Source organism: Podarcis tiliguerta (genome assembly GCF_965153285.1).
Source record: "Podarcis tiliguerta genome assembly, chromosome: 16".
Lineage (NCBI taxonomy): Eukaryota > Metazoa > Chordata > Lepidosauria > Squamata > Lacertidae > Podarcis > Podarcis tiliguerta.
Genome location: NC_139549.1, coordinates 38,214,726 through 38,476,537, shown reverse-complemented (window position 1 = coordinate 38,476,537; position 261,812 = coordinate 38,214,726). Strand labels below are relative to the sequence as shown.

The window sequence follows — 261,812 nt, the reverse complement described above, 5'->3', positions numbered from 1 at the left end:
GCCTGATCCACCTGCCTGATGCTGCCAGGGCAGCGCATAGGGAGAGGAAAGGAAAAAGGAGTGGGCATCTTCCCCCCCCCCCCAAAGACGAGAGAAAACCGTTAAACTTCCCTTTAAAAGGAAAGAGACAATTACTCTAGCTTGTTAAATCCAAGTGGTGCCATTAACTCCTTGCTGCGGCCCAGAGATGGAAAGGCTTCTAGCTAATAAACTTGATCCTAAAAGCAAGAAAGAGAGACCACACACACGAGACCTCAAAGTCATTAAAGCATCCTTCAAAGGGCTGCAGCTAGCTCAGATCTTCAAGATCACCCTCCCTCTAGCCCAGACCCGCCCTGCAGGGTTGTTGTGAGGCTAAAAGGAACTAATGCAAGCATTTTTCTCTGCAAAAAAGAGTGGCACGAGGAATTGAAATACTTGCACCCCACCCAGCGGTCCAAGCTAAGGATTTTGTTCTATTTCACTTTGCTTTGTTGTTAAAAAGTATGCCACGTCTACATTTATTATGTTGGCTCAGGCTGATGGATTAGATGCAATCTTAACACACACACACAAACCCTCTGACCTAACACTAAAAATGGACACTGACAGGGGCCACATTTCACAGAGTGCCAAGCACATCTCTGTGTGCCCCACACCTGCTGCTGAGGGTCCCAAAAGGTCCTCACTTGCCATGTACAGATGTTGTCAGCCGTTCTCTGCCAGCGACACTTGTCCTGCAAGCAAGCAGATAGTGCAACAGCTTGGACACTGAGGAGGCAGGCGAGGATCAGGACCTTTAGAGAGCCAGATGGGAACCTATCGGCTCCATTTGTGATCTAACGTCCGCCAGGCCAGAAGCTGCAATGCTACCCTTTCACCACCAGCAGTGGGGGCACTGCAGCTGGGCAAAATCAAGCCAGCCATTCCTTGCTGCTCTTGTCCCAGGTTTAACCTAGTTCAAGAGAAACTCAACTTACATGAACCATAGAATCATAGGATGAAAGTTGGGAAGGTCTGAGGGTCATCTAGTCCAACCCCCTGCAACTGCAGGAATCTCAGATAAAGCATCCCTGACAGATGGCCATCCACTCTGCTTTAAAACCTCCAAGGAAGGAGAGTCCACAACCTTCCGAGGGAGTCTGTTCCATAAAGCCACTCTTCTCCCAGCACAAGCATGTGCTCCCACAGTGCAGCAGCACTAGCGACATTATGCTGTGATATATAACTGTGATTCCAACAGCCAAGTGCATAACAGAACACTGGATCTCAGCTTTCTATCTTTCAGGGATGTTTCGTTTTCAAAGCAAGTTTTCAGCCCGCATGGTTAAACAGATAGGCTTGAAGGTATCTGGATGGTATCTGGCAATACCCAGAAGCCTAAGCTGGCAAGAAAGAAGAATTACCGTATTTTTCGCCCTATAGGACGCAGTTTTTCCCCTCCAAAATGAAGGGGAAATGTGTGTGCGTCCTATGGGGCGAATGAAGGCTTTCGTTGAAGCCTGGAGAGCGAGAGGGGTCGGTGCGCACTGACCCCTCTCGCTCTCCAGGCTTCAGGAGAGCCCCAGCCCCACAAGGTCGGGGGACAGAGGGAGGCGGAACGCTGCCATCCCGCTGTCTCCCGAAGTGGTTTGGATGCTGACGGCGGGGAGACCCCGCTGCCAGCCCCGCAAGCTCCGGGGACAGCTGGGAGGCGCAGCGCGTCTTCCCCCTGTCCCCAGACCTGATCTGAAGGCGAGCGGCGGGGACAAGAGCGCTTCTCCCTGCTCCCGGCCCCACAAGCGCCTGGGGGGAAAATAATTTTTTTTTCTTTATTTCCCCCCCAAAAAACATGGTGCGTCCTATGCGGCGAAAAATACAGTACAATGGAAGCTCAGGTTGCGAAATTGATCTGTGGGGGAGGCACGTTCGCAACCCGCAGCGCCTGCGCACGCACGGGTTGCAATTCGGCACTTCTGCGCATAGCGCAATTTAGTGGTTCTGCGCATGCGCCAAAACCCGGAATTAACCTGTTTTGGTACTTCCAGGTTTCGGCGCGTCCGTAACCCAAAAACGTGCAACCTGAAGCGTCTGTAACCCAAGGTATGACTGTACTCTGTGGTAAGGCTTCTGTATAGCTACATGGCTAGCAGAAGAATAAATTATGTACAATTCTGCAGATGTATACAAATGTGCATCATTTATACAGATTAGTGTTCAGTATGTCCTTTGCAACTTCTTTTAACAACTTTCTGCATAATGAATCCAGCAAGGCCTTTATACATTTAAGAAATTTACAGTGCAATGCTATATCTTTAAAAGAAAAGACACACACGTGAACAAAACAGCGGCTCAACAACAGATCCCCATCTGACACCAACCCCACCTGGGAAGAACTCACCTCTTCACAGTATGAAAAAAACTGTGAGATTACATGCGCCCTCTAGCTAAGTGGCGGGCGTCTCATTTCTGGCCTAGGAAAAAACACTTAATGTCGTGGCTAACAAGCAAGTGTTTGACTTTCATTTGGATCAATAAAATCCTTATTCTGTATGTATTAGGCAGAGATCCTGGGCACTGCAGACTTCTAGGACATAGCTGCCTTTGGTCTTTGTGTTGTCCTGCAAATGGGCCGCCATTATCCTTAGCAAAATAGTTGTACCTGCTGCTTCAATCAGTCTTCACCAACCTGGTGTCCTCTGGGTGTTTTGGAAAAACGCCCACCTGCCCCAGGCAATGTGGCCTAGTGGGAAAATGCCATGGTAAGGACAACAGGCTTGTGAGCGCCGTGTCTCTGGTCGCCCACAGTAAATAAAAGTTTGCGCCAAGTGACACCACAGGAAAACTTTCGTAACAGAAAGAGATATTATCCTCCTCACCCCAAACCCAAACCCTTTCAGGCTATTATGCGGCACAACAAGAATGCTAAGATGTGACCTGAGGATCAAGCCAAGTATTTCCAGGAAGCCCACAAGAAAGGCATGAAAGCAACCATAGTTGTGTCTCCAGAATCTAATACTCAGATACACTACCCTTGAATATGGAGGATTAATTTAACACAGATAGGGATAGGTAGACAACGGAGTCACGTAGGTTATTTGTGGGTACACCAGGCAAATACAGTTGTGTGAACTAGTCATTTTTGTGTGCCTATTTGTACAGTTTATGCAAGGAATATGTGGGCATCTGAATACTTTTGGACGCAGTCTTCAACAGAGGTAATTCGCTTTCTCTCTCCCCAACCCCCAAAGCACAAAAAGCGGTGTATCTAAACCAAACTCACCAACTAGCAGCTTGACATCTCGTACAGTGAAATCTGGGTCCGGCATCCTGAAATCAGCAAAGGAAGGAGGGGATCAATTTGAATTCAGGGAGGTAAACACAGACAAGAGGAAATTTACACAAGAACTGCCATCTTGGGCTGCCCCTCTCCCTCAGTGCTCCAACCTGCCTTCTGACCTTGGCTGGCTACATGCCACACAAAAGCTCCCAATGAGGGCGTTAAGAATTCTTCAAATCAGATACTCAGGCAGATATATAATCTCTGAACATGGGAGCTACGCTTCTGGGTATTGGGGTTGCAGGTCGACGGTCCATTTATTAATGTTTTCTTTTCTCAAAAGCCATTTTAGGCTACTGGACCTCACCGTACCTGTGGTAGTGAGTTCCACAGGCCAACCCAGGGTTGTAAAAATGTGTTTTGCCTATTTTAAACGTAGCCATTTCAGGGATGAGAAGAACGACCTGGTGGCTGGGATTTGTCAGAAAAAGCCCCCCACCCCAAACTCCTAATGTATGTATACATGTCACCACTTTTTAGAGCATTTGAAGGATGCTACAGACACATTTCTGTGTGCGGCGCTGGTGCTGGCTCGCCAGCTGCAGCTTCGTCACGCTGGCCACGTGACCCGGAAGTGTCTTCGGACGGCGACGGCTCCCGGCCTCTTGAGCGAGATGAGCACGCAACCCTAGAGTCGGTCACGACTGGCCCGGACGGGCAGGGGTACCTTTACAGACACTTAGTTCTCCTACTGCAGACCTGTTAAGTAGGTCAGCACTGGTTTCCCCCATATTAGACTGAAGATTTGGGGGCCACGTTTTGAGTAGCCCACCTGCTTTACGGACGGCACAACCAGGATTTGAATGTTAAGACATTCCTTGTTCACAGCTCAGGCACTTCAGCCACTACTACTAGGCTTATGAGGCCAGCAGCAGTTATTTGCTTAGTAAGGGGGACCCATGAACCTCCAGCTCCTGTCTTCCCTGTCCACTGCCAATGGTGGGTTGTGCTAATGGGAGCTCAAGTCTGATGACACCTTGAGGGCCATTCCATTTCATGAGCATGAAAGTGTTCCCAAGGCAAGAGAAGAGGTACTTTAAAAAGGGATGCCACGCCATCTGAAAAACTCTTCTCTGCCTTGCTTCCGGAAGACCAGACTCAGGTTTTGCAGACTCTCCAAAGGAGGCAAACTCCGAAACGTAGCCAGTCCCTCTATTTCAGGATTTGCTTCCTTTGGATATCCCCCAAAAGCCGGCCCTTGTGTGTATGTGTCATTCAGAAAGGCCACCGGCGGCTTTTATTCCCCACCCCAGGCCCTTGAGACGGGGCAAGCTGCGCATCCAATTGAAACAGAGGTACCGTATTTTTCGCTCCATAACACGCACCAGACCATAACACGCGCGTAGTTTTTAGAGGAGGAAAACAAGAAAAAAATAATTCTAAACAAAATAGTGGATATATGATTTTTGTGGTTCATGCTGTGGCCACAGACATGTGATCTGACAGTGAGTTTGGAGTAGCCCAATGCAAAAATCCTGAGGATCCATGTGGATCCATGCTTTGTAACCATGGAGGAGGGAAGGAAGGGGAACCATGGATCCTCTGCTCACGACTGCAGCAGATCCCCCACGCCACCCACAGGCATTCGCTCCATAACACACACAGACATTTCCCCTTACTTTCTAGGAGGAAAAAAGTGAGTGTTATGGTGCAAAAAATACGGTATATTGTTAAACATTAGGAGTACTGTCTTACTTAATTCCCAGTCCATCCTTACTTCGGAAGATGAGGGGGACTCTAAGTGCTTCTCGCTGCACATACTCAAAAGTGAAATCTGGTTGAAGGAAAAATACAAGAGAGGGGAAAAGACATGAGAGAGCAACAAAAGAGCCATCTAGCCCAGTTTCCAAAAGGCTTCCAGGAAGTCCACAACCAAAGCATGAAGACAACTTGGGCCCTATCTGCACAATACCGTCAAAGCACTATCACATCACTTTTAACAGGCAGCACTTCCACCCCCACGCCCCCCTGGATCTTGGGAAGTATAGTTTACTAAGGGTGCTAAGAGTTCCCCTCGCTGAGCTTCAGTTCCTAGAGTGGCTTAACCAGTCTTTTTTTTCTAAAAACACGTTTAGGCATACTCTCATTTTCCTACTTATATTAAAATACAACCCCTCAATGAGGCCAAACTTAAGATTCACAAAATGTTTAGGAGTACAGTGGTACCTCAGGTTAAGTACTTAATTGGTTCCAGAGGTCCGTTCTTAACCTGAAACTATTCTTAACCTGAAGCACCACTTTAGCTAATGGGGCCTCCTGCTGACGCCGCGCCGCCGGAGCAAGATTTCTGTTCTTATCCTGAAGCAAAGTTCTTAACCTGAAGCATTATTTATGGGTTAGTGGAGTCTGTAACCTGAAGAGTATGTAACCTGAAGCATATGTAACCCGAGGTACCACTGTATGCGTCCCCCTGCAAAAAAAGCACTGGTTTAAAATAATATAATACTGCTTTAAATGTTTAGTGCAGATGGGGCCTTGTTGACTACAACCTCCACCTTCCTTCCAAGCTGAAGACAGTTATTCCGCCTCCATTGTATCCTCACAACCACCCTGTTAGGTAGGTTAGGCTGGTTCACACATAATGCTATTATTATTTTATTTTATTTTATTTATTATTTATCCTATCAGCTTATTAAACTAGTGTTATGTGTAAACCTTGCCCAGGGGTTTTTCTCTGGTGCATCTATTGCCAACAAACCACTATTTGAAGCCATTTCTTCAGATAGGGCTCAAAAAAAATTGTGAAAGAAATGTGGCTTCTCCAGACTATACTATGAGACATTCTGTCTTTGTTGGTTAAAGGAGTGGTTTTTATTGAAGAACTCGCAGATTTTGGATCTTGAAGGACATGACAATAAATTTTGCTGGTATGCATATTTGTGGCATGGGAAAACTGGAATCCATGAAAGTTTCAGCAACATATAATTAGAAAACATCTATACAGAGTATGGGATAAATATAAAAACTTGCTGGAAAAGAAAACACCAATGTGGCTCTCACCAGTAGAAGCCATAGCGGCGGGGGAAAAAGAACATGGAAGAGGACTGGGTGACTTATAGGAATTGTTAATAGAGAAGGAAGGGGAGAGTAAACTAACTTTTTTTGAAGAAATAAGTGGATTATTAACAAGTTGGCTGCAATATCATCCACTAAATGAGACTTTTAAGATTGATTAAAAAAATTGGCTTTACAACTCAAACCTCACAATTAGAAAAAGACCTGCTAAAGAAAAACCAAAAGGTAATGTCTAAAATGTATAAATTATTATTAGAATGGGAAACAAAGGTTGAAATGGTTAAATCATCAATGATACACTGGGCAACGGATATAGACTATAATATTGATATGGCAGCGTGGGAAAGACTTTAGAAAGGAGATTTAAAATTTACAGCATGCTACACGTTAAAAGAAAAGTACATGAAGATGATGTATAGATGGTATTTGACGCTTACCAAGCTGGCAAAAATGTGTAAATCTAAATCCAATATACTGGTAGGTTGGAAATGTAAAGAGAAAGAAAGTACTTTTTCACATGTGGTGGTCCTGTAAGGTTGCAAAAGCCTTCTGGGAAATTATTTACAATGAATTGAAAAAAATATTTAAAATAACTTTTGTTTGAAAACCAGCAGCTTTCCTTTTAGGTATACTTGGTGCCAAAAGATCAGAAAAATCTATTTATGTATGCTACCATGGCTGCCCGAATGATATATGCACAAAACTGGAAAGAGGAACTGACCCCAAAAAGCGATGACTGGCAACTAAAATTGATGGAATATGCAGAGATGCTTAAACTTACCAGAAGATTAAGAGAACAGGATGATAAACTCTTTCTAGCAAAATGGGGGGAATTTATTGAATTTATGAAAACAAACTGTAGACAACTAAAAACATGAGCGGGTATGATATAAACGAGCAGTAAATATACTAAGGGAATTAAAAAGGATAAATGGGTAAAAAGGATAAATTAAGATATGCAGTAAGAATTTGATAGAAAAATAAGAAACTGCAGAAGAGCAGGGAGGAAAGTCACAGAAAACTATACTGGAGTTGTATGTGATTTATATTTATTGTTGAATATTCTAAAATGGAAAAACGGGGAAGTAGGAATTGGCACCCATTCCATGTTACTGATGAACTTATGAAACAAACAAAAAATCCACTATATATTTTTTTCATATAGATTTACATATTATAATAACCGAGTTAAATGGGCCTTACATTGTAGGAGCCATTTCATGAAAAGAAGAAAAGATTCACAAAGGAAGACGTACAAGTGGATTGCTTGGGAGAGTGGCAAAAAATTATATAAAGAACTAAGAACTGGACCGTAAATTGCTTGCATACGGCTTAACTCAAACAGGTACCCCAAGCCTGAACACCAAGGCCAATCCTGCAGCCTCCGGGGGGGGGGGGAAGAAACTAGTTGCTACTAGCATCCTCCAAACCCCTTCAGGAAGCGCGCACAAGACCTCTGAATTGAAGAGGGACGGGCACCTGGGAGGCCCAAGGTCCCCCGACAGGCAGGAGGGAGCAGGCCGGGTGCAAGAGCCTTGCTGCTTCCACTGCAACAGGGGCGTCAAGGCAGGCCAGGTCAACTCCGCCATCCGCTGTGGACATATCCGGGCGGGGAGGCTGCGGCCGGGGTAGAAATCGGTGGTGCAAAATCATTTCACTTCCTTTAAAAACCCTCTCTCTCTCTATTTCCATGCGCTGCCTTTCCAAGCTGCCATCGGCACGTCAAGGGACGCGCGCCCCGCGAAGCGCACGTCTGCAGCAGGTTCGCTTCCCGGCCGGGCTCCCCTGGCGTGAGTCACCCAGCCGTCGGCTCTTCTTCTCCCAGCCCGCTCTCCTCCTCCTCCCCTCTTGCTCCTCGTCACCGGATCCCCTAGAATAGGGGATGCTGGCGGGAAATACGAACTTCGCCAGGCAATTTGCACGTGGGCCAAGAAGCCGTCGGGGGTTTCCGCCAGGCAGGTAGGGAAACCCCTTCCCCGCCCCGCGACGCGCACACGCGCCAAGGTCTCCCAAGCCGGTGCTGGGGCCCAGGCCTCGGAGAGGCGCCCCGGGTTACCTTTCCCCTCCATGGGTCGCACAAAGTCTCCGCGGTACATTTTGCTCCTCAGTTTCTCCTCCAGGTTGAAGCCGCGGATGCTGACGATCTCCTCCACGTCCGAGAGGTCCTCGTCCTCGTCGTACAGCCTCCTGCCGATCGATCGCTGCAGGACGAGGAAGGGGGTGAGAACACAACACATACACGTGTGCGTCGGCGCACACACGTGCAAAACGGGTAGAGGTAGCGCTTCGTTTGAAGGGCGGCCGGGAGCGAAACATGCTTTCTGTATGCGGTATGGGCAGACAGACCAGAAGTTCGGTCGTTGCAGGAGCCACACGTGGACGCAAAATAAGGTCCTTATTTCCTGGAGGGGAAAGGATGGGCCCAGAGGGCTTGCAGCGTGCAAGTCAGAAGATGGCTTTTGCAGCGCATTGCTCATGGTGACGGGGACAGCCCAGTTTTCAAAATGCAAGCAAAATGTATTCTGCAACTGGAGCGCGGTATACCCCTCAACCCCGTTTGAGGATTCCTAACCCTAAATTAACAGGGGACGCGTGTGCGTGTGAACGGTACTCAGTCGTGAATGTTGCAAGTCGGTAGTCCAGCCTGAAGGCCTGCCGACCCCCCCCGTGGCCAGGGCTGGGCTGAGACGTCAGGTCACGAAGGGCCAGGTGGGCAAATCTCAACCGGCAAGGCAAGCGGGGGGCGCAGAAGCAAACTGCACATTCAAACGAGCAACAAGGAAAGCCAGCCATGTGGGGGTGAGTTTATTAGGCAGCCCGCTCCTCCCACGACAGCGGAGTTTTCTTGCCCGTACGTTGGAAACGAAAAACCAGCAACTCTTTCTCAGGAAGAAACGCAAAACAGGCAAGCCCGGGCACACATTTACATAATCCAACTGTTTCCCTAGTCACACCGGAAGCCAGCCTCTTAAAAAACACATTGCATTATGTAACATGGGATTTATGGGCTAGAGCCCCCCCCCCGACTTTTGCAAAACCCCCACAATACACCCCCGTTTCTTCAAAACCTAGCGTGGCATTCAGTGCATTAAAACAAAACAAACCAAGGCCGAGAGGGGGGTGAGGGGTAGGAGTGTTTTCAGTCAAGGTTTGGGGGAAAGGGGGCCAGGAAGGAGTTAAATCTCCCCCCCCCCCCCGTTTTTTTAAAAGAGAGACACACACAGCAACAAACACGCTGGCTGGGCTACGGGGGCAGCAACAACCCCCAAAGCGTGTTTGAGCCCAACTTGCAAGCGGAGCTTCCTGCGATCTCCTCCTTTGCTCGCACGATCGAGGGGTCGCAGGAGGAGATGGGGGGGGGCGAGATGCAATGCACCAGCTGTGCCCCCCCCATCACACTTGAGAGGCGCCGCCGTTTTCCTGCAAAGCACTTTAAAAGACACCCAGCAACAATGCCCGGGGTTTAAAGCCCCAACACAGGCACGCCAGCAGCTCCCCTCCGCCCTGCAAGCAGCCTCTCGCTCTTCACGTACAAACCATCTCCGCAAAATCGCTTGAAAACAACCCCCCCTCTCCGCCACCAACTCCCCAAACCACCACCACCATAATAATAACAACAACAACATATCACTACACACCAATCTTCTTCCAGAGTCTTTCTCTGCCTCCATCTTTTGAAGAGTTTCATCTCTTAATTGTCAACAGTTCCTCCTTTGGGTCCTGCTGCAAAGGTTCGGCCGGGGCTCTTCCTGCCGGGGGGGTTGGCCCAAAACACACACAAGGTTTGCAAAACGAAAGAGAAGGCGAAACCCTGGGAGGGGGGGATCCCCCCACCTCCGAGCGCCTCTAGAAACAAACCCGCAGCCAGCCCCCCACCCCTCCAGAAGGCCATCCGGGTCTCTGCAAAGTTTTTCCCCTCTCCCTCCCCCTTTTGCCAATTTTGCAATCTGCACTTCTGGGGTGGGTGGGTGTGTTTTAGCAGCGGGGGGGGGGGGCCGAGGAAGCAGTCGAGGAAGGCGGTCGACGGTGGTGGGGGGGGCGCTTTGGGGTTGTTGTTGTGTTTTTTGTTGTGTGTATTTCTTATGCAAAAAGTCCTTCAACAATCATTTCCCAGCATTGAGAATACGGGGAGGGAGGGAGGGAGGGGCGGGCAGGAAGGGGGAGGGCGCGCGCAGGCGTCATGGCAGCCCCCGGAACGTAAACACTGGGGCGGGGGGGGGGAGAGGCGGAGGCGGCGCGGGAGAGCCGCGCTTGGGGGGGGTCGCCCTCCGCGCAGGACCGCGGCCGGTCCTTCCCGGCGCGCATGTTGGCGAAGGATGCTGGCGGGTCACGAGTGCGCCCGAGCACGCAGGCGCTGCAGGCTGCGCGTGTGCATGGGGACGTACACGTGAGTGTAGGGCTGGGGTGGGGGGCGGCGGAGGGGGCTGGAGAAAAGGGCAGCCAGCCTGCGCTCTGCAAGGGTCCTGGAGAGGTGGCGGGGTCCCTGGCAGCATCTGCCTTGGGGAGGGCGGAGAGAGAGGCCAAGGAGGGCGGACTGGGGAGAGATGAGGGGCTGGCAGCCGGGCTGGCAGAGAGACCCAGAAGCCGCCAGGAAGTGGAAGCTGCATGGGGGGGGGGGATCTCCTGTATTTCTTATCTCTTCCTGGGCCGAGTGAACGAGAGAGCAGGCAATCTGCAAAGAGGTTTTTCGTGCTCTCTTTTGAACAGGCGCTGCATCCCATAATCCAGGGGCACCAGAAAGCGGGGGGGGGGGTGTATTGGGCTGTGTGAGAGAATCCCAACTCCCAAACTGAATCTGTTGTTTTCCAGGGAAGCCTCAGAGGCACAATGTGCTCTTAGAGGTCCATACGGCAAGTTCTGTCTTCTACGGATCATCTGGTGTCAGTTTGGAGGAGAGGAGTGATTCCTTCCCCCATAAAACTCCCCCCCCATGCCCCCCTGGAAAGGAAGAGGATCTGTGTGCAGGCAGAGGCTGAGCTGGAAACCAGGAAGTTCTTGACACCTCACCTCTGTCAGGTGATCTCAGGTAATCTGCTCTCAACTGTGGCCCTCCTGTCTGCAACATGGCGATGGTAGCCCACTCCCCAGGGAACTTGTTGTAAGGACTACTGAGATGATGCATGAAGTGTGTTGCAACACACTAAAGGGTGCAGGATTTGGGACAACTTCCATTCTCATAAAATTTCAGCAGACCTAAAGAACTGTTTTTAAACCCTTTATCAATGGTATTTAATGCCTTATAAATCGAATTTAATGTATAATTAGGATTGGATAAATGTTGGAGATTTGGATTAAATAAAGCATATCACATACCTATCGTTTGGAATTCTTAAATACTGTAGAACAATTCTGGAAATCTGTTCAGGCTTATATCTTTTTATATGTTAGGATACCATATCCCCTTGGAACCTTAAGAATTTTTGCTTGGATATCTAAAATATATTATTCTGGAAAATGACCAATAAATAGTGTTCAACCTTGATGGAAGCAAGGTGGTGTGGTGGTGGTTGTTATTATACTAGCTAAAAATGGGGGGGGGGGAGCATATATCCTACTATATCTGAATTGATTGAGATTTGGTCTATGCTGACCATGATTCAGCTAATTTATTACAAAAGGGTACATATAAACCAGCCTCGGGTTTATGAGAAAATAGGTATTTTTTGCAATGTTTTGGAACAAGTTCACAGATAATGCCCAACCTTGTGCTGCTTTCAACAGTAAGTTCTTGATATTTGGTTCATTAATAAATAAAAAATAAGAAACAATACATGATAAGACTTGATTAGCTGTTGTGTTAGTCACTATAACATGGATAGATGTCACTTAGTTGGAACTCCCAGGTAAATGAGTCTTGGATGGTAGCTAGTTAATCTGCATGAATTTGCTTGTGAATAAACGAGTAGTTCTGAAGAAAAAGGCATGATTTCATTTAAAATTTTTGCATAATGATACACGTGCATCACAGCACTCCTCATATACAGTGGTACCTTGGGTTACATACGCTTCAGGTTACATACTCCGCTAACCCAGAAATAGTGCTTCAGGTTAAGAACTTTGCTTCAGGATGAGAACAGAAATTGTGCTTCGGCAGTGTGGCAGCAGCAGGAGGCCCCATTAGCTAAAGTGGTGCTTCAGGTTAAGAACAGTTTCCGGTTAAGTACGGACCCCCGGAATGAATTAAGTACGTAACCCGAGGTACCACTGTACCTTGTTTGAGGAGGATAAATGTGTTGTTTAACAAAAGATTAAAAAGAGGCTTGTAGTACAGTACCTTAAATTTATTATGGCATCAACATTTGTAGTACTAGGGTCCACTGCATCAGCTACATGCAGTGTGAATCTCAGTTGGCAGGCATACATATACAGTACATGGATTTAAAGGGTGCGAAATGTAAATGCTGGACTTAAATGGCAATAAAATTCAAAAAGCACAATCTCAGACCGTTCGCTTAGCATTGTGTGCAAAATAAGCACATGAACCTTTTATGACAACACAACCATCTTTGCATTGCCCTATAGCAGGGCAAGAACCTATTGCCTCCATTCGGACCCTAATGAATAGTACCGAACTTTTTGGTAAGTTACCATCCTGGCAATTTCTTGCAGAAATTTCACTCTGAAGTTCATGGGTGACCATCTTAAAGATCAGAAACAGAATGTCCCGGTGCTTGAAATGTTCTGCTTGTTTTTGGGCACTGCCATTTCTAATGTCAGATTCAATCCTTCATTATTTTCTGTAGGCTGCGGAAGGGACAAACGGAAAAGGGTTGTGGCTCAGTGCTAGAGCATCTGCTTTGCATGGAGAAAGCTTCAAGTTCTCTCTCCAGCATCTCCCAAGTAGAACTTAAAAAGACTCCCTATCTGAAAGCCTGGAGAGGTGCTGCCAGTCAGGGCTGACAGTATTGAGCTAATGGTCTGAACTGATGTAAGGGCACTGCAGGCAGATGGCATATATGACAGCAGGGGAACCCATGATGTGGCTTACATGAAGTTCTGGAAGAGTGTTACCTTTGTAAATAACAGGGCTAGATAATGCAGATGATGATCAGCCATGTCCAATAAATGTATAAAAAGCTCTGAACAACTTGGAACCGGGTTACTTGGATGACCACCTGTCCCTGCACAGGCTTGTAAGATCACTTAGATCGTTTGGAGAAATTCTAGCTGCAGCACCGAACCCTACAAAATTTTATAGGGCAGAGCCCCCAAAACAGGAATTTTCTGCTGCTCCTCCTATACCACAGAATGCCCTCACCTCTGCTATAAAATCAGTTTTGTGTGCTTGAAGTTTTGTTTATATGTTTTTACATGTTGTTATGCTTTTGATTTATTTTTCTTGGGTTGTGTTTTTGTTTTAATTAAATTGAGTGATTGTGTGCCTGTGTATGATATACCGCTTGGAGGTATATTTATTTTTAAACTGTTTAATATTTTAATCTTCTAAGGCCACCCATTGATTTATTAGTACCTGTTGGCTACAAATAAATTCTCATCTGGGTTTTGAGTCTGTTGATCAGATCTATGTGCCTGGATTTGCCTCTGCGTAAAGACAGCATTTCTGAAACAAGAGGCCTATGTTGTTTCCTTATGAATGCACGTTTCCTAGCAAGCGTTACATCAGCTTTTCCCCTCCGTTCTCTCACACATATTGTGAGTCAAGGACCCTCCACCCACATAGGATTATAATAAGACACACAGACACGTTATTTTAAGTTAATGGGCAAAATTAGGCCACAACTTTTATTGGTTACAGCATGTGAGTACTGTCAAGCAAAGGCTGAGGTTTGCCTCCACCTTCCAGAAGGGCGAAACTCAGATTCTTGACCATGAATGGAGAGCCATTTCTCCACTTTGCATAATACAAGAGCATATCTCACAAGAGTGTAATCACAGAGATGAACTGGAGGATAAATCGAGGTGAGAATTAAAGATACCATAATTTAGGGCCAGACTGTCCTTCAGGCAGACTGACACAGCCAGGTAAAGCTGAGGCACTGTTAGTGGGCAGTTCCCTGGCCTGGCCTGCATGGATGTGGGGTTGCCTGCTGTTGATGGGGATACAGATATGTAGCTTGGTGGTACTTATGGGTCCTTCGCTATCGCTTGAGACTTAGGTGGCCTCAGTGGCGCAGAGCACCTTCCATCATCTTGGGCTGGTGGCCCAGCTGCACCCTTACCTGGACAGGGATAGCCTAATTTCTTTCTATGCTCTGGTAATCTCAAGGATGATGTTTGTTTGTTTGTACCTCGCCCATCTGGCTGGGTCTCCCCAGCCACTCTGGGCGGCTTCCAACAAAGATTAAAAATACATTAAAATGTCACACATTAAAAACTTCCCTGAACAGGGCTGCCTTCTGATGTCTTCTAAATGTGAGGTGGTTGTTTATCTCTTTGACATCTGATAGGAGGGCGTTCAACAGGGCAGGTGCCACTACCGAGAAGGCTCTCTGCCTGGTTCCCTGTAGCTTTGCTTCTCGCAGTAAGGGAACCGCCAGAAGGCCCTCGGCAGATTACTGCAACACATCGTGTGTAGGACAGCCTCTGAAGATGCTTCAGAAACGTATCACACCAATCCTGGCCCAACTGCACTGGCTGCCGATTAGTTTCTGGGCCCAGTTCAAAGTGCTGGTTTGGACCTATAAAGCCTTAAATGGCTCAGGACTGCAACCCCCGAAGGACCACCTCAGCCCATATGAACCTACCGGACCTTGCCATCATAACCTGAGGCCCTTTGTGTTCTTCTCCCACAAGAGGTACGGAGGGTGGCAACAGAAAACAGGCCTTCTCTGCAGTGGCTTCCAGTTTGTGGAACCGCCTTCCATTATACACCTTTAGGCACCAGGCAAAAACATTCCTCTTCAACCAGGCTTTGGGCTGATTAACATCCTATACCTTTTTAAATGTCTTGGGGGGGGGGGAATGGGGTTATTTGTTTTGTTTTCTTATGTATTTTGTATTTTTATCTTGCATTTTTATGCTGTGAACCACCCCAAAATATGCGGATGAAGGGCAGTATCCAAATTTAGTAAATAATAATAACCTAAGGGGTACCTCCATGGGCACACCCCCACTGCCCCCCAGACGTCGCAGTGGCTGCTTCCAGCAAGATCTCATGAGAGCCCTGCAAGATCTCCCAGAGGCCTTGCACAATCTCTCAGGCCTCGTCCCAGCAGCAGAAACTCCGCCATCCCAGCGAGCAAGGCTTTGGCCAAGCAAGGCTTTGGGAGGGGCAGCAAGGTGGGGTGGGCAGTGTTCAGTGCCTGCACAGGGCGGCACCTTCCTGTTTCACCTCAGGCGGCAAAAAAGGACAGGCTGCCCCTGTCATAATTGATGAAAACATCCAGAACATTACAACATGAATATTAAGACTGTAGCCTATTAAATAAATCTTAGTTGATTAAGCATGTGGGTTTCAGTCAAACAAATTAATTGTACTTTGTTTTTGCAATGTTTGTAAATACAATTGTTTCTAAAACAAGATGCATAATAGTAATAATTTATTTATACCCCGCCCATCTGGCTGGGCTTCCCCAGCCACTCTGGGGGGCTTCCAACAAAATATTAAAATACAGTAATGCATCAAACATTAAAAGCCTCCCTAAACAGGGCTGCCTTCAGATGTCTTCTAAAAGTGTGGTGGTGGTTGTTCTCTTTGACATCTGGTGGGAGGACGTTCCACTGCGGGGAGGGGGGGCCGCTACTGAGAAGGCCCTCTGGCTGGTTTCCTGTAATTTGCATACTTTAGTTTTTAGATAAATGCACACAGCTCTTTTTTCTGGGGGTGCGCATACTCCTAAACATTTTGTGAATCTTTGTACTTTTGTCCATTTACTGTATTTATTTTTCCCTATTTGAACTATAAAATTGTGATTTTCTTGAGTCAAAATGAGAGTACCCCTAAACATTTTTTTTTTTAGGAAAAAAGCACATATGTTGTGATTAGCATCTTTCTTAGAAGAGGGTCCCTTGATGTGGCAAACCTTCCCCCACCACCCAAGGCCTCTTGAGAAAATGCTTGCTACTGGTTGTGTTTTAAATTTTTTAAAAAAATTTAAAACACCTCCCTGCTTATGTAGGGACACATGTTAAAGAGTTCAGTGGTGTACATGGTCCTAAACCTACTTACTGGGGAGTAAGCCTATCTGAATTCAATATGATTTTCTTCTGAATATATTATTGGGATTGCATTGTTACTAGGGCCACTGTGGAATTTGCTTCTCAGTAAATGTGCAGAGGATTCTGTTGTAAATGCTGCAGCCCTAAAGACAGTGGTGCAGTAAGAACTCTGGACTTAATTACTTCAGGGTTACCTCTCCTGAGGCTGCAGTGTGTGTCACTTCACTTCAAGCCCTGCAGTGTCATTCTGCTGATTGGGGTCCCGAATAAACCGGCCCAGGATCTTGCCCAGGCGGCATCACCGGCCACGTGGGGAGCCATCGCCTTCCGCAGAGCAGCCGCCCCCCAAGGATGGTCGCTGGGAGCTCCAGGCAGGCAATTAAACCTGTTCCAGCAGCTTTTGCTCCCGCTGAACTTGTTCCCCCTTCTGCCACAGGGTAAGAATGAAGGGTCGGCTTGCCCTCCCCGGCCACCAGCTGAGCGGGGGGCGAGAAAGGAGCAGCTCATTAAAATCTCCAGTGCGTGCCGTAGCCATGGTTTTCGGAGCCCGCGTTTCTTCACAATCCCAGCACTATGCCAAAGGGAGAGGGCAATGTGAAAGAGCTCCATTTGTATGCCGGCTCCTCTTTCATTTTGTAAGAGTCTGTAAAAGGCAACGAGAAGCCTTGAACAACGGAAAATAGCTTTCCCCGCGGATTCCTATAGGGGCTCCCCCCTCCCCTTTTTAAAAAGTCTAAAATAAATGACACATGTCAGTCATTGGGGCTTTTTCTCGGATGACATCGCGGCCAGGATATGCACTCGCCCCAACCCTCTGCCGTGTCCTGAAATACCATAATTGCACATCGAAACCTTAATCGGGCATAGGTGCGGCAAATTCATGGAGGAACGCTTGGCTGAATGCCAGTGAGCCATGCTGCCTAAATGGAACATGCATGTTCAGAGAGGCAGTGTACCAGACGAGGAGCGACATGAAGAGAATCGGGCGCCCTTCTTCTTTCGGTCGGCCACGGGGAGAGCCCGTTACGCTCCCTATCAGCCTTTGCCAGCCTGACCAGTTGGCTGGCCGGTGCCGATGGGAGCCAGAGTCCAGCCCATCTGGAGGGCGCCAGGTTGACTACCACTACCTGCTCCCCGAGGGAGGCCTCTTCACTACAACTCCCATCACTCCTGTGCCCCGACTGGGGTTGATGGGAGTTCAGAGCACCGCGACCTCGAGAGAGCCGCGCTGCCCCTCAAGCCTGGACTCCTTGGATCCGACCCAACCGGGCAGGCCGGCTAAATGGAGCCTCCCTGCACAGTCGCAGCTCGCTGCAGAGGGCCAGCCGCTAGTGCCCCAGAACGGGCCGAGGGCCGGTGCTTTCCTGCGCTGCAAGGCCCGCGTGCGCCCGGGCGCATCTCGGTGCGTAAAAGGCTCCCTGGCGCCGGCAGGCCGGTTGGCAGCCAGGCGGCCCTTCGCCTGCTCGCTCGCTGGCTCCCTCCCTCCGTGCAGGAGGGGCCTGCGAGGGGAACTTGGCAGCGGCGGGCCGCATCCGGTCCTGGCCCAGCCCCGGAGGGAGGCGCTGCGGAGAGGCGGCCGGGGCGCAGCGAGGCGGAGTGACGGACGGCGGCGCACCGAGCCGGGCGCCATGGGGGGCTGCTGAGGCGCGCGCGGCGGGGGCCCGGCGGCGAGGGCGAGCGGGGCGAAGCAGCAGCCGGAGGAGGCCGAGCAGCCGCCGGAGGTCCGCGTTGCGCGCCGCGCCCCGCCGGAGCTCCCCATGAGCCTCAACGAGCACTCCATGCAGGCGCTGTCCTGGCGGAAGCTCTACCTCAGCCGGGCCAAGCTCAAAGCCTCCAGCCGCACCTCGGCGCTGCTCTCCGGCTTCGCCATGGTGAGCGCTCCCCCACCCGCCCCGGACCGCCCTCTTTCCCTGCCCCTGCCGGGAGGGGAGCTCCTTTGCGGGCGCCCTCCGGCGGAGATCCGCTGCCTGCCCCCTTCCGCTCCGCGAACGTGGGAATGCTCTGCTCCGAGTTCGGCTCAGGCCCGCGCGCGAGTGGTGCCGGCGGAGGAAGCAGTTAAGCTGAGAGCGCAATAGGTGCTTTCGACAAACTGCTCAGTCTCTCTGCCCTGGCATCCTCTTCCCTCCTGGAGAGGACAACGCCCGGCCTACCTTGGTGCGAGGGGGGCAATTAGGTTGGAGCTTTATCCCAGCCCGTCAACCGGGAATTAAACCGTGCAAGGCCGGCCAAGAGTTTTGCTCCCCAGTTGCCCCAGCTTCCCTCCCGCAACTTTTGAATTTGTGCAAATGCTTGTTAGACCGATCCCGAGTTAACTGATAGCGCTGCGGTGAGGCTTAGGAAACTGCCTTATACCTCCGTAGGAGCCAAGTCCAAGGAGTCGAAATCGCCCCCCTCCAAAAAGTATATATTTGAGGAAGCCCCCCCCCCCCAGTTGATGCACATTACCATTCAAATTGGGTGTGTGTGCCACATCTTGTGATTGATTATGCAGAGTAGGGCTTACCTGCCCGCCCCCCAATGTTTTATTCAGGTTGGCACCCCAATACAGAATCGGGCCATTTATCCACAGAGCTCCATACTGCCTGCTCTGAACAGCAGCCACTCTTAGGCCTTCTTCCCCTGCTTGGAGATGTCTGGGAGAGAAGGGGGGGGGGGAGCAGATGCTCTGGCTCCAAGCTGCAGCCCCTCCCATAGGAGTCAACAGGGCAGGACTAGGTACCTGCATGTGAATATGAACACCCAGCCACTCTCCTAGTCTGTTGATCTACGCCAGTTCCAGATACCCGCCTTGCAAAACTATCCACATTTACACATCAGTAAATTCCACCGAACTTAGACTTCTCAGTAATCGTGCAGGGGGGTGTTGTGCAATTTGCACTTCAGTGTGAGCAAAAGGCAGAACCCAGGAGGAAAGTGCATGTAGGAATGCGGTTGGTTCTTCATGATGCCACGAGAGAGGAAGATTTGCATCTCCTTGAACTTTCCTCCCATAATAGGAGTGAACTGTTGCCAGCGTTGTTTTGAGTGTAGCTGCAGAGACACCATTACCCACAGGGACAGAAGTGGACCCCTTCTCCACCCCCACCTTCCCCAATGAGGATGGGTGTTTTGGGGGAAGGGTTCAGTGGCAGAGCACCTGCTTTGCATGTAGAAGGCCTTGGGTTCAGTTCCTTGGCATCTGGTTCTGTTCCTAGGGCTGCAAGTGCCTCCTGCCTGAAACCCTGGGAGCTCTTGCCAGTCAGTACCAGCATGACTGAACTAGATGGACCAAGTGTCTGACTTGATATAAGGCAACTTTCTAGGTTTCCTGTGCTAATAATAGTAAGAATTATTCATAACTTATGCTGCACGTTTCCTAATGTGTAGAGTGCACAATTTTGTAAGTGAAGCTGCTTTGAGTGATAGAGATAAATTCTTTGTCAATGTTACTGGTGTTGTCCTGGTGTGGATCGATTTGTGGTTGTATTGTTACAGATTCTGCCTAAGTGCCCAGATGTTGCTGGGCTACATCTCCCATCATCCCTGACTGTTGGTTAAGCTGCCGGAGGGGGGGGGGCGACCAACAGCATCTGTGACCCAAAGTAGCCAAGACTGTTAGCGTAATCTTCTAACCTTGGGGCATTGCACCCTTTTGGTCAGTGAGCAAGTAAATGCACAAAAATGTTTGCCTGCTGCGCCCTTATCTGCAGTGTGAATAAGCCTCCAGGATGACAAGTTAACTGTGCCATGCACACCCTTCTTTTCTAAGCTGTTGTGCTTTGTGAACTGTGGCAAATGGGCAGAGGGACATGGACAGCCATCATGTTAAATGGTTGCCCAACTTCCCCTAACCTTGAGGTCTTGCATCTACAGTAGCTGCATTTATACTGCTTTAATTAAAGCCTGTGCATTTCCAACCTTCAGTAAAACCAAAGCATGCTGCTAAAATTCAGCCCATGCTGCTGCAATTGAGTTGTGCAGCAGTTTACATTTGCTGTCTAAAAAATAAAACAGATCATAACAAACATTTTGTCTCTGGGAGGGAATTCCACAAACGGGGCATATTAATGAGAATGCAAATGTTCAGTTATTACTTAGGTCTATGCTTAAACCTTCTCTTTCCATACCTTTCTTTGTACTACCCACTTGGCTCTGGCGAGTCAGAATCTCTTCCAGGTAACATAATGGGGAAGGTTTTGTAGCTAGCAGCCCATTGCCTGTTCCCAGTTAACAATGAAAAGCAGGCAGCTTTGACTTATTGTGACTTGCCAATGTGCCTGTAGCATTCAAAGTACTTGCTGTTCATTACCCCAGGATGCTGCCCCCCACCCCACCCCATTGCAGAAGATGAAGAAGAGAGGCTGGCCTCTGCCCACCAAATCAGTTCATGGCAGTTGCAGGCCAAAATATTTAAAGTTGATGAAGGCTGACTTTGGCGTAATTTGAACTGGGGTCTTAGCATATATTATGTCTCATGGGAGCTTCTGCTGACTAAATCTCCCTGCAAAGAATTCCAAAAAGTGGGGCTTGGGGGGGGGGGCACAAAGTACATCTGCTGTTTTGCACCATTGGCTAAGGTGGATGGTGTATAAACCCTTGGCACACGTTTGTGTGAATAGGAAGGGGATAATGGACCAAACCAGGGCAAATTCATTCTGCCAGCAGCTATTCTGGATAAATCTCAGACACAAAAGCAGTTAGAGGAAAAAGATGCTTTGATTTTCGTTTGTCATCCCTGAAATGCAGAGGCGTAAGATTTGGGCTGCGGCCCCAGGGAATTAGCCCCACAGAAGTCAAATTGGCAAGGCATCGTAGCTAAGAGGATGAACTAATCGAATCTCATCCTTGCTGCAAAGTCAGTGCACTATTTTAGGCAGGACTCTCCTCCACGCTTTCTGTTAGCTTCAACCTCCCCATTTGCTGTATGAGGATAAAAATACTGACCTGCCTTCAGTAATGTGGGTGGAAAATTTTCCAGGGCTTAATTTTTCTGCAGAAAACATTCTATTTCATCAGCAGCAATGAGTGCCTGCCAACAGCAAATGCAACATCAAGCGAGGCTGGCAGCTCCAGAGTTTTAGCTTTGTTTACTAAATTCAGGTAAAATAAAAATGGGAAACTAGATCGCTCTCTAGGGGAGCATTTTTTAAGCTGCACGGTGGCATTCCCTTCTGGGCACCTTTCCAGGGATACATGGGGAGCCAGTGGTCTGTGGGGCCAGAGGCAAAAATGGGCAGATTGAGACCCTTTTCAGAGGCCCCTCCCTCAAGGCAAACAAAGAAACATTATCCCCATTCAGAACATACCAGCCAGGTAGAAAGCCCAGAGCAGAGCCAGAGAGAGGGGGTGGAGAGAATCCCAAAAGCTCAACAGAGAGCGGAAACTGAGAGCTGCGTTTGCCCCCCCCCCCCTCCGCTCCACCCCACCCCCACCTGAGGTTCTCACCTCCTGCTCTTGGGCACCAGAAAGTTTTCCTGTGCAAACTGAACAATTTCCAGTGCAATTTCTTTGTGCATATAACCCAAGTTTGCACAGGACCCCCCCCCTCCGAAAAAAAAGCTCACATCACTACCCAACCTTAGAAGGCTGCTGTGCAGGTGGTGTGAGATAATGAATTCAAATTCAATCTGCTATGTTAGGTTTAGTTGGCTAATTGCACCTATTGACTAGTTTTTAGGTTTGCTGTAGCAGAAACCCAATGTATTGTGGGCTGCTGCGCCTTGTTTAGCAAACTGCCTTCAAAAATGAAAGGGCAAAAAAGCTTGTCAGCTCTTCAAACCTCTTGTTCTGTTTTTAAAATACTGCGCAGGCTTTTTTTTTTAAGGGGGGGGTTTGAATTGCAACTTACTGACTTTTAAGAGAAGAAAATACTGCAACTCTCAAAACGGGAAGAAAACACCCGAGGATGCTGTTTCACAGCAGAGCCTCTTCTGCATGGCAGCTTGCTACTGGCCAGATAAATGTCAGTTGTTCTTCAACAGCTAAAAACAGGTTGTGGCTCTTGAAGGGTCTTTGCAGAAGGCTGGCGTCTGCTTGATTGACGGGTGACTTGTGTTGCCTTGGGAGCCGCAAGCTGAACATGTGATGCCTCTGGAGCAAAGCATTTTAATTTCACAGCTGTGCAACCATTTAAAAACCCCTTCGTTCCAAGTGTAGCACGAGAGCTTTTTCCCGGATGCATGTTTTATAAGGGCAGGCGAGGAGCAAGGGAAAGGGAAATGGATCTGGGCTCTGCTTTGCCCCCTTACCTGATGTTCTAGCACAGGGATGGGCAGAAGGTAGATGAGGATCTACCTGTGGATCTCACGGTGATTTGCAGTAACTGGATCACCAAAGGCATCTTGACTCCCAGTTGTTTAAATAGCAACAGCTAAATGACTTTTTCCACCAAAATCGAGAAAAGGAACTGGGAGGGAGACCTTTGTGTAAAAGGCAGGATTGTGATCTCAGTTCAGTTCCAGTACCACAGACAAACATCTAGGCTCAGAATGTTCACAGAGCCCCTTGTTCTTTGGATGAAGGGTGGTATGCAAATAATAATAATAATAATTCTAACCCTGACTGGCAGAAGTTGCAGCTGATGGTTTTTTGTTTTACTAGAACCCCATCAAGGCTGACCCCTGATATAATTTGTTTGGCACATAGGTGGTTATTGCAGAGTTGACTCTGCCCCAGGAGATGTTCTGTGCTTGAGAAAGTGGCCTAAGAGGAAAAGACTCAACCTGGGGGACTTCTCTCCCCCCCCCCAATACCTGATTTTAAACTGCAAATGCAGAGATTGACCATGGGGCCTTTCTTCAAATGATGCGCTTCCCCACTGAACTGTTTAGTTGCAGGCTGGAGTACAGCGGTAGAGCAGCATGCAGAACATCCCAGATGCAGTTCCCAACATCTCCAGTTGGGAAGCATCTGCGTGCACATGCTATGGTCTGCACCTCTAGAGAATTGCTGCCGTTCAACGTAGACTACTGCGCCGGATGAGTATGTGCCATGTTATGAAAGGGACTAGAGGCTAATTAATGCATTCAAGTTATATCTGTGAAGAGAGTCTCATAGTGCAATTGATGAATGCTTTTGGCCTAATTGGAAGGTGTGGGCAATTCCAAAGGGTCGGAATGAAGGGAACATGTCCTGTTCCCCACCACCACCATAAGTTCTCACACATATGTGTGTGCATACCGTGTTCCCCCATTGGTTAACCCCTCTGCTCACTTGAAGGCACTCTTCCCATACAATTGCAGTCACGAACAGGAAGTTCATGACCGCAACACTAAGGACTCAGCTACATTGGTCAAAAACGATGTTTTAAATGTGTTATAAACATGTAACACCAGATGGCACTGTTGAGCACAAAACTTTTCTATACGATTTTACATAGGGTTTTTTTCTTTTGACATAACAATTTAATATATGACATATTTATAGCGTTTTCCCTGTTTGTAGATCCACCCTAAGCGTTCCTGCAGGAAAGCTAACTGCATCGAAATCAGGCAGAACTTACTTAAGAGAAAATGTGCTTAGGATGGGAACATTAATGTGAAATTATTTCTGCTTCAGAAAACCGAACAATAATACAACGTTAAAACAGTAGAGTTGCAGTTTTTTTAAAAACAAACAAACCCTGCAGCAGTGTTAAAGATCTAGAAGATTTGCATAAAAAAGAACTTGGGAGAGCATGAAATTCAGTCGCAGGCAAGCCTTCCTGGAGAAACCATGAAAAAGGATAAATGGTGCAGCTACCCAAAGCACCCTGTTCCTGATAAGATATTCCTGGTCCAAGGGATTTTGCTGCTTGGGACAGAGAACAATCAAGGTGTGTATTGCCCAAGGCCAGGTTCATGCGGGACGAAGTTGAGCTATAGACACCCAGGACCCCCAAGCACTGAAGGGCTTTGGTGGTTAATTGACTTTGATGGCCATTGACTTGGAGTCCTGCAGTAGGGAGCCAAGGGGCAAGTGGGACCCAGAATGTAACCGGTTTCTGATTAACTTCCTTGTCAGTTGGCTGGGTTCTTCTTTTCCAAGTAAATGCCTCTCCCTTAAAAGCTGCTTTCGAGAAGTTTCAGTTGGTGAATTGCCTCCCTCCTGACTGATGAGTTGCTTAGTTAGTCTGTTTAGATTTAAATGTCCACAGCAAAATCTCAGTCTTGTTCCCCCGGAGTTTTGTTTTTGTTCATTTTGCTTCTGAGATGTGGAAGGAAGTGTGAGGGATTTTTGTGTTTCAGAAACCAAAGCAGCGGGTCTTTCTTGGAAAGAGAAGCTGTCTTCCATTGATTTTTTCATTCCCTGAAGCAGCAGCATTGAAAGATCCCTGGGGGGGGGGGGAGCCAGGGGGACCCATCGATTAAACCAGCTAAAAGCTTTATTTGTCTTCTGATTGAAATCATTAGCAGCTTCCAACTCTGCTCTCCATTCAAGCGAGATGTGGGCAGACTTGATAAAGTAGCAGTCTATGTCTGTTTTCTTTGCCCTGAACTAGTATCCTTCAGCTTTTTGCATCCTAGATGCACCCAGACATGCACTGGGGGCCTTAATTCTGTTTTTATTAATATATGTTTGTATAGCTGTACTGCTGCTGTTGTGATTTGCCTTAGATCAGGTCACAGCCCAGTAGAGCAGACAGCAGGAGCTGGCTCTCTCCACGTGCCGCGGGCCAACTTTTACAGGTGAGCAGGGCCACCCTCCAGTCAGTCACCTGACTTCACATGTTGCCAGGTGACCTGTTTTGAGACTTGCACAGCACTGCGTATGGAGCTATGTAAGCCCCAACAAAGCTAATCTTTGAGTGTTGTATGGTGCCCCGTTCAGGTCCCTTTGGTCCACTGCATATAGGACATTGTAGCTTGGCCAAAATGGCCCTGTGAGCCAAAAGGGGACGACTGAGGGGGGCTTAATCTGGCCTTCAGACTGGATATTCTACCCCACACCCTGCAGTAGAAGATCCTTTCCCACCAGTCAAAGACCATTGGCTTAAACCAGCCAGGTAACCTCATTCTGTGGAATACAGAGTTATCCAGCCTCTGGGAATGAGGCCTACTTGGGTTTTTCCAAATCACCAAAGAGCTTGTTGGTTTTTCTCAGCAGAAACAACGGAAGCATCTGCCTGCGTCAGTTTTGGGAGGTTTCAGTTTCCTGTGCTTTTTTACTCTGCGCAGCCAATTATTGTCTGTGGTTGGAAATGGCCTCTGCCTGCTTCCCGGAGGGCGCCCGTGTGATAAGTGCGTCACATCCCAAACCCCTCTCCAAGCAAAGTGACGCTGGCTTTTGTCCAAGGCACCAGCAAACGTTTCTGCCCAAAAGCGTCCTTAAGAAGTGTTTTCTACTTTCTCAGCTGGCGCTGCCGGTTGGGAGGCCCCGTTATGCCAACTGGAGGGCTTCATTGTATAATACTTGTTGTTCCACATGGAAGTGAGTGCGAGTCGCTGGCAAGGAGTCCTGTTCCTGTAAGAGGGAGAAATGGTTGCTGTTTAGCCAACTGGAGGCTGGCCTTGTTTTGTTTTTAAAAAGGATGTGCGCTATGATACAGCCCCCCCCCCATCCTATATTCTTCCTTCCTCCAATAAAATATAGAACATTTTAAAGGAACCAAATGTGATTCATTGAGGCATAGAATTCTAGAGCAGGAAGGTGACGCAGAGGTCATATAATCCAACCCCCTAAATCATTGATCGCCAAAAAGGCAGACAGCCTCCTTTTGGGCATTTTAACCATTTTAACACCTTTTATTACGTTAATGGTTTCAATATTAACTACCTTGTCCTCAGTTTATCTGGTGGCGATTGGGCTTTGGGGCTCTAAAGGTAGGGCTTCTTATATTCTCTAGCTCTGTAGTACTTGGACTCTGCTGTGTTTTATTAAAAGCTGTAATTGCTGTTTTATGTTTTGATCAGTGTTTTGTCTATGTCACCTGGTAGTTTCGGCACATGGCAACTAATAAATTTTAGTCCCCTATATATTTTGGAAAGCGATTTGTTTCTCCGCTCGCTATGCATTTGGACAACTCCTGAGGTTTTCCATGATAAACCATGATGGGAGGTGCAACTTGAGTTTCAAGCTCCAGATCAGAGGTTGTTTAAAAAAATATTCTTTTTTTCTCCCTATAACAAGTTATATTTGTTAACTCAAAAATTATATTCCCATTCAACAAAACTAGTGACTTCCTGCTCACCCAACGTCAATATTTATTACCCAAATTACATACAGTTTCCTTTTAAGGTTCCGTCTTATCTAATTTCATCCTTTTTAACACGTTTCTTAATATATTCTGTTATTTTCTTACACGCCAAGTCCCATTTGCAGTCTTGCTTAAAAGATTCTAAAGGTCCACCTCATATCATAGAATGACCCCTCACAGTCCTTACATTTCCAACACCTGTTTGATCCATTTTTGTATATTTGAGCTAGCTTCTTTGGGGTTAAATACCATCTAGATATCACCTTGCAGTATTTTCTAAGACCTAACATGCTGGAAATTTCATTCCTCTTTTCCAAAGCTTTTCCCAGGCAAAAGTCCAAAAATATTGGAGGAAAGTTTTTGAGGAGTTACCTACAACAACTTCACAAGTGGTTATCCTGTCTGCAGAATTGGCCCCTCTGCATCTGTTCAAAGACTGGAATAGAGAACCTAAACCCCATGAGCAGATTTTGCATTTCCTTTTGGCTGCAAGGGCCACCATTGCACATTTTTGGAGAAAGTTTAAAACCAGAATCTGAAGTATTGGTATCAGCAGATCTACAGAAATTGTTTGTTTGTCTAGCCTTAGCTATTACAAAATACATAAAACAGAATAAAAACAGGAATAGAATATATGACACAGTTAAAATAATTCTTCAAACCAGACATTCTGCCAGATAAGTGTTTGCTCCCCTGAAGAATTTAACTTGTCATCCCGACAAGTTTTCTCCTTCCAAACTGCCACTCTAGAAGCAAAACAGGCCACTTTTTCAGAGGTATGGGGCGACCTGTCCCCTAATAAAAAGTTAATGTATTTTTCGCCCTATAAGATGCACTTTTTCCCCTCCAAAAATGAAGGGGGAAAGTGTGCGTCCTATGGGACAAATGCAGGCTTTTTGGTTTCAGCAATAACAACGCGAAGCCTCCGAAGCCTGCGCTCTGGAGGCTTCGCGTTGCTTCCGCTGAAGCCAGGAGAGTCTGCTCTTTGAGGCTGGCGGTGGGGGAAAGCAGCGCTTCCCCCATCGCCAGCCCCAGAGGATGGGGGGGCACAATCTGGGTCGAAAAGCCTGCAGGAGCCGCGGTCTTTAAAGAGCGTGCCGCTCTTGGGGGCTTTTCCCCAAGGAGGAAGAAGGGACTGACTGGCAGGGTCAGTCTCTTCTCGCTCCTGTGGGCTTTTGTGGGAGATGGGGGAATTCCCCCACCTCCCGCAAAAGCAGGCAAAAGCCATGCACATCTTTAAAGGGGCTGTGCGGCTTCTGCTGGCTTTTCTACGAGGTGGGGGAATTCCCCCACCTCGTAGAAAAGCCCGCAGGAGCCGCACACCCTTTAAAGAGTGTGCCACTCTTGGGGGCTTTTTCCCGAGGAGGGAGAAGGGACTGACTGGCTGTTTCAGTCCCTTCTCCCTCCTGGTCGAAAAGTCCGCAGGAGTCGCGTGCGGCTCCTGTGGGCTTTTGCGGGAGGTGGGGGAATTCCGCCACCCCCCGCAAAAGCAGGGAGAAGGTCTTGGAGCAGCACACAGGCTGCGTGCAGCCTGTCCACTGCTCCCAGAGCTGCGGGGGGGGGGGATCATATTGTTTTCCTTGATTTCGCCCCCTGAAAAATAGGTGCGTCCTATGGGCTGGTGCGCCCTATAGGGCGAAAAATACGGTAAATCAAATATCCAATCTGTCTCTCAACTGAGAGATGTAAATCTTTAAACAAGACTGCTCTTAAGTGCTCATAGATTGGACAAACCAGTAAGTAGGAGGGTAAATCTTCAGGCACATTACCCCACATGGGCAAACTCTCTCTTCATAGGGCATCTGGCGATAGAGTGGAACCACAGAGCTGTAAAGGCTTTCCTCCATTTCACATTTGAGATGCTGGTAGTGAGGGGACTGGGGGCAAGGGGTCCGAATGGGTAGTTTGGCATACAAAGCACATTTGGAGAAGCTTGCATACAAAATAAACGTATTGTGCAAGCAAAGGGAACATGGCCCATTTCTGTCAATAGGGCAGTGGCATAGCGTGAGTTGCCAGCACCCGGGGCCACGCGGAGGTGGGAGGGAGGGAACCAGACAGACTGCGCATGTGCATTCAACTGTCTAATGGTGTCCATGTCCGCCAGGAGATTGTAGCCACAGAGATAAGGGGGGGAAAGAGCTGTTCTGTTGTTTGGAGAAGTCACTTTCTGGTTTGCATGGAAAAGAGACTTTGATTCAGGATCGAGGGGGGGGGGGCACTTAGTTTTGAAATACCTTGAGCCTGGCTGGTGCTCTTGTGGTATTTTGCAAATGAAAACTTAATAAAGATCATTTATATGTATGTATAAAAGTTTTCGCGTGATAGTTCCTGAAATCAAAGAGCAGATTTTGGAAGATGTTTGGGTAGAACTGGGTGCCATTTTGAATCGCCCTGAAATCTTTTGATGAAGGGTGGTATATAAATCAAACATACAAATAGGTAGTATAAGTTTTAAAGGCAATTTTTTAAAAAGGGCAACTGATTACTGCTCAACTCAAGAACGTAATTACGTTGGGAAACGCCTTGGATGAAAAAGGTTTCCACTTGCTGCTTGAAAGCCACTTGGGAGGATGGCAAGCAAACATCCCTGGGCAGGGAGTTCCATAGTTCCAGGAAGGCTCCCCGTTTGTTTTGCCACCTTCTGATTCTTCCGGCAGTGATATTCCATAAGTGAGCAATCTCCTGCCATTTACTTGAGGTTTCCAGGCTGTTTGGAAGTCCAGGAGATGCCGTGCTAGAAACTTACAAAGCGAACCTTGCCCCCTCCTGTTCCACCCTCCACCAGGACCTCCCTGCCTTGCTGGATGGGCAGGAGGGGCCCTTGTGGAATGCCAAATATTCCCTCTCTGCACTGGGAGGGGCACTTCCTTTGATAAACCCAGCTTCTGTGCCAGCTCTGGCGAAAGAGACAATTCTTAGCCCTTTACTGTGGAGCTTTCAAAGCAGACGGAGGTTGTGTTGATGGATGATGGGAAAGTATTCCTTAAGTTTGCTTGATGTGTGGCTTCCTTTGCAGAAAGCAGCCTTTGCCAACCTGGTGCCCTCCAGATGTTTTGGGACTGCAGCTGTGCTGGCTGGCGGGAGTTGTAGTCCAGGCTGGCAAATGCAGTTGGGCACGAGAGAAAGCACATGGCATGGAAGATGGTTGGGTGTGGTATCTTCTGAGGCGCAATGCAAGACACGTGCAAGAGCCTCTTTCAACTATGTAAATATCCTCCTTTCTGTCATCTCAACTCAAGGGGGGGGGGGAGTCCCAGCACTCTACTCTGCGGCCACTGGCCAAACTGCATCCTCTTTGGGTTTAGCGAGGTTGTAACATGGGATGTCTTCACGCCAGGCTCTGGCACAGCCCAGGTTTCATGCTCTGGCCTGGATGTGGCCCCTGAGGCCCCTTTTCTTGGCCCTCCGGACTCCCCGCAGGCCATGCCCTTTGCTAGCTCTGCACTGGACCTTCCTTGAGTGCTTTTCCCAGGCTGGAGTGTGTCTTCAAGCTCTGGCAATTCCTCTCGCTTGCCCAAATGGACAGAGAGGCATGCGTGGAAGCTGACCTGCTGGACAAAGGTAGGGCCGGCCCAAGACATGCTGGCGCCTGAGGCAAACCACCAAATGCCTTCCTCCCCAGGAAGAAGAGGTGAGGGAAGATGTACATCAGGAACAAGGGAGGAATAAAGATATACCCCGTGAACATGGATGGGAGGAGACCAGCAGCACCTCTTATTGGCCAAGAGGCCTCTGTAGAGGCAGCATGGCGAGGGTTGCAGAGTAGACAGCCGACCAGTTTCCAAATTGTTTTTATTTATTTTTTCAAATTTTATGAAATCAGCCACAAATTTAATACAATTTTTCCAAAAATTGGTCTCCCACACTCTGTTCCTGGTGCATCCAAGGTTTCCTCCTGTTGCTGCTTTATTCTCCTAGTTGTTTCTAGTACACATTCCATTATATTACCATCTTTTCGTTTTTTTTTAAAAAAACTTATTTATCCTTAATCATCAGCTATCTCCATGGTGTTGTGAACAGGGATTTTGGGAATGATTCATGTTGTTCTGTTCTATCCTTTCTGGATGTCTCATGACCATATTATAAAGTACGTTTCCGAGCACAATTCAAAGTGTTGGTGCTGACCTTTAAAGCCCTAAACGGCCTCGGTCCAGTATATCTGAAGGAGCGTCTCCACCCCCATCGTTCTGCCCGGACACTGAGGTCCAGCTCCGAGGGCCTTCTGGCGGTTCCCTCACTGCGAGAGGCCAAGTTACAGGGAACCAGGCAGAGGGCCTTCTCGGTAGTGGCGCCCGCCCTGTGGAACGCCCTCCCATCAGATGTCAAAGTGATAAACAACAACCTGACATTCAGAAGACATCTGAAGGCAGCCCTGTTGAGGGAAGTTTTTAATATGTGACATTTTAGTGTATTTTTCATCTTTGTTGGAAGCCGCCCAGAGTGGCTGGGGAAACCCAGCCAGATGGGCGGGGTACAAATAATGAATTATTGTTGTTGTTGTTGTTGTTGTTGTTAACCAAGCACAGCCAGGAGTTGCATCTTTCTGTTTCCCAATACCTTCCTTAGCAATAAAACAATTCAGTGTGGTGCAAGCAAATTGCTATCCTGAAATCATGCCCCCGAGAAAAAAGTTTGAGAACCCCTGGCTGAGGTCCAAGGGCTGAACTGTGACCTCTTGCTGCCTTTTCTCTCCCCTGCCTCCCAGGTGGCCATGGTGGAAGTCCAGCTGGATGCTGACCACGACTACCCACCGGGGCTCCTGATCGCCTTCAGTGCCTGCACGACGGTGCTGGTGGCCGTCCACCTCTTCGCCCTGATGGTCAGCACCTGCATCCTGCCAAACATCGAGGCCGTCAGCAACGTCCACAACCTCAACTCGGTCAAGGAGTCCCCCCACGAGCGCATGCACCGCCATATTGAGCTAGCCTGGGCTTTCTCCACCGTCATTGGGACTCTGCTTTTCCTGGCCGAGGTGGTCCTCCTCTGCTGGGTGAAGTTCCACCCGTTGAAGAAGAAGAGCCCCGTCGGTGGGAAGCCCAGCAACGTTACTGAGAGCTTCTCTGCCGGCGAGGCTGCCGCCATCACCTCCACCTCCATCATGGTTCCCTTCGGGCTGATTTTCATAGTGTTTGCGGTCCACTTCTACCGGTCGTTGGTAACTCACAAGACAGACCGCCAGTTCCAGGAACTGAACGAACTGGCCGAGTTCGCCCGGCTCCAGGATCAACTGGACCACAGAGGCGACACCCTCCCGCCTCCAGGCAGCCATTTTGCATAGATACTCAAACTATGGAAGTTTGTTGTTGTTTTGTTTTTTAAAGCCAGCCCAAATGTTTCCACTGTGCTCTCTTGACTCCCTTCTTCGTGAATTTGGCTGGCCTGGAAAGACAGATTAGTAGTACTGCATCGTAGCTCTCTAGTGCTTTTGAAAAATAACAGTAATGATTCAATGTGCTGTTCTTGCAGTGTTTTGAAGGGCTGGCACCCGGAGGTTCAGGTGCTGGAGAGAGGAATTCGGAATCTCTCCTCCTGCCGCCTCCTGTCCTGTGGCCCAGATCCTTGTCTTTCGACGCTGATTCATCATGAGGGGAAATGGACATTCTGTGCTGTCCGGTTGGGGGGTGGGCCTGTGGGGAGAAGGGAAGAAGTTAAGAGGTTTGTAAGGAAGTGCAGCATTTTAATTTGGCACGTTTACTAGCATTTGAGGGGGGGATTGTTTGCTTGTCAGATTCATGTTGCAACAGCCTGAATGCAAACCTGCTTGAGAGAATCGAGGAGCAATCTTTTGTTTTTGGCATGATCCTGGGTTTCTTAAAGCCCCAGGAGACAAGTAAGAAGTGGACACAGAGCTGTGTAGGCAACATCTCCCTGGAGGACAGAAAAGCTCTTAGCCAGAAAATTCAGTTTCCAAGTACCATGACTTTTGAGAGAGAGAGAGAGAGAGAGAGAGAGAGAGAGATTTCTAGGCGGCAGGATGAGCACCCTATTTAACTCTTCAGTTCACTTGAGTTGAAGCAGAATTGAATAGGAGAAACTGAGCACATTGGCTTTAAGTTAGCAGGGTTTATACAGAATTTGGCGTTCTTTCCCGAAAAACATGGGTCATCTTTGAACACATTTTGGCTTTTGTTTGTTTTAAATATACCCAGCTCATTTATATTCCAGGCCAGCACATCCTAACCGTACTTACCTTTGAGTGAGCCTCTTTGAACATAATAAGCTTACTTGAACATGAGCATAGAAGATTGTAGGACAGGGATGGAGAGACCTGGCCCTCTGGCTGTTTATTGGGTTCCAGCTCCCATCAGCCTCAGCCGGCCCAATGGTCAGGAAGGATGATGGGAGTGGGAGTCCAGTGACATCATCAGGGAGCCCCTAGGCTCCCGCCCCACCCCTGGGTTATTGGGGAAAGTAAGAGTGATCCTCCCCCCACCCCCACCCCACCCCCGTGTTAGAATGGAGAATACCTTGGCAGCAAGAGGGCTGTCCCTGGGGCAGAAGTTAATTGTTCCCTTCATTAAGGCATTTGCATTTTGGAAGTGCCCCAAATTCCTTTTGAGTCTTGTTGCTTGGAGGTTTTGTTATGCTGGAACTTTTATATAGGACTCTTGCAGAGGCAGCTAGTTATGGCATCACTTGACCACCACAGCAGCCGCGCTGCAAATATCAACCATTTTCACTGCCTTGGTTAAAATAGCCTTGGCAAACTGGTTCTGTTTCTGTAGTGTGTGCAGACCCTTGGTCCTGTGCTTCCCACCCGTAGAACCACGGCCCTTCTTTTACTTTAGGAGAAAGTTGTTTGGCTTACGAGCCAAAGTGTTCTTCTGTCTGTTCCTGAAGGCCAGGCTCAGCTCCCAGCGTGGCTTCCCTGGGAACACTATAACCCAGAATTGAACACTGTCGTTGTGAGTCATGTTGGGGATTCGAAATGCAGTGTTTAATTTAAAGCAAAGAAATTAATGCAGGAAACTGCCTTGTCACTGGGCAGAGTAGTTTTCGGTTTAGCCCCCTCTTCCTGGCAACAGCTTTCCAGAGTCCCAGGGTTTCAAACAGAAGTCTGTGCCAGTCCCAGGTGGCGGGGATTGATGCTCTGCCACTGAGCTTAGGTCATTGGACCTATGTACATGGTGCTTTAGAGAGCCCTGGGTGGGCAGGCCCCTTTGCCACGGGGCTTTTCAGCCCCAAACAGGCACAGGGAAACAGCAAGGAGGCCTTGGTAAACAGGAAGAAAATATGAATATGTGATTGTTTCAGTTGCACATACTTGGCTACGGTAGGTACTGTGGGTTGTTCCCAAAGGTTTGGCTTAACCCCCTGATGACCCGCAGCAACCTTCGCTAACATCTGGTGCCTTCCAGATGCTGTTGGACTGATGTGGGTGGAGGCTGCCTGTACAGGATGGATCCCTTGTCAGATTCTGCCTAAAGCAATTCCTTAAAACCTTTTTTCCAGAGGGACCCGTGTTCATGTATTGGCAGCGAAGCAACAAACGGTGTCGTGGCTGCCTAAAGCAACCAACACATTTATTATGACAGAAGCTTCCAGGAACTGCAGTCGGCTTCCTCAGATGCAAACCTGGTGTTTGCTTTGGTGTGCTGTGCCCTTTGAGGGCAGGAAGACAGTGGATGTGCTTTGTCCTCTCCCTCTCTCTCTCTCTCTCTCTCTCTCTCTCCCCCCCCCCCCCAATTTAACAGGGTTTGCACTTTGAAGTGGAAGGTTTGGTGTTAAAATTACTGCTGGACTATCTGGGACTAATTAACTGCTGTTTATTTCTGCCTGGGATGCTTGAAAGACTGGGTCTGGAGCAGCTCGTCAGCGTTGCTGTCGTCCAGTTTGAAGAAATCGGGGAGTTCCACTTTTTGTTTTGGGTCTGTTTTTTCTTCTCTTCCAAAGTGCCTTGCATTTCCCCTCGGCGCCTGAGGGCGCAGGGTGGCTCTTGCTTTGGCAGTTTACTCCCGCAGCAGGTTAACTTGCAGAAGTGAAGCACTTTTACTACTGAAGTGAACGCTGGAGCAAAGCTGCCCTCCAGAGACTGTTGGACTACAGTCGGGGATAATGGGAACTGTAGTATCTGGAAGGCGTCAGGTTGAGGGAGGAAGTCTGCTGTAACCACAGATGTTTCTTGACCATTCACTTGGCTCCAGAAGTGAATATATATTAATTTTTTAAATATCTTGGGGAAATGTTTGGATCAACAAATGGTTACAAAATGAGAGTACCTAATTTATATATCATTTATATGCCACTTTAAAATAAAAATAATAACGAATGAATCAGATTCTAATCTGTAATTTGGCGAAGGGAATCTGGCCTTCTAGACGCTGCTTGACTACAGCTGCCCTGCCTATTGGGCATTCTGGCTGGGGCTGGCAGGAGTTGGAGTGCAGGAGTCTGGAGGGCCACATGCTCCCCTTCCCTGCTGTAAGGGCCGTGGGTGGAATCTGAAATCTACTAGCTGTATTTTTTTCCTTCCTTATGCAACCTCTTCTGTGGTGTCTTGGAAAATATTTTCAGGTTCTTTAGGAACATTAATCTTTTGGAACTGATGTGCGTTTACTTTTGGCACATTGAAGTCTCTCTGTATAGAAGTGTTTATCAAGAAGGCTTTGAAATGTATTTTTGTGTTCTATTTTTATTTTATTCTTAAGGGGCAATCCTCATTGCTTCATTTTTGGAGTGTCAAAACACTGCTGGGCTCGGAGTTCTTCTCTGGGCAAATGTCTTCACTGCTTGTGATGGGAGCCTGGAATGCGGGATGTGTTTGAATTGGAGGGTTATTTCAGGATGTGTGTGTTATCAAAGTACTGTGTTCTTTGTGTGACGGTGTTGCGTCTAGAAAAGGGGCGAGGAACCAGAAGCCCTCCAGATATTGCTAAGCTACAGCTCCCATCATTCCTGACCCTTGGCTGTGCTGACTCGCTTACATATTCTTTTTCATTTTAAAGTCTCTAGCCCTCATCGTTAACCATATTTTATTCACAAATAAAATGACCCTCATCGCGATGAGAGAGATATTGGAAAATGCAAGCGTCAGATTTAGATAAAAGGTTCCCACCTGTACTAAAAAGGAGATGCCCTGTATTACAGTATGTGCATCTTCACTGAGCTAGTAAACTTCCCTATACAGGGCTGGGAAAATACTTGAAATCAGTAGGTGCCAGCATCAATTTTTTATGTACTCAAGTTGGGGAGGGACCTTAGCTCTGTGGAAGAACACTTGCCTTGCATGCAGAAGGCTGCATCTTCAATCCCTGACACCTCCAGGCGCTGCTGCTTAAAACCCCAGAGATCCTCTTCTGGGCAGCTTAGATCAGGGGTTCGCAGACTCTGTTCAGGTGGTTCTGTGGCTGTGGCTTTGTGACAGGAGGCGTCGCATTGAATATGTATTTTTATGGCTGCTTTTATTTCTTATATACGGCATTTTCTTGTATTACAATTTGCATTCTTTGGAATCAAATCGCAATACCATTAAATGCAATATATAAGGGCAGGGAAAGAGGCAATAAAACTGCAAGTAAAACTCTTACAGCATTTAGCACAGTGCATTATGATTGCTACAACAGGCAGAAAAATCATGTCAAGATGTTCCGCAATTTTCAAGGGAGCGGGGGACGGGCACCACTGATGTAGACAATACAGAGCTAGTTGAAGTGACTCTTTCTGTGTTCTTTTAGAAGAACTCATTCCATTTCTCTCCCTCTCCTAGTGCTCTTCCGATATTTTTTATTTTTTGCATTCATGACAATTTACCAACGAAGGCTGTTGTAGAATGTGGCTGGTGCTTGTGGGATCCGCTCTGTGGATCTCGCACATTCCTCTCCTAGGCTGGGTTTTGCAGAGAAAGCAAAAAGGGAGGAGATGAGCCCAGGCGGAGAAGCCTTCCCCAGCAGAGCAACTGAGGGACACTGCAGGTCTCATCCTACTCCCCAGACTCCCGTCACCCAAAAGGAGAAGCAGGTGCCCATTTTTTTTGCCAAGCTTGCTGGTTGCCTGGCCCATCCCTTTTAGCGGCAATGAGAAATTGCACCAGTGACCAGGAAACAGACCCCTCTTCCTTCCTCCAGTCTGTGCGGGGGTTTTTTAATCCTAGCTCTATATCATCTGTGTAGCTGAGGGTTGAAGGAGTTTGGACAGTGTTATGTATGCATTCTTTAGCTTCCTAAAGAGCTTGGGAGGAGCCATGTTAACCTGCAGCAAACACAACCAAAAGAGCAAGTTCGCAGGACACACAGCCCAAACTTCCCGGACAAAAGCTTGCACCCGCTTTGCCCTTCCCTGTCCTTTGTGCTGCCATGCTGAGCCAAGCCAGGGTTTGGCTAAGCATGTCGCCCACACAGGGCCTTGGGGTTCAGCCCTCTTCTTGCTAACTATGACCTCTAGCCAAGAGCAGTAGGTCTGCAGCGAAATGGACCAGGGAGGAGGAAAGTGGCCGCTGGCTTCTGCACTATCTTACTAAGCCAGCCAGCCAACAGCAGCCAGGTAGCTTAGAGATATTTCAGATCACAACTCCCACCAACTGCCGAGCCAACATGGCCAAGCGATGTCTTCACTGGTGCGAGTTGCGGCCCGAAAAATCTGAAGGGCAGCAAGTTGGGAAGGCTGCGCTCTGTACGACCCACTGCACCTTGCGAATCGGGTCGCAGCCCTGTGTCGTAAAATGTTTGACAGTTTAGTTTTGGCAGAAGCCACAAACCTGATGTTTGAAGAGACGGGTGCAGAGGGAAGAAATATATAATCTTTCTTCAGAGAGAGTCGAGGCAAAACAAGTGATGGATGGGGTTGTCTGGTACACATCTGTCCTCTGAAAAAGGATACGGCAGGGGGCTGTAGCCAGCCGTGTGTCGGTCTTTTGGCTTCACTTTAAAATAGTGATTCATTCCTGCTTTCCTTCTGCACGCAACGTATGTGTACCTACCTGTGTCAGTGGCCTGTTCATACACCTGGTGAATCTGTTAATTTTGAAGGTGCTGCCAGGGGCTTCTGTTGATTTCAGGAAGCCCCTTCCCCTCTTTCATGATGAATATTGGAGGGGGGGACGACAAAAAAGACTCTGATTTCAAGATGCTGTATGAGCTCACTCCCTTTTACACTGCAAGAGACCAGTGAGCCAATATGGCGTGTATTTTGAAGGCGTTGAGATCATCTTAATGAGCTCTGCCTTTCAGATTAAGGCTGTAACCTTTTCTAAAAAAGAAATGCAGGGTCTTTGGAATGCAGACTTCAACACAAAATCATAGCAGTTCTGTTGCTGTTCTTCATGCCATGTAGCAATGTTTTAACGGCTTATTTGCACAACTGGGTGATGGTAAGCCTTTTTGGAGCTGAAACCCAACAGGAAAGCGAGTTGCAAAGAGCCCCAAGATAACTGGGGACTCTTGATTCTCCCCTTTGTTCACCTTGAGGTTGTTGCTGAATATATTGATAGTCAGCGGAACCTGGAATTTGCCTCAGGTGCTTGGCACCCGAAGATGCTGCACCAAAGGGGTGATGCTGCTTTATACAAGGCCAGCAATACACACAGCACCTGGGAACCTAGGTGCCTGGACATGCCTTGTTTTGAGTCAGACCTTTGGTCCATCTAGCCCAATATTGCCTGCTCTGGCTGGCAGTGGCTCTCTTTGCCAACCACCTGGCCTTTCCCATCTCCTGGTAATCTTTTAATTGGAGGCGCTGGTGATTGGACCTGTGACTTTGCCTATTCAAAGCCTGAGCTTGACAACAGCTATAATCAATATTTCTTCTTACAAAAGGCTGGACCTTCCTCTACTGAGAGCCATGCCTCCCCCCCCCCCCCGCATCCCTTTTGGCCCAGTGAAAGCTCACATCAAGAGCCAGCTGCCCGTCAGTGATGGAGGTCCTCTGCTATTATTATTATTATTATTATTATTATTATTATTATTATTATTATTATTTGTGTTTAATTAATTAAAGTTGTATGCTGCCCTTCATCCGAAGATCCCAGGGTGGTTCACAACAGAAAAATACAAAATGAGAATGCAAAATACATAATAAAACAACAAAACAAACAGATTGAAAAAGCCCTAGAACGTTAATCAGCCAAATGCCTTGTTGAAGAGAAATGTTTTTGTCTGGCGCCTAAAAATATGTAATGAAGACGCCAGGCAAGCCTCACTGGGGAGAGCGTCCCACAAGCAGAACTGCTACCCTCTCTACCTCTCGACGAGGCACGTGAATCCTAGTTCACCTGAAATTTATTTTGCACTGAGTTTCTCGCACACACCAGGCACCCCCTGGGTCACCCTTACTCCCAAGGCAGGGGATCTCTACCCCAGGCCAGGCAGCCAAGACATTACAGCTTTCGTGGCGCAGGAGTGGTTTAAAGCCCATCTGCTGCAGCTGCAATCCTGACCCCACTTACACGCTCGAAAGATTTCCCTGGGACTCAACTTCTGAGCAGATCTGGTTAGCAAACTGACATCACTAAATCCAGAATGAAGAGTACCTTGAAATCCTGTGTTGGAAGGACTGAGGCTGCAACCCTAAACACTTGCCTGAGGCCAGATGCCCCCTGAATTCAAGATGACTTGGGGTCGTGCTGTAAGCTGTCCTGAAATGTGATGCAAAATCTGGGGTGGGGAGTCTGTGGTGTTCCAGATATTGGACTCCAAGTCCCATCAGCCTGTCAGCAAGGCCAGTAGTCAGGGGTGATGGGAGTTGTAGTCCAGCAGCAGCTGGAGGCCCACAGTCCCAGGTTCACAAGGTCAAAGCGGTGGCTCTGGTGGTGCTTTTGAATAAGCCCTCTTGGGGTATAGGACTGGAATGTGGACTTCTCTCATTTCCCCAGAAGCTGTGCAGAATGTGCCTGGGCAATCTGAGCCGGGGGGGGGGGGGGCAGAATCTGATCCCGGGGGCAAAGGTGGGCTTCCAGAACAGGCTGTGTGGGCTCCCCCCACAGGCCCCACTCCTCACCCATCCTGCTGTGCTTCTGCCTGGCTGGAATATGTCCTTGAATGGGGAGGAAGCACCTCTGTCTGTCTGTCTGTGTGGATGGAGGGGGGGAAGGGGGTGTCAATGAAATTCACTCCTTGGATTGGAAAGGTTTCTTCACTCCTGGTCTAGACAAACACACACAGAGTTCTAGCCATAATTAATCAATTATGATGGTAACTTATTCATAAATGTAACTCTTTTTACATGAGTGTATAGATGTGTTAGCAACGGGGGGGGGGAGAGATTTTTCAAATGTGCAAATTTTTATGAGTTGATGGTTTTGCCAAAGATTGGGGGGGGGGCGTTCCTTTGCAAGTTCATTGGGATTTTGTCAGCAATTTATCACCATGTACACAAATATTATTTGAGGTATCTTGGGAAGGACAGAGTTGACAACTGTCGTAATAAGTAGACTTGGCTCTGCGATGCGTACTATCTGGTTTGGGTGGGGCTGGTTGCTTGTTTTTTAATCACTTTTCTGTTGAAGGATTTTTACCTATTCTAGTTTGAAAATAATTGCTAAGATGACTAAAAATGAAACTAGAAAATTAAAATTATTTTTCCAGTTTGCTCTCTGTGCATTTTGTATGCAGTCTCTTTCTTCTGGGGAGGAATATCTGTATTATTTTCTTTTCTTTTTGGGGCTCATAATGTCCAGCAGCTCAACAACGGAGGAAGGATTTCTGCTGCTTTCTACATCATCATCAATTTTGCAGGGTGCTTGCAAATTAACTAAATGGGTATTAGTGTTGACTTTTTGCAGTATGGTAGCGCTGCAGAGAGCTTGCTGGGGAGACCATGCATTAAAAAGGGACTCAAAAATAACTTAAACAAGGTTTTAATAAGAAAAACAAAAACTCCTTTTACACTAAATACATTAACAAACAAACACGACCCAACCACCAACCCATCCCCCAGGGTAATGGCAGAGCTAGGTGCTGCTCCTTATATACTACACCCAATTCCTGACACAGCTTAATCAATGCAACTCAGCAGCACCTGCTATGTTTCACAGCTGTAAAGCTGGATCTCGTTATTTTGCTCTGGCCCTTGCTCTGGCCCCTTAAAGATAGACACATCGGGTGAAACAATGATGAACCTTTACATTTAAAGAAACAATTCAACAATTAGAAGTCACCCCAGGACTGGCCCTACTGAACACCTTCCAAGATTGTAATGGCCATTCACATTATACAGAGCTCATAATCCAGAAGCCTTATAGCCAGACACTGGAGAGACCTGTCAGCAGTAAGCATGGACCAATGGTACCAAATTGTATGGGAAACAGCCCTACTAGAAAAAGTAACCAACAAACTGACGCAGGAATAAATAGAAGAGGACGCCTTCACCCCAGTATGGCTCCCCTTTATCACACACACAGCCCAACAAGACAACAGTAGGAACCCACCGACAGCATACGAATCAATCTGGTTTACCTAACCCAACAAGTCCCTCCCCACAAATGCAAATAAACCCCACTGCAATCAACCACACCCTGGGGCCCCAATCCCTCTACCAACGAAATGTAATACACTGGTACCTCAGGTTACAGACGCTTCAGGTTACAGACTCCGCTAACCCAGAAATAGTACCTCGGGTTAAGAACTTTGCTTCAGGATGAGAACAGAAATTGTGCTCAGGCGGCGCGGCGGCAGCAGGAGGCCCCATTAGCTAAAGTGGTGCTTCAGGTTAAGAACAGTTTCAGGTTAACAACAGACCTCCGGAACGAATTAAGTTCTTAACCCGAGGTACCACTGTAAACAAACAGAAAGAGAACCTACCGAGTTGACACTAACACAAAACCCCACATGCACACTGTGGGTGGTCCGGGAATCAGCGTGTTTTTACATGAGTAGAATGTGTGCTTTTATTTAAAATGCATCTCTGGGTTATTTGTGGGGCATAGGAATTCGTTCATTAGTTTTTTCAAAACATAGTCCAGCCCCCCACAAGGTCTGAGGGACAGTGGACCGGCCCCCTGCTGAAAAAGTTTGCTGACCCCTGATATAAGCCTCCCCCCTCTTCTTCCCCGACCTTATACTTTTCACTAATGTCTCACAACAAATGTAACTTATTTGTAAGAAAGACTGTACAACCTGAAAAAAAGAGACAAGGCATGTACTTTTGTAAACCAAGAAAATATTTAATAAAAATAAATTAAACATATAATTTTTTAAAAATAACCCTGTGTGGGGTTGCTTTAAACTGGGATCAAAACCCAAGGCTGAACAGTCTGATTCAGACATCATGGCAGGCCAGGGATTCATTCTAAATTTCGTTCCTGGTTTCTCAGGATCACAAACCAGTTTCCCAGTTTTGACAAGCATATGACTTGCCTCAAAGCAGATGTTGCAGGGTTGGGGTCCAGGAGGGGAGAGGAGAAAGAAGCCCACCATTCCCTTGAAAGCTCATTCTTGTAACACTAGATTATGGCTTGTTGTTTATGAACCAAGCTAGTGTTAGTTTACATCAACCAAAAGGGAAGTATGGCAGGTCTCTGCCCTGAGGAGATTACAGTCTAAATAAGGAGTTATATTTGCAGACCCTTCAAGTGTCCCTATTTTCCAGGGACAGTCCTGGATTTATAGAAGCCACCCCAGTTTCTGATTTGATCCTGGAATGTCCCGCTTTTCCTTAAAGGTAAAGGTAAAGGTACCCCTGCCCGTACGGCTCTAGGGTTGTGCACCCATCTCACTTAAGAGGCCGGGGGCCAGCGCTGTCCGTAGACACTTCCGGGTCACTTGGCCAGCGTGATGAAGCTGCTCTGGCGAGCCAGCGCAGCACACGGAAACGCCGTTTACCTTCCCGCTATAAAGCGATACCTATTTATCTGCTTGCACTTAAGAGTGCTTTCGAACTGCTACGTGGGCAGGAGCTGGGACCGAAAGACGGGAGCTCACCCCGCCGCGGGGATTCGAACCGTCGACCATACAATCGGCAAGTCCTAGGTGCTGAGGTTTTACCCACAGCGCCACCCGCGTCCCGCTTTTGCTTAGGACGCTCCTATTTTCATCAGAGAGATGCTCGAGGGTTTAGAGTTATGTGACCCCTTCAGAATAATTTGCAGCAATGGCTAGTTTAACTAGAAGAATAAGAGACCAGGAAGAAAAAGCTTTTAAGGAAGATTGGGGGGAAAATTGTAGAATATTTGAAATAACTATTGTAAACAAATCAGGATGTTAGCAAGATTAGAGTAAATTCAGCAGTATAAAGTACCGTATTTTTCGCTCTATAGGACGCACTTTTTCCCTCCTAAAAGCAAGGGGAAATGTGTGTGCGTCCTATGGAGCAAATGCAGGGGGGAGGCAGGTGGGAAAAGCCCCCAAGAGCCGCACACAAGCTCCGTACGGCTCTTGAGGGCTTTTCCCCAGGACTCATTAGCCGCATCAGTCCCTTCTCCCACCTCATAGAAAAGCCCGCAGGAGCCGCGCACCCTTTAAAGAGCGCACCGCTCTTGCTGGCTTTTCCCCGAGGAGGGACAAACGACTGACTGGCCTCGTCAGTCCCTTCTCCCTCCTCGTAGAAAAGCCTGCAGGAGCCGTGCACTTCTTAAAGGGTGCGTGGCTCCTGTGGGCTTTTGCGGGAGATGGGGGAATTCCCCCACCTCCCGCAAAAGCAAGCAGAAGGTCTGGGAGAAGCGCACAGGCTGTCTGCAGCCTGTCCGCTGTTCCCAGAGCTGGTGGGGGGGGGGGAGAGATCCTATTCTTTCCCTTGATTTCCTCCTCTGAAAACTAGGTGCGCCCTATGGTCAGGTGCGCCCTATGGAGCGAAAAATATGGTAGATTGAGATAAAACGGGGGGGGGGGGGATATGGAATAACCACAATATGCAGCAGTAAAAGGTAATTAAAACGAACTATGGAACGGGGGCGGGAGGGAAGTTGATGTTAGATGTATGGTTTGTGATTTGGTAAATGTTAATGTTCAAATTTTGTAAAATTGAAAACGATAAATAAAACTTTTTAAAAATAGCAACACCCTCACACGAAAAGACAGGTGTGTGTATTGTGACTCCATTTGACATTTTATAGGTTAGCAGTGGGCAGGTTGTTGACCAAGGGGGAAGGGTCTGTGCCCCTCCTCCTGATGCTGGGCTGAGGGGAGCTGTAGTTCAAAACATATGGGGGGGCACCAGGTTGGGGGGAAATTCTCTTGCTAACATTATGCTAACAGCAGTGGCTTGGGGAAGCTGTCTTGCTGGTGCCAGAACCATTCTGATGGAGCCTACAGCTGTATCCGTTGCTTGGTGTCAACCTGCACACTAGCAAATTACCGTATTTTTCGCTCTATAGGGTGCACTTTTTCCCCTCCAAAAATTAAGGGGAAATGTGTGTACGTCCTATGGAGCGAATGCAGGCTCCTTGGCTTCAGTGAAAGCAACGCGAAGCCTCCAAAGTGCAGAGGGAGCGCTCCCTCCGTGCTCCGGAGGCTATGCATTCCTTTCGCTGAAGCCTGGAGAGCGAGAGGGATCGGTGCGCACTGACTCCTCTCGCTTTCCAGGCTTCGGGGATAGCCGCCTGAAGCCTTTGGAGCGCAGCAGGAACTCGCACTGCGCTCCGAAGGCTTCGGGTTCCTTTTGCTGAAGCCGGGAGAGCAAGACTCTCCTGGCTTCAGCAGAGAGGGAGAGCTGCGCAGCGCCCCTTCAGCAAAGCGGGAGGAGAAATGGAAGGGGCTCCGTTTCTCCTGCCGCTTCACTGAAGGGGCACTGAGCAGAGAGCGGGAGATTTTTTTCCCCTTGTTTCCCCCCTCTTAAAAAGGTGCGTCCTATGGCCGGGTGCGTCCTATAGAGTGAAAAATACGGTAAGCAAGTTTATTTGCTTCTAATGAAGATACCTCATTGGCTTCCGAAGATTTCTCTCTCTTTTTCCTTCTTCCTTTTCTGTAAAGGTTTCCTTTCTTGGAGAAGGGAGAACGTGAATAGCTTTGGTTCAAAATGTGTATTTTAGAGAGTCTTGAAATAAGAAGAGATCATGATGGAGAGAATCTATCAGGGACTCTTTTAGACATCTCTCCTTGACAATACAATTTGTGCCTTTTGTGGCTGTCACTCTCTTTGCCACCCCCACCCCCCTGCTGTGGTGGGTTACAGACTACAGTGTCAATCATATTTATCCCCACTTTCAAAGCCTTGATGGTACAAAAAGGTGGTTCAAAATAGACAGAATCTTTTCTGAATTCAGGAAGAGGAGAGAATTGCAGCCATCGCCCCAAATCTCCCCTTTGCTTTGTATCCCTAGCTTGTGCCAGAGCTTCACTGCCATCTGAGGTGTGTGCCACTAACATCAGGGCAGGCTCTGGGAAGTGCAAAGGGCAACTAGCTGCTTCAAGAACCCAGAGTAAGCAACTTGCAAAGAAATGTGCGGTATCTTGTATTTTTGAACTCACAAGGTCTCTACCATGTCCCTCTGTGTTGCTGCAGCTGCTAAACTAGTGAGCAAAGGGGCTCTTGCATAACCGGGAACAGAGAAGGGATCGCAATGGGAATACTTGGGAATCTCTTGGGAAAGAACTCTTTGTACATTGCTGCTCAGCCTTCAGCGGGAAGGAACCCCCGCTTTGGAGGGCAGGATTGTCAGCCGTCATCGTTCCTTCTGAGGCTGAGAATTCGCTTCTTCAGCATTTTCTAGCAACACAATAGCATTTTCCAACACACCCTCTGGGTCCGCTAGTTCAACCTGGAAAAAACATGGTGGTTTTTTTGCAATTTAATACATTGCCAAAAAACAATCAAAAAGGGAGACAGATTTGCATAAAACTTTCATATGCTAATTTAAATATACAGATGCCAACTTAGAAATAATTAGGTAAAGGTAAAGGGACGCGGGTGGCGCTGTGGGTTAAAGCCTCAGTGCCTAGGGCTTGCCGATCGAAAGGTTGGCGGTTCGAATCCCTGCGGCGGGGTGAGCTCCCATTGTTCGGTCCCAGCGCCTGCCAACCTAGCAGTTCGAAAGCACCCCCGGGTGCAAGTAGATAAATAGGGACCGCTTACTAGCGGGAAGGTAAACGGCGTTTCCGTGTGCGGCTCTGGCTCTCCAGAGCAGCGATGTCACGCTGGCCACGTGACCTGGAAGTGTCTTCGGACAGCGCTGGCCCATGGCCTCTTTGAGTGAGATGGGCGCACAACCCTAGAGTATGTCAAGACTGGCCCGTACGGGCAGGGGTACCTTTACCTAAAGGGACCCCTGACCGTTAAGTCCAGTCATGGACGACTCTGGGGTTGTGGCGCTCATCTCGCTTTACTGGCCGAGGGAGCCGGCGTACAGCTTCCGGGTCATGTGGCCAGCATGATTAAGCCGCTTCTGGCGAACCAGAGCAGCGCACAGAAATGCTGTTTACCTTCCTGACATGCTTTTGGACTGCTAGGTTGGGAGGAGCAGGGACCGAGCAACAGGAGCTCAGCCCGTCGTGGGGATTTGAACCGCCGACCTTCTGATCAGAAAGCCCTAGGCTTACTACTGAAATAAAACAAAATAGAATAGAATAGAATAGAATAATTAGGCCACAGTAATAAAATAATTACTGCACTCTAAATAGAAATAGCAGTGCCTTTCTGCATAGTGAGGAAGGCTGTGGCTGGGAGAGGCGGACCAGTCTGCTCTCTGCTGATGGGACCCTGGGGCTCCATAGTTCTTTCTGCCTTTAAACTGGACTCAGACTGAGTAACCCTTCAAACGGAGGATAACTCCAAATACAGGACAGTCCTCTTACTGCTCTTCAAACAGAGTGAGGGTGGGAAATGCCAGGGGGAGAAAGAGGGTCTAGCCTATGGAAGCATTGCAAGTCCTCCTAGCCAATACTTAAACTGGCAACCTTCCAGCTCCCCACATAGCCTTTTAAGCCCCATTCCAGGGATGGGGAATCAGTTTCAGCCACAAGGCCAGACTGAAAACTGGCCACCTTCTGGGCGCTGAATGGCAATGGTTTGCAGAGCAAAAGCGGGTGTGGCAAAATAGCAATAAAACACACACCCAGCAAAAGGAGAAAAAAATGCACACCCCTCTATTCCCCCACCTCACCTGATTGTTACTAACACAAACACATGCAGCACAAAGAGTTACAGCACACTCTCCCTTTCTTTCACACACACATATAGATTGTTACAGGTTTTTTGGGGTCAGTCAGGATGACTCCTGTGGGTCCCTTCCATGCCTGTGGGAGGCTAGAATCTATAGGAGGACGCTTGCTGCACTGGACAGCCCAGTTCTTTTGTTAAGGTAGTGGCCTTAGGTGCTCACAGGTAAGTATCCCCCATTCGCATCTTTAAAAAGTGAGTTATGTTGCCATAGAAACTAATGGGATGGGTCTTTCCTTGCTTTGTTCCTTCATTCATTTACAGCACTTATATACTGTCTCACAAACTGATTTACATAAGATTATTACACGAATAAGCATCAGATTCTGATCTTTGTTTGTTTTTTAAAAAAATTCAATTGACTGGAAAAGACAATTACTTTGTTTAGAAAAAGCTGCTTCTCTGCTCCCTTTGCGTCATCCTGCCCTACCTGGCTGCAGACTCCCATCTACTTTGCTTCTGACCCAGCCTACGTTTGGCTCCCACCATCAGCTGACTTTTCCTGTGGGTCCACTGCCCTTCACCAGAAAAGCTTCCCCACATCCAGCTATTTGCACTCTCCATGCTTAAGAGGCCAAGGGAGCGGAGGTGGGCAAGTCCTGGGGCAGCTGGAGCACAGACTAAAATTGCCCTTCCCTCTCTGCTCAGGTGTTGGCTTGCAGGAAGAGACAGTGGAACCCACCCTTACGCACGTTCTGGCCTTTGGGCCTGCGGGGAGCCTGTAACCTAGAGATTACCTTAGGGATGGGATACTGAGTTGGTGCAGGGGCTTCGTCGCGGCCAAAATCAATCATGGTTCCGCAACGGGGAATGTCTGCCACCCAGTAGCCTTCATAAAGTTGCCCCGTGTCCAAGTAGATGAATTTTCCTGGACCGTGTCTCTTCCCGTCCTTCCAGGAGCCTTCATACCGGTTTTCATTTTCTGCAATTGACACAGAGATTTTTGTGGGATCGATGCTTTTTTAAACACACACACACACACACAGAGAGAGAGAGAGAGAGAGAGAGAGAGAGAGAGAGAGAGAGAGAGAAGCTGGCTTGTGTTTTCACAAGGCCCTGTAGCATCTCCTAATAAATGGTTCTACCATGGTCTAGTTTGCCCACCCACCCACCCTTCATACTGGGGCAGGTCATTGTGGCTGTAGACTTTGCCCCTGAAGCACTCCGTGCCTGGCTTCCAAATTGAAAATGCAGAGAAAAGCTCAAGATACACGTTGATCTACCCACACGTAGTTGTTATCCCCGAGAAACGTAGAAAATAACAGGATATATTTATCCAAAAGTCTTCAAACTTACACAACCCTTTAAAAATTAGCTGATGAAGGTGAATACATTGAAACAGGGCCTTGTTGGCCTTAGTTCTTGGTGTGCTTTTTTCTTGGAAGTAAATACCCCGCTGAAATGGACAGAACGGAACCTGCTTCTGACTCAATGGTCAGGAGGCAACTTTTGCTCACACGCTCCTAGGTATGGTGGAATTCTGGATGGGGCAGTTCTGAGCTCCCTCCCTCTTTGCTTATTCGGAAGGATTCATGTACTGCTCTTTGGTGATGCTTCCAAGACAGTATATGAACATTAAGGGTGGAGAAAGAAAAGCATTTGCCTGGTACCGGAAATATATTCATGTGGGTGCCAGGCAAATTTATCTGGGGAAGGAATTCCACCAATGGGGCAGCGCATGTCCATCGCAATGGCCCCACCAAGCTGTGCCCTTCACAGTTTGGATGCTGTGGTTAACGCTCTTAAATCCTTTTGCAAGAAAGGGAGGAGCCAGCAAAACTGCATGAATCCTACGTTTCAGTTTTCCCTTTCTGGGCAAGCAGCCAGTACCAGCTATTTGATCTTGGGTGGTTGTCCATCGCGAACCTAACAGAAGGCGCATTTACCCCCTGCCTTGCAAAATTTCCAGTTACAGAGCCGACTATATTAAACCCGCAGGCACAGGAAAATAACAATCTATTAATTAGCTAATTTTAACCTTAGGAAAAATCCAGCCCGTTCATGATCAATTGGGCAATGTCTCTGGAGGACCAATTATTCAATTTGTGGTGGTGGCAGTGGTGATTTAAAATCCATCATATCCTTAACACCCAGAACATCCCAGCAGGTATTAATTTTAATCCCATAATCTTCTTTTCAATGCCTCGCCTCAGTTTTGGAATAGGTGATATTACAACAAGAGCACCTCTGAGCACATGCAAAGTGAATTTGCACCTCTGCTGAGGAAGTGTCACCTTCAGGTAAAGTGATATCAGTTCTGAATCCTCTTGAAATCGGTCAAGTCGCAGTCATGACCTGTCCTTTTAGAAACTAAAGATATTTATAGATAACCACCAAGACTCTAAATCTCAGCAATTTCCTGATGCTGGAAGTTAGATACAAACAGATCCTGGACAGCAGTGTAATTAAGTGTACCTGCCCTCCGCATAACCTGGGCAGGACTAGCAAACTGTTGCTTTAACAGTTCATGTAAACATACTGTCAGCTATTAAAACAGCAGTAAATTATGTGATTGCTCAGCATGGCACAATAATAATTTTAAAGGACATTTTAATCCTCCCTTTCCTCTCAGGAGGTCAGTAAAGCATATATGGGTCTGTCCCACATTCTACCTGCACAACAACCCTGAGAGATGGGGTTAAGATGAGAAGGAGCAATCGACCCAGAGTTCCAAGCTACCTTTGCAGTGGCGTAGCGTGGGGGGTGCAGGGGGGGGCGGCCGCACCGGGCGCAACATCGGGGGGGGGGGCGCTCGCGCTCGCACTCGCAGCTCTCTGCCTCTACCTGGCTCACTCACTCTCTCTCACTGCAGTGCTGGCTGTGCGAATCCGATCCGAGCCGCCGGGTCACCGCCCAGTGTGGAAGGGAGGGTGCCAGGCATGCAGTGTGGTGCGGAGAGAGAGCGAGGGACTATCTGGGGGAGGGACAGTGCAGCGGGGGGGGGGGCGCAAATTACTTGCCTTGCCCCGGGTGCTGACAACCCACGCTACGCCACTGTACCTTTGTTATGACTTAGTGGGATTTGACCCCAGGTCTTGATGGCTCTAATTAGTCCAGCCTGCTGACCCCAGCACCACATTGGCTCAGCCAAGCACAGCATGCTTTCAAGGTGGTAGCGCAGGGCTTGCAGCCTCTGGCCCAGGAGACCAATGCGCCTCTCCAGGCCTTGACCTCTTGCCCTTGAGATTCTCCCCAGGCCTTGCCCCCTCACTGGCTCCAAACGTTTTTGCCTGGCTGGAATATATCCATGAACTCCGGCCTCCCTGGACGGAAGAGCGGTTGGAGAAACTGGCCTACTGTGGAAAGGCAAAAACTTACATTTGCCGCTCCGCCCACTTTGCCCTGTGACCCTCAGGATGCCACCCAGAAGGGGGGTAGTGTGGCCCCCAGACTGGAAACGTTCTCCCATCAGAGCCTTAGCCAGGATGGCATGGCAAGGAGAGTTTGGGTTTTACGGGTGTCTCCCTGCCACTGACATTTCATCAACACACATGTGACTGCATATACACATGGGGACAGAAAGCTTAAACATAAATTCCCCCAGAGCCTGAAGAGGGTGTCAGTGAGGGTGGAGGAAGCCCCAAAGAGAGTGGGGACTCAGCAGGGTTGTGGTTGTTGCTTTTTACACTGATGTGTGGGGTAGCACAGCCATCGCCCCCACTTTTCTGCGCATCCTCCAGGGTGCTCCCAACTTATGTGATTTTTGCTTCTGTGCGCAGGGGCCCTGTCCTTGAAACCACTAAAACCCACTAAGTCTTCAAAAGACTACTGGTGTGAGCTGAGGCAGGGTAAATGGAGATATGTGGCACAGACAGCAACAAGCCGTTGTGTTGTTGTCATTGCGCAGGCCACCTTTTGAGCAGCAGCGGCAGCAGCAGTCTATCTGAGCAAAGACAGCTGAGAATGTCAGCGGTGGCACCATCTGGCCAGCCTTAACGTGCCCCAAGTTCTGTTCTGGGGGGTGGGAAGGGCTGGGGCCCGTTCTAACTGAAGGAAGGTGAGGACAGGTGACCTCACCTAGGCCCGAAGTCACCCCCCACCAAAGCAGGCTCAAAGCTTCTCAAAGCTTCTCAAAATCATTTTCTCAGCAGCTAAGCATCAGAAACATTCCGCTCTGCTGTAACAAAGGTAGAGAACAGTCCATTGTTTCTCAGGCCTTTCTCATGCCTTCTGGCCATGCAAAAGAACCACATTGCAACTTGCTTTCAGTCCAGGAACCATGCCAAAGCACAAGAATGAAACAACTGGAACACACTGAAACCCCCTCACCCCCTTTCCTGCCAAGAGTCCACAATAGTCCCAAGACAGCTTTCTGTACATGCTCAGGGGAACACATCATGGGGCAGGACTCCTGAGGGAGGAGAAAGGAGGAGGGATCTGGAATGGGTATATATGCTTGTGCACATGATTGTGAACTCGTGCATGCTTTTGTGGACTATCACACTTGCTCCTTCTACCAGTTCATGGATGGTAGAAATAAAACCTTTTTCTCCGAAACTATTCCTTGAGTGTCTGTTGACTCCCACTTCCCTTTCCCAGGCGCAATATTTTTCCCACCCGAGGGCAAAGCCTCATAAGGCTACATAACCACTGCCCAAAGGCATAGAGGACCAGACCTCTCAAGCATCCTGGACGCAGCAGGGCGGTACTTACTCAAGCGGAACATGCCTTGCCCGCTTGGCTTGTCCTCAGACCACTGGCCTTCATAGATGGAGCCGTCCTTGTAGTACATCCGGCCCCAGCCGCTTCTCTTCCCAACGGCCCATTCCCCTTCGTAATACTCCACATCTGAGTAAAATTTTATTCCGTATCCCTAAAATCAAAAGATATTCATGTGGATGATCACAACAGCAAGCTTTCTCTTTAAAATGTTTACCTTTCTTTAAAAAGTCAATACTTGTTGCTGATGCCCATTTGATTTGCTCCCCGCCCCACTTCTGAGAGCAGGACAAATCTGTCAATTTTTGTTTTCTCTCAGCTTCTCATTTCTCCGTGCCAACTTTGTGGTTGTTGTTTTTTTAATGTCCTCATAAAACTCACCTTTTTGTATGCAAGTTTGCCTAACAGATATTTTTTTCCTTGCTATAATGCTGTCTTCACCAATAGACACATCTTTACACACACAAGTACCGTAACCCTAACCCTAACCCTAAACAAACTACCGTATTTTTTGCTCTAGAAGACTCACTTTTTCCCTCCTAAAAAGTAAGGGGAAATGTGTGTGCGTCTTATGGAGCGAATGCAGGCTGCGCAGCTATCCCAGAAGCCAGAACAGCAAGAGGGATTGCTGCTTTCACTGCGCAGCGATCCCTCTTGCTGTTCTGGCTTCTGAGATTCAGAATATTTTTTTTCTTGTTTTCCTCCTCTAAAAACTAGGTGCGTCTTGTGGTCTGGTGCATCTTATAGAGCAAAAAATACGGTATATGTGTGTTTGTGGACACTAGTGGGCTGGAGACCTGCACTGCAACCTTAGGGGAAGTGCAGATTTTGGGTGGAGGTATTGTTTTCTTTTTTGCTTTTTGATGTATTTTTTACTTTTTTACTTTTTACTATATATATATATTGTGTTTTTTCTCTTTTTTTCTTTTTCCTCTGTAACTATAAAACTTTTAATAAATATCATTTAAAAAAAAGAAGAAGGGGGAGGCAACAGAGCTTTAAATTTTCACCTCAGAAAAAGGAACAAGGCACTTGGTGAATTTCAGCAGGAGTCTATTGTAACAGGCAGAAGAATGCAGCAGCTCAGAGCTTTGGCAATTCCACCCCCAGCCCCTATTTCTGGTATTAATGCTGATCAGATTCTGGCCCTTGGCTCACTTTTAAAGGTATACATTCGCATACACCATTGCAAAAGAGCACGACTTACCCACATTTTGTCATTCTTCCACCAACCCGAGTACACTTTCTTGTAGTCTTTTGTGATGGGATCAGGGAGGCTGTATGTCCCATATCCATCCCGTTTTCCAAATTTCCAGTCTCCGCTGTAGATGGCCCCTGTCCTCTTCCATGTCTGCGTGCCCTTGCCTGGCCATGGGGACAAAAGGAACTGGTAGCACAGACTTTCTCTCGTGACCAATAAAACTGCCCGTGCATTATGGTTTTAATTTACTTGAGCCAATCGTTTCCAAACTAGATAAATGAATAATTATCTAGTTCTGAGAGTCTTCCATGAAGCAAATCCATGGAAGACTGCTGTGAGCCCAAATCGCCCACCTACAGAGGAGGTTGTCCTCAACATCACTGCATGATATTTATTTATTTAGTTATTCATTCATTCATTTCATAAAATTTATACAGTGGTGCCCCGCAAGACGAATGCCGCGCAAGACGGAAAACCCGCTAGACGAAAGGGTTTTCCGTTTTGGAGGTGCTTCGCAAAACGAATTTGCTATGGGCTTGCTTCGCAAGACGAAAATGTCTTGCGAGTTCCTGCAGGGTTTTTTCCTCCCCCCCCCCCCCTTTTCCCAAACCCCTAAGCCGCTTAACAGCTGATCCGCTAAGCCGCTTATCATCTGATCCGCTAAGCCCGCTAAGCCGCTAATAGCGCTAATCCGCTAAGCTGCTAATGGGCTTGCTTCGCAAGACGAAAAAAACCGCAAGACAAAGAGACTCACGGAACGGATTCTTTTCGTCTTGCGAGGCACCACTGTATACCGCTTGATTGTAAAAAGAAAAAGAGAAATGATTTACAAAGGCACCGCCCTGGACATAGGAAAGGGGTCACCAGTGCAGTGTCCCAGGCGTGTGATGGCGCCCTTGAGGTCTTCTTCCCCTGACACCGTGGTTCTCAAAGGGAGCAAGGCACAGCACTGGTGCGGCAGCAGGAGAGGGTGGCAAGTGTGGCTGGAAGATTCCAGGACAAGCAAATGAACATTCAAGAATTTCAGTGCCGCATAGTACAGTATCAATTTGTTATTTTATTTATTTGCAGAATATGGACAGATATCTTTTCAAAACGAGAGTGAGATCATCAAGTGATACGGCAAGCTTACACCTCTCGTTGAGTTTGTGTACATATTTAAGGTATGTATGTAAGAGCTCGTTTATAATTGTATTTTGGGAATGATTCATGTTTTATACATTCTGGGTGTCTCGTGATCATTTTATAACGCAGTTGTGCTCTGTGCACTCCTAGCACTGCTAGGAGTTGTTTCTTTTTGTTTTCCATGGTATATCTTATCAATAAAAAGATTGGTGTGGCACAAGTAAATTTTTATTCTGAAAGAGTGGTCCAGAGAAAAAAAATTGAGAGCCGCTACCCTGACACCTGCTAAGCTTTTGAGCCTATCTTACTGCCCCCTTGGCCTCAAGGTGGTTGACAGTACCTTTATCTCTCTTGAAAAGTTACCTAGCGCTGAAGGAGGAAGTCGGAAGAGCGTCTCTCTTGCACACTTCCTCTTTCAGTTCTATGTGCTCTTCAGGGGTCAGATCGGTTCTACTGATCTGTTTACGTCTATCCCTTGGGAAAGCAAAGTGTGCGCGCACCAGCGTGTATATTCCTTTGCCTCTCAGTCGGGAAAGGGGAGTGAGGCAAGCGAGAGGGAAGAGAAGTTGCTTGCGGTGGTGGCACCTACAGCACTTGCTCAGAGCTAAAAAGACGGATGACTCCCTGCTAGGTCTATCAGCAGCTAGGGAAGCTTTTAATGTTTGATGCATTACTGTATTTTAATACAGTGGAACCTCGGGTTAAGTACTTAATTCGTTCCGGAGGTCTGTTCTTAACCTGAAACTGTTCTTAACCTGAAGCACCACTCTAGCTAATGGGGCCTCCTGCTGCCACCACGCCGCCGGAGCACGATTTCTGTTCTCATCCTGAAGCAAAGTTCTTAACCTGAGGTACTATTTCTGGGTTAGCGGAGTCTGTAAACTGAAGCGTATGTAACCCAAGGTACCACTGTATTTTGTTGGACGCTGCCCAGAGTGGCTGGGGAAGCCCAGCCAGAAGGCCGGGGTATAAATAATAAGTTATTATTATTATTATTATTATTAGCCATGGCAGTTAATCACATCCTCTTTTTCAGAAGCAATTTACCTGTTGTGAATAGCAGATTGCAAGTGAGGGGGGTTGTTTTCATGCTCTGGCTTTACTCATTTAAAGGTTGATCTCTTTACATGTCTTCTGCCAAGCAGCCCTGCGCAAAGGGGCGAGGCCAGCCGCCCGCAGGGGGGGCCAGCCGGGGCAGGATGCTCCGCGGGGCCTCCAAGGAGTCTGCCTGCCTCCTCCCACTCAACCGCCCTACAGCTGAGGGGGGAGGCAATAGGCGGACCATTTGGGGTTAGCGCAGAGCCTGCAGGCGCCCAAGCCACTGCGTCACTCCCAGGAGAGTCGCATGGCTCGGGCGCGCTGCAAGGCCCCACAGTAAGTGCCGCCCAGCATTTTGTCACCTTCTCAGTGGTGACACCCAGGGTGACCCACCCACACCGCACCCCCCTTCCTCCGCCCCTGCTCACAAGGGACCTGCTTGCCTCAACATGCATTGGAGAAGGATCCAACCTGAGGCTAGTTTTTACATTTGCAAAATATGAAGGAACAGCCTTGTGTTTTTCTCCCAGCTGCCCTTGCAGCCGCCTGAAATACAGTGGTACCCCGCAAGACGAATGCCTCGGAAGACGAAAAACTCGCAAGACGAAAGGGTTTTTCGTTTTCTGAGGTGCTTCGCAAGACGGATTTTCCTAAGGGCTTGCTTCGCTAGACAAAACGGCCCTGCCTCTCGTGTCATGGCGACGGTCACTGCACGCACGCACGCACGCTCGCTTCCCCGCTCCTCCGGCTCCCTCCCACCTTCCGGCTGATGGTTAGTGCCTCGCGCCGCTGCCCACCCCCCTCGCGCGCTCCCCTCAGAGAGCTGTTGCCGCCAGTGCCTCTCTTTCCCTGGAGTCGCACTCCTGAGCCCCGCCGCCCTCCAGCAGCCACGTCGTGCGGTGGCCGCAAGGCGCGGGTGAGTCTGAGGTACTGGCTGCGGCAGTTGTCCTCCTTATCCCCGCCCCTCCCCGCCGTTGTCAGTGTTTAAATGCAGTGGTGCTTCGCAAGACGAAAAAACTCGTACAACGAAAAAACTCGCGGAACAAATTAATTTCGCCTTGCGAGGCACCACTGTAGTTTGTGTGAATACTAATTAAGTCCTCTTGCATGCAGTCTCAAATAAACTATAGACTTTTTTATTTGAGGGAATTGCTGGGCCTCTCCAGGCTGCTTTTTTTTTGCCTGGAATATCCTGCAACATATTCTACTATTCTTGCTCTGGATTGTCCTTACCGTGTTTTAGGTTGTCCAGCCATTCGCCAGTGTACCGATCGCCATTGACCGCATAAACGGTGTGCCTTAATCCACATTTCTGGGCCTTCCTATCCCATTCATACCAAAGAGGGTCAACTGTCCTGGGATACTTAACAATGGGCATACTTTCCTTGCCTGGAAGGGGACAAATAAAAACTTAGGGATATCTGAAATACAATTAGAGAGACAGTTTTCGTAGCCATGGGTTCTGCAGGATGACTGACTGACTTTCTTTTTTTACAAGCAGTTTTTTTATCACCTGCGTCATCTGGTTGCTGATCTGAGAGTGGAGCGTCTCATAAATTAAATACCAGGCTAAACAAGCAAAGGTAATAAAAGAGAACATTAAAGCAACAATAACTGCACAGCAACCAAATTATAAAAAATGAAATAAAGTCGTCAGACAGTTGGAGCAATGAAGAGAGCAAGCTGATTGACTGCAGATGAAATGAGTTCACAGGAAACATATTATTTCCCTGCGCCTGAGAAATGCTTTAAAACTTGTCAGAAGAAAAACACCTCTGAGCATGTGCAGAGTTCTCTTCCATCACCCAACATCCATCAGCAGGCACAGACATTTAGGACCGGAGGGCAAGGTTTCCAAGGCAGAAAGTATACATTCCAGACAACTTTAAATCTCTCTCTCTCCTTGCAAATTATACTGTCAGAGTAAACCTCTGCCTTATTGTGGAAAATACTAGGTGTGGCTATTTTAAGGATACGACGACGTCACACCTGTTTCCTGTGTCACTGCACCCAGGTGGTAATGCACCTGATTTGCATGCACCTGATTTGCATGAAATCTGATTTGCATGAAATGCACCTGATTTGCATGAAATCCCCCTTCCTGAAACTCTGGGGAGTTGCTACTGGTCAGTGTAGACAATCCTGAGGTAGATGCAGGATAAGGGCTGCATCTGAAGGGAAGCAACAAATCACACACACAATGCCAATTCAAGGTGCACGGTGTCCAAAGCCATTCAAGTTAAGTTTGCACCCAAGGCAGAAAATCCTACAAGCGCTTCTTCCACTAACAATGTGCTGCCCTTTTGTGAACCATAAAACCAGCTGCCTGAGGCAGCCTAATGGTAGGGCCGGCTCTGGGTAGATGAGTATAAGGCAGCTTTTAAAGAACCTATTCTGTGCAATAGATTATTGTAGTAATGGGAAGTGATAAACCTAAATATTCTCCCCCTTTACTATGAGTTGGAGCCAAGTCTCTACCCTTTCAGCTTGCTCTGGTAGTTACTTTCCTTTTCCTATGGATTTGTTTGTTAACTTGTTCTTCGGTAAACAGCCTCTTGTTCTGGGCCTACAAAGCAGCTAACCCTGCCATATATTAAATAAGAGCTTAACAATGACCTCGCCCCTACCTCACATGAGCCACCTTGGAAACATATTTCAATTGGGGTATATGCATTTTTTAAACAATAAATGAGTTACCTTAATAGTCCTATTCCTATGGCTAGATAGCAGGTGGAAGTTTACATTGATGTTATTCTCTCGGACAGCCCTGTTGGTCCACTGCCTCTTGCACCCAGGGACTTGCCTCTGTTCCTTGAAGCATCCTTTGGCTAAGTTATTTTGCCCAGACCTTATAAGGTCATGGTGACATCACAGGTGACGTCAAGGGCAAGGGTGTCCATATTGTGAGGCACCAATTGCCCAGGAGATCTTGCCAATTCAGCCTTTTCCCTCTTGGTCTCTGCTCTGAGTATTTTGTTAGCCAGCAGTGGAACAGGGTGCAAGACTTGGGGGCTGGCAAACCATGAAGCTGTGTGTAGATTTAACAGTTAGAGGACCCCAAAAAGAAGCTGAACCCTGAAGAACGAGCCTCTTAGCAACTCCTAAGACCAGAAGAGCCCTGCAGCTGAATCAGACCAAAGACTCATTGAGTCCCGTCAGGGAATAAGGCAGAGTAAAAAGAAATATAATAATAATCTAGCATCTTGTATCCTACAGTGGCCGTACAGATGCCCCTGGAAAGGGCCAGCCCTACCATTAGGCCAAATGAAGCAGCTGCCTCAGGCATCAAGATGCTGGAGGACAGAACAGCAAGCATTCCCCGTTTTAGGTGCAACCAACATGTGCACAATTGTGCACACATGCACAGAGCTGGACCCTTAAAGTGACCCTGAAACATCATAAAAGATGTCACTAAAAGGGTGGAACGGGGGCTGGGCGGGGACAGAATGGGGTGTTTCAATTGTACACAATTTCACACAAAGTGGTGGGCTCTGCAGCCTGAGACACACCCACTAGGTAAGTCTCACTGCCCTCCAGCATCCCATCACCACAGTTAACGTAAGATTCAGCTGCCCGTCCAACAGGACTGCCATCTTATCCTCAGGCAGAAAAATACCTTGGTTCAGCCCATAAACTGGGCGTGAAGGCAGTAGCTTCTACCCACGACTGGCATTCAAAGGTATTAATTCCACTTTCCCATTGTAAGTTAAAAGGTAAAGGTAAAGGACCCCTGACAGTTATCCAGTCGCGAACAACTCTTGGGTTGTGGCGCTCATCTCGCCTTATTGGCCGAGGGAGCCGGCGTACAGCTTCCGGGTCATGTGGATAGCATGACAAAGCTGCTTCTGGCAAAACCAGAGCAGCGCATGGAAACGCCATTTACCTTCCCACTGGAGCGGTACCTATTTATCTACTTGCACTTTGATGTGCTTTCAAACTGCTAGGTTGGCAGGAGCAGGGACCGAGCAATGGGAGCTCACCCCGTCGCGGGGATTCGAACCACCAACCTTCCGATCGGCAAGCCCTAGGCTCTGTGGTTTAGGCCATAAATTTGTCTAATCCCCTTTCATTTGATAATCAGTCCCTCTTCCCAGGGTATTCTGATAATTGTAGCTCCGTGAGGAGAATAAGTGTCCTCTAACAACTCTCAACACCCTTAGCAAGCTCTAGTTCTCAGGATTCTTTGGTGGAAGCCACGACGGGTAAAGTGGTATCCTGGTGCTTTAAATGCATTGTTATTATTGTTATTATTTAATAAGTTTGTATACCACCTTTCATCCAAATAACACAGGGTGGCTTGCAACATAAAAAACCTAAATGAGAATGCAAAATACCATATTTTCTCGTCTATAGGACGCCCCCAAATTTAGGACATTAATTTTTAGGGGAAAAACCTAGTCTTATACCCGTAAAAATATGGTATATAACAAAGACAAACGAGAACAAACTGATAGCCCTGCCGCACACATTTAAAAGGCCACAGATTGATTGATAAGCCTGGTTACAGATAAACGTTTTCACCTGGCGCCTAAAGATATATAAAAGGAAGGTGCCCAATGAGCCTCCCTGGGGAGAGCATTCCACAAATGGGGAGCCACCACAGAAAGGTCCATGTTTGGTGTGGCGCATGGGACTGCAGCGTCTGCCACTGGATTACAATGGGCCCCTCCTGGGCTGCCCCTCCACAGGGCTGGTGATGGTTCCAGCTGCGATAGGGAACTTGTGGCCCTCCAGATGTTGCTTGTCTTCAACTCCCATCAGCATGGCCAACAGCTGGGGATGATGGAAGTTGTAGTCCAACAACATCTGGAGGGCCTCAGGTTCCTCATCCCTGGTTTAAAGGTGAGAATGAAGCTCTGTGTTTGGCACTGCATTTAATCCGCCTGAACCATTGTTCTTTTGGTGTTAAGAAGATGAGCAGGGAGATGGATTACGGATTGTGATCCTCTCCGTCCCCTCACCTGTACACCTGTATCTAATGTCCTCCTCCTCCTCCTCCCCACCTTGATATGCTTCCTATACTCAAGTACTCACCCATGGTTGAATGAATTCAATGCTGGAAACTCTCTATAGAATTATATAGATGAACATCTGCAGAATTTGGCCTGTAATAGAGACAAATGCTTTGTTTTTCCGGTTGCAAAACAAAAACAAAATATAAATGCCAATTAATTTTTAATTTTTTTAAAAATCCAAGTTGTGATGCAAAATACTGATTCTTATCTATATCAGCCTTTGCCAACCTGACGCCCTCCAGATGTTCTGGGTTACAACAGCTGTCCTGGCTGAGGCCGATAGGAAGGCATCAGGTCAAGTAAAGCTGATTGGTAATGTACTTAATTAACTGTGCCACGTGATGCTGAGGTAGTGTGCCCAAAGCATTTTTGGTTCTGCTTCCATTCACTTGGGTTATGGCTGGCTCCAGAGCCCAAGGAGGCGCTGTTCCTCCTAGCATCTTACGTCCTCAGAGACCAGGCAGCCCACAAACAGGAAGGTGGAAGGCCAATTTAGTGGCAACTGGCCACCAGAGGTAGACTGCCTCAAAACCTAGATATATAATTGTCATAGCAAATAGGCACTCATCAAGCCTTCGTCCTCTGGGAACATGCCCGATCCCATTTTAGAGCCAGTGTTGTTAGTAGGCACTGATAGACTTATCTTCCATCAATATAGATTTATTCCACCTCCCACAAATGCACACTGCTGGATTTACATGTAGTTTGTAACTGAATCCCTTCCCAAAGGCACCTGGGGCAATGCCAAGATCAAAACCTACATATACTAAAATTCATTCTGATCCTAAATTTTAAGCAAACAAGGCCTCATAATCAAATGCCGTCTCATATACACTTTAAAGCAGCCAAACTCCAGATCTGTCTAGCTAAGGGGGCTTCTTGCTCATGGGGTTGGGGGAGAAGTTCGATTCTATTTCATTTCACACAACATGCAAACTGAAACACAGATATTCTCGAAAATTCACGCTTCTCTGAATTCTGCAATGCAAAAATCATGCATAGGAAAATGCACAGAGGCAACTGTGCATAACAATGCATGTAGCCATAGAAATAACATACAAAATGTCCTGTATTAGGGGAAAGAATGGTGCATATTATGGGAAATGCACGCTAAGGCGCTGATGAATTTTCTAGAGGATTTTTTTTAAAAAAAGATCAAGCACCCAGAAACAGATTTGGAAGTGCAGGGAAATGAATTTAAGTTTGGTACAATGAGAAACTGGGTGAGAGAAACCAAAACGGACAGATTTGCCTATCCCTGCTCACACTCCCCCCCCCCAAGTCCTGCAGGAAACACTCCCACAGAGTTGTCTTCTGGGACCCTTCAAATAGGAGACCAGGTCTCCTCTCTCTTCCCCTTCCAGAATTTAACACAATTAAAGACTGACCTCAGATCCACCGCTCTAGGTCTGGACTGTCCTGGGAACCAGAAGGGCTGCCCAAAAGCAACTGAGGGCGGTTGTGGGGTTGGCATTGGAGAGCAGGCTGGTCACATCAGCTTGCAATGTGGCAGGGTAGCCATGGCAACACGGGCAAGCCTCTGCAGGAGAGCAAGCCCAGAGACGGACTCCGAGGGCGCCCTGCCCTCCTGAGGACTGTCTGATGAATAGAAGTTGGTCAAATCCATCGGAATCTGTTCACAGGGAACTGCCTCTCTCTTGGGGGGCGACACACATGCAGCTAAAGTGTGGGGAGGAGTCGGCACAGTGGCCCACTGCCCCTCCTCACACTGGAATTTGGCTTTTTTCTGGTTTTTTCTTTTTTCTTTTTCTTTTTGCAGAAATAAGTATATGTTTAGCATCAAGAAACAACTGAATAAAATTTATATACTACTAAATTCTTAGGGTGCTTAGGTGGTGTTGGGGGGTGTTGCTGTTTTGTTTGTGATTTTTTGTTTGCATTTTTATTATTATGATGTGGAAATTGTTCAAGTTGGTTGTGTACTTTTTGATGTTTTATTTATTGTTTATGTGTTTTGAATTGTGTATTTTTTCCCATGTTGTAAATCACCTTGAGCATGGTTTTAACTGTGGAAGGCAGCATAAAAATAAAATGATGTATGTATGTATGTATGTTGACTGTAGCAAAGCCTCTAAGCAATTTACAATAAATATTAAAACTATCATTAAAAACAGTTAAAAACAATTTGAATCATTTTAGAAACCATATCAGCAACAAGCTAAAAAGAGGTTAGAACATGTCAGCATTTATTATTTATTTTATTTAACAAAATTTATAAATAATGTATCATTACCGATTTATACACACATGCACACTCAAAATAATAAACTGCTTATTTTATATTGTTGCAGCTTTGGGGGGAGAGGGGTATCAGTCTACATATTGCCTCTGAGTCCAAGGTACAAGACCAAGCTCACAAAACCAGTGCCGTTATCTAGGGAATTGTAAAACAATTAGCCAGCCACATAAGGACCATGATCGGCATAACCAAAAAAGTTGCTTGATGCCACGGGGCAAATGGGTGGGCCCTTCCCCATCCCTGGCTGGTAGTTAGGAATACAAGAGCTAGAGTTGTGGTGTGTGATGTGAGCAGCAAGAAAGCAGTCTGCAAAGCTGGACAAAGACCCATGCTTGATTTCTGCTGGAATCTAAGACTGACTAAGGGAGATGTGAGACCTTTTGGAGTGTGAATGCTGTGAGCACCTCATTCTTGGCTCAGTTGTGTGTGTGTATGTGCATGCACATACATACATACATAAAAAGGTAAAGGTAAAGGACCCCTGACAGTTAAGTCCAGTCGCAAACGACTCTGGGGTTGCAGCGCTCATCTCGCATTACAGGCCGAAGGAGTAGACGTTTGTCCGCAGACAGTTTTTCTGGGTCATGTGGCCAGAATAACTAAGTCTCTTCTGGCGCAACGGAACACCAAAACCAGAGCAGCACACAGCAACACCGTTTTACCTTCCCGCCAGAGTGGTACCTATTTATCTATTTGCACTTTCGAACTGCTAGGTTGGCAGGCGTTGGGACCGAGCAACGGGAGCTCACCCCATTGCGGTGATTCGAACCGCCGATCTTCTGATCGGCAAGCTCAAGAGGCTCAGTGGTTTAGAACACAGCGCCACCTGCATCCCTATACACACACACAATATTAACCTAAAGACACCACAGTCTCTGCTGACTTTCAGTCTCAGGAAACCAGGCTCTTGGTAAGCACCTGAAACCCCTGGAATATCTCACCACTAGGAGATTGGGTTGGTGGGATTCACGTTTCCTGCAGGAGGACCTCTGGGTGTTGTGTCTCTGAAGTGAAATGGAGGGAGGAATAGCAATAGCAAACAGGTGGAGCTGATGATGGGAAAACAGAGCCAGTGATTTGACAAAATAGAACAGCGGTTTGATGGGGAAATGCAGCAGCAGAGCCAGCAGTTTAATGGAACAGCTGCAAGCAGAGATGGCAAAAAACATATTTGGAGCAAAAACGTGACTCCATGCAAGGTAAGAACCCTGCCTGATCAGATACTACTGGAAAGGGTTGAAAGTGACCCATACCTGCTAACTTCCAGGTGTCTGAATAAAACTGTTTTATTCCAGGAAGCTTTTCTGGGATATACAGTAAAAGGTAAAGGTAAAAGTACCCCTGCCCGTACGGGCCAGTCTTGACAGACTCTAGGGTTGTGCACCCATCTCACTCAAGAGGCCGGGGGTCAGCGCTGTCCAGAGACACTTCCGGGTCACGTGGCCAGCGTGACATCGCTGCTCTGGCGAGCCAGAGCCGCACACGGAACGCCGTTTACCTTCCCGCTAGTAAGTGGCCCCTGTTTATCTACTTGCCCCCGGGGGTGATTTCGAACTGCTAGGTTGGCAGGCGCTGGGACCGAGCAATGAGAGCGCACCCCGCCGCGGGGATTCGAACCGCCGACCTTTCGATCGGCAAGCCCTAGGCGCTGAGGCTTTTACCCACAGCGCCACCTGCGTCCCTATGGGATATACAGTATCTAGCCTCATATAATCAACATGCTTAAATCTAATTAAAGTTGAATGGGTTAAGACCACAGAGTAAGCTGTCCAGCCAGGCTTAGCTAGGTGACATACCCTCACCTTGGGAGGAAGGGTTACCAAACCCTTCGTTCTTTTTCTCTTTCCACCAGGTGAACCAACCAGTAAGAATGTCTGGGCTGGTTGCTCCAAGCCCAGACCACATGGCTTTAGCAAGCCGTCTTGTTTCTATGCAAATAATTTAGAAACATTTAGAAACCAATTTTGAAATTAAGTTGTACCACCTGTCTTTTATTGCTGCTGTATGGAAACGGACATGAATATGATATTTGAGGAGTTTGTAAGTAAACCATTTTTTACTTACCAAATGTGTGGTCTCTTTCTATGTTGAGGGGAAGTGGGAAATTTTGGAAGAAACTTAGAAAGGAATATGATAAACTAACAGCCTATATTTCCACACTCTACTTTGCTGCAAGTTTTGTGATTTTAAATCTCTGCTGGGTCTCTCTCACCAAACCTGGATCTATGCATCCAGGGAATTCTCATTTTATTCTTTTACCAAATTACTCAGAAACCAACAGTCTTTGCATCTCCAATGTTTTGATCTCTGGTGTTTAATTTATGCTTTAAATGTTGTATTCGGCATAGATATGTTTAAATAAATAAGCCTGCCACCAAGCAATGCCAGACTAGCAGGGACTTTCCAGGCAGAGACAGAAATTCTTTCCCTGCAATTGCATCTTTCAGCTGGAGATTCCAGAGACTAAATTTGGGACCTTCTACGTGCAAAACAGGTGCTCTCAGCATTGGTCTAAGCTTCCCTCCTTGATTTTGTTGGTTACAGAGTGAAAATCTGTAGACAGACAACTGGGTGGAGGCTCAGCAAACCTGTAAAGACTGTGTGCAGTGCTGCCATCTGGAGGCCATAAATAATAATAAAGGTAAAGGTAAAGGTACCCCTGCCCATACGGGCCAGTCTTGACAGACTCTAGGGTTGTGCACCCATCTCACTTAAGAGGCAGGGGGCCAGCGCTGTCCGGAGACACTTCCGGGTCACGTGGCCAGCGTGACAAAGCCGCATCTGGCAAGCCAGCGCAGCACACGGAAACGCCGTTTACCTTCCCGCCAGTAAGCGGTCCCTATTTATCTACTTTCACCCGGAGGTGCTTTCGAACTGCTAGGTTGGCAGGCGCTGGGACCGAGCGACGGGAGCGCACCCCACTGCGGGGATTCGAACCGCCGACCTTTCGATCGGCAAGCCCTAGGCGCTGAGGCTTTTACCCACAGCACCACCCACGTCCACAATAATAATACCTCTTCTGATTTTAGTTGTAGTGTTAAGATTACAACAAATATTATCTTGGGTTGTGTGAATTCTCAGACTCCTGCCATAGTGGACGCTGCTTGTGTTTTATCAAGCTGAAACTAACAGCAGAAGTGCAAGCCGTATATTATCAGAGCAAGTCAGATGGTACATTTTGGAGAAGGGTAGGAGAGGCGGTGGGGGCAGACGTAAGCCCCACCACCACCATGGCTTGTCTATATTTTAACATTATCTAGCTGTTAATCCCATTCCGATTAGACCAGAGTAGTCCACACTCACACATATTTGAATTTGTATACTAGGAGCAACTCTGGTATTTCCCATTTATACCAGTAGGGGTTTTCTGGTCAGACCTCACCTGGAGTACTGTGTCCAGTTCTGGGCACCACAGTTCAAGAAGGGCACTGACAAACTGGAACGTGTCCAGAGGAGGGCAACCAAAATGGTCAAAGGCCTGGAAACAATGCCTTATGAGGAACGGCTAAGGGAGCTGGGCATGTTTAGCCTGGAGAAGAGGAGGTTAAGGAGTGATATGATAGCCATGTTCAAATATATAAAAGGATGTCACCTAGAGGAGGGAGAAAGGTTGTTTTCTGCTGCTCCAGAGAAGCGGACACGGAGCAATGGATCCAAACTACAAGAAAGAAGATTCCACCTAAACATTAGGAAGAACTTCCTGACAGTAAGAGCTGTTCGACAGTGGAATTTGCTGCCAAGGAGTGTGGTGGAGTCTCCTTCTTTGGAGGTCTTTAAGCAGAGGCTTGACAACCATATGTCAGAAGTGCTCTGATGGTGTTTCCTGCTTGGCAGGGGGTTGGACTCGATGGCCCTTGGGGTCTCTTCCAACTCTATGATTCTAGGATTCTAGGATTCTTTCCTTCCTGGACCTGCCTTCTAAATTGTTGACTCCATTATGCTACAAATCCACCTAACAGTTACCTTGTTCAACCCACATTTTATCAGTTTCTCTGCAAGAATATAATGGGGGACTTTATCAAAAGCCTTACTGAGATCAAGATACGCTATGTCCCCAGCATTCCCCTGATCCACCAAGCTGGTTACCCCATCAAAAAAGAAATGAGGTTTGTCTGACATGACTTAGTCTTAATAATCGCAGGTTCCTTTTCGAAGTGCTCTTAAGTTTGTTTGTTGTTTAATGATTTTATTAAGTTTTTCAATTTTATAATATTTCACACAAAAGGGGGAAAATAGCATATAAATCCCCAAATCCCCCCATGACTTCCCTCAACTACCTTTTCTGGTGCTTTATCTCACCCTGCTTATTAGTTATTTCTTATTCTGTAAGATAATTATTACTCTTTTCTTATCATTCTAACCTCATATTTCTATTTCTACATTTATTTTATTAGTTTGTTTTGTTGGGTGCAAAAGTGTTTAATCAAACCCTGCAAGTGTGTCCACTTCTTTACATTGATTCTGTAGATATAATAATAATAATAATAATAATAATAATAATAATAATAATAATAATTTATTTATACCCTGCCATCTGGCTGAGTTTCCTCAGCCACTCTGGGCGGCTCCCAATCGAGTGTTAAAAACAATACAGCATTAAATATTAAAAACTTCCCTAAACAGGGCTGCTTCAGATGTCCTTTAAAAATAGGATAGCTGCTTATTTCCTTGTCATCTGATGTACATAAATGGTTCTCAGTCCTTCTTAAAATCTCTTAAGCTTTTGATAGCATTCACATGGTATCCTCCTGAGGTGGGACTTGGAGGTGCTGTGTTACCATGGTTCTGGTCCTACCTCTGAGACCGAGTCCAGAGAGTAGCATTGGGAGAATGCTTTCCAGTCCCCTGGAGGTGACGTTATGGGGTGCCACAGGGCACTCCCTTATTCCCAATGCTATGGAATATCTATATGAAGCTGCTGGGAGTGGCCATTAGGAGTTTTGGGGCAAGGTCTGATGAGTATGCTGATGACACTCAGCTCTATTTTTCCATCTGACTCAGGAGAGGAAAGACAAGCTGAGCTTGAATCCTGACAAGATGGAGGCCCAGTAGATGAGTGGCTCCTGTGTCCAAGAAACTGCTCAGATGCCTCTCTTGTGTGGGGTTGCACTCCCCTGAAGGTGCAGGTACACAGTCTGCGGGTGCTTTGTCCCTGGAGGTCCAGGCAGCCTCAGTGGCTAGAAGTGCCTTTCTATCTGCTACGACCATTCCTGGACTGGAAAATCTTGGCCACAGGAGTCCGTGCACTGGTTACTTCCAGACTTGCTGCAATGCACTCCTTATAGGGCATTTCTTGTTCTTGATCTGGATGTTGCAGTTAGTGCATAATGCTGTGGAACAATTGCTGACAGGAGTGAGACCCCCATCAGCATATTACTGCTCACAGACCTCCACTGCTTGCCAATTTGCTACCAGGCCAAGTTCAGTGTGTTACTATTAGGATATAAAGCCTTCAACAGCTTGGGACCAGTTTAATTGCAAGATCTATGCCTACTGGACTGCTTCAGTCTGCAGAACTTGCACTGTTGTGGTTGGCATCCTTCTGTCTTGGAATATTCGCTCTGCATCTGTAAGAAACATAGCTGTCAATTTACAGATTTGAAAATAAGGGACCAACAGCCTTGAAAATAAGGGATCAGCAGCCCAAATAAGGGATGTTCCAAACACAGGTATGTTAAACTTCTGAGCCCCCCCGAGCCAAAGGCAGAAAGCCCAGCCAGCAGCCAAACGAAGCCTCAAGCGGTGGTTCCCACAGCGCAGCAACCCGGCAAAGGGGATGCAGCAAGGAAAACCACCGTCACCTCTCCACTGGGAAGCGCTGAGCAAAGGCGAGTCCCCAGGCAACGCGCACAAGGCATGCAAGCTCCACCCCCCGGTTGTTCTTAGACTCCTTATTGGGTGAGCAACGCAGCCAAGCAACACAGTTGGAGCCTCCCTCCTCCCTGGCCGGCAGGGAGGGAGGGAGAGGAGTTGCTTCCTTTGAAACCCGGGAAATTTAAGGGACATCATCAATAAGGGACAGCAGCGGGACATGGCGCTAGGATAAGGGACTGCCCCGCCAAATAAGGGACGCTTGACAGCTATGGTGAGAAATCAGTTTTTTTGTGTGACAGCATCCACACTTCGGAACTCCCTGCCTATTGACATCAGAGATGCCTTCACTGTACTCTTTTTAGTGCCTGCTGAAAACAGTTTTGTTTAGGTTAGGCAAGCCCATCAGGATGTGTAGAATGTTGACATGTGCTTTAATCTGGGTTTTAGTTTGGGATTGATTTTAATTATGTTTTGAATGTTTTAAACAGTTGATTTCACAGCTTTCTACTGATTCTTTTGCTTTTTGTAAACCACTTTAAGGTTTTACTACAATCAAGCGGTATCTAAATCTTGTGAAATAAAAAAATAAATCCTCATAGAACCAAAATTACGTTTTAAAGAACTTCCTATCCCCACACTGTTGTTGGGGGGGGGGGGGGATATCCCAACTGATGTTGCAAAATCTGCTGTTGAAACTGTAAGAGAGGCTGGGCAGCCCTTGCTGGCAATTGTAATTCTTGTGTTTTATTATAATGTAGGCTCCCCTGGAATCCTTGGAAGAAAGGCAGGTTAGAAATTCTCTCAGAAATAAAAATTGCAGCTGGAGACTTAAAAAGCCTTAGTTAGCAACCTGGGAGCAGACGTTGTCTGCCCAAGGAAGTTGCTTGTTTGTGTGCAGGTGTCATTCGGAATAAATAACAAGATGAAATATGAAAAGATATTTTTTAATAATTCCAGTAATTTAGCTTCAGTATGTATAATGGGACATGAATCCAATATCTCCATTCAGACCAGGTCTCTCCATAGTTTTTAGTTTGGTAATGAGTTGTAATTCAGCAACTTCTCTTTCAAGTGTATTTCTAAAATTCTTCTGCAATAAGACAGCTACTTTAAGATCTTGTATAGAATGCAGTTAGAAGCTCATTTTGGTCATCTATCCCTTTAAGAATCCCTTGCCCTTCCCTGTGGAACCAACTGGCCATAACAGTCCTCAACAGTTATAAGGCTGAAGTATCTGACGGTGTGTATTACACACGAAAGCTCATACCTTGAAAACTTATATTGAGTTGATCTTTAAGGTGCCACTGGAATTATTGAAAAAGATTTTTTCATCTTGTTATTTATTATGACTATGACAGATCAGCACGGCCTTCCACCTGAATCTGGTGTCATTCGCAGTTGACCTCTCCCACGCACACTGTCTTAGGCGACTTATTCCGGTTTTGAACTTCGGCTTTTGATCTCAAAACGTTCTGTTTATCACAGCTGATTCCTCTGTTTATCTTGATTGGAATCGGAGGGACCGGCCTGTGCACCATGCGCCTTGCTCTTCTCAACCCTGATGTCAGGTAACTGCCACCCCTCAGGGCAGGATCAGCCCTTGGCATGGTGCTGACAACTGCCATCCCTGCAAAACCACGTCACGTGCTCCCTGCCTCCCAGTGGCCCCTGGGTGTCCTTCACTGATGGATGTGAGGCAGCGCTTTTGAATGGGACCTCAGCTGGACTCCCATCTGTGGCAGCTGCCCACTACTTTACGCAACTCAGAATTCATCACAGGGATCCGTGGCCTGAGAGGATGGGAGTGAGCTTGGCTTCTTATCAGAAGCGACACTGCCACTGAAGAGCGTCTGGGGACCCAGTGCCAGGGACTGGTGTCCTGGCTGGGCCAGGCTGATAAGCACCCTTCCAAACTCCTTGGGGGCAGAGCTTTTGCCACTTCTTTACGTGGTACATCTTAAAGTGCCACCTGAATAAAATATGACCTGCTGTGCTCCAGAGGCAGCATAATAATAATAATAGTTATAAAACAAATTATAAAACCACAGTAAAACATGAGCATCAGCTTCTTAGCTTTAGAGTAAGAAAACCAACCATTCCTCAGCCGAATTGTATCCAAGGCATTGCAATGAACGGTACAGCATAGCTACTAGGGTATTTGGGAAGAGTGTAAAGCCAATGAACTGTCTGAGCAGAAAGCACAAAGTCTATCAGGAACCTGTCATGGAGAAAGTGTAGGATTGGGATGCCAGCATCGAGTTCTGTCCAGCACTGCCTCACAAACTTGCTGCTGTCTCTGGTGCAAGGCAGGGAGAAGCTGCCCTTGTATTTATGCAACTGTGTGTTAACTGGCTTTAAAGGGCTTTTACCAATACTTGTGGCATGGTGGCCTTTTTTTACATCCCACATTATAAAAGAAGAGTGCTCTTCTGGTGGCACTGAGGAGGCCATGATTGTTAAATTTGGTGGGAACCATGTGCCAAGAGTTGGGCAGAGCGTTACGCTTTATGCTGTATGTTTTTCTTGTTCTTCCAAAGATGTACTCCTTGCCGCCTGCCTCTTGTCACGTTTCTCTGCCTGGCTGGGACAAAAAGAGCAACCCAGAGCCTTGGAACAAGCTGTGACCCAACGACCAGTACAAGGTATGGCAGGAAATACTTAACTAGGGTTATGATGCTGGTTATCTTATAGGCCAGGGATGGGAAGCCTGGTGTCCAGCAGGGATTGTTGGGACTCCAACTCCCATCAGCCCCATCCCTGAAATCTACGGAAGATGGGCTAATAATAATAATCATGATAATAATGGCTATTTGGTGGGATGAATAATAAGCTTCAGCTTTGGAAGGCCTGGTGTGTGTGATCACAGCATGTGACAGAGTTGTTAGGCAGGTTAGGCTTAGGGTTAGGGTTAGGGTTAGGCTTAGGGTAGGGGTAGGGGCAGGGTTAGGAGTAGGAGTAGGAGTAGGGTAGGGGTAGGGGTAGGTTTGAGTTGGGGTAGTGTTAGGGTTAGGGTTCCCTTCTTGTCAGGGAACTCTGGGAAATGTAGCTCGGGTTAAGGGTTAGCGTTAGTGTCAGGGGTAGGGGTAGGGGTAGGGTTCCCTTATTTTCAGGGAACTCTGGGAATTGTAACTCTGGTTAGGGGGTAGAGTTCCCTTTTTGCCAGGGAACTCTGGGAATTGTAGCTCTTGGAGGGGAGCAGGGGGTCTCCTAACAACTCTCTGCACCCTTTTCAAACTATAGCTCCCAGATTCTTTGGGGAAAGAAGCCATGAGTGTTTATTTCGGCTTCGTAGCACATGAAATGGTGCAGATGTGGCCCTGGCCTCCCTCACCCCACTGCCCCTTATTCTTCAGGAATCGAAAAGATTTCCCCATGCAAATCTCTTGGAAACAATGTATTTCATCTGGAAAACTATTTAATAAAGACTACTTTTTATTAAAACCTTTGAATGTGTTTGAATGCCTCTTAAAATGCCTGTGCAGACCACTTTCTCAGGCAGGTTTGTCAGCAGCGCTGTGTTTCTGCCAGCACCTCCTTAATTTTGCTAGCCCCGTCCCCAACTTGATGCCTTCCAGATGTTGTTGGCCCAACTCCCATCATCTCGGACCGTTGGCTATGCCGATGGGAATTGGATTCCAACAGCATCTGCATTGCTATCCTGTGCAAATGAACCTGTTTGCCTGGGATTTTTGGGTGGGCAGGAAGGTGAAGGGGATTTTTTTGCTGCTGCTGCAGATGAAAGTCCAGGTGGTTCATGGAGCGTGCTCTGCTTTTATCTGTTTTGTATGAGCAATGTTGGATCGGTTTTATTATGGTATATTATGCACATAATTAACCATTGCAGCAACCTGAAAGCACACATTATACTCTGTATGAACATCCTAGGTTGGTCTTAATAAATTAAGTTTCTTTCTGGCCTTGTGAGTTTTGTTCTCATGGGCTGAAACATGCAGTTCTTTCCCTGAGTTGCAAATCAGGAAAATCCAAGTTTGCATCTTGGCTCTGCTCTGCCACGTGGACTAAACTTCTCCATCTGCAAAATGAATATTTTAATACTGACACCTCTGTAAACATTGCAACAGATTGTGTATGTGAAACCCTTTGAACAGTTAAAAAAATGCTATGTAAATATTAGAAGTTTTTATAGTTTTGGTCTGAAAAAAGAGTCCTGGAGAACTTGAAAGCTCTTTTGCTATTTTGCCAGATTTTCATAGGTCCTTTCATAGGCAAGATAAAAATTATCTAACAAATAAAAATATTAAATCCATATACAGTAAATACAGCCATGCTAATTTTGCAAGTTGCTTTGCTTCCCCTGCCATGTATAAATATTTTAAATTGATCTATTGAGATTAAAAAGAAATAACAAACAAAAGGGTTATCCAGAGGAAAGAAAATGGTAATATTTGTTACTTCACATCACAATACGTTATTCTTGTGTTTCTAATTTAGCGTACTATTTATTTTCGTTTTCTTTTGTTGATTTTCATCAATATTATATTCTCTTATAATTATCCATCATACCACAGAAGTCATTCAAGGCCTGCCACTGACATCATGTACAAAAAATACTTTAAGGATTACTGTAATAACATGACGTCACTGCCATTTATAAATAAATGTGTGTGTGTGTATAATTTACATGATTTACATTTTACCCTTCCAGAGGGAATTCAGGGTGGAAGACATGGCAAAGAGAGGGTATTAAAAACAGTTCAAGACATTCTCCACCAGCGACCTCAAGTCTGCCAGGAACGATGCTTCCTCCTTTCTGCCACCAAAAGCCTGAGTAAACAGGAATGTTTCAAAATTCCTCCTGAAAGTCAGCAGTCAGGGAGGCAGATGGAGCTCACTAGGCAGAGCATTGCGCAAACACCCCGTCGTGGGTCACCAACAAAAGGGCAGCGCCAGGCGGTGCCACCACCACCAAGGCCTCGCTGTCTGTCTGCGGGGTCTGAGAGGGGGTGGCCCAAACCGGCAGGCAGGCAGGCAAGCTGAACCAGAAGGCGTCGCGATCCCGCCACAGCCCGCCAGGGGCTGCTGCGCTCCTCAGGCATTTCTGAGTTGGGCGTAGCCGGGCAAGAACGGGTTAACTGATAGCGCAGCTTGGGCGGGTGGGGAGGGCGAGATTTGGGGGGGGCGGAGCCTGCGAAGAGGCCAGGCTCGGCTTCGTCCAATGGGAGGCGAGGAGGCGATGGCCCGAGCAGGCGGCAGGGCGCGCGCGCAACCGGCGGGGATCGATGCGCTCCCGTCTGCGGCGCGCGCCAATGGCCCGGGAGGGGGGCCGCCGCCTCCGCCGCTGCCCGGTCGGGTCTCGGCCCGAGGCGCCGCCGTAGCTGCCGGCTTCCCGCGGGGTCCGCCTGCCCAGCGCCTGGCCGAGAGCGCGCGCGGGGGGGGAAGCCGGAGGTGGATTCGGGCCCCGGTGACGTCAGGCGCGCACGTGGGACCGGGACCGGGGGGGGGCGGATCTCGCTCGGCTTCGTCGCTCACTCGCCCGGGCGGCGGCAGGAGCAGCAGCGGGAGCGGGAGGAGCGCGCTGGGCCCGGGCGCCATGGCGCAGCCCCTGCAGAAGTGCCGCGCGGAGTGGCAAGCCCTGGAGGAGGAGTTCCAGCAGCTCCAGGTAAGGCTCCGGGCGAAGCCGCCACCGCCGCCGCATTATTCGGGGGAAGGGGCGGCCCTTCGCGGGGGCTGTTCCTCCCGCGGCGCTTTTGCGGCGATCTCCGCTGCTGCGTAATCCGGACGGGGCGGGATCCCCGGGGAAGCCTGGCCGGGGAGTTTGGAGCCCCTCCTCCGGTGCGGCGGCAGAAGGGGCGCCGTCTCCGCCCCTGCGTAACTGGGCGCCGTCGGGGCCGGGCGGGCGCTTCCCGGGGGGGGCCAAGGCAAGCCAATGCCGGGCGGCGGAAGGGAGCCGGCTTCGACGGAATGACCCCCAGGCGCGCCTGCTGTGCTGTCATTCAAATAGGCTCCTTCTGCGCTGTCTAGGATGTTCTTCTTGCTCGAGGGATGCGCTTCTTTCTCCTGCTCGGGGAGCCCGCGCGACCCGCGGGGTTCCGGGGTTCCCCCTGGGAAGGGCGCCCTTTACAATGCCAGCCCCCTCCCGGCGGGGTTCTCGGGGCCAGATCGGCGGGGAGGGGGCGCCGGTGGCTGCGGGAAAGCGAGCGGTGCTTTCGGGTTGCGCGCTTTAAGCAGTGGCGTAGCGTGGGTTGTCAGCACACGGGGCAAGGCAAGTAATTTGCGCCCCCTAACCCGTGGATTTGCGCCCCCTAACCCTAACCCCCAGATGTTGCGGCCGGCCCCCCTGCACCCCCCACGCTACGCCACTGGCTTTAAGCAAAGGAAACTGGCGGGGGCGGCGGAGCAAGAGGTTCGGGGTCCAGGGGTGGTGCTGGTGGCCTCGAGCAGCCCCCGCGCGCTGCGGTCGGAAAGGGGCCTTGGCGTCCCAGAATCCTTTCCAATGTCGCAGCTTTGCGGGGAATCCCAGGGTGATCGCCCCAGCGCCTTCGAGGACCTTGCAAAGGAATGGGAGGGAGGGGGTAACTCCGCCTCCCCACCTCGGCTGATGCATCTCGGGGCTCCTTTCATAAACTGCAATACTGTACTTCCTTTCTGGCGGCACCGCCTTGCTCTTCTGCGATGCTCTGTTTTGTTTTGTTTTGTTTTCCCTTAGGGAGCTCCAAGAGAAAGAGAATGGCATTTTTTGCAGGGGGGAGAGGAAGAAACCTTTCCATTGCCATTCCTCCCCGCCCCCTGGAGATTTTACACATCATTGGTACAGCCACCACTTCCAAGTCAGGGGAAGAAGTAATTTCCCCCAGTGGCGTAGCGTGGGGGGTGTAGGGGGGGGGCCGGGCGCACCGGGCGCAACATCTGGGGGTTAGGGTTAGGGGGCGCAAATCCACGGGTTAGGGGGCACAAATTACTTGCCTTGCCCCGGGTGCTGACAACCCACGCTACGCCACTGATTTCCCCCCTAGTAAAATGGGCCATAGTGATAGACCATCTTCCCTGCATGCAGAAGGCCCCAATTTCAGCCCATTGTTAGGAATGTCCCCTGCCTGAGTTCCTGGAGAGTTGCTGCCAGTCAGTGTTGGTGCAAATGAAGGCAACTTCAGATGTACTTGGGAAACTGGAGCAGGTTCAGAGGAGAGCAGCAAAGATGGTCACTGACCTGGAAAGCAGCTGCTGTGAGGGCAGGTAAAGGGACCCCTGACCATTAAGTCCAGTCGTGGACGACTTGGGGGTGGCAGCGCTCATCTCGCTTTACTGGCCAAGGGAGCCGGTGTTTGTCCACGGACAGTTTCCGGGTCATGTGGCCAGCATGACTAAGCCACTTCTGGCGAACCAGAGCAGCGCACGGAAACACCGTTTACCTTCCCGCCGGAGTGGTACCTATTTATCTACTTGCACTTTGACGTGCTTTCGAACTGCTAGGTGGACAGGAGCAGGGACTGAGCAACCGGAGCTCACCCCGTCGCGGGGATTTGAACCACCAACCTTCTGATCGGCAACCCTAGTCTCAGTGGTTTAGACCACAGCGCCACCCACGTCCTGTGAGGGCAGGTAAAACCAGCCAAAGGTGTTTAGCCCAGAGAAGAGATGACTGAAGGGCGGAGGAGGGGCTATCAGATCCACAGACAAGAAGGCAAAGCCTCGTTCTCTGTTGCTCCAGAGGACAGAATTGGATCTAATAGGCAGAAGTTACAAGAGGGAAGATTTTGTTTGAACATTGTGAGAAACATCTTGAGAGTGAGAGCAGTTCATCAAGGACATGGGTAGGCAAACTAAGGCCCAGGGGCTGGATCTGGCCCATTCGCCTTCTAAATCCGGCCCACGGACGGTCTGGGAATCAGTGTGTTTTTACATGAGTAGAATGTGTGCTTTTATTTAAAACGCATCTCTGGGTTATTTGTGGGGCATAGAAATTCGTTCATTTCCCCCCTTAAAATTTAGTCCAGCCCCCCACAAGGTCTGAGGGACAGTGGACCTGCGCCCCTGCTGAAAAAGTTTGCTGGCCCCTGACCAAGTAGGCATGTTCCTTGAAGGGGGGGGTGGGACTCCCTGGGGCTGAAGGGTCTTCAGGCAGAGGCTGGCCAGGCCCCAGTTGGAGACACTTCAGCTGCAGATTGCCTGCATTGGGCAGGAGGTGGACTAGAGTGGTCACAGCGGTTATGCTCTTGAGCAGCAACAGAGACAGATTTAAACAGCCATTATTCACGGCAACTCTTTCTGGAACTGTCAGTGGTATGTGATGCTTCGCCATCTAATTTTATTCTACACAATTGCTTTAAAGTTGCAGATTCAATTTTACGTTATTATTATTTTTAATCGCTTTAGCTTCTTTGCACCTCTTTCTCTCTCTTTAAATGAATGTTTTCTCTTTTTTTCTTTGCAAATCGCTTAGAGAACTTGAATCGAGTAAGGTATATAATATTTGTTGGGTAGATAAATAAAATACGAAGAAGGGGCTGCTCCAAGGTTTTTGCAGTCTAAAATTCAAGCGCAGGGAGCAGAGACTGAAGAGTAAATGGGGGAAAGATTCTTTATTTCAGAGGTCTGTATTTATGCTTAGTTTCAAGCAGTGGCGTAGCGTGGGTTGTCAGCACCCGGGGCAAGGCAAGTAATTTGCGCCCCCTAACCCGTGGGTTTGCGCCCCCTAACCCCCAGATGTTGCGCCTGGTGCGGCCGGCCCCCCCTGCACCCCCCATGCTACGCCACTGGTTTCAAGAAGGGACAGAGGCTCTTTTCCCGAGTCTGCCTGTCTCTCCAAGGAGGTGGAGATGGGGCAGATCTATCCTCCTAAGGACAAGGAACTGGCTTGTATCTGAGGGAGAAAGAGGAGCCACCCCATATCCTCCTCCTGTGTCCTTTCTGCAAGGCTTCCTTTAGGTCAGTGGTGGGGGACTGATGTCATTGGACTTCAACTCCCATCTTCCCTTGCCACTGGCCATGCTGGCTGGGACTGGTGGGAATTGGAGGGTGCCAGAGTTGTGCAGGTTGTTTTAGCCAATGCTTTGGGCGGTGAGAGAGGGAGGGGCTTGGCAATGGGGGCAGGAGGAGAGGCTGGTTTGCTGCCAGGCTGCAGTTGCCAGTGCCAACAGCAAATTACGCACCTGCTCTCCTATGTGGGTGGTGGTGAAACAGCCCACAATTGCTCTCCCTCTTTTCTTTCTCTGCAGTCTATCTCATAGCATAGAGAAGATTCAATTGGTCTACAAATGTCTTAACCTAAAGCTTTTCTATTAGTGTAGAAAGCCCTTTCAGGACCCATGACTGAGTTGCTTCCTGACCTCTAGGGCGTCTCGCCAGTGTCATCACTGTACACCAAAAGTGCTTTAAAAATTAGAAGTAAAAGCCATAACGTATGTTTGGGTTAAACCGGGATCTGAAATAGCGGTCAAACGACTCCCAACAGGTATATTCCAGGACCGGGTAACTATCTGGTGACAGAACCCACAAAACAGTATGATCCAAAACTGTTCCCCAAGGCAGCTGCCAGCAAAAGAATAATAGCAGTGAACCCTATACAGTGGACGCTCAGGTTGCGAACGTGATCCGTGTGGGATGCACGTTTGCAACCCACAGCGTTTGCAACCTGCAGCGGCGCATCTGCGCACGCATGGGTTGCGATTTAGCGCTTCTGTGCATGTGCGACCGCTGAAACCTGGACGTAACCCGTTCTGGTACTTCTGGGTTTTGGTGGGTGTGTAACCCGAAAAAATGCAACCTGAAGTGGCTGTAACCTGAGGTATGACTGTACTGCACAAGGACTTGCTGGAAAACGATAGACAGTAAAACCCAGCTGGTGGTTTGATTCAGCAAGTGCTGAGAAACTGCCTTGAAAACCACGTAAACATCTGGGAGAAGAAAAAGACCTGGCACCAAAAGTGAAGCCGAGTGGGTGCCAGGCAGGTCCCCTGGGAAGGGAGCAGGTGCCACCACGGAAAAGGCTTATTGCTTTTGCCTGCTTTGCTTCACTTGGCAGGGATGCCCTCAGGGGGTGGAGCCTGCCTTCTAACAGCTCTGCCTCGCTCAATATTCCTCTTTACCAGGTTTGGAGAATATTGCTTATTGCAATAGCAACAAGCCCCAAACTCACATTCCTTCTTCTAGGGCCAGAGGCAAACGCGAGTGGAGCAACGGATGTAAATGTTACCTTTATATATACAACCTCTGCTACCTTGTGGGATGCCTTTGGGAGAAGCCAAGGCGAAGGAGTAAACCCTACACAAATCTGGAGTGGATGGATGGCACTCCTTCCAGCAACTTCTGGTGCCAAACATATTACCCTGCTTTTCTTTGGACCACATCAGTGAGGCTGAGGAGGGGGCCTTGTTGTCTAGACAGGCTGCCCAGGCTTGTGCCCAGGAGAAGTCATTTTGGTGCTGCTATCACAGCTGTTTGGCTTCACCCCTGGAGGTGCGCTTCATTGCCTCTCGAGTCAGACAGATGCCAACAACAACGTCATAGGTTTATCACGATTCCAGTCGGGCAAGAGCATTTGAGGAGGCTGGGAAGAAGGGCTGTACCTTGCAGAGAGTCCCACAGCCAAGGGAGAGGAACCTGTAGGACCTCACGGACGTGTTGAGGGCAGCCCAGTTGAGCTCCCACTGAAGATGCGATTGGCACAGGGTGAGGTGATCCAGTAAGAGATTTCCTTACTTATTAACCTTTGCAAGATAACCATTTGCAGGATGTTGGAAGAGTAGGCCAAGACCCTCCAGAATGGAGCTGTTGGTGGAACCTGAGAGGGCGTTTTGTTTGTCAAAGCTAACAGCCTATCAGATACCTAGTGTTAAGTGCAAATAAATAAATTACAGACGTTTGGGAAACCTGTAGTGGTTGGCATGACAATACACCGCTGTGACATCTCTGTCCAGATTTTGAATGCTTTGGTTTGATTGTAAGCCAATTGTAGACCTATTGGCTCCGCTTTCCCCTGACCTGCACTTTCAAACCAGCCTTAGTGTTACTCCAGGATTGCAAGGCTGTCATAGGGACTTCAGGGCAGGGGTGGCCAAGGTGGTGCCCTCCGTATGCTTTTGATCTCTCATCTCCCATCAGCACAGTCAACAGACAGGGCCCAGGGGGGATGGAGGTCCAGGAACCTCCAGAAGGCTACAAGCCCCCATTCTTGGCTTGTGTGGTTTGAAGCACATAATCATAAGGACTAGGAACACATGAAGAGCCTGCTGGGACAGCGCAATGACTCATCTAGCTCAGCTTCCTTACCTCACAGTGGCCAACCAAAGGCCTGTGGGAAACCAGCAAGGAGGACCAGAGTGGAACAGCAGCTCTGTCCCCGATTGTGATCCAGCAGTTGGTGCTGAGAGGCTGTACTGCCTGTGATGGTGTAGCTAGAACATAGCCATTGCGGCAAGCACCTGTTGACAGGCCTATCCTCTATAAATGTGTCTAGTCTGCTTTTAAAGCCACCCAAGTTGGTGGCCAGGGACGTGGGTGGCGCTGTGGTCTAAACCACAGAGCCTAGGACTTGCCGATCAGAAGGTTGGCGGTTCGAATCCCCGCGACGGGGTGAGCTCCTGTTGCTCTGTCCCTGCTCCTGCCAACCTAGCAGTTCGAAAGCACGTCAAAGTGCAAGTAGATAAGTAGGTACCGCTCCAGCGGGAAGGTAAATGGTGTTTCCGTGCACTGCTCTGGTTCGCCAGAAGTGGCTTAGTCATGCTGGCCCCATGACCTGGAAGCTGTACGCCGGCTCCCTCGGCCAATAAAGCGAGATGAGAGCCGCAACCCCAGAGTCGGCCACGACTGGACCTAATGGTCAGGGGTTCCTTTACCTTTAAGTTGGTGGCCATCCCTGCCTTTTGTGGAAGCGAATTCCATCATTTCAGTAAGCACCACATTATGAAGTCCTTTCATTCATCTGTCCCTGCATCTTGGGTGTCCCAGATAAGAACTGGTTGGATTCTGTGGCTTTAAATCCTTCTGCGAAATCGCAGCACATGCACTCATGCCCATTATGGTTCCAAGCAGGGCACATGATGTATCCCATGACTCTTAGCTGCACTGGAGCTGTTTTGCCTCTGCCTGCATCGGAACATGTTTGTTTTTCAAAACAGCTCCGGGACCCAGGAGAGCAGAGCCACACAGTTAGGCACCTTAAACATTAGCAGGCTCCTGGCAAAGCTGCTCAGCTGCTGTTGCCCTTTGCCTTTGCCAGTTATTTCTCTTGTGGATCAATTTCGGCCGCGTGCCCCACCTCCATCTGACAGGGAACTTTCTTTTGAGGCCACTGATCACGTTTCTTCTGCCTCTGCCTTCCCTGCCAAGGTTTTGTGCTTGTGAAGTGAAACCCACTCAGGTGATTTTGTGTGTGAGTCACAGGGTGCCCCTCTTTGCGGGGGTGTGTGTGTGTTGTTGTTGAGCTCTGCGCCCCTCACCCTGCAGTAAGTAGAAGCAACGTAAATTGTTGAAAAATCAAAGCAAATCCATGTCATTGTGTTTTATACAAGTTGTAACATCTTTGTGATAGTGGGCTTTGAGTTATGCTGACGCAGGATTTTTACTTGTACCTTGTAAGTAGAATGTATTTATAACCCTGTCCTTGAAACAGAACTTAACCAGGGTAGCTTATATAGCAGACTAAAGGGAGAGATGCAGTCAGAAGGCGCATGAGGCTGCTGCCTTGCTGAAGCTAATCAGGTCTAGATCTGGTCAGTTCCTGGATGGGGGACCATCTGAGAAGCACATGGATCCACTGGGTTTCGTGCAGGAAAAAAGGACTGAAATGTAGGAAAGTAAATAAATAAAAGCACTACAGATACAAAGCAGCAGATCAAAATATCAGGATAAAACTAGTCATGATTGGACTGAAATTTGCAATCAAGACTCTGAGAAAAAAAAAGGGTTTTGCTAAGGTGTCTGAAGGATATCAATGTAAGCCTCCCTGGAGGACAGTGTTTCATAAACGGGGGAGGGGGGACACCACTGAGCAGGACGTGTCGCCAGTTGCCTCCCACTGCACTTTGAGTGACCTTGGTGGCTATGTTGAAACCAACAAAGGCTTGGTTTCTTTTCTGGCTTCTCTTGCTGTGTGTCTCTGTCGTTGGCGAGCATCTATTGCGGGGGGGCAAGGAAACCATGGCAAAGCAAGGCTGTTGGGTTCTGCCACAATGGCAAACCATAGTTAAGGCAAGCTGTGTAAGCCAACAACTAACCATGGTTTCACGTAACGGTTTGTTGGCAGAAATCAAGCCATGGTTGGTTCACTGGCCTGGGTGTACCTGTTTGAACAAACCATATTGAGGCTAAACAAACCATGGCTTAGCATTTGGTGTGGACAGGCTCATGCAGAGATAGATGGCCCTACTCTTCCAAGGGTTTTAAAGATAACTGCTTTGGACTTAACTTGTGCAAACAGTCCCTTGCCTGGTGGAGCATAGGAGAACAAGCTTAGTTCTTTAGGGCTGGTGAATAGCCCCGTGATTTCCCCTCTTCCTCCATGGTGCCCTGAGTATTTGCTTTTATTTGTTGAATTTGTATCCTGCCTTTCGTCTTGAAGGAGCCCAGGGTAGTTATGTAAGACAGGTGGTGGATGTGGGCATATGAGTGCCCTGTAGGTGCGGCAGAAACTGATTGCACTGATTGGCTTGCGCACGGAACTCTTTTGACGCTCAATGATGTGGGCGTCAAAAATACCTAATTACTTTCAGATACAAACTGACAACCTTTCTCCCCTATGTTTCCCTTCTTTCCTGGCTGTTGATTTTTATCTTCCTCCTTACCTTCCTATCTGATTGAAAACAGGATTTTCAATCATTTCCCAGAGTTCTAAAACCATTAACAGGGATTTAATTTAGTTAAAGATTCTAAACCAGGAAGATTCTTCCTGTTAGCCCTGTAGTACCGAAAAGAATGGGACACGGGTGGCACTGTGGTCTAAACCACAGAGCCTAGGGCTTGCCGATCGGAAGGTCAGAGGTTTGAATCCCCACGACGGGGTGAGCGCCTGTTGCTCAGTCCCAGCTCCTGCCAACCTAGCAGTTCAAAAGCACGAAGTGCAAGTAGATAAATAGGTACCGCTCCGGCGGGAAGGTAAATGGCGTTTCCGTGCGTTGCTCTGGTTCTCCAGAAGCGGCTTAGTCCTGCTGGCCACATGACCCAGAAGCTCTCTGTAGACAAACACCAGCTCCCTCGGCCTATAGAGCGAGATGAGCACCGCAACCCCAGAGTCGTCCGCGACTAGACTTAACGGTCAGGGGTCCTTTGCCAAAAAGAATGAGAAACGCTATTTTTGAAAATGTCATGTTTTTGTTTTAATTTCAACATTTCCCTTCATTTCTGTTTCTTTTAAAAAGAATATGTATGGACTCTTTCAGTGGAAAAAATATGCATATGGCTACATATAATTCAGTTTTTATTGCTATAGATAATGAAGTATTTTAAATTACTAATATGGGGAGGGGTGGTACTTCTGCAACATACTTTGGCCTGCTAATGTCCTGGCTTCCAAAAAATGTTTATTATTATTATTATTATTATTATTAATAATAATAATAATTTGTGAATATAAATAAGTAAAGCAGCACTTAGAAGAGAATTTTGAGCTGCTGTATAGAGTCTTTCTCTGGATATTTAAGAACATATGTTGGGGGTCACAAACCCTTTTCAACCAGTGGGCACATCTCAAATTTTGAGAGAGTGCTGTGGGCGCCAGTCACAACACGGCTTCCATGGGAGGTTGTGGCATAAAACAAATATCCCATGTGGGAAATTTTCTAGAATTTCCATGCTAGTGAAGACTTTCCCTATTTTTGTTTTTATTTTATTATCACAGCTTGTAACAAACCTATGTAACAACAAATAAACATAAACTGCAAACCAAGACAAAAGCAGCTGATGGTTCCTTCTGTCAAGAGATATGCCTGGTATCTGCATAGACCTGTGAAAGACAGACAATGATAATTTGAGTCCTTATTCCAGTAGATCTCTCCACAAGTTTCCATGCATTTGAGCTGGTCTTTTCGTTTGGTCTTTGTGGCACATAAGTGAAATAAGTGGTAGCCATATTGCATAAAAAGACAAAGTGTTTGATTTGCCTCTGGCTGTGACAAATTAACTTTTCAGCCAGGGCAACAGACCAGACTTGTGTATACTAAGAGTGCATCAATAGCCCTATACACGGGGCCAGTACAGTGGTACCTTGGGTTAAGAACTTAATGTGTTCCGGAGGTCCATTCTTAACCTGAAACTGTTCTTAACCTGAAGCACCACTTTAGCTAATGGGGCCTCTCGCTGCCGCCGTGCGATTTCTGTTCTCATCCTGAAGCAAAGTTCTTAACTCGAGGTACTATTTCTGGGTTAGTGGAGTCTGTAACCTGAAGTGTCTGTAACCTGAGGTACCACTCACTGTTCGGCAATTTCTAACCAAGGTATTTCCGCATCACAGGGCTGAAAACTAGTACAATGAGACAGAATTCTAGGAGGGAGTTGACCCTGAGCAGACAGGAGTATAACCAGAGGTTGGCAACCTAAGGCCCATGGGCCAGAAGTGGCTGAGGATGGTTGCTTAACAGGCCCATGAGCCGCCCCTGAACCAAGCTGCCCACTCAGCGAGTCCCCGCGCTGTGCTGCGCCAGTTTAGCGGCTCCAGAAATCGCTTCTGTGCATGCTGGAAATCACATCTGCGCATGTCCGCGGTGCTGGAAATTGCGTCTAGCGCATGCCCAGACGCTGAAAATCACTTCTGTGCAGGCCCATGCCTGGTAAGCCTTGCTGACCTCTGAGTACAGTGGTACTTCGGGTTACATACGCTTCAGGTTACGTACACTTCAGGTTACAGACTCCGCTAACCCAGAAATAGTGCTTCAGGTTAAGAACTTTGCTTCAGGATGAGAACAGAAATCGTGTTCCAGCGGTGCGGCAGCAGGAGGAGGCCCCATTAGCTAAAGTGGTGCTTCAGGTTAAGAACAGTTTCAGGTTAAGTACGGACCTCCGGAACGAATTAAGTACTTAACCCGAGGTACCACTGTATCACTCTCAACGCAATACATGCCACAAATGCTGGTCTGCTCTTGTCACTCGCTCAGCTTTACTCGGGAGCAGGGCTGGCACCAGCAGCCGACATCCATGGGCAGCTGCAGACACCCTCGGTGGATGCCAGGTGGTGAGTCCCCCCACAGCGTGTGCCCGGCTGTGTGCACCACCCACCATTTTGAAACGTCCCTCCTTGTGCCAGAGCCCAACTTAGCACTGCTGGAGTTTTAGGATGGTGGGCAGGGGCCCCCAATATTGGCAAGGCCCCCGTGAGCCCTGGTCCTGGCAGTGCCTTCTTCTGTGCCTCCAAATCTGCTGCGTAAGCAAGGGCGCCCGTCTTTGGCATGCAGAGTTACAGCCTCTGCAGGAAATTCCACGTTGCCTTGCAGCTAAACCCTTGGAATGAGCCTGCCCTTTGGAAGATGACGCCTTCCCCAGCGTCGCCCCCAGTCATTTATCCACCTCCATGAGAACAGTCGCTCTCGAGCGCTTGACCTTTCAATAACATGCAAATAAAACTTGGCAATCAAACCTTCATTTTGTTTCATTTCAAGGGGTGCTGGTGTGGATTTGATCTGTTCAACTGATCCACTTTGCGTGGTGAAAGGGGTTCAGTCTTGGTTAAGCAGCTGAACTGGATTTGGGTGCAGATTACTTGAAATGGTCTCTCCACCATGCCCCCCCTTTTTTATCAGCAAGTTGGTTTTATTGCAACTGCAAGCATCAAAAGTGCTGTCTGCAAAAGTAAAAGGAGAAAGAGTTTTAGTTAATGTTTAATAGGCCTTTTATTAAGTAACTGGCTTGTGCCTTCCTAATTTCATTTCCTGTTCTGTTGAACTGAATGGGTGCTGGGCAAGGGGGTGGCATGCTGTTCTTTATTACCCCCCTCTGGTTGTTTTTAGTGGGATTCTGCTCAGAGGTAGGGCCTGTTTTGAAAAAATGAGAGTCGGGCTCATCATTGGCCCATTTAGCCCAGTGTTGCGTGCACTGACTGGCAGCGGTGGCACTGCACACTTTTAGGCAGGATCTTCCCAACCCCACCAGGAGGTTCTGGCGATTGGGCTTGAGTCCTTCTGCCCCCACAGCAGGTGCTTTGCCTCTTGACTAGGCCCTTCATTGGGGTCCTGTCTGGGTTGGAAGTGCTTAACAACCTTGACCACCCCTTTCCCAGGGAGTGATAAGAGGGAGGTCTGCAGAGTTTCCGGTTGTCTTTCGTTCGGAAGGCCCCAGGTTCAGTTCTCCAGGTAGGACTGGGAATGTCCCCAGTGTGGAATTCTGGGGAGCTGCTGCCAGTCTGTGTAGGCGGCACTGAGCTAGATGAGCAAGTGATCTGACTCTGTATATATACATTCCTCTCCATCTAGTTCAGCGTTTCCCAAGTTTGGGACTCCAGCTGTTTTCGGACTACATGCTGAAGAAGGCAGATGGAGCCTGTCAGGCTCCATTGCGGGGCACCCTCCGTCTTGGGGAGCCGGTGGGCTCGCTTAGCTGGGTGGGGGCAGGAGCCTTCCTACCCCCCAGCTGAGCAGCGGGCCGGGTCCAACTGCATTGGCCTTGGCCTGCGAGGCACAGGGGTGAAAGCGTCCCCAGGCACCTTACAGGCCGGGGCCAATGCAACTTGTTTCAACATTGCAGTATATTGCCAAACCACGATGTTGGACTGGTGATACACTACAGTGTTGAAAGCCTATTCACAGCCAAGTGGGGATGCAAATCCAGGCCTCCCATGTCCTGGTCCAGCCCTCTAGCTGCCACACTGCCTCCTTGCATGAGGTGTATTGGGGATGCTGGTGTTGTAACGGGATGGCACAATTCCTTTTGCTTGCGCACCCACTTCCCAAAGATCTAAGGTACCTTTGAAGCAGAGATGGGGAGCCTGAGGCCCTCTGGGTATTGCTGGGCTCCAGCTGCCACTGACTGAGGCTGACGGGAGTTGGGAATCCAAGAACATCTGGGCAGCCACATGTTCCCCATCCCTGCTTCACGTGGAGAAGCTTTTTCAATGAGCATTGAATAGGGGGCTTAAAAAAAAAAGAAGTCTCCTAAAGTCATTGGACGTGTCTTCCTATTCATTTAGCTATTTATTCATTTATTCATGTGGTCGTGGCCTCTCTTGGAGCGAAGTTGTCCTGGAGGGGCTGCTTCACCAGCTGCTCCAAAGGAACAGATGGTGGGTGCCGTGTGGGATTAGGGCTAAGTTGGAATGGGGTCAGAGGTGCTGGCCGAGCAAAGGGGCAAAGCGGCTTAGAGTGGATCCACGGGGGCTTTCTGGGGATTTTTGAGGGGTGGCGGCTGAGGAGGACATTTGTGTCCTATTTGGCCTTTTGGGAAAGCGCGACCGTCTTCCATAATCCATATTCATCTACAGTAGCCGCTCAAAATCCACTTTGATGGAGGAACGGGCTCCAGGCTTGCACTGGCCTTTGTGTTGGCCGTTGCCATCAAACTACAGCTGTAGCTACAAACAATTATGAAGGGCAGCGTCTCTGGGGGGTAGTTGGCGCATTAACGCAGCTGATTATGCTGAATTATTTTTAATTAAATTTGTATAGCATCCTCCATCTGAAGATCACAGGGCAGTTCACAACATCCCCCAATATCTGAAAGGCCACCCTCTTTCAGCCCCACTCAGGTATTCAGATCGATGGCAGGGGACCCTCTTGGTTGCTCCCCCTCTCTCTGAATTGGGGGCGGGCAGGAGAGGGCCTTTTCTGTGGTGGCCCCTAAGCTGTGCCTCTCCCCACAGAGGTGCACCTCACATCTTCATTCTAGAGCTTTTAATGAGGGATGAAGACACACCTCTTTACGTGGCTTTTGTCACCTGAGCTGTATATTTCCAGTACCCACCTTATTTTTGTGATTGCAGGTTGTTTTAACCTGCTTTTGACATTGCATTTTAACTGGGATCTGAGGGTGGGTAATTAATAATAATGATAGCTGTCATTCAGACGCTGCCCTCCCACATAGAGCTGACATGGGCCCAGGCTTTCCAATGGAGCGGCGGCCTGGGCAGCAGCTGTCAGCTGAGGCAGCTCAGATCCTACCCCTCCATTAGGTGAGTTCTGCCTCATCCTATGAGCTCCTGTGGGGAGCTTTCCAGCTGCACAAAAATAGAGACAGAATTCCTCTTTGTGCGAGGCTTTCCCCAGGTTGAATGACCTGGAGGACGTTTCGACCTTATTTTCCCAGATGCTTTCGATGCGAAATTTTAATCTTCAACTTTGTGCTTCTGTCCTGCCACTGCTGCTGCTTTTGGATTTGATTGTGCTGCTGCATTGTTTGTGAGTTGTCCTGGGACAGCTTTTTGGGCTCAGGAGAGGGAGAAGGCAGGATGTAAACACTTTAAATGAACTCTACAGTGCCCCTCCCCTCCGCCATTAAGCTGCTTTAGGGTTCTTTGCAGCTGGCTCTGTTTCTAAATTTATTCCTTTTTTAAAAAGTGGGGTGCACTGTTTTGAGAGCCAGTGTGGTGTAGTGGTTAAGAGCGGTAGTCTCGTAATCTGGGGAACCGGGTTCGCTTCTCCGCTCCTCCACATGCAGCTGCTGGGTGACCTTGGGCCAGTCACACTTCTCTGAAGTCTCTTATCCCCACTCACCTCACAGAGTGTTTGTTGTGGGGGAGGAAGGGAAAGGAGAATGTTAGCCGCTTTGAGACTCCTTAAAGGGAGTGAAATGCGGGATATCAAATCCAAACTCTTCCTCTTCTTCTTCTTCTTGTCTTTGTTTTTAACACTGCTTTAACACTTTAATTCATAATGCTTCTTATGGATGCTTGGTCCTACAAGGCAGGTTAATATTAAATAAATAAGATACATTAAGTGACGTTACCCACCGAAACATGCATGTGGTCAGTGCTATAGTTAGCTCTGTGTTGTGTTGCATGCCTGGGAGGGTCATCATTCACAGGTAAAGCACTGCTTTGCAAGCAGAAAGTCACAGGCCTTGGAGCCAATAAAAGGACTGTACACTCAATGGTCTTAGCACATGGCACTTTCTGAGGCCTTTCCAGGCGATTTAATGTGGAACTTTCCCCTTCCTGTGGAAGAAACTACATAACCTGCACTTTCAGCTGCACGTGGGTGTTCTGTTTGTGTATTGTCCCGTTTTAATTTCCTGCCACTTAATGCATCCTTTTTGCTTATCTGTTGTAGGAAACTCACAAAGTCTACAAACAGAAGCTAGAGGAACTGAACAACTTGCAGGCCACCTGCAGCAGCTCCATACAGAAGCAGAAGCGGGGGCTGAAAGACTTGCAGAATTGCTTCCAAAGGTAATGGCAAAGCACAGCACTTGGTCACCTGCTTGAACTGGGAGCTGCCTGACCTGCCTGCTCTCCCCTCTAACCAAAGTGGGATGAGGTGGCTGGAAGGGTGCAAGATTATTCTCTGTCGCCAAACCGCAGGTGGGCGCAAGAATCCACCTGTCCCTCGGTCAGTGTTACTGTGGTGTCAGGCGACTGCTGTTGCTGTTTTGCTTTATTAGCTGCCCCCCACCCCCCCCCCGCCAGGTCTCAGGCCAGGTTGCAACCATTTTTAGTACGACATGAAAAACAGTTTAAAATCAATTACAATCTCAAAAATAGGATTGGGCCCTAAAAATATTCATCCCAGATGTCCAGGGCCAGTGTGGTGTAATGTTTAGAGCACACTTTTTCAATGTTGCATCCCCAGATGTTGTCGAACTACAACTCCCACCATCTCTCTAGCTAGCAGGGCCTGGTGCTCAGGGACGATGGGAGCTGTAGTCCCACAATACCCAGGAAACCCAAGGTTGAGGAAGGCTGGGTTAGAGTGCCGGATTAGGGCCTGGGAGACCCAAATTACAGTATCTGTTTGGACATGAAGCCTCCAGGGTAGCCTTGGGCCAGTCACCAACCCTCAACGCTCAACAGGTTGTTGTGAGGCTCGAATGAGATGGGGGAGAGCTGTCTACTCTGCCTTGAGCTCCTTGGAGGAAAGGTGGAATATAAATGCATTAAAAAAAAAGAATAATAATTTTTTATACCCTGCCTCTCTGGCTGGGCTTCCCTAGCCACTCTGGGCGGCTTCCAACAAAATCTTAAAATACAGTAATGCATCAAACATTAAAAGCTTCCCTAAGCAGGTTTGCCTTCAGATGTCTTCTAAAAGTCTGGTAGTTGTTGTTCTCTTTGACATCTGGTGGGAGGGCGTTCCACAGGGCGGGTGCCACTACCGAGAAGGCCCTCTGCCTGGTTCCTTGTAACTTGGCTCCTCTCAATGAGGGAACCGCCAGAAGGCCCTCAGCGCGGGACCTCAGTGTCCGGGCAGAACGATGGAGGTGGAGACGCTCCTTCAGGTATACAGGACTGAGGCTGTTTAGGGCTTTAAAGGTCAGCACCAACACTTTGAATGGCCAGGGTAAAGGGGAGCATCTTCAGTGTCCTACGAAACCTGCATGGTGAGGGTTCCTGGGGGTGCTGGGCGTAATGCACTGCTGTGTGGAGAGTGCTCCACAATTTAGGGGCTGAGACAGAGAATGCCATCCATAGCATTCCTCCCCCCGAGCACCCTGAGGGCAGTGGGGCTACCGGGAGGCCCCCTCTGCTGCTCTTCACACCCAAGAGGGGAAGGGGCCAGTCTTTCAGCTATTTGGCTCCTGGGTCATCTGTTTTCAACTATCTGCATTTGTGTTCCTCTTCTCTGCCCCTGCAACTTTGCAGATGCAAGCGTGACTGCAGCCTGGAGGAAGCGGAGCTCATACAACAAATCGGTAGCCAGATCAAAGAGCGGCAAAATGTTTTCTTCGACATGGAAGCCTATTTGCCAAAGAAGAATGGGTAGGAGCTTCTGTAAAACCGACATGCCCTCTTGTGTGAAGCCTGGTCTCTTAAGGGCACGAAGAGACATGCTTTTCTTAAAGAGATGGAAGCATGTGACTCCTCTTGTTGGAATCCACTCTGCACGCTCTCAGGGGCCGACCTGCCGGCCTCTTGGCATGTTTGCCTGGGAATGCCTGGCTCAGAAGCAGAATGCAGGTCGCGTGTCACACTCACGCACATAGTTTCCAGCGTTAATCTTGGTGAGGTGACACCTCTGGAGAACAATCCTGGGAATCTATTATTAGCAGAGGAAGAGAAAGGTCCAGTGACAGAGAGGAGGGGGAGTTTTTTCTTTCCCCCACCCTGAGCAGACGAGAAATTTAAATCTGGGCCAGGACTGCAGAGATTGGTTTGTTTTAGTTATTAAATTTATATACTGCCTTTTGCCAAAAGGGCCACATGGCCACTCACAGCATGCAAAACAAATATCACTGCGTAACATGATATCTGTGCAACATGAATTGTAATCCGGCCACATCTGAATGGCTGCAGGTTAGCCACCTCTAAGAAAGAGAAAACAAAATTCAACAGTAATGAAATCATAAGGCCAGCAGAAGCAGCAGTAAAACAGGCGTAAACGAGGTCAAGAGCTACTTACCTGTTATTTACACAAAAGACCCCCAGAAGTGACAGAATTTTGAATCAGGATTGCAAAGTTAAGTCTGTTAGGCTAACTGATGGACAGTGACATTTATAAACGTCTACTTGGAAGTAAGCCCCATTGAGTTCAGTGGGGCTTACATCCAGGTAAGTGTATAGGGTTGCTGCTGAGCTTGTGCTGACTACAGTTTGAGAAGGTTGCACGAAGAGGGATTTGTGACCTCTGCACGTTGTGGCAAACAGTGGCGTAGCATGGGGGGTGCAGGGGGGGCCGGCCGCACCGGGCGCAACATCTGGGGGTTAGGGTTAGGGGGCGCAAATCACTTGCCTTGCCCCGGGTGCTGACAACCCACGCTATGCCACTGGTGGCAAAAGCAGAGGAAGCTGTCATCTGAACATCTGGCGATAAGATTCCGGCAGAGTCTTTCGTTCAGCTCATGCCTTGCTACAAATGCAGCTGAAATGGTTGATCCGGGGCAGAAACGACAACCAACAAATGAAAAAAGAGTTACCACTGCGAAGGCCTGATGTGTTTTGCCCTTTTCCTTGCAGTTTGTACTTAAATCTCGTGCTGGGGAACGTGAATGTCACTCTTCTAAGCAATCAGGCCAAGTAAGTTGTTTCTCTTCTATGACTCTCTGCTTTGTGTGACACGGTGAACCAAATTATGGGCACCTCCAGACTGGGTTTTTGTTTTGTTTTGCCACTTTATTCTGCCACGTGTCACACCACACAGTGACAGTGTTTGAGTGGTGTGTTTATACTGGGCCATCCACTTACCATTCTGCAGTCAATGCTCCTGCATTATTGCTGTCTTGCTGGGTGTGGGGGGCTCTTGTGCTATAGTGCAACAACAACAAAATCCTCAGAACATTTGTGGTGTAAAAAGTTACAGGATTTCAACAGGAAACTACAGGACATGCGGTGGGTGGAAATGAAGCAGTAAATCTGCCTCAAACCTTTGCAGGTGCAAAGAGCATTGAACGCATAACTGGCCCAGTGCCATCAGGAGCATCACAAGTGCGTAACAGAAAGGATGTTGCCCTATGGCTCAGCAAGACCCTGTAAATGTGTTTGGGCTCCCAGATAGGAGCTCACAACTGCTTTGCTCCTCCTGGTCCAGGAGCTCTGGCCTGCAGGCCTGACTAGACCAATCATCCATTTGGGGCAAGCCACCCCCATCTTTCCTGTATCTGATGTTGTGTGATGTTGCTTGTGGAAAATTTCAAGTTGCAGCTTCAAAGGAAGAACCAGGAGCATGCTCTCGATTCTTCCTTTGCAGCCAAAATTCAGCACACATTGAATCTAGCCCCTGACTAGTGACAGAAAATGGTGCCCCCGCCAAAGATTCAAGCCCTGGTTTGATTTGTTTAAGCCCTAGTTTGGTGAAGCCATAAGTTGTCCCATAGTTGATCAAACAAACCATGGTTTCCCCTCAGCTGCTGTTGCCTCCTGCGTTTGTAAACTGGTGAGCATCTGGTGTCAGGTAGGCAAATAAACCATGGTTAAGAAGGGGAGAAGAGTTCTCATGCAGCGCTCAGCCCTATTTAAAGCAAACCAAGATTTGTAAGCCAACAACAAACTGTAGCACTAAATTGTGGCTTGTTAGCAATCACAGTTAAATTGCTGAGTAGAGTTTGAATATAATTTTAAGCCATGCTATTAGAAAACATCACGTCATAATTCACGGTTTAGCATTATGTGTGAACCAGATCAATGGTCTCCACTCCCATTGTTCAACCTGGACACTGAGCTCCAGTTCTGAGGGCCTTCTGGCATTTTCCTCACTGTGAGAAGTGAAGTTACAGGGAACCAGGCAGAGGGCCTTCTCGACAGTGGCACCCGCCCGCCCTGTGGAATGCCTTCAGATGTCAAGGAGATACGTAGCTATACAACTTTCAGAAGAAATCTGAAGGCAGTCCTGCTTGATGTTTTACTATGTTTTTATATGTGTTGGAAGCCGCCCAGAATGGCTGGGGAAGCAGGCCAGACAGGTGGGGTATAAATAATAAAATTATTACTATTATTATTCCCTGATTTAATCCTTTTGTTCCAGGTTTGCCTACAAAGATGAGTATGAAAAATTCAAACTGTACTTGACAATAATCTTATTCCTTGGAGCAGTAGCTTGCCGATTCGTTCTTCATTACCGGTAAGACTTCATCTTTGTTTGCCGAGCAACATTATCCGTTTTTACCATGGAGTGGATTTGAAGTGGCTCTGCTTGCAAGCAAATCTGGACTCCACTTAATGTGAACAAAAAGCATCATTTGTTGACTGCTGCTTCCGCAAGTTAATCCAGCCCTGGTGCAGATTTTCTCCCTACATACACAAAAGTTCTCTGTCGCTGGAGAGACACTCCCCCTATAATACGTTGCAAGTGTTCTAGGTGCACACTGGGTTCATATGTGACACTGGTCGGGCTTGTGAGATCTAGGAGCTGCCCGCTGCTCGTAAGGGGGATGGCCATAGCTCCGTGGTAGAGCCTGTGGAAGGTCACAGGTTCAATCCCTGACAGCCTCTCCAGTTAAAAGGATCAGAGAAAGGTGTCTGCCTGGGAGCTTAGAGAACTGTTTTCCAGCAAGTGTAGACAGATACCAGGGAAACATTGTGCTGAGACCTGCAACGGAACATCACAGTGTGGATTACTTCTGTAGAGAGCTTGTAAGGCTACAGTTCTGCACCCTTTTAACCTGAGTATAAGCCCCATTGAACTCGCTGGGACTTGAGTTCTGAGCAGACATGCCTAGGATTGCCCAGTCAGCCTGCTGTGTCCTCCAGGACTCTCCCTTTCCCATCCTGTCTGGTTTCCCACTGTTTTCCCCCTCCCCTTGTCATTCAGCATGTTGTGGCTGCTGACCATGCGTGGCTCTCATTGGGTTGTCTTCGTGGTTTCTACCTTAGAATTGTTTTTCCTCTTCTTCCAAAGCGTTTCTGTAGTTGTTCTTACCTTGGGGTTCCCCTGAGTGAACAAATATCTCCCTCTGGTGCACAGGAGGTGCTGTTTTAATGTCACTCTCCCTCTATTTCCAGGCTTCAGGGGGAATGAGTGGGCTAAAATAGTTCTTTAAAATTAGCTGCCAAGTGGGTAAATGGATGTGTTATCAAGCATCTTCTTCCTTTAACTACAAGATTGGTGGTGTCAAAATGCCTTTTCCTGCAAGGCTGCTTTGCCACCTGTTCTACCAGAAATCCTCGCAAAATGTTGAGGGTCCCCATATTCCCAGAAAGCAATTTGAAATTGATTGCCCCACAGTGAGGTTGTCAAAAGTTTGTTGTTGCCTGTCTCGTCGTGCAAACCTGGCCATTGTTGCGATGCTTTCCGCTGACTTCAAGGCTCACCGCCACCAGTATGGCTTTTCCAGTTGATTGGATTTATCGAGATCTAATGGAATCCTTTCGCTGAATTAGTCCTGAGGCGCCTCTGCAAATTGGATCATGTGCATCTCCTCTGGCCCAAAGGCCTTTCCCTCGGATGGAATTAGCGCTGCATTTGCAAACTTGTCTGCCTGCGCGGGAGCTTTGTGTCAGCGAGTTCCTAAGTGGAGTCCCTTAAACCACGTGGCTCTGCTTTGCCCTCTTCCTTGGTGAGGGGTGTGTGCCAAAAGTGGGCCTCACACTCCTGGGAAGACCCTTAACACAGTGGAACAATTTTAGAGAGCAGATTTGGTTCAGCCATATTGGAAAACAGCACTGTGACGTCTCTTTGCTTGGGTATTGTTTACAGTGGGGATTCCCTTCATTTGTGAAATTGGGCCCTTTCTGCTCTGTAAACTCAAAGCAGCACCTTACACTTTAAACAGGCATGGCTTTGTCTGGGAATCCTGGGAGTTAGTTTGTTTAGGTTGCTGAGAGTTGTTAGGAGACCCCATTCCCCTTGCAGAGCTTCTTAGAGTGGTTTAACAGACCAGCTCTCTTCCTGGGGAACTGGGAATTGTAGCTCTGTGAGGAGAACAGGGGTCTCATAACAACTCTCAGCACCCTTAGCAAACTACGGTTCCCAGGATTCTTGGACGGAAACCATAACTGCTTAAAGTGGTATGATACTGCTTTAAGTATATAGTGCACAGGCCATGACAAAAACAGTTGCTATATAAAGCTTTTCAAATTAACCACAATGCCTTAGTCTGGGCTTCTAGTAGATTGAGGTTTTCCAAGTATGAAAATTGGAGTTGACGAGAGTATGTGTGCACCTTTGTTGGTATCTTTCCACATAAGCTTAAAGGTAAAGGTAAAGGTACCTCGACTGTTAAGTCCAGTCGTGGCCGACTCTGGGGTTGTGGTGCTCATCTCGCTTTACTGGCTGAGGGAGCTGGCATACAGCTTCCGGGTCATGTGGCCAGCATGACTAAGCCGCTTCTGGCGAACCAGAGCAGCACACAGAAACGCCGTTTATCTTCCCGCCGGAGCGGTACATATTTATCTACTTGTACTTGGACGTGCTTTTGAACTGCTAGGTTGGCAGGAGCAGGGACCGAGCAACTGGAGCTCACCCCATTGCGGGGATTCGAACCGCTGACCTTCTGACCAGCAAGCCATAGGCTCAGTGGTTTAGACCACAGCACCACCTGCATCCCTCCACATCAGCTTAGAAAGCAGCTGATTATTTACAAGATCAGAACCTCAGTATTAGTTACCTAAGATTACTCTTTACTTTGGCCTTAGTTAATGAGTTTTGAAGTGTGTGCACTTGATAAATGAAGTTGGAAACTCTTATCATTTTTTATTATTCTTGCAGGGTGACGGATGAAGTGTTCAACTTCCTCTTAGTTTGGTATTACTGCACACTGACAATAAGGGAGAGCATCCTCATCAGCAATGGCTCAAGGTAGGCCGAGGGGATATATCCATAAATTTCCTAGGGCTGACCGTGATGACAGCTTCACTCAGGGTATACCGCAGGTGAAACTGCCGCCTCCTGAGCCCCTCTGCTACAAGCGCCCAGCGCAGAAGGAGAAACAAGCTTCAGTCATTGCTGGAGGCAGAGGCGCTCAGGAACGGCGGCAGCTTCGCCAGCGATATACTGCTGGATGAAACCACCATCTCTGTCTGCCGCTCATACTGGCAGAGGGAGAAACAGGCGCTGATACAGCTTGTTCCTCCCTCTGCGTCTTTAAACTGCCCAGTTGAGGAGTACACCACTGCCCTCGCCTCAGCCAAGCAGTTTTATGGAGCCCCCGCCTGCCACCTGCGCACATGTGGGGAGGGCCTCTGTGAAACTGCTCTGATGAGGGGTGCATGGTTGCCACTGCCCTCAGCCGAGCAGTTAACGGAGCCCTGTTTATCAGTACAAAATGGTAGGATAGACAGTCTGAATCGATAGCTTAATTACATTTGTGCGCTCTTAATTATGTCCACTAGTTACAAGCTTCCTATGTTTATTTTCCGAGGTAAAGTACATCAGAAAAGGGAAAGAACAGAGAGGAGGAGTTAACTGCATATAGACTCCAAACTGTGTGATTAATAAAACCATACCAAACAGCATGAAAAATGTCAGGGAACAGATATTTTGTATATGTTATGCATTAGATTTAGGTGTCCACAAAATGTCTTGCATTACCCCCGACATTGGCCCTCTTCAGGCGTTCCAGCTTTGTGCTAAAACTTAACATGCAAGGGGAGGGGACTGGGATCAAGCGCCCTGGCTGGGCTGTGCAAAACCCTCTGGCTTCTGTTTCCATTTTCCTCCGCAAGTTGGAGGGCGAATGTCTGACACAGGGAGACTTCTATGCCCATAGGGGCTTCCTGCGTGATTTAGAACCTTGCTTTTCCCGGGTTCCACACTCTGCAGGGAACTTCCATGGCTGCAGTTCCTGGAAGGCGGTCAGAATGGGTCCGGGGGGGTGGCGCCAGCTCTCATTCCCACATTTCCCCATTGTGAGTGAAGTTGATGCTAAGCTAGTACACCTCAAGGGGGCTTATAGGTTCATATGCAACACATTTGTTTGCTAGCCTGTGTCCCATACAGGCATCAACGGGAAGCTGTGATCTGCCAGCCCCTCCCTTCTGGGTTTGCCTCGGTTAAATGTGTGAAAGTGCATACGTTAAAGGTGTTCTTTTTCTTCCCAGGATTAAGGGCTGGTGGGTATCTCATCATTACGTTTCTACGTTTCTATCTGGTGTGATGTTAACGTGGTAAGTTTCTCCATTTCTCCATAGCTTAAATGTTTGATATCAGCAGAGTGCTATAGTTTGAATATAGTTAGATGAACAATATATAATAGGGTTGTAGGATAAATGAGTCCCTGTATTAAAAACGTGCATTTAGACTTTCGAATGTCATGCAGTCCAGCCTTTCCTGGACCACTGCACTTCGGAGGTTGCAGGGAGGGATCATGTCTGATCCTCCCATTTGAAGTAACTCTGTAATGAGTAAGTTAATGAGCCAGGATGCTGGGGTGGGTTAGCCCTCTTCTAACTTTCCATGTATTCTGTCGTCCCCCCCCAAGACATGGGATGCAGGCCACCTCTGACACCTGCAGCCTGCTTCAGCCCAGTCCAGGTTAGACTGTGCTCTAGGATACCTTCTGCCTTTGTGGAAATGAATGAAGGAAATTCCATCCTGCATTAGGCTGGCTTGGATGCGTTTGTTTCTTATGTTGGGGTACAGAAGGGCACTCTCTGTGTGTGTGTGTTGAAAACATCACTTCTGTTTTCTTTTGTCTTCCTCCCCTCCCTATTCACACAGGCCAGATGGTCTCATGTACCAAATGTTCCGCAATCAGTTTTTAGCGTTTTCAATTTTTCAGAGTAAGTATGCTTTCAGTATCTGTATTAAAACACAGTGTTTTCTTGTCTCCATCCTATCTGGAGTAATGCTTTGAATGCTGCAAGCTGTGCAGCAGATTTCAGTGCGGGGAGAGCAGTGCGCATTTTACTGTAACCGGGACGGGTCACAAACTGGCCCCCTTAGGCAAGTTCCCATCAGTAAGCGCTGACAGTGTCCCAGGAAAGAGAAGTTACATTTTAGGGATTTTATTGGCTTTGTAAGCCAGTGTATGGCTCGGATAGAGCCTTTAGGACAAGGGCAAACTAAGGTCCGCGGGCCGGATCAGGCCCAATTGCCTTCTGGATCCGGCCTGCGGATGGTCCGGGAATCACTGCGTGGATCACCAATGTGTGCATTCTTTCCCTCTCCTTCACATGACGGCAGCAGTGGCACCTCCTCCCTCCCTCCTCCTGGCTTCTCCCTGCCCTGCCTAGAGGAGGAAGGGGGCTGGGCTTTGTTGGTGCCAGCAGCAGCAGCGCTTGAGCGGCTGCCATTTTAAGCAGCGCCTCTCCGGAGCCCTTTCGCATGCCGCTCATTGTCCCTCTGCCACCACCAGCCCCTGCTGCTCACAAGACACAGGTAAGCAGCCACCAGGGCTCGTCCGGTGCTGTGGAGAAGGGAGAGGAGAGTTGGGGGGGTGGCTTATAGTCCGCCCCCCCCCCAAGGTCTGAGGGACAGTGGAGCAGCCACCTGTTGAAAAAGTTTGCTGGCTCCTTCTTTAGAACAAGCTCAAATTAAATGCAAAGTAAAGAAGGCGCTCCTCCCTCCCTCCTCCTGGCTTCTCCCTGCCCTGCCTAGAGGAGGACGGGAGCTGGGCTTTGTTGGTGCTGAACAAAGGATGGCTGGAGCAATGTGGTTTTCTTAGGGGGTGTACAAATTGTAGAGTGGCAAATTTGGAACATGCAGGAGGAGAGCATTTAAAAGGGGACGGGCCATAGCTCACGGCTAGAGTGTCTGCTCTGCATGCAGACAGTCCCCGGTTCAGTCCCTGGCATCTCCAGCTAGATCTGGGAGAGACTCCTCTCCGAAACCCTGGGGAGCTGCTGCCAGTCAAAGAAGGCAGTATGGAGCTGGATGGAACAAGGATGTGAGATGGTATAAGGCCCCTGTGTTCCTGAGCATGCCACACTTTACAGGTACCTGCAGCCCTGCCAAGTATTGCAACTCCTTTTATTTCTTCCAGGTTGCGTCCAGTTTCTACAATACTACTATCAAAGTGGTTGCCTTTACAGACTCCGTGCATTAGGGGAAAGAAACCACTTAGATCTCACAGTGGGTGAGTTGTGTCTCTTGTTCGTCACATTAATTTATTTGAAGGTGCAGTGTGTTGCTAGCGCCTGCTGGCACCTGTTAGCCTGCCCCCCCCCACCTGCCAGCACCGGAGAAATTGCTGATGGAACACAGAGGATGCCTTTTTGAATGGCTTGATATGAGGATGAACCCAATGTCCTTTATGCCTTGATAGTGATTTTGGATTCACTTTCACTGAGGAAATAAGCAAAAAGGCTTTAAACTTGGAAATAATGTTTTCAAAGTGGATTTATTTCTCTCTCTGCTGAAAAGATCTAAGAGGGAGATACAAGATTCCCCCTCATATAATCTGTCTTCTGAAAAATCTATACTATGTGTTTGCAGTTCCAGGGTGATGCCAGCCTTTCGTTTCCATGAATGGAAGCAACAATTTCAGCTTCCTTAGGTCAGGCTACCTCTTCAAAGTACTTAAGAAACTTTATATTAAAATTGGCCTTCACCCCCCCCCCCCCCAGATGGTTTGGACTACAACTCGGCCCCCGGCAGCATCACAGTCATATTGTAGTCCAAACACCTGGAAAACATCAGGATGGTGACAGCTTATTTAAACACCAATATTCGTAGGTACTTTATGCGAGAGACATTGGTGTATATAACTTGACTGCGCTTTTTCCTTTTCCCCAGAGGGATTTCAGTCTTGGATGTGGCGAGGGCTGACCTTTCTGCTCCCCTTCTTGTTCTTTGGGCATGTAAGTTGGACATCAGAGCTTTGTTCACCAGTGCATTGTCAGAAGATAAGGAGAAACCAAAGAGAGTGGTAGTTTGCTGTTCATTGTAACACGTGTAGGCAAGGTTGCCTGTTCAGCTTCATTCATTCTACGAAGCTGCGTTCCCCAGATGCCCCCTTGACCACTTCAATCTGCTGAAATGGCTCTGCTACAACTGCTTATGCAATATCTGTTCTGCATTTGTTTAAAAAAAAAGATTTGGTGTAGCAACAGCCACAGTTTGGAACTCCCTGTTTATTTACACCAGGCAAGCACTTTCACTGCACTCATTTTCATTTAGGTTTAAAATAATAATAATAATAATAATAATAATAATAATAATAATAATAATAATAAAGTAATTTTTTACCAACCACCAAAACACAAACAGTGAAACCCCCCAGGCGGCTGATACATTGGGTATACAATATTCAATAATATACATATTCAATATTCAATAACATATTCAAATCAACCATATGTACACTTTTCATTTAGATAAGCCTACCCAGATATATGGTGTGCTGACAGGTGTTTTTATCTGGCTTTTAGCTCATCATTGGTTTTATTTAGTTTCTAATGTTTAAAATAGCTTTTATTGATAATATCATTTTTAAAATTATTTTTGTAATGGGTTAAGTTTTTTAGAATCAAGCGGTATATCAATTTTATAAAATAAAAATAACATACAACATAAGTACAGGGAGCGACCCAAAAACACGTCACTAAAAGGACGTAACAGGGGCGGCGGGGTGCGCTTATACGCACTCTGCCAACACGTATGGGGCCTGGGAACAGAACTCCATGCAAAGTGGTCTTTGACTGTCCTCCGCTGCAAGTACCTCCCCCTTGCACTGGTCCTATCCAATCAGACATCCATCTACTCTGATTGACAGTCACACCAGAGTCTCGTGCACAGAAAGCCTTTCCCATCAGCTGATCCTTCTTCCTCAGCCTTTGCCAACCTCCAGACATTTTGCACTTCAACCATCTCCCACCAGCCCCAGCCAGAAACCTCTGGAAGGCCCCCGTTTGGCAAAGGCTGTTCTAAGTGGAGCTGCCACAGATTGAGTCCAGAACCTTGTCGAAGCAAAGCTGTTGCTCTGCCTCAGAGCTCTCTGTGGTTCTTCATTCTGACCAGTGTAAGAGGAAACTAACGTGAACATGATCCTCAGGCCCTTTGTTTGCTTCGGTGTCCTCTAGTGCTCGTTTTAAGCAGATGCCAATTTAGGCATCCACGAGGTCTAAAATTAGTGCTTCTGGATCTTCACTAAGAATAACTGCTTAGCTTTCTGCAGAGTTAGCAGATTCTTTCTCAAGTCTCCCTTTCTTCTTTCCCCTCCCTTTCCTTAAGTTTTGGCAGCTCTACAATGCAATCACACTTTTTGAACTGTCAAGACATAAGAAATGTAAAGAATGGCAAGTAAGTGGTTTTTCCCCTCAAGTACCAATCAAAATCTCGGCAAACGGGGAGGGGGGCATTGACTGAATCCCCTTATATCAGCTGGGAAAAGGTAGCAGATGGAGAAGATGAGAAAATAGCTATCCACATTTTACTACCCATGGATATCTTGTGTTACTGTGAAAGGGGCAAAGCCAACAGCTACCATGGCTCTGCTCTGCCTTCGCAGGTGGAGGCAGGAAGGGCCTATTCTGAATACTAGCTGCTGGAAGCCACGGTGGAAGGGGGGGTACTCTGGTGTCTTGCATGTGAGGGATTTCCACAGGAATCTGGCTGACCACTGAGAGAACAGGATACTAGACTAGATGGGCCATTGGCCTGATCCAGCAGGTGGTTCTTAAGTTCTTATGTACTCATACAAGTGATCTTATAGTAGAGAAAGGAAGCTGTATGTGCCATTCTAGTAATGGCTGGTTCGCAATACACTTAGCTGCTTTAGCAGGCAGCTAATTATTAATATTGGGACGCGGGTGGCACATTGGGACGCGGGTGGCGCTGTGGGTAAAAGCCTCAGCACCTAGGGCTTGCCGATCGAAAGGTCGGCAGTTCGAATCCCCGCGGCGGGGTGTGCTCCCGTTGTTCGGTCCCAGCGCCTGCCAACCTAGCAGTTCGAAAGCACTCTCGGGTGCAAGTAGATAAATAGGGACCGCTTACTAGCGGGAAGGTAAACGGCGTTTCCGTGTGTGGCTCTGGCTCGCCAGAGCACCGATGTCACGCTGGCCACGTGACCCAGAAGTGTCTCCGGACAGCGCTGGCCCCCGGCCTCTTAAGTGAGATGGGCGCACAACCCTAGAGTCTGTCAAGACTGGCCCGTACGGGCGGGGGTACTTTTACCTTTACCTTTTTAATTCTTAATAGGGTTAGCCTATTTAAGGGGTAGCCAACCTGGTGCCCTCTGGGTATTTTGGACTACAACTCCCATCATACCCAGCCAGCATGGCCCAGTGGTCAGGGATGATAGGAGTTTTAGTCCATAACCTCTGGAAGGCACCAGGTTGGCTACCCCTGGCCTATTTCACCGTATCCTTATTGAGACAGCCTTAAAGCTTTTCCAGTGGGCTGCAAGAATGTCCTCATATAACGTCTGCCAAGTGCATAGGTCTGAGTTTGATTTCTTTATTTTTCTCCTGGTCCCATCTAGGTTTTTGTGCTTGCACTCACATTTCTGGTGCTCTTCCTTGGAAACTTCCTCACCACCCTGAAAGTTGTGCACGCTAAATTTCAGAAGAACAAAATGAAGAAATTGTGAAGACGGAAAGTCGTGCATGCTGGATGCTAGAACTCGAGGTCTGGTTTCATTTTTTCCTCTGCTGTGATTAGACTCATGTTCCAGGCAGTCCTCCCGCTTCACCAGTGGCCCTGCAATAAGGGAACCATGGAGGAAATTCCACCTGCGTTATACTGTGAAGTCTTCCTCATCAGACTTGCGAGTGCTTGCGCTCTCCAGCTGGTAACCGGACTATTTATATTTAATTTAATCCAAAGCCCCTCTGGCCTTTATATGGATATAGCCATGAGGTTGATCCATTCTAGGAAGAAGATGGATTCTCAGGAGAGAACAAAAAAGAGATGAACTATTCGGGAATAAAGCAAACTTTGATTAAATACTCTCTTTAAAGTTCCTGGTATTGGATCATGAAGGTTGTCTCTCATGGGGCCAAGTCCTGAGTACTGCTTTTTTCCAGAGCCCATCTTGGAAGCTGATAAGGCAGCCTGGTTACCCCCCCCCCCCCAATGTTTTGGACCACACTTCCCACTATCCCTGACCTTTGGTCAGTCTGGCTGTGGTTGATGGGAGTTGTAGTCCAACAACAGCTAGAGGGCATCACATTGGTGAAGGCTGGAGGGCAGGGGGAGCCAATCTGTTCCTAGACCCCCCACCCGTTCTTCACTTGCAACCAACTGAAAATGTTTTCAGTGGGCGCATCTGTTTGGGGGCAGTGTGTGTGTATGGGGGGGTACTCTTCACTGTAACCTATTCCAGCTAGACTAGACACAGGAAGAAAACTTGATTGAAATCCAGCAGATGATACCCTAATTTGTCATGAGCGTTGTTGGCATGAAGGTTGAATGAATGTTTCATGTTCAGCATTCAGATCTGTTGAGAAAGGGGGAGGAGGAAAAGGTGGCAAATAAAGAGGAGCTGCCCCAATTCTTTCCCCTGTCTCAGTTTGTATATGTCATCAAACTACCGTATTTTTCGCTCTATAAGATGCACCAGACCACAAGACGCACCTAGTTTTGGGGGGAGGAAAACAAGAAAAAAAATATTCTGAATCTCAGAAGCCAGAACAGCAAGAGGGATCGCTGCGCAGTGAAAGCAGCAATCCCTCTTGCTGTTCTGGCTTCTGGGATAGCTGCACAGCCTGCATTCACTCCATAAGACGCACACATATTTCCCCTTACTTTTTAGGAGGGAAAAAGTGAGTCTTATAGAGCAAAAAATACGGTATATACATGGAGTGCTGGCTTTGCCATGAGGCAGAGTGAGGCAGCTGCCTCAGGTGGCCAATGCTGGAGTCTATTCGGCTTCTATATGTGGGATGGGGAAGGGGGCGCCATCTTATCATTGAGCAGCAAGGGCTGGCTCTGTATACATCCTTAGTTTAAAATGCATTTTAATGCTGGCTGTGGGTGTTTGTGAAAGGGTTGCGAGGTGAACACTGACAGCGTGGCTCCTTGGTCATTTTGCAAAAGTGCCAAACCATTGAGAACAAACAACTTGGAAGGTCGTCTGATTAAGAAAGCAAGTCGCAAGGGGGAAAGTCCAAAGGAGCTGCTGGCGTGCATTTAGGGGCTTGTGGATGGGTTGGTAGGGGCAAAGTGTACCCTCGGTGGACAGGTTGAGAAGCCACTGGTTAAATAATAGGCAGGTAGATAGAGGTGGGGAAGAGGAAGCAGGTCAGTCGCAGAGCTGAAGGCTCCCTCCTCCAGGACATTTTCTCAGGAAATAGAATCTGCAGTGGATCAGATTCTTTTTTTTCAGTGTTGCTGTTGTTGTTGGCAGCCAGTTTTTAATGGGAGACATCTTTTGAACAGTGAGCCAGCAATATTGGCTTGGTTCAGTCCCACATAGGCAGAGGCACTGACCAGGTTTGTTAACCCTCTCCGTGGGTTTACAAAGGGCCTTGCACCCAATCTTCTCTCTCCCATATGGCTGTTTCATGGCTGCCATTATGGGACTGGCTGTTCGAAGGCAGGAGTGGCAAAGCTATGACCCTCTCTGCCTATTACTGCTTCCATCAGACCTGACCACTGATCATGCTGGCTGGGGCTTAGGGGAGCTGGAGTCCACAACTTCTGGTGGCCCACAGGATGGTGCCCCCTCCACATCCCAAGGGAATCAACTCTACCAAAGAGCCACTTTTTCTAGGTGGGTGGGTTAAGGAGCCCGTCGCCTGTGTCTGGTGTGTAGTAGTTGGAGAGGGGAGAATATTGACCGAACGGTCTGATAGGAAATATTTAGGGGCTGCACATGTAGGGAACTTGGCCTAATTTCAGAAGCTCATGGCAAGTGGTCAGTTTACCTAGTCCGCATATGGGTCCACCTACTCCAATAGGTTAACCCCTAGTATCTCCAGATAGGGATGGGGAAAAACCTTGCCTGGAACCTGGAGAGCTGCTGCCAGTCAGTGTCAACAATACTGAGCCCAGATGGTTCCAGGGCCTGCCTTGGTTGAAGGCAGCTTTCGATGTTCCTGCCCCTTCCAATTCTTTTGGTTTTCAAGGAGCTCTGTATTAATGATGTTCACGCGTGGAGTGGGAGATGTGCCCTGGCCACAGGAGTGTTTGAGGGTATCGTGAAAGCAAAATAGGATGCAGTGACAAAAGTATTTCACTTAGGGGTTGGCATTCTGGAAATGACAGGTGAAAGCAGCATCAGAGACAAAATCCTGATTGAAAACCCTTCAACCGACAGGCTGGTTCAGGAAAATATTTTGCTATGCCTTTTGCTGAGAAGCTTCTGATAACTCTTTGCTCCGAAAGCAACATTGTCCATTGCAAGAAGCCCAAATACTCCCTGTTCTTTCATGCCTGCTAGATATAATTAGCTGAATTCTGCTGACTGAAATCTTTTAACGAACTCTTCCCTGCACACGGTATAAACTGAGGCCGACTTTTGCCCTCTGGCACAATAGTCTTATCCAGGATATCAACTAACACACCTGCTACAGCTTTACTCATTTCTTCTTCCTACCACCACCAGCCTTTCAGATTAATACAACTATTTGTTGGTACACCGTATAAAACCCCATTTCATATTCCAGTTAAAAGTTTTTGAAAAAGAAGGAAACCAAGGGAGAGTGAAGAATCCGAATTGGCTTAAGGCAGCGCTGTATTTTTAGAAGGGCAAATTTTGAGGTAGATAGTACAAAGTGAAATAAACAAAAGCAATTTCAGAAATCAGTATTTATGGTTTACAGAAGGTGGATTGCAAGAGTATCCTATGAGGATCCACAGCTGCTTAGCAGACCAACAGCCTTCTAGATGTTGGCATGCAGCTTCCAATATCCCTGACCATGTTGGCTGGGGGGAATCTAATGACATGGGATGAGCCACGGGATCCCCATACCTGTCCTAGACCATTCATTGGACCTGAGTAATCTGTTATTTAGCCGCATAGGTTCTTTGATAGCTGGAATCTTGCTACAGCTTCTTCTGAAGGGTTTCCAATCTGCCACAAGGTAAGGTTGTGGCCGCTGAAAAAAACCACAGTGCCTTTAATGTTGCCACCACAAAAAGGGTAGAAAATGAACTGTTTAATTCTGCAAATGTTACAGCTGTTTTATTAGAGCAGAAACTGAGTTGTAGCCAATGTTAGTCCTGCTCAGAGTAGCTCTATTGAAGTTAATTCACATGACTAACTTGGGTCCATTAGTTTCAGTAGGTCTGTGCAGAGTAGAACTTTTACAGCTACAACCCATTATTTCTAGTTTGTTTTTGTTTGGTTGCTTTTTTTTAAACAAGCAAGAACTTGTGTACAGTATTTAAAAATGGCAAAAAGTTGGACCTACATACCTTACCTTAGTTGCTCCTCAACAAGTACATTTGAAACACCCTGCAAATTTCTTCCAGAATCTATATACAGAAGAGCTCGTTCCACAGTTAGCTAAAAGCTCAACCTTCAGAAGAGAAGGTTTAACAAGAAGAAGAAATTACAGCATAAAAACAAGTTGATTTTCTCATTAATATCCAAGTAGAGAGACAGGAGCAGTCAATTTAAAAGGTGAGGGGGAAGGGTTTAAAATACTGAAGAAACAGTCTTGTTTTCTGTAGTCTGAAAATACCAGATAACATCATAATATGGCACATGGCCTCGATTTTGTCTGACGCTTTGCCTTTTTGATAGCATTCAGTGCAATGTTAGCTGTTTCTCTAAAAACATCCTCAACATTTTCACGAAACTTGGCAGAGCACTCGAGGTAAATGTCTGCGTTCATCCGGCGACAAGCTTCTTCACCCTGAAAGGTAATAGTAACAAAAGGATTTCAGGAAGGAGTCAGGCCGAAGGTAAGCAACCAGAATAAGAAATAGGCATTATTTTAACTGAGTCTTATGTTAATAACAAACAGGGAGCTTGCGTGTCTGCTTATTGCATATTTGCCTAGTTGTAGAACTGTTTTTGTTTGGTTCTTGCTGGCTGCAAATGTTACGTTTTCTACTGCTGTAAACACCAAGGAGATAACACTCTCTCTCTCTCTCTCTCTCTCTCTCTCACACACACACTCTCTCTCACACACACACATATATATATAGCCAACAGGTTTGGAATCTAGTTTACAGAACTGTATTTACCTGAGTATAAGTGATTGGCTCCTGCTGAGCTGAGCGGAGTTTCCGTAGATGTTCTTTGTCCTTCCGAAGGTCTGTTTTGCATCCCACTAGTACTATGGGGATTCCACGGCAGAAATGGTTCACCTCATGGGACCACTGGCAGAGAGAGAGATCAAAGTGTTTAAACAGCTAGATGTGACAAACAAAACTGTAAATCGAGATGGAAATATTTCTGATGCTGAGCCATGAGACACAGAGAGAAGGCAGATGTTCAAGGAGAGTTTGTAAGGAACAAATATGCAACCTGGTAAAAAAGGCATCAAAATAATAGTAAAATAAGACAGCAGATTTTTTGTTCGCATTCATCTGTCTCAAGAGGCAGTGGAGTGTGTGTCGGGGGGTGAAGTCAAACCACTGCACTAGCAGCCCTTAAGTGACCTCTCCAGGTTGCAAGCCTGGGCAGTCTGTATGGAGGTCCTGGGTTGCCCAGATGTCAAGACCCCCCTCTTGGCCTCACTGATGTGTTCCAAAGGAAAGTAGAGCAATATATTTGACACCAGCTTGGCTGCAGGAAAGAGTCATACAAGATGTCATCCAGCCACCTTAGGGACTCCAGATTTGTGTAGAGTTTACTCCTTAGCCTTTTCTTCTCCTGAAGCCGTCCCACAAGGCAGCAGAGGATCAGAGTTTTGTGTCTAGATGGGCTACCTTCCTAGGTTGAGGAGCCCCATCTGCCCAAACCAATGGCTTCAAGTTACAAGAAAGGAGATTCTGACTGAACATCAGCATGAACCTTCTGGTGAAAAGAGCTGTTTGACAGTGAAATGCGCTCTCTCATAAGGTCCGTGCGCTAAATCCACCCCTCACACAGACAAATTCACTACAGTGGTACCTCGGGTTACATACGCTTCAGGTTACAGACTCCGCTAACCTAGAAATAGTGCTTCAGGTTAAGCACTTTGCTTCAGGATGAGAACAGAAATCGTGCTCCGGCAGCGCTGCAGCAGCAGGAGGCCCCATTAGCTAAAGTGGTGCTTCAGGTTAAGAACAGTTTCAGGTTAAGTACGGACCTCCGGAACGAATTAAGTACTTAACCTGAGGTACCACTGTACAGCCACCCTAGGCCACCCCCAACCTCTCTCGCCACCAAGGAAATATAACAAGCAAATAGTAAAAGAACCTACACAAATGACGCTGACACAAAACCCCACACATACACTAAGTAGAAGAATAGAAGCTTCGCCACCCAACCCCACCCCACTCACCATTTCCCCCTCCCCCTCTTTCCCCCTTTTCTTCCTAATGTAACACTAATGTCTCTCAACAAATGAAACTGATCTGTAGAAACCGCAACTGGAAAAAAGAGATATTGCACATACTTCTGTAAACTAAGGAATCTTTAATATTTATTTTTTAAAAAGCAAGAAGCCAAATTACTAGCTGCAGAACCATCTACAACACAGGTCTCTTACCTTAATTAATACATTATCAAAGCTAGTAGGGTTCATGACATCATAGCATATTAAAACCACATTGGTACTCTGGTATGAAAGTGGTCGTAGGCGATCATAATCCTCCTGCCCTGAAAGAGAGGGGAAGTAAATAGCTCTTTTTTTAACTTTCTCTAAGGGATAGTAAGAAATATCATAAAGCAGGAAGCGGCATCTATAATTAATCCTCCCTGTGGCTTTTGCCACTGATCTTCGCCTACTGAACTGGCACCACCTATTTTTATTTAATTTTCTTCCGGCAGGCATTTTAATTGTGGTTTGATTATATAGTTTTAACCAATTTTTGTTTTTGTATTGTACCTTTGCAAAGAATTTGGAGACTATTATAGTTAAGCTGTATAAAAACCTGTTTATATAAAATAAATAAACCTGAAAATGAGCAATTGGGGGTTTATAAACTTAAGGTGATGGGGACGCGGGTGGCGCTGTGGGTTAAAGCCTCAGTGCCTAGGGCTTGCCGATCGAAAGGTCGGCGGTTCGAATCCCCGTGGCGGGGTGCGCTCCCGTTGTTCGGTCCCAGCGCCTGCCAACCTAGCAGTTCGAAAGCACCCCGGGTGCAAGTAGATAAATAGGGACCGCTTACTAGCGGGAAGGTAAACGGCGTTTCCGTGTGCGGCTCTGGCTCGCCAGAGCAGCGATGTCACGCTGGCCACGTGACCCGGAAGTGTCTGCGGACAGCGCTGGCCCTTGGCCTCTTTGAGTGAGATGGGCGCACAACCCTAGAGTCTGTCAAGACTGGCCCGTATGGGCATGGGTACCTTTACCTTTTTAAACTTAAGGTGATACAATCAATATCTGCTAGTCACAGTGGCTGCATACTACCTCTAGTACTGGAGGTGGTTGGAGAGCCCTGTTGTTCTCGCGTCCCACTTACGGGCTTCCCAGAGGCATCAGGTTGGCCACTGTGGTAATAGGATGCTGGGCTAGGTGGGCCATCAGCCTGACCCAGCAGGGCTTCTCTTGTGTTCCTAAACCAACTGACTCAAGTATAACCTGGGAATATTGTTTGTAGGGAATGGGTGGAGTATTACAGAGCTGTAAGACAATATAATATTCAGAAAACTACAGTTCCCTGGGTTCCCTAGGGGTAACAATGACTAAGGTGGATGTAGCCTACACAAAAATTGAATGAGTAAAAGGAAACTCTTCTTTCTTGAATAGAGTCAAAATACAAATAAATTGTATTCTTTACTAAGCTCCCCTTTATGGTAGCCTAAAAATGCTGCCCAAGGAGTGTCTAGATCAGGGGTAGGCAACCTAAGGCCCAGGGGCCAGATGTGACCCAATTGCCTTCTCAATCCGGCCCACGGACGGTCTGGGAATCAGCTTGTTTTTTACATGAGTAGAATGTGTCTCTGGGTTATTTGTGGGGCATAGGAATTCATTCATTTTCCTCCAAAAATATAATCCGGCCCACCACATGGTCTGAGGGACAGTGGAGCGGCCCACGGCTGGAAAAGGTTGCTGACCCCTGCCCTAGATTGTAGGGGAAACTAGGAGGTAACTGCCTCATGTAATTATTCCTCAGCTGCCCTAAATGATTTAACATGTGATATCACTGTGATGTCAAACACAGAAGACAACTTCTGTTGGCCAACCACTGACAGTGGCAAATTACTGTAGAAATTTAACCTGTATGTGTTGTGTTGGATCAGCTGAGGCTATCCTAAGATTTCTGGACAGTGAAATATTATTATTACTATTATTATTAATATTATTAATTTATTTATTTATACCCCGCCCATCTGGCTGGGTCCCCCCAGCCACTCTGGGCGGCTTCCCACAAAACACTAAAATGCAATAACCTATTAAACATTAAAAGCTTCCCTAAACAGGGCTGCCTTTAGATGTCTTCTAAAAGTTTGGTAGTTATTTTTCTCTTTGACATCTGGTGGGAGAGCGTTCCAGCAATTAAAGGAGGGGAAAAACATTCACGAGGTATGTTATTTCCTTTGTGTTCCTGTGAAGCTCTGAAAGTTGCAAATCCACAGGGTGGGGGTGCGTCCACTGCTGAGTCTTTCCGCGGAACAACAGGATGCACAAAATACAGGCAAAACTGCATCGGTGCCCATCTGCACTTGTGTTAGTCATTTGGGGATTTAAGATATGGGACGGGGAAGCTGCAGCCTTCCAGATGAGATGAGACTACAGGTCCCATCACCCCCAATGATAAGAAATGGTGGAAGCTGGAGTACAGCATCCCCTGAAAGGCCACATGTCCCACATCCTCTGCTTAGAACCAGCTTTTCTGAAGTTCCCTTTGCCTGGTTGCCTGAAGGTAGTTCTCACCCTCCGAAGGTGAGCAGGTGAGTAGCTGTCTCCACAAGACCCACAAATTGCCCTGCAGTCAACCAAGAGACAAGGCAATTCTACAGAAAGCATAAATAGGTCCCTCGTGCCTCTCCTCTTTTCTTGTCCTCCCCCTTCCAGACTTTTGCATAATAATTGAGGTGGGTATGGGGAATTCCAGCAACATAAATCAAGCAAAGCAAAGCACCTTCTTGCTTGCTCTCCCCCACTCCTGTGACTAATACTTTGCCTTCCTTGATTTTCAGATATGCACATAGCACAGAGCTTTTATTTCCACCTTGATTAAGCCCCAAGTTATGTCTGCCATACCATGCTGTATTAGCTTAGTCAGCAGGAAAGCAAAGGTCAGACGATATAAACGTGTAATCTGTGAAAATTGCACAACTCTGTTATAGTAGGAGGTAAATAGCATAGCACAGCCTTTCCCAACCTGGTGCCCTCCAGGTGTTTTGGTCTACAAGCCCAATCCGCCACAGCCAGTGGACACCAAGGGGGAGAAGGCTCACATTTCGGGAGAAAGGAGATTGGTCAGGACCATACTCCTTCCAGCTATTGGCAAACACTGCGAAAGCTGCCCTAAGGGTGTCATTTGTTAGGTGTTACTAAAAATGCTTCTGTTCGCCTTTCTATGCATGCAGTCTGCAGCAGTAGTTCCTTTTGTGGAGCTCATTAGGTGGCCTTTGGGAAGCCACTGCCTCTCTGCCTCAGTTCTCTCATTTGCAAGTATGAAAATACTTGGCAGGGCTGTTGAAAGGTTTACTGAGAAAAAGCAAAACTCTTTGAACACTCAGAACAGAGCTGTACAAAATGCCAATGTTAGCAGTGAGAGGCTGAGAGCTCATGGGGTTTTACCTTGATGAGGTCTGTGTGGCTGTCTGCTTGTTTTTAGAGGCTATGCATGGGCATCCCAGGCTGCACCAAGCCCCACCCAGGTAATCGACCCTGGGTATAAGATGAGTAGAAGCCAACTCTGTGTGCAGCAGCAACTCCCACTCCACCACTTTAGGTCATTGGCCTCACAGCAGCAAGAGGTGCAAAGATGATGGTGAGGAGAGATAAAGCTTGACACATAGGCCAGAGATCTTGGTGCACAGAGTTGTTTGTGACAGTCCTAGATTATTAGCACACATATGCGCCACTCGTTCATTCTCGCTTTCTGTGGGGTCTGGGTAAAAGCTGGATCCAGAAGAATTAAAACGGAGCTCATGGACTTGCATTATATTACACAGGTTCTTGCCAGAACCCATAACATTCAAGTTTGTACACTGCACAGTAAAAATTGCAGATCCAGTGCATGCCAGCACCACACAATCATTAAGGTGTGGAGCTTCATGATTTTGACATAGGATGACCACTGGAACGTGGGCTTTGCACCAAGGAAATCCTCAGTGGTGCCACCGTGACTGTGAGAACCCTGTTAGTTTCCCCAGCCGTTCATCATCTCCCACCAGCCCTCTCTTGATCTCTTTTCAGCCACAGCAGGAAATATTGACGTTGCTGATACATGCTTTTTTTTGGGGGGGGGGTGAGATTACCTGCAGTGTCGTATAAGTGTAGGATCACTTCTTTTTTGCCCAGAGTGATGCTGGTGGTGTATTTCTCAAATACTGAAGGAGCATATTGCTGTCAATGAAAGGGAAGCACAATATTGTGATGTTCCACACAAACCTGTCCCTGCTTAGCTTAATGAGCAAGGTACTTTAAAGTTCATATTTTCCTTCTTTTTTTGCAAAAGTTAACAACATCAACAAGAACAACAACAATAATAATAATTTTTATTTATACCCCACCCTCCCTGGTCAAAACCAGGCTCAGAGCAGTTAAGATTATGTATAACACATTAACATAAAATCAGGCAATCAATTAAAATACTGTACATCTTAAAATCAGATCAGGATCATAGAATCATAGAATCATAGAATCATAGAGTTGGAAGAGACCACAAGGGCCATCGAGTCCAACCCCCTGCCAAGCAGGAAACACCATCAGAGCACTCCTGACATATGGTTGTCAAGCCTCTGCTTAAAGACCTCCAAAGAAGGAGACTCCACCACACTCCTTGGCAGCAAATTCCACTGTCGAACAGCTCTTACTGTCAGGAAGTTCTTCCTAATGTTTAGGTGGAATCTTCTTTCTTGTAGTTTGGATCCATTGCTCCGTGTCCGCTTCTCTGGAGCAGCAGAAAACAACCTTTCTCCCTCCTCCATGTGACATCCCTTCATATATTTGAACATGGCTATCATATCACCCCTTAACCTCCTCTTCTCCAGGCTAAACATGCCCAGCTCCCTTAGACGTTCCTCATAAGGCATCGTTTCCAGGCCTTTGACCATTTTGGTTGCCCTCCTCTGGACACGTTCCAGTTTGTCAGTGTCCTTCTTGAACTGTGGTGCCCAGAACTGAACACAGTACTCCAGGTGAGGTCTGACCAGAGCAGAATACAGTGGCACTATTACTTCCCTTGATCTAGATGCTATACTCCTATTGATGCAGCCCAGAATTGCATTGGCTTTTTTAGCTGCCGCGTCACACTGTTGGCTCATGTCAAGTTTGTGGTCAACCAAGACTCCTAGATCCTTTTCACATGTACTGCTCTCAAGCCAGGTGTCACCCATCTTGTATTTGTGCCTCTCATTTTTTTTGCCCAAGTGCAATACTTTACATTTCTCCCTGTTAAAATTCATCTTGTTTGTTTTGGCCCAGTTCTCTAATCTGTCAAGGTCGTTTTGAAGTGTGATCCTGTCCTCTGGGGTGTTAGCCACCCCTCCCAGTTTGGTGTCATCTGCAAATTTGATCAGGATGCCCTTGAGTCCATCCTCCAAGTCGTTGATAAAGATGTTGAATAAGACCGGGCCCAAGACAGAACCCTGTGGCACCCCACTAGTCACTCTTCTCCAGGATGAAGAGGAACCATTGATGAGCACCCTTTGGGTCCGGTCAGTCAGCCAGTTACAAATCCACTGAGTGGTAGCATAGATGGATCAGAATAAAATCCAATCAGATGGCAACCCGCAGATTAGGGCTGGGGACCTTAAATACTCACCAGGCCCAACTGTTTGTGCTAAACTTATATGGGCCTGTGAGAGAGAAAAATCTCATCCAGATTTTTAAACCATAGTAACTGAGTTTCTGAAAATAATATGCTGCATGTGTCTGTTTTTTCTCAACAGATCCTCAACCTCTTGAGGATATAACTTGTGTGTTTAGGTTTAGGAATCACACACATCCATGGCACTGAAATGGAGCAGATTTCTAGACCAAGGTACCCCTCCTGCCAAGATAAACTGCAGCTTTCTCTGGTTGGCCTGCAGGGAGAACAAGAAGTTGGGCAGAGGAGCACGCCCTCAAAGGGGAGGCGGAGGTGGCTGCTTCCTATGGACTAAAATAGAGCCACACATGCACAGGGGCTAAGTGAGTTTGCATCCCGCATGGTGTTCCTCTTCCTTTATTTGGCATAAGCCTTGGCTGCAGGCCATAGCATGGTACACTGGTTCTGCCTCTTTAATCTCAGCCTTTATATACCTTATTGATCACTGTTCTGCAGATACCGCCTTATCAAGAGGTCAGTTCCACACAATGCAGAATTGAGCCTTTAGTGTTGTGGCACCTGCCCTTTGGAATTCCCTCCCATTGAACACCAGACACACACAGTCTCAGTTGTTTCGGCACCAACTGAAGAATTTCCTGTTTCAATAAGACTTTTGAGTTGAGATCTTTCTCAGTCTGCCTCTGCACTGGAATTGTTTTTAATATTTTTGTCCTATCGCTTATTCTTTGCTGCCCTGGGTTCCTTTGGAAGGAAAGGGGGGTATACAATAAACAAACAAACAAACAAGCAAGCAAGCAAGCAAGCAAGCAACCTGGGAATTCAGCATAACCTCCTTCACACACTTTATGGCCTCCAGAATCTTTATTCTCATTCACCTATTGTTGCCATAGGGTCTTTTTAACACATTGACATTTGCCAAAATATCTGGAGGGGATTGGGTTGGAAAAGGTTGCTAAGCGGATTTACTTGTGACTAAATTTCATTGGATTCAATAGGCCTGAGAAGTTTTTCTATTGGGTTGCAGCCTTCATTGCATTTTGTGAAAGACACATAGCAAGACTTTCTGGGTATTTACTGATGGAGTGAATTTTGAACTTGAAATTACTATTCTATTACTATCACAACCTCCCTCAACCCACCAAATTGTGCAATAGTGACATTTATTGCAAAAACCATTATTTATGTAGCTGGCAAACTGGCACAGTATGTCCTCAGGGTGGGGAAGCAGTGCTGGGAAGGGTTTTGTGACATCTGAAAATTACTGTAACGCCTGTACGCAACTCTAACCTTCAAATGTGCTAACAGCTAAAGCTATGACAGGAAGGACGTCATCTGCACATCCTGCCACTATGTGGTTTAGATATGAGTTGAAGAGCTGCTTGAGACCAACTCTAGCGGAAAACCCCCAACTTATACTGAAAGCTGCAATTCTGGCTGCCATCCTATGCAATAGCCTTTGCCAGCCTGGTACTCTCTAGTTGTTTTTCATGGGGCGGATAGCACTTGTAGTCCAAAGCAGCTGCAGAACAACAGGTTGGCAAAGGCTGATATACTAGACTAACTGACCTAACGCAAGCTATTTAACTGCTCTGTTTAAGGGATTTTCCCATCTGAAACAAGCCTTCAAAAGCCAACCCAACAAATATGGGTGATGGAAAGGTTACATTAGGGGCTTTTAGTTTTTTAAAATGAATGTTATGAACATTCTCTCTGTTTTATATACGTTATAAAATGAAATTAAAAATATATTTACAAAAAAAGATTAAGAGCACCTCAGAGATTGAAGCAGAGTGTAAGATGAAGGTAGGTAAAGCAGCCAGAAAGCCAGAAAGATGGGAAGGCAACCAGTTGATCAAAACCCAGGACAGGGAGAAAATACAACTTGGGAAAATGACCTGGTGGAAGTAACATCTACTCCAGGAAACATTAGAAGCAGTTGCTGAACATGGAAAAGGCCCACTCTTTCAGAGTGAGTGCACAGGATATGGAAATGTTTGTAATATTAGAAGGAATTGCCCAGCTAAAGAAACTCAGTGCAGGAAGAATTTTTTTAAAAAACAGCATTTTACTATCACATGGGAGATTATTTTTGGTATTTGCCACTTGCAATTGTAGGTGCTATTAAGATTGTTCAAAGAAAGGTGACACGTCTCAGAGATGCAAAAAGTGTCGTCGTCGTAAATGGATGACATCCATGGCACTTTATGCAGTAGACCATGACAAAACACTGGCCGCCATCTTTCAGACTCAAGCTAAAAAAGTATAAAAAGAATCCACCACGTCCTTATTTGGGGGACCAGAACAAGAAAGGTGATTATTTCCAGAGGCCCAATCTGAAGAGTATAATGAGGCTGACAAACCCACAACGGTTGGTGCTGATGTATTTGTAGCCATGAACAGGGTGGAGTGCAATGACAACTACATGGTTCAGAATGGATGTCTGTTGAATTGTGCAACTTAATTTTTCCTTAATAGAAGAGACCTTCCCATGAAGCTCCACAATGGCCACTGACGCTTGTGAGTGAAAAGGACGTAAAGATGTACTCGGCTTGCATTCCTGCTGTGCAGACTTCTCTGCCAACAGCTGAAAATATGCCGCGACCTGCCATCTCTGGACGATGGGCTGTATAAAAATTTAATAAACTATTAAAAAAAATAGGCTTCACCAGATCCATGGAGATCCAGGCCTTCAAGAAGTCTTGCTTACGTTAGAAAATATCAGGATGTCCTAAACACCTCTGAAATACTTAAGAGATGACTAGAAAACACTTTGCAGACTATGGAGCTCTGTGTCGTTGTGCCACAATCTAATGGCATCATGGTCTAACCAGATGCCACAAGCAAGCCAAGCTGACAGGTATGGTGGGCTGGCACTGGAAAGGACATAAAAAACTCTAATCCTGTGGGCATGAGGGATCTACTTCTATGCTTGTTCCAATCTACCTGAATTGTGTTGGGATGGAGGGTCTAGTGAAGAGGGAGTTTACAGTGGTACCTCGGGTTAAAAACTTAATTTGTTCCAGAGGTCCGTTCTTAACCTGAAACTGTTCTTAACCTGAAGCACCACTTTAGCTAATGGGGCCTCCTGCTGCGCCGCAGTCGCACAATTTCTGTTCTCATCCTAAAGCAAAGTTCTTAACCTGAGGTACTATTTCTGGGTTAGCCGAGTCTGTAACCTGAGGAGTCTCTAACCCGAGGTACCACTGTATTTGTTGCTAACCCTGAAGAAGGATTTCCATAGAAGACTGACTTTGGGCAGGTGTCTAGGATGTGAGATTTTAGGTCAAGGGATACATCTTAGTGCTACACAGCTTTTGTGAGGAAGGGGCCCACTTTCTCTTTTTCCACAGGTGTTTGGGCTGGCAAATTGTGGATATTCTCAACTTTTGATCAGTCTCCTAATCTCTTTTATTCTCTCCCCCCATCCCCTCTTTTGGTGGAGTGGGTTTTTTGTGGTGCTTTTTTGTGGTAACCTTCTTTGAGGGTGAAATAAATTAATTGCAATATAAATATTGGAAATACGTGTTTACTTTTTTTTATTAAACTCAAGATTTTTGGTTGGTGAAGTGGGGGGGGGGGGAGAAATGTGTGTGGAATTTAACGCTTCCTTTTTCTTAGAACATCTTGTCATACTTTCTGCTCTTCGTCACCCACATCTCAGGGCAGCTTTTTCACTTTGCTAAATGACAAACGCTGGGTTTGGATTTTCTAAAAAACTTTTTCTAATACATTCCCTCTCTCCCTTGCCCGCCCGCCCGCCGAACGGTGAACTTGCATCCCATCCATCCTGGCCTTTGGGCAGCTGGGTAAAGTAGCCCTCCCCCCTCGCCAGACCCTAATGGAAGGTTCCACCTCTCACTTTTCCTGCTATTGGCCCCGTGGGCGAGACCTGCCTGGTCCAAAAGGTTCTCTCGCGGGGGGGAGGGGGGTTCTGGCGGAAAGTTCTGGAACCCGAGAGGGAGAAAAGGCGGGAAGGGCTGCGATTGGCTGAGGGAGGGCCCCTACTCACCTCAGGGAAGGCGCCTTCAGCGAAGACCAGGAGCAGGGATGTTTTCCCGCAGCCCCCGTCGCCCACCACCACCACCTTCAGCTCTTTCTTCTTCTTCTTCCTCCCACCCTCCGCAGGCGGGCGCTCGCCTTCCTCCGAGTCCCCGCCTGGCACGGAGCCGTTACCTTCGGCCATGGGGCGGCTTCTCACGCCGCACCCCTTGGAAGCGCGGGAGGAAAGGGGCGCCTCTCTGAGGGAAAGGCAGCCCGGCGGAGCCCCTCCGTCCGTCCCTCGCTCCCTCCCTCAGCCCGGCAATGACAGAAGCCGGCTCCGCCGTCCTTCCTGCCGGTTCAGAAGACAGAGGAAGAGGCGAAGGATGCGGTCAGGCGCCCTCTCCCTCAGCGCAGCTCTTGCCTCAACCGCTAAAAAACACATTAGCTGCAACCCCAAACACACACACACACATGGAAAAAGTTTTATTGTTGGTGGTGTGACATTGCGGCCCCAAATGCGCACAGGAAAAAACGACAGCAAGGCAAAAGTCTCCGCTCCCGAGGAGCTTACAGTGTAAATGCGACTTTGGAGAGATGGAGGTGAGCGGTAAGCGGCATTTCACTTTAAAATGTATGCCCACATACCTGGAAGACCATTAAATGTGTGGAATTTGTTTTTAGCTAGCGGCAGCACTTTTAGCATGGTCAGAGTAACTAACTTGTGGATTTTTTTTTTAAATTTTCCAAAAATAAAATACAATTACTGTAGTCAAACATTTTCCAATATACGTTTCCTTAGTAATCGACTTCCCTTGCATGGTTTCCTCAAAATTATCTATTGCTGCTGCATATTATAATTAAGCTATACCTTTTCCCCCTCCGATTTATTCTCAGAATAACAGTAACTGCTGAGCTTACACCAAACCTACTAGAGTTTTAACATCTTTACATTAATATTTTTAATAACCTACAAACATTACCCAATCCTCCTTGAAGGCAGTCTCATCTTGTCTCATCTTAATTTTACTAGTTAAGTTTACTAATTCAGCATATTCCATAAATTTCAACTGCCACCCCTCTTTTATAGGTGCTGCATCCTCCCAACATTTGGGGGCATATAGCACTCTCACTGCAGTAGTTGCATACAGAAATAAATTCATTTGAGTCTTTGGTACATCTGGTCCAGTTATCCCTAGGAGAAAAGCTGGGGTTTTTTTTGGGGGGGGGTCCTCTTAAATATATTTTTTTATCTCATTAAGTTATCATCTCCCCAAATCCCTTAGCTATTCTACAAGTCCACTGCATACGAGATATGACAAAGAAACCTTTTGTTTCTTTACATTTCCAACACGTACCTGATTCTGACTATACATCTTTGCTGGTTTACTTGGTGTAAAGTACCATCTATAAATCATTTTAATTTGTGGAACTGTTTGACCACAGTATGTAATGATGGCAACTAGCACAGTTAGCTTTCAATAAGGATTAAGATAAATTCCATTGAGGTCTATCTGTGACTGTTAGATGTTTATCTAAACTAAGGAACTGGTGACTCCACCTTGCTTGATCTGATCTGCATGAGAGACCACTTGAAAACCCCATGTGTGCCACCTTGAGCTCCATAGAAAGGTGGGCTATAAATGTATGAACGCAAGTAAATTCATTGTTTAGTGGCAAGATAGAAGATCTGGGATTAAAACAGGATGGTCCTCTCTTTATGCTTATTTGTGAGAACCACTCACCAGGCTTGCTCTGCTTTGAAAACAGGTTCATAGTTGGGGAGGTGATATACAAGGGACTTAGTATCCCTATATGTGTTTCTCTGTAAAATTAACTTTACCCCTTTGGAAGACTTCCTCACAAATCCAAATATTCTGAATCTCTAACTGTTCAAGATAATAATATACCGTATTTTTTGCACCATAACACTCACTTTTTTTCTCCTAGAAAGTAAGGGGAAATGTCTGTGTGTGTTATGGAGGGAATGCCTACGGGTGGCATGCCTACGGATTTTCCTCCTCTAAAAACTACGTGCGTGTTATGGTCGGGTGCGTGTTATAGAGCGAAAAATACGGTAAATAGGGGAAGTTGTTAACACTGAAATATTATGTAATGGCTACAGAAAAAATAGACCCTAGTTCTGAAAACACAAATTGCAGATTTCAGAAACATTGGTTGGCAGCTACCTTTGGAAGCTGTCCAGACTTCTACTCTTGAAATAATAGGCAGTGGGAAGGGGGGGGGGTAATAGGAATCACACTTCTTATGAAACTGCACCACCCAACAGAGTGTAAAAATAATGGTGCACATTTACAATCTCCATGTGTGTTAGCCACTTTTTGTTCACACCATTAAAATACCAATGTGTCAATATATTTTTTATTTCTTCAGCACCAGAAGGTAACATAACTTTGACAAAGCACCAACCATTCTGTAGTTACTCAAACTTCCACAGGGGGTCACTTAGGAACCTATTCAGCTATGTGGTGGGTAGTTGGGATCATAAACAGTAGTGATCCAAACTAGCGCTGCTGAAAACCCAGATTTATGTTGTCTCATTTCTCAGTATAGGAATTTCTAACATGCTGTTTCTGCAATATATGCAGTGTTTGAGGCAATTTAATTTTATTAAACCACATAATAATTGGTAAGTTCCAGAATGCAGTTGGTTTTTTCCTACTCAAGGCGGCTAGTACCCAGTATGAAGGCATTCAAAACTCACCTGTTCCTGCAGGCTTTAGACCTAATTGGAACACATTTAATTGTGTACATTCCCTTGCTTTCTTGAAATTTTTGTTATTGCTTGCATTTTAGTATTTAAAGGTTGACTTTATTGTTAACTTTCTTTGATCCTATTAATGCAGAAAGCTAGGATATAAATATTTTAATAATATAAAAATAAGGTTTTGCGTTAGAGGATCACTCATTAGGCAGAATTGGAGCTGCAACCTTTTTATCGATTTTAAAACTGCTTAATTTATTAAAAAGGCACCCCAGGTGAATTGAGGAACTTAAAAAGTCTATGTTTTTCATATAACTATTTATGAAAACTGTTGAAAGTCAACTGCTGAGAACGCATTTAATCACTTGTCTAAAGAAAGATTGGTTGATAGGATGGCACCATAGAAACATGCCCTCCCTTCAAGTCTCAAACCAGGGAAGGGGTCTTCTGGGATGGCATCTATCAAATAAGTCTTCTTAAACAGATGAATTAAGTGAATTCTGAGCTGCAAAGACTCACTTTAGCCACCCAGTTTGCTGTGCTGGAGGCAGTCTGGATGGGGCAGAGGTGTCCCTTAACCCAGCCCTGCCTGGCTTCATATGTGTATTGTACTTGATTTACTCTGCATCACTGGCAGCTCCATGTATGAACAGACTCCACTGATAAGATACTGCATTTTATGGGGACAGCAGATTGACATTTTGATCACTGGTGCTGAAAGTGCTGAATTAATCATGTTATTAACTTGATGCTGTAGTCACAATCTGATGAAGATACATTGTGAATAAGCACATATGTGTTCTCTGAATCACAACAATTTAACAGCAAAGGTGGTAAATGCAAGCGGCAAGGTATTCTAGCCACAATCCAGAGTCTTATGTGTTGCTTATACAGTTGCAAGTGACATTTTTCAACCCCAATTGCAAATCTGGTTTATTATCAAAATTTACGGACTTTCAGCTGTTTGCAATGAGCAAATCAAACAAAAGCAATTGAAATAGCTCAACACAACGGAGGCTTCAAGTAGTTTCCCCAAATTCAGCTGAAAATGCAACTTATAGTGGCTTCTCCACTCCCACTATTATCCAACCCCCTGAATAGAATCCCTCACAACAGCATAAATATAACAGCATAAATGTCTCAAGCACACCTGATGCAACTAATCAAGGGCTTGATTAGTTGCACCAGGTGTGTGTGAGCTGTAACATATGAAATACCCAAGCTGGCTAGGGGTTTGCAGAGTGTCAAATTTGGCTGCCTGCTAGAAATATGGCTAAGTAAAGACAATGGTCCAAGAAGGTAAGAGAAGAGATCATCACCCTTCACAAACAAGAAGCAGGATACAAAAAGATATTGAAGGCACTCCATGTTCATATAGACCAGGGGTAGGCAACCTAAGGCCCATGGGCCACAAGCGGCCCATGGGAGTCATTTAACCGGCCCATGAGCTGCCCCGAAACCAAGCTGCCCACTCAGCGAGTCCCCGCGCGCTGCACTAAACCTGCACACCACGGGGACTTGCTTTCATGGTGCCAAAAATTGTGTCTGACCAGAAGCCAGAAATTGCTGACCCAAAAGCACAAGAAAAGTTGGTTCCAATATGCTCAAAATCATATAAATAAGCCACAGTAGTTTTGAGGCTCTGTTCTGTGAAGCGATGAAACAAAATGGGAACTTTTCGGCCCCATGGATCAGCCCTATGTTGAGGAAGAATGAAGCATTTGTTGAAAAGAACATTGCCTACAATGAAGCATGGTGATCCTCTTGGTGATGCTCTAGGGCTACTTTGCATCCTCTGGCACTGAAAACTTGGCAGTATGTGGAAGGCAGGATAGATTCATTGAAGTTTCAGGAAATCCTAGGAGGAAGCATCATGCTGTCTGTGAGAAAGTTGAAGTTTGGGCATCAGTGGACCTTCCAACAGGACAATGATCCCAAGCATACCTCATATTCCACCAAGGCTTGGTTGCAGAAGAAGTCCTGGAAGGTTCTACAGTGGCCATTACAGTCACCTGACTTGAACCCCATAGTAAATGTCTGGCGAGATTTGAGGAAGGCAGCCGCAGCACGCAAACCCAAGAATATTACTGAACTGGAGGCCAATGCTCATGAGGAACGGGCTCAGACACCTCATGAGCGCTGCCAGAAGCTGCTGTCTGCTATGCATCTCGTTTGCAGCAGCAAAAGGCTGCTCTACTAAGTAATAAAGATGCTTGTCATGAAGGGGCTGAATAATAGTGAGACTGGATAAATCAGTGTAAAGTTGCAATTTAGCTTAATTTGGGGAAACCATTTGAAGCGTCCATTGTGTTGAGCTATTTCAAATTGCTTTTTGATTTGCTCATTGCAAACAGCTGAAAGTCTGTAAATTTTGATAATAAACCAAATTTGCAATGAGGTTGAATAACTTCAATTGCAACTGTATGCATATCAGGTCGTATACCTACACACACATTCAAAAAGATTTAATTACTCCAGTGCTATTTTTCTAGAAAAAGAGGTGCCAGAACTCACCGTGAACACCTCCCTTGTTCTCTTACAATGGCAATGATGCCCACCTGAGAGGTGCCAGAACTGAGTTCCAGTGAGTTTTGGCTGGAAAAAAAGCCCAGCCTATTACTAATAAAATCCTGCCTAATATGAAATAACGCAGCACTTCTCTCCTTAACAGATAAAACATTAGGGGTTTGCATGTTCCGCTTCTACATGCAATCTGCCATTCTTTAAAACCCTGACATTTTATCTCTCATTTTAAAAGTTTAGACTTGCATGGTTTTCTAGTATATAATTTATACTTCTCTCTGCTTGATTGTGCCACTAGATGGCCTTCTAGATCTGAACAAAAACACCCAAACTCATATACAGGTAGCTGTAGTCTATTTTGACAGGTAAATCAATACAAAAAAAAGGTAGTACCTGGGCAAAGGAGCATGTTAATTGTCCAGAAAGAGCAAAGGGCCAGAATCCAAAGTACTATGTACTTTTCCAATGGGGCTTTAGACCTGTTTTTCTTGAAGAACTGCTCCACAAGCAGCATGCAAATCAGTTGATTTTTTTGCTGGGGGGCAGGGGGTTCCAAAACTAGCTTATAGTATTTGTCAAAAATCTATTTGGCACACATAAGTATGCCATTTGGATTCCAGTAACAGTAAAGAGATAGAAAGTAAAATGAGTAACACTTCTCTCCTTTTTTGCCTCACCAATTGGAGTTTTTATAGAGAAATATTTAGTTTAGCTTAGGCATAAGCAATTTTTTCCAGTACAGTATCATGTATCATTCATTTCTTATAAACTAAAGAGGGTCAAATGCTATAGTGGTGGTGGGCTGCAATTTGCTGAGGACCCAAGATAAGTAAAGGGCCCATTTTCCTACCAGAACCACCATTCACTTTGCAGACAGCATGTAGAAATGAATGAAAGTATTCAGCTAGGACCGGGAGACCCGAGTTCAAATCTCAGTGCATCTGTGCTCAGTACGTGATATCCGCCAAGTCACTCTCAGTCTAAGCTTCCACACCAGGTTATGAGGATAAAAGAGGTGGTAGGCTCTGTGTTACACTTTTAAGACCCTGGGAGAAAAAGTGTAAGACAGAGCCTACCACCCCTTTGATCCTCATAACCCTGTATGAAAGCTTAGGCAGAGTGACTGGGTTTGAACTCAGGTCTCCCAGTCCTAGTTAAACACTTTGATCTGTATCACATTACATGCAAAGTGTTGTGGTGCTAGTAGGGCATTCAGCCATTTACTCATGTTGGGTCCTCAGCCAATACAGCCCATCACCATTATAGCAGCTGACCTATAATTCCTTATAATTTGCAAACTTCAGCTGGTGAATCTGCTGCACTTTTTATTCAATATTGGTAATATGGAGACCAAATTCATGATGTTCACTTACCCTTGTTTTTGAGAAGCATTTTTTTAAAGGACTGATATTTTAAAATACTCAGGAGGTTACAGTCATGTGTACACTTAAGTGTGAACTCAGTGGCATCACTTCCAGAACAAACAGACATCAGCCTGCACAGATGCAACCTTCAGAAATATTTTTTGTACTTAGGTATGAAATAAAGAAATGCAAGATTCCTAATATCTGCCTTAAAATATTTGGTCATTGTTTTTTCAACTCCTAAAGCATGAAGCTATAATGTTGGATTTTTGAAACAACAAGTTCTTAGAATTGGAATTTAGAGCCCCCAAATCTATTTTTATAGATAGGCTTTTAGTTACAAAACCTAAAGTGCTCCAATTTTGAGTTTTGCATAGGGGCTAGAATCCTACAGGTACTATCTATGTAGTATGTAGTAGTTGGTTTCAGAGGAAAATACTTGTCTTCAAAACCGGCAAAATAAAAGTTTAAATGTTTTATTTGCTCTTCATAATAAATAAAACCCATCAATATAATCCAGATCTCATTCAAAATAGAGGGGGAGGGACTTCCCTTAGTGTCAATCTAGAATAAATTCACAAATTATGATACAAATTATGATATTGCACATATAATCATGAGAACTAATAGAAACCTAGCCTTCAATAACAATATATTTATAACCCTCATCCCTCCTTTACTCTTACAGTACTCTCGCAACAGGACATTTTGGCACAAGTCGACTTACAGGCAGCGTAAGTACATAAGGCCTTCTGGTTTGTAAAAAAACAAAACAAACTCTAAAGCTAAACTCTAGTTATTCAACTTGCATTGCTCCACTGTTGTGTTACATGTAACCAAAATATATTGGAGGTTCATTATACTGTACATGTATGAAGGAGATAAGTGACACAGCCATCAGGTCTATTCTAAATAATAGTTCACGAGAGACTAGTTTTTATGTGATTTTGTTCCATCCTGTTCTTCCAACTTTGCAGCTTTAGGACAGCCGTGAGTCCACTGCTGAAAGTCTAGTCCTTTTCACCATCTCCATAGGGTTAGTGGAAAGGCACCAAATTTAATACCACTTGAGACCCATAGAGTCAATTTTAACAAAGTCTATGAGGCAATTCAAGAGTAAAATATTTTTATTAGAAAAATGGGGGAAGAATACAAGAAGCTGTAGAAATCCCATTTGGTTATGTTGCTACAACTATTTTCATTCAGAGTCAGGATAGGCAGCACCCGGCTTACACGGAGGTTGTGTTCCAAGGCACCACACGTGTCAATGAAATCACACATAATTGAAACCAATTGAAAATGCCTGCAAACATCTGTCTTTATGACATATCTGGATCAGTTCTAGGTTCGGTGTGATGCATGGTAGGGCTGGGTGATATCTGGTCTTCAACACTGCAATATATCACCAGCTGAACATCACAATATATATCACAATGCCTGAAATAAGGATGGAGTTATGTAGAGGCATTGGCTGGCTTCACTGTTTTTTATGCATCATGATTTTTGCAGGTACCTGCTCTTGTGATTCACTGCCCCCTTCATGAGGCAGGGGAGAGCTGAGCTGGCAAGAGTTAACAGGGGCTGCAGGAATCAAGAGAAGCATTGGCTGGCTTCAAAGTTTTCCCCACATTGTGAATTTTGTATCACACACACACATCATGATTTGCAATATACTGCCAGGTCAAAAATTATGAAACGGGTATCATATGGATTTCAAACCAGTTTTGGACAATATATTGATATATCACTCAGCCCTAATACACGGTTGCACACATACTGAATGTGTGTAAATGGGGGCTGCCTGTATCATGTCTCACTGGCTTCCATTCCGTTAAAGTAACACCATTCAATCATTAACCCATATTAGGAAAATTCAAATGTTGCGCAAATCATACCAATAGTACAAGTAGTATGATTTTTCTTCTTCCATACCAGCTGGTCCCTTCAGCTGAATTTCCCACATCTTTTCTATTGGATATACAAAGTTGGGTCACTATTAGAATCAGCTTCCAATAGTAGAAGAAATGGTCCTAACAATTAAGATATTTAGTCAGGCCCTAAAATCATAGTATTAATACATACAGGTATTATAATATGCTCCTTCCAATGAGAACTAAACAACATGAGAAACATTTGTTTCAGGGCAGTGCTAATAGAGCACACAGGAAATGAGCTGTGGCCTCTATCATAAAGCATGTAAGAGCAGGGCCCCAAGTTTCCTGTGTTACATTAAGCAATATGGATCACACTACTTCCTCATTTATTGCTTACATGTCACAAGATGACATTCTTCTAAAGCAGGCATTCTGAAGCAAGTGTGTGATTTTACCACTCAGTATTTTCAGTCTTACACAGGTTTTTCCAACCTACAAATACACAGGTGTTTATGCAAAGAAGTTTCCTAACACTGATTTTAAAAGGGAAGGGAGGACTTGCTCACAAAGAAGCAAGTAATTATCCAAGGGTAGGGTGGCCCAAATGGTGACTGTATTCTCCACTTATTTCAGAAAATGTAGTGCAAACTAAAAAGATGATTGAAAGCAGACAAAGAGTCAAAATCTAAACATTTACATAATTTTTGAGCAGAATGATGTAAAATTCAGCTCCTTCCACCCCCAAGTTTTTGTTGTCAAGCTACTGTGCTACAGTGATAAAAGCTATACTAGTAAGAGTTCCCTTGTAAGGCACTAGGCCCTCCCTTGTAAGGCACTGTGTAATCTCAGCCCTATTTGCAACTCATAAGAACAGGTGGTCTTCTGTACCAGAATAAGATCTACCTCCTTCTCACAGTGGCTAACCAGATGCATGAAGGAAGCCTAGGAAGGCCTAGCATCATGATCACTGGCTTCCAATCAATCTTGTTTGCATTTACTGACATATTTAGTGTTGCTTACACTGTAACACTTTGCTTGGAGGTATGTATGGTGATTGTATAGGCAGTTGTGTATGGTCCCAGGAAGGAATAGAATATATTAAGGCTGCCCAGTGTGGCTTGTGCAACCCAGTCAGATGGGTGGGGTATTATTATTATTATTATTATTAGTAGTAGTAGTAGTAGTAGTATCAGCTATTCCTCTTTAGGATCTGCTATGCAGCTAGATGCATGCCAGCCATCCTAGTCTGGTGTTGGGTGTTACCATATGCCAGGTCTGTACAGTATAAGCCAGCAACTATCCATGATTTGATTGTGGATAAGTAGGCCAACCTGGGATCATTATTAAGTCTTAGGTAGACAAACAGGGATCTAGTATTCACATAGCTTTGTCCCTTCAAATACATGTTGCAGCACTTGTCCACTCCCCTCTCCCCACTGTGATGCTGGGTGAATGACACCCCCAAACTTACAGAATCTGAAGGATAGTTGAATACTCATGGGGATTTTCTGGTTGACATGGCACTCATATTAACACTGGTATTGCTTTGGTCAGATTCATCAATAAAATTGCTGAGTGTCCTTGCCAACTGCAGAGCCTATAGGGCTTCCTTGTATTCCAGTGAACTATGGGCAGTGAAGCAGGAAGATCAATAGCTGATAAGCAGATGTTTAGCATAAGAGTTTGGAGGGAACATCCAGTAAACTAATAGGACAGTAATGGGGGAGGGGGGGGAGTTTTTATCCCCTTTCCTGTGAATTGGCACAATTTCTAGCACTCAGTTTCCAGCCTGCTGGAATTTGGGCTGTATTATTTATGTGTGTGAAAAGCCTAGCCAAGATGGGTTGCCACCAGTCCATATGTGCCTTAAAGAGCTCCGGCGGCATCATATCCTCACCTGGCCTTTTATTTAATTTCAGGCTTCTATGAGAGATTTTATTTCTGCAGGGAATACTACTTGCCATTCCAGTAGTTTTGACCAATCAATGGTCACATCAGCAGCCGTTGGTTGCCCTGTCTGCTCTCCAAATAGTTCTGCGTAGTAGTCCATCCAATGTTGTGCCGATATGGTGGCATCTAGGTCAATAGCTGGTGCACAAGTGATGTAAATAAATCCATGTATGAATGTGATTGGGCACATTATTTTGCTTACGATGTGGTTGTACAGAAGATTTACCTTAAGTCCAGCAGAGCTTTTCTGACTGGTGAATTGACTAGTATCTTCTGTCCAAAGGAGGTGGTGGTCTGCAGTGAAAAATGTACACCACATTTTGTGGATAAAATTGCTCAAATTAGCATGGAACTGGATGTGACAGTTAGAACTAGCCTTGAGGAAGTGTCCAGTCAGGTTACTTTGGATCAGTTTCAGTTCTTACAGTCCAAGGATGTGAACAGCCATATTTCCTCTTGATTCTTGCCCACTATAGTTTATAAAAAAAGACTCAAAGGGATGTGGCTGGGTGGGTTCAGGGAGTGGTGAACGCCTCATTGTGGGAAAGGGGGAGATGCTGTTGGCCCTAAAGAAAGTGGTGGTTTATAGGTGGTATATAACACCTACCAAAATATCCAAAATCTATAAAACAAAATCTAAAATGTATTAGAGGTGTAATCAGTCAGAGGGGACGCTACTTTATATGTGGAGGACCTGTAACAAAATGAAGAGTTTCTGGGAAACGGTATATGAGGAGTTGAAAAAAACATTTAAACAAACTTTTGCTAAAAAAACAAACAAACCACCAACAGAAGCATTTCTATTGAGCATAGTAGATTTAGACATCGCAAATGAAAATAAGAGAGTATTTCTTTATGCAACATCTGCAGCAAGAATACTAATTGCAAAAAACTGGAAAGGTGAAATAGGACCAACAAAAAAGAGTGGCAAGAGAGAGTATTTGTTACCTTTTAATTGGCAAAAATGACAAATGCAATTAGGGGACAGTCTAAACAAAAATTTCAAAAGTGGGGAAAGTACAGAGATTATTTAAAAAAACAGTGCCCTCAAATTAAAACCTGGACTTGCTTTGAATAATTTTTGCAAAACAAAATATGGTTTACAAATACGATATATGGAGAAGGGTAGAAAAGATGAAATGAGAAAGAAACAGTTTATCAAGTTTAAATCAGACCCACGTTGAGGAGGAAGGAAGTCTATTAGAATGGAATAAGAACTAAAGATTGGATAACACAAGTCTGTGTGCAGAAACTTGTGGATTTATGGATATATGCTTATCATTTATGTGGTGTTTTCTTTTGCAGTTTGTTTTCTAAGTGTTGTGTGTATGTGCTATAATAATAAGTTAATAAAAAGCATTTGCAAAAAAAGAAAGAAAAGAAAGTAGTGGTGTATTCCCCACTCAAGAGGACCACCCTGAACCCAGAATTATTGAACAACTAGTGCCCATAGCAACAATGGCCTTTTTGGGCAAGATGCTGAAGAGGCTGGTGGCAGCCCAACTGTAAATATGTTCAAAGGAAACAAATAATCTAGACATATTTCAATCCAGCTTCACAGCAGGATATGGCACTGAAAATGCCTTGGTCAGTGACCTATAAGTGAAAGGGACAGAGGGAGCACAAGCTTGTTAGTTCTCTTTAACCTCTCAGCAGCTTTTGATACTGTTGACCATGGTATCCTCCTGGAACAGCTTTGGGAATCAGGAGCGCTGTGCCACAGTATTCTTCTCCCAAGAGAGCATAGCCACAAGAGACTATTCTTTAGTGCCTTGGAGTTAAGCCTGTGAGGTCCCTCAGGGGTCAATTTTGTCTTTCAAGCTTGTTAACATTTAAATGAAGCTGTTGGAGGATGTCAGTGGATCTGGAGAAAGGTGTCATCTAATTCCCTTGGTTGAAGAGGAAAAGCCCTACATACCAAGGAAAGCTGTGAAAGATTCCAACCACACCATATTGATGACACCTAGCACTATATCAGAATTAGGAACTGTTCACATGCTTAACCACTGGGTGGAGCTGGTAATGGACTGCAGATAGAGATACCATGTGTTGCAGGTTCTCAAATCCAGGAAATATGGAGACAGCCTGTTCTGGATAGGTTGCACTCCCCTTGAAGGGACAGAGGTGTAACTTAGGAGTACTCCTTGATCCATTTATGGCACTTGAGGCCAAGGTGGCTAGGACTACCTACTTCCAGCTCTTGCCCTTCCTGTACAGAGATAGCTTGGCCACAGTGATCCATGCTTTGATGACTTCCAAGCTGAACTATTGCAATACATTTGGGGTCAGCAAACTTTTTCAGCAGGGGGCCGGTCCACTGTCCCTCAGACCTTGTGAGGGGCTGGGATATATTTTTTGGGGGGAATGAACGAATTCCTATGCCCCACAAATAACCCAGGAATGCATTTTAAATAAAAGGACACATTCTACTCATGTAAAAACACAAAGATTCCCAGACCGTCCACGGGCTGGAATTAGAAGGTGATTGGGCCAGATCTGGCCCCCGGGCCTTAGTTTGCCTACCTATGCTACAGGGCTGCCCTTAAGGACTGTTCAGAAGCTGCAACTAGTGCAGAACACAGCAATGAGACTGCCAGTGGATGTTTCTGGTCAGACACACATCATACCAGCCAGTCTTCTGCAATGGTTGCCAGTTGACTGTCGAGCCCAATTTAAGTTGTTGACATCGACACACAATGATCTGGGCCCCAATTATGTGATGGAAAGCCTTCTCCCATATTTTACTTAAGATTTCTTACCTGCCCTTCACAATAAGTTCCCAGGGTGGATTACAATAATAGAAATGCACAATGATAAAAACAGCTAAACCATTACAATGATAAAGCGTAAAACCATTCCAAATGGAACAGAACTGTATAAATTGAACAAAAGAGGCAAGTCCCACAAAACTAAAAACTGTGCAACTACCACTGTGGAGAATTTCACAATTTAGGGGCTACCACAGAGAAAGCCTCTTCTGGGCCACCACTTCTGGAGGTGCTAGAACTACCAGGAGAGGCTACTCCGCAGATCTTAACACCAAAGAACATCAGTAGGAATGGAGACAGTCTTTCAGATATTTGGGGCTCAAATATTTTAGAGCTTTAGACACCAACTGAGTACCTCAAATTGGGCCAAGATAGGAGTTTGCAAGTTCTGAAGTCTGGGTTGTGGGGAGACAGCCTGTTTTGGACAGAGTTGCACTCCCAAGAAGGAGCAGATTACTATTTTGGAGATGTTTCTTAACCCAACACTCTAGAGACTTAGTTAGCCTCAGAGGCTAGGGGTGCCTATTTCCAGCTATGACTGGTTTGCCAGCTGAAATTATTTGGACACTGTATTCCACTCTAGTAACCTCAAGATGGAACTACTTTAGTGATTTGGAAACTTCAAGTGGTCCAAAATGCAATATGAAGAGAGCACTATCATGCAGTTATGGTTGCTGCATTTTGGATCATTTGAAATTTCCAAATTATATTCAAGTGCAGCCTTATGAAGAAAACATTACAATAGTCCTGGTCCTTATGAGCTCCAGGTTTCTGTAACTATCTTGTATCCTGGGTCCTTTTCCCAATTCTAAGCCATCTCCCATATAAGAAAACCATCCCAGCTGAACTGACAGCTTTCCCTTTCCTCACAAGAAGCTCATTTGCAAATCACTTGGTCTTCTGAAAAACTGACCATTAAGCCATTGAGTATGGGCACAAAGCACTAAACAATATTTCGTGAGCTGAATACAGGCAATCAAAACCCACATGAATTTACTGCAGCCTTACAGTCTCAGATCTCCTCCTTGCATGTTATTGCAAGGGCAAAAACAAAACCCAGCATTTTACACAATGGTAGTCATTATTTAAAAGTAATTTAGAAAAGGCCCTTTTCACATATAGAACAAATACAAGGAATGTATCTCAGTCCTTCTCACTGGAAAATTAGCAGTGTGGTGATGGGTATGCTCACAGAAAAATACCGTAAGAGGAAAAATTGTGATCTCCTTTACCTTCAGAAATTCATGATCTCAAGAGCAAATAATTCTTGAAACTTTAATCTAGACCCAGCTTGTAACATTTTAATGACTCAGAAAATGTAAAGATTTAAGAAAACAATGTCTCTTTTAAATCTTCAGATTAACAAATGTAGGAGTGAGAAGACAGGACTCCCAAAACTATTGTTAACCCAACAGCATTCAAGTATTATTTTAACACATTTCTATACCAACCTTCAATTCAAAATTCCAATTAGTCAAGGTCCAGACTGAATTTGAGAAGCTCAGGAGTTTTTACCTGCAGCTTAAAGTATTTTGTTTTTCAGAGCAAGCATGATTACAGTTCATAAAAAGAAAACCACTGCATGTTTTCAACCCAGGAAGAGAAGGCAAGGATGGGGAAGAAGTTAGTTATCTTAAGTTAGTCGGATAGCGCTAGATGTTCTACAAACATAGACTGAAATGTTTAATTTAAAGCAGTGAGGGAGTGGCTTTTGTTTGCAATTTTTGCATAACAGAAAGCTGAATTTAAAATTTGAACGAAGTGAAACGATATTTTGAACTATCTGCTACAGGCAAATAGCCAGCCACATTAAAGGGTTAAATTACTGTAATCCAGGGACAAGAGGAGCACTAATGCTTTTTAACATTCTGTCAAATCAGCAAGTTTCCTCCTTAAGATTCCCGCCAAAAGCTGCAAGATATTCAAAGCAATTCAAGCATTCCATTTGGTTATGCATTGTTTCTTTAAAATATGCCAAGAAACAAACTATCGGGCTAAATATATGGAGCTAGCCCCAAAAATCCATTTTCATAATCTGAGGATCATTTGCCACAGTGAGAATATACCAAGAGACAAAACAAATTATATAGCTTCCTCCACCTGAAGCTATGACAAAACAAAAGATTTTCAGCAGTTCACTGGTTCCTATTTGAAGCAAATCTATAGGGAAGTCCAAACACAATGGGTTGCAGCCAATGATAGTCCTACACATAGACCTATTGAAATTAATGGACCTAAGTCATGTCCATTAACTTAAATGGGTCTATGTTTGAGCAAAACAGGATACAAGCCTGTAGCACAAGTCTGTGTAGCACAGTGGTTCACTGCAAGCTAGGAAATCCACAGTTCATGTCTAAGCTCAGTCTTGAAGTCACCACGGCCGTGTACAACCCACTATCTCTCAACCTAGGCCCCAACATCTACAATATGGGTATAATACTAGCCTACCTGTATAGGGCTGTAATAAGGATTACCGAGCATGTACATTAAGTCATACAAAATTTCAAAAGTACAGTAGATAATGTTCCGTATCCTTCAAAAGGGATGCAAATCCAGCAAGTAAAGGAAAAAGATTCTCCTGGCCAGAAACACAAGGAGGATATGCATGGTGACCTACATTATATTGACTGTAATGGTAATGGGGAAAGGAGGCGGGATGTGCACACAGGATTTGGCTTTGGGAAGGATGTCGAGAGCAAGCCTGATCTCTCTAGCAACCGCTTGTGCCTCCTTTGTACTCATTTGAAAGGCATTTAAGAAGCCAACCACTTCAATTGTAGAACACAATTGCAGCAGGAATCTCAGGGAAACAGACGCCCACAGTTGGCAGACTTAACCTTACTCCTGTTGCCACATCATCTATTTAACAAGGTATATATAAGGACATTTTTCACTTAAGTCACCTACTGAGAGGAAAATGTAAGTAGCCAGGGAGTTTAAGATGTCTTAGGAAGTACACACATTCACCAAGTCTGTATTCCAATACTTATTTGTAATCAAGTAGCTTGCAATTCAACAGAGTTGACGTATTTAGTTCAGAACACACACAAAAAGCCATTTCCCAACATCACCTTAAAAGAACAAAGAACACATATGCAAGTGTGTTTACTCTGAAGTAGTATCACAAATCAGTAGCATTTACTTCATAGGAGGGATACTTAGGATTGTTTCCCTAGTCTGCCAGCAAATGGCAAGGCACTTCACTTAGGCAATCTCTTTATGCTCTTTCCTCCCACAAAGACCAGAAGCATGACATTGTTCAGTGTTTAAAAGGCAGTCCGCTCCTCCAATTTGTTCCTGAAAAACAGGTTTTACTGCTGGAGTAAATCTTGGTACACGGTGGTGGAATGGAATGTCTTCACTCTCCACAGAGACTGAAAAGACAACACCCGCCTCCTGCTGCTGAATATTTTACAATAAGCCAGCAAACAGGAGACTCTTATAATAAGCCAAATATTTTAACCACCTATTATGGGTTATTGCTATGGTGGGGAAGAGGAATGTCACAAATTGGGATTTCACCTTTATATATTTCCACTAAAAGTAGAAGACATCCACCCCTTAAATCAAGGCATCCAGATAATACATCTTTAAAAAAGAGCTGTAATTTTTTGGTTAGCCTTTTTAATAATGCTGCACTAAAGTTTCCCAGAAAGGAACTCAAGGCTTTGCCAGATTGTTTCCTTAAAATTTCGAGTAACAATGCAGCAAGGAAACTACTAGCAACCTAACGTCCTCAGTATCTCCTGTCAGGGCTGTCGGCTCATTTCTTCAAGGAGAGCCTCCAAAACTGGCTGTCTGAAAAAAGCAACACCCAACCCCACTCTGTTTGGAGGGGGTGGTGGTGCTGCAGTGTTAAGGAAAATCCTTTAAGCAAAGCAAAGCCATTTAAACGGAAATATGCCTGGCAAACCCTACCTATTGTAAACAAGCAGAGAGATGCCATCAGAAAGCCCACTCTCGTTTGACAACAGACCACGCATTCCCTTGTCAGCTCCTCCTCCTCGATCATCGTCGAGCTCACCCTTTCTAGGGTTCATGGGGGGGGGGGGCGAGGAAAAGAAAAAAGATTAGCAATGCCGGGAGACCTGTTTTGAGACACGTGGTAAGGAGTTAGAGACCTGTTCAAGAGATCAGTCCCAGGACGGCTTCTCCAGCCACTAATCCAGCCATCAACGCCATGCCTGAGAAAACAGTCTCACTGCACTGCAGAAAGCCGCTCTTTGCATTTACCAACTGATTTAAAGCCTTTATCGAGCTGCTTGGGTTATGCAGCAGCTGCCTGCCCACCATAGTCTTCATTATTCGCATGCAAAAGAGGAGGGGAAAGCCCGTTTTCAGGTTTCTAGACACAAAGGACCAAGGCCGCCTTTGTCTTCTGCTAAACCACAGGAGCGCCCTGTGTCTTTAAGAGCCGGGCTGCTCGCCTGCCCCTGGCCTCCCCTCCCCCCCCCCCGCCGTCTTCCCCCTCCCTCCCTCCCCCACCCCCGGGAGTGCCGAGCAGAGCAGCAGGCAGGAGCTGGAGCCGCGCCAGGATCTCCTCTTACACGCAGCCTCGCGCTCGCTCCTACGTTTCTTCTTGCTGCTGCAAAAGCACTTGCACGAAATGGCAACCGTCCTCTCTCTCTCTCTTCCCCACCCCCACCAGTATTAACAAGGGGGGGAAAGCAGACAGAAGAAAACCGACCCTCTCACTCCTGCTTTACATTTTACAAACCTCACACACGTTTTTAAAATGGGGGGGGGGGGAGAGAGGAGAGAGAAAGGGCTCTGTCCTGCATTGCCCGATAAAAACAGCCTTGACGAAATCAAGCGTTGGTGCTGCCCCAAAAGCAACAGCCGCAGCAGAGAGAAGACAGCCGCCATTACGAAACCCGGCTTGCTCGCCCTCAATATGGAGCAGGAACAGCGAAGGCTGCCTTGAAAACGAGCCTCTTTTCACGGCACCAAAGCCAGGGGGTGACTTGGGTGCAAGAGGCAGTGGCTATTTCTGCAAATTAAATCTCTCTATCAAAGCCAGCTGGAAGTTTTGTTGTAGCTGTAGCTCTGGAAAAAATCTGCTGCTGTGAAATAGCAAGCGCGTCACAAGCTTTCCCAACAAAAACAGTACAAGGCTGCCAAGCGACTCTTCTTGTGCAGGGAAAAAGAAACCTCCATTTTGGATTTTGTTTTTCAAACCAGGAGCCTCTCAAGATAAAAGAAAACTCCTTTACAGTACATATTAGCAAACCAGGGTCTCCCTTTACTGCTCAAATTGCTGTTGTCCCCGAAACGCCTCTGTTGTAAAATGAAAAGGAAAAAAAGCCTGCAGTAACTAGAGGGAGAAAGACTTCAAACTAGTTCTCTACCACTTGCGTTTATTTGTTGGTTTGCCTTAAAAAAAATCCCACCTCTGCCTGCAGATTGACTTTAGGGGAACAGTTTAGCATATCTGTAATGCCATTATGGATTTGCAGAGAGAAGCTCTTGAAATCAACAAGGATGCAGCCAAGCAAAGCACTTTGTTACAGGAGGCTAAAGAAAGGAAGTAGCTTTTGGAAATAGATATAAAAAATAGATTCTGAATATGTACTTTCAAACAAGAACGTTAGCTACCTTTCCCCCCCTCCGAAAGTAACTCGGATATCCGCCTTGGACGAAAACATTTGCTGCATAGGCCTGCTCTGTTTCACTGCAAGGGCAAAAGGCTTTACTTACCCGCACACCATAGTTGAATGCAGTTCTGAAGGTGAAGTTGTGGGAGTCTGGGGTTGGGATTTTTTGGGGGGAGGGGGGGATAAATAAATTTCTAAATACTGTATACGTTAAGTTCTGTATCATCACTTCTATTTTATAACCTTGCAAGTTATTCGATCTCGTTCAGATTTTTGTATGGCTTTTGATTAAAAATAAGTTAATACATTTACTTATTTCGACTAATAACATATAGTTAACTTTTTAAAAAGACTCCGGACTTCAATCGGTAAATTCCTCTGACAGATTTACTCTGCACATAAGGACGCTGCATGTCTTTCCTTCCCCTCTCCCACTCACATTTTTAACATGATCTCAAACATAAATCGCTACATGTTAGTGTGAATACACCTGGTTAATAGTTACTGTATGTAAACATTTTAAGCATCTCTAGCTAAATATTTTTTATTCTTAAAAAGTATCTCAGAAGCAATTGGTTTAGATAAACAAGACAAAAAATGACATGCAGATGAAGGCTGGAAAAATAAATTAAAGGAGAACTCCAGTAACATTTAACATGAAAAACTACACTTAGTAAGAAGGACAGAATGGATTGGGTACTTACAATGTAAAAGGAAAAAAACTTTTCCTAATGATTTTTTTTGCAAGAATTCACGTTTCCTACATCTATATTTAAAACATTACCTTGTTAGCACGAAAGGATTTAACTTAAAAGATGGCCAGGAATTTAGTGTTTAATACAGGAAGCTACATCTAGAGATGTATTTGCTCAGGCAAAGAAAAGCTTTCAAAAACAAACACCAAAAATACATATGTATTTACTTTTTTGGTAACTCAAAATTGTTACTGCTGACATAAGGGCGTGCCATGACCTAGTTATATACAAGACAAAGATGGGTTCCAAATCAAAGGGAAAAATCCAGATCTTTTTATAAAATCTTCCTTCTTCCTTTTAGTCCTCTAAATGTTGTCAGACATTAACACAGACACTGAGAAGTCCTGAAATGGATGGTTGTGGATTCATTCAAATCAAGTATCCCCTTTTGGAACAAAGGAAAACCCAGTTGGCCATTTAATTCCATTGCAGAAAAATGGCTGCCTGATCTGTTGGCCTCTCCTTAGCTGTCTGCTGAAGGATGTTTTTAGATCAGCGTCTAATAACTCAAGCCCAATGGAAGCTGCGCGCTGATTGGCTGCGCCCGCCTGGTGCCTTTAACCAGCCAATTACCTAAGCACGGCCAAATTACAAACCAAAAGCACAAGTCGAGCTAAAACAACACGAAGCCCCAACAAGGCGACCCCGGGAGGAAAGGAAGGCGAAAGAGAGAGAAGGGAAGGGAAAGGAGGGGGGGAGAGATCCAAGGGAGCCTCTCGCTGAAACAAAATGGAAGGTCCGACCTGATTGGCTGCGCAGGACCTTTAATAAGCAAAGCTGCTACTCTCCTTCCTCCCTCCTCCGAAATTGACAAATTGTAACAAAACGGGGGCGCCCCCCGCTTCTCCCCATTCATCGGAGGTGGAAACATTGCCGCGGCTTCTTGCAAAAGTATCCCTGCCAAGCTCGCTGCCCCGGTTAGCTCCCTGGGATGTAACTTGCAAAAGAAAAAAGGGAAAAAGAAAGAAAGAAAAGAAAAGAGAGGGGGAGGGGAAGGGGGGAAAAAGCTCGAGCCTTTTGGAGCGCCGGGTGTCTTGTGGGGAGGGGGTTTCTTTTATTGCCCTCCCCCTTCCCCGTCCAAAAAAGAAAAGGGAAAAAAAAGGCGGTGGGGGGGGGCCTTGTCCCACCTATGTCCATCTTGTTTAGGAACAGTTTGGCGCTTAGGTAAATGTAGCCAGCAGATTCCAAGGGGATTTGGCCCCGCCGCTAACTGGGAGGAAAAGCCACGGCGGGGCCGCATCCTGCTGGGAAAAATGCATGGCCCTTTATTTGGGGCGGGGAGGCGCGGCCGGGCGGCCGGGCTGGGGGCTTTGCAGCGCGATGCAGCTGCTGTGAATGTGCATTCGGTTGAGGGCGGTTAGCCATTAGCCGAGCTCCATAGCGGTGAATTGTGGGATGCCTGAGAAGCAAGCAGAAAGCACACACACAATATGTGTTGGCTCGCAAAAAAAAAAAAAAGAGCGAGCGAGCGAGGAGGCAGGAGGCTTTCAAAACCCATGTAATGTAGCCAGCCCAATGTGAGCGGAGGAGCTCGCCTTTCGCGGCCAGGAGACGGTCGGGCACCGAACAGCGATGTCTTTCAAAGAGATCAAGGCAGGAGAAAAAGCCAAGCACCCCGAAGACCATGGCAAAAAGCAGAGTTCAAGTGAGATGGGTATTTTCTCTCTCTCTCTCTCTCCTCCTCCTCCTTTCTCCCTCGCTCTCTTTCTGGTCTCGCTGCCTGCACCCGGGAGGGGGGACACGGGGGGACACCCCGGCTCGGCGTCTGGATGTGCGGTCTTTTCCCTTCCCTTCCCCCCACCCAGCTTGACGGTATTGCGAGGGGGGGAAGGAAGCAGTTCTGAAACGGGAATCTTTCATATATGTCTTTTTTTTTTTTTTTAACTTCGTTGGTTGCCCCCGCTTGCTTTCTCCTCAGGTTGGATCAACGGAATGGAGAGCAGCTCCCAAGCAAGCACCTCTGCCGAGAAAAAAAACCACCATTGGAAAAGTTACAAGTTGATTATTGACCCAGCTCTGAAAAAAGGACAGCACAAACTCTATCGTTACGATGGGCAGCATTTTAGCATTCCTGTAAGCGGTCGTTATTTTTTACAAATGAAATGTATTGTGATATTCTCTTCCCCCAACCCTGGTTTGTTTTATTCTAGTACCTCGCCACCCTTCTAAAGGGTGGGTGGGAAGGAGGAATTGTTAATGACCTGAAAAATGAAGATTGCTACAAAATGTTCAGGAAACATATTAAAGTTACACCCCCTGACAATGTAGTCTGTCAGAATCAGAAGATAAAACCTGCATCTTTCTTTTCCTGTGATTCCCTGCAGAATTGCTATTTGACATGTGTGTGTCTGCCCTGCCTGGAGAACATTCTCCTCAGTTTTAAAGGCTGTGGAGTAAACTTCCAAATTTCATGGGGTTTTTGGTTTTTTGTTGCATCCGTGGGTCGTGTCTTTTTTCAAGCTTCATTCAATTTACTCCCCTCTCCTCCTCAGAACCCAGGTCTTGCCCCAGTGGATTGTGTCAGAGATCCAAGGATAGGGCGAATATGGACCAAAACGAAAGAGCTGGAACTCTCTGTCCCTAAATTTAAGGTACATGCATTGAGAACTGTGGTGTCCTTGATATAAATCTAACTGCATCTTTATTGGTATTGTTGAGTAATTAGTTCACCGGTGTTATAAAGTTGCAAAATACAATTGAGCTTTCTGCCTGTCAAAAGTGTGTTTTATTAATAACTCAATGCAGTTATTTAAAACAAATTTTTAAAAGTTATTGCTGAGGCAAAAGTTCAGTATTTGTCTGTAAATTGCAGTGGAAGGGAAATACCTTGAAAGTTCAGTAGTTGCTTCTTAACCCTCTCTGCTCCAGGTGATGTGATTGCTTACAGTCCTTAACTTTGCTCTCTCTGGCTTTTAATTTCCTACTACAATGTGTGCAAAAACAAACCTACAGATCGATGAGTTTTACGTGGGGCCGGTTCCTCCCAAACAAGTCACTTTTGCCAAGTTGAATGACAACATCCGTGAAAACTTCCTGGCTGACATGTGCAAAAAATACGGTGAAGTGGAAGAAGTGGAGATCCTCTACAACCCTAAAAACAAGAAGCACCTGGGAATTGCCAAAGTGATCTTTGCCACAGTCAAAGGAGCCCGGGATGCAGTGCAGCATCTACACAACACATCGGTCATGGGCAACATCATCCACGTGGAGCTGGATACGAAAGGTGGGGAGCTGGTTCCGAGCATCATCTTCCTTCTGTTTGCTGCTCTTCCCCGCCTCTCTCCTGTCCCGTAGTGAGATGCATTTGCAGATTGGATGGGGAGAGCTAGTAATTAATTTAAGGGTGGTGGTGGAAGCTATTAAATGACTGTCACTGCATTTCCCCCTCAATCTCTCTGCTTTTCTCTGGGCCTTTGCTAGTCACGTGGAGCTGAATGTGTTGTCTGTTGCTAGGAGACAGTCCTGTAATTTACAAAATGCTGCCATCCTCTCCATTTCACTCAGTCACTCATGCTGACACTTGGCTTGCCAAATGGTCCCCCTTTGCCCCTTTGCCAAAAGTACCTTTTGCACTTAGCTGATAACACACCCACCCACACCTATAGATATAGAAAAATGAGGCTAAAAATAATTTTAGAAAATGCCTGAAATTTACCCTAAAATAACACTCTAAATTAGATTCCAGCAATGTTCTTGCTTTTATTTAATCATCCCATTGCGGGCATTTACATATGTACAAGAGGCTCTGTAAAAGTGTATTTTTTTTCCTTCCATTGTCTCTTAAAGGGACAGTAACACTCCAGATTGAAAGTAACTGCTCTGTAGTGCTAATACCTTCAGACAGAAGCAGTGTAGCTATGAACTCAGGTTTTATTTATAAGTTCCTCAAACCATACTGAGGCTGCAGTCCTAACCCCAGTTACCTGGGAGTAAGTGCCATTGAATTCAGCACAACTGACTTCTAAGAAGGCATGGTTAGGTTTGCTTCAACATTTAAATTTTTTGGGGTCTTTTTTTATTTCTGTATTTTTCTTTTTTGCTAAAGCAGTGAAGCATATATGACCAGCATGTTACTTTTAGCATATAAGTGCTAATTTGTCCCCCACCTCTGCCATAAGACACCTTTCAGTTTTGCAGCTTAATTATAAAAAACCCTAAACCTATTTTAACCCTTTAAAGGAACATTTTGGAAAGTATGAATAATTAACATGTTATGCACAATGGGACAGTTTCTAGTCCCTTATCTTTAAAAGTGCTTATGCTAAAATTTTAAAACTGCAAGTGTTCTGAACTCCAAAACACATTTGACTACGTCTTGTTTTTTTAGTTAGTGCACTGCTGAATCTCCAGCTGCAGTTAAATGTTCCTCTGCATGGTTTCTCATGTTGTGAAATGAGGATTCATCTATGCATGTTAGATAAAGTTATTAATAAAATGATAAGAGAGAATTGTTAGAACAGGTCAGTTATCATCCAGTCTTTTATCAACATTTATTCTGAGTTACTACCATATCAGGGCATGAGAACCACAGCTTAACTATCTGTAAAGTGGTATAATCCTAAATTTTATTGGAAATATATTTGACTGAACTCAGTCAGGCTTACAGCCAAGTTGAGAATCAGGAAAAATTAACATAACTGCTTTATAGTTTGAGCTGCAGCTGTGTTAAAACCTGTGTTGATTTTTAAATGTATTTTTAACAAGTTTTCTGTAAGCTTCCAGTGCTAGCCTTTGAAATCCTTATGATCACATCCTTCTCGATTTCTGACATTTCCACTATTTGTGACTTAACTAGTTACCAGACTATCATTGTTTACATGTAATACTAGATATAAAAAAGCAGAGGTATAGAGGAACAGCTGTTTGGCCCACTCTAGCCAACTCTTTTATAAAGTTCCTTTTTAAAAAAGAAAACCTGATGTTAAAGGGAGTACATGGTATCTAAACGACTATTTTAACTGTGATTTGATGAACTCAGAAGACTAAATCCTAGAGAACATAAATTCTGTTCACAGGCCTTAGAATAAAGCTCTGTAGCTTTAAGTGAGTCATGTGAGGTGAAATTTAGACCTTGGTCTAAGAGCTTTGCTGCTGCTGCTGCTGCTGCTGCTGCTTTTTGTGTGAGATAAGGACTCTCTTGTGTTGTACCTTAGTTTTTGTAACTGGGGTAGTAATTACCAATTACAGCTAAAACACAGGATCAAATAATTTAACTGTGTTAGGAGCTAGTGTAGGCGGAGGGACCAAGCAACAAACAAGGAAATCTCCACTTAAATTAATTCAATCATGCAGACACCTCCCCCACCCTCTCCCCAAACCTCAGTCCTTGTAGCTGCAAGATGGGGATAAGAAGGCTGGCCAAAGGATAACTAAGATAATGTATGTGAAGCCCATGGAGCACTTACATGCAATATAAATAAGTTTATTTACTTTACGTCTGTACCAACCAATAAACAAAAGTTCTCTGGGTGATTTGCAATAAAGGTTAAAAGAATACAGCAAAACAATACCTAAAATCTAAAACAGAGGTTACTAACAGGTTCTTACTTCAAACCACTGGGTGCCTGCAGGGGGCTGCTATACTACTAGCTTGTTCAGCACTTGCACCCTGGGGCACTGGATGCTCCTCTTTTCTTACTGCAACAACGCACCAGTGGATGCATACAAACCGTCCTGTTAACTCACATCTGAGGCCCCTAGTGCCGCTGTGTCCAGCCAGGTGCCTTTGAGGCTCCCAGGCAGAGCATGGTGGCAGTAGCCTTCTTGCACTGCTGCTCCTGAGTGGCTGGGATTCAGAGGTATGCTGATTCTGACCCTGGAGGTAAGACGTGGCCTTATCCTCCATCAATTTGTCTGATCCATTTTTAAAGCTGTCTTAAGTTGATGGACATCACCACATTATGTGGAAGTGAATTCCACAGTTCAGTTATGCATTTTGGGAAGAAGTACTTCTTATTGTCTGCCATGACTCTCCCAGCATTCAGCTTCATTTGATGATCCCATTGGGTTCTAGAAGTATGAGAGAGGGACAAAAACTTAACTCTCTTATAAACCTTTATCGTGTCCTACTTTACACACCTTTTTTCTAAACTAAGAAGCCTCAACTCTTGTAATCTTTCCTCATAGCGAAGGTGCTCTGTCCTCTTGATCATTATTGTAAGCCGCTTTGAAGTTTTATTACAGTCAAGTGTTAGATAAGTATTGTGAAATAAATAAGTAATAAATAATTGTCGCTGCCCTTTCCTGCTCCTTTTCCCAGCTCTACAAGTATTCTTTTTGAGAAGTGGCAAAGAGAACTGTCCACAGTACTCCCAAGTGTGGCTACACCATAAATTTGAATAAATGCACTTCAATATTGACAGTTTTATTTCTTGCTGACATGAATAGAACTGTGCTTAGTTATGGCGTGTATACCCTCATCCCCAGCACGGCTCTGCTGCTTGAATGGCATTGTTCCGGTTGTACTGGGTTGAGTTATTGTCTGTATAACACCATAACTTTGAAGAAGGAACTGGTTCCTGCTCTGTTTTCTCTTTGCACAGCCGACCCTGGGATTGAGCTGCTAGTGTCTTGGACCCTAAAATTCTGGCAATAGTTTGCTGGCTGCACAACAAGGCTAGCTGTTTAGCTGTGCAGACTGACTTTATTCATGTTCTTTATGCAGAAGTAAGTCATGCTGATTTCAGCAGGGCTTGTTCCCAGGTTAGAGTGCATAGGATTGCAGACTTCATTTTAATAAAGAAAGAAAGATATATCTTTTGTCAACACTGCTACAAGGGAAGAGGACAACGTAAAATAAACAACTGATTTTATAGATGAACAGCAAAACCATCAATAAGCTCATCAAAATACATAAGTATTTACTTAGTTGGCACTGTCAGGGGAAGCAGGTGCATTTTTAAAAAAAGACAAATATTATAACATTTTTACTGATCACATACAATGTGCCTTTTACAGAAAAACTGATTTGATGTCCAATTTCTAGTGAGCTGGGCTTGCGGAGTTTGAAGATTTATCACATTTTACCATTGAATGCAGACACATTTTTGCTATAAAATGGTTTTATCCCTACAGCTGTTAAACTATTTCTCATCCCTTGAGAACATGTTGAGGAGAGGGAGGCCAGTTCTGTGAAGAAGCAGTCCTGAGTTGAAGACACATGCTCTCCTTGATAAAATGCACCAACATGGCAATAAAAGAGGGGGCAACTTTGTCTTGTCTAACCTTTTTCCTTTACTGCTTTGTGTTCTGTTACCCCTCCCCGCTCTTGAAGTAGGCGATCTGGAATTGGGTCATCTGCCTTTGGAAGTAGGGAGCCAGAGTGGTGTAGTGATTAGAGACTTAAGGCTAGGACTGGGGAGACCCAGGTTCAAATTCACGCTCAGCCATGAAATTCACTGGATCACCCTTGGCTATATTCACTCTACCTGGCAAGGTTGTTGTGAGGATAGAACAAGAAAAGGATGTTGTTCCAAGTCTGCTCCAAGATAAAACTCAATCAATGAAGCACTCTTGTGCTTGTATGGACCACAATGAGGCATTTTTTGCTTCACTTGGCCTAACAAGCTGATAGTGAATATTTCAACAGAGTCAGAACTGGTGCCTGTTCAGGCTTGGTTTGCAGAGAGACTTGGTAAAATGTGGATTCTAGATGGAATTGTGGTGTGTTCTTTTCAATAAAGTTGTTGCTGTTTGTCCAGGTGAAAAGCGCATGCATTTCTATCAACTTCTTGTGAATGGACTCTACACTCCTCAGACTCTACCTGTGGAGAATGAGCCGGACGTATCGCCCACCGTGAATGAAACTGCGCAGGTACCTTTTCACTTGTGATTTAATGGCACGCACTGTGTCTGTTGGGGAATTCGGAGATGATATTCATTTACAACAAATGGTAGTTTGCCTGCTGTTGTCCGTCTCCTCAAGAAATTCATTCTTGACATTCCTGTCCAGACATCTGTCATCTCCAGCCTTCCTTTTCAGGGGGCTCTTGAATGGAGGGCAAGTCCTTGTGAAGTTCCAGATACCGCTAGACCTTTTACTAGATCCATGGAACTGTTCCAAGCTGGAGTCTGATTCTGGACATGACAGTTGTGTGTAGGTGCTATGTATGGAGATCGGCAGGCTGGATTGTTTCCTGTTTGTCCTTATTAGGACTTCATGTTTTATTAAAATATTTTGAGTCAGCTGAGTTAATGTAACAGGAAATGAAAAATAAGATATTAACAATGTCCCAGGTAATAATAATTTTGATTATCAAATTTGTAAGCTTTACATTTAACCTTCATAGAACTGTAGAGTTGGAAGGGAACCCAAGGGTCATCTAGTCCAACCCCCTGCAATGCAGGAATCATGTCCATCCAACCTCTGCTTAAAATCCTCCAAGGAAGGAGAGTCCACAACCTTCCCCTGTGGGAAGGAAGCAGCGAGGGTGGGAGGCACACAGAGACAATATCGAGGCCTGCTCCAGTTGGACTGTGTTTTAGTAGTTTAAAATTGTAAACCACCTTAGGTGCATTGGCAGAAAGGTGCTATATAAAATTTAAGAAATAAATAATAAAACTAGAGATCCTGTTCTGGCTTCTTTCTGTTGTTGGGCATTTGAGCTCATGAGACTTGAAATGGGTGTGTAGGAACCAGCTGTAAAGGCTGCCTCCTTCCCAATGTCCTATTTTGCTCCCTTAAGATCAAGTTGTTTGTGTGGAAGAGGGGAGAATTTCTCAATGATATTTAAGTAGTAGTTAATAATTGAAATTTTATGCTGCGGATTCAGTTTTTGGCACAGAATGCCAACAAAGGCAGATGCTAAAACTTCTTGTTGAGTAATTTCTGCCATGTTCCAAAAAAATCTCTACTAATGGAACAAACAGAATATGATTTTGTGACATGGGGAGTTCTAGGTGCAAAAGTGGCTGAGTTTGAATTTAATCCATGTGGCTGCTTGTCTGGCCTGCTTGCGTAGACTATTTTGCGGTACCGGAAAGCCCCATTCAGTGCAGTCAAGCAAGCTGATGGAGGTGTAAATTCAAGTAAGTTTTGTGGGATGTGCTCCCTCGTAAACGTTTGTATCACTGTGCCCTTTATAAGTGTTTAAACGTTTTCTGTTGAGGCATATGACGAGTACCTTGAAATATCCATTCATTTCTAGTTACTTTTATTTAGGAACCTACTTCCTAGTTCAGTAAAGTGTATTTTGCCCAAAATTGTAAGTGCTTCTCTGCTGACATTTTCTGTCATTTGCTCAGTCTGTTTACTCTGAATACTTAAATTTCATAACCTTTATTTTCATCAGGCAAATGAAAATAAAAGAAATCTGCTTGCTTTTGGTTTCTTCATTCTCATTATCACTTTTGTTTCCCTTAACATTTCTTTTGGATGTTTGAATAAGAAAGCTGTAATGATTGCACCATAAAAGATCTACAGCTCGTGGCACTGAGCTCCCTCTGTTGAGGAAGGTTCTGCCTTTCATTGAAATCCATCAAGTGAACTTAGGGAATGTTCACGTTTGTTTGTTTGTTTGTTTGTTTGTTTGTTTGTTTGTTTGTTTGTTTCTTGACATGGGAATGGCATTTCTTCTACAGTTCTGAGTAATGTCACAAATTAAAGGCTGCATTCAGACAATCCTCTGATCAATATTCCTTTCCCCCTTTCTCTTGTGTAGGGATCATAATTCATTACTTTGTCCATTGTTCACCATTACATCCAAACCCACAAACTTGAGTGAGCCCTCCACACTTCAGGATTGTTAACAGTGCTTTAATACTGATTGTTTTTGGTTTGGACATAATGACAAATTCTGGCATTATTAAATCAAGTGGTACCAAAATTAAGCCCTACCTGTAAGGGTACAGGAAGAGTGTGTTGGGCACAGTGCTCATTCCTGATCCTACAAATTATGACTCAGAAGATTTTCTGAATGGGCTGCTAGGGGTTGGGACACCCTTCTTGACCCTGGCACCACTGCCTGCTTGCATTCTTTGAGCCCTGTCTACCCAGCAGGAAGGGGAAAGCAGCTGGAGGCTGCGCTGTGAGCCTTGGCAGGTGCCCTGTGATGCCGATCAGCCAGCCATGTGCCAGCCTGTCGCTGTTTATATTGTGGGCAGCTGATCTTTCAGCCATGCCGCACTCCCTCACTTTGTGTTCTTCCCTTATCAGTCGCTAGTGTTCATTTCTCTTTACTCCCCCTCAGATTTATCTGCATCAGCCACCACACACTGGGTTTATTTACATAGGGATTGCAGGGAGTTCTCGCCATCAACTGCTTGCAACAACCACTTAAGCAGATGGTCTAATCATAGGCATTTGTTTCTTCATCTGAGAATAACAGTGGGCTAACAATGTCAAGTCCTTTCTGCTGAGTCCCACGGTTACTTGATGTCCTGATTCCTTTTTAGTGTTTGATCTTATTGGTTATGGATTTACTGTTGCCATGTTAGCTTCAAGATCAATTCCATGGCCGTTCATGAAAGATGGGGATACAGTCATTTATTTTTTACAGATACTGCCTGGTCGAATATGTATTAGGTTTACTGTCGTCATAGTTCTCGAACCTTTCATTTTATTTTTCTGTGAACTTCAGAACTTGGAAATGGTCTATTTACAATAATTGAAGAGGACTTCAAAGTAACTATTAATTGACAGTGATCAGTTGGTTGTGCATGTGGTTCTTAAAAAAGCAATAGCTGGAAAAATTCCAGCTGCCCCAGTATGTTTTTGTTCAAAGATTCTGGGTTTGTTTTTTTTACAACTCAGCCAAATTCTCTTATAGATGGTACATTTCATTAACCCCACACCACACCACACCAACATGCACTAGAGGTTAGAAAACAACAACTGGTAGATTAGATGAAAGGATGGTTCCAGGAACCTTTGTCCAGTGTAGGGCTAGTACTGATGCCTGCCACTCTTGATCATCTTGCAGCAGCAGTGTTTATATGTATGCTTGTCAAGTGGCTCCTTAAGTGTTCCTTGGATGTGTGCATTGCTAGGCCCCATGCTCAAGTCTTAATGTTTCCAATGGCACTTCAAAAATGTATGCATATTTTTCTGTTTTCCTTTTTTGCAGCTGGCTGAAACTCTGAAACAATTAAAGGACAGCAGTGCTTCTTCTGTGGGATCATCAGCTACCCCAAACAGTGGTACCCCATTTTCCCATGATACCGCCTTTTCCAGTTGTCGGCAAGATACCCCAAACTCTTACAGCCAGTTCACTCCTCAGTCCCAAGGAACCCCTCTTACCCCACGCCTGGGGACTCCATTTTCCCAAGATTCTGCATACTCTAGTCGTCAGACAACACCTGCGTACCACTTTAGTCAGGACTCTGGGTATAAACCCAGAAGACATGAAACAAAATTTACAGATGCTTATAACAGACGCCCAGGCCACCATTATGTTCATAATTCAGCTGGTGTTTTCCGAGGGTCAGAACATCAGTTCAGTGCATTCAAATCCCACCCTCAAGAGGCTGTGCAATTTCCCCACACTCCTCCTTTGAGCCACACAGGTTCTTCGACTTTCAAGTCCGCTTTCTCCCCCTACCAGGCACCCACAACTTTTCCCCAGCCTGAAGAGCCGCAGTTTCCCCAAACTTCTAGGGATGCTGAGTACCGTCGGCCGCCACCAACACCAACGGAGATGGCAGTTGAAAGTAGCGCCGCTGCCACTGTTGACTTTGTTCCTGTGAAGGACAAACCTGAGGAGCCCCCAGCCCCACCTGAGCCCAACAGTCTCAATGAACCACCTGTGGTACCCTTCACACAGACTCCAGAAAGGAGCGAGACCCCAGGCACCCCAACCACAGAATCTGAAATTCAGCACAACAGTTTGGACTCAAGAATTGAGATGCTCTTAAAAGAGCAGAGAACAAAGCTATATTTTCTCAATGAGCATGACTCGGACAATGAGATTAGAATGGAAGGTAGCCCCATCTCCTCCTCCTCCTCCCAGCTTTCTCCAATTGCAACATTTGGTTCCAACTCTCAGCCCAACTACAGAGCACAAACCCCTTCCTCGCGTCCTTCCAGCACAGGCTTGGAGGACATTAGTCCAACACCATTGCCGGATTCTGACGACGAGGAGCCAATTCTTGGAATAACTTCTCTCTCTCAGAATTCGAAAGGAATGCCTGATGCTAGCCTGACTCCCCTTGACCAGCTGAGTAGGACTTCCAAAACGGAGTCCTCTGAACCTAAAGAAATGTTGCCTGATAACGATAGTCCAACTCCAGAAAAAATGGAAGAGGTAAGTGGTTCAGATAAGCTTTACATATGTGTAAGCGGTATGAAGAGCTTTGCATTTGAGAATTGCATTGCTGATTTTAAACAGGTGCAATCTCCAATTCTCAGCCCAAGAATTGTGTGTAGTATGTGTACAGGCTCTGACCCACTTGTGCACGATCGGCACACGTGTGCCGTTTTCCACGCTGCACAGGGGCTGGGCAGACTTCTGCATGTCCTGCAGGCACGGTGCACAGTGGCCAGGAGTTGCCTGTATTCATCTGTGGTGAACATCCATGAGCTGTAAAGTGTTTAACTTATAAAACAAGATGTGCTTAATTTGTAAGATGGGAGACTTGGATGTGATTCCTTTGTATTGGAATTGGTTAGGAGTATGCCAGAGAAGGTGTGGTGCATGATCTGAGGCCTTGTGTTGAAAATTCCTTCTCCACATCAGCTGGATTGACTGCTGGGACAAGAAGGGACCTGCTGCAGTCTCTTTTCCATGCTGCTGTTAAACCTCCCATGGGAAACAATTTTTAGCCAGGTTGTGCTATTGTCACTTGGAAGCCACCACCTTATTTCAGCAAGCATTTGGTCTGTCAAGTTGTAAATGTTTTTAGGCTCCCTGGAGTTGTAATATTGTCTGTTATCTGCTAACCTTGTGGGATATTAAAGTAGTTTCCTTCCAAGCTGTCATGCATAGGATTCAGTTGTGCATCTGCTTCAGAGTTGGATCTCATGAAATGCACTCTTCCTCACTGCAGTATCTTTTCAAACATGTTGCTTTTTGTGTCTTCTCCTTGAGTTGCTCAGTCATTCTACAGGGGCTTATGACCTTTCCTGCTCCATAATTAAATATAAACAATTGGCCTTTTTAAAATTTCATTTTAAAATGTGTATAAAACTGAGAACAATTACAACAGATAAAAATTAAAAGATGACAAACAAAACTATAAAATAGGCACATAGAATGCGTATAGTTACACATGAGTTAAAAGAACACTGATAGTGTTTACCTGAACTTTGTTTAGTTCCAAATTTGCCAGTTTGTAATGAGGGTTGTCTTGAAAATGATGCTGTCTGTGTAACACAAGAATGCAAAATCATATAAAAAGTGAAATAAAAACAGTTAGTGAGCTCTCCCTTTTTAAGTGATTGCAGATTCCAGCTTAATAGTTTGCTTTTTGTTGTTGTCATCTCCCCTCCCCTTTCTGGTGGGACTGAATCTGAAATAATGATGTACTACCCCTGTAGAAATGTGAGCTGTTGCTTTTCCAGCTTGCAAATGAGATGGAGAGGAGTGCCAAGCTTTAGCCTATGAAGAGGCTGGGAAAGCAGAGGCTCATGTTTCAGCCTATTGTGAGGCTGTTGTTCATAGCCAGGCTTTCAGAGAATTCCTCAGCAAGAGGAGGGAAGCAGGGATAGAGGACGTCTGGGCAGGAAAGAGAGTAGGCACTTTCAGTGTCTCCACCTTTCCATCCAAAAGGAGATTTATTTCTCCTGTTTTTTAAAAGGAGATTCCACAATCTGCATTGTCTTCTTCATAATTCACATAAAAGAGGAAATGTATGCTGCAGTTTTTCTGTGGATAGCATTTTCTGTAGCTGTGAGTGTGTTGGCTGTGACGTCTAGGATATGTTATTCTAAAATGAAGTAACAGCATTGGGGTGCACTTTTTATTGTCTTGTTGAAGTTATATCCCCACTCTTCATTGCATAGCAACCCCAGGGTGGGGTACTGTAATTCTCTTTCCTATGTATGACCCATCCCATGCCTTTTCAGAGCTTTGGTTCTGAACAGGAACATTGCCACAAGAAGCATCCTGCAGCCAGATTGGGCCAATGACCCTTCTAGTCCTGCACCCCAGTTCACAGTGGCCAGCCAGATAGGAACTCTTCTGCTCATGTTCCCCCAACAACTGGCATTCACAGGCATATTCTGAATGGGGAGGGGCTGCAGCCCAATGCATTTGCTGTGCGTGCAGAAGGTCCCAGGTTCAATCCCTGGTATCTGCAGATCAGACTGGGAATGTCCCTTGCCTGATGGTTTGGGCAATATTAAGCAAAATGGACCAGTTGTGTGATTTGGTGTAAGGCACCTTCCTGTGTGCTGCCTCCAAGACATCCCTGGAGCGAAGGGCGGGAAGATAAATCAAAGTCACCAGGTTTTCTTCTCAGTGCCTGCATTCTATTATTAATTTCGTTTATCCTTGCAACAAGAAGCTGAGGTTGCTCTGTCTTACAGGCAGAGAGGGTGTCATTCTTTGGGCCACTCAATGAGTTTTGCTGCCAACAGGTGATCAGAATATATACTTACCGTATCTAGGGCCAGTGGCCTATTCCACACCAATCTCTCTCTCTCTCTCTCTCTCTCTCTCTCTCTCTCTCTCTCTCACACACACACACACACACACACACGTTCCATAAGCTATGCATTGTTTCCAGGGCTGACCCACACATGAGGCAAGGTGAGGTGACAGCCTCAGGCAGCAGAATCCACAGGGGCAGCATATCCCAATGCAGATGTTTATTTTCCCCCTTCTTCTTGATGTAGATTTTCACTCACCCCTTCTTCCCTGGTGGGGAGCGGGGTACCATATTGTGGTTCGCTTCAGGTGTCAAAATGCCCTGGGTTGGCCCTGATTGTTACAGCAGTTAAGCAGACTATTGTGCTCTAAGTCAAGGGGCTTTTCTACAACTGACCACCTGGTTTATTTTTTTAAGAGTTGGATTCTAACCTGGCTCCCAAGAAGGCAAAGAGGCTCTACATTCAGCTCTGGAAGTAGACAATGTAGTGGACTTTCTTTATTATCCTTTCTTTGTATGCATCTCAAAATTCCTGTTATTGATCCCTGAAATAGCATCACTGGAGGCTCCAGTCCAGTACATACTTACCTGGCAGTAAGTTCAGTCAAACTCACTGAGACTTGCCTCTGAATAAACATGCACTGGATCAGGCCACAAGTATCTTTTGGTCAAATGGATGCTGTGGTGGTAACTAAGGTTAAGAGAGGGAGCATCTGTGTTTAAGGAAGCACAGAGATTCAGTATGTAGGAAAATGAACCAACGACAAAGGAAGGAAAAGTGGGAATACATGAAAGTGGGAGCATGTTTAATTCTGTGTTAGTAAATCCAGTCACAATGGCAAATGTGTTAAAATTGCCACTTGTGGAGTCCATTGTATCTGTCCTTTTTATGTAGAGCTATGTGGTCACATATTGAGATAGAACTAAGCTGTGTTAAGCCATCTTGAATATGCACATTAGGAGAAATAACCACTCTGAATGGAATGATTAACTAAATAACCCTAAAATGCTAGGCTAGACAATAAATGATCCATTCTGCACTATTACAGCTTACTGATTCTGTTTAAAATGGTAACCATTACATAGGAGGTTATTCTAGGCTCCCTTATGGCAGGGGCTCAATATCCTCAGGTTTCCCCATGTGCTGTCCTGGATGACCTGCTCCAACACAGTTTGGTTTGCCTAAAGAATTGCCCAGTTCTTGTTGTCTCCAGGAAGGAAGCTGGCTAAAGTATGTGGCATGATCTGTTGAGCAGATCATAAAAGTGGGTATGACCCTTTAAAAAAAGTCATGATTCCATCAGAGGTGACCCCTTCCTTGTTTATCTGTTTTTACATGCTTGGTACTAGTTGCTCTGTGGACTACATGAGATCTGTACTTCAGAAACTCTCCTGGAATATTACCTTGCTTTGAATTTTGGCAGTGATAGTTATTTTTGCAAGGAATTAGGAAATTAATATGATAGGATATGGGTGGCCAGCCCTTATGCTGGACTGGTGTGGTCCTGTCTCCCTGGTTCAGTAGACCAGAGACAAATGCCCCAAAGTGTGGGAGCCCTTTTGGTCTAAACCAAGTGGCTGGCAGCATGGTGAGAGTTCAGTACACCACCTCCTGGATCAGTCAATGTCAAAGCCATTTGAGCTCCTGTTGGTTTCTTTAGCTGTGAACTGCCATAGTTTTCCCACCCATGGATGCAACTTGCTAGCTCCATAGCCCCACCTCTTGTCTGCAGGAGCCAATGTATTGGAGTTGCTTATAATGGATTCTAATTATTTAATTATTTAAATAATTTAAATATTTCATTATTATTTGAATGTTTCAGATAGCAGTTTTTAACTGTTTGTGCAGTTTTTATTGTTTTATTCTTTTTTAAAACAATGGTTTTTTTTTAACAATCAAGGAATATATAATCGTATGAAATAAATATTTTGGGAAAACAAAGTTCAGATAAATAAAAGTAATGCAAAATGATTGGTATTATAACAATTGATATAAAGAATGGCAGACCTCTTGTGTGCAGTAATGCCCTCTATTTATATTCAGACCGTGGATGCCGTTACTTATGTAGTCAAAATAGCACTAGTCACACACAAGAATGAGGAATCGGCAAATATGGGGGATCACAAGGTTAGGACTGAGCCTGCTCGGTCACCTCAGAACAGTCTGTTGTGGCAAGAAAACAGGGAGAATGGAATGGCGTATCTTGTTGGAGGGCATGGCTGGCTTAGTGGAGCAGGAACATATGGCACTGCAACATTTTGTTGCAAGGTCCACTTTGTCAGCATCTTAACTGTTGTATATATTCCAGTACAGGTGCCCTCCTGCCTTACTGGTTAAATACAATTCCTGGTTCTGTAGCAGTTTACAAATAAGGCTGAATTCCATATCACCATTTTTATTCCTGCTCTTCCTTTCAAACATTATACTAATTCAATTTGCAGGTTCGTATGCATTCTTTCATCCACTTATATCTCTCACTTTGCTTAAAATTATTATTGCCATATATTTGTGTGCATGGACATTGCCACAGTCTATGGGAAAAGTCTGCCACATAGCCAGTGAACTTGCTTCACACATTTTGATGTACTTGGAAGTGCTCCCCATTAAGTTGCATCTATTATTGGAAGGAATTGGTGTAGCTATATTGGATGAAGCTCCCTCTGTGTTCTGCCTCCCTGTTATCCCTTTTCAGTTCCAAATGCATGTGATATTCTCTCTTTGCCTCCTGTTGTTTAGTGTTGTGTCATTACATGCTGTTTAACAGCTGCTGCAATTCTGCTCTGAAATCGGTTGTTTCAGTTCTTTGGTAATAGATTCCTCTTTCTGCATAGACTATCTTTATCTATTAAAGCTTCATGTGTGCTTTTTGAAGTGCCCTTCTCATACAAACTTAATTTCCACAGTGGGATTCTTGCCCACCCCTCCCCCAGTGAAAATTTTACAGGATTGGCTTCAGGCAGTGGGTTGTCTTACGTCCATTCTATTAGCAAGAAGAAGCAAGGCAAGAACATACAAGAATTTGGTGATTAGGAGAGAGATGGGGAGTGTGACCCTGTTCTCCTTGATCTCTTGACTCCTTTCGATACCAGGGTGTCCTTCTGGAGTGACCATGAAAGTTGGTGGAGGGAAGTTGTTCAGCCTTGTGGAGACATCGTTGTAGGGTTTCACTTTTATACTCCGCAGTGTTTAACATCAGCATAAAACTGGTCGGGATCTTCTGTAGATTTGGAGTCATCAGTATGCCAATAAACTGAAGCTTAATCCAGATAAGACTTGAGGCACTATTAGTGGATGCTTCCCTGTTCTGGATGGGGTTGCACTTCTCATGAAGGAACAGGTGTGCACATTTGGGTACTTTTGGATTCATGACAGTCCCTGGAGGCCTCTGTGGCTCGGAGTGCCTTTCATCAGTTTTGGCTGGTGGTCCAGGTGTGGTTCTATCTGAAGGGGGATTGTCTAGCTTCTGTTGTCTTTGCTCTGGTAACCTCTAGATTGAGACTGTTCGGAAACTGTAACTGGTGCAGAATTCAGTAGCCTGTTTGCTACCTTGGGCAAGACAGCTTGAGCCTATAACACTAATGCTGGCTGGACTGGATTGGTTACCAGTTGGCTTCCAGGCTTCCAAGTTTGAGCTTTATGCAGCTTCGGGCTCCAATACCTTAAGGACCAACTCTACCCAGACCCAGACCATACAGTTATCTTTTTTAGTTCTGTGTTCCCTCTGACTATTGCTTAGAACAATCTGTGGTCCTCCTTCAGCCCCATACAGCATGGCCAGTGGCTGTAGTCCAGCAACATCAAGGGCGGGGTCAAATATCCCTCTCCCTAGCTTAAAATGTATCAGCCTGTAACACCTTAGGATTCAGTAAGGAGGTATTGTCATAAAATTAAATGATTCAGCTGCTATTTTGCAATAAATGGACCATTGCCCTGCAGGCTCTGGCTGTACCCACTTCTGGATCTCACCCTGGACACTGCTTGCCCACAGTCCCTGGTGGATTACTCTCAGGCAGCAAGTAATTCATCAGTGTGGTAAGGTAAAGATGGCCAAAATAACTGCAAGGTCAGCCGGAATGGTCAAGACCTAATCCACAGGCTTTCTTTCCAGCTGGGGGCCACTCTGAGCCCTGAAATGGGTCCCTCGTGTGAGGTGTGCCTCTGTCCCGTTGACTTGGCCAAGGATGTCCAATTAATGTGTGAAGATAGATTTGAACCCTGGCCTTCCAAGGCTACATCTGCCACAATAGTAATTGCAACACGCTGATCCTTCACTCCTCTGCTACAATTTAGAGTCATGTTCAGCTCCATCCTCAGTGGATCTCTCATTGGACAGATTAGAGCTGTTCACCCATTGTGAGAGGCCATGTGAAATTGAGAGATTTGCATAGCCAAATGCCTTTCCTCTTTCATCTAATTTCTTATGCACTTTCCTAAATTTGACAAATTGCATGCCACACTGATAAAAATCCATGTGAGACATTATGCAGTTTTTGGCTATTAAATGATAGATCTCTACCTGGGACTTAGAATCAGGAGCAAAATCCTAGACATGTCTACTCAGAAGTAAGACCAATTGAATGCAGTGGAACTTGCTCTCATCTTAACTGTGTATGGGATTTTAGTCTACAGCTATCTGAAAACAGTCTGCCTGTAGGTTTGATCACGCAGTGCTTGTTCATTGCTTCTACAGGATTGGAAAGTGAGAAGAACTTGCTCAGCAATGAAGCTGACAGGAGGATGGCTCTCTTCTATCATATTAAGTGTAGAAAGTGTAGAAAACCAGTTGTGGTTGTAGGCAAGAGTACCTCTTTCGCTCTCAGGTGCCAGATTAGACTTTGAGGCTTTCAAAGTTTGCATATTACACAAAGTCTTCTTACTGTACCTTCTTAGAAAGCAGCAGTGTTGGCTACATATCATTTCTGCCTTTTCTAAGAAATTTTATTCTAAGTAAGCTTGAGGGTAGTGATCCCTGGAATTGTTCTTGCTGTGATTTTTTTTGTTCATTTGGTTAAATTAGTTGTTTTGGATGTATGTATTCATGTTATAAATAATATTAAGCATATGTTGAGAAATGTAATTTGTCACAAACACATTGACCATGCTATTCATCTACCTTCAGCCCAGATTATTATGAATCCAGATAGCAGAGCTTTTGAATGTGATCTCAAGGTCACCCCTGGAGTACAAGTTCCATTGAAATCAATAAAACTTGCTTCCATGTAGAAGTGTCAAGGAATCTTATTTTGCTGGGTGTGGGGGCTCAGTTTCCAACAAGAGAAGGTCTGACACCACCGTGGCTCACACCTCATTGGAAACTGCATCCTCTGACCTTGACATCCTTATATCTGGTGCATGATGGGCTACAATGTGGTAGTGAGAGAACCGCACTCTGTATATGTTTAGGAGCATACTTGTTTTTATTATGACATCATTCTGAGTCTGCGCCTTGTAACACAGAATAGGTTCCAAACCAAAAGTCTGTTTGGATTTTTTGCAAACCTAGTAAGAGGAAACTGGTTTTATGGCTAAGCGGAGTGTTCTTTTATACGATCTGCAGAGAAACCAGAGTATGTGAAGCGGAGTGTTCTTTTCACTTGAGTACCCATGGCTTAAAATGTAGCAACAAAGAAGGAATAGTTATTATTATTATCATTGTGGTGGGGATTTTTTTAGCGGGGGCAAATATTACCAAGGCTCCACTCCTCCAGCATCTGAACAGGGATATGGTATTAAAGTTGCAGGCTTCCTCTGTTCCAGTCACCCGGTTCCAAATTAGGAAAACATGGGGTGGCAGGAGACCAAATGCTAAATATTGCCTTGCCCCATCCTATGTTAATGGCATGGCAGTTTTTTACAGAGAAGCGCAGTTATTGCCCAGCTCTCATGGCTCAATAGAGCAGCAATGCTGAGAGGCTATTGTGGTTGAGAATTTGAGATACTTCTTCATCTGAAGGGGTTTCATCCTAAGTGTCTTGTTATCGTGGTGTTGCAGACTTCACAATCTGAGTCGCAAATCATCTTGCAAATGTGCAAGCCTTCATTGCTGGTCTTCTTGCTATCCTTTTCCAGAACTTAATGAAATGCTGTCTGCTTTTCCTGACACTCACGAAGTTGCTGAGCTTTTTCAAGGAAACCACCAGAATTGTTCGTTGCCATACACCCAGGTTTTCCATGACATTTTGTCACTCTCCCCCCCCCCATTTTTACACCTGAAAACCAGAACGTGTCGGGAATTTTCCTGATGAATGGCAAGCCTATGTCTGGTGGAAGTTGTTCTGCAAATGAGACGGCTCATTTTAAAATTCTGCCCTTTTGACTTGGAGCCTGTTGGATCCCTTTCAGAAGCAATGGGAGGGTCTGTGTATGCTTTGTGTCAGTTTCTTAAAAAGAAATGTTGCAACCCCTAGAAAGTTTTTAAAAATCAAAAACGGATTTGGGGAAGAGCAAACCAACAGAGGTGCTGAGTACCTCTGAAGACCAGTTGCTGAGAGACAAGCAGCTGGGGGGGGGGGGGGTTGCCTTCCTTCCCTGGGGGGGGGGGCAGGAATGTGACAGAGCCATCTTTGTTAAACAAGGTCTGCCCCAGCAATTTTGCATTTCCTTTGGTTAGCTGCTCTGAATGCCCCATTCGTGCTCTCTGGTCTTTATGTGCAGTCCCTGGATATCCACGTAGCATTGTCAAGGTGCCAGTTAATTCTGTTACGTTAGAGCAAAGGAGGATGGCCCATGGCCAAAATTAGAGCACCTCCCTCTTCTTTATCCCTCAAGAAGGGCTTTGTCATCCCCAGGAGTGTGGATATCTCCTCTCCAGAACAACAGGTGTAAGAAGGGCATGGACCACAAGCCAGAGTCTTAAAAGTCTGTCTCTTTCTTGAGCCTCTGGTGCAAAACAAAGTTGTTGTTTACGAACAAGGGGCATTTTGCATCCCTTGGAAATTCCCTCTTTTGAGAGAGGTGAGTGGCTTTGCTCTCTCTGCAAGTTCCCCACTGTGATCAACTGATTCTCTCCCTGCTCCCTGCCCCACTGGCCCCATGTTCTCACTTGCCCCTTTTACCAATTTCTCTTGGTAAGAGGCGATAACTAATTAGGAAGCTGCACCTGAGCCTGCCACATTGTGCGGCACAAACACCAGCACGGTGGCATTTCTTTACAAGCCTGTAGTCTTGGGAGTGTGTTGCAGTTTTCAGGGGAATATTTCCCTCCACCCCTCTGCGTCTGGAAAGCTCAGTTTAAATTTCCTCTCGTGAGAGTTTAATAAAGCACTGTAAACGAGGCCTTTTGTTGTTCAGTTTTCTTTCCTTCCAGCAAGGTGTAGTATTGTATTTTAACAAGGATTTGGATTGGGGTGTAGCAGCAGCAGCCCAGCAGCCCAGCCCTGTAGGTAGATGGCAGGTGGCAGTTGCAAACCATGTGCTTTGGCTCAAGAGAGCTGGTGTGCTTCAGAGCACTGGTGAAAACAACCCTAGACGGAGAGGACACACTGGCTGCTTCTTGGAGAATAAACAGCAGATATTCGATGCAACATCTACTCTGGAAGGAGCTGCTGGTCTTCTTTGTTTTCTTGCTGCATGGTTCAAATTGGTGGTTGTTGTTGTTTAGTTGTTTAGTCGTGTCCGACTCTTCATGACCCCATGGACCAGAGCACGCTAGGCACTCCTGTCTTCCACTGCCTCCCGCAGTTTAGTCAAACTCATGTTGGTAGCTTCTTTAACACTGTCCAACCATCTCGTCCTCTGTCGTCCCCTTCTCCTTATGCCCTCAATCTTTCCCAGCATCAGGTCTTTTCCAGGGAGTCTTCTCTTCTCATGAGGTGGCCAAAGTATTGGAGCCTCAGCTTCAGGATTTGTCCTTCCAGTGAGCACTCAGGGCTGATTTCCTTCAGAATGGATAGGTTTGATCTTCTTGCAGTCCATGGGACTCTCAAGAGTCTCCTCCAGCACCAGAATTCACCAATAGGTACTATGCCAAAATATATTTGATATCTGGATAATGTCATGCAGGCTTCCCCAACCTGGCACCCTCCACATGTTTGGAACTACAACTCTCATGAGGCTCAGGCAGCGTGGCCCAGTGGGCAGGGATGGTGGGAGCTGTGGTGTAACTGGAAGGCATCAGCTTGGAGAAGTTGCAGAGAGACTTGTTGGACTTTGAGGGAGGCCTGCATTCTGGCCTCCCACCTTGTACTGAAGCTCACTGGATGGCTGTGGGCCAGGATGGATGGATTGCATTTATAGCCACCTTTTCCCCAAGGAGCTCAATGTGGTGCACATGGTTCTCCCCCTCCTCTTTTAATCCCCACAACAATCCTGTGGGGTAAATTAGGATGAGAGGCAGGGACTGGCCAGAGGCCACCCAGTGAGTTATGGCTGAGTGGGGATTTGAACCCTGGTCTCCCAGGTCCTAGTCCAACACTCTACTACATGCTCTCCTACAGGGGCCTTTCTGCAGGGGCAAAACTAGGCACATACACTATGTAAAATAATGAAAAAATTACTATCCCCCCTCCTCTCTTCTTCCCCTATCTTCATACTGTCATTAACATTAGTGTTTCACATTGAATGTAACATCCATTAAAAGGACTTGATGAACTGAAAGTTTAATCTTCAGTTAAAACAATTTTAAAAAGCTAAGCCATAGCATTTTACTTCTACATTCACTGTCTGCCTAGACCCTGTTTTTCTTCCTCCCTGGCTACACCCTGCTTTCTGCATTTGTTCTTTCTTACTCTCCATGATTTCTCTTGTCTTGAACAAGCTTTTTATCCTTCTGAATTTTATTTTAATTGAACTCTGCTTAATTGACAGCCTCCTCCTTCCAGCTGGCTTTCTTGATTTTTGGTATATTTCCCCACTCCTGTTTCCTCTCCCATTTCCCCATCATATTACTAATGTATTGCTTAAAATAAATTTTGGATTGCAAAACTTGTCCCCTCTATGCATTCAGGTCAGTTGCCTGCCATGAAGCTGTTGGAGGCACAAGGGGCTTTTGCAATGTTGGCTCTTCATAAAGTTCATAAGGTTTTGGTGGTAGCTTTTAATTCACCCAACTTGCCTTCAACCCATCTGTGATTCCTATTTCCTATTTCAGAATACAAATGGCAAATATGCCCATATATTTAAATATTGGTTAAAATATTTCCTGTGCACTTTCCATGCCCCAAGGTACTCTGAGCTGCCCACAGAGCTGGGGTGGACTTTGGCTGCCATGCGTTATATGAGAAGGGTTGCATTCTCATAGACCGAGGCCAGCAGTTTTTCACTGGGCTTCACCTGGTACATTATGATCTTGCCAAAAAAAGACACAATTTTTTGTTAGGGGGAGAGAGAGGCAAAGATGAACCAATCTAGAATATAGCATAAGTAAATTAAGTCAGGAAGGTGTGCCTTTTGCCTGTTTATTGACCCACACTCTGTGTATCAGAGCATGTTATCCAGGCTTTTTCTTTTCCTGTATTCAAGTTATCCTCAAGTTCCACTTTCCAGCAGAGATGGACAGAGCCTTTCTTCCTACCCAGGGCCATCCCTGGCAAATAGGTCCAGGCCCTATATTCACAGAATCATAGAGTTGTAGAGTTGGAAGGGATGCTGACAGTCATTTAACCCAATCCGCTGGAATTCAGGAATCTCGGCTGAAGCATCTATGACAGGTGGCCATCCAACCTCTGCTTAAAAATTCTGAGGAAGGAGAGTCCACCACCTCCCGAGGGAGTCAGTTCCTGTCGATGAGCTCTTTCTATCAAAGTTCTTCCTGGTGTTGAGTTGGGATCTCCTTTCCTGTAACTTGAAGCTGTTGGTTTGGGTCCTACCATCCCACTCTCTCCTGGTACTGAGAGCCATGACTGGTGGCCCTGCCGTTTTCTGTTCACCCAAGAGACTTTCCACCTAATCTCTTGCTAGAGCAAGGCAGGGAGGGTGGAAGCAGAGGAACTCATCAGTTGAAATGTGTGAGAGAGACTGCTGCTCCTACATTGGTGGCAGAAAGTAAGCCAAGGAGGAGGGGGTGCCATTGAAAAGCAAGAGAGGCAGTGGGGCTCTGTGCGCCGTGTGCTTGCTCCAGGGACAGGCCCATTCTAGTACTGTTTGCAGCATGTTCACTAAAGGGCTTGTTGAACTGAGCAACAAACACGCGCAACCCACCTTTTTTTGCAAATGTGCCTTTTCTCCTCTCTTACTGCTATTTTATCATTTTAATCTTCAAGCTGATATGCCAACTTCATTGCACTTTGCTCTGACATGATAGACCAGGCATGGCCAAACTTGGCCCTCCAGATCTTTTGGGGCTACAATTCCCATCATCCCTGACCACTGGTCTTGTTAGCTAGGAAGGATGGGAGTTGTAGTCACAAACATCTGGAGGGCCAAGTTTGGCCATGCCTGTGATAGACTACTGCTGCAAGAAACAGCAAAGGGTGGTTTCTCCATTTTTGCAGGGGACAAACTGAAGTTGAGTGAGAGCATCTCTTAACCTGAACTTGTTAGGTAGCCTTGGGCAAAATTGGGCAAAATCTTGGGACTTCTCCATCCAAGATGAAACTTCCATTGACAGCTCTGTGTGGCTTCTTTCCATATTCAGTTTTATATTCTCTCACCTTCCTACGACTCCTGAGTTGTTTCTAAGCAGAATCAAGAATAGGTAAAGGTTACGGGAGAGTTTCTTGTGATTATATGCTGTCCTTTGCTGATTTAAATCCATGTTCTTTTTCATTTAGCCACAGGCTGGTAAAGAGCACATTTTTTTCTGTAAACTTTGCTTTTTGGAAGCAACCGCCCTCTGGTGGTAGTAAATTGATCAGTGGATACTTGATGAAAACCAGATTAGATTTCTGGATTGCTTTTAGTGCTACATTTTGAACTGGGGGTGCTCATAGTTAGGGGGAAAGGTCCAGATAGTATTAAGATGGCCTTGTGGTAAAGTTCTTCAGGTTTTAATATACAAATAGCCCCGACAGTTTGAGCACCTCATAGGATGTGATTTTACATGTTTTGTTGAACTGAATGTCTCCCAAGAAAATACTAAGTTGTCTTGGATGCACATGACTTGAGGAGACAAAGTTACTCCCCCACCCCGATTTTTATTTACTTGTCTTGCTAATGGGACTGTAATCCTAGACTAAGCAGAATATGTTTCTCTCTTCCTCACAGTGTCATCAGTCTTCAGGGGAAGACATGGAGATCTCCGATGATGAAATGAACCAATCTCCAAGCACAGAATGTGCCAAAAACATTGTGGTGAATACTTCTGTTGGCAACTCAGCTGTGATGGCTCCCTCAATTCCTATGCCTCCCCATGGTTTTCCTCCTCTGCCTCCCCCACCCCCACCCCAGCCGGTCTTCCCAATGCCCCCTCCCCCGCCTCTCCCTCCCCCGCCTCCCCCAACTCACCCCGCAGTCACTGTCCCGCCTCCCCCCCTCCCAGCGCCTCCTGGGGTTCCACCCCCTCATATCTTGCCTCCACTTCCTCCGTTCCATCCTGGGATGTTTCCCCTCATGCAAGTAGATATGATCAGTGTCTTGGGCAACCAATGGGGAGGCATGTCAATGTCTTTTCAAATGCAAACCCAAATGCTGAGCCGCTTGATGCAAGGGCAGAACACTTACCAGTACCCCCCGTTCATGGGGAACCGGATGCAATTTGTCAACCTTCCTCCCTACCGACACTTTTCCATGGGAGCAGCTATCAACCGTGGACAGCAGTGGCCCCCTTTGCCCAAGTTTGACCCCTCGGTTCCTCCTCCGGGTTACCAGCCCAAGAAGGAAGATCCTCATAAGGCCACTGTGGATGGTGTCCTCTTGGTGATTGTGAAGGAACTTAAAGCAATAATGAAGAGGGATTTAAACCGGAAGATGGTGGAGGTGGTGGCCTTCAGGGCATTTGATGACTGGTGGGACAAGAAAGAGCGTCTGGCAAAGGTAACCATCAAATCTCACCCCTCTTTTCCAGTGGCTTTGCAATGACAGACAGTTTGCACCACCTGCCTCTTTGCATCTTTCTGTGTTTCCCCCAGTTCAGGCTTGGACATACATAAAACAAGTAACATGACAGGTGTATGGCAAGGCATACACCTGTCATAATAAAGCTTAGTGCATGCATGCATGTATAAGAGCACAGGTCTGATTCCTTATAACTCAAGGTTATTGTTGTTGTTTTAAAGGGATCTCTAGTGTGTGTGGGGGGGGTGGAAGTCTTTTATCTGAAACCCTAGACTAGAGAGTCAGTGTGTTTGGAGTAGGCTAGATGCATGACTCCATTTGAGGCAGCTCTCTGTGTATGTTTGTGTGTGATTTCTGTGTGACGTCAGACATGGCAGGCATAGGCAATCTCAGCCCTCCAGATGTTTTGAGACTACAATTCCCACTGGTCCTGTTAGCTAGGGATGATGGGAGCTGTAGTCCCAAAACATCTGGAGGGCCGAGTTTGCCTGTGCCTGGCTTAGAGTGTGTTCATGTCTTTACAAATGGCAAAAGTGTACTTAGCACTGCCTGACCTTCGCAAATTCCTAAAGCCCATAGTGGATATTAGGCTACAGCCTACATGCAAAGACCTACATGGTTTTTGCACCACAAAAGGATCATGCCAAATTAAGGTTGTTTTCTGCCAGGCAAGGTGGAGAGTTTGCAGTTTAATCGATGGACACTCTGCAGTAGGGAAAGTAGGCACATCCTTCAGATGTTTTTGACGTTTGCCTCCTCCCTAGAATTTGTTCAGGCTGAACTTTTCCAATGGAAGTCAAGCAGAGATGTTCCATAAGTGCTATTGATGGATTTGAGCACCTTAAGTCTGTACTTGTTCAGGGAAATTAGAGCTTTCGTATGTGTAGATGCTACTGCTTTGTTCAAGCACCCAATTTTTAGGGTTTGCACCAGTGTGTCAGTGTCCTCTTTTTTAATCCTGTTTGTCTTGCATAGGCATCACTTACTCCAGTAAAATCTGGAGAACATAAAGATGAGGAGAAGCCAAAACCAAAGGACCGCATCACATCTTGTCTTCTGGAGAACTGGAACAAAGGAGAAGGTCTGGGTTATGAGGGGATTGGCTTGGGCATTGGGTTACGCGGGGCCATCCGGTTGCCATCTTTCAAGGTAAGAGCAGCCTTCAATATCTAGTTATTCATAATATGAACCCTGCTTTCCTATAGTACTGTAAATAATGTTAAAATTGAGTCACAGTTTTAATGTCTCAGCTGTTGCACACTTTTTGCCCAATAAACTGCCTGTACTTTTAGCTCTCTAACCTTACAGAAATGATTAATAACCCAGTATTGGCTCTCCACACCACCACCAATGCTATTACTGGCTGATTTATGATGGTGCAGAAGGATTAACAGTTGCCTCTATCCCCATGTGGGTTTTAGAGAGCACACTGGAAGACTTGAAGGATGGGGAAAAGTTAGGGGGGAGAGTGTTGCTTAGAGAAAGCATGCAAACATGGAAAGTGGTTGGAGATCTGTAAGGAAGAACATCACCTTTATTTTATCATACGTCAGAAATCCTTTAACAGATTTAATAAAAGAGGTGATAAGACTGTAAGGTTTCCGTCTTATTCCAGCTTTCCTAATTCGCATGTTTGCCCTTCTGTGTATTTAGATGATTGAACTGGGTTCAATGGCAGTGCCTCTTGATTTTCACACTGGTCTAATTGTTCTGTTGCCCTTTAAATTACAAACTGAAGTCAAAATGTTTTCACAAAAATAAAAAGGAAAGCCAACGTAGGCACTCCCATGTAGTCATTTTTGGGGAGTAAGGTATGCTATGAAGTGGGAGCACTTGTAAATCTAAAAACAAGTACATCTCCCAAAATTGGTTAATTCTTTCCTTTCTGCAGGTGAAGAGAAAGGAGCCACCTGAAGCTGCCTCAGCTGGAGACCAGAAGAGAATCCGTCCCTCTACTTCAGTAGATGATGAAGATGAAGGTTTGTGAAGCCATATTTTCCTCCAAAACACAGTAAGGGTTTCACACTGCTGAGTCCTCTAATCTTCACGCTGGTGATTTGTCTCTCAATCTGGACACTCTATGCAAAACTAAGAGTTCCACATTCTCTTTGTCCTAATTTTTGCAATTTAATGTCATATTTGGGACCAATCTGTAACACAGATAAGACTCCGTGTTCAGTGTTGCAGTTAAGATGGGCACTGTTCCATTAAGTAATGTTTAAAATCACGGTAAAAATATTTTTGTATCATGGAAAGAACAAGCTGTTCAGTGTTATAACTGGTTTAATGCTATTTCAGTATGAAATGAAAGACACACACCCCACAGTTCTTGTTATTTGTCATTAAATGCTTTACCCTCCCAGAGCTCTTTGGAGAAGGCTAATAATAATAATAATAATAATAATAATATAATTAATTAGTAGTCATATAATTAATTATATGACTAATATAATTAATTAAGTAGTAGTCATCTTGACATAGTGCACTTCATTAATCTGAGCACCCACAGTTGTTCAGTATTCAAGCACCAATTTCTTGCCAGCTTTGGAAGGACATAGCCTGCCTGGAGTTCAGTATCCTAACTAGGAAGAGAAACTGGGAGTTCCTTCCTTTGCTGTGCATTTAAGCCCTATTGACCGGGATAAAGTTTTGGTGTACTTCCTAGATTGCATACCATCTTATTGAAAGATTTAAGGAAGCCAGATTGCAGCTAACAAGCAAGGCCCAATCTCAACCTCTTTTTCCTAAACTCATAGGGTGCAACCAGCCAAGTTAAGCTTTGCAGTCCCATGGACCTTGGTGGCAGCAATAAGCACAGGCTTACTTGCCCCTAGATGTAATCAGTGGTTAATTTTTAGCAGAAATGGTGCCTTGAAAAATAAATCCTTGCATAGGGTGCATGTCCAGAGATACAGATCCCTTGTGCACAGAAGAACCAAATGTTTCCATCCGCCACAGGCGTTCTCTTCCTTCAGATCCATCCCTCAAAAACCACCTTTTCTGTGAAGCCTTTGGAGTGAGTCCCTTTATCCTCCTATAACTAACCTTCACGAGATTTAACCGGACCCTAAGACTCCTAAGGAAAGGCCAAAATGCTAGACTTGAGGACACTGCTGTAGTGGTAGTAAAGCCTCCTTCCATGGTTGCCTCCTTTCTTCTAGAGAGAGAACTCAGATGTGGGGTACAATGTGGCATTCAGCTGCTCCTTTCCCACCTAAACCCAGGGCCCATCATAATGACTCCCACTTCTCTGGTGTGTTATATACATGGGAGATAGAATAACGCCAAGTATGTAGTTTCTCCTAACACGTAACATATTTTCAAGGTGACACAAGTATCGAGCACATTTCCTTAGCTGCATTTTCTTTCTTCTTAAAATCTATTTATTTAACAAATGAGCAAGCGAAAGTAAACACTTTTTTAAAGCCCACCTACTTTCAGTTTTCTAAGGCAGGAATCCATTTTTGTCACTTTGGGAATGTCATGGCTGGCTGCTGCTTCAACTGTTTCGTGCATTTTCACACTCCCAGAATCAGAACGAGATCGAGACCTGCCGGATGCAGCCTCAGACCTCTCCAAGAAAGATGGTGAAGTGGTCGGCCTCAGGAGGAGACCCGGAAGGCCGCTGGAACTAGACAGTGAAGGAGAAGAGGAGGATTCAGGCAAGGAGGAGGAATCGTCTTCTGAAAAGGAGGCCGAGCAGGAGGAAGAGGAAGGGGAAGGGGTGATGAAATCCATTTCTGACAAGGTAGGTCCCACAACCAACCTGGGCTTTTTTTCTCTTGGCTGTGTATGTGTGAGTGAAAGCCAGCACCTCCCTCTTATAGTAATAATAGTAATATTATAATAATTTATTATTTATACCCCACCCATCTGGCTGGGCTTCTCCAGCCACTCTGGGTAGCTTCCAAAAAATATTAAAATACAGTAATGCATCAAACATTAAAAGCTTCCCTAAACAGGGCTGCCTTCAGATGTCTTCTAAAAGTCTGGTAGTTGTTCTTCTCTTTGACATCTGGTGGGAGGGTGTTCCACAGGGTGGGCGCCACTACCGAGAAGGCCCTCTGCCTGGTTCCCTGTAACTTGGCTTCTTGCAGCGAGGGAGCCACCAGAAGGCCCTCGGAGCTGGATCTCAGTGTCCAGGCAGAACAATGGGGGTGGAGACGCTCCTTCAGATATACTGGACGGAGGCCGTTTAGGGCTTTAAAGGTCAGCACCGACACTTTGAATTGTGCTCAGAAACATACTGGGAGCCAATGTAGGTCTTTTATGTGGTCTCGGCAGCTGCTCCCAGGCACCAGTCTAGCTGCCGCATTCTGGATTAGTTGTAGCTTCCAGGTCACCTTCAAAGGTAGCCCCACTGGGGCTAAGTTGATAAGTCAAAGGGAAAGATGAGTTTTGTGGCAGGCTGCTCCCCCCTAGCCACAAAATTATCTTTCTTCCTTGCTTACATTCTAGATATTGCTTGAAATCAGGGCTGAGTCAAGACCTTTAGAGGCCCTAAGCACTTAAAAGTTTCTGGTGCCCCCATACATATTTAATTCAAAATATAAACAATAATAAACGGTAAAATAATTTTTTATTTTTCAGAATGGAACAAAACCTGCATTAAGATGGAAAAGAATGTTTATTTTTGTATACTTTCACTTTATATTTGAAACATTTTCTCCTGCTTTTACTAATGTCAAAGTCTTTGATCAGATCCTAAAAACTAATCTTATGTAACACATCTGCTTCCATACTTAGTAAAGATAAGCCATCCAGCCTGTCTTGTTGCATAGTTGTTCCGTTGGGATTTTTAATACACTTCAGTATAGAAAATTGATGCTCAGCAGAGCAATTTGTGACCATTAATGTTAAAAATCTGGCAGTGGAAAATGTCTGTGGTGCCCCCTTCCCTTGATGCCCTAAGCATGTACTTATTTCTCTTAATGGTTAATCCAGCCCTGTTTGGGATATCCCTTTGTGTAGCTGCAATTGCTTAGATATGTTCATATGTGTTGCTTTTCTGAGTTTTGAAATATTTCTGTAGCTTATTTCCCCCCTTAAAAAAACTTTAAATGTGTCTTCCATTCTATAAAGAAGTGTCATATTGCATGTCCTGAGTCCACCAGCCTATCTTTTTATCTAGACATTATACCAGATGTGCCACAATGGCACTGGACCACTTTCTTATGTAATAATATAGGCCCTCGGTCAACATGCTCCCCCACCTGCAAAAAAACGAGTGTTTGTTGCACTTTTAAAATGCCTTCTCTCTCAAGGAACAGGAGGAAGACCTCAATGAAGAGGAAGGGGAGGAAGAAGATGAAGATGATGATGATGACGACGACGATGATGAAGAAGAGGTTGAAGCAGAAACAAGTGGAAAGGAAGAGGAACAAGATTCTGAAGAAGGTATGATGTCTTGTTAGCTCTAAGTAAATGAGATCTTGATGTTTTGACTAGCTGACTAGATGAGGCATTGTCCAAATCTCCAGGTAATACTTAACTGGTGCTCATTAGAACAAAAGCTCAGCAGAACCTCCTGCAATGTGTGAGGCAAGCTCAATTTCATGAGCTATCCTGAAAGGGATTGAAGATAAAGCAGCAAGTATTGTCATATTATAGTATAATTTAACAGGCACTCAAGTTTAGAATGCCATATGCAGTTCTAGGTGTCCCACCTAAAAGTAATAATGAAATACTTAAGGCAACTGAAATTAAAAGTGGGGAGGTTAACATTGTCTTACAAAGAGATGTACAAGAAGTTAGGGCTGTTAATATGAGATAAAAAATTACTAAGGGCAGGTAAAATTCTGTGTGGTGAGAAGACAGCTTCTCTTTTACTCCTACAATAAAAAAAACCCCTTGAACCTTCTACTGTCCAGGTAAACTATGGTACATTCAGGATAAAACGTGTTTTCACACAGCGCATTTCTTTGGGCCATTTCAATGGCTACCAGAACAGATGGTTTTATAAAGACTTAGGGAGCACTCTAGCATGGATATGTGACAGGGAGGGAGAGAAAAAACAAGCAAATGGAAATCTTATGCTTCTAATTAATTTCTCTTGCCTGTCCTGACCAAAATGTGTTTTTTGTGTTCCAGCAGAAGATGTAGGAAGTCCTGCCTCCTCTGGAGCAGAGATTGAGTCATCTGATGAAAGTGAGGAATCCTCAGAATTTGGGACGAGCTCTGATTCTGATGAAGACGAGGAGGAGGAGGAGGAAGAGGAGGAAGGGGAAGAGGAAGAGGACTATGAGGAGCAGGTGGAAGATGAAGAACGAGTGTCTCTGCAGCAAGAAACAGAAGCCCTGCCTACGCAGCTGGCCCCTGAGTCTCTCACTCAAGAGGCTGAAGACGATGATCAGAAGGAGACCATCCTGGAATTGTTTCCAGTGGACGATTACATTGAAGGGACTCCTCTAGTTCTTCCGGAGCCTTTGATGCCAGAAGGAGAGGAGCAGAAGGAAGAAGTCAAGCATGCAGAGGAGGAAAGTGGGGAACTCCTCCATCAGTCTGTGGCTGAAGTGCTGGTGGTGATTGAGAGAGCCCAGGAGGAGAAGCTGCAGTTGTCACCAGTGGGCGTGCCAGGTGAGGGGCAATTTTGACCATTTTGCAAACTCTCTCCTCTCAGTATCTGGTGAGTAAGGGCTCTGAAAGCCTGTCTCTGCTCCTGCCTTTCCTCCTGGAGAAGGAGTCCCTACCTTTGGAGGGGAAAGCTGATAAAATATTTGGAGGTAGGCCTTGCATGAGTGCAGAACCTGTCATGAAAAAATGCCCCTGGCTCCAGAAAGACCTGTGAATCACAGAGCAGCTGAACGTGTAGCTCATTCTGAAATAAAGTTTGGGCACACGTGCTGCTGTGGGAGTGGCTTGTGGGATTTAAGGCTGAACAGGATCACATCAGAAGCAGCCTTAATGTGTCTTGTGCTGGTTTCAAATTGTGTCTAGTTCAACAGCATCTTGATTTAAAGGCCCCTCTTAGCCCTACTCTTAGGATTTCTTGTTCAAGTTCCTGATCTGAATACAAGTGGCTGCTTTTCAACCTCCACATTTAGTTTTAAGCAGGGCTGGGCAATATCTGGTTTTCAGCATCGTGATATATCAGCAACTAAATACTGTGACATGCTGATATCTCATGATGTCTGACTCTGGAATGTATCTCGGCTACTTCTTCCTACCCACCTTACAGGAGGTAGAAGCAGCTGAGATACATTGCCCAGCCCTACCAAACCCTGATACTGCTCTGGTTTGCATGAGCTGGGGGGAGCAATAAGTCCCCCGCCCCTCAGCTGAGTGAGCCCTGATGCTGTTCTGATTCATGTGAGCTGGAGGGGCAGTGCAGGGGCTTCCTCAAAGGCACGTGCAGGCAGGCAGACGGAGTCCGATAAGGTGCTCTGCCTGTCTGCCTGCACCTTTGCTGTCTGCAGGCAATTTGAGCTGTTGCAATGTATTGCCAGCTCAAATTGTTTGGATGCAGTATTGTGATCTGAACACCATACCAGTTTCAGACAATTTACCCAGCTCTAGTTCTAAGACCAAACAAAGTAATTGATAGCGCTGTGTTGTTCCAGTGACATGGCAATTAATTCATAATAGTTGTTCCAGCTTCTTTTTTAAACATGAACTCAGTTCAGATGTAGCAATGTGGCTTGGCATTTATGAAAATGAGTTTCAGCCTGGTTTCTGCTGTAGAACCATGGTTTCCAGTTATGTGGTTTGCACATAAACAATGGTTTGCTAGTTCAAATGTCATGGTAACTCACAATTTGTTGTGAAAGAGGAAGGGAATAAGCACATGGGTAGGAGAGGGGAAAGGACACACAAGTCCGATCATACGGTGGCTCATTTACCAGAAGTAATGTATTTAGTATTAACTCTGGAAGTGTATTACTCTAATCTGACCAAACTAAGCGTCAAGCAACCATAGCTGCTAGAGAGCTGTAAAAATTTGTGTCCTGGGCTTTTAAGACTCATCTACCCATGTATTATCTGAAACCCAAGGCGTGCATTGGCTGTCAGATGTGAAATATATTGGCATTATTTTCAGCTCTCCTACCCCACCACATGGTTCTACGTGCTCTATGAGAAAGCACTCCAGGTTTCATCCTCAAAGCGCCCTCTCAAATATCCCTGTTCACAGGTCTTCCGATCAGCTAAATAGAACTGCTGCTGGCTGCTAACTCCTCCCCATCTAACTTCCTCGTTCAGCCTGGCTTCTCTGTCCGCTGGGTTTGTCACTATGTGGTGGCAAAGATGATGTAGAAAAACCGCTGAAAATTAGGATTGTGTGCACTTTGTGCTGACAGCCCAAGTAGATACTTGGGTATCTGGCGTGAAATTTGCTTTTTTAATGGCACAGTTCTAGCCATTGTGATTTTAGACAGGAATTTGAAAATGTGTTAGCTGCATCCTTGAAGACTTAGTGGAGCTTTGCAGGGGTTTGCAAGTGGGTTCTTACCTCGGTGCTCCGTGAACATCCTTCAGTCTGCTGCCTGTATAGATCCTGTTTCCATTCCCAGCCCCAGATGTTTGGGGTAAATGCCCTTTGCGTCCCTTCCAGTCTTCAGGCAGTTTTGTAACCACGGTGTGTTTCCTTAAGGTGTGTCATTTGCTCTTCTGTGTTTTTCTTTCTAGAGGAGGAGTCTGAACCTGATGTCGAGCTGGAGCCTGAGGCGCTGGTCTGCCCACAGCCAGAGAGTCAGGATGAAGAAAACCTCTGTCCACCAACGCCAGTGGGGCTTTTTGGAGACATTTTGGCCAGCAGTACCTCCTTTTTCACCAAGCCGGACAGCAACATTTCTGAAGCCCCAGCAAAAAGCCGACAGTCCCGCTCAGCTGAGGAAGAGGACCGTCTCCCTTGGACTCCCGGAGGAGAGCGGCAGGCTCACTTGGAGTCTCCTGGGCTTCCGCTCAGTGTGGTGCCACCTTCTTCACTTCCCCTCCCCTCAGTCACATCTGGTAAAGAGGAGCCATTCCTCCTTCCAGAGCAGTTCCCGGATCAGTTAAGCATGACCAAACCAGCTCTGGAAGAAGAGCTCCCTCGGACTCCTGGACGGGACATTGCAGCCAAGTGCTCTCACACTTTCTCCAAGTCCCAGAGCACGGACACTGTCCCAGCCACCCCTGGCAATGACGCTCCTCTCACAGGGAGCAGCTTGACCTTAAGTTCCCCTCAGGTCCCAGGAAGCCCCTTTTCCTACCCATCCCAGTCCCCCGGGATCAACAGTGGCGGCATTCCTCGGACGCCTGGGAGGGATTTCACTTTCACCCCGACTTTCCCAGAGCCTGGTGCTAGCCTTCCTTGCCTTTCGTCAGGCAGGAAGCCCTCTGAAGACGAACCTGACGAGAAAGTCTTTAAAGAACCTCTTGGTGCTTCCTTACTGGCTGGCATGAACAGTGTTCCCTCCCCCATTCCCTTTGCCAGTCCACCTGTCCCAGCTTTCCTTGCACGTCTCGACTTGCCCCCTAGCCAGCCAGTACCTCTTGCTGCTCTCCCCAGCTTTTCTGTGGACTCAAAGATGCCTCTAGAGGAGTACACCACAGAGGCACGGCCCCTTTTGCCCTACCCAGAAGTCTCTGTGGCTTCCCCTCCTCTCCTGCCTCAGCCTCCCTCCTCTGTCTTGCCCATCAAAAGGAAACCAGGGCGGCCGAAACGATCCTCTCCTTTGGGCCCTATGTTGGATGCCTATTCTGGCAAGCCCATTGAGCCTCCTCTTCTTCCCATCCCAGTTGTCTTGACTGAAAGTGCTGTGAGCAAAGATTTGTTGAGTAGCCACCCAGAGGCTTTCTATGCCCTGAAAGATCCGGAAGCAGTGACCCTGGATTTCCGGAATGAAGGCTTCCATGACAAGCTCCCCCCAGATGTTCTAGCTGAGAAGCTTCCCTTTAAGGAGCTGGAGAACCAGTGGAACGAGGACTTGAAAGAAGAAGAGGCCTACTTGAAATCCAAAAGACAGTGGAGGCGACAGAAAAAGAGGCCGGAGGACGTTCCAACAATTCCTTCCCCTGAGTATTCCCCTCATCAGTATCACTTCAGGCCCCGCTCTGAGTTTGAGGAGATGACCATTTTATATGACATTTGGAATGGGGGCATTGACGAAGAGGATATCCATTTCCTATGTGTTACATACGATCACTTGTTGCAGCAAGACAATGGCATGGACTGGCTCAATGATACCCTTTGGGTATACCATCCTCATATCCTTTTTTTCCTTTTTTCTTTTTTTTCTGGATTACCAGATTGGGCTTCCTTGGGGACGTATTGTTTTTGAGGAGCTGGTTTTATTGAGCATTGCTGTACTTGGTTGGTAATTTTGTTGTAAGCAATAAGCCTTAACAATACTGCAGAAAAAATATGAAAACATATACACTGCATATGGTACTAACAGGTCAGTTCCAGAAACTGTTTAAAAAGTGGAATAAGAAACAGAACTTAGTCTAATGCACGGTTGTCCACAAAACCCTTTCTAAGTTTAGTTGCTAAAACAACAAACTTGACTACTTTTTAATATTTCCTATTTATTAATGTCATTCAGCAAATATGTCTCTTCAGCAATGACTGGGCCACCATCCTGCCCAAAAAAGAACCCAGTTATTCCTCTATAGGAGCAGAAACAGTAACTCTTGAGCAGGCTTCTCAGCAGTTCCAGAACCCCCTTGACTGGGCAAAGCCCTGTTTCTAAAGGTGTCTGGCTGGACTCCTGAACGTAACTGACAGTGCCATAACTACAGTCAAAAACAATAGCAGGAAACCACAGGAGGTCCTGCTTGCAGGTTTACTACAGAAATTTGGTTCCCCACTGTGTGGGCAGGATGCTGGACTAGATGGGCAATTGGTTGGCTTAATCCAGCAGGCTCTTCTTACATTCTTATAAAGGGCCTTTTACATAAAAAGAGTTGGGCATTGCTGTAATGATTATTTGCAGTCATCGGATACAAATGTATTTTTGGCCCTAAAATATTGGGCTAGTTTTTATATGACTTGTAGCTTCTAGAAGCGCATGAAAACCTGCTTTTGTTCTTACTACACACGTCTGCAGAATTTCAAGGTTCTTCTGTGCAACAGGCTGGGGGGCTCAAAAAGCAGTTCTGACATTAAGCCCCCAAACTTCGTAATATATCCCATTTGTTGACATCATCCTGTTGAGGTTAGTCTTCCCTTGTCCCATGGAGTGTGCTGAGCTCCTGTTTCCCATCACAGCAAAACCTCTTGCTCTACTTAACAATTCTGCCAATTGAGTTGACTGTTTCATACTAAAGCAAGAGTTTTTAGAGACGCCTGCTGTGGCAAAGATTTAAAACCCCTATTTAAAGTGCTGGCCTCCTTGGGAGCACTGAAACTGGACCAGACATTCAGACCTTTTCCTAGTCTACAGTCTTAGAAATGGAATGGTGCTGATGACGATGACATATAAATCATTTTTGCTAAGCATTGTTGTGGTAGCAACTGAAACAGTGATGAATAACATAACTAAATCAAAGTACAGGTGAAGATTAGTAATATGCAAGTGCAGCATCTTTTATTTTGAAAGCACTACTAATTTTTAAACATTGTAGCCATTCTGGTGGTATTATTATTATTATTATTATTATTATTATTATTATTATTATTATCTATATACCACTAACATGCCAAAATGGTTTCCAAGCTGTTTACAAGTTTAAAATAAACTATAAAATCCAAACATAATTAAAACACCAACAAATTCAACATCCCCCCCCCAAAAAATATAATAATGAAAAAATAAAGGCAGAACACTAAACTGTTTGCTTAGTACCATCTATTGGCATCATTTTGTTTAGTAAAAATGATATGCAACCCTAGCATTTCACAGAACTCTTTGTCAGACACAATTCAGTTCTGCTTGATGAGTTTGCAAACTTAACAGGCTCGCATGCTCCTCTGCCAATGGTTCAGTGGAAGATTACGGTACTTTTGACATGCTTTGTGTCTGGCAGTTGTTACATAGTGGTCTGCCTAACAGAGAAAATGGGAAATTCCACTCCCTTACCAAATACATATTGGAGAGATTCCTCTAGCTAATGCCTGAAAAAGCACCTTCCCCATCACTGCTAGGTAAGAGCATTAAGATCAGCAAATGATACCCAGCTAGCTTTGACATGGCTGGATGATGCTTGGCTTGCGGTAGCACAAAGGTGGGCTCTTCCTCTGGTGGCTCCAGTGTTGTGGAATGCCCTCTCTGCTGAAGAACAAGAGGCCCCACTGGGACTGGCATTCCACCAGGTATTGAAGACACCCCTAGGTAGGCAATCATTTTACCTTTTCTGATTTTTAACTCGCTTGTTTGTTACATATTTTCATCATGAAAGTTTTTAATGCTTACCTAGATGGAGGGAGGGTGTGTGTGTGTGTGTGTGTGAGAGAGAGAGAGAGAGAGAAACTCCTGACTTTCTTATGGCCAGAATATAGCAGACTCCGCAAAGGTAAAAGCCACACCTATTTCTCCACCTACTTTCCCCTCTGGCCCTGCCCACCACTGGTATTCAGCCCAGAAAATGGCCCAGGTGGCAAGGAGGCCCTTAGGCTAGAAAATGTTGCCCATCTCTGGTTTAGGGCCAAGGGCCCAGCAAGCTTTGCCGGCATAATTGCAGGGCTTTGCAGCCCACATCTTTCCTGCGTTTTTCCTTAACGTGGAGTCCACCAACCAGCTTTTCTACTCCAAAGAAGAAAAAACGGGACGATGGGATGCGGGAGCACGTCACAGGCTGTGCCCGCAGCGAAGGCTACTACAAGATCGACAAGAAGGACAAACTGAAATACCTCAATAACAGCCGTGCATTTGCAGAGGAGCCTCCTGCCGACACGCAGGTAAAGGACGGGCCCCCTCTTCTTTCTCCTTGCTGTCCCGTTCTGGCTGGGAGTTCTGTAGGCACCTCCCTCCTTCCTCCCTGAAGTCCACTTGAACCCTCTTACAGTTTGGGGGCAGAAAAGACATGGCGATTGAATTGCACCCTTGAGTTGCCGACTTAATTGTAACCATCTGGAGAAGGTGGCAGGCAGGGATATGAGATGTTAGGGGGTATAAATGGGGCAATGAGGCAGGCAAGTCAGCTGGGGTGCGTTCTCCCTTGCCAGAAGAGTGGAGCAGAAAAAGAGCTAGGAAAGGCGGCCGGACAAACTTGTGGGTGGGTGGGGAGCATTCAGTTTGGGAGTTAATTTTTAATAGGATTTAATATATGTTATTAGCTCACTTAAAAGAATAGAATGTTCTCTATATAGAATAGCATCATAGAATTGTAGAGTTGGAAGAGACCATGAGGGTAATCTGGTCCAACTGCCTGCAGTGCAGGAACCTTTTGCCTAGTAAGTAACTGCCTTATGATCAAGTCAGCAAAAAACAATAATATATGAATTTACATTACACCACTTTTTGCCAGTTCAGCGTCCTGCAGTTGTTTTGGACCACTACATAGCTGTGTTGGCTTGGGATGATGGGAGTTATAGCCCAAAACATCTGGAGGGCGACAGGTTGGTGGGTGTGTGGCTGGCTTATGCTTTGTCAGGCCATTGTTCTACCTCTCCCACTACTGGCTCCTCTGACTGGCTATGGGCATCCAGCCCTGGTCTTCCTCGCCACCTTCCCTCTTCCTTCAGGCTCCAGGAATTGAGCCTGGCGCCCTCTGCAAGATAAGCACGGCCTGCACTGCCCCTTGGCTATGGGCCAGTCGGCCATCTTTGAGCAGCTCTCTGGGATCTTGAGCAAAAATATTTCTCAGCGTGCAGATGCTGTGTCACTGAGATCGCCCCAGCCTTGAGGCTAAACCTGCCTGGGACCAGTTCCACTCACCTGCTTGCTAACTGCTATGCTGTCCTGTTTTTGGTCCCCAGGGAATGAGCATCCCTGCCCAGGTGCACGTTTCCACCCGGGCTGGCTCCGAGAGGAGGTCTGAGCAACGCAGGCTTCTGTCCTCCTTACCCGGCAGTTGCGACAGTGACTTGCTCAAATTCAACCAGCTCAAGGTAAGTTGTGCAGCTTCCCTCTTGGAAGCCTCCATTTACTATAACTGGTCAGTGAACTTGTCTGCCTTCCAAGTGACGAAGTATTTGATTGAGGAATGGCAGGAAAGGGTTAAAATCATGTTGCTGTGGTCTTGGGGCAAGCTTTGCAGAAGGAATCTGCAAGTCCCTTTAAGAGAAGGCCTGAAGGGTAGCAGGAATTCTGGGGTGTGACATTTCAAGAAATTCCAGATATTGAGAAAAGTAGCTGGAGAAGGAATGGTTAAAATCCCTCAGTTGGCACCATTACATTTACTTGGAATTGCATAATAAAACTTAATTGGAGATACATTTGTGGCAAGTAGAATGATGGTTGCCAAAATTTGGAGAGATTTAAAGGAGTTCCAGGGACGCGGGTGGCGCTGTGGGTTAAACCACAGAGCCTAGGGCTTGCCGATCAGAAGGTTGGCGGTTTGAATCCCCATGACGGGGTGAGCTCCCGTTGCTCGGTCCCTGCTCCTGCCAACCTATCAATTCGAAAGCACCTCAAAGTGCAAGTAGATAAATAGGTACCGCTCCGGCGGGAAGGTAAACAGCATTTCCGTGCGCTGCTCTGGTTCGCTAGAAGCGGCTTAGTCATGCTGGCCACATGACCCGGAAGCTGTACACTGGCTCCCTCGGCCAATAAAGCGAGATGAGCGCCGCAATCCCAGAGTGGGTCATGACTGGACCTAATGGTCAGGGGTCCCTTTACCTTTAAAGGAGTTCCAATTCAACTTATTTGTATACTGAAGTGTGGCAGGGGCCCTAAATGAAAAACTCACCCAAAATAATAGAACTGTGGAATTGCAGAGTTGGAATGGTCATTTGCAACGCAAGAGTTCCAGCTAAAGCATCCATGATAGATGGCCATCCAACCTCTGCTTCGAAACCTCCAAGGAAGGAGAGTCTACCAAGCGAGTCCTTTCCACTGTCAAACAGCTCATACTGTCAGAAAGTTCTTCCTGCTGTTTAGTCAGAATCTTCTTGTCGAAGCCATTGGTTCGACTCCTCCCCTCCAGAGCTGAAGAAAACAAGCTTGCTCCCTCCTCCATATGGGGGCCCTTGAGATAGTTGAAGATGGCTATCCTATTTCCTCTCAGTTTCCTCTTTTCCAAGTTAAACGTACTCGGCTCCTTCAACCATTTCTCATAAGGCCTGGTTTCCAGACCCTTGATCATCTTGGCTGCAAATCTTGAAAGGACAAAACTGTTTGAACCAACAGTTTTATTATTTACACAAGCAGGGAATAAAATGGCAATTAAATAATCTAAATGACTTTGGAAAACTCATGACTGTAGTTTTGTTCCGAATTACCATGTTGGCTTTAATGCAGTTCCTCACACCCTGGAGATGGCCTGTGAAGAACAAGTTATATCAAACAGGATTGCCTGTTCTCTTCAAGTAACTCCATATTAGTTTTTACGGACTGCCATTATTTTATATTCTACATGTCTCTCTGTTTTCTGTTACTCTGATAAAGTAGCATTAAAATGGGAAGTGTGGCAGGAAGGGCCACTGGCTGCCATGGCCCAAGCTAAGCAGCCTCTAAAACGTGGTTTCGGCTTATTTAGAAATGGATCTTCTGAATGGCATGTTGCTGGGTTGTAAGCCCTGCTGTGCTCAGTCTGCTCCAGCACGGTGCCAGTTTTCGAACAAATGGCTTACAGGCACCCTTTTTATTGTCTCTCTTCCCCATCGCACAGTTCCGGAAGAAAAAGCTAAAATTCTGCAAGAGTCACATTCACGACTGGGGACTCTTTGCAATGGAGCCCATTGCTGCTGACGAGATGGTGATTGAGTATGTGGGGCAGAATATCCGGCAGGTAAGAGGAGAGGAGCCACGCGTCGGAGTTCCAGCCCATAGAGCAGCTTGTAAGGAGTGGCGTGAGCCCCATGTGGCCATGCAGCAGAGCGAGGGGGCAGAATGTGTTGCCCCAGGTCAGCCTGCAGGTGGGCAATACTGTCCCCCTTCTATCCCATTTAGTCCACTTACAGCACTCTGTTTCTTTTTGCGCCTCTGGCAATAAACAGACCACACGACGTTCAGAAAGTTTAAAATGCTTTATTTACTGATTGAAGGTCTGATACATGCGTTGTTCTCTACAGCAGCAATGACAACCCCAGAACTGCCCCCTTCGGCCATTCTTACTTTTCCAAGTGGGCCTTGCCCCCCCCCCCATGCAAAGTGGAGATCTTTTAAGCTTTCTGCTTTGCTTACCAGCATGGGTGGCCCACCCCATTTTGACACCTGAGGTGAAACAAGAAGATGCTGCTTCTCACCAGATGATGCAGAACTCTCGCAAGATTTCATGTGAGATCTCACAAGCTCTGTGAGTTGTTGTGAGAGTTCTGCGAGTTCTAATCAGAAGCTGCTGCTGTCAACACTGAGCTGGGTGGGTGGGGTGCCACCTTACAAGATTTTGCAGCCCAAGGTGGCTGCTTCAGTCCTGATCCCTGGGCTCTGGGAAGGTATTGCATGGGATTGGCACGGAAAGAGCTTTTATGTTGTCTGCCTTGCTGTGTTTAATTTGTGCGGTTGAGTTCTGGCCAGCTGCCAGACACATACAACTGCAACCACACTAGTCAAATACACACAACTTGTGAGTCGGCTGTATTGCCGTCTCCTATGCCAGTATCTCTGTGAAAATGCTGCTCTCTGTGTTTACCTTTTGAAATCTTTCTACTTTCAGCCATGGAGGGTCTTTATAAAATGGTGAGCAGCAAAATACTGACAGGTGTCACCTCTTTGGTTTGGTCCCTCTTCTCTCCCTTTCTTAATGTGGCTGCCCTTGGAAGGTAGCTCTTGTGACCTTTGGCTTGTTCTGCAGGTAATTGCTGACATGCGAGAGAAGCGGTATGAGGACGAAGGCATTGGCAGCAGTTACATGTTCAGGGTTGACCACGACACGATTATAGATGCAACAAAGTGTGGAAACTTCGCCAGGTTTATTAACCACAGTTGCAATGTAAGTGTTACTTGGCCTTACAAGCTCCATCACTCACTTGGTGGCATCAGACTTTATTCCTGTAGTAAATGTGAAAGGGTGTGTAGGTACACACACACACACACACACACACACACAGAAGTGCTTTTGCGCTCTGCTTGCTCCCCTTGCCAGCCCTGCCTGGTCCAGTTGTGGTGTGGCAACAGGGCTGCATCTGGGCTTACTCCAAGCAGTAGGAGCCACCGTTGTCACCAATCTCACTGCAGCAGCTGCTATCCAGACTAGGGCTGTTGTTAGCAGGGGCAGGCGGGGGGTGTCATCAAAGCAAAGCGTCCAGGACGCAATGCTGCCACCCCCAACACCACCTCTTCCTCTGCTCTCCATTACCAGCTGCTGAGGGCTGCCCTGGTCCTGGTTTTTCCCTCACTGCAGTTGCTGCTGCCAAGCCCACAATCTTCTTGTGGCAAGGCCTCATCCCCATGTGCAGAGGGATGGAAGACACCCACCGCTTTGCCACAGGCTCACCCTGTGTCCTGGCTTTATCTCAACTGCAGGCAGGTGCAAGTGGATGGCCCTGAGAGATCCATTCAAAATTGGGCGTTTCTCCCTGGCGTCACCCGGGTCGTGGCAGCGTCTCCCCTTTCCAAGCCCCTGTCACCTCCCCACCCCCACCCCCCAATTCATTTTTGTGTCCCCTGGTGGCTCCAACTGTCATCACAGTGGGGCAACAAACTTGTAGGGGTAGAGAGTCCATGTGGGTGGGTGGGTGGGTGGGTGGACCTTCCCACTCCAGTGGCCTCTCTGTTTCCCACAATCCTCAGGCTCATGCTGTCTTATACAAGGAGGTGACTGATGGTTGGCTCTTCAGTTTTGATTTCCCTCCCCTGCTCCTCATACCTGTTTAGCAATTATTATTATTATTACTATTATTATTATTATTATTTATACCCTGTCCTCCCCGACCAGAGCCGGGCTCAGGGTGGCTAACACCAGTAAAATTACAATAAAAACATAATGGGGGGGACAATTTAAAATACTGGTTAAAATGCAATTTAAAATGCAGCCTCATTTTAAAAGTAGCCCATGGATCAAAATCGTAAGGGGAGGGAAAACATAAGGGTCAGACTGAATTCAAACCAAAGGCCAGGTGGAACAGCTCTGTCTTGCAGGCCCTGCAGAAAGGTGTCAAGTCCTGCAAAGCCCTAGACTATTGTGACAGAGCGTCCCACCAAGTCAGGGCCAGTACTGGAAAGGCCCTGGCCCTAGTTGAGACCAATCTAACCACCTTGTGACTTGGAACCTCCAAAGTGTTGTCATTTGTGGACCTTAAGGTCCTCCGTGGGGCATACCGGGAGAAGCGGTCCCATAGTACGTGTGTCCTAGGCCGTGTACGGCTTTAAAGGTTAAAACCAGCAACTTAAACCAGTGATCTTTGCAACTTCTTTAAATTTTCTCTGTGCCTAATGCTGTGCTTCTCAAGTATATTAAAAGGTGGCTAGAAAGAATTTTTTGTTTTGTTTCTTCAGCCTCCCTTCCCAGAAACACAGAACACACACATGCACACACATACTAAGACAGGGATGGGTCCAAAATCTAAACAAGCGAATCAACATCCTTAAGCCAAAGCTTTTAATTAACTGCTTCTTTTGTTTTAGCCCAACTGCTACGCTAAAGTCATCACAGTGGAATCTCAGAAGAAGATTGTCATCTACTCGAAGCAGTACATCAATGTGAATGAGGAAATTACATACGACTACAAATTCCCCATTGAGGATGTAAAGATCCCCTGTTTGTGTGGCTCCGAGAACTGCAGAGGGACCCTGAATTAAAGCCCAAGGTTTTTGCCACGTGGTGGCTGTGTCCAAACTGTGGTAGCCGAGGGTGGTTGCACTTTTGCCAAAAAAAAAAAAAAGTTAAAAAAAAGAGAGATGAGATGGAAGAAGGAAAATGAGGAAGAGACAGGGGAACGTATATGGCACTTTCTATCCTTCTGTCAGGAGAAGTGCAAATTGAAGACACGCACACTAGGACTCTTCAAGCTGCAGGTGCTTTTCATCTTCAGATTCACAACCCCACCTCTCTCCGCCCCTCGTGATCGTTCCCCTTACTCAGTGGCACCATAAATCAAAACACTCTCTCTTCTCCTCGCCTCCTGCTCTGCTCGCTCCTTTATGGTGTAGCTCTCATGGGTAGAGCAAGGTACCCTTATTATCCTTTAAACATGTTCCTCTCTCCATAAAATGCTGCTACCTTTTACTCATTAGTTTTGTCTTGTGGAGGGTCAGGAGAAAGACATTCAAAAAATGTGAAGCAGAGACTAAAGACACAAGAGGCCATGAGTTGAATGGAAGCTGGCTGGGATCGCCTGCAGTGAGCGCTGGGACACCGACGTCAAGTGGAGGCTTTCTCAAGCAGGCGGGGAATTCTGTCTGGGTCTGCGATGCACAAAAGGACATACCTCCTCCCTTCTGTGGATCAGAGTTGTGGTTGATGTTGTCACCTTGGTGCCCCCCTGGGATTTCTGCACACTGCTGGTCCTTGTGGGGGAGGGAGGGGGAACGATAGCTTTAGGAACCCAATAACGAACCCACTTCCCTTTTCTTTTTAAAAGCAGAGCTGGATCCCTTCTCCCACCCCCCAAATTTCCCTCTCTATTGTAGCACTTGCTATGCTGTAGAAACTGTTGGTTTGGCAGCCCTCTGAGTGTGCTCCACCAAGCCCTGTTTCCATACGTCCTCCACACACTTGAGGCTTGCACAGGAAACCAGGGCAAACATCTCCCTCCCTCCAAATGCCTAGAGGCTGTGCAGATGCCAAGTGGGGGGTGAGCTGGGACAAGATCTGTCCTACCCAAGTCAGCGGCTGCTTTTATCTCCTTGGTTTTTCACCCTCATCATCCCATCCCCTTTGGCAGAATGCTCTTGTCCTTAAATGACAATCTTTTAGGTTTCTTCCTTCCCAAGTATCGAAGAGACTTCTGACGAAAGAACCAGGTGCTGCCGGCCTCAGCCGAGTGGAGCCTAGTCCTCATTTAGCTTAGTTTGGTTGAGTAAGGCAGGGAGGGTCCCCAAGGGGTGTGGATGCTTGTGTGTGTGTGTGTTTTTGTGTGTGTGTGGAGAGCAACTGTTTTATGGCCTGAGAAAGCAGCACTTTTTTGTGGTCAAAGCTTATTTTCAGTAGCAAGCAGATTTCTTGGTCCGACTGCATCCTCATTCTCAAATGCCTGTCCTATAATTATGTAGTGCTTGTTTGCACTGGAGAGATTAGTGGGGGTTCTTCTTTTTGATTAAAACCCAAGCAAACATTGCAGCAAGAAAAGTGTGTGGGGCGTGCCTTAAAAAAAAAAAAGAATTAGTCTCAAAACTATTAGAAGAGTGTTGAGTCGGGCAAATATTGAAATATATGCTCATCTTCAGTACTCCTCAGTCTTTTGCTCCTGGATAAAATTTACTGGACTTTAAACTTGGCTGTACTAAGAATTAATTTCCCAGAGGAAAAAATAGGAACCAGAAGATGCACAGATACTCTCTGTCAGGCCTTTTGCTTCTTCCCACAGCACCCACACCTAGTTACTCTGGCATTTTGTGTGTGGTCTTGATGGCTTCCATAGTAAGGCAGTGGAATTTTGCTTGCAAGCCTCTTCTAGTTATATCCTACTGGATGTAACATCTAAAAGTCGGTGGCTTTCCACCCTTTGAAGTTCAGAAGCCGAAAGGAAGAAGCAAGCCTGGTGTGTCTCTCTGGGCAAAGCGGCTCTACTGGCCTTGTGGGTTGAGGAGCTTGAACAAACTCTGGCCATTGAGTACGGAGGACCATGTGTGCAGTTGGTTAGATTATCCCAGCCTTCCCCAACCTGGGGCTCTTCTGTTATTTTGGACTACAACTCCCATTGTGGTCCAAAACTGGAGGGCAGAAGGTTGGCAGTGACCTTGGTTCTTTTGCCAGTCCCCCTGCTTGCTTACAGGTTCTCCTTGGCATGTCTTTGGTGTGGCTTTTTAATGCTTCCAACCTTTTGAGAAAGCCACATCCATTTCATGTAACACAGAACATAGTAAGCAAGCTGCCTTATCCACAGGCTCCCACCCTTTCCCATACTCTCTCTCATACCAGGAGTATAATCTCACATCTCCTGCAGAAACACCAGCTGGAAATGTAGGTAAGGGCATGTGCAGGAAAGATGCCTCATGCAGCCTCTCTATATTTATTAACCCTGCATATTTTGTGTGTGTGTGTTAAGTGAATTGTTTTCTTAAGGAAGTACAGCAATACTAAAGCTACTCGTATCAGCGTGGTTCTGCTGGATAGCCTTAGCTTGGAACTTGAAGCAACTTCCTGGCATAGAAGTTGTAATTATACACACACACACACACACACACACACACACACACACTTTCAAAAGTGTTTTCTTTGATATACACAAGCGTGTATATACACAAGCGTGGTAGGAATTTTAAATTATGACTGCTCCCGATCCAGTTATTCTCTTGTTCCTTGAAAGGCTCTGCATTGAAAGGAAATAATTTTGGGGCAAAGGTGATCAGCTTCTCTGTCCCTGCTCCAAACGAGGGGAGGATTTTTATGTTCCTTAAAACAAGAGAGGCAGATCTCTGGAAGGAATAACGGCTCCAGTCTAGAGCTACAATCCTGATCCTACAGGTCTCCACTCTAACCCCAGCCACCCAAGAGCAGTGCCAAAGTCTCGTCGGCCCACCCACAAGCCTTGACTCGTCCACTCCAAATGGGAGGGCCGGGCAAGGTGGGTGTGGGATTCAACTTGACTTTCATTGAGTTTTCACACTGGTATTATCTAGCAAATAGAAACGAACTTTCCTGTGCTTTCAGTCCCAGCCTGCTTGGTTTCATACAATTATTTTCCCTGACTCTAGTTCCCAGTTTCAGATTAAATCTTGGAAGGAGCCAGTGATGTCTCACTCTGACAGATATTTATATTGTCAAAGCAGCTTATTAATACAATGGGGGAGAAAATAATTTGTAAACTCTGATGGAGAGCTGTTTCAGTTTTGTCGTTTGTGACCTATTTTCAGGGATCATTTCAGTGCATTTCTGTATAAGAAGTTTTTTAAAGGGTGGGGGAGATGAACTTTTGACATTTAAAATGGACACATCATCTGTGCATAGCAGCCGTTCAAACTCTTCTCTTCAAACACTGTTTCTTGTAGAAACATGTTGATTTTTGTTTTGTATGTTTTTGGCTGTTTTCTTTGTACTTCAGAAGCATGTAAATAATTTGTTAAAAGTGACTATTGTAGTTTGGAGTTCTTTTTTAAAAGATTGTCAGCCCAAGACCTCAATAAGAGAGTGGGAGATTGGGGCGGGGGAGGGGAGCTGGCGCCATTTACAGCTTGTGTCAAGCTATGTATAATGTAAATTCTGTACAAAATATTTTTTTTTTTTTGGTCAAATACGTAGATCAAACTAGAAGCATTAAGAAGCTGAAGATTTAAAAGAAAAACCCTGCCAAGTTAAGGCTTTTTAAAATTTGCCTTTCTGATACCTTAATGTGCAAAATCTATTTATTTCAGACAAGAAAATGTGTATAGTCTATTAATGACAACCTAAAATGTATTTAAGCAAATCTATAACTTTGACCCTCCCCTGGCAATTTTATTTTATAACGTTCCTTCTCAATTACCAACGTAGTATTTGTAGCGGTTACAAAGGAAATTGCATTAGCCACGGTCTGGAGCTCCAAGCTGCTCCAGTGCTTCTCTGTTGCTCCACATGAACAGGGTCTTCGCCAGCCAGCAAAGTCCTGCTCATCCGAAGCTTTGTCTGTTCTCATGAAGCTCTCACCTCACTGGAGCTTCTGGGACAAGGCAGTGGTGGGGAACAAAGGATACTATGAATTTGGGAGTTAGTTCTTAAAATGAAACACTGTGGAGGGGAAAACCTTAGTCCTTGTACCTGAATTCTGTAAAAATACCGGTTTTTAATTCGCAGTGTGAAAAATAAAGAGCTCCTTTAAAAGGGGCAAGGAAAATGGTTTGCAATAAATGGCATCTATTTTTTATGTTCCTTAAAACAAAACAAAAAAAGACAAAATTAAATCTCTGCTTTTGAGATTTGGGATTTTTTTAAACCTTTTGTTCCCTTTTGTTTTGAACAGCTGTATAAGTTTGGGACTGTTCTGTGCTCCGTCTTCAGTATACCTTGTTTAGAAGAACGTGGTTTTTTCTTTTGTTGTGGGCATGTCATGCTGTAAATATTTGTTCATAATTTTTTTGTGAATTGAATACTATGTACCATTGTATTATAGTAACTTTTATAAAGCAAACCATAAATATACTGACTTTTCTTACAGAAGAGCTGTGTGTTTGGTTTATTAGGCTCCAGGAATTGTTATTGAGGACTGTCTGGAAGCACATAGAAAGACAAAACTGGTATTTGAAAATACCTAAATATCCACAAAGATGTGATGTGTGAACATGCATCTTTGTCAAAGAGAAGATTCACATACGGCAGAGCTTCTGGAAATGACGTGATGGTTGCATGGGCTTCTGAGATACTTGCATTACATTAGTCATGGGAAATGGGAGGCAGAAGCAAGGCTGTGTTGTGTTTTTACTATTTTTTGTTAGGAGCCGCTCAGAGTAGCTGGGGCAACCCAGTTAGATGGGTGGCATATAAGTAATAAATTATTGTGAGGCAGCCAGCTATGGTGGTGCAAGCTGGGATGACACAGAGCAGTGGCAAGATACTGGAAAGTAGAGCCATGTATGCCCTGTGGCTTAGCCTCTGCCCTCTCAGCCTGCTTTCTGCCCTGGAGGACATTGACTGCCAGCAACTGCTGAAGTGCCGAGATTGGGGCTGCAGCAAGGGGCCATCTTGTCCATTGTGTCATTCAGAATATCCTGGGCCAGCCATGCACAGGAGAGGGACCACTGCCCTCACGCTCTGCTTCAAACTTCCTGGAAGGGTCTGGCTGTGAGGAAAACAGGTGGACCTTTCAACCAGATCCAATACGTTCTCTTATTGTTGCCTGTGACAAAATGTGGTGTGGAGTTCTCAGTTTCGGAATGCTAGCCAGCCACGCATTCTTCCGGAGCACCTGGCTTCAGACAAGACTCCCCATTGCTTTCCATCCTAACGTTCTGGGGGCCACTGGGTTTGTTCAGTCCTTACCAAGCTGCTTTGGGTTTCTCCCCATTTTGGTCTTGTTCCGTCAGTATTTTTTTATTCCTGCAAAGCTAGGGGTTCTCCTGAACCTGCTGCTGCAACTTCTGCCTTGTACATAGATCATGCTATTCAGGCCACTGAACTGATGGCAGCTGGAGAATGAGTTGCTACCAGCCTGAAAGATGTCCTAATCTTTATGCAGAGAACATTTACAGACCTAACATAACCATTGCCCTTAATATATAGAAAGGAAAATATGTTTAACGGCTTACATCCTAAACAAGCGTATTTTCACTGCCCACCCATAAGGATTAGGAACTTGCCTTTTAAAAGTTTTTATCCTAGCAGGGTATAACTGTGGAGTATATACAAGAGGTAGAACAGCACAGGATAGGTGTGATGGGATTGTGCAGGTGTGGTGGGCAGGTGAGCACTGCAGCTAACCTCTCTAACCTTAAGCGAGTCTGTGGTTCTCGCAACTGCTGTTGGACTCCAACTCCCAATAGCCCCCAGTCAGCATGGCCAATGGTCAGGGATGAGCAATATCTGAGGAGTCACAGTTTGTTACTCCTGTCCTAGATAAGGGACTGGGGTAGGGGAAGTGCATTGAAATAAAATATGCAATGAAGCCCATCAAGCTTTGCAGATATCTGTGCAGCTTGGTTCAAATAGGAAGCATCGTATTGGAGGCCAGTGAGTTGCATGTGTGCTGCTGGCCCTTCTGAAATTAGTCATGTCTCTTCTGGGGAAGAGAAGCACCCTGCTCCTTAGAAGAGGCAGGATCGGGTTTATATTTTGAAATGCATTTTTTTACTTGAAACGTACATCTGATTTTTTTTTAGCCAATAACACTTTGGCAAGCACAAAAGCCTGCGGATAACTAAAGTCCCATCCTTGTGTTAGTCCAAGAAGTACAGATTGGGTCACTTTTTACTGAAGTATGAAAAAAATATAATTCCTCAAGCACTGTGGGAGCTGTAAATAGAGAAATTCATCTTCCTCTCTCATAATACAGTGGAACCTCTACTACGGACATAATCCATTCTGGAGGTCCGTCCACTGGTCGAAACAGGATGCTAGAAGACACGTCTTGTGCGGCTGCTTCTGTGCACGTGCAGATGGCAGAAGCCACTTGCACGAATTGCAGCAAACCCAGTGTTTACTTCCGGGTTTGCCGTGGACGCAACTTGGAACGTCCGCAAGACGAGGCGTATGTAAGTCAAGGTTCCACTGTACCATGTTGATTTGCCAGGTCATACTTACCATTGTGTTGATTCATCTAACATAATGTTGTACAAGGACTGCTTGTGTTTTAAGATTATTTATTGCTTTATTAACTGATCCTGACTTGTAGCTGGCTTTGTTTACTTATTGGTACACCTGGTCCTGAAAACTTTGGACAGAGGCTGGGTTAACAATATTTTAATAAATGATGTGAAGGTAGCCACTAAGTTTTAAAAGGCTTTGAGCAAAAGTTACGCAAATCTCAGGGAAGCCAAGTTCATCTACAGAGGAGGTGGCGGAACCTGCAGTCCTCCATCTGTTGTAGGGCAGCCTACAGTGCTCATCATCCCATACCATTTGCAATACTGGCTGATGGGAGTTTGGGGTCCAGGAATAACTGGAGGCTACCAGGTTCCCCATCCCTGCTCTCCAGACATGGCAGATAACAAGAGCCTCATTGGACAAGGGCAAAAACCATAATGGGAAAGGCTACTTATCACTGGCTTGTGAGCATTTGGATCTTGCAGCTGGGTGCTGCTGCACTCGGTGGCATGTAGGTAGCCACCTATCAACAAAAATGGCACAAGGAAGGGTTCCTGTGCATCGCCTGGGGTTTCGACTTGATTCATTTTGAGGTCTCTTGCGACTCTCTGATTCCATGACTCAAAAGTTGCAGTTTTTACATAGCCCCAAAACTCTGTAGCTGTTACAGTTCTTTTTCAAGTGCCATGCCAAATGCTGGGATCAGGAACAGAAAAATTCAAGTTCGTTTGTTTATTTCAGCCAACCTGAGGGATCTCTCCAAAGTGGACATGGAGGAAGGCTCCCATGGTATTAATTTTTTTTAATAAAAAAAATAGCCAATGGAGGGAAAAAGGAAGACTTTAGAACCACCTTCAGGAAAGCCTGAACTGGGAGGAATTATTCCAATCCTTTCTTGCATAGTGCATCCCACTTTCTGTATATATCCATACTGTTTCCTCCTGAGCATTACACAAAGTCTGATTCTCCGGTGGGTGTCAGGACAGTGAGGTTTCCCCGGGCATCTTGGTCCAGTTCAATAGCTTCAAACAAAGATTTGAAGTTTCCAGCACCGAATCCCTAAAGCCGCAGGAGAGAGAGAAATGTGTAAATAGTGCAAGCACTTTCTTCCCGATACCCCAGCTGGAGCTCTCTTCCGTGGCAGGTGGGATCTCCACTCCACCTCAGATGGAATGGTCGATACGGCAGAGAAGCCAAAGATCAGTCACAATGTGCCTCATATGAACACAGAAGCATGATGGTGATGATGATGCATTCCCATCAGCTCAGACTTAATAGCCACACCAGCAACATTGTTGTTGTTATTCCACCTGTCTTTTGAATAAGGGTTGTCAGGGTCAGACCTGCAGACAGCCGCTTGGAACTTGGAAGGCACAGAGTTAAGTCCCTAGTTCAGAGTAGACTAATGCCAAATTCCAGAGCAGTAAACTCAGAAATCGGGAAGGCCAGAGGCAGGTACCTAGCCAAAGTGAGGCAGGTAGTCTGTTTTCAAGGGGCAGGAAGTGAGGTTAGTAGCAATGAACTGATCAGACAGAGGAGACAATAATTATTCACAGAGTCAGCCAAGCCCCTACTGCAGACATAGGCGAACTCAGCCCTCCAGATGTTTTGGGACTACAACTCCCATCATCCCTAGCTAACAGGACCAGTGGTCAGGGATGATGGAAACTAGTCTCAAAACATCTGGAGGGCAAAGTTTGCCTATGCCTGCCCTACTGGTTGCTCAGATCATCTGGCCTGCAAGCCACATTACCCTCTGACAATTACTGCAGCATAGTAAAGTCTGGCCAACAGCTCATTCTAGTGGTTGCAATACAGCATCTGGATTATCCAAGTTGAGTCCCTTTTGTGCCTTAAAAAGGTGGCCATTTCCCAACTTTTATCATGCAAGGTTGTAGTTGTTTTTTAAAAAAAACTGAGCAGGGTAGAACAGAAAGCCACCAATCTGTGAGAGTTGATTTGTTTCCACTGAGCTTGGGGTGAGCCCCAGCTGCCCAACAAACCTGGTGATTGTGGCGCTGGATGACCTCAAGGAAGACGGTCGGTCTGTCCTGAACAGGCTTTGTAAAGATCTGAAGCAGGTATCCCTTCTCGTCAAAGTCAACTAGGATTTTGAGTTCCTTTAGAGCAGAAGCAAATGAAAGGGCAATGATAGAAGTTGCCCAGGGAATGGGTAAGGTGAATAATAATAATAATAATAATAATAATAATAATAATAATAATAATAATTTTTTATTATTTATACTCCGCCCATCTGGCTGGATTTCCCCAGCTACTCTGGGCAACTTACAGCACATAAAAAATTGTAAAACATTAGACATTAAAAACTTCCCTAAACAGGGCTGCCTTCAGATGTTTTCTGAAAGTCAGAAAGTTGTTTATTTCCTTGATATCTGATTGAAGGGTGTTCCACAGCGCAGGTGCCACCACCGAGAAGACCCTCTGCCTGGTTCCCTGTAACCTCACTTCTCACAGTGAGGAAACCGCCAGAAGGCCCTTGGCACTGGACCTCAGTGTCCAGGTTGAATGATGGGGTATATACAGGGCCAACGCTGTTTAGGGCTTTAAAGTTCAGCACCAACATTTTGAATTGTGCTCAGAAATGCACTGGGAGCCAATGTAAGTCTTTCAAGACCAGTGTTATGTGGTCTTGGCAGCCACTCCCAGTCACCAGTCTAGCTGCCGCATTCTGGATTAGTTGCAGTTTCCGGGTCACCTTCAAAGGTAGCCCCACATAGAGCACATTGCAGTAGTCCAAGCGAGAGATAACTAGAGCATGCACCACTCTGGCAAAACAGCCTGTGGGCAGGTAGGGTCTCAGCCTGCGTACCAGGTGGAGCTGGTAGACAGTTGCCCTGGACACAGAATTGACCTGCGTCTCCATGGACAGCTGTGAGTCCAAAATGACTCCCAGGCTGCACACCTGGTCCTTCAGGGGCACAGTTACCCCATTCAGGACCAGGATGAGCAAGGATCAAGGAGACAGGTGGTTAGTTTCACTCATCCAAGCAGCCTGTCCACATCCTCGAAGGTAACAGATAGGAACTGATCCCATGCCACTTGACTGGACAGGACTCTAGCACTCTCCCACCCCGGCCCTGCTCCCACGGTGGAGTCTACCTCTTTCCGAATCTGAGCGACTTTATCTGCAAAAAACTTTGCAAAATCATTGCAGGAGATCTTGGGGTCCCCACCAGGCCCTGATGGTGGAGGTGGTTCTGCTAGATTGCGAACCACTTGAAAGAGTCTGCTGCTGCTGTTTTCTGCAGATGCAATAGAGAATGTCCTCTTTGCTGTCGCTATCGCCACTTGGTAGGCTTGACACTGAGCTCTAACCCGTGTTCGGTCTGATTCAGAATGTGTTTTCTGCTACCACCCTCAGCTCTGGGAAAAGCCACAGGGCTGTCCAGACTCCATACAATTGGAGAGGGTGCTTCGGAACCAGATAGTCAATAGTCCTGGTTAACTTTGCATTCCAGCGGGCCAACAGGGAGTCAGTTAAAAGGCCATCAACATGGGATAAAACATCCCCTACTACCCTTTGGAAACCATTTGGATCCATTAAGTGGCGGAGTCTGACCATCCAAATCAGTCCCACCTCCCTGCAGAGGGAAAGGGTCATGGAGAACGCCAGCTGCACCAGGAAGTGATGCCCTCAAAGCTGGTATGGGGTTCACCTGTGGCTCTCCAGATGTTGCTGGACTCCATCTCCAGCGTTGGGCCATGCTGGCTGGGGCTGGTGAGAGCTTGGAGTCCAAGGGCCTTGGGAGGGGGGTCACAGGATAGCCAGCCCCACCTTAAAGGTTGGTGGTCTTGCACATTACATGGGAACTGCCACAACCCCCTTCCCAATGTGAAACTCATCAAGTTGAGCAGCTGCTAAAGTATTTGGTTGCATTTGTATTGTATTTCTATCCAAGATCCTCCAAGGGGAGTATCTGGTTCTTAACCTTTCTGTTTTGCTCCCACCACAACTTGGAACTAGTGGTTATTTCAAGGTCACCCACCAAGCTTCATAGATGAGTAGGGATTTGACTTCATGCCTCGCCAGTTGGTAAGAACATAAGAAAACCCTGTTTCATCAGGCCAATGGGCCATCTAGTTCAGCCTCCTGTTCAGCCCCCAGGACTAGTAGCCGCTGAATTTGTCCCATCCTCTTTTAAAGCCACCCAAGTTGATGGCCATCGCTGCCTCCTGTGGCAGCAAGTTCCATAGTTTAACAATGCACTGCATGATGAAGTCCCAGTCTAGACCAACCTTCTGGCCACTAAGCCAAACCGCAAGACGTAGGGTAGCCCTGGTAGCCAACTCACCTCCAGTTTATCCATGTTCTCCTTCACCTTGATCTTGGCTGATTTCAATTCCTCCCTAAGTTTTTGGTAGTAGGTGGGGGGCACCACCAGGAATTCCGTGCCACGTTCTTTCAGGTTTGTGACCTGCAACCCAAAAATGTACACAGCAATGACAAAGGCCACATTCCCAAAGGTGGCCACTTACTGGTAGACTGATCAGGGAATACACTGTCTTACTGAAGCAATAATATCCGAGGTATTCAGAGCGATGTGTTGGACTCCAGGGCCCCCGTAATAGTCCACGTATTCCTGCAGAGCGGAAAAGCACACAGTGAGCGCAGGAAGGCACCATGTGAGTGGTGAACCGCCGGCAACAACATCACAAAAACACCAGGCCAAGACCAGGACCTGGGAGACCAGAGTCCAAATCCCAACTCAGCCATGAAGCTCACTTTGCGACCTCAACCTAGCAAGACTGTTGTGGGGATTAAGTGAGAAGAGGGAGAACTTTGTAGACCACCTTGAGGGGAGGAGAGAAAAATACGTCATTGTGGGTAGTAGTCCTTAACAGCCTTCATCTCCTGCCTTACCCTCTTGTAATCCTAGGCTGTAATCCTTGACACACTTACTTGGGAGTATGCTCCATGGAACTCAGTGGGTCTTATTTCTGAGCAGAAGTGTGCTGGATTGCATTGTGATTAGCACTTGTCTCACTGCATCCAAACACGGGAGGAATAAACAGGGTTTACCCAGAGTGGTGGGGTGGGAACATGTGCTCTTACCACTGTTTTGATGAATCTCTACATGGCCATCACTAATGACAGCTGCTCTAGTCAGATTCTTTTGTATTTTCACAGTACAGGAAATTTTTACCGTATTGTGGATTTTTTAAAAAATCAAATCAAACACACACACACAGCCCTCATCTTAAAATCACATGCAGTTTACAGCATAAAAATACAAGATGAGAACACAAAATACCTAATAAAACAAAATCAAACCAATAACCCCCTCCCATAAACACATTTAAAAGGATATAGAAGAAGAAGAGAAGAAGAGTTTGGATTTGATATCCCGCTTTATCACTACCTGAAGGAGTCTCAAAGCGGCTAACATTCTCATTTCCCTTCCTTCCCCACAACAAACACTCTGTGAGGTGAGTGGGGCTGAGAGACTTCAGAGAAGTGTGACTGGCCCAAGGTCACCCAGCAGCTGCATGTGGAGGAGCGGAGACGTGAACCCGGTTCACCAGATTACGAGTCCACCGCTCTTAACCACTACACCACGCTGGCTATAAATTGTCAATCAGCCAAAGACCCGATTATCGAGAAATGTTTCCACCTTGCACCAGGGAAGAAGCAGTCCACAAAGTCAACGCTCCTTGCTTAAAGGAAATCCACACCGCAACACAGTCTCAACCTCCTTAGAGGAAGGATTCAATAGGCAAATGCATTGGGATGGGCAGGGCTTGTACTGAAGAGGCCAAATAACTCAGGCGGTCACCAGCATGGCACACCATGTGCCCATAAAGAGCTTCCTGGGGTGTGTGTCAAAGGGTCCCCCTCCCCCAATTAAATGAGGCTTGAGGCATTCCATTGCAGCCAATAGAATATGCATCTCTCTCTCTCTCTCTCTCTGTTGCACCCCAGAGTTTCCCCAGCATGCCAAATGCCCAGAGCCCCCAAAGCAGTTGGCACCCCCTAAAACAAATTTATGCTACAAGCCACTGGAGGTAGAAACTGGCACCTTCTTCTCTAGGGGGCAGCTGCACCTGGTAGCACGCAATCGGAATTGCAGGTGGCAATGCCTTCCCAGGGACCAAGCATCCTGAGGCTCTGAGATGGAACCATCTCCCTAGGTTGGCCACTGGAGGATGGTGAAAGGCTTCCTGTTTGGCCTGGTGTGTCTCTGCCTGTTCCTCTGCCCTGGCTCGAGGCTCAACTCTGGCCACTCAGCCCTGACACAAAGGACCTGGAGAGTCGGCTTTCACCTGGATCTGAGACTTCCTCTTCCCCACTGCAGGCTCATTGATGGGCATTTTAATGGTCTCTTCATAATTGGCCATCACAATGGAGCGGAGGGCACTGTACTCTGTGTGCAGCTGCTTGTCGTCCACAGACCAGAAACGGTGAAAGAGGAGGTTTCTCTGGTACCTGCGGATGTGCAAGAAGCGCCACATGTCAGAATGAGTAGGCTGAGGGCTTTAGCCACGATTATATTCTTAGAGAACATCCTGGGTGGAGTCTAGATGCATTCACAAACATTATTTTGAAGAATTAATGACTGAAGAATTAAAAAGTTGCAACAAGGAGATGCAGCAAGGTAGCAAGAGCTATCTGAGCAGCTTCCGGCTCTGACTGCCATCTGTTTCTTTTGTGAAGAGCCCATAGCTCAGGTGTAGAGCACCTGCTCCTGCACCCACCTTCAACCCCTGATATGTCCAGGCAGAGAGTCACTGCCAGTCAGGGTTGCACAGTACCAAACCAGGTGGATGGGCCAACGGTCTAACTCTGTCGAAAGCAGTTTCTATCTAATTCAATCCTTTATTCAGAACAGTGAGGACTAGAGACCTCCTTTGTTTTTAGAGGAGGCACCACACGTACTTTGCTTACAAAGACCCCAGACTCAATCCCTAGTATCGTCAGATATGGCTGGGGAAGACTCCCATCTAATCCCCTGGAAAGCCATGGCCAGCCACTGCACAGAGGGAGACTGGTCTACAGAGGCTGTTGATCTTCCTTCCAGAGTTGCAGCTCTGGGTCTATGGAACCGTGGCTGGAATGCAGGCTGCTTGCTTGGGAGCTCAAAGAGGGAAGGGAGAGGGGATCTGCTCTGTGGATGTTTATAATTGCATTTGCCTTGGAAATTCCATTTAAAAATCAGCTAATGGGAGGGGGAGCGAGGGGGGTGGATCTCCAGGCAGCTAAGCGAGATCACATCAAAAGTCCATCTAGTCCACTCTTCTCCAAACCTCCAGATGTTTTGGACTGCAACTCCCATCAAGCCCCAGGCAGCACAGTTGTCCAACCTAATGGTCCCAGCAGCAGTTAACCAGATTATTCTGGGAAATCCTCATGCAGGACAGGAAGCCAACAGCTGATTGTCTCCAGCAGCTGGCATTCTGAGGAATAGAGTAGATGGACCTGAAGATCAATGTTAGCCATCATAGCTATTGCCCTTTGATATCCCCGCTGATAAAGCCACAGTCGAGGCCCAGCTGCCCGCATCCTCTGGGCCACGTTCCCTTGAGCAGAGCCAAGGAGACGGTCAGCCCCCCTTCCTTCCTCCCCATCCCCCACATGCTGGGCTGGTGGGTATGCAAATCCCCAGGAGAGGATGGTCTATGAGCAGGGCTGAAATGAGGCTTCGTGTCACCTGGATCGAAGAAGACTCAGTTGGGGACCCCACACCCTGGATGCGTGTTTGCGTACGTACGTATCATGTTGTAAAGGCTGCCCATAATAAATGTCCTAAAATCAGTTCCTCTGCATCAGGGATTTAGATTGATCAGGCCCACAACATCCGGGGTCCCCATGGCTGCTCTAAATGTCCTGTGTTGTCATCGAGGAAATTTCATGTTCTAGAAGGAAAGCAATTCTTCCCTTAAGTTGATTTCCAAAAGCAATCTTTACCATTCTGCCACAGAGTTCATCTCCTGGTCAGGCTGGTTCCCCACTATGTGGTCAATGAAGTTCAGTTTAGCAGGTGGCCTGAGAAAGAAAAAGGCAGATGAGACCAGGGGTTTTTACCTCCACAGTGTTTTTTGCGGGATGAGTACTTCTCATGCAGACAAGTTGGCCTCAGACCCTCCCACCCCCATTAACTCTTTCCAGAGAAAAATGTATAGGCAAGAGAAGCCTGTTGCCAAAGGCCCATCTGAAGTATCTCAGCAACCCATTTGCAAATTAAGCTCTTGTCCGCCTTTCAGGGGTTAATCTCCCTTTACACAAAGGGTTCCCCATAAGCCAGTGTGGTGTCCTGCTAGAGTGTCAGCATAGAATCTGTGAGTCCAGCAACTTGGTCATGAAGTTCCCTGAGTGGCCTTGGGCCAGTCATTCCCCTCAGCCTAGCCTACCTCACAGGGTGGTTGTGAGGATTAAATGAGCAGCAGAGAGAACAAGGGATGCCACCTTGAACTCCTTAGAGAGAGAAAAAGTTGGATGTTGATGCAATAAAAAAATAAATAAAATAAAATCAGGAAATGTGGAGTGATGGGAACATACAGTCATATGTGGTGGGATTGTCCGTTAGTTAATGAATTTTGGAAACAGATTGGTATAGAAATATCGGGAATTGTGGGTAGGAAGGTGGGACTATCTAAATTAATGGTTCTTATTAGTCTGAGTAAGGTAAAGGTAAAGGTACCCCTGCCCGTACGGGCCAGTCTTGACAGACTCTAGGGTTGTGCGCCCATCTCACTCTAGAGGCCAAGGGCCAGCGCTGTCCGAAGACACTTCCGGGTCACGTGGCCAGCGTGACATCGCTGCTCTGGCGAGCCAGAGCTGCACACGGAAACGCCGTTTACCTTCCCGCTAGTAAGCGGTCCCTATTTATCTACTTGCACCAGGGGTGCTTTCGAACTGCTAGGTTGGCAGGCGCTGGGACCGAACAGCGGGAGCGCACCCCGCCGCGGGGATTCGAACCGCCAACCTTTCGATCGGCAAGCCCTAGGCACTGAGGCTTTAACCCACAGCGCCACCCGCGTCCCATTAGTCTGAGTAGTACCAAGTTAAAAACAAAAGAGGAATGTAAATGGGTAAAATTGATGGTGACTGCAGCCAGACAGGTTATAGCGAGTAATTGGAAAAATGCAGAAGAGCTGGGGTGAACCAATGGAGGAAAAAAACTGAATAATATTATAATTTTAGAATATCTACAGTAACTGTGAAGATATAGCATGAAAGGGTTTCAGGTCAGTGAGAAAGAGGAGGATTGGTTTGAGAAGATATTGAATTATTTGGGTAGGTTTGAACAATTTGGGGCCATTAAAATGTTAAAAGTTAAATAAACCTTGTGGATGGAGAAGTGTTAATGTATATAAAATTGTACATATGGTTGATTTGAATATGTTATTATTGATTATGTATACCGAAAGTATCAGCCGCCTGGGTCTCACTGTTTGACATCAAACTCTCTCTGATGAAAGTCACCAAAGGTTCTTTGAGCATGATTTTTGTTTTGATTCAGGTGTACGCTTAAGCTTGTCTGAAGTGTGTACCTAGAAGGATAACAACTTCCAGTGGGGACACTGTGCTAACCTGTGTGCAGTGGGGAGGGGAAGAGAGAGAAAAGATTATCTAAAAGTGTAATGTGGGAATGACACTCAGAAATGGCCAGGACTAGCTCCTTGCTGGTTGAACAATCCCAGTGGCAAATCTAAGTGTGTGGAATGGCACCCAGTCTCAAATGAGACTCAGATCTTTCACGCTAGAGTTTAAGCAGAGCATTAAGGGCTGGTACTTACAGTTTTTTCAACAGAGGGTCCCTGAAGATGGGTGGCTCAAACCCAGGCAGGAAAAGCCCCTTGTAGCCCCTCTTTTCTATCAGGGTGTGTGTGGTGTCTCCATACTAGATGGAGGAGGAGGAAGAGGAAAGTGCAACGTTTTAATATCACTCTAGTGAGCTGACTCCCTGCCCCCAAAACTTGTTTTATTGATTTCTGCCAAATCTCAGCAACAGTTGTTTTAAATGACTTTCTTTTGACCCCAAACGCTCAGGAAAATCTGTCAAAATCTTTCCACAATTTCTACTTTTAGTTAGGTGTTTTTATTTATTTACTTGTTTGGGGGGGGCAGCTGCTTCCTTGCTCCCCCCTTCCCCTCACTTCCCTCTACAGCGTGTGCAGAAACCGCTTTCTTGACTGTTGGAGCTACTCCTGGTCTTGTCTGCTCCTTTGACCAGAGCCTGTCTTCGCATGCAGGGGAAGAGTTACGTATGAGGAGACTCTGATTCCCCTCACAGGCCTACAACTCCCAGAAATCCATGGGAAGAGGGAGGGATTATTTAATTGTGGAGTTGAGAATTGTAGTTCTGTGAGGGGAATAGGCACCTCCAGAACAGCTATTCAACACCCTTAAACTACACTTCCCAGGATGCTTTTGTAATTGGGGGGGGGGAGGGCACCATGACTAATTAAAGTGCCATGATGCTGTTTTAAATGTACAGTGATGCCTCGCAAGACGAAATTAATTCGTTCTGCGAGTCTCTTCGTCTAGCGGTTTTTTCGTCTTGCGAAGCAACCCTATTAGCGGATTAGCGCTATTAGCGGTTTAGCGGCTATTAGCGGCTATTAGCGGCTTAAAGGATTAGCGGATTAGCTGCTAAAAGGCTATTAGCGGTTTAGCGGCTTAGAAAAAGGGGGTGGGGAGCGAAAAAAAATCTCAAGACTCGCAAGGCATTTTCGTCTTGCGAAGCAAGCCCATAGAGAAATTCGTCCTGCGAAGCGCATCGAAAAACGGAAAACCCTTTCGTCTTGCGGGTTTTCCGTCTTGCGAGGCATTCGTCTTGCGGGGCACCACTGTATATGGTGTTATGTACTAAGCTTGGATCCTAGAACAATAGGCAAGTAGGATCCTAGAATGCAACAACTGATTAGCCTGCAGGAAAAGACCAATCAGGCTCCAGGAGGGAAGCAGAATCAGCCAATCAGACGGGACTCATTGTGTAAATAATATCTATAAAGGCCTGAGGTTTTGGGGGAATTCAATCACTGTTTTACAAGCTGCAATAAAGAGCATGAAGTCACTACAGAACTCCAAGTGTATTTCAATGGCAAACAGGACCTCTGACTCTATACATTAATCACTACCTTTGGCTAACTGCACAGCTTCTTCTTGAGGCTGAAGAAGTCTAGTAATTTCTCTCAGTCTCCAGTTCAGAAACATGAGGCTAAGAAGATAGGCTTGTTTTAAGGGTTTTTGATAAAATAAAAACAAAGTGCCTAGAAAACATGCTACATAAATCCTATTTATTTATTAACAGTGGCGTAGCGTGGGGGGTGCAGAGGGGGCCGGCAGCACCGGGCGCAACATCTGGGGGGGGCGCTCGCACTCGCAGCTCTCTGCCCCTACCTGGCTCACTCACTCTCTCTCACTGCAGTGCTGGCTGTGCGAATCCGATCCGAGCCGCCGGGTCGCCGCCCACTGGAGGGGAGGGTGCCAGGCGTGCAGTGCGGTGCGGAGAGAGAGCGAGGGACTATCTGGGGGAGGGACAGTGCAGCGGGGGGGGGGCGCAAATTACTTGCCTTGCCCCGGGTTAGGGGGCGCAAATTACTTGCCTTGCCCCGGGTGCTGACAACCCACGCTACGCCACTGTTTATTATTCACTGTCGCAGAGTTTAGTCCGACCCCCTGTAATGTATCCCTGACAGATGACCATTTAACCTCTGCTTAAGAAACCTCCAAGGAAGGAGAGTCCAGTCCGTTCCACTGTCTAACAACAACTGCCTATTAGTATTATCATTTTCTGAGTCTGTCCAAATGCAGTTTATAGGTGAAAGCCTCTTACTTTCTTACCGTCTGAACGACTGCAAATTTCACCTTCCCGTGTTTATCTTCCTCTATCCAGGGTTCTTTAACAATCAGAGCTCCACGCTCTCTAGCTTTCTGAGTGGGAAAAATAAAAATAGCACTTACTAGATGAAGCAAGGCGAAAGGCTAGCAAGCCTCTCAAGTCACACAGAGACCCTCCTCAGGAGAGATTCACCTGCACGATGAAATCACAGTCCTCCACTTCAAAGGCAACATCTTTGACTCCGTCCCCATGCTTCACTAAGTGTGCTCCCATTTCTGCATAATGAGAGAAAGAGGAAACACCAAGACAATTTAATGGAGGAGAAGTTTGTCAACTGCTATTGGCCAAAAAAGATGAAACCTCTATAGTCAGAGGCGGTGTCAGTGGCGTAGCGTGGGTTGTCAGCACCCGGGGCAAGGCAAGTAATTTGTGCCCCCTAACCCAGATTGTCCCTCGCTCTCTCTCCGCACCGCACCGCACGCCTGGCACCCCCCCCCCCCACCTCCACAGTGGGCGGCGACCCGGCAGCTCGGATCAGATTCGCACAGCCAGCACTGCAGTGAGAGAGAGTGAGTGAGCCAGGTAGGGGCAGAGAGCTGCGAGTGTGAGTGCGCCCCCCCAGATGTTGCGCCCGGTGCGGCTGGCCCCCCCTGCACCCCCCACCCTACGCCACTGGGCGGTGTACCTTAGAACATTGCACGCCAGCTGTGTCTTAGTCAGGCACAGCGAATTACCTGTGCTAGTGAATTAACTGCATTGTCCTTTAAGAGCAAAGGAGCCTCCATCTCTCCCCTGAGACAAGGAGAAACCTGCATTTGAAGTCCTGCCAAGGGGCTGCATATAACCCTGGTAAAAACTCCAGCTGAGGAACTGGCAGACGTGGTGACCCTGAATCCAGCCGTCAAGGCCCATCAGAGAACGCAGAAAGAAAACAGGAGGGAGAGGCCCACAGCCACCATGCCAGGCTGCTTGAGGGCAGGGCTGTCTTTAGCAGATGTGGCGCCGGGGTGCAAATATCCGCCCAGCACCCCCAAATTACCACAGATGGGGGTGGGCTGAAGCTGCGCACTGCCAGCCATCGGGGGGCGCAACTCTCCCCCATGCCGCTGCAGGAGAGCAATCCTCGCGGAGGCTTGGGAGACAAGCTGCACGCCCGCCAGCCATATGGTTGGCGGGGTGCAGCTGGCGGGCATGCAGGGAAAGGGGAGGCCACCGGCAAAGCCACGCAGCTCCCCCACTTGCTGGGGTGCCCCTGAGAGGCTGGCGCCCTGGCACGATGCACCACTAAGCCCTATGGGAAAGACGGCCGTGCTTGAGGGCTTCCCAGAGGCATCTGGTTGGCCGTGAAGAGAAACTGGGGGCTGGACAGGGTATCCCTTTGGCTGGATCAGTCCTTATGATATTAAAGCACCTCTCACTGGAGCTCACTCTAGGGAGCCGTGGGTGCTTCAGCTCCCACAACAATATATTTGGGGGCTGAGCCACTCCAAAGTCCATGGGTGAAGTCGAAGCCCTTCGTTGCGGGCACCCACATTATCCGGTGCGAGAGGGCACCTATGGCACCACTGATGGGTTGTGAAGAACATGGAACATGAGAAGGGCCTAGCCACTGGATCAGGCCAATATATATATATTTTTAAAAATGATATTTATTAAAAGTTTTATAATTACAGGAAAAAAATAAAAAATGAAAAAACACAATATATATATATAAAAAAGAGGGGGAAAAATAAAAAATTAAGAAATACATCAAAAAGAAAAGCAAAAAAGAAAACAATACCTCCACCCAACTAGAGAAAAAACATAAACATTTAAAAACACATCCATTTTTCACATCTCTATCCTTCAATGACTTATTTCCTCGACCTCCCCCACCTCCCTTTTTTGTATTCCAGTTAATAATTAAGTCAGCTAATCTTTTCCATCTTTCATTGCTTACTATCGTTTAATTATCTTAATCTATTTTAACCTTATCTTCCCATCAAAATCTTAAAATTTATCTATACTTCAATCTAAAAAAACCTTAAATCTTAAATCCTAAAATCTTAAATCCTTATCATATTTCTACTAAAGTCATATAAGTTCATTCCACCATCTCCCAACATTCCTTAATTATGCTATATTACTCTAAATAATATTTTAAAAATTTCCAATCTTCTTCCACCGTCTCTTCTCCCTGGTCTCGGATTTTGTCAGTCTTTTCTATCAGTTCCGTATAGTTCATCAACCTGGTGCTCTTCTATCCGAGGCTCTTAACTCTTCTCCCTGTCCTGTCTGCAAGTTTCTTTTAGTCCCAATAACTCCTCTAGTGCAGCATCCTGTTCTCACAACGGCCAACCAAGATGCCTACAAGAAGCCTGAAGGCAGGACATGAGCACAGCAGACGATTCCCCGTTTGGGATTCCCAACAAAGGTGTGCTGCCTCCAACAGTGGAGGGAGAACAAAGCCACTGTGGCCAAGAACCACAATGCAGGCCCCTTCCATGGCTCCATGGAGCAAAAGGCGCCAACACTACAGGCTGAACAGAGGCACCAAGTTGTGCCCAACACTGCCGGGAGGGAGGGCATCGCACATGCGTGACATCACACATACACCCCCCCCCCAGACATGGCAACTTGGCCCGCCATCCTCTGCTCCCACCCTACTTTTTTATGCAGCCTCTTGTTTTGGTGTCTTCTGGGAAGGGGCCTGGGTGATTCTCAAAAGGACACACCAGGGTGAAGATGCTTTGCCTTGCCACACCCCTGGCAGAGACCATCAGAGAGCTTTCAGTGCGCAGGGTCACTGAATTTTGAAGGGGCACAACCTACCCCTTGAAAATTTGGGTGAGCCCTCGGCCACCCAGCTCCCCTAGATGGCACACCTGGGCACAACGAGATGATCTATGTAACACTGGGATATAAATTAACTTGAAGCACAGCAAAATAAACCAGTGAACTGCATTGAAAGAGACCCTGGGAGGTCATTGAGCCCCACCACCCATGCTCAGAGCAGAATCTGCAATGCAAGACACAAGCCACCAGCAGCCCCTTTCAAACGGCTGCCCAGCCTTGGCTTAAATAGTGCTGCGGAGGGGAGTCTGCCAGCTCCCCCTTTGGCAGACCTCTGTTCCACCTTTTATGCAACAACCCTTCTGATATTTGAAGACCACTTTCACGTCTCCCCTTAAACTGCTCTCCTCCAGGCTAAAGCACATCCAGCAATTTAATGCATTCCTTACTGAGAGTCCAGAACCGCCCACCCCCCAATCCTGTTTGCCCTACACCTGGCATGCGTGGAGCCAACGCCTGTCTCAAAATGTGGCCCCCGGAGCTGGACACAGAACCCCCAGGGTTTCAAAAGGAACTCATTTGGTAAGAAAAGTTACAACAGAACCAACTCTTGAATTACCTTGATTTCCAGGGTTGAGAGCCGAGGAGAAGATAAATATGATCTGTTGGTAATCAGAATAATAATCAGGATAACTACAAGCATTCGTTTTCTTTATGACAAGGTTAAGTGATGAGTCAAAGGCTGAAGTGCTGACATCGGCATTCATTTAAAATGTTGATATCCAAGATCATTGAGACAACCAACAGGAAGCTAAAAACAGGAATATTCCATAACATCCGGAGGGCACCACGTTGGCAAAAGGCTGGATTAGAGAGTTGGTCTCTCTTTGCTAGACCCAAGACAGTCGTGGGTCCCCCTCCCCTATTCACAATACTGTTTCACACCAGCCCAACTCTCCAAAGGCTAAGAGAGTTCAAGGGTTCAATTTACTTGGAGTCAGGGTCTTTAGAATATATGGTTTATAGATGGTTTATCTACACACATCAAGGGACACAGGTGGTGCTGTGGGTTAAACCACAGAGCCTAGGGTTTGCCGATCAGAAGGTCAGCGCTCCTGCCAACCTAGCAGTTCGAGAGCACGTCAAAGTGCAAGTAGATAAATAGGTACTGCTCTGGCAGGAAGGTAAACGGCGTTTCCGTGCGCTGCTCTGGTTCGCCAGAAGCAGCTTAGTCATGCTGGCCACATGACCCGGAAGCTGCACACTGGCTCCCTCGGCCAATAAAGCGAGATGAGCGCCGCAACCCCAGAGTCGTCCATGACTGGACCTAATGGTCAGGGGTCCCTTTACCTTTTATCTACACACATATATAACTCTGAACATAGGATGAAGGGGCTCACAGCATGAACACCCCAGGAGATCTTGCTTATCCTTTGAGTCACAGCTTGGATTTAGCGCAGAGCAAGCATGTCTCTGTCTCCAGCTTTTCAGCAGGCCCTCTGCCCAGCAATGCCTATTGCTCCCTTCCCCTGGCAGCTGGCGGGGGGGGGGGAGAGGGAGACCCACTCATTTGCCCAGAGGGAAATATCACTTAGTTGTAGCCCTTGCAGCTCAGCTTATCCCTTTGGCATGTGGATCATGGTACTAGTTGTCAGCTACAACTGTTGCCTAGACAAAGGGACTGGTTTTGCAAGCTTGCTCTCACACCTTCTACCTCCGCAGGAAATTTTCTTTTTTTTAAAAAAGGTCAACAATTTGTTTGTCTCTGGATTTTCATTTCTTGCAATATGGCAACCCTAGACCCCCCCCCCAAGCCTACATCAATGCAGTTTTCTCTCCTCCTTACCTTGTCCTGTTTGACCACATGGGACACCACCTCTCTGCTTCCCGTCTCCAGACCTTTGTAGGCCAGTTCCTCAAACCCCATTTTGTTGCAATAAAATGAAGCAGCCTTTAAAACACAAGGGCGGGAAAAAGCAAAATGGCTTTTTAAAAAAGCATGTTATCAGTAAGTCACCAGACACGTATTAAGACTATGGGCCATAACCAGCTAAATTGTTGCCATGGTAGCTTCCCCCCCCACCCCGGACATCTTACGCCATCAAATCCACTCTGCAGGGAGGGGAAACCCCCAGATCAGATGGGGGACACAGAGGGGAGATGGTTCTGTTGCACAAGGAGAAACCCTTGCGCTGCGCAATGAACTGCTCAGTGCAACATTGAGTACAGCGTTACCTGTTTATCCTACTGGTGTGATGTTTTAAATCTTGGCATGACACTTGGCAAGAACCGGTGTGACAGAATATTGGGTTTGGACCAAGGTTCAAATCCCCACTCTTCCCCTCAGCCTTGCCTAGGAGGCTAAAAGCCCTTAGGGAGCTGCCTCACCCCTTTCCCCTTTTTGCGCCGCATCATACCAGACTTCAAGCCTCAGAACAGATCCTGACTTCTTCTTTTGGTATAGCTTCAATAGACCACTCTGGGGCCATCTTCCATTGAATTACAGCTTGCAAATGACATCATTAAGAAACAAAATGGCGGGTGGGGGACATCACTTTCAGTTTGTTGGAGGAAAGGTGAGGTTGATGGGCCTCATCAACCTGGGAAGGTAGCCCATCCAGGAGAAGCAAAACCCTGATCCTAAACCTCTGATGCCTGGTGCCTGGATATCTTTGCCAGAAGAAAAGGCTCAGGGCTAACCCCTCCACAAATGTGGAGCGGAGTTCCTAAGGTGGTTGGATGACATCTTGTATGACTCTTTCTGGCAATTCCGGCCGCCAAGCCAGTGTCAAACATATTGCTTCCCTTTTCTTTGGACCACATCAGCAAGGTTAATGTTGTCTGGGCAGCCCAGGACCTCCAGACACACTGCCCAGGCTTATGCCTCAGGGAAGTCACTTTGGTGCTGCTAGCACAGCAGTTTGACTTCATCCCAGGAGCTGCGCTCCACTGTCTCTCAAGACAGACGGATGCCAACAGCCACATGGAGGGGTGAGGATTGGCTGCAGAAGCCCTGTGGTCCTTGCAGAAAGATATGTGGTGGCAGCAAACAAACCAGGGAGGTGTGGAAGCACAGGGGGCTACAGTGCACAATTCAGAATGGGGAAATGTGGGCATTCAGCCAGGGTTTGGGTGAGCCCTCGGTGTGTGTTTGGCTCAGCACCTCCCTAACCCCGCCAACCAAGCAAAGAATCTGGCTCCCCTCTCCCCTCTCTCGGTTGCATCAGGCTAGTCCAAAGACCATTCCAGCTCCACATTCCTGGGAGTGCAATGCCCCATCCCCCACAGCCAGCAAGGCACAAGCCATTAATTGAATGCAGCTTACCCAGGAAATCTGCCCCACTCCCACCCGGCCTTTCAGATGGGTCTCCACCCCGTCTCCGGCATCCAATAGCGCAACAGCCTGAAGCACATCCCCTCCACAGCCCTCCGTATTGCAAACAAATGCAGGAAGAGATTTGCAGCTGGATCTGGCCAAAGGGGGCCCATGCAGTCCAGCACACTGTTCTCGCAGAGGCCACCAGATGCCCCAGTGAGGTGCCTGGGAAGGGGACAAGGGTGCAACAGCAGCAAAGCCAACAACATTAAGAGGACGGACTCTGTCAAGTCTGGCTTCCCCCTCTGTCTCATTTTCCCAGCCTTTTCCTCTTGCCATATCTCACATGTGAGATATGGTTTTATAATCCTCATGGAAACCTGCCACATTTCAGGAGGCCCTTCTCCTTTTTGCAAGCAATTTGACCCCCATACAATGCACGTTCCTACATGGTTTGCACTAAACACCTGCATTCTTATAACACATTCCCCAAATGTTCACATTTTGTAGACACCACAAAATTCAGAGAAGCGAACATTTCAAAGTTTTGCCACAGTAAGCATCTTGTTTGGGGCACTGCAAATCAGGTAAGTCTGCTCCGAAATCTGAGCCACAATGGTTTCTTCTCTCATCCTTTCTCGAGAGTCAACCCCCCACCCCCCACCCCAGCAGACCTTCCTGGTTTTATCAGCACACTCACCTGCTTTGCATTACCAACCCAAAACGTCAAGGAATGGAAGTGAAGGAACCGGCCTCTTTTGGGCTGAATGGGAGAAAAGGTGGCTGGTTATTATGTGACACACTCAGAGGCAGAGCAGCCCAGTATCCCCAACACAGGCAGGCAGTAGCGTAGCATAGGGTGCCAGCCCCCGGGGCCTTGCAGGGGTGGGGGTGGGAGAGAGTGAAATGGACGGAGTACGCATGCGGATTCAACTGCCTATTAGCACCCACATCCCCCAGGAGATTGCAGCTGTAGAGAGAAGAAAAGAAGAATCGTTCCGTTGTCCATAGAGGTAACTTCCTGATTTGCAAAGAGAAGCCATTTTCAACAGAGCCCAGGTGTTGAAATTTTGCACCCTTAAGAAGAAGAAGAAGAAGAGTTTGGATTTGATATCCCACTTTATCACTACCCGAAGGAGTCTCAAAGCGGCTAACATTCTCCTTTCCTTTCCCTTCCTCCCCCACAACAATCCCTCTGTGAGGTGAGTGGGGCTGAGAGACTTCAGAGAAGTGTGACTGGCCCAAGGTCACCCAGCAGCTGCAGGTGGAGGAGCGGAGACGCGAACCCGGTTACCCAGATTACGAGTCCACCGCTCTTAACCACTACACCACACTGGCTCTCACTACACCACACTGGCAACCCCCCTGTGCCCCCCCCCATGCTGTGCCACTGCAGGCAGGATCATTCAAAGCCCTCTCAACAGAGCCAGGTGAGGCAGGATCGGAACTCGGATGGTAGAGGCAAAGATCCTTTAATGTTTTTGCTGGGACACAAACTAACACAGCTACCCTCTGTGGGGGACAATGAGGTTTATTTTGGAAGCAGGTCCTATTGGGTTCAATGGGAACTCCCTTCTAGTAGCTTAGGATCATAGCCTTGGGCAAATGGACCAGGCAAACACAGTAATTAGCAAATGTACCACTTTTTCTTAATCGATTGAGAACATAAGGCACCAACTAGCCAAAATTAACCGCCCTCTCATTTTAATGAGGGTGAAAATTGCTTAATGTTGGCTGAACTGTGCCCTCATTGCTTTGTTTTATTTTTTAGCTGAGATGGGGGAGCTTTTGTTTCTTAAATACACCACTTTTTTCAGCTATCACAATATTATGAAATATCAAAAAATATTAGACTAGAAATTGGTGCATATTTAGTACATGGACACCCCAAAAGGGTGAACATGTTGTTTGCAAACCCCTGTATCACACATGCACCCATGACAGGCACCTGGGATTGACCTGGAATGAGAGTACACTTGGTGGCTAACCCAGGTTTCCCTTAAGTAATGTGTGAGTCTATGAGACTCACACACTTCTGCTTTAAGAATTACAATCATTCAGTTAAAATACAAAACGATTGCATCTTGTAGAATGTAAGAATGTGGCTTTTGTACGATGCTTTCAGGTTTATCGTGTATTTGCCAAATGCACAGCCCAGTTCTTCTATGCAACAAGAGAATATTCATTTCAAGAAGGCTTTTGCAGTGGTCCTTCTTGCCAGCTTATGCCCTAAGACATTAATCCAAAATGCCATTGACACCATAGACCATAATTGGGGTGGGGTGAGCGCAGGGATATTTGACTGCATTGTGATCTTACCTTCAGCCCTTTATCCAAGTAAGTCGTCTAGTGGTTAAGGATCAAAACAGAATAAAACAGAGACATTAAGTTTGCAAAAAGTTACTCCAGAAGTTTTAAAAAACCCACCTCAAAACTAAGGCTCTATGCAAGTCATGAGAGTTTTTAAAATACATCAGACACCAACACCAATACTAGAGGGATGAAACCAAAATAAAAATATAAACCCATGTCTAACTGTCTGCACAAATTAGGTGTTCACAACATATTCACTCACTCCAAGAAATTGCTTGGTTGTTTCAAGAACAAAGTTTTCATGCACCGATTTAGATGTTTGCAGGACAGTCCAAATGTGAACTAAGAAGTGTTTACGAATTTCACAGGGTCAGAAACATCTCTTGTTATCATTCAGAGTGACAGCAACAATATATATGTATAATTTGATTAAGAGCTATGAAGCCTCACCATTTTTTCTTCTCTGTGGCAGCAAAGCGATGTCACCAAGAGAGACAGAAAGGGAGAGAGAGACGGGGAGAGGGGCAGTATCCGAAACGTTTAATAAAGCAAACATGGGAGGATGAGCTCCACCCTCACTCCTCCTACTCCAGATGGAAATTTTAAACACTTTAACCCCAGATATACACTGTCTTTCTCGCAAGCATTATCTGTGACCCAAGAGAAAAGGCAGGGGACCAAGTGACTCCAAAGTCAGTGTGTGGGTCAAAATGCAACGTTTTCACGCAGCTGCAGTTTGGGGCTGGACTATGGGCAGTGCTGTCTTTAGCATATGTGCCGCCGGGGTGCAAAGATCCGCCCAGCGCCCCCAAATTTAGTTTAGCCCCCAAATTAACTTTTATTATGCTTATGTCAAACACCACACTTTATCTCTCGTTTACGAAAGGAAAAAGAAACAAACATTTTTATTTGCTTATTTATTTACAATACACTTATACTTAAGTATACAACACCACCACACTTAATAAACTTATAAGTATTGTTTAGGCACCTACTTAGGAGAAACATCAGTCAGGTCAAAGGTGCCGGTGACCCCACTGCCGCACAGCAGCTCAATACAACACGTAACATAATATTTTGATGTAAGAGTTAATTTTGCATACACAGCGCCGTTGTGAATGACAAGCGTGGCGTGTCTTTGGTAAATGAGCACACAAAGTTGAAAGTCCTTTAGTGAAACCGTAGATATACCGTATTTTTTGCTCTATAAGACTCACTTTTTCCCTCCTAAAAAGTAAGGGGAAATGTGTGTGCGTCTTATGGAGCGAATGCAGGCTGTGCAGCTATCCCAGAAGCCAGAACAGCAAGAGGGATCGCTGCTTTCACTGTGCAGCAATCCCTCTTGCTGTTCTGGCTTCTGAGATTCAGAATATTTTTTTTCTTGTTTTCCTCCTCCAAAAACTAGGTGCGTCTTGTGGTCTGGTGCGTCTTATAGAGCGAAAAATACGGTACATTTCTGTAATTTGTTTTTCTAGCTTGATCAGCATTATTTATTATTTCATAACAGGTAGATAGTTAAGAGCTTAGGTGGCTTCGGCAGTGGGCGCCTGGTGCCCCCCAGAATTTGGCGCCTGGGTGCCCCACACCCTTTGCACCCCTGGGTAAAGACTGCACTGACTACGGGGTCTGTGCCCATGTCCCTGCTGTCCAGGAGGCACTAAAGGATGCCAGGGAGGCAGTGTGGCACTCTAGGCAGCAAAGCGTTACACTGGCAGCCAAGGCTGTTGTCACCCTTGTTTTCATTTCAAGCAACTAGACTTCTCAAGGCAGAGTGAAGCGGCTGCCTCAGGTGGCAGATGCTGAAGGGGAGAGAGCAGCCAAGGCTGTGTGAGCTCCAGAGTCTGCTCTCTGCCCTCCCCAAGGGAGTTTGCTGCCCTCAGGTGTGATGGAGGATGTGGGCGCTTTGCCAGCGTTGAAGTAACTGCCAGTCTAGTAAGCTTTTGTGCCTATAACAGTTGACGCACCATGACGTTCTTCATCTCGGGAAGCAAAATATCTTGAGCAGGTCAGATGCAGAAGTGCTGGGGGGGGGGGTGAAGCCAAGATGCCCCCCCCCCCAGAAGGCAGCTTGCAGACACTCCAAGTGTCCCTAAAAAAACCTGATTATTATTATTATTGAACAGGTCATCCCTATTTTCATCGGATAACTGTTGGAGGGGATGAGCTTGCCCAGCAGCCCCTGATAACCTGGCAGGTCTTCTGCTTTCATTGAGCTCTCCTCCGTGACTCCATGATGCCAGCTGAGACCTCATCTGTGTATATGTGAAATCGTCGAAATAATCTTCTATTTATTTTCATTTATTATTACATTTCTACCGCCCGCCACTGACGCCGCCCATTTCCTCCAAAGAACTCAAGGAGACATACATGGCTCTTCCCTCACTCCCCCTTTATGCTCACAATAACCCTGTGAGGTAGGGCCAGGTTGAGAGACTGTCTGTCTGACCAAGAAGCTTCCAGGCTGAAGTCCTGGCCCAACACTCTGACCACTACCCCCCCCCCACTGGCTTCATTTCATTTTATACCACCCTTTGTCCCACGAGAAGCCAGAGCATTGACCAATGTGAAAAACACACTCCACAAAGACTTTTAAACATCGATAAAATGCACCTCTAAAGCATCTGAGCAGAGAGATCGTACTTTTGGTTACTTGTGTAATTTTGCTTGCATTTTAGGATAACAAGTCAGCGTCATAAACCATGAGCTGTTGTTGAAATAAGCCAGAAGCCACTACTTATCTGGATTCAGGTATATTTATTAACCAGAATTGAGAAAGACGGTGCGTTTGTGGGGGGAAGAGTGGAGAGGGAGCAGCCCTGAAACTTCTGCATGCAATGATAAACTGTAGTTTTAGAGTTACATGTGAATCAGGCCATGGAGTAAGTAAGAAAAAACGTAAGTTCTGAAATGCATTCTTGGGACTTTATCCTTATTAAAGGTAAAGGGACCCCTGACCGTTAGGTCCAGTCGTGACCGACTCTGGGGTTGCAGCGCTCATCTCACTTTATTGGCCGAGGGAGCCGGCGTACAGCTTCCGGGTCATGTGGCCAGCATGACTAAGCTGCTTCTGGAGAACCAGAGCAGCGCACGGAAACGCTGTTTACCTTCCCGTCGGAGCGGTACCTATTTATCTACTTGCACTTTGATGTGCTTTTGAACTGCTAGGTTGGCAGGAGCAGGGACCGAGCAACGGGAGCTCACCCCATTGCAGGGATTCGAACCGCCGACCTTCCGATCGGCAAGCCCTAGGCTCTGTGGTTACAAATACTTGGGGTACGGTGGCCTTTTCTTACATCCCACATTATAAAAGAAGAGTGCTCTTCTGGTGGCACTGAGGAGGCCATGATTGTTAAATTTGGTGGGAACCATGTGCCAACGGTTGGGCAGAGCGTTACGCTTTATGCTGTATGTTTTTCTTCTTCTTCCAAAGATGTACTCCTTGCTGTCTGCCTCTTGTCACGTTTCTCTGCCTGGCTGGGACAAAAAGAGCAACCCAGAGCCTTGGAACAAGCTGTGACCCAACGACCAGTACAAGGTATGGCAGGAAATACTTGACTAGGGTTATGATGCTGGTTATCTTATAGGCCAGGGATGGGGAGCCTGGTGTCCAGCAGAGATTGTTGGGACTCCAACTCCCATCAGCCCCATCCCTGAAATCTATGGAAGATGGGCTAATAATAATAATAATAATAATGGCCATTTGGTGGGAGGAATAATAAGCTTCAGCTTTGGAAGGCCTGGTGTGTGTGATCACAGCATTTGGGGTTGGACTGGATGACCCTTGGGTTCCTTCTATGATTCTTCATTCTCCTCTCCAGTTCAATCTTCTAAACTCTGGCCGAATAAGCAGGATAGATCCCTGAGTTTCTGCCATTGACAAAATTGCTTTTAAGCCCAATAAAGTTGAATGATTAGAGATCCTTTCCTGCCACTTCCAAGTCACCTTCAATGGCAGCCCCACGTAGAGCGCATGGTAGTAGTCCAAGCTGGAGATCCAACGCTTAACCATGCTGCCCTCTTTCAGTTCTGTGTGGTGAATGCAGACTATGACAAGCTGAAAAAAGGAGCATCCAGATATCTGAAGAGCAAATGAATCTGGGAGCTAGAGTTTGGGTCTTTGGGTTTGATGCTTTTGTAACTGGATCTGTAATGACTTTTACTCAAATACAATAAATGATTGATTGACTGACTGATTGGTGAAAAAGTACTTTTTAACTGAGATGCTAACTTTCTCTCTGCATGCCATTCCTTGAACAGCAAAGATAAGGCTTGCTTTCATTGCTCTGTTCATTTGTGCATTTGACTAGTGTTATGTGGAGGGAAATGCAGCCCCTGGGCTCAATAATGTCCCCCTCTTGCCCCCTTGGGTGCCCGGTGTGGCCTTCGCAGATATAGACACAACTTGGGGGAGGGTGTTTTGGCTGCTGACCTGCACCCCCCCCCCCATTGTGAGGGCTGAGGGTGTGATGGTGATGCCTCCCCAGCTGCTGCCATTGTCTGTGGGTTGACTGTGATGCCACAAAAACATAAATGTGGGCCAAGGCACAAGCCTCGGCAGTTGCCCTCCCCAAAGAGAAATGGGCAGCTCGGTGGCACTCAGCCCTGGTGGTCTTCTGCCCCGTGGCAGCAAGCTGACAAGTGGAAGGAGGCAATCGCCTGGTGCTGGGATGCTGTGAAGCAAGGAGAAGGCAAGCACAAAGTTGACTTGCTGGTGGGATCGCTACCTGAAGGTGACGGATATTCAGCTCTGAAGCTGGTTGATGTCTGGCAATGGACCTGGCGAGACTGCAGCTGGTGGCTGGTTGTTGGAAGAGTTTGCGTTCAGACTAGTGGATGCCGTGAGGCTACGCTGGCTGAGATGGATGCAAAGTGGTTTGGAAGCCTTGTTTGTGAACAGGCAGCCAAACAGAGGAGGAGTCTGGGGGGACGCTGTTGGATAGGGGCCATCCCACTCACCTGTTTGCCTTTGCCTTACAGGGATGTCCGGAGCCGGTGAGGTTTCCCCCAAGTCCAAAGTCATGAAGAGAACCGCAGGGCGTCCCTATTTACATCGGAGAAATGAATGCGAAATACTGGCAGCGAACAATGGACAAGGCCGTGGCCGTACCTGAGAGAAGGAGCTTTGAAGGAAGACTGCAGGCGGACATCTGCTGCATTGCAAGTGATGGGGCAGTGGGGAGAGAGAAGAAAATGAGGGAGGAAACATTAGGCCACATTAGGCGCACCGTCCATTGGAAGTGCTATGAAGACGCTTTGAACAGGAATGGCTTCACCTCAGGGATTCTGGGAACTGTAGGTGGTTAAGGGGACAGAGAGTTGTTAGGCGGGTTAGGCTTAGGGTTAGGAGTAGGGTAGGGGTAGGGTTGAGTTGGGGTGGGGTAGGGTTAGGGTTAGGGTTCCCTTCTTGTCAGGGAACTCTGGGAATTGTAGCTCTAGTTAAGAGTTATGGGGTAGGGGTAGGGTTCCCTTCTTTTCAGGGAACTTTGGGAAATGTAGCTCGGGTTAAGGGTTAATGTGTAGGGTTAGGATTCCCTTCTTGCCAGGGAACTCTGAGAATTGTAGCTCTAGTTAAAGGTTAAGGGTTAGCGACAGGGAACTCTGGGATTTGTAGCTCTTGTAGCGGAACAGGGGGTCTCCTAACAACTCTCTGCACCCTTTTCAAACTATAGCTCCCAGATTCTTTGGGGGAAGAAGCCATGAGTGTTTCAAGCGGCTTCATAGCACATGAAATGGTGTGGATGTGGCCCTGGCATCCCTCACCCCACTGCCCCTTATTCTTGAGGAATCGAAAAGATTTCCCCATGCAAATCTCTTGGAAACAACGTATTTCATCTGGAAAACTTTTTAATAAAGATTACTTTTTATTAAAACCTTTGAATGTGTTTGAACTGCGTTTGAGTGTGCAGAGAATGATTTCACTTGAAAGGCAAAGTTCACAAACCAAAACACGTACTTCCGGGTTTGCAGCGTTCTTAATCCAAGTTGTTCATAAACAAAGCTGTTCTTAAACCAAGGTCCCACTATATAAGCGTCAATAGACTGACCTTTTAAATAGGAAGCTACTCTTTATGTTTCTAAGCAATTTTTTACCTTTCAATTAATTCACCAATTTTGTGATGGCTCTTAGTACCATTATTTACCAGCTTTGTAGTAAACAATATACAAGGGAAGACAGTGAGTATGCAAACAACTTAAAGCAGGGGTATATCTGTCCTCTATCTTGTTTATAAATAGTTGCCTTGGTGATATTATCTTGTGCCAATTGCAGTAGTCATTGTATCACCACCCTGTCCATTGTTTTATTGTTATAGATCAGGGGTCAGCAAACTTTTTCAGCAGGGGGCCAGTCTACTGTCCCTCAGACCTTGTGGTGGGCTGGACTATATTTTGAAGGGAAAAAGTGAACGAATTCCTAGGCCCCACAAATAACCCAGAGATGCATTTTAAATAAAAGGACACATTCTACTCATGTAAAAACATGCTGATTTGGAAGGCAATTGGGCCAGATCCGGTCCCTGGGCCTTAGTTTGCCTACCCATGTTATAGATGGTAACCAGAGCAATGGCAGGGAGGAGAGGAGTTGGTTTATGGTGAAGCTTGCTTATATTTTTGCATGATGAAGAGCTCTGGAGAACTTGAAAGCTTGCACTTTTTTTTCACATTTTGATTAGCATAATAAATGTGGATTTGGGAACTTTCCTTACTGGTCAACATGGCTAACTTCCTCTGCGCTATCTGTATAGATGAGTCACACAACCACCCCTTTTTTCATATTTGTATTTGTACCTTGGAAATCAGTAAAAATATATTAAAATTAAAAAAAATATGAATTCCTGGAGCAAAAGGCTGTCAATGGCTTCCAGTCCCAATGGCTATGTTACCTGGCTGAAGGCAGCAGGTGCCTCTGAATGGCACCTGCTGGGGCTGACAAGAGGGACAAGGGCTCTTGCGCTCAGCTCTTCCTTTGGGGCTTCCCGTTAGAGCAGCGGTTTCCGTTGGGAGCGTAGATCTTAATTCGTTCTGGAGGTCTGTTCTTAACCTGAAACTGTTCTTAACCTGAAGCACCACTTTAGCTAATGGAGCCTCCTGCTGCCGCTGCGCTGCTGGAGCACAATTTCTGTTCTCATCCTGAAGCAAAGTTCTTAACTCGAGATAATATTTCTCGGTTAGCAGAGTCTGTAATCTGAAGCGTATGTAACCCAAGGTACCACTGTACCTGGCAAAAGCAAGCTCACACCTCTCTTTGAATTTGTATACATAGTTAAGAGGCTCGTTTATAATTATATTTTGGGGATGATTCATGTACTTATTTAAGGGCATTGTTTTATACTTTCTGGATGTCCATGGGTGTAGCCAAAGAGGGGCAGGCAGGCAGCTGCCTCCCATTCAATCAAGTAAATAAATACAAAAACTTAACTGAGGTTCTGCCCCCCCCAAACCCCATAAATCCTGGCTACACTCATGTGAATGTCCCATGATCATATTATAAAGTAGTTGTGTTCCATATTATGTAGATCAATCACTGCCAACAGTTTTTTTTTCTCAATGTATTTCTTATCAATAAAGAATTTGGTGTGGCGAGAGCAAATCTTTATTTTGAAAGTGTGGTCCAGAGAGAAGAGTTTGCGAACTCCTTGATGACGGGCAGAGGACAGCAACACCCGCCCCCCCAGGCCCGGGACCTCCTGGTTCGCCGGCGCATGACACGTGTCTATATAGAGCAACCTCACTTCCGCATATGGGGGGGGTGCAGGAGGCGGGAAAGCCCTTGCGCAGGACGCACCCGCCTTCCCGGGCCCTCTTCACACGTGCACAGAGCCTTCCCCGCCCGGACGCTGCGGTCGTCACGTGTGAACCGCCTCTCGCCGTCACGCGCAAACCCCGCCTCTTCCTGCAGGAGGCCCCGCCCAGCAGCCCGGCCGTGACGCGGCTGTTTTGGCTCCTCCGTCGCCCCGGGGCTGCTGTCGCGTCCCTCGCCGGGCCTCGTTGACGGAGCCGCGCTTCTCCCTCCTGCCGGGATGTCGGCGCAGGACGAGGCTCCGGAGCCCAAGGGCATCTCCGTCAGCGACGTGCAGCTGCTGCTGCGGAAGAAAGACGAGCTGGAGGCCCAGATCCGAGCCTATTACGGAGTCCTGGAGGACGTGAGTAGCAAATAGGAGTATAGCATCTAGATCAAGGGAAGTAATAGTGCCACTTTTATTCTGCTCTGGTCAGACCTCACCTGGAGTACTGTGTCCAGTTCTGGGCACCACAGTTCAAGAAGGACACTGACAAACTGGAACGTGTCCAGAGGAGGGCAACCAAAATGGTCAAAGGCCTGGAAACGATGCCTTATGAGGAACGGCTAAGGGAGCTGGGCATGTTTAGCCTGGAGAAGAGGAGGTTAAGGGGTGATATGATAGCCATGTTCAAATATATAAAAGGATGTCACATAGAGGAGGGAGAAAGGTTGTTTTCTGCTGCTCCAGAGAAGCGGACACGGAGCAGTGGATCCAAACTACAAGAAAGAAGATTCCACCTAAACATTAGGAAGAACTTCCTGACAGTAAGAGCTGTTCGACAGTGGAATTTGCTGCCAGGGAGTGTGGTGGAGTCTCCTTCTTTGGAGGTCTTTAAGCAGAGGCTTGACAACCATATGTCAGGAGTGCTCTGATGGTGTTTCCTGCTTGGCAGGGGGTTGGACTCGATGGCCCTTGTGGTCTCTTCCAATTCTATGATTTTACCTCCCGGGCCGGGTGGGTTGGGGCCTCGCTCGACTGCCTGCTCCGCCCCGGGGTCTCGGCAGCAGCAGCAGCAGCCGCCCCGCGATCCTAGGGCAACCCGGGGAGCTGCTGCGACGTCGTGGACTCGCCCTCATTGCCCTGGTGAGTTTGCCGCCCTGCCCTCTGCACGCCGTTGTGTTTCACTACTGCGTTGCCGGGGGTTGGGCTGGATGACCCTCGGGGTCCCTTCCAACCCGATGATCCTTTGAGGGTACCTGTAACATTGCAGCGGTTGCAGCGCTTGGTGTCTTTTAATGCTACCGTGGTCACCTCTTGTTTTTATTATGTGTTTTGATCTGGTATTTTAATCTTGTGTACTACCCTGAGGCCTACGGATAAAAGGCAGTATGATTAATAATAATAATAATAATAATAATAATAATAATAATAATAAACAACTTTCAAACTAAGATCTCTGTTAATAGCAATGCTATACCTATCTGGAAGTCTCATTGAACTCAATAGAGCTTACTTCTGAGTAGACACGTGTAGGATTGTACTGTAAAGGAAAGAGGATTTTAAGCTAATACATTATCTGCCCTATTCAGGAAAAGGTCTCAAAGGGGTAATTGTGTTTTTTCTTTTTATGCTGCAGCAAAAAGGTGTCGGGATGAACGAACCACTTGTGGATGTTGAAGGCTATCCACGTGCTGATGTGGATGTCTATCAAGTCCGGACGGCAAGGCACAACATCATCTGTAAGCAACAGTCCACAATTTAATTGATTTGCAGCCTGGGTACGTTTACTTGGGTATGCTTACTTGGTAGTCAGCTGCACTGTTTTCAGTGGGGCTTACTCTCAGGTAGCATTCTGTGCATGGGATTGCAGCCACAACACATGAGTTCAGAGGGGCTTAGATTGGCTTGCCCACCAACCTGAAAGGAAGATATTACTTTAATGGGGTGGGATGTTCTATATGGCTGGACAATATCTGGTTTTCAGCATTCTGCTATATCCCCAGTTAATATACCGATATATCACAGTGTCTGAAATAAGGATGGAGCTATGCAGAGGCCTCAGTTGGTTCATGTTTTTCCCCGTATCATGATTTTTGCTGGCACCTGCTCTTCTGTTTTGCTGCCCCCTGCATGAAGCAGGGAAGAGCAGAGCTGGCAAGAGTTAACCGCAGGTGCAGAAACGAGAGGAGCATTGGCTGGCTTCACAGTTTCCCCCAAAATTTTGATTTTTGCATAGCACATACACACAGAGAGAATGATTCATGATATATTGCCAGGTCACAAATTAGGAAACCGATATCATGGTATGGACTTCAAACTGGTTTTGGACGATATGTCGCCCAGCCCTGGGGTTCTCTAAAAAGAAGCCTAGGATCAGCAACCTGTGGATAATGCTGTAATTCTGGTACAAGTGCAGATAAGGTCTAATGTGTAGAGCATCTAATGTGTAAAGGTTGTTGTTTTTTTTTACAGTCAAGTGATATATAAGTTTTATGAAATAAATAAATAATCCACTTTTCATTGCTTGAAATAAGAAGAAATAACCTAGTCCCAGTCACTATGAAGCCGTGTTAGAAACTCAGATATATAAGCTAATTGCCAAACGGCACTTGGGTTACGGTTACCATAACTAATTGTCTAGGCGCCTCTTTTAATGATGCCATTTATTTCTATTGTTGTTAATTTAATTTCTATACTGCTTGATATTTTAAAGGGGAAAAAATCACAGCAGTTTACAACACATTAAAACATCAAATAATCCAGAATAAAACAAAATCAAGTTTCAAGGGAAAAATTTCATATCCTTCTCTAGTTGAGATTTTGCTCTCCCCATGTTTATTTACCTGCTTAATAGGGGGTGAACCATGTACTCCTTGGAGAAAAAGGTGAGATATAAATGCAATAAATCAGCTGTTCTGCTTAAGAAAGCTGGAGGGGCCAGGCCGTTGGAAATGCCAGTTGCCAACCTGGCACCCAGAGATCTCCACAGGGTCACTATTGGAGCCCCAGCAGTAGTAAAACGCGCCTGGCACCTGGCTAATTTCTAACGCTGCTGTGAAGATAGGATTCAAAGCGGTGCGGGCAATATCCTCAAAGCCACAGGGAAAGGGGTTTTGAAGGCTTGGCAATGGGAGGCTGGGGCACCCGCACGTGGCCCAGGTCTTTGTCCTTCCACATGATTAATGCAATAAAATAAATCACATGAATTTGGGAAGCATGTGAACATTTGCATAACCTTGAAGGAAAGACCATGGCTCCATGGGAGAGTATCTGCTCTGCATGCTGAAGATCCCAGCTTCCCGTTGTGGCAGCATTTACAGGTGGACCTGTGACCAGGAAAGATTCCCTGGAGAGCTGCTGCCAGTCAGTGTAGACAATACTGAGCCAGATGGACCCAGATCAAATTTGGCTTCCTATCTTAGGAGAATCCAGCTGTGCTCTGATCAGATGTATAGTTCAAGTAATTTTGTTCCCATTTTTTGAGTTAAATATTATTTTGTTATCATATATAACAAATGATTAATATTTTATCAGGTTTATTCATCACTGTGTACCAAAAAAAAATCTCTAAGCAGCAGGGTTTTATAGGTTTATTGGTGGCTTAGAGACATTATTATTATTATTATTATTATTATTATTATTATTATTATCATTTATATGGAGTGTGCAAGCTTGTTTTCTGCTGCTGCAGAGGGCAGGACCAAACCAATGGATTCAAATTACAAGAAATGAAATTCTAAGTAATCATTAGGAATAACTTTCTTGGTGGTGAAAGCTGTTCAGCAGTGGAATGGACTCCCTTGGAACGTGGTTGGCCAGCCACCAGTGGTGGTTTTGAAGCAAAGGTTGGTGGCCTTCTGCCGGAGGGTCTTTAGCTGTGATTCTCGCATTTCAGGATGCTGGACTATATGGACCCTTTGAGTCCCTTAAAGCTCAACAATTCTGTGATTATTGTTGTTTGTAGACCATGTCCTGAGATCGCTCTGCCATTTCTCCTTTCATCCTTTTCATTCCTATACTGTACATTATTGTACTGAAGCCTCAGTACAAATTTCAAGCCAGCTTGAATCCGTTGCCTATTCTTCCATTGCCTCCCTTCCCGTCCGTTTCCTGCCAGGGACTCCTCATGCCTGTTCATCCCCAAGCGCATGTGTGTGGATGGCGTTGCTTAAAGAACCATGATAACTCAAGAGAACATCTTTCTGTTCAAATACATCTTGGGCTTACAGGAGCTTCCCTCTGCTTTCAGGTTTGCAGAATGATCACAAAGCCTTGATGCACCAGGTGGAACAGGCTCTGCACCAGCTCCACGCCCGGGAGAAGGAGAAGCGCGAAAAGGACGAGGCGGAAGCGCGAGCCGAAGCCAGGAGCCAGAGTCAGGTGTTGCCCCAGCCTTTTGCCAGGGTGAATGCCGTCACGCAGGGGTCTCCAGCGAGCTTCTCGGCAAGTATTGCATCTCTCTCACCCGTCCAGACCTCTGTGGGTTTGTTACTTGGCGAAGTAGAACCCTGCTGCTTTGGGCCAGTCGCCATTGATAGCCTTACCCTCCTCGGTGAATTTGTCTAACCTGCTTTGGAAACTATCCAAGCTGGTGGACTTTATCACATCTTATTTGTAATTTAGCTCTTCACTGCGGTGTGAAGAAGTCCTTCCTTTTGTCTGCCATGAATCTTTCATCCCCAACTTCATTGGATGACCCCACTGGATCCTGGCATGATGAAAAAGGAGGAAAAGTGTCCACACCATGTATAATTTTATTTACAACTGTCACGTTGCCCCCCTCCAGCTGTTACTCAGCCATTTGCATTTGGGATACGACACTGCTACCAGCTCCCACCCTCTGCCATAATCCCTGCACAGGATTTCAGGTGTCTGCAGCTTGTATTGCTCCTTTTGTATCCCAAACAATCATAATCTTGCTGCTTTTTTAATTTCTAAGGTTTGAGCAGTCCCCTGCCAAACTTAGAACAATGCTAAAGTACCGCGTACTGACTTTGGCTTCTCAAGGGGAAACCAGGGTGTATAATGTGTTCTTTGGTTTTCTCTGAAGGGGTTGCAAGTTGACGACGAGATCGTCGAGTTTGGCTCCGTCAACACTCACAACTTCCAGTCGCTGCAGAATATCGCCACTGTGGTCCAGCACAGTGAAGGGGTGAGCAGCTTTCCTCCCTCCCTCCGTGTCTGAAATGGGGTCTCGCCTTCATCCCCACAAATGCCCACAGAGCCTGCCAGTATCAGTGACCAGGTAGAAGGCAAACCAAGCCACAGTGCGGAGCATGTGCAGAGCGACACTTTCCTGAAGTCACCCGCTGATGCTGCAACAGGGCAGGAGACTGATAGCTGCCGTCCTCCTTAAAGCACTTGTGTCACACCTACTTTCTGGTGCCAAGCTAAAAAGGGGCTTCCATGCTGCTGCTCCTTTGAACACTGAATCAAGGGGGTTATTCCCTTTGGAGTCGACCCTTCAGTGATGACCTGGTGGTGGAAAACAGCACCAGCACTTGCTGTGAATCTGTAGCCCAGCCCAGAGGCACCAGTGACACAATTCCCACCTGGGAAGGCGCCACAGTCTGACTAATCATTGACATTGGTGTCCCAAGCAAGTCTACCAGGATGCATGGGGTGTGTGTGTGTCCATTGCCCTTCTGTGACTGGTTGATTTGTGTGTGTGTGTCTGTGTGTTTTTATGTTTTTTTCTTCTTTTTGAATTTTAAAATAAAAGCCTATAAATCTAACCCCACCTGAACACGTTATTAAAAGCCTTTTAAAACTTAAATGCCATTTAAGCTGACAAAGCAGTGGTTTATTTGGAAGCCTTTGAGTAAAGGTTCTGTGATCAGTCAGTAATGTGAAATGTAATACCAAGTGACTCAGAACTTTAAATCCTATAAAGTCCCTTGCCCTTTACTTCTGTGGCTGTATGATTTGTTGATTGGTGTGTGTATTTGTATGACATAGAATCATTTGGTGTTTTTATCTAATCAAGTTTATTTGCTGCTTAATCAGAAGAGACAAAGAAAAGTAGAGCTAAATATTTATTAAAATACCATTAAAAGAAGACAAAGAAACTTAAAAACAAGTACTGTAATAAAATGACATGTCTAGGTAGGCTTCCCCAATCAAGGTCTTTTAGCAGGTGTCTAAAATGATATGGCTAGGGCCCCTACCTGATGTTAATAAGTCCCCACTTTTGGCTGTGCCATAAGCTCAGCAATGAGGCACGGAGGACGTGGGGGCCTCCCCTCCCCCCCTGCACCTACAGCTCCCTTGGTCATTCCACAAGATATTCAGCCAGTTACGAAAACTGTCTTGGGTGCAGTGAGGACTCTCTTGTTTATTTTCTGCCCCCTGCAGCAACCGCTGAGTGTGACCGTGATCCGCAACAGTGAGAAGCTTCATTTGGGGCTCACCCCGAAACGCTGGAGTGGAAAAGGGCTTCTGGGGTAAGCAATCCAAAAATCAAAGGCAGAACTGACATCAACACCTTTGTAGCTGGTCCTGCATCACTCTCGTAACCTCAGTTCTGAACTCGGTGGCCAGCAGTGATTGGAATCTCTGCCTCTCCCTTCCATGCGCATTGATGTTTGGCCGCACTAAGGGGGACATGTTGGGAGAGGGCCCTCCTCCTCCTCCTCCCCTGTGACACATGTGCCTACCTGTACAATCCTGCCCAGGTGCCAAGAGCCTTCACATGTTGCTGGTGAATGAGAGAGGGCCTTCCCTCCTCAGAGAGGCTAACCTAGCTCCTGTTTAGACTTCCTGTTCAGACAGGCCTTTGGCAGCTAAGGGGCGGACAAATACTATGCATTTCATAATGCTGTTTTTTAGTGTCTGAAGCTGCCTTGATGAATTGAAGCTTGAGATAATGGTGGGATGTAAATAACTGAGTGAGGGAGAATACTCCTGCCTTTCAGAAGGGCTGTTGGGCTCCCAGTTGCCATCACCCCCGCCAACATGGCTGATTTGGGGTGGGTGGGAACTAGAGTCCAGCAGCGTCCCGAGGGCTACAGCTTCCCCTCCCCACCTGCTCTAGAGGTCCATACCCAGGGAGACACCCCCCCCCCCAATGAAGCAGCTGTTTGTGTCTGTGTCTCCTTCTCCAGGCAAGCTAAAATTGCATCCTGCAAGCACAAGGAGCTTCTGACCATTCTTGGCCATTGTGTGCAGAAAGCTGAGTTCTGCATGTAGCAGGAGGGTAGCCCTGGTCAACCTGATGCCCTCCAGGTGTTTGGGACTAAAACTCCCACCTGTGTGGGCAAGAGCTGATGGGAGTTGTAGTCCAAAAGGCCTGGAGAGCATCAGGTTGGCCCAGGGTGCAGGAGTTTGCAGCCTGTTTCTGGACAATCTGGTGGTTGCCTCTTGCATGAATTTCCCAGGGTTTGTGTCCCATTGCTGGCAGCCCCCTTCTCAGGGAGAGTCCTGAGGGGTCTGGTGTCCTGGCCATTCCCTGAACTCCAGCGTCTAGAATGGGTGTTGCACTTCTTTCCTTCCCTGCCCTTGTTTTGGGGAAATAACCCCCCCCCCGGCTTTTAACGAGGATCTGCAGTTCTTGACTAGCCTTGCCAACCATTTTACTTGTCCAACTTGCTCATTTTACTTGTGCAACTGTCAGGTAGATGCTCTTGTGAGTTACAACCCTTCCTCAAATAAAAAGTGCATGTCTCAGAAGTATGATCCTCTGAGATGTCTTATAATCAAAATATTAGAATTGCAGAAGGTCTCATATCTTTCTCTTTTCTTTCCCCCAAGTTGCAATATAGTCCCTCTGCAAAGATGATGTTTTTCAGTGAAAAAGCTCCAAAGTACTTGATGGCATCTCAACCTGGGTTTGAGCCCCTTAACATCTACCCGAAGAAGCCAGGATGTGGAAAGACAAACGCTGAGGCTTTGGTGTTGGCTGTCAAAAGGGGTTTGAATCTGACACACAGATGCTGTTTTGAAAGAGTTTAAAGGATTTAAAGGATTAGTTAGTCCTCCTGTTATGGTATTTGCCCCTGTTGTAAATAAAAGTTGGAAAGGGGAGCTTGTGGCTTTCTTACAGAATTGGATGACTTAATTCTGTGACATTTTGGTTTGCTTGGGAATTTGCCAATAAAAGTTTTACACCAGTAGTCATGGTGTCTTTCCATTTTCTTTTTTGTTTACTGTCGCATATCTATTGTCAGACCTGGAATGTTAATTCATGTTGGACTTTGTATTATCAGGTCATTTTGAATAAAGTTTTAAAAATAGGCTGCATGTTCCAGCTTAGACGGGGAAGGGACATAAGCTCAATGGCAGAGCACCTGCCTTGCATGTGGAAGGTCCCAAGGGCACTTCCTGGCATCTCCAGGTAGGGCTGGGAGAGATCCCTGCCTGAAACCCCCAAGAGCTGCTGCTGCAGGCATTGTAGCCAATACTTGGTATAATTACCCTTGGTATTAAGCAGCTTTCTTTGCTCCTAGAGTAACCAGCAGTATAGCCCTGTGCACAAAGGCATACTTGGAAAAGTCTCTGCAGAGGCAATACGTTCTAACTAGCAGTGGACACAACCCAACTGTTCTAATTTATATAGACAAATACAAACCATCACTGTGAGAAAGTATGTGGCCTGATAGCCTGTGTGCCTGTTTAGTCTCTGTTCCAGGAAGGGCAGTTTCAAGGTTCTGCCTGCTCTCTTTCTTGGGCTTTTATTTTTAATTTTTAACCAGACTGGGACCAAGCTGTTCTGCATCTAGAGGGTGCCTTTAATAGCCAGTCATTTTAATGACTGTTATGCATGGTTTTTAAAGGTTTCTTAAGTGCTGCACACTGCCATTGTGTGTGTATGTGAGTGAGAGAGAGACAGAGAGAGAGAGAGAATGACTGACTGACTTCCCTCAGAACAGCCCTTCAGACGTTCCTTTGTAAAATAAAAATAAAAATGGCCACCTTATCTGTTGGAGGACGAGGGCAGTATCCTGTCACCAGAGCTGAAGAAAGAATTAACTGCTAGTCCAGCCACGTTTCTGAGGGAAGAACCACCATGTCCTTCAAATGATGGCTGAAATTAGGTCAAGAAGCTCGGGTCTGCAGTAGAAGGATTATTAATTAATTAAGTAAGTAATTACCTGCCTTCAGAAGATCCAACGGCAGGACAGAACAATAGGAAATACAACTTTAAAAAACCATTTAAAATTAAATTAAAACGACGGCTAAAGTGGGACATTATATAATCTCAAGTACCGAAGACCAGGGTTAAGTAGAGTGTCTTTTGTCATGCAGTATATAAATATTGTGAAGTGTAATGAAGAAAAAATATGGTGTGATGAAATAAACTATTGAAAATGAAAATTATGGGTGAGAATAAAGACACAAGAGGGGAGAAAAGCCTTGAGCTTCTCTTCAAGATGCCAGGCTAGTTCAAAGCAGAGTGACATGCCAACGGGTAGAAAAAAACAGGTAAAATTATTGAAGAAGAAAACGAAACTTGTCATACAGGCAATAAAATTAGATAACCATATAGAACTTTTGTATCATGGGCTGAGGGAGCTGCGTATAGGCAGAAAGCAGAAGTATTTCAAAAAAGTGGAAAAATGGCAAAAGTGGAGAAGATGCTCTCCGTGATTGTGGATGTGTATATGCAGAGTAGAACAGGGAAGAATTCTCAAGGAAATCAGACTCGTGACAGAAAAGAAGGTAATAAAAAACAACCTTCAACGGATGCATGTTTGTGAACTAAAGGTAAGTAGCAGCACAGCATAGCAGTAAGAGGCTCAGGCTGGAGGCGTCCCGTCCAGCTGCGTCCACATCTGGAATAGCGATGCCCATCGACGCCTGGAAAAGGAGGTGTTGTGAGAAGTCTGGCCCCATAGGATCCAACTCCCAGGGCCGGAGGGATCTTCGCCCCCCGAAAGTGGATGGGCATTGCCACTAAATTATGTAGGCCGGGCTCACCTGGGGCTCCCCCACCAGTATTTTATTCAAGTCGCCCCCCCTGCAGAAAAGAGAGCGGACTTTCAGCCCTCGCACAAAGCGGAGCAGCGCCCACCTCCCCCCTCAGTTACCCAGGACCCCTTTCCCGACGCCTTCCAGGTGCGGGCGAGCACCTGCGCGCTGCCACGGGCGCACCTGCGCGGCGCTTCCCACGCTCCGCAAAGCGCACCTGGCTCGCGCAGCCTCTGAAAGGGAAAACGTTAAGCTCCGCCCTCCTTCTTTTCTCGGACCGCCATTGGTCTTTAATTTGCATAGCCCCGCCCGTCAACCCTCGCGCGCCGGCGAAAGGAAGGGGCCCAGGCTGCCGCCGGTCGCTATGGCAACAAGGGGAGGAAGCCAAACAGCTGCCCGTCCGGCAGGAGCAGCTGCGCGGCGGCTGACGAGGCCCGGGGCTCCTGGGGGGTCTGTTGCAAAGGGGCTGGGGAGGAGGTAGGTCGCTCCGCTGCCTCTACTGCCTTGCATATTCGTGCCCCTCCCTCTTCTCCCCAAGGAGCTGCACGGGGTGGTTCTCCCCCCCCATCTCCAATCCCACACCACAACAACCCTGCGAGGTAGGGTGGGCTGAGAGGCAAGGGCTGGCCCGAGGCCCTCACTCTGTGGGCAAAGTGCTGCCCAAGTGGGGGATTTGAACCCTGGTGGGTGGTGCTGTGGTCTAAACCACAGAGCCTCTTGGGCTTGCTGATCAGAAGGTCAGTGGTTCGAATCCCCGTGACGGGTGAGCTCCCGTTCCTCGGTCCCTGCTCCTGCCAACCTAGCAGTTCGAAAGCACGTCAAAGTGCAAATAGATAAATAGGTACCGCTCCAGCGGGAAGGTAAACGGCGTTTCCATGCGCTGCTCTGGTTTGCCAGAAGTGGCTTAGTCATGCTGGCCACATGACCCGGAAGCTGTCTGCAGACAAACGTTGGCTCCCTTGGCCAGTAAAGCGAGATGAGCGCTGCAACCCCAGAGTCATTCGCGACTGGACTTAACTGTCGGGGGTCCTTTACCTTTACCCTCCCGGGTTCTAGTCTGGCGCTCGTCGCCACTGTGCCTCACTGGCTCTCCCCGCACTCTGCTCTCCTTGGTAAGTGGGGCTAAGATTGTTGCCTAGAATATGAAAGACGTAAGAGCAGCCTAGAGTATTTTGTTCCTCATTAGTGGGCAATCTCAGGAGCTTGCTTCAGAATTATATATACTATATATACTGTATATTTTACAAAGTCGTTTTTCTGTTCTCTGTCCCTATGGACACCTCTTAAAGAGATGATGGCCAAACTTTGCATGGAGGTTTGTGACACCAAGGAACAAGTTGTTGTTTGTGTTTGGATACAAATGGGCACCACTGAGAACCAATATGGTAGATTGTGCTGTTCAAAACTGCACTTATTTATTTATTTGTTTCTTAAGAGTTCCTGAGTCGCACTGGGCACAAGACTGCTTGTTTCCAGTAAAGTTCCTTGGAGATGGAGGAAGACACCAATGAAACGGAACCCCCTTCTCAGGGGACAAAAGGATCGGAGGAAGTGACTGAGGCACCAAGAGAAGAGATGGAGGTTGTGGGTGCTGCTATGGACTCGGAGCCAAGCCTTCAGAGCCAGCCCAGTCCAGACAGGGAGACACCAGTGGAGGCCTCCCAAGATGTTCTCCCAGCAGAAACCAGCAGCTCTCCGAACCTACTGGAAACTTCCAACAACACTGCTGCCACCAGTTTACCTGGTGTAAGTATTCACACAAAGCATTTGTCATGGTGAGTCCCATAAATCAGCAGAGGTGCCCCAGTGGACCAAAGACACGGGGCTTTTTGTTCTGCAGTCGGGCACACAGCATGCAGCGTCCTAGGAAGCTCACCTTTCATTTTGAAATACTAATAATAAAAACATCATGTTTCTAGTTCTCATGAAAGTATTGATAGGCCTGGAAGTATTTGGGGTATTGCCGGGTGGACACCAGGGAGCAGAGATTCAGGGCTTTGCAGTTTGGGCTCCTGCACATGAAATTGATAAACTATTCAATTTTTGCAAGCACTTAAAGCAAACTGAAAAGGTATAACCGGCAAAGGTCTTCACAGCTGGACACCCCCTCTCCCCACTCTTTTTCAAAACTTTGGCTTTGTGAAGGTGCTGTCCTGAGAGGGATATTGTTGCTTATTCATAGGCGGGCAAGGAGACCAAAGTGGATGGCAATTTGCATTGAACTTGCAAGTACCTATTTATAAGTCTGTAAGTGCAGATTTAGGGACGCAGGTGGCACTGTGGTCTAAACCACAGAGCCTAGGCCTTGCCGATCAGAAGGTCATTGGTTCGAATCCCCGCAAAGGGGTGAGCTCCTGTTGCTCAGTCCGAGCTCCTGCCAACCTAGCAGTTCGAAAGCACTTCAAAGTGCAAGTAGATAGATAGGTACCACTCCAGCGGGAAGGTAAACGGTGTTTCCCTGTGCTGCTCTGGTTCACCAGAAGCGGCTTAGTCATGCTGGCCACATGACCCGGAAGCTGTACGCCAGCTCCCTCGGCCAATAAAGCAAGATGAGCGCCGCAACCCCAGAGTCATTCACGATGACCTAATGGTCAGGGGTCCCTTTACCTTTAAGTGCAGATTTAGGAATGATTGCCATAACTTAAATAGAAATACAAATTAGAATGAACTATTAGGCCATTTTCATGCATTTGTATGTATATAGCATTGCCCCCCCCCCCCCGTTAACCTATTATATACTTATCTATTTATTGTAACATTTGTACTCTGCTAACATTTATTTATTTATTATCTATTTATGTCATATGATTATACCCCTTGATTGCAAAAAAACCTCCAAGTGGTTTTCAAAAGGAATAAAACAATAAAATTATCAATAAAAACAGCTAAAACATTTTTAAAAATCAGTGATAATCTAAAAGCAAATAAAAACACATGTCAGCGTTCTACATGTCTGAACAGACTTCGCTAAATAAAATTGTTGTAAAGGGTACAGTGAAGGCATCTGCCTGAGGTCAATAGCCAGGGAGTTCTAAAGATTGATTCCTTACAACTGCGAAACGAGCATTGTGTGGCACCTGGGCCACTTCTGGTAGTAGTAGCAATGATGATTATACTAGGAATATAAAACATCTCATGATAGTAGGGAAATCTAGCCAGGGAACTTCTGGTGGTCAGTGTCAAGAGCTGTGGCCTGTCCCGTCTTTTGCCTCTTTTCTGGACTTGGTGGTTTCAAAGAGAGAACAGCCCTCTCTGACAATTTAAATCGAGAACTCTCCTCTGCAAAGCATGGTGTTCAACCCAAAACTTTGTTTTGCCTCTTAGGAAATAGCGGCTAAGCAGCCTTCAGAGGAGGAAGAGCCTGGAGTCCCAGAAGACGAGACCAGCAGCAAAAAGACTCAGGAGTCCCCCGCCAGGGAAGCAGCGGCAGCAGATGACCACGGTGCAGGTCCTGCTCTGGCTCTGGAAGGACGTGGCCTCATGCGCACCCAGAGTGTTGCCAGGAGAGAGGAGGCCGGGAGCCCCAGAGAGGCAGCAGTGAGCTTCAGAGAGCCCCTTGCCTCGGGACAAGCTGCAAGCTCCGCAAGCAGTGGTGGACCTGGCAGTCCGGCCACAAAGGCCGAGGCTGAGGTGAGCCACGAAGTCAACGCTGCCCTTGGAGGCACAGGACCCTCAAGTGAGGATGAAAGGGCCAGCCGGGAAACAGAGGTGAAAACAGCCCAGGGAGAGAGTGGCCCTTCCCAAGCACCGACTGCAGCCAGCAGCCTGACCCCAGCAGAGGGGCAGGAGGAGTCCGCTGTCTCTTCGGCTCTCCCTGGCATGACCTTAGAGGAGACCAGCAGGCCACTCTCGGTGCATCCACTTGTGAGTATTGCTCAGAAAGGGAGCGGCATCAGTAGAACAGTGGAAAGAGAGGCTCCACCTCAGTGGCGTAGCATGGGGGGTGCAGGGGGGGCCGGCCGCACCGGGCGCAACATCTGGGGGTTAGGGGGCGCAAATCCACGTGTTAGGGGGTGCAAATCCACGTGTTGGGGGCGCAAATTACTTGCCTTGCCCCGGGTGCTGACAACCCACACTACGCCACTGCTCCACCTTCTTTCTGTCTTCTTGCAGTAAAATACAATCACATCTTATGCACATTATAAACTTGTGCGACTTCACGCATGCGCGATGGAAGGTCAGTCAGTTTGAATCCCACAAATTAAATGAAAGCAAGGTTTTCACTGTGCAAAAAGAGCTTTTAAGCTCTCTGCCCTGCTTACTGGGACAGGCCATCTCATTTTGCCGTCTCTGAAACTGGGGGGATGATTGCACAACAAGATCTTGTGGGGACTTGGGCAGCCTTGTGAGATCTCGCGAGAGCATTGCCAAGCTGGCAGGCTGAGCGGGCCTTGCCCAGTCAAAGCTCTCTGTTTTGCTAGGGAGACAAGGCTCATGTGGTATGCCAGCTCTGGAAAAGAAAGGTAGGAAGGAGTTTGGATTTGATACCTCACTTTATCACTACCCGAAGGAGTCTCAAAGTGGCTAACAATCTTCTTTCCCTTCCTCCCCCACAACAAACACTCTGTGAGGTGAGTGGGGCTGAGAGACTTAGAGAAGTGTGACTAGCCCAAGGTCACCCAGCAGCTGCATGTGGAGGAGCGGGGAAGCGAACCCGGTTCACCAGATTACGATTCCACCGCTATTAACCACTACACCACACTGGTTTGCATTTTTGCATATATGCACCACACCCAGAACATGACCCCATTGTAAGATCCGGCTGTACTGAACATTTCTGAAAACCGATAAAAATTAATTGGCCAAAAAAATTCTGATTGTACTGTACAAGCGTTATTGGGAGTCACCCAGTCAAACATCAGTTTCATTCAAGGGCCCATCTAGACATTTTAAAGTTGTGCATTCATGATGGTTTGTGCTTGTGATGGTCTCAGGGCAGCTCTGTGATGGGATGTAAGGAGGCATCTTTCTCCATTCTGTCCTCCCCCCCCCCCCCCCAGTTTCTGTTCCACTGCCGAAAATGACGTCAGAGTACACTCACAATGGAAGCACATGTAACTTGTGCACATTCAGCTTTATGCACTTGGCAAAATTAAAAAGGAGGCAGAAAGGGGGTGAGTGTGCAGGGGGGGGGGGAAATCTTTGGCAATCCCACCCTCCATCGCAGCCAGTGTGTTTTGACTATACACGGTTTTGCTTTAGGTGCGATCCCCGGAACGTAACCCCCGTGTAAGTTGCGGGCTTATCGTTTTCTGTATCGTTTTCTGCTGTAGCGAAATGACTTAATTTACACAATTAATTATGTAAATTACATAAGCTACGTTGTCATTACATTATTCTACCGCATTTATTCCACAATGTAAATGTTGTTGCGGAAGACACCCAGACCAAAAAAACAAAAAATAAAAACCTAGTACCAGTCTGGAAGGGCACAAAATTCATGGTTGCATGCAAATTTAATTTATGGCATTTGTGGTCACAATATGTTTTTGATTGCTGCTGGGGTGTGTGATGTGCGTTTCCACACTTTCCATTTACTGCTGTGCACACTTTACGACAGGAACACTTAGCATACTGCTGCTGTATGATGTGATCTGACTCATCATTTGTAACTCCCTCCCTCTGCCCCGCCACTCTCCCTGGCACAGCCCCTCCCCCTCCCCAGAGTTGCCAACAGGCAGCTCCTTCAGCCCCCCCCCATTGCTGTCCTGCTCTGACCAGCCCCTCCATGATGCTTCCTTGGGACTCATTACCTGCACCAGTTGTGCTGTTGGGCTTACTTACCTCAGTAAAAAATTATGTTGGGGTGTGTTTGTGTCTGTGTATTTTTTATTTTTTTACTAAGCAGAGCCTCCCTGCTCTGTCTTTCTCTTTCAGAGTTTGTCTTGGGTCTTTGGCTATAACAGCGAACTCCCGGTTTTCAACCTGCTTGATGAAGACTACCGAGTGATCTTATATGTCTCCTCTCACACAGCCGTGATCCATGATGTCCTCAGGAACAGGCAATATCTCCTCCAGGTAGGGGTCAGTTCCGTATTGGTGCTGGAGAACCCATTTGTTCTCTCCTCCTCCCATCAGGCCAAATGAGGAGGAGGCTTCAGGCCGCAGAGGCAGATGGCAGGAGGGAGGAGGAGCCGTGACCTGATGCTGGAAGACAGAGCTGAGTGTGGCATGTGGCCTGTTTTGTTTTTGCTCTGCCAACTTGAGAGATTTTTCTGCCTGAGGCACAGAACAAGAAGGCGCCCCATCCCGTTCTTCGCACAGAAGCTCACCAAACGGGCAGCTGAGACGTGGTTCCACACTGGTGTTAGGGCAGCCATCTTGTGGTACCCCTCAGGGCAGCAGCCGGGCAGATTTCAGGGCGCACAGAGAGTTCTCCATCATCCCAACACCACTCCCCAGCTGCCCTATACTAGGTTCCTTCCGCTAGTATGCTGCCCTCAAGCACAGTGGAGGAAGTTTCCCTGCTGCCAGCGCTTCTGTCTGGTCAGCTTCTGCACATGAAACTGGACGGGGCGCCATCTTGCCCTGTACCACAGGTGAAAAAGGTCCCATGTCAGAAGGGTTTTTCCTGTTTGCTCTTCTTTCAGCTGCTTTGCCCTACCACCTGCCTGCTTGGCGGCACATCTTGCCTAACAGAGAGAACTGTAATCTGAAGTCGCCATGATGAAAACTGAAGGGTGGAGGGTTTTACTGTAGACGACTTAGTCCTGAGCACGTTTCCCTCTGGTGCCGCTAGCCATCGGCAGGGGAGGACCTTGGTCATATGGAGCTCTGTTTGAGGCCAAAATTCGTGGCCTGCAGCTCTCACGCTGCCTTCCCAAAGCTGGGCAAGCACTAACTAGGCTGGGGTAAGAATTCCAGGACCCTGTCAGAGCCCTCACGCCTCCGTCCCAAAGTACAGCGCTTACTAGGCTTTGGGAAGGCCCCCCTGTGTCCCCTGTAGGGAAACCTGGTGTGCTGCCCTAAGTATGCACCTGCCATTGGCAGTGGCCCCACTGAGATGCATTCCTTGACAGATTACCCGCAAGATTATGTCCCCAATAAAAAAACGGTCCAACATTTAGCATACCGGCTTGAGTGAGATCAGTGGCGTAGCGTGGGGGGTGCAGGGGGGGCCGGCCGCACCGGACACAACATCTGGGGGCGCGCGCTCGCACTCCCAGCTCTCTGCCCCTACCTGGCTCACTCACTCTCTCTCACTGCAGTGCTGGCTATGCGAATCCAATCCGAGCCGCCGGGTCGCCGCCCACTGGAGGGGAGGGTGCCAGGCGTGCGGTGTGGAGAGAGAGCGAGGGACTATCTGGGGGAGGGACAGTGCAGCGGGGGTGGGTGCAAATTACTTGCCTTGCCCCGGGTTAGGGGGCGCAAATTACTTGCCTTGCCCCGGGTGCTGACAACCCACGCTACGCCACTGAGTGAGATTTCCCATGAGCTGCCTCCGCAGGGCTCGCTCTCTTCCTTTGACTTTCCAGGGACACACAGACTGCATTTCCTGCATCTGCATAAGTGAAGACCGAAGGTGGATAGCAACAGCTGACAGGGGCCCCCAGAGCATGGTGACTGTTTGGGATGGATACTCTGCGTAAGCATCCGGTGGAGGAGGTTTGCTAACCATTTATTTCTGCGTTAGACCTCTCCCGCATTGGCCTTAGCTGCCAATAGTGTTGTTGTCGCGACTCTTAAAACTTGGTGAGTAATTGGGCAGCCGTAAAGCCAAGGTCTCGGCTGCATCTGTCCCACCAGGGCAGAAGTGAACCTGCTTCAGTTTCAGGGCGTTCAGTGTGTGCTGTGTTCTCCAGGATTCCTGTGCACACCATATTTGACAGCCACCCAGAGGGCGGAGTCTGCGCCATCGCAATTTCGCATGATTCCAAGTTTCTGGCTACCATCGGGGCTGGGGAAGTGCAGGTAAAGGAAGCATTTCCTGTGCTGAATCCTCTAACTAGGGTGCCTCGAATTCGTGAAGTGAGGGGGGCACTCTCAATGGTGGGAGGGGAGGGCATGAACAGTTTTGTTTAATGGACTATAAGCAGTCAGGATTTGCCAGAACATGGACTCTTTGGGCTCTGCAATGGTGGAGCTTCATGCTTCGGCACGGGGGGGGGGGGGGGGGGAGGCGGACAACAGGCGGAGGTGGGGCTGGCGCGCGTCCTGGGGGCGTGGCGCACCACCTGCAGGGGCGGGCAGCCGCAATGGCACCCCACCGGGATCACGCTGCCAGGGGCGGTACGTTCCGCTCGCACCCCTCTTCCTCCTCCAGTGGGGCTCTGGGGTGGGTCTTCTAAGGGAGTGTGTTCTGGCACCCTTTTTCTGGAAAAAAAAGCACTGGGGGCGGTATTAGAACAAATATACACCCTTTGGGGGTGAGGCAATCCTTCAAACAAACTGGTCCCAAGCTGTTAAGGGCCTCAGAGACCTAACAAATGGGCAGTCAGTGCAGGTCTTTGAGACAAAGTGTAACCTCACTCCTGTCCATAATTGTGCTTTCTTCATCACATCAGAAAGTTTGCATTTGGAGGTGGACCTCACCTGAGACAAAGCCTGTCTGCAGCGTAGAAATCCAGCCGCAGTTTGGCTTCCAGGTGAGACATGAGTTTGGTTTGTTTTACTGATGGGTGGGTGGGTGGATTGGATTTATATCCCACCCCTTCCCCTCCAGGGAACCCACACCCACAATTTAAAAGCAAAAACAAAGTAAAAGCATTTCATCTAAGAGCAACTGAGCAATTCTGCCGTGGTATCCTGTTTGTGGTGGTGAAGCTGTTCTTAGGATCTCTTAGATGACTCCTTCATCCTCCTTGCTTACTTACTTTGTATTCAGCCTTCCCTCCACAGAGCTGTAGGCAAGGTACATTGCATCCCCCCCACCCCACCTTTAGCTTCTTGTCAGCCTGTGAGATAGGCCAGGCTGTGACATGCCCCTGGCCGCTGGCTTACTACCTGGGGATTTGAGCCAAGGTCTCGCCATTCCAAATGCTCCATTCACTGCATCACACAGGCTTTTCTCGTTCTATTTAAAAGCACTGCGTATGTATGGCGCTGTGGGTTAAACCACAGAGCCTAGGACTATTTAATTTTTGCAAGCACTTAAAGCAAACTGAAAAGGTATAACTTGCAAAGGTCTTCACAGCTGGACACCCCCTCTCCCCACTCTTTTTCAAAACTTTGGCTTTGTGAAGGTGCTGTCCTGAGAGGGATATTGTTGCTTATTCATAGGCAGGCAAGGAGACCAAAGTGGATGGCAATTTGCATTGAACTTGCAAGTACCTATTTATAAGTCTGTAGGTGTAGATTTAGGGATGCAGGTGGCACTGTGGTCTAAACCACAGAGCCTAGGCCTTGCCGATCAGAAGGTTGGCGTTTCGAATCCCCACGACGGGGTGAGCTCCCGTTGTTCGGTCCCTGCTCCTGCCAACCTATCAGTTCAAAAGCACGTCAAAGTGCAAATAGATAAATAGGTACTGCTCCAGTGGGAAGGTAAACGGCGTTTCCGTGCGCTGCTCTGGTTCGCCAGAAGCGGCTTAGTCATCCTGGCCACATGACCCGGAAGCTGCACGCCGGCTCCCTCGGCCAATAAAGCAAGATGAGCACCGCAACCCCAGAGTCGGCCATGACTGGACCTAATGATCAGGGGTCCCTTTACCTTTACGTATGATTGGTGAGATAGATGTGGACATTTGTGTGCGTGCACACACTATATTGATTCTGTGAATCCTTAACTGTAGAGACAACAACAATTCATCAGTGTAGCAGAAAAAAAGTGTGTGAACTGAATCTTAGTTAATACTTAGGGATCAGATTTCATTAAAGCAGTCTTTCCCAACCTGGAGCTCTCCGGATGTTCTAGACTACAACTCCCATCATCCCTGCCCATTGACCACACGGTCTGAGTTGGGGCCTCAGACATCTGGAGGGAGGCATCCCTTTGAGGAAGGCTGACTTAGGGGTCAAACTCTATGTAGGCTTCCAAATGAGAAGAAATTTTAAGTGCCATGAGCTAAAGCATGGGTAGGCAAACAAAAGCTTGGGGGTCGGATCCGGCCCAGGCGCCTTCTAAATCTGGCCCACAGACAGTCTGGGAATCAGCGTGTTTTTATGAGTAGAATGTGTCCTTTTATTTAAAATGCATCTCTGGGGTGTTTGTGGGGCATAGGAATTTGTTCATTCCCTCCCCAAAATATAGCCCAGTCCCCCACAAGGTTTGAGGCACAGTGGACTGGCCTCCTGCTGAAAAGGTTTGCTGACCCCTGAGATAAAGTGTCATTCTGCTACTGCTGTCACCTCTGAGCTTGTTCATTTTCCAGGATTACATTGCCTTTAATTCCCGAGACCATAATGAGCTGGTCAGCAACAGTAAAATTCAAGTCATCTTCTACATATGGGTAAGTTGGAATAAAAATGTCTGCTGTACTTTGGTATGTTGTTTTAGCTGGTAATAAGTCCACGGTGGATGTAAGTGTTCTCTGTTTTATGACTGTGCAGCTCCAACACAGAAATGGTCTGGAAATCCCAGACAAGGTTCAAGGCTGCCTTTGGCCTGGGTAGTGCCGGCACTTCTGAAAATGTTGGGGAGGGGCCATAACTCAGCTTTTGGTTTGCACGCAGAAGGTCCCAGGTTCATTCATTAACACATCCAATGCATTTACCCTCCATTCATCAGCTGGAAAGGTTCCCAGGAGGCTTGTAGATCAACAAAAACAAGACACAGGCTGTGCCCTTGTTATATAAAGACATGGCACAAAAGGAAAAAGTGATGGGGAGGAAAGAAGAAAATGATGTTAGAAGGTTCCTAGAATAACAAGCTTACTGGAAATGGGCTGCTCACAGTGAAGTGGAGGGGTGGGAGACAGGCCTTGGTGGTGTCTGAGATTTGATTCTGTTTTTTCCTCCATGTCTTCTTAGAATGCGGACATCTTGCACTACCATGCTCCGCCCCTGACAGATAAAGTGAGTATTGCATTGAACACCTTAGGAATGTACAGAACTGACCCCTTTGGAGGGCCTTTGGGCAAGGCGCCCTCCTACTCTTCCTCTATCTCACCACCACTGTTGTTGCCAGCTGCTGCCCGTCGTTGTCTTCTTCTTTCGCATGGTGCCCTCTGCTTGCTTGCCAGGCAGAGAGCCAGTGGGCAAGCACGCAGGGGCATCTGTTGCTGCTCCTCCTCCTCAGCACCACCCATCAACTGGGGGTGGGGCTCAAATATTTTATGGGGAGGCAAAGGGACCGCAGCCCCTAGAGTTGGTGCCTATGTTTTGTGTTACGGTTCTGCAGCAAGCAAATCCAAAGTCCTTCAGCAAAAACAGGTGACCAGTCAATCTGTGTGCAAACTCACCATGGCTAGACACCCAGAGGCCAATTCACACAATTGGCTGACCCTGGCTATCTCCAGTCCAAGGCCAGTGTTGTAAACAGTTTAAAGACCTGCCTGTTAGTACCTTGATGGCGCAATTAAACTGAAAGCGAACCTTTAAACGGGAGGGTATTTCGTCCCATCCAGCCCTGCTGCTTGTGCTCATGTCATTTGACTCATTCTGTTTTGAATGTGTAATTGCTGAACGAAATAATAATAATAATAATTAATAATAATAATAATAATAATAATAATAATAATAATAATAATAATTTATTTCTACCCCACCCATTTGGCTGCGTTTCCCCAGCCACTCTGGGCAGGTTTCAACAGAACATTAAAAGCAGAATAAAACTTCAAACATTAAAAAGTTCCCTAAGGGATGCCTTCAGATGTCTTCTAAAAGTCGGATTGTTGTTTATTCCCTTGACATCTGATGGGAGGATGTTCCACAGATCTTGAGACTGGCGTGTTGCACACTCTGCCCATCAGCCTGCCCAGCCAAGCAGCAGCAAATGGATTATGAGGGGCTTGGATGGGTTTGCGGAGAGCGGAGGAGGGCAAAAATACTCTGAAGTTGTGCTCCAGAGTATATTCTGTGTTCTGTATTGAAGTTCTCACCCTCTGCCTGGTCCCGGTGGTAGAACGCATGGTGGGCAGCAATTTTGGACGGCTTTGGAGCTTAGTGATTTTTAAGCTTCTCCTTTAGCACGTCCCACAGCGCTGCCTGGACTGCTAGTAGCGCGATTAAAACTCAGGCCGTCTTGAAAACCTTGGGCCTGCAGAGGCTGAGGAATAGTGGGTGGACATAGCAAACGACACAGAGATTTCTCCAAGTAGTTCTTTATAAGTAAGCTGGAACTGAACTGAACAACTCAGCCAGCCTGTTTTTATAGGCAGCCTGCTGTCACATTGTAACAACAACAACAACCCAGGGTTTCCCGCCTAAAGTAACGTATTTTTCACTCTATAGGACACACTTTTCCCCTCCAAAAATGAAGGGGAAATGTGTGTGTGTCCTGTGGAGCGAATGGAGAGCGAGAGGGGTCGGTGAGCACCGACCCCTCTCGCTCTCCACGCTTCAGGTATAGCCGCCTGAAGCCTTTGGAGTGCAGCGGGAACTTGTGCTGTGCTCCGAAGGCTTCGGGTTTCTTTTGCTGAAGCCAGGAGAGCAATATTCTCCTAAACAGGGCTGCCCTAAACAGCCCTTCTCATCTTGCAAACTCATAAATATGAACAACCTGTTCTTGCTGTTTGTGCTTGCTGTTTGTGCAGTGCTGGGGGTGGGGGTGAGAACCACCGAAAACACACCCACCCACCCTGCCTTCTCTTATTCTCTGGTAGGGACAGGTGAAGAATTTGCTTCTAATGCAAGCCCACTTAATTCACACTCCCTGAAACAGTATGCAAACTGAAACAATGTGCTTGTGTCTGAATTAGGTGGTGCAGTTTGGCAAGCAAAAAGCTCATATATTATGGGACACAGGTCATAAGAACGTGTATGTTATTGAAAGCCATGTGCAAAATGTGTTGTGTTGGCTTGCAAAAATGTGTCCATTGGAAGGATTGTGCAGGAAAATGCAGCTATAGAATTCTTAAAATAAAGATTCGCCAACTGATGCAGAAATGGGGTACAAACTGACCTTAAAATTGGGGGGGAAAGAGAACTGGAGAGAGGGAGACCTCACATTCTTCTATCTCTGTTCTCTGCCCCTTGTATGCATTTGAAAGCTCTTCTGTCGCTGGCTGCTTTGTGTTTTGCTGGGTGGCAGAGGGCATCTTTCCCTTTCTCCCTTCTCCAGTCATTCAACAAGGTCGTGGGGATCTTCAGCCAGACCATTTTCCACTTCAGCTCTACACAGGCCATTACTGGGACTATGGAAGGGAAGCTGGTGGTCTGGGATGCCGTTTGCCCTCCCTCCAAGTCTTCTGCCGTCTGCGTCAAACCCTACAACATGAAAGCCATCAAGCTGGTGCACTTGCAGCGGGATGGCATCACAGTGCTGGCCATCACAGACAAGTGAGCAGCTTATCTCTCAGGTTTACGTATCCCATCTGCCTTGTCGTCTGGGCATCAAGGGACCATGCTAGATCTTCAGGTACCTAGCCATGGGTGCATCCGTGGAAGACCAGCCAGGCCAAGTGGAGAATCCACAAAAGTATTCAGCAAATCATTAGATTCCATATGTCTCTGGGAGAAGGCCATCTTAACAGGCCCATCCTACCCCTACGGGCGGGGGGGGGGGGAGGGAGGGGAGAACCTGTCACCAGTAGCTCCAGTTAGGGTTGCCAGACTTTCCAGGGCTGGCAGGAGGAGGGCTTGAATCTCTCTCTCTGTGTGTGTGTGTGTGTGTGTGTGTGTGAAAGGACCCTTAGTGTAATGTAATTTATTAAATAGGAAGACAACATGTGCATCTTGCAGGCATCAGCCCAGCAGTAGCCAGCTGCAAATTATTGGATTGACTCTCAGGGCACGGGGTCTGCCTTCCTTCCCTTGTTCTTCCCCTGTCACATTAACCCCCACCTCTACACATATTGCACAGACTTTCCAGGGCCCACTCCCTATGAAGAGCCAGTGTGGTGTAGTGGTTAAGAGCGGTAGGCTCGTAATCTGGTGAACCGGGTTCGCTTCCCTGCTGCTCCACACGCAGCTGCTGGGTGACCTTGGGCCAGTCACACTTCTCTGAAGTCTCTCAGCCCCACTCACCTCACAGAGTGTTTGTTGTGGGGGGGGGAAGGGAAAGGAGAATGTTAGCCGCTTTCAGACTCCTTAGGGTAGTGATAAAGCGGGATATCAAATCCAAACTCCTCCTCTTCTTCTATGACATCACTGGGGCCCCATGACATCATCAGGGGGTCTCAGGTTTGGGCCCTGAAATCTTAGGGTCTGGGATGCTTGCTGACCTAGCAGCCCCTGTCCAAATGCAGCCTGCCACTCTTCGGATCCAATTCGCCCCTCCTTCCACTGCGGCGTTACCGTACTGTATTTAGTTTGGCTGTCATTTATGGGACACCTGGTGAGTGTTAAGAGAAGCTCCCCAGTTTTACCCAGCAGAGGGCACTGCTGCATTCAGGAACAGAAAAGTGCAAAAGCGAGGGATGGATTGCATCCCATGAAAGAGTTGGTTGTATCAAGGGCTTCACAAGAGACCTGCCATCCTGTCTCATAAATAGCACACAGCGCAGCGGCTCTATGAGAAGACCAAGGAAGCACTAGGTGTGGTTGCAGGCCAAGCAGCTGCCCTGGCAGTGCAGGCAACATATTATTTATCACGTGACCTGCTCTGTCACAAGGGCCAGAGCTTCAGCATCTGTGACATGGGCTCCCTGGATCTGAATTGCTAACTGAACCTCAGGGAGCCAAAGAATCCCAAGAAACATAGTTTAGTGCAAGAGCAAGGAATTGTTTTGCCAAATTCTCCTCCTTCTCTGTGGTTCTACTAACTGATTGCCAGCAAATTTCCCTCTCCCTTGGAAATAACTATTTGGAATGAGATTTCCAAAGCACACCTGCTCACCCGCCTCATTCAAAACAAGGCCTGAAGGAAGAGATGGCAGCCCTCACTCCATCCCACCTACCAAAACTGTTGAATTTGGCCCCAACAATGGCTGCAAGACGGTTCCCTCTCCCCCAAGTGGTGACATTAAGCTGCTGCCCAGGCAACACATCTTCTCAGACTTGGGCAGCGTTCGTCACCCCCAGCTTCTACCTCACTCTTCCTAGTGACAGGGCTGGCCCTGAAAGGATAAAAGACAGACACGGTCTGAACAATATACATGAGTATAATAGTTAGAATATAGAAAACTGCTTTATGCTGAGCCATATTATTAGTCCGTCTAGCCCAATATTGTCTACACAGACTGGCAGCAGCTCTCTAGGTTTTGGGCAGGGGACATCACCACTGGGGATTGAACCTGGGACCACCTGAATACAGGTGCTCTACCACTGAGCTATGGCTTTTCCTATCTACTTTCAATACTCGGTTGAGGTAGAGCTCTCTCTGATGACGGACGTTGGTCCTGATAATAATAATGTCCTGTGCTCCCTATTTTGTGGCCCTTAGCTGCCAGTAGAAGCCATTCACATTATGTTTGTCCAGATTCTGACTCAGCAGGACAGATTGAAATCTCCACTGCAGGCAGCAGGTGCGGAGCAGAGCTGTGCGTGTCTTGCGCCCTGTTCTGCCCCCTCGGAGCTGGTGTGCTGCGCTCAGGTATGGCAGAGATGCTCCTCACTGCTTGTCTTGGACATTCAGCTGCAGTCTTGCTGACTTGGATGCAGAGAATGGGTGCCAAGGCATGGTGGCACCTGGGGCGAGCCACAAAATGGTGCCCCCCTTCCTGCCAAGGAAGAGGGGATCAATGAAGATCTACATCAGTAACAAGGGAGCAGTAAAGATCTACATCAGAATCTGCTAACTTGTGGATCCTGCCACCTGAGGCACTCCCCTCACCTTCTCCTTTGCCCCAGGAAGTAAAATGTCTTTGGTCCAGCTAGGTTTTTCTTTTAAGAGGCAAATCCAGAGCAATAGTATATTACCTATTTTAGGTTTTAATATTATTATTTGTGGCCAGTGTGATGCCATATCTCTACGACAAATTGATTTTCCTTTCAGGAATTTTGTGACCTGTGATGTCAAAGGCCATGTGAAGTTCTATGATGGAGACCTGCAGCTTCTTCACTGGTACAGCCAGTTTAAACTGGGACGCATCCGATCCATATCCTTCTCCAAGAAACCGATGTGTCCTGAGGACACCACCAAATTCCCCACTTCTTCCACTTTATCAGGGCTTCCCTTTGTTGTCAGGTGAGAACTGAAGAGAATCGGGTTTGGTCTATTTAAAATAGCAGGGCTATTTTCTACTCATGGTGATGTTGTCCCAAAAGCTGCCACCACTTAAGGCCGTCTGTGCAGCTTCGCATTCATTTTCTGCGTATGTATCGGTCACCAAGAGGTAAGTTATATAACGAACCGTAGGGAAAAACTGAGATCAGTGGTAGGCATCCAGTAAATATCATATTCACTGTCTCAGCATGTTACTCTGGAGCAGGCATAGGAGAACTCGGCCCTCCAGATGCTTTGGCACTACAATCCTCATCATCCCTGACCGCTGGTCCTGCTAGCTAGGGATCATGGAAGTTGTAGGCCAAAAACATCTGGCGGGCAGAGTTTGCCTATGCCTGCTCTGGAGTATGAATCAAAATTCTGTTTCTTTTTCACGGTGCAGGAATTTTATTATTTCCACGGCGGATGCGCTGGTGATCCACGTCAAGACGGAAGGGACGAAAGTCAGCAAGTGCCTCGAGGAGCCCAAGGAGGCCGTCCATGCCGTCAGCTGCCACCCGAGCAAACCTCTCATGGCCAAGGGGAGTTTCTGCGGGCTCCTGAAAGTGTGGAACTACAAGATCAATAAATACCTCATTAGCCGAATCTTTAAGGGTGAAAGCATCCAGAGCCTCTGCTATGACTCCAGTGGTATTGATCCATACTCCTTCCTTTGCAAGAGGCAGAGCTGTAGCTGCAGGGGTGGCGGCAGGCTAGCCAGGCTTTTTGCCCCGTGTGAAGCCTCCAGAGGGGTGACATTGTGTTTGTGCATGGAAATGCCTGGGTGTGGGTGTGCCAAATTGGGTCTTTAACCTGCGTGAAAGAAAGCCTAGTTTCGCCCCTGCAAAAGGAAGTCTGGGGAGGTGGGAGATTTTTGGCAGGTTGGGGGCACAGGGTTCATTTCTTTTGAAGGGAAGGGAGAGTTTGAGTCTATTGATGCCTTTGCAATAATTCTTTACACGCATACAGCTTAAGCAATGCTAGTTCTGTCATTATGGATCCTCAAAATCAGATTGACTCTTTCTAAGGAAGATTCCAAATAAGAGGCCCCATTGCTGGCCATTAACAGTGGGTGGTGTTTTTGTTCTTATTGCTTCTGCACCAGCAGGGGTTTTTTTGGAATTGTAATCCTTTTAATTCACATTTTAAAGGAAACACTATTTCCAGCTAGCTGCTTTCTAGCATTCTTTGTGTTGCCCTCCCATAATTTTTCAAACCTGATTTGCGGGATTTGACTAATAATAATAAATTAATTAATTAATTAGTTAATAGAATTAAAAAATTAGAAATAAGTGCACTTGCAAGGCCAAACTACTGAGCTTTTGCGGGGCTACTGTGCCTTTAATCAGATGCTTCTTCCTTGTGGAGTCTCTCTCTATAGGCTTCCTGTTCAGCATAGCTGAGGAATTGCCCTTTGAGTTATCTGTTCCCTGTGGAGGGATGAAGAGTTGGTTCATTGGTGATGGCTCTATCTCTTGAACAGAATACAAATAAGAGTCAGAAGTCACAAGCGGGCAGTTTTTAATTAAAATTGCTGGACAGCAAGAATGTCTAAGATAGCCCTACGGAAAGATCTTGTCCATGCCAATATAGCATTATATTAGTTGCCACAAGGAACCAACATTTTAATTCTTTCCCACCTAATTGTGAGGAACCACCCTCTCACCAGTAGAAAAAGATGTTGCCTTATACCAGCCATCGCTGACTTGGTTCCCTCCAGAGGTTTTGTGCTGCAGCTCCCGTCATCTTCACCAGCACAGAGCTGATGACGGTGGTTGTCCAAAACATCTGCAGTAAGCCAGGCTGGGGTCGGCTGCCTTAGATCATCCAATCTTGCTGGGGTGAGAAGTTTGCGGAACAACTATTTCTCCCATGCACTTTTTAGGTTCATTATTGGCAGCCGGATTCATTGATGGAAGTGTTTACATTTTGGATTCTATATCTTTGGAAAACGACTGTCCAGAGCCTTTCCGATATTCCAACACTCCCATCACCATCATGAGCTTCTCTCCTGACTCCCAGTATCTTGCGACTGCTGTGAGTATTCCTTTCCCTTGTCGTGTGAGTCACGTAGCGCTTTACTCCTACAGAAGCATTTCTTGTATTTCCCTACAACACAGAAGCAGTCTGGGGGGAAATGGAATCAATGTTTTACTGCAAATACAATTCGGCCCTTTCCCCGAGAAGTTCAGAGCAGCGTCCGTGGCTCTCTCACCCTGCCCCCTTGCCCCCATTTTATATTCCTAACAACCTTGCAACAGGCAGATAGTGACTGCAATGAGCTTTCACGGCCAAGAAGGGCTATGAAGCCAGATCTCTCCATGCTGGAAGCCCAGGGGCAGAGCACCAGCCTTGCCTGCCGTTGCCACAGGTCCTGGGTTCAAACCCCGATGGCATCTCCAGATAGGGCTGGGAGGGACCCCTGTCTGAAGTGCCGCTGCCAGTCCATGTAGGCAGTACTGAGCTACACGGAGCAGTGATGTGACTCAGTATAGGGCAGCTATCAAAATCCAACGCTCTAAACCATGGGTAGGCAAACTAAGGCCTGGGGGCCGGATCCGGCCCAATCACCTTCTAAATCCAGCCCGTGGACAGTCCGGGAATCAGTGTGTTTTTACATGAGTAGAATGTGTGCTTTTATTTAAAATGCATCTCTGGGTTATTTGTGGGGCATATGAATTTGTTCATTTTTTTGTCTTAAATATAGCCTGGCCCCCTACAAGGTCTGAGGGACAGTGGACTGGCCCCCTGCTGAAAAAGTTTGCTGACCCTTGCTCTAAATAGCTGTGCTGCTGTGGCAAAGGAAAAACTAAAGGAAACAATTCATTGATACAAAGTGGGGGTTTACTTTAATTGTCTTTCAGGATGAAAACATTTCATTGAACCTTTACAAACAAACCATGGTTGAGGGGAAGAAAGTCTGGGACCGCCTGGCAGCCTTGCACTCCCATTACAAGCCCATTCGCACCATTCTCTTTGGGGTTCACTTGGACAGCGATGAGCCTTGGCTCTTAACTCTTGGGGAAGATCGACTCTTGGTAGGTGCTGTGAGCAGGACACAGTTTCTGGTCATGCTGCATAGTTGCATAGAGATGTGTCAGCCTGGAGAGGCTTCAGAGCGGAGCCATTGGAGGCTGGGAACCAGGGACTTGGGAGGTCAAGCCAGCAGTGCAAGTCAGGTTGCCCAACGGCCATGACTGGCCTCCACTCTTCAACTTCAGCCCTGTGGAGGTTCAGCAAGGGTTGAATACCAAGCTCATTCCACCACACATCCGGTCAAATGCACCAGGATTTCTCCTAATGCACGCATTTTAGTATGCAGTTTTCTTAATACATACCTTTTTGCAAAGCATCATTTCCTGTCAGGAGCAAGCCAGCAGTAAACCACACCATGCAAGTTGGGCGTTAACTCTTTATTAGCAAAAACAGGATCTGCGCAGGACTGTCAGGCCTAATGAGCACAGCAACGTATCTCCGGTAGCTCTTGCCCCCATGAAGCAATTGTGAGACTGAAAGTCTCTGCGTCCTGGAGCTGCCTTAGTCCCTTCCTCTCGTGGGTTTCCCCCCAAGCAATCGGAGACTGGACTCAGCTATACAGCTGCAAATAAAACCTTTTAAGTGCAATATACAATGTGACATCAGATGCTGATGGTGAGCCTTATGGAAAACTCAATATACTTTTTTAAAAAAAGCATTTTCAGAACGTTTTTTGTACAGTGGTGCCCCGCAAGACGAATGCCTCGCAAGACGAAAAACTCGCAAGACGAAAGAGTTTTTTGTTTTTTGAGTTGCTTCGCAAGACGAATTTCCCTATGGGCTTGCTTCGCAAGACGAAAACATCTTGCGCCTTTTTCTTAAAACTGTCAATGCATTTCCTATGGGAAACCATGCTTCGCAAGACGAAAAATTCACAAGACGAAAAAACTCGCAGAACAAATTAATTTCATCTTGAGACGCACCACTGTATGTGTAGATTCCATCAATGTGTCTGTGTGTTGCCAATCTCTCATCTGTCCTTTTCTGGTTCTGGGAGACAAAGTGAGAGGGGAGCTTGTTGCAGCAGGAGGGGGAGACACTGTGACTCCTCACCAGCCCAACTCATCTCTGCCTCGTGGCCTCCCTGCTCCCCTGCTTCAGCTTCTACCTCTGATTCAGGCTTATCTCTGCCACAGACTCTCCCAGCTCACTAAGCCCAGTTACAGTACCTCCTCAGTTTTTGACACCTCCTCCTCCCAGTCTTCTTTCTCTTCTCCCTCTGACCACTCATCGTTGTCCCACCACCAGTCCCCAGGCACTGAGCCATCCTCCCTTGGAGATTCCCTTGGGGGTTCCCCAGCTTGCTTCTCCCACCATTCCTCTTTGTCCAACAAATCCATGACATTTCCCTCATAAGGATGCATCATGGTTTGTTAGTTTCACTAATTGTGCATTTTTTGCATGGTTTACTTTGGCACGTGCATTTCTATACACATTACTTGGCTGGGGAACTGCATTATGAAATCCAGAAAAGTGCAAATTTTGAAGGAGGGTTCTGCTGCAGTTTCAGAAAATGTAAATTTGCTAGATTCACCTTTCAACGTTAACCGGATTGAATTTTTCTAACATCCCTAGTTCGAACACAGTTCCTCCACACCCCCAGTAGAGCCACTTTCACACATTCAGCTTCAGGGAAACCAAGTGATGGACACAGATCTTTGGACCCCCCCCCCCATCACTGGGTCTCTGTTACCTTGTTTCCAGGTGGAATATGACCTGGAGAAGAGTGTCAAGGATGAGCTGGTTGTCATCCGAAGGGACCGCATCGAACAACATGCCGTCCCCAAGTGCATCACCTGGTACCCTCCTCTCACCACAGAATATTTTTTCCTCACTGCCAACAATCAGTACAAAATGAAAATGTATAACGTAACCACAAGATTGTGCAGGTAACCTGGTAAATCTCTGGTTTATTTCTTCCGTGTCTCCTGCAATTATCCCACTCCTATCTCCCTGTAAGTGCTGTGTTTGTGTGTCTTTCCAAGTGCAACTCCAGACAGCCAGGGTCCAGCACCATCTCGCCACCTGCACTCCCACCAACGCACTGTTTCACAAAGACAATTGAGCTCTGTGTGACAATGGCCCCACCTCAGCTGCAGTGTCAGCCCTGCCACCTGCTCAGTTGCAGTCTTGAGCTTGACCTCCTCCTTCTTGAGCTTGACCTTCTCCCTCTCCTGAGCTACAATATCTTATCTCTGGTCCACCTGACCTTTCATAGCTGCTTCTGAAACACAACCCTTTCCTTCCTGGTCACACAGCTTGCTGACGACTAGCTTCCCTGTGGACCCTGGTACCTTCTCCCCTAGACAAAGTCTGAAGAACCTGAGGTCTATCAGATGTGGTTGTACTCCAGCTCCCATCATCCCTGTCCACAGGTTCCTTTTGCAGTGCTGAAACTCCTTCCTCCATTACGAGGTCTATGGGAAGATACTGTAACTAGGATTGTAAGCTTTAATTTGTAGATTAATCAACTGACATTTCAGTTGATTAATAAGTAGGAGCCCATTGCTATCATTAGGGAGGAAAGTTCAGAGCATGTGGTTCCTTTTTTATGGAGGCACTTTAGTGCAAGGAATGAAAAGCTGGATACTAGGCTTTGCCTACCCTTTTATTCTGACATGGAGTGGTAGTTTATATTTATTAAGTTATGAGTTAATTTGACCTATCTCCAAAAACAATGCATTCTATACCCGGATATGCATATATTAATGTATATTTAATAGATTGGGTAGCGCAGGGGTTACTCGAGAGAAACTAGTCTGTGGGGAGTGAAGGTGGCAAGGATTTATTAGATGACCATGATACAGGATTTTAATATTTGTGGGGCAATGGCAAATATATGTTTTTGTGGGGGCGGGGAGAAGGTGGAATGCCTGCTATCCTTCACTTTCCTTAGGTGTGATCCCTGGATTAATTTGTTAAAGGTCAGGTGCTCAAGCGCTCCTGTTGTTGCTTTGTTTATTTTAGGAAGACTGTTATGGGACCAGCCTATGGCTCCCCCCTGGAGAAGATTCTGGTGCTTCCACTCGCAGAGGGACATGATCCTCAGAGACGGTACTTGGCCTACATTACAAAAGACAAGGCAGGTGAAGGTCTTTGGACCAGCCCCATCCTGAGTCCCTTCGAGGCCTGGGATAGGCTCCCAGTTCGACCTCTGCCCTCCTCAAACATTAGGGAGGCTTGCAACCGACATTGGCGATGGATCAGGAACAGCCGTGGGGTGTTGAGCACATTATTGTACACAATCCCAGGCACAGGCACAGTTGTACAGAACCACCACAAAAAGTGCTACAAGGAACATTGCCGTGATCTTTTGTCTTTATCGTAAACTACTTATTTTTGTCCATATATTGTTGTCAACGTCATATGCTTTGAGGCACATTGTTGTGACATCCCAGGTTCTCCCAACCCAGTCTGCTCCTTTTTCAAAGCCAGTATGGCAGGGAATACCCAAATCTACTGGCTTTTGTTGGCCTGTTGCACGACTCCAACTGTCCCCTCAGTTCCTGAACTGCTGACAGATGGCCAAAGAGATGTGGCAATCTGCAACTGCCCTTAAAGATAAAGGTAAAGGGACCCCTGACCATTAGGTCCAGTTGTGACCGACTCTGGGGTTGCGGCGCTCATCTCGCTTTATTGGCCGAGGGAGCCGGCGTACAACTTCCGGGTCATGTGGCCAGCATGACTAAGCCACTTCTGGTGAACCAGAGCAGTGCACGGAAACGCCGTGCACTTTGAGATGCTTTCGAGCTGATAGGTTGGCAGAAGCAGGGACCGAGCAACGGGAGCTCACCCCATCGCGGGGATTCGAACCGCCGACTTTCTGATCGGCAAGTCCTAGGCTCTGTGGTTTAACAGGCCTCTAAATTCCCCAAAGAGGTCTTCTCGCTCAACTTGCCTGCTATGGTGGGAACAGCAGTGGAAAATTCCTTGGCCTTAACACCAAGAATGGGGGAATTCCTGGCCTTCCATACATAGAACTGAATTCTAGAATTGTAGAGTTGGAAGGGACCCTGAGGAACATCTAGTCCACCCCCCTGCATTTCAGGAATATGCGGCTGTCCCATACGGAGATCGAACTTGCAACCTTGGCATTATCAGGCACCATGTTCTAACCAACTGAGCTATTTCTCTATGTTGGACTTGAACTCCCATCAGTCTCAGCCAGCCCGGCCAGTGGCCAAGGGTGATGGGAGCTGTAGTCTGGCATCGTCTGGTGGGCGGCAGGTTCCCCATCCCTGGTGTACACTCTAGGCTGTGGAGTGGGGAGGCGGACTAGGTGAGTCTTTGGGGAGAGTCACATCAGGTTTTCTGGATTCTTCCCTAGGTCGGCCTGCAGATGCTGCCCATAGATGGGAACCCGCACAAGTCCTCAGCTTTCATTTGCCACCCTTCAGGCGTCACCAACTTGGAGTGCTCCTACGACGGGTGCCACCTCTTCACGACGGGGGGTAACGACTTAACTGTGATGAAGTGGGACATTAATTTAGTGTAAGTCGCAGCAGAGCTTTCACTTCCCCTGATCAATGCTGGGATGGCCAGCAAAGTTGACTTGCAGAGCAAACCACTGAGGGTTCTGGGAGGAGGGAAGCAATTCAGTCCGATTTACATTTAAAGGGGGACTTAACTAATTCACACTTATCGAAACACAGCCATCCTTAGGAATTTTCACTTCTCCAAATTTTGCAGTGCAGTTCTACAGCCAAGTAATGTGCACAAAAATGTAAATACAAGGGTAACGTGTGCATTAAAATACATGTCTTAATTAAAATACATATATTAATTTCAGTTAGAGGGAAGTGTTTAGCGTAAATGTGTTTATTAGAAGAAATCCACAAGAAATGCTGGTGAGGACTTAAAAATTATTTTAATGCAAACTGATGTGGAAATGTGGAGAAGTGAACTTATATTTGAAAAATGAGAAACTGGGAGAAATTGAGATGAAATTGACTTGCCCCCCCCCCACCTGAGAGTGCTCTTGAGTGTGGGTAAAAGGCATTATCCCAAACTGGCTGGGATGAAGGGCTGGCCCTATCTATTTACTTACTTGTTTGTTTATTAAATATATATACAGCCATACCTCGAGTTGAATGTGCTTCGGGTTGAGCGCGTTTGAGTTGCGCTCCGCAGCAACCTGGAAGTAATGGAGCGCGTTACTTCTGGGTTTCGCCACTCGCACATGCGCAGACGCTCAAAATGACGTCACGCACATGCGCGGAAGTGGCGAAATGCAACATGCACAGATGCTCCGTCGCGTCTTGCATTCTGTCTGGGATGCAAACAGGGCTCCGGAACAGATCCCGTTCGCATCCCAAGGTACCACTGTACTGCCCTTCATCCTAAGATCTCCTCAGGTCAGTTCACAGAATACAATACAACAATATCCCTACCATTAAGCAAAGCGAGGTGGCTGCCTCAGGCCGTGGGGGCAGCCCCCTTGTTGTTTCCTTCCTGAGCCTCTACTCCTGTATCTGCCTGTTGGAGGACAAAGCTGTGTATGGCCTGGTCTGCCCCCACATCATGAACCTGCTGTCCTTCAGCGCAGGGGAAACCCTCCCGTTGGTAGAACTGAAGTCGGATTCCCTTGACAGTCCAGTCGCCACTTAAATTGATCTCAAGTAGCAGGGCTAGGAAGGATGCTTATCCGGCTGAGATTTAGGAGAGTTGCTATTAGAGAACATGGGCCCCAGCGGCATAGCAAGCCCCTTTTTGGGGCACCGCTGGGGGGCACCTGCAGGGGCCCGAGTTGCCACGTCCCTCCCAGGCACCATCCTGCTGGAGGGCACCCAGGAGGGACAGGGCAGCTTGGGCCCAGTGACGCCCAGGACGACCCACCCCTTGCGCATCCCCTACCTATGGATAAGTGGTAGCTGAAAGCACTGCAGGAATTGTAGGATATTTTCAGCAGGTTGTGTGTGCTATGCCTGGGCATTCTGGGATGCGTTTTTTGTAGGGGGTGTTCAAATGCTTGTCACTTGGGGTAGGAGTGGGGTAAAAATGCTCCCCAGGACACTCCTGGCCGTCAGCTGTGGGGCCACTGCTGTACGGTAGAGGTGGGGAACTTGTGGCTCCCAATAGTTGGTTGGATTCCAACTCCCCTCAGCCCACGGTCAACATGGCCAGTCGCCAGAGGTCATGGGAACTGAAGTCCCGCAAGATCTGGAGGGCCACAGGTTCCCTCTCTGCACCCTGCTTTAGGGCATCTGGTTAACTAGCATCAGAGCAAGCAGAAAAAATACAATTGCAGTGGGACAGCTGTACTAGTAATATTTTCTCCACGCAGGTGCATACATGCACACTCTTTGTCTATGTGACTTAATCGGTTGGAGGTCCAGCCTGAGCAAGATTTAAACGAAGGCACTAGAATATAAATGATCCTTCTTTGTAATTGTTGGCTGGAGTCCAGGCAGTTTTGAACGGCTTTGTAGTTTGTTTATGGAGGAAGGAGCTTTATGAGCTAATTAGTGGTTTACTGCTGCCTTTGGCATCTTCTGTGTGTCTGCAATATTTAATGTCCAAGTTTAACTTAATTATATAGAGAAGCATCAAGCGTTTTGATCGCAGAAGGCACAGCCTCATTCAGGGTGCAGGCGCATGGATCAAAATTTATGCTGCTCTTTGAGGCTGAAGCAAGAGGAAATATTGGAAATCACTCTGTGCATGCATGACACCAAGCCGTGGTTTGTTTTAACCATAGTTTGTTCAACAAGCTGCAGACCTTCACGCAGGTGGGCAAAGGTTTCTTTCCCCAAAGCATGGTTTGTTTTCCAGCTTGGCAAATGTCTGGGATGGGGCACTAACCAAACCATGGTTAAGCATGGCTGTTAGTTAAGCGTGGGCAGGACTGGAACAACGACAACATATTGATAAGGAGAATAAATTTACAATAAAGCAGGGCAAAATACCATTGCAATTACAAAGTGTAGAACTTCAGCAAGGCTTGCAAACAACCATACAAAAATAATTTGTAAGCCTTGCTGCAATTTACACTTTGTAATTGCAATGATTTTTTTTGTCTAACTTGAGCTAATGCTGAGACCATGTGCTGATTTATTGAATGAAGCTTTTGGGTTTCCTGAAGCGAAGAGTGAGAGCCAGGACAAGTGGGTTCAGGCTGACCAGAATATGCGTCCTTGAACTCTGGTCATGCTCTCGCTTGCCTGGATGGAGGGTAGAGAGGGATGTGTGTTTGTGTAGGAACCAGACTACTGTACTAAGGTAAAACCCACATTTACTGCTATATTCAATCATGGTGGGATATGCAGGGATTTTAGTTGCACAGAACTCCTCATCAGGTGGTGGTGGGGATATGAAGCACTCTTCAAGCAGCCCAGGCTCCACCCCGGTTCAGTTATCACCTTTTCATTAGTTTTGTGGGATGCTCAGATGCAAAGAAGGCAGCGCGAACTGGATTCTTGCCTTGGCTCCTGCAGGGATGGGCTTGGAGGCTGAATGATTAAATTAAATTAAATTGAACTGTGGGAATTGAGGGCTTTCATTGTTTCTGTGTGAGGTGTGTGTGTGTGTAATGCCTAGAGTGAGACATGTGGACTCTTTTATATATTTATTTTTTTGTGTCTTATGGGGGTGAGGGATTGCTATTTCACGTGCTCAGACCAGAAGGGGAGGAGGGAAGCACACAGCTGGAAAATACAAAATCAGCACAAAACTATCATATGTCCCCAGCCTCCTTGGAAATTCCACCTGTAGCAAGCAATCAGAAGCTTCTGTTTTTGTTGTGATTGTCCATATGTTTTTAATAGATCATATATACGTGTGTACAATGTCTCCCCACATACATGCGTTCAACTTGCGTGCAACTTGCTTCTATGTGTGGTGCTGGGAAATAAATAAATAAATTGATTTAAATTGCGAAAAGGTGTGAAAAGGGCAAAAACGGTCCAGAAAGAGGGGGGAAACTGCAAAAACCGTGGGAAAAGAGCTAGCAATCCCAGGAGCCTTTGTAACTATAATTCTATTGTGGCCTTGCACCAACCTCTGAGACATGTGGAAAGTTGGAGTTTGTGAAATGAGGTTTGGAGGGAGCGATTATGGTGGAGTTTGGAAGATTTTTGTAGATTTCCAGAGGTCTGGATGATGTTCTCCACTTTATGCGATTTCACGTACATGTGTGTGACATTGTACACCCAGGGGGTGTGCAGCTGCCCCCCCCCTAAATCAAGTACCAAGAAGGTGAGAGGACCCACACAGCTCCCACATGGCCCAGCAATCCTGGAACAAGGGTTCAAGTCCCACCTAGGGGTGGCAAGACTCTTTTGCCAAGCAGCCAAGGGGAGGGCCGGGAGAGGCAACAATCACTGCATTGGTCATGTGGTCAGAAATGAGAAGATGGAGGTTCAAGCTCCCCCAGCTGGTAGAAAACAGCATGGTCCCACTCAGCTTTTGAATGCCAGTCAACAAAGTAAAAGGGGTGGAAATTGGGCCCATTTCTGGGGCTGGTGCAGAATTATGCCCCCAACAGGATGTGGCGTGAAGGGGTAGAAGATACATCGTGGGGGTGCTCCTCCCTATAGCTTTCAGCAGTTCCACCTGTATATTTGATGAATTCTGTTGGCATGTTCATCAGGCTTATGGTATATCTCAAAGCTCTTCCTCATACAGCAAAACTCAAGTATAGGATTGCACCCTTTAGGCTTTTTTGGAATTGCACAGGATAATTTTAATTTTAAGGACCTGTTTTTCAGTGCAGTAGGTGGCTGGGGCAATGGGGATGTGTGGGGCTCCTGTCTCACCCCTCTCCTTCAGACGTGTCTTTGTTGCTCTCCTCCTAGTGCTCTGGAAGCAGCTTCTTTTCTGGGGGGTGAAGATTTGATCCCATTCTACAACCTTCTGGAAGGGGGCAGAGAGGGCGAGTTTTTCAAGGTAATGTAAGACTTGCATGCTTTCCTTATTTATAGCTTTGCTACTCTACCTTTCCGCGTCCACACCCTCAAGGCAGCTTACAGTAAGTCGATAAATGAAATATATATCACCAAAAAGCAGCAGTAGAACCGCATTGATGAAAAGTGAGAGAGTCCAGCATCAGCCCAAGATGCGTTGCTGCCTGAAGCAACTCATTCCATGCAGAGAAGCTGACTGGACTGATGGCTGAATCTTATCCCAGTGCTCCAACCCCTTCCTTCGGCTTCCTGACCCCATCCATGCGCCTGCTGCTTCACCCTGGAGAGGGCCAGCCCTGGTGAGTCAGCAGGTGAAAGCAGCCGTCAAAAATAAGGAAAAGGACTGTGACTATAATTAAAGCAGAAAATAAACTTCGCCTGACCCCTTAACGCTAACGGAAGTGGTACCAAGCAAACTTATCTGGAAAGAGCTTCCAGCAGTTTGTGCACCCCTGTAGAGAAAACTCTCCGGCAGCCACCTCCCTAAGCTCAGAAGACAGGTATACACAGATATAGGCTTTTGTAAAAGGTAAAGGAACCCCTGACCATTAGGTCCAGTTGTGGCCAACTCTGGGGTTGCAGCGCTCATCTCGCTTTATTGGCCAAGGGAGCTGGCGTACAGCTTCCGGGTCATGTGGCCAGCATGACTAAGCCGCTTCTGGCGAACCAGAGCAGCACATGGAAATGCCGTTTACCTTCCCGCCGGAGTGGTACCTATTGATCTACTTGCACTTTGACGTGCTTTTGAACTGCTAGGTTGGCAGGAGCAGGGACTGAGCAACGGGAGCTCACCCCGTCGCCTTCTGATCGGCAAGTCCTAGGCTCTGTGGTTTAACCCACAGAGCCACCCACGTCCCTGACAAAGTTCCTAATCAGTGGGAAGCTTCATTGAAAGAAAGTGCTCCTTTAGATACCTCACCCCCATATTGTTTCAGGTTTTAAAGTTCAAAAGATATCAGAAGAGCCTGGCTCCTGGAGAAGACCCAAGGCACATCCTGTTCTCAAAGGAGCCAACCAGATGCTCGTTATGGGAAGCCCAAAAGCAAAGCAGAAGCACAGTGGCACTCTTCCTTCTCATGTTCTCCAGCAACTGGTATTCAGAGGCTGACTGTCTCAGATACTGGAGGCACTATTGTATTTCAAATCGTGCTTCCAGTGAGTGGTGGAGTAATATGTTCCTTGCTGCTGGGTCCCACTAGCAAGCCACATTCTGCACCAGTTTCCAAATGCTTTTCAAAGGCAGCCCCATGTTTCACCTCCCCCAGATCCAAGTGCCCCATTGAAGGACCCCAGAACCCTGGAGCCAGCACTGTTTCAAGATCCAGCCATTATTGCATGTCCAGTTGGTTGCTTTGCACATGCGGTCATTGCATTTTACCATTTATACTTGATCCCTTCTCCCCAACCACATGTTTTTTAAAAGATGAAACATGAACCGAATGTCAGGGTTCAAGTTTAAAGGAAATGGCTATTAATGATATCATTTATCTAGCTATCTAAATCATCACCTTTTGTGTTTTCCATGCCACAAAACTCCGTGTGCTTTTCTCATAAAATTCCAAAGCTGGAAAAGATCTCAAAGATCATCTAGTTGACACCCACAGGCCGCTGCTGGTGCAGGAAAGCCATTACTACACATCCCTAATTGGGGGCCATCAAACTTTGCGCTTAAAAGCTTCTGAAAAAGAAAGTTGGCCATCTTCTATGGCAGTGTGTTGAACAACTCATGTAGCCAGGAAATCCTTCAAAATGTTTACTCTAATCCCAATCTGAGCTGATTGGTTCCATTCCTACCCTCTGGAGCAAGAGAAAAGAAATGTGCTCCATTCTGTATGTGGCAGTAAATGAATATTTGAAGGTGGCTACCCAGCTACCTCTCTTAACCATGTGCTCTCCAGGCTGAACAGACTCTGCTCCCTCACCTTCTCCTCATGGGCTGTGTATTACATTTCCCCCTCCTCCAGGAGCTGGAAGACTATTTTTATTATGCTCAGCTGCGTCATCAAGGTATCGACACCATGGAACCCAGAAAGGTGTCCACACACATCCCTTTGGAGCAAATCCCTTTTGTCATGCGTGCCATGGGCTTCTACCCATCTGAGGAACAGGTCAGTATTACTACAGGGGAGAGTTGCACAAACCTGTGCGTAGGAACAGAATGGAAGAATCCGTCCATTTTGGATCTCTCCCCACACAACTTGGGCGCAACTTGGTGTCACTGTGTCCTGACGTTGCGGGGCGTGCTGGGCACCCACCGTGTGGGGCCTAAGTTTTGGCATCCCTGTTTAGGGGGGTGTATTATATATGGGGAAATGGCTTGCAAAAAATCGTAAAGCATGAAAAATATTCTATTAAAATATGTATATGATCAGAAATTTGCACTAAATTTCTCAACGTATGCATAAATATACTGACAGTAGTCAGAAACGTTGAGAGCTGAAGACTGGGGAAATTATTCATATAAGGGCCCTGTGCTGGTTTCCTGCCGTAAATTCCACCATTCCAGCTACCGCATTTTTCGCTCTATAGGACGTACCCGACCATAGGACGCACCTTGTTTTAGAGGGGGAGAACAAGGAGAAAAAAATCTCCCCCTCTCTGCGCAGCGCCCCTTCAGCGAAGCGGCAGGAGAAACGGAGCCCCTTCTATTTTTCCTCCCGCTTCACTGAAGGGGCGCTGCGCAGCTCTCCCTCTCCCACATTGCCTTCGCCTTCAGTGAAGGTAACTCGAAGCCTCTGGAGCGCAGTGGGAGTTCCCGCTGCGCTCTGGAGGCTTCAGGCGGCTTTTGAAGCCTGGAGAGCGAGAGCGGTTGATACGCACCGACCCCTCTCGCTCTCCAGGCTTCAGTGAAGGCAACCCGAAGCCTCTGGAGCACGGCGGGAGCGCTCCCACTGCGCTTCGGAGGCTTTGCGTTGCTATCGCTGAAGCCAAGGAGCCTGCATTCGCTCCATAGGACTCTCACACATTTCCCCTTAATTTTTGGAGGGGAAAATGTGCGTCTTATAGAGCGAAAAATATGGTATATGCCACCAAGGGTACTGTTCAGGTACTGCAAGCAGTGGTGATTGCAGTGCTTTTTTCCTGGGGGTACTTCCCCACCCCCCAGTGCTAAAAGTGTGGCACGTACTGCAACACTTCATGCTGAGTACTGACAACTTTTTCCCTTAAAAAAAGAGGACTGAGTGGTTGGATATATTTTTGATGTGAAATTGGCACAGATACCTGCCATCTCAAGGTAGGGCTGAGAGAGACAAACCTGGAGAGCCACTGCCAGTCAGTGTAGACAGTACTGAGCTAGATGGACCAACGGTCTGATTCTGCATAAAGCAGCAGCTTATGTACTGAGCCAGATGGCACTGCATTGAAAAGAAGGGGTTTCCAGGGAGACCCAGAAGCTCCCTTGTGGTTTTCTTGTGTATGCCTATTTTTTCAGAGCAATCCTATGGGCAGTTGCTCAGAAGCAATGAAAGTGTGCGTCAGTGATCGCAGCTGTATCTCTTCTGTCACTTAGGGATGGTGGAAACCACCAAAGGGCATTGCAGGCAGGTAGTCCTGAGGGTGGGAGAGACAGGGACATAGCAGAAATAGTAGCAAAACAAGGTGAACGTTGTGGAAGCCCCACTGAGCAAAAAGTGTCCTTGTTTCAGGATTTCACAGGGCTGTGGAGACAGTTCAGCCCAAGCAGCATCTTCCTTTTGCATCCGCTGTGTGTGCCTGTTGGTGGCAGGACAGGAAAAGCTCTTCAAGGGTGACCAAACATGTAGCCCAGTTCCCTGCGCATTGTAGCGTAGTGGGGAGGGTTCATGGCCTACTTCCCTCCGCTGAGCAGATATGTGCAGGCACAATAAGAACAGCGCTGGAGCTGCCCCACTTTTATGAAACAGCCAGAGGGTGTGAAAAGAGAACCAGCTCTTCTCCCCCCCTCACTAATCCTTTGCGACTCCTTTCTCCCTATGCATGTCATATCCTTGGAAAAATGCCTCTTGGGGATGATGAGGGTCGTGGAGAGAAACTGATATTTCTAATTTTATGGCAGGAGCAGTAATTATTATAATAGCCTTGCAAGTGGCGTCACCTCTCTTCTTCCTTCTCATTCATAAATCTATTTTCACTCCTAACAGAATCTGTGTTATCAGGACCAGATCTGGTATCTGTGGCTGGTAAATCACCACCTCTGTTTTTCCTTTTCAGGAGGTTTTTATTGAGGTGTGTGTGTGTGTATGTGTGTGTGTGTGTGTGTGTGTTTATTTATTTATTTATTTATTTGATTTCTTAAAACGTATATGCCACATGGTTGTGAAAACATCAAATTGGTTTTTTTAAAAAAAGAATAAAGCAATGACATTACCAATAAAAACAACTAACAGCAGATTAAAATGCACATCAACTTTCCACATATCTGGGGAAGCTTCTCTAAACGAAAAGGTTTTTAGCAGGTACTGAAGAGAGTCTAGTGATAGTGCCTGCCTGATGTCAATATGCAGGGGGTCCCAAAATGTAGGTGCTGCCACACTAGAATTTGGAGTCCTTATAAATTCAGAACATCTGTAACAGTGCCAGTTCTGCAGATTGAAGGAGTTGAGTGGGCATATAGCAGGTTACTAGAGAGAGGCAATTCTTCAGCTTCTACCCCAATACCCAAGTTTCTAAAAGTTAAATCTCTAGTTGCGGAAGGTGCATCATTCTCTAGGGTTCATGCCTGTTAATGCATGTACAGTACATGAATTCCAAGCTTGCATCCCCTTGAGCTCTTTAACACTGCTGAAGTATGGTTTTCCCACAATTATCTGGAGGCAGAATTAAAACAGAAGTTCCACGCAGCATTTGCTTGTTCATATAATATTAAACCATGGTTTAGTTTTATGTCTGAAAAAGGCTGTTTGTGCAAACAATGCTTTGTGTGGTTTTTCTGCTTTTCTGGACAATTATCAGATGCTGCTCCAAACAGTGGCCCACAAGAGTGGAGCAACATTAGAAACAACAGTCTGTTAATTCAGATGTAACAGCAAACCAGTTTGCTTAAACTGAACTGTATTGTATTTGTATATTTTATTGATTTTGTAAACCACCCAGCAGACTTTGGTACACAGATGGCATAGAAATGGAACAAATATATATTTGGACATCATTGCAAACAGCGGCAGCCAAATGAGTAAGACTCAGGGGAACATCATGCAAACCATTTATTCCCAGTCCTTCTGAGCATGGGTTGGAGGGCTGGGAAATGTGACCTCTCTAGGCGGCAAAGTGTTCCTTTTTCAGTGGCCATGAAATGTCTTTTATTGTTGCCTTGGCGCAGAATGTCAAAGCATTCCAGTGGCATCAGCATCTCCATTTACAAAGGCACATTTTTATTCCTTTAGATTGAAGACATGCTAAATGAAGTCAAATTCAGTGAATATCTGGAGACCGGCATGCAAGTGACCGACATCAATTTAGGCGACTTTATCAAGCTGTATGTGAATCACCGGCCTGCCTTTGGGCTCTCACTGAAAGAAATAGAAAATGCCTTCCAAGTGCTGGGCTATGAGAATGAGAACAGCGAGGTGGCCATTAGTAGGGATGAACTGCTGCTGCTGCTACAACAGAGAGGTGGGCCTCAACCCAGAGGAGGGCAGCATTGGCCCCAAAACGGATTTGTCACAAAGCTAACAGGTTGTGTTTTTACCTTATTTGACCCAGGAGAGCATTTCACGGAAGAGGAGCTAGCAGAGTGCCTCACCACTTTGCTGGGCGCAAATCCTGAGGGGGGCCGCTCGGAGGTTGGCACCTACGACGCTACAGGTACTTGGCTACAGCAGTGGCGGAGGAACCCTCTCTGGCTCCTGGGGCAGGTCGGCCTGTACGGAGTGCACATGTGCGGCATCCCACACATGCGTACTCTGTACAGAATGCCGCACATGTGCAGTTTGTACGGGATGCCGCACTTGTTATGGACTGCCACTCACGCTGTATGAGCTGCCGCACATGCACAGTCCGTACGGGCTGCTGCTTGCACGGTGTCCATATGGGCTGCCGCTTGCACGGCAACCGTATGGAGTGCACATGTGCAGCAGCCCATACGGACATACGTGCAAGCGGCAGCTGTACATAGCTGTCAACCTTCCCTTTTTTGCGGGAAATTCCCTTATTCCAGCGCCGTTTCCCACTGCTTCCCGCTGCTATCCCGGATTGTTAGACATCCCCTAGACTGTCCCCGGAACAGGTGAGGCTGCTGATCCCTTATTTTTGCGGCTGCTGATCCCTTATTTTCAAATCTGAAAGTTGACAGCTATAAGCCTGTACGGACAGTGCATGTGCGGCATCATATATGGAGTGCGCTCGCACGGCATCCCATATGGACTGCGCATGTGTGGCACTCCGTACGGTCATTGCACATGCACAGTCTGTATGGCCGCTCTACAGCTGGGGGGAGGCAGGGACCATCTTGTCCCCCCCTCTGCCCCCCACTTTGTACGCCCCTGGGGTTCACTTACTGTGAAAACATCAGCAGAATGAATGATGTGTATGCAGCCTAGTGTAAGCTGTTGAGGGGAGAGCCCGGTGCAGATGCAACATCTTTATCTCCGTTGTCCTGAATCCTAACGTCCATTTCAATGCCTCTCGCCTTTCAGGTGCAGATGCCTTTATTGAGGAAGAAATTCCAGAGGAAATCACAGCCACGCACTTCATAACAGACATTCTTGACTTACCAATTCCTGAGCCGAGACGGACAGAGACGGAAACCACAAAGACCACAAATGAACCTGAATCTGGGAGCAGCACCCTGATCATTAAATCTTAATGGCCGCTGATTGTTCTTAAGCCTTAAAAAGGAAACACATTGCTGTAGCTGCATTAAAAAATTATTAATTTTTTGCATCACTTTAAAAATTGTATTTTCTTTTGAAATAAAAATTATCAGAGCCAGGGTCATGGAAGAGGAAGGATTTTTTCTGGTGGTAACAGAATAAATGATGGTAAGGAGGGATCTGCAGCCCATGATAGGAAAAGAGGTGGTAAGGGGACACCTAGCTGCATCCCTCTCTTGACTCATGTTAAGATTGTGGTCCACCAAGACCCCTCAGTCCCTTTCACATGCACTGCTAGTAAGCCAGGTGTCCTTCGCCCTATATTTGTGCATCTGGTTCTTCCTGCCTAAGTGCAGAACCCTACATTTGTCCCTCATGAAATTCATTTTGTTAGTTTGGGTCCAGTTCTCCAATCTGTTAAGGTCATTTTGAATTCTGATTCTGTCTAAGGCATTAGCTACGCACCCCCAAGCTTGGCATTATCTGCAGAATTGATGAGCACACCTTCAGTTCCTTCATCCAAGTCATTTACAAATATGTAGAACAACAACGGGCCCAGGAAAGAACCCTGCGACATCCCGCTGGTCACTTTCCCCCAGGATGACAAGGAACCATGAATGAGCCTGGGTTAGTGGGTGCAAAATACTTGCCTGGCCCTGGCAAACCATGCTACACCACTGCCTCAAAGGACACCATTAATCTGC

At 46.6% G+C, this 261,812-nt stretch overlaps 10 protein-coding genes and 2 long non-coding RNA genes across 32 annotated transcripts in view; 7 read left to right on the top strand and 5 right to left on the bottom strand.

Moving 5' to 3' along the window:
* Window positions 1-10,256, bottom strand: part of KDM2B (lysine demethylase 2B) — an 86,055-nt gene extending 75,799 nt beyond the window's left edge. The window contains exons 1-4 of one of the 5 annotated variants that reach the window (XM_083418149.1): window positions 9,952-10,256; window positions 8,370-8,514; window positions 5,016-5,072; window positions 3,242-3,288 (exon numbers count right to left, since the gene is read on the bottom strand). In XM_083418149.1, coding sequence (XP_083274275.1) covers window positions 3,242-3,287 — 46 coding nt within the window. In that variant the 5' untranslated portion in view covers window position 3,288; window positions 5,016-5,072; window positions 8,370-8,514; window positions 9,952-10,256. Of the gene's footprint in view, window positions 1-3,241; window positions 3,289-4,993; window positions 5,073-7,516; window positions 7,551-8,369; window positions 8,515-9,951 lie in introns of those variants that run through there. The other 4 variants (XM_083418146.1, XM_083418145.1, XM_083418148.1 and 1 more) reach the window with 4 other exon arrangements.
* A 279-nt stretch (window positions 10,257-10,535) lies between these two features.
* Window positions 10,536-35,204, top strand: LOC310666867 (calcium release-activated calcium channel protein 1). Of its 4 annotated transcripts, none has more exons than XR_014506053.1 (3): window positions 10,536-10,700; window positions 11,123-11,339; window positions 13,057-13,820. XR_014506053.1 is itself a non-coding variant. In XM_083418400.1 (3 exons), exon 3 carries the CDS (start codon window positions 31,300-31,302, stop codon window positions 31,864-31,866), a length of 567 nt encoding a protein of 188 aa, XP_083274526.1. In that variant the 5' UTR covers window positions 10,536-10,700; window positions 11,123-11,339; window positions 31,294-31,299; the 3' UTR covers window positions 31,867-35,204. The 4 variants fall into 4 exon arrangements, 3 of the variants coding, with proteins under 3 accessions (XP_083274526.1, XP_083274525.1, XP_083274524.1); XM_083418400.1 differs by lacking the exon at window positions 13,057-13,820 and adding an exon at window positions 31,294-35,204; XM_083418399.1 differs by lacking the exons at window positions 10,536-10,700; window positions 11,123-11,339; window positions 13,057-13,820 and adding exons at window positions 18,088-18,303; window positions 31,294-35,204.
* Window positions 35,205-44,883: 9,679 nt separating this feature from the next.
* MORN3 (MORN repeat containing 3) lies at window positions 44,884-57,489 on the bottom strand. Its single transcript, XM_083418411.1, has 6 exons — window positions 57,331-57,489; window positions 55,867-56,022; window positions 52,477-52,634; window positions 51,264-51,423; window positions 47,348-47,532; window positions 44,884-45,213 (listed from the first exon to the last, which is right to left on the bottom strand). The coding sequence occupies exons 2-6, from the start codon at window positions 56,009-56,011 to the stop codon at window positions 45,118-45,120; spliced, it is 744 nt and encodes a 247-aa protein (XP_083274537.1). The 5' UTR covers window positions 56,012-56,022; window positions 57,331-57,489; the 3' UTR covers window positions 44,884-45,117.
* Window positions 53,299-213,782, top strand: LOC310666891 (uncharacterized protein). 3 transcript variants are annotated; one of them, XM_083418449.1, is made up of 5 exons: window positions 53,299-53,633; window positions 69,208-69,290; window positions 70,260-70,364; window positions 212,005-212,109; window positions 213,552-213,782. In XM_083418449.1, the coding sequence occupies exons 2-5, from the start codon at window positions 69,284-69,286 to the stop codon at window positions 213,683-213,685; spliced, it is 351 nt and encodes a 116-aa protein (XP_083274575.1). In that variant the 5' UTR covers window positions 53,299-53,633; window positions 69,208-69,283; the 3' UTR covers window positions 213,686-213,782. The 3 variants fall into 3 exon arrangements, 2 of the variants coding, with proteins under 2 accessions (XP_083274575.1, XP_083274574.1); XM_083418448.1 differs by lacking the exon at window positions 53,299-53,633 and having other exon boundaries at window positions 69,040-69,290; XR_014506055.1 differs by lacking the exons at window positions 53,299-53,633; window positions 70,260-70,364 and having other exon boundaries at window positions 69,029-69,290.
* On the top strand, window positions 72,902-102,008 carry TMEM120B (transmembrane protein 120B). Its single transcript, XM_083418330.1, has 12 exons — window positions 72,902-73,342; window positions 87,867-87,985; window positions 89,396-89,512; window positions 90,707-90,766; window positions 92,211-92,306; window positions 94,893-94,982; window positions 96,224-96,289; window positions 96,843-96,904; window positions 98,107-98,199; window positions 98,859-98,923; window positions 100,296-100,364; window positions 101,545-102,008. Exons 1-12 carry the CDS (start codon window positions 72,917-72,919, stop codon window positions 101,650-101,652), a joined length of 1,371 nt encoding a protein of 456 aa, XP_083274456.1. The 5' UTR covers window positions 72,902-72,916; the 3' UTR covers window positions 101,653-102,008.
* RHOF (ras homolog family member F, filopodia associated) lies at window positions 104,799-136,504 on the bottom strand (the record flags this gene model as incomplete). Of its 4 annotated transcripts, none has more annotated exons than XM_083418420.1 (6): window positions 104,799-104,848; window positions 104,950-105,865; window positions 106,200-106,334; window positions 107,651-107,760; window positions 111,535-111,622; window positions 135,928-136,504. In XM_083418420.1, the coding sequence occupies 5 exons, from the start codon at window positions 136,048-136,050 to the stop codon at window positions 105,701-105,703; spliced, it is 621 nt and encodes a 206-aa protein (XP_083274546.1). In that variant the 3' UTR covers window positions 104,799-104,848; window positions 104,950-105,700. The 4 variants fall into 4 exon arrangements, with proteins under 4 accessions (XP_083274546.1, XP_083274545.1, XP_083274544.1 ...); XM_083418419.1 differs by having other exon boundaries at window positions 104,799-104,864; window positions 104,964-105,865; XM_083418418.1 differs by lacking the exon at window positions 135,928-136,504 and adding an exon at window positions 117,058-117,231.
* Window positions 105,833-115,659, top strand: LOC310666936. The gene is made up of 2 exons (XR_014506120.1): window positions 105,833-105,914; window positions 115,524-115,659. It is a non-coding gene; the product is annotated as an uncharacterized lncRNA (long non-coding RNA).
* On the top strand, window positions 117,503-186,290 carry SETD1B (SET domain containing 1B, histone lysine methyltransferase). Of its 7 annotated transcripts, XM_083418080.1 has the most exons (19): window positions 117,503-117,629; window positions 124,327-124,372; window positions 138,498-138,652; window positions 139,072-139,170; window positions 139,532-139,802; window positions 144,280-144,392; window positions 147,643-148,818; window positions 162,246-163,013; window positions 164,010-164,183; window positions 164,926-165,013; window positions 166,565-166,782; window positions 168,299-168,431; window positions 169,125-169,610; window positions 171,657-173,219; window positions 175,685-175,851; window positions 176,872-177,003; window positions 178,725-178,844; window positions 179,850-179,987; window positions 181,622-186,290. In XM_083418080.1, the coding sequence occupies exons 1-19, from the start codon at window positions 117,624-117,626 to the stop codon at window positions 181,793-181,795; spliced, it is 6,027 nt and encodes a 2,008-aa protein (XP_083274206.1). In that variant the 5' UTR covers window positions 117,503-117,623; the 3' UTR covers window positions 181,796-186,290. The 7 variants fall into 7 exon arrangements, with proteins under 7 accessions (XP_083274206.1, XP_083274200.1, XP_083274201.1 ...); XM_083418074.1 differs by lacking the exon at window positions 117,503-117,629 and having other exon boundaries at window positions 123,573-124,372; XM_083418075.1 differs by lacking the exon at window positions 117,503-117,629 and having other exon boundaries at window positions 123,576-124,372; window positions 169,128-169,610.
* Window positions 124,748-134,669, bottom strand: LOC310666909. The gene is made up of 2 exons (XR_014506092.1): window positions 134,149-134,669; window positions 124,748-132,141 (listed from the first exon to the last, which is right to left on the bottom strand). It is a non-coding gene; the product is annotated as an uncharacterized lncRNA (long non-coding RNA).
* Window positions 189,087-209,255, bottom strand: HPD (4-hydroxyphenylpyruvate dioxygenase). 2 transcript variants are annotated; one of them, XM_083418337.1, is made up of 14 exons: window positions 209,025-209,255; window positions 208,581-208,607; window positions 206,962-207,024; window positions 204,792-204,896; window positions 203,565-203,607; window positions 200,366-200,448; window positions 200,176-200,265; window positions 198,126-198,229; window positions 196,294-196,371; window positions 194,652-194,814; window positions 192,899-192,970; window positions 192,683-192,805; window positions 190,373-190,489; window positions 189,087-189,428 (listed from the first exon to the last, which is right to left on the bottom strand). In XM_083418337.1, exons 1-14 carry the CDS (start codon window positions 209,025-209,027, stop codon window positions 189,318-189,320), a joined length of 1,182 nt encoding a protein of 393 aa, XP_083274463.1. In that variant the 5' UTR covers window positions 209,028-209,255; the 3' UTR covers window positions 189,087-189,317. The 2 variants fall into 2 exon arrangements, with proteins under 2 accessions (XP_083274463.1, XP_083274464.1); XM_083418338.1 differs by lacking the exon at window positions 208,581-208,607 and having other exon boundaries at window positions 209,025-209,049.
* Window positions 213,783-216,476: 2,694 nt separating the features above from the next.
* PSMD9 (proteasome 26S subunit, non-ATPase 9) lies at window positions 216,477-224,406 on the top strand. The gene is made up of 6 exons (XM_083418426.1): window positions 216,477-216,715; window positions 217,932-218,034; window positions 220,545-220,738; window positions 221,346-221,447; window positions 222,650-222,738; window positions 224,045-224,406. The coding sequence occupies exons 1-6, from the start codon at window positions 216,593-216,595 to the stop codon at window positions 224,070-224,072; spliced, it is 639 nt and encodes a 212-aa protein (XP_083274552.1). The 5' UTR covers window positions 216,477-216,592; the 3' UTR covers window positions 224,073-224,406.
* Window positions 224,407-226,522: 2,116 nt separating this feature from the next.
* On the top strand, window positions 226,523-261,178 carry CFAP251 (cilia and flagella associated protein 251). Of its 2 annotated transcripts, none has more exons than XM_083418169.1 (22): window positions 226,523-226,678; window positions 227,637-227,947; window positions 229,526-230,065; window positions 232,079-232,219; window positions 233,677-233,786; window positions 234,004-234,112; window positions 234,706-234,786; window positions 236,509-236,586; window positions 237,107-237,151; window positions 239,358-239,575; window positions 242,172-242,363; window positions 242,785-243,032; window positions 244,267-244,418; window positions 245,246-245,419; window positions 247,122-247,306; window positions 248,385-248,499; window positions 249,745-249,908; window positions 254,210-254,300; window positions 256,282-256,425; window positions 259,681-259,909; window positions 260,000-260,101; window positions 260,932-261,178. In XM_083418169.1, exons 2-22 carry the CDS (start codon window positions 227,693-227,695, stop codon window positions 261,099-261,101), a joined length of 3,543 nt encoding a protein of 1,180 aa, XP_083274295.1. In that variant the 5' UTR covers window positions 226,523-226,678; window positions 227,637-227,692; the 3' UTR covers window positions 261,102-261,178. The 2 variants fall into 2 exon arrangements, with proteins under 2 accessions (XP_083274295.1, XP_083274296.1); XM_083418170.1 differs by having other exon boundaries at window positions 227,637-227,951; window positions 229,551-230,065.
* Window positions 261,179-261,812: the final 634 nt, after the last annotated feature.

What these genes read in the sequence shown, in the direction of transcription:
- LOC310666891 (XM_083418449.1), top strand. An exon ending in GACCCAACGACCAGTACAAG is followed by an intron (nt 70,365 to 212,004) that starts GTATGGCAGGAA and finishes CTTCTTCCAAAG; the next exon opens with ATGTACTCCTTGCTGTCTGC. An exon ending in GACCCAACGACCAGTACAAG is followed by an intron (nt 212,110 to 213,551) that starts GTATGGCAGGAA and finishes TTTGCCTTACAG; the next exon opens with GGATGTCCGGAGCCGGTGAG.
- HPD (XM_083418337.1), bottom strand. An exon ending in GACCCTCTGTTGAAAAAACT is followed by an intron (nt 196,372 to 198,125) that starts GTAAGTACCAGC and finishes TTTCTTTCTCAG; the next exon opens with GCCACCTGCTAAACTGAACT. An exon ending in CCTCGGATATTATTGCTTCA is followed by an intron (nt 192,806 to 192,898) that starts GTAAGACAGTGT and finishes TTTGGGTTGCAG; the next exon opens with GTCACAAACCTGAAAGAACG.
- PSMD9 (XM_083418426.1), top strand. Translation starts at nt 216,593, where the DNA reads ATGTCGGCGCAGGACGAGGCTCCGGAGCCCAAGGGCATCTCCGTCAGC. An exon ending in ATTACGGAGTCCTGGAGGAC is followed by an intron (nt 216,716 to 217,931) that starts GTGAGTAGCAAA and finishes TTTATGCTGCAG; the next exon opens with CAAAAAGGTGTCGGGATGAA. An exon ending in TGGTCCAGCACAGTGAAGGG is followed by an intron (nt 221,448 to 222,649) that starts GTGAGCAGCTTT and finishes TGCCCCCTGCAG; the next exon opens with CAACCGCTGAGTGTGACCGT.
- CFAP251 (XM_083418169.1), top strand. Translation starts at nt 227,693, where the DNA reads ATGGAGGAAGACACCAATGAAACGGAACCCCCTTCTCAGGGGACAAAA. An exon ending in GTTTGGGATGGATACTCTGC is followed by an intron (nt 233,787 to 234,003) that starts GTAAGCATCCGG and finishes TGTGTTCTCCAG; the next exon opens with GATTCCTGTGCACACCATAT. An exon ending in GTAACCACAAGATTGTGCAG is followed by an intron (nt 247,307 to 248,384) that starts GTAACCTGGTAA and finishes TGTTTATTTTAG; the next exon opens with GAAGACTGTTATGGGACCAG.
- TMEM120B (XM_083418330.1), top strand. Translation starts at nt 72,917, where the DNA reads ATGGCCCGAGCAGGCGGCAGGGCGCGCGCGCAACCGGCGGGGATCGAT. An exon ending in TATTTGCCAAAGAAGAATGG is followed by an intron (nt 89,513 to 90,706) that starts GTAGGAGCTTCT and finishes TTTTCCTTGCAG; the next exon opens with TTTGTACTTAAATCTCGTGC. An exon ending in CCTTCTTGTTCTTTGGGCAT is followed by an intron (nt 98,924 to 100,295) that starts GTAAGTTGGACA and finishes CCTTTCCTTAAG; the next exon opens with TTTTGGCAGCTCTACAATGC.
- LOC310666867 (XM_083418399.1), top strand. Translation starts at nt 18,190, where the DNA reads ATGAGCCTCAACGAGCACTCCATGCAGGCGCTGTCCTGGCGGAAGCTC. An exon ending in TGCTCTCCGGCTTCGCCATG is followed by an intron (nt 18,304 to 31,293) that starts GTGAGCGCTCCC and finishes CCTGCCTCCCAG; the next exon opens with GTGGCCATGGTGGAAGTCCA.
- SETD1B (XM_083418074.1), top strand. Translation starts at nt 124,255, where the DNA reads ATGAGAACTAATAGAAACCTAGCCTTCAATAACAATATATTTATAACC. An exon ending in GGCAGCATTTTAGCATTCCT is followed by an intron (nt 138,653 to 139,071) that starts GTAAGCGGTCGT and finishes TCTCCTCCTCAG; the next exon opens with AACCCAGGTCTTGCCCCAGT. An exon ending in CCTTTGGGTATACCATCCTC is followed by an intron (nt 173,220 to 175,684) that starts ATATCCTTTTTT and finishes CGTGGAGTCCAC; the next exon opens with CAACCAGCTTTTCTACTCCA.
- MORN3 (XM_083418411.1), bottom strand. Translation starts at nt 56,011, where the DNA reads ATGCCCATTGTTAAGTATCCCAGGACAGTTGACCCTCTTTGGTATGAA. An exon ending in GGAAGAATGACAAAATGTGG is followed by an intron (nt 51,424 to 52,476) that starts GTAAGTCGTGCT and finishes TTTTGATTTTAG; the next exon opens with GGATACGGAATAAAATTTTA. An exon ending in GCAAGGCATGTTCCGCTTGA is followed by an intron (nt 47,533 to 51,263) that starts GTAAGTACCGCC and finishes TGTCAATTGCAG; the next exon opens with AAAATGAAAACCGGTATGAA.